This window comes from Podarcis melisellensis (genome assembly GCF_964234715.1).
Source record: "Podarcis melisellensis genome assembly, chromosome: 2".
NCBI classification, from domain to species: domain Eukaryota; kingdom Metazoa; phylum Chordata; class Lepidosauria; order Squamata; family Lacertidae; genus Podarcis; species Podarcis melisellensis.
This window is the reverse complement of record NC_138529.1, coordinates 9,099,016-9,363,144: the sequence shown is the minus strand read 5'-3', so window position 1 is coordinate 9,363,144 and position 264,129 is coordinate 9,099,016. Positions and strand designations below refer to the sequence as shown.

The following is a 264,129-nucleotide window of genomic DNA, read 5'->3' as shown; positions in this document are numbered from 1 at the left end:
AGTCTCAAAGAATAATCAAGTTGGAATTGTACTTGTTATTAACATAAGAAGGGCCTTGCTGGATGAGGCCAGTGGCCCAACCAGTCCAGATGCTATGGGGAAGCTCAAGAGCAAGAGCTGAGTGCAACAGCATTCCTGCTGTTTCCAGCAACTGGCATACAGAAGCATACTGCCCCTGGCAAGAGGTAGACCATAGTCACCGTGGCTAGTCACCATTGATAGTCCTGTTGTTGTTGTTGTTTAGTTGTTTAGTCGTGTCCGACTCTTCGTGACCCCATGGACAAGAGCACGCCAGGCACTCCTGTCTTCCACTGACTCCTGCAGTTTGGTCAAACTCATGTTAGTAGCTTTGAGAACACTGTCCAACCATCTCGTCCTCTCGTCCCCCTTCTCCTTGTGCCCTCAATCTTTCCCAACATCGGGGTCTTTTCCAGGGAGTCTTCTCTTCTCATGAGGTGGCCAAAGTCTTGGAGCCTCAGCTTCAGGATCTGTCCTTCCAGTGAGCACTCAGGGCTGATTTCCCTAAGAATGGAGAGGTTTGATCTTCTTGCAGTCCATGGGACTCTCAAGAGTCTCCTCCAGCACCAGAATTCAAAAGCATCAATTCTTCAGCGATGAGCCTTCTTTATGGTCCAGCTTTCACTTCCATACATCACTACTGGGAAAACCATAGCTTTGACTATACAGGACTTTGTTGGCAAGGTGATGTCTCTGCTTTTTAAGATGCTGTCTAGGTTTGTCATTGCTGTCTAGGTTTGTCATTGCTAGTCCTATTCTCCATAAATTCACCTAATCCTCTTTTAAAGCCATCCAAGTTGGCAGCTGCCTCTTGCAGGAGTGAATTCCATAGTTTACGTTCTGTGAAGAAGTCCTTTCCAATGTTCAGCTTCGTTAGATGTTGCAGCAAAATTTGTTTGTTTTTTTTATAATAATATTTTATTAATTTTAACAGAAAATTAACAATCAACAAAAATCTTAAGGAAAAAAAACAAACATCAAAAATACAGACAAAACAGAAAAAAGAAAAACATAGAAAAAGGAAATTTAGCATAAAAAAAGAAAGACTCTCTTTCAAGTTAATAACCTTCCAAACCTTATTTTCCTTACTTCCACCCGCCTTCCTTTCTTGTATTCCACTTTAGAAGTTATTTCAGCAAGGTCATTAATTCACTTTCATCCTTTATCCCTCCCTTTATACTCTTATTTAACTTAATCACTCTAACCTCATCATTGCATTTTCAGTGCCCTCAGCATTCATAAATTTTACAATATTTTTGTAGATAGACTTTGAACTTCTTCCAATCCTCTTCCGCCTGCTCTTCTCCTTGATCTCGGATTCTGCCGGTCATTTCTGCCAGTTCCATATAGTCTATTACTTGCATCTGCCATTCTTCCAGGGTGGGTAAATCTTGTGTCTTCCAGTGCTTTGCGATGAGTATTCTTGCTGCTGCTGTAGCATACATAAAAAAAGTTCTATCCTTCTTTGGCACCAATTGGCCGACCATGCCCAGGAGAAAGGCCTCTGGTTTCGGATGTTGCAGGAAAAATTTGAGAGCCACTGGCTTCAATGGTCACCAATCCATTGGTGCCGTGTGAAATGGCCATTGCGCTGCCAGTTCACCATGTTTTTCTTTGTCCAGTTGCTTTAAATAGTCTGCAAACTAGCAAAGAGCAGAGTCCTACTCTGTGCCATTTTTCATCCCCCCCCCATCCCATGCTCCTCGCAATGACCTCTCCCGCTTTCCTCATTGCTGATTTTTTTGTTTATGACTTGCAGGGAGCAACTGTGTGTGCCTTTTGGCAGCATGTGTCTTGGTGAGCTGGTTCCTAGCTAGGCCATTGGCTGGTGGGATAGCCTGGAGAGAGAAAGTGCTCAGAAAATATTTGGATAAGCAAGAGGCAAGGGCTGAACTGGACCATTGAGTTGATTGGCTTTGGCAAGTCCTAATTTCCTCCCCTTAATCTTAGCCCCACACATCAGGAGATTTTTGCATCTCATGTGGCTTTTAATATCTAAGGCCTGAGGGTCGCTTTATTACCCTCTTCACCTCTGCCCATTAGGTTTATTTCTCTTTGTGTTTTTGCAAATCTCTTAAAAAGACAGAAGGGTAGGCTTCAGAATGTTTCCATTCAGAGATGCATGAAGCTGCTCTGAGGCCATTCAAGGCTTCTGTGTAACAACATCTTTGGACATTTTTTTATGTACAATGTGCATCCTTTGCCCAATGGGTTCTTAACCAATGTGAACAGGGATTGAGGCGCTTGGCAAAGAAGGAATTATCTGCTATAAACGGCAAGCGCTGTCCGTGGTGCTGAAACAGCAGCTAGGCTCATGAGAAGGAAACCGGTTCCCTTGTTGCAGGGCAAATTGCAAGCCTTTCTTCAGGACTGCTTCTTCTACCAGGGATAGGGATAGGAAGGTTGGGTGGCAATCTTTAAGAACCAAGCTTTGGAACAATGGTGAGATAATGGTACCAGCATTATAGGTCTGCTGATATTGCACAAGTTTCTCTGTGTACCAGCTCTGAATGGCTGTATCCAGATGGCAGCGTCCCACATAGCCAGTTGTGAATTTTAGTTATGAATTATAAAGCCATAATCCAGCACAGAATTGGCTAACCTTGAACCCCATGGTGCTAACTCCTATACAGTAGCAATATTAGACACCTTAGCAGGATGAACAGCAGCTAAAGAGGTATGCTTAACTGTGTATTGGAGTGTGTTGAAAGCAGTGTGCAGACAACAAGAGTCTTAGTTGGATCCCAGGGTTGTGAAACAGTCTCTCATTTTACACCTCTGCAAATCCCACGGTCAGCTGTTCGCAGAGATGTTTGGCCTGTTGGCTTCAGGTGGCTCTGAATCAAGATGGCTGTACCTTAGAACACACCTGTAGCTGCAACTGGGAGCAGAGGCGGCAACAGAGGGAGCAAGTCGAGGTGAGCACTCTCCACCCCTACCCACCCCAAGCAAGTAGCTTGCCCCCCCCCCCATTGCTGGACCTCTGTGCTTACTTGAAGGAATGGTACTCTCCCCATACAAATGATAACGGAATCACAAACTGGAAATTAAGACTGCAGTCGTAAGTGTGCTCACCCGAAAATTAGCAATCAAATCAATAGGGCATGTTAGAGGAAAGGTGGGAGCAGAAACGTGAAATCTGTCATGATCTCTCTTTCAGAAATCTTAATATGTGGGACAAACTTCTCTCTCTCTCCCCCTAATCAGAATGCACTTTCCTTCTGTGCTCTACCCCGCTCCCCCAGTGACACTCTCAACCATTTGAAGGGGATATTTTTTTAAAAAAATAATATTTATTAAAGTTTCAAAAAAGAAAATTACCAAAATAAAGAGGGGAAAAACAGAAAATACAAAATACAGAAAAAGTAAAAACAATTAAAAAGAAATCCATCTTTCCCTGTCTTGTATTTCATTTACTTGTTTCCTTGACCTCCTCACACCTCCCTTTTTTGTATTCTAATTCAATTGATTATTTCAGCAAATCCTTTCCATTCTTGTTTTTATCTTGCTAATTTATCTTAATATATTGTAACTTTACATTCTGACCTGTTAACAATCCATTCTTCCTTAACCCTACATAACATTACTGCAAAAGCCACATTACATCATTCCAACATCCTTTTAGCATTCCTTAATTTTACAGTGTTTCTGTAGATAGTCTTTAAATTTCTTGCAATCTTCTTCTACTGACTCTTCTCCCTGGTCTCGGATTCTGCCAGTCATTTCCGCCAGTTCCATATAGTCCATCACCTTCATCTGCCCATTTGAAGGGAATAAACATACAGTGGTACCTCGGGTCAAGAACTTAATTCATTCCTGAGGTCTGTTCTTAACCTGAAACTGTTCTTAACCTGAAGCACCACTTTAGCTAATGGAGTCTCCTGCTGCTGCTGCCGCGCTGCCGCTGGAGCACGATTTCTGCTCTCATCCTGAAGCAAAGTTCTTAACCCGAGGTACTATTTCTAGGTTTGTGGAGTCTGTAACCTGAAGCATCTGTAATCTGAAGTGTATGTAACCTGAGGTACCACTGTAGTATCATTATACTAATTTGGCATAGCCTAGTGCCATCTTGAATTACTTGTAATGTGCTTTTTAAAAACCCACCCATATCTCATGGGAAATGGTGTAAGAGTGTGAGTGAGTGAGTGTGAGTGAGTGAGTGAGTGAGTGTGTGTGTGTGTGTGTGTGTGTGTGTGTTACAACACAGGACGATGGATAGGAAAGAGTCAAAATCTGACTACTTCATTAGACAGCACATTCCCTCTTCCCCACCCCATCCCATTTCGTTGAAGTAATTGGTTGATAAATAGATTTATACACTGACTGTAAGTGTATTGCAGACTGTTGAGGTGGCTTGCAAGTTAAACCAAGAAAAAAGGATGATAAAAAAAATCTTTTTAAAAAAGAACAGCAAATCACAAGCATAAAAAAATCAGTATAAGCTGTATAATAAACAATAATAATTCAAATCAAACAACAAACCACCAGCCAGTCTTTAATAAATGCATTTTTGCAATGACCAGGTTCTAGTTCTAAAGGTGAGGTCTGTAGTCATTTAATTTTTGTGTCCCGTTGGTTCATTGCACAGCTGTCTGTGTCCACAAATCGCACCAGTCTCCATACATTTGCAAACCAAAAGCCATGAACAGGTATACATAGGGGACAGAACAGTTGCCATTCCTAAGGTGTCAGTAACTCAGATCGATGCAGGCAGGGAACAATTTAGCATGCTGTCACCTAAAATAAAAGAAGGCCTTTTGTTGTGAGCTAAGACCATACACAAGAGAAAGCAAGTTTAGCTGTAATGCTAAACTCTGTTGAATGCTTATGTATACATTGCTTCTAGAGCTGTCCTCTGATATAATTGGCAGGGCTTCCCCCTTCCACTTATTCTGGGACCTGTAGTTCTGCAAGAGCTCAAACAACGTTCCCTGCACCCTTGCAGGACCACAATCTCCTCACTTTCCTTATGCATGCAAAGCGTATGGCCCCTTTTCCGGGTACCACTTTTGTCCTCTGCCTGGCCTTTAGCATCCCAGCCTCGTGTAGCAACAAGAGGCCTACAGGCATTTTCATCCAAAGACTGATGTAATGCTGGGGGGAATGCCAGCAGCGTAGGATGGAGTCACCTAGTAGCTGAGAATCAGGAATCGGCTGATGTGGGAGGCAGCAGGTGGCTGAATGAAGTAAGCCCAGACAGCCTCATTAGAAAACAGACGGGTGGCTCATCTATCTCCCAGCTTCAAGTTCTCACAAAGGCAGGTGCTGAGGCTGAGACATTAACCCTGAAAGGAAATTTATTGTTGCTGGAAAAGACAGAGCAAGGTTATGAGTATATTTGCCCCTGAAGTATGAAGGTAGAGAACACCTTAACAAGGCTGGGCAGGCAGTAATGGTGGGGTGTGAGGACTTTACAGATTCCTTTCAAATGTCAACCCTTGGGACATGCAAAGTAGTCCAAGAGTGCTTCTGAGCATGTGCAGAGTGCATTCACACACCCTTGCCATTCACATATGTGGCTGGATAAGGCAAGGGTTCCAGAGGCTTGCTTTTTGGAAAATGAAACACAGAAGGGTGGATTTTGTGGTTTGAATATTTGGAGCAATGTAATGGTGAAAGCTGACATCACCTTGCCGACAAAGGTCCGTATAGTTAAAGCTGTGGTTTGCCCAGTAGTGATGTATGGAAGTGAGAGCTGGACCATAAAGAAGGCTGGTTGCCATAGAATTGATGCTTTTGAATTCTGGTGCTGGAGGAGACTCTTGAGAGTCCCATGGATGGCAAGAAGATCAAACCGATCCATTCTTAAGGAAATCAGCCCTGAGTGCTCACTGGAAGGACAGATCCTGAAGCTGAGGCTCCAATACTTGGCCACCTCATGAGAAGAGAAGGCTCCCTGGGAAAGACCCTGATGTTGGGAAAGATGGAGGGCAGAAGGAGAAGGGGACGACAGAGGACGGGATGGTTGGACAGTGTTCTCGAAGCTAAGAACATGAGGCAGTGGAAGACAGGAGTGCCTGGCGTGCTCTGGTCCATGGGGTCACGAAGAGTCGGACATGACTAAACGACTAAACAACAACAACAATGGTGAAAGGGTAAGGAGAGCTCCTCTCCTAGTAAAGGGACACATATTTGGGGATGGCTGGCTAGGCTAGAACTCTGGCCTGATTAGTAGGGCCAAAATTATCAACAGTCATGAGAAATATGCAACAGAAGCCTGCCTGTCTCTCCCACTTCAGACTGCAGCTGGGGGAGATCATATGCTTAGCTGCGCCCCCACATTAAAACACCCCCCCACACAACTCTCTCACGGTGGGTAGAAAGTAAACATATAGGGAGGAGATTAAGGAAAAGCCTTTCTCGATGGGCTTTAGGTTTTAGATTTATTTATATGGGGGAGCATTCGAACGTGTCGTTTCTGCCCCCACCCATTCAAAGTGATACAGTACAAGAAGAATTATTTCAGGGGCTAACTTTGCACTGTTGGTCTGGTCCGCAGCCTGGGAGGCAGGGTGAACTCCCAGAAGCACTCAGCAGCATGCAAGGCATGTTTATTCACCCTTTCCCATCCCATGTGATGGTGCCTACCCAAAAAAACAGGGTTGCATGCCTGGCAAGAACAGGTGATGATACATTGAATGAGTCAGCCCATTAAGTCTCAGTGCTGACATGACTCAGCTCCTGGGAATGGCTGTTCTTAAACATATGTGTAGAAGAAGCAGAAATGCTCTTCCCTCCCCCCAACCCATCTAAATTAGGCTGCTGAAATAAAGAGAGCTTGGAGTGGGGGGGAGACAAGGGGTGCGTTTTTGTGTGACAGGAGTATGAGCACAATTCCGGTAGGGAAAACAAATTCCTGGACTCAGAGGCTCCCTGTTCGTAAATTCCAAAAGTCTGTTGTTCCCTACAGAACACTGCTTTGCATTTGATTCCAGTATACCTGATGGAGCGTCTCCACCTCCATCGTTCTGCCCGGACACTGAGGTCCAGCGCTGAGGGCCTTCTGGCGGTTCCCTTGCTATGTAAAGCCAGGTAACAGGGATCCAGGCAGAGGGCCTTCTCAGTAGTGGCACCCGCCCTGTGGAACGCCCTCCCACCAGATGTCAAAGAGAAAAATAGCTACCAAACTTTTAGAAGGCAACTGAAGGAAGCCCTGTTTAGGGAAGCTTTTAATGTTTAATAAAGGTAAAGGGACCCCTGACCATCAGGTCCAGTCGTGACCGACTCTGGGGATGCAGCGCTCATCTCGCTTTATTGGCCGAGGGAGCCGGTATACAGCTTCCTGGTCATGTGGCCAGCATGACTAAGCCGCTTCTGGCAAACCAGAGCAGCACATGGAAATGCCGTTTACCTTCCCGCCAGAGCGGTACCTATTTATCTACTTGCACTTTGACGTGCTTTTGAACTGCTAGGTTGGCAGGAGCAGGGACCGAGCAACGGGAGCTCACCCCGTCGTGGGGATTCGAACCGCCGACCTTCTGATCGGCAAGTCCTAGGCTCTGTGGTTTAACCCACAGCGCCACCCATGTCCCTTTTTAAATGTTTAATAGGTTATTGTATTTTAGTGTTCTGTTGGAAGCCGCCCAGAGTGGCTGGTGAACCCCAGCCAGATAGGCGGGTTATAAATAAATTTTATTATTATTATTATTATTATTATTATTATTATTATTATTATTATTTGGCGGAATCTCAGGATTTGGGGATTGTGAGAAGAATCTGGGGAACTGTAGTTTACTCCCCAGAGAGCTATAATTCACATCATCCTTAAATTACAGTTCTGGGCTGCTGGAGGAATATGTTTTAGAAATATGGTGTGTAAGTGCAGCCCAAGTCTCCACAAACCTGAAGTCTGCTCCCCTCTGCTCTAGATATCTTAGGCAAGTGAGCCCAGCTACATAGTGATGAGAATGGATGAGTGGCAGGGTCACCTTTAGTCTGACCTAAAGGAAAATGCTGTGCAAATCCTAAATATGGTATTTGGAAAGCTCATGTTAACAAGCTCTCCTAGGGTGATTACAGAAACATATGTTGGACCTTTCCTCCTCCTCACGGATCTACCAGCTTAGTGCCACATTTTCTGGATTGGAGCTGTGAAGATATGCTCCACAGCAGCAGGTTGCACAGGTAGCAACAGTGGCTGCCTAGCAGGTAAGTACACCCTGGAGGTTTAAGCCCCTGAGCAGATGAACCTCACCTGCCCATTGGATGAATAGCGAGATCCATCCTTTGCTCCCACCACCAAGGTGGTTCATACTCTGCACTGTCAAAAAGAACCCACCTCTTTTCGTTTTTGCACCAAAGTGTCAGGCTTCGGGAAACGGGATCCCTTCCCTGGTGGCAGTAAATGAGCAGATCAAACGAAAAGGAGCGTTCTTACCAGTTAGTTTCTTTCATAATCACAGCGAGAGGCAAAGGAGCGCATATCTCTCTAGAGATGGCGTTGCTCCCAGTAAAGGTTTACCCCCTCCGTCCCCATTAATCTACGTCACTCCTAAATCGGGTAATCTGAGCTTGTTGCCTCTGCGCTTTCTGTTCTATCACTCTCAGAGCCCATCTAGTCCTAGGCAAAGGGGGGTGGGTCAGGAATGCTGTCCAAGGACACTGAATCTGCCAGCTGTCTCTCACCCAGTATTCCCCAGCTTTCCCCCTCTGGACTATGCCCTTCTGCAAACCACTGTTCTAAATCAATACTGTCCTCCTGCCCTTGGGAAGGATCAGGAGAAGGGGGGCGGCTCCCACCATTCCTCCTCAGTTCAGCCCCTGACACAAAGAAAATGCTATTTATTTATTTTTAAAAACAAAACTGTAAAAAGAGATTACAGCTGGAGGTGTGGTCAGAAAAGAGAATGGGCATAGAGACATGAGTGAATGGTGAGCATCTGGATCAGGCCAAAGGCCCCTCTCAGCTCAGCATCCAGCCAAATGCCTCTTTTGGGAAGCCCGAAAACCAGACTCGAGTGCAGCGGCAGCACCTTCCACACCAAGCAACAGAGACAAGCAACCCCCCCCCCCCCGAATTTGGGGACCCTCCTGGTTCTCCTCCTCTTCAACTTCTGCTCCCAAAGTGCTGCCTTGGCATTGCAGCAGAGTGCAGCAAACTGTTTCAGCACTCATTAATTAAAGAGGTAGTACTTTCCCTCTTGTCACCTGGGTACTTAATTCACTTGTTCCTTCATCGGCCTAGGACCCTCGTACCTACAGGACCGCCTCTCCTGGTATGCCCCACGGAGGACCTTAAGGTCCATAAATAACAACACTTTGGAAGTCCCGAGCCCCAAGGAGGTTAGATTGGCCTCAACCAGGACCAGGGCCTTTTCAGCTCTGGCCCCAGCCTGGTGGGGCGCCCTACTGCAGGAGATCAGGACCCTGCGGGATTTGACATCTTTCTGGAGGTCCTGCCTGACCTTTGAGCAGGACTCAGTCTAACCCCTCTCTCATTTATTTATTTTTAAATGGAACCCCTTATATGGGATTTGTAGATAAATTTTCTCTCGGCTCTTTTTGCTGGCCCATGTAGGACCACCATGGATAGTTGGCCCTGGTGAATATTTGACATTTTCTCCCATCATGGCTTTGATCTATAGGCTACCACTAAAATGAGGCTGCATTTTAAGCTGCCTTTTAAACTGTATTCGAACTTATATTTTAATCAACTGTTTTTGTTTTGTTTTGTTTTTAATGTTTTTACTGTATTTAGCTGCCCTGAGCCTGGCCTTGGCCGGGGAGGGTGGGGTGGGGTATAAATAAAATTATTATTATTATTATTACCATCATCATCATTAGCTTGGGCTCCCATCTTCCTCAGGGGTGGTGTGTATGTGTGTGTTTCTGTAGGGATGGAGAATGGTCTCTGTGTGTAGTTATTGCCCTGCGTCAATATTACAATCTCTCTCTGTCTCTCTCTCTCTCTCTCTCTCAACCAGCTGTGAACATTTTAATTGGAATGCTACAGTCATGGGTTTCCTGTACTGGCATGGTGTTGGCTCAGATTATCTTTGAGGTACATTTTAACGCCATTATTCCACAAAAGGCATGGTATATATATGTTAAGTGTGTGGGTAGGTGCACAAAGATCCTTGCATACATCTGAATATTTTCCTCCAGCTGCTGCAAATCAGGGTAGGTGGAGCTAGATAGGGTGCTATAATAATAATAATAATAATAATAATAATAATAATAATAATAATAAATGTTATTTATATCCCACCCTCCCCAGCCAAAGCCGGGCTCAGGGCAGCTAACAACAATAAAATAGTACAACATTCTAAAATCATGTCAGGGAACTGCCATCGGAGCCAGAGGCAGAGGGAAGGCTCCGGAGGGATGCCGGAGAGGGTCCCAGTAGGGAGAGAGGCAGCCCATCTGCTGGGGAAGGAAATCCGCGTAACACCAGTGGAGAAGGGGGGCAGAAGGGGGAATCGGCTAGGGGGCTCCAGGACTCCTCGCCGGAGACCAGCGGGGAGAGCACGGGTCCTCCGCTGCCCACACCCTCCCTGCGCAGAAGACTTCCGTGCAGGGAGAGTAGGAGGAGACTAGGCGTCAAAGAACTTCTTTGCTGGAAGAAGTTCAAGAAACGCCCACTGACGGATTCTGCCAGCGATTGAGACATGGGTGAGAGGCTGTCCAGACAGAAAGGGTTCACAAAGGTAACGTAGCCAGGAGTGGCGACAACTTACGCACGAGCAACCCCTATAACCATTACAATTTCATTATAAAATTAATTCAAATCAAATTGATGGCAACCATTAGGCTAAAGTTCTGTGAAGATTGCCAAAGGAGGGGGCCAGGCTGTGCCCTGGCCAAAGGCCTGGTGGAACAGCTCTGTCTTGCAGGCCCTGTGGAAAGATGTCAAGTCCCACAGGGCCCTAGTCTCTTGGGACAGATCGGAGCCACAGACGAAAAAGCCCTGGCTCTAGTTGAGGCCAGACTAACCTCTCTGTGCCTATGGTGAACGGTTCCTCTTAAAGGGGTCCTCCACATTTGCCCTCTTGTTACAACTGGCTCTTGCTGAGTGGGAAGCAAGCAAAGACAACTCCTGGGCATCAAGAGTCAAGTATCCTTGTTAGCAATACTAATGGGATTAACGCAGGAACCGGCGTCCGAATGTTGCAGCAAGTCTCAGCTCTGCTCCAGGTGCTCAAATGCCCTGGAGTGGCCTGGAGAGCACAGGTTTCCGACAGAGCCAGTTCACAAGAGTTCACCAAGCGCCACGAGGTCAAGAGCCATTTCACAGGGAGCCTGGTGGGGCCTGCCGTATGCCTCCCTCTCACGGCTGCTGCTGCTTCTGGAGGGGAACTGGCCTCGCTCCACATTACAAGGGTTAAAGTCGATGCCATCCGGATTGCTGTCTCCTTCCCTCCTAATTTCCTGATGCTACAAGATGGGGGTGGGAGGGAAGGAAGGGGTTGGGGAGACGATTAAATTACTATGCTATTATCTCCCCCTCATCAAGCTGCACTAAACCTCCCTGCCTGGAAATTGAAGAGACAGAAACTGACTCAACTTAATGGACTCCCTGGTTCAGAGAGAGAGAGAGAAGAGAAGAGAGTTGGGTCCTCTGGGCAGGGGATAATTTGCCGCCTGCCCAGGCAACACGAGCAAGTTCAGCACCAGGGGCACTGTCTCCAAAGCTTTTTCCCTTTTGCTAAAATCCAATTATCTTCCAGATGACGAGACTGCACAAGAGGCCCCTCCATCCCTAGGCTGAGGCATGAGTGCGGGGGGCTGGGAGGGGTCAAGAAGGCTGCCAGAGCACAGGCCAGGACAGCCACTTCCTACTGTTTATTAATCTCTGGGATGTGACCGTTATGTGGCTTGTCTGACGGACCAAATCTGAGCTGAGTGGCAGCTGAGTCAAGTCCCATCTCCAGTCTGTGGGGGGTGAAATTCAGTTCCATCTGCATTTTCATGACAGCCTGCCCCATTCACGCTTTGTCTTTCTTTTTTAAAAATCATTTTTATTAGATTTTACAAATACAAATTTTTTTTAAAAAAAAAACCAGATATGTATCCATATAGAGTGGTACCTCGGGTTACAGACACTTCAGGTCACAGACTCCGCTAACCCAGAAATAGTACCTCGGGTTAAGAACTTTGCTTCAGGACGAGAACAGAAATCGCGTGGCGGCGGCGCAGCGGCAGCAGGAGGCCCCATTAGCTAAAGTGGTGCTTCACGTTAAGAACAGTTTCAGGTTAAGAACGGACCTCCAGAATGAATTAAGTTCTTAACCAGAGGTACCACTGTACAGAGATTCATCCAAATCTCATGGGGTCCCATTTTAAACATTTAGACCTGCATATTCTGCCATACTCTGACTTTTATATCCTTATTATCCATGGTAATTATTACACTACAAGTGAAATCAAAATCCTGCCAATGTTTCCATCTGCTTACAACGGTCTCCTAAGTAACTTATACATTTTCCCCATTCTTTTATAAAGTTTTTGTCCTCTTGGTTTCTGCGTTTTCCAGTCAGTTTTGTCATCTCGGCATAGTCCATCATCTTGGTTTGCCATTCCTCTCTGGCAGGGACTTTGTCTTCTTTCCATCTCTGGGCTAGTAACATCTGGATGACTGTTGTTCCATACATTAAAAGTCTTTCCTGCTCCCTTGGAATGTCGGTACCTGTAATTCCTAATAAAAAGCTTCTGGTATCTTAACAAAGGTTATTTTAAGCATTTTTTTTCATTTCATTATATATCATCTCCCAGAAAGCTTTTGTTACATTACAAGTCCACCACATATGATAAAAGGTACCTTCTTTTTCTTTACATTTCCAGCAGGTATTTGTACTTGTCCTATACATTTTTGCCGACTTACTAGGAGTCAAATACCACCGGTACATCATTTTCATATAATTTTCTTTCAATGTACAACATGCCGTAAATTTCAAGTCTGTTTTCCATAACTGTCAGGGAACTGCCATCAGGGCCGGAGGGAGAGAGCGGGCTCCAGAGGGATTCCAGAGAGCGTCCCGGGATGGGGAGAGGGAGCCCATCTTCTGGGGAAGGGAATTAGCGTAGCACCAGTGGAGAAGGGGGGCAGATGGGGGAATCGGCGAGGCGGTCCCATGACTCCTTGCCGGGGACCAGCGGGGAGAGTAAGGGTCCTCCGCTGCCCACACCCTCCTTGCGCAGAAGGCTTTCGCGCAGAGAGAGTATGAGGAGACTAGGCGTCAAAGAGCTTCTTTGCTGGAAGAAGTTCAAGAAACACCCACAGACGGATTCTGCCAGCGATTGAGGCAGCCACGGGTGAGAGGCTGTCCGGACAGAAGAGGTTCACTCAGGCAACCCAGCCAGGTGTGGCGCCGGTTTACGCACGAGGAACCCCTAGAACCATTACAATAACCTTTCCCAACCTGCCATTTGGATATTATATCCCGAATCCTTTGCCCAGTGTATCATTCATGCATTTGAAGGACTTGCCACCGGGGCGTCTCAAACAGCAACACAAGCATCTTTCGAAATTTGCACTTCTCCGAATTTTGCAATGAATTTCTGCAACCAGAACATGTTTATGAAGATGCACATGTCAGGGGAAGGTGTGCATAGGTTGGTGAAAATAACATACAAAGCAACATTATATTGGGGGGGGGACCTGTTTGAAAAAATATGTATATCAGGAGGTAAAGGTAAAGGGACCCCTGACCATTAGGTCCAGTCATGGATGACTCTGAGGTTGCGGCGCTCATCTCGCTTTATTGGCCGAGGGAGCCAGCATACAGCTTCTGGTTCATGTGGCCAGCATGACTAAGCTGCTTCTGGTGAACCAGAGCAGCGCACGGAAATGCTGTTTACCTTCCGGCTGGAGCGGTACCTATTTATCTACTTGCATTTTGTCATGCTTTCGAACTGCTAGGCGGGCAGGAGCAGGGACCGACCAACGGGAGCTTACCCCATTGCAGAGATTCGAACTGCCGACCTTCTGATTGGCAAGCCCTAGGCTCTGTGGTTTAACCCACAGCGCCACCCGCGTCCCAGATATCAGGAGGTATCCACAGTTAAATGCTAGCAAAATTTTCAAAGGATTTCCCCACCACCACCACCCAAATAAAACAAATCACAAATTGCTGTGGAAATGTGGGAAACTGAGAGAAGCCAAAACCAACAGAATCATCCATCGCTAATGGAACAATGCCAGAGCTTATTAAGGGCACAATTTGGGTAGATGTCCAGGACCCCACACAGCAAAATGAGCTGGGGGTGGGTGAGCGGGCAAGGCAGCATGGCTGGCTTAGCTTGTTTATAGTAAATTATAGTAAGTCATTCACATTGTTACCATCTAAAGCAGCTATGGCCAAACTTGGCCCTCCAGCTGTTCTGAGACTACAATTCCCACCATCCCTGGCCACTGGTCCTGTTAGCTAAGGATGATGGGAATTGTAGTCCAAAAACAGCTGGAGGGCCAAGTTTGGCCACCACTGATCTAAAGGGTTGTGGGGAGCCTTCGGTAAAGTAGAGTCTAAAGTTACTTTAAATGCACCACTGGAGCTTTCAACTGCATATGAGACTGTCCTTTCTATGATGATGCAAGTGGAAGCATGAAGGCTTGGCCTCTATGCAGGATTATATATTTAATTACTTGCGGCATTTTTATCCCTCTGGGCAATTTACAGAAATTATGAATCAGTAAAAAATTCAAACATTTAGTCAAGCAGCATCAGCATACATATAATAACAGTCCCAATGCTACCAACAAGAAAGAAAGAGTCTTCTTCTGAGCATATTCCAAAGGTGGCGCTGTGGTCTAAACCATTGAGCCTCTTGGGCTTGCTGATCAGAAGGTTGGCGGTTCGAATCCCTGCAACGGGGTGAGCTCCCGTTGCTCGGTCCCTGCTCCTGCCCACCTAGCAGTTCAAAATACATCAAAGTGCAAGTAGATAAATAGGTACTGCTCCGGTGGGAAGGTAAACGGCATTTTCATGCACTCTGGTTTTCATCACGGTATTCTGTTGAACCAGAAGCAGTTTAGTCATGTTGGCCACATGACCCAGAAAGCTGTCTGTGGACAAACGCCAGCTCCCTCGGCCTGAAAGCGAGATGAGCACCACAACCCCATAGTTGCCTTTGACTGGACTTAATCGTCCAGGGGTCCTTTGCCTTTACCTTTTTTACATATTCCAAAGACTCTAAGAAAACACAATCTATCTTTGGTTGTGGAAATTCTTGGAAAGAGACAATGACAAGATCACCTGGGGAAAACATCAGAGCAAATCAGCTATTGGGTAGTTCAATAAGTATTCTGTCCCTATAACTGTTGGATGACTGATTTACCCATCAACACTGCCCAAAGTCTTTGCCAGTTTTCACTATTTCCTCCTTGCCCAAGTCTCCACCATTTAGGCTGTAACTATCAGGCTCAACCAGTTCACATTCCACCTCCCTAGCAAAGGAGGTAAGGGATGAGTCAGTGATGCATCCAGCTCAACTATGGGCTCAGGGTCCTGCTTCAGTTGGTGTGCACAGGTCCTCCTCTTCATTGCACAATGGGGCTTTCAATTAAGGCTGACTCATTAGTTTCCAAATGGCCTGAGTCCATTTAGGGCTTTAAAGAGCACTTTGAATTGTGCTCTGAAACGTACTGAGAGCCAATGTAGGTCTTTCAGGACCGATGTGATGTGGTCTCGGTGGCCACTCCCAGTCACCAGTCTAGCTGCCGTATTCTGGATTTCTTGTAGTTTCTGGGTCACCTTCAAAGGTTGCCCCACGTAGAGCGCATTGGGTGATAACTAGAGCATGCACCACCCTGGGGAGACAGTCTGTGGGCAGGTAGCATCTCAGCCTGCGTACCAGATGGAGCTGATAGACAGCTGCCCTGGACACAGAATTAATCTGCACCTCCATGGACAGCTGTGAGTCCAAAATGACTCCCAGGAGCTGCTAACATCTGCACACTCTGCTGCTGTTAGAGGCACAGCTGCAGGCCCCAATTGGAAAGTTGGCAACTGCACTCACATGCGCTGGGCTCTTGGCCCACATGATACATGCATTGAAGGAGAGTAGATTCCATAGGCCACAGGAAAGATTCACCAGAGAAGCCTTTTGTGCTTGTGTGTCCACTCCTGTCCTTATCCCCACTGCCTCTTAAAGGATTCCCTCGGAAGGAAATCCCATTATTTCAACCACCCAAGTAGGTTTAGTGAGCAAGACAGATGCTACAAATCTGTATATTTATGCTGTCAGATCAAAAGCCTTGAGTGGTTTGCTTTGCAGAATGAAAGGCTCGGAAGATTTGCTGCCTCCCTTACAACATCTACAAAATGGCTCATGAGCAGGTTTAGGCTCCTTGTCTTTTAAAAGTACAGCGTCTCTCACAACCCTGCCATTGGACTGATGGAACAAGCCTCTTCGGACCTTTCTGCTTGGGAGCATGACCTGAGGCCCACCCCCATGAACTACACAGTACTGCCCCATCCCATGCATTCATGGCAACATTGCAAAAGGCCACCACCCTGGGAGTACCATCTGTGTGCGGCACGGTGTCTCTCTGTGTGTGTGCAGCTGTGGGCACATAGGCACCTCTTTGAACATGTGTGCAGCAATGGGGCAGAGACAACAGGGTGTATGATGTCAGAGCCTGCAGGAAGGTCTCTCTTCCCACTTCCTCTGTGAGGAAGGTCTGGAGCAGAAAAGTGTCTTCCTCCTTCTTGAAGGCTCTGGATTCAAAGGCTGCTAAGTTTCCCTACTCATCCCTTGAAGAGTTGCAAGTCTTCATCATGTGAGGAGAGTCCAGTAGGTGTCAGACCCTGGGACTTGAGCTTCATGGTTTCCCAACGTAATCTGCAAGTGCCTTGTGTCAGACTAAGGTGTCGTAGTTTAATGGGTGGCACTGTGGGTTAAACCACAGAGCCTAGGACTTGCTGATCAGAAGGTTGGCGGTTCGAATCCCCGTGATGGGGTGAGCTCCCACTGCTCGGTCCCTGCTTCTGCCCACCTAGCAGTTCGAAAGCATGTCAAAGTGCAAGTAGATAAACAGGTTCCTACCTCCGGCAGGAAGGTAAACGGTGTTTCCGTGCGCTGCTCTGGTTTGCCAGAAGCGGCTTAGTCATGCTGGCCACATGAACCGGAAGCTGTACGCCGGCTCCCTCGGCCAATAAAGCGAGATGAGCGCTGCAACCCCAGAGTCGGTCACGACTGGACCTAATGGTCAGGAGTCCCTTTACCTTTGCCTTTAGCGTGATACCGTCTATGTCCTATTCTGCCAAGAAAGTGTCTCCACCTAGTGGAGCCCACAGGGACTTGGTTTTCCTTGAGAATGATGAAAGGCAGGCCCAGACCTATACCCCGACAGTGGAAAGGAGATAAAAATGCACTTTCTGTTCCAGCATCCCAGAAAGTAACAAGCAACCAAGAGTGAGAAAGCTATATCTTCATAAGCCTCCCCATTGTCTTTTCCTTCACAAATCCTGTCTTAAGGGTATGTCTGTGTATGAACAGGGTGAGCCTGTGACCTGGCTCAGGAACTATTTAACATTACAAAAGACTGGCCAGGCTCTCCAGGGTATCCAATCAAGTAAGCATTAACAGGTAACTTGCCAGACAGGAGGTAAACAACCCACTCAGATTTCTGCTGTAGCCCACCCTTTCTGTGATGTAGGTATGATGTTTCTGGGGGTGGTCTTGGATTCCAAGGCGGGCAATTTAAAATGTCTATGTAAGGGCGGGCACACCTGGGTTCTGGGTCCTCCTCCTTTATCCTGCGTGTGAGGGGAGCACCCTGTTGCAACAGTTCAATAAAGATCAGGCTTACTAGCTGCTTTGCTTTGCAATATTCTCTGGTTGGCCTCTGTTATTTTCTCCGGCGGATGGAGAACCGACAAATGGCTCTTATGTGTCCCCCATAAGGGAATAAGGCCAGATTTTCATTTATTATTTCCTCACACCCTTAGCCTCTTACAGATCCCATCACCATTGTCTGGGGATTATGATAGTTCATTAAGATTGGGCAAGCCTCTTGTTTCCCACCCCTAGTGCCCTGTGCATGTGTTGGGCTATAGTGCTCTTCAGGCCCAGCTAATGGTCAGGAATGATGGGATTTGTAGTCCAAAACCATCTGGGGCGCAGGGCAGGAGTTGTTGGCAACCCTTCTAGTGATTCAAACTGTGCAGGATGGCTGCAATTGAATATTGTGTCCTGAAAGTGGCAGCAGAGACCAGGGTTTCTGTGATCAGTTGCCCTTCTGTCAATTTATAGTGCATACAGATCTGTCGGGAGTCATTCAGCCTTGCTTTTAAAGGGGCTTTCACTTTTCCTAGCACTCTCCAACCACAATATTTTGTCAATGGCAAAATTTTACTTCCCCACACGCTATACATCAGTTCCAGTCGTTTAATGCTTTGTGGACCATGCCTGAATATCCCTAAGCCATGAGCCACACTCCTCCTGGCTTAGCATGCCTTTGCTGTTTCGTGATTTTAGTTCCTTTGTCATTTTTTTAAATTAATAAAAACAGTTTTAAGAGTTGGGCTGTCCTTGGCTGCATGGCTTAAGCACAGCTGTGCAGATTTAGGTGTTTAGGAAAGGAAGACAGTAGCAGACACAGCAAAGTTAACCCTTCACACACTGAGTTCTCTGCCTTTCTTTTTTTTCCATCTGGGGTAGTTGTTTGTAACCACGTGCTGGTCTTGTGTATGTATGTGTGTGTGTGTGTGTGTGTGTGTGTGTGTGTGTGTGTATATATATATATAACATAAAGGTATGGTGATTTTTTTAATTGGTCAGTTTTATTTATTTATTATAATTCACCTGTATGCTGACTTTCTTCCAAAAAGTGCCTAAGTCCGCAGAAATGAGGGAGAATTTCCACAGAAATTTTCAGCAGGATAAAATGTTGTTGTTGCAGTTATTTTGAGCAAAGAACACCCATGACTCATCACCAGCCTGATTCCTCTCTGCCTCTTGGCCTCCCACCTGCCACTCACCTGCTGCAGCTTCTGCCTCCGATTCTGGACTGCTCTCTGCCACAGACTCTCCCAGCTCACTAAGCCCTGCTACCCACCACCACCATTCCCCGTGCTGTGAGCCTTCTTCCTTTGAGGGTTTCCCAGCTGGTTCCTCCCACCATTCCTCTGCATCCAACCACTCCACAACAATTTTATATGCTGCTTAATCATCACAAACCTCTAAGGGGGTTTACCTAAAACTGGTATGCATGCAAAGCAGGGACCCCCCCGCCCGATAATCCTTGCAATGAAACAATGCTGTGAGGTAGACCAGAATGATTATCTCCATGTTTCAATCGGCAGCACGGAGAACGAGAAGCAGTACAGTGGTACCTTGGTTCTCAAATTTAATCCATTCCAGAAGTTTGTTCCAAAACCAAAGCATTCCAAAAACAAGGCCCACTTTCCCATAGAAACTAATGCAAAATGGATTAATCCATTGCAGACTTTTAAAAACAACTTTTAAAAACAACAGCAATTTAATATGAATTTTACTGTCTAACGAGACCATTGATCCATAAAATGAAAGTAATAAACAATGTACTGCAGTCACACAATCAGTCAGTCAGTAGCTGAACTGGGTTCCACACAGTCACAAAAACAAAAAGCCACAATAACGCAAAATAAATAGCAAAAACAGGCAGACCTCAGCGTAACACTCAAAACGGAAGTGTGGCACTCAAAACGGAAGCATGACACTCAGAACGGAGCACGTTCGGCTTCCGAAAAAAGTTTGCAAACTGAAACACTTCCAGGTTTGCAGTGTTTGGGTTCCAAGTTGTTTGAGTACCAAGGAGTTTGAGAACCAAGGCAGCACTGTAGCTTGTTGCTGCCCTGAAGCCACCCTTGTGAATTCTAGGCCAAGATTAGATTTTAACCAGCGATCCCTCAAGATTGTATCCTTGACCGTTATATTATGCCAGTGTTCACAACTGCCTCTTCTAATTTGCAGAGAAATGATCTATATGACGAATGACGTCAAAGGCTAGCGGGCGGGCAATGCCCGTGTCTTATTTGTCAAACGCAGGATGCTGCTTGCACCGCACTCGATATCGAAATGCATATCAAAAGATGATCTGTGAGGCCTAGCTTATTTGGGAGACAGATAACCAAGTTGAAAGGGTCACCCCCTGCCTTGAGCCAGGGTATCCGTCTTTCCGCTGACGGTATCCTATGGCAGGTCCCCGGAAAGCTCAGCCGTGGCGACGTTGGAAAAAACCCTCTGCGTAATGGTTAACCAGCCAGGCTCGCCTAGAGGATGCTACTTGACATTTCCCCAGCTGCCCTTCCGAGCCTGTTAATGCCACACCGTGGACTGTATGAGTGATGTTGAGGGAGGGCGAGGGCGAGAGAGAAATAGCTGACTAGCTGACGTCAATTATCTGGGACTCTGGACTCTAAATGAGCCGGGCCTGCTCCAAAGCAACGTCCCTCTGATACCCATTCAACCACATGTGGACATCACTGCTCCTTTTCCCCCTGGAGAGATGCCACATTTCCAAATGCCACCTGCCCTTTGCTCAGCGTTCCCTGAAAGACAAGTTCTTCCCATAGCCAAACGTAAAAAAAAAAAAAAGACGACACACTGCAGGATGCATTTCTAACAGAGTAGTTCATCATGTCTCCCAGGTTTCCCCCCCCCCCCCATCCTTGCAGCGCTATGCTGTGGCAATCCAACAGGTGCATCTCTTCCCCTCGGCAGCATGGGAGGTGCACCTTGGGCACTTATACCTTTCATGCAGACAGAGACACAGGAGCCCTGGTGGGAACAAGGGAGCTCGGGTGAAATGTTTACTGCAGCTTTGCTCTCGCCATAATAATCCCTAGGATTATTATTGAGAGAAAATATTATGAAAATGATATACAGGTGGTACATGACACCAGTCAAGCTTGCAAAAATATATCATTTGCCTGATAACAAATGTTGGAAATGTAAAGAAAATGAAGGTACATTCTTTCACCTTTGGTGGACGTGCCCAAAGATTAAGGCCTTCTGGGAGATGATCTATAATGAAATGAAAAAGGTATTTAAATATACCTTCCTGAAGAAACCAGAGGCCTTCCTCCTGGGCATAGTCGGCCAATTGGAAGAATACTTATTGCAAAGTATTGGAAGACACAAGATTTACCCACCCTGGAAGAGTGGCAGATGAAGGTGATGGACTATATGGAATTGGCGGAAATGACTGGCAGAATCCGAGACCTGGGAGAAGAGTTGGTGGAAGAAGATTGGAAGAAATTTAAAGACTATTTGCAGAAACACTGTAAAATTAATGAATGTTAAAATGATGTTCGATTGAAAATAAGTGGTATTAGCAACAAAGTTATTAAGAATATGCAAAAATGAATTGATAATCGTTGGAAACATAGAGTTATAATATGTTAAGACATAGAGTTAAGACAATGAATGAGGGTAAGGATTTGCTGATTTGATTATGTAAATGGGATACAAAAAGGGGAGGTGAGAGGAGGTCAAGAAAACAAGCAAATGAGTTCAAAGTTATAAAAAACGGATTTGTTTTTAATTTTTTCTTATTTTATTTTTGTCTTTTGTATGTTGTTTTTTGTTTTTGTTTTTTTATTTTTTCATGTATTTTCGCACTTATGTCTTTGTAAAACTTTAATAAATATTTCATTTTTTAAAAGGGATGATGGAGACAGCTATCTTCTATTAGACAGGGATGCGCGTGGTGCTGTGGGTTAAACCAGAGAGCTTAGAACTTGCTGATCAGAAGGTCGGTGGTTTGAATCCCCGCGACGGGGTGAGCTCCCGTTGCTCGGTCCTGCTCCTGCCAACCTAGCAGTTCAAAAGCACGTCAAAGTGCAAGTAGATAAATAGGGACCGCTCCAGCGGGAAGGTAAACGGCGTTTCTGTGCGCTGCTCTGGTTCACCAGAAGCGGCTTAATAGTGACCTGGAAGCTGTATGCCGGCTCCCTCGGCCAATAAAGCAAGATGAGCACTGTAACCCCAGAGTCAGTCACGACTGGGCCTAATGGTCAGGGTTCCCTTTACCTTTATCTTCTATTGCTTGTCCCCATCAACTGGCAATGGCAAGAATGCTGCCGCCGATCAGGTCCAACCACACTTATTACGGCTAAGAAGGGGAGCTGCAAATATTGCAGCATGGAATTCTACTGTTGGAGATATTTTATTTGGTTCCTCCTCTCTCCTGCTTTTCCATTTCCCCACAAAAATTCAGTTAGCTTTCTAAGGCCACTAAATGTGCACTGGACAAATTGGGCTATTTTGGGATCCACTTAAGGGTTTCCCCTTAATTATTTTTTTTTTAACTTCCGAAAACAGGGGTTTCCTTGACCCTGTTGATACCTCCCCATTTTATCTGTTTGTTGGTTTGTCCCATTCAAAATACTGAAACAAATGGCCAAGCAATGAGATCAACAGCCAAATTAGCAGACTGCAAATATGTTTTTAAATAGGTGTTTCTTCTGTGTTTAGCAAATGTGTCTATATGCACATGGATGGTGCCTTTTCAGCTACATAAGAAGTGGCAGGCTTCCCAATTTAGTTTGATTATACCCCTGTACCCAATCACATTCCTTCAAATCAGAGATGAAACATTATGAGAAGAGGATATGCAATCAGAATATATATAATGTACAGGAGTTCCTTTATATGTAGTATTAATTGACATGGCAGTTGGCATGGCTTGTTTCTGTCAGAGAAACGATAAACCTGATTGTTCTCATAAATGACACACACAAAATTATCACATACAATAATTTAAGACAATTTCCGGGTTTGGGGAGTTTGCTACCTCCTGTGGGCCCTTGTGCAATATAAAGCCATATGGTTGCCCAAAAGAATCGGGGAGAAATCAATTTGGTTCACATTTAAGGTCAAATCAGTCAAAACAATATGAGAATGGAAACGCAGTCATCCTTTGAAATTCACAGCTGTCTGAATTTTCCAACGCAGTTTTCCAACCAATATTTACAAAGCAGAGACATCACCTTGCCAACAAAGGTCTGTATAGTTAAAGCTATGGTTTTCCCAGTAGTGATGTATGGAAGTGAGAGCTGGACCATAAAGGTAAAGGTAAAGGTACCCCTGCCCGTACGGGCCAGTCTTGACAGACTCTGGGGTTGTGCGCCCATCTCACTTAAGAGGCCAGGGGCCAGCGCTGTCCGGAGACACTTCCGGGTCACGTGGCCAGCGTGACATCGCTGCTCTGGCGAGCCAGAGCCGCACACGGAAACGCCGTTTACCTTCCCGCTGGTAAGCGGTCCCTATTTATCTACTTGCACCCGGAGGTGCTTTCGAACTGCTAGGTTGGCAGGCGCTGGGACCGAGCAGCGGGAGCGCACCCCGCCGCAGGGATTCGAACCGCCGACCTTTCAATCGGCAAGTCCTAGGCGCTGAGGCTTTAACCCACAGCGCCACCTGCGTCCCGAAGAATGGATGCTTTTGAATTATGGTGCTGGAGGAGACTCTTGAGAGTCCCATGGACTGTAAGAAGATCAAACCTGTCCATTCTTCAGGAAATCAGCCCTGAGTGCTCACTGGAAGGACAGATCCTGAAGCTGAGGCTCCAATACTTTGGCCACCTCATGAGAAGAGAAGACTCCCTGGAAAAGACCCTGATGTTGGGAAAGATGGAGGGCACAAGGAGAAGGGGACGACAGAGGACGAGATGGTTGGACAGTGTTCTCGAAGACACCAGCATGAGTTTGACCAAACTGCGGGAGGCAGTGGAAGACAGGAGTGCCTGGTGTGCTCTGGTCCAGGGGGTCACGAAGAGCCCGATACGACTAGATGACTAAACAACAACAAACATATGAGGAGAAGGCATGCAGAAAATAGGAAAAATTTCTAGCAAAGATATGGACATTAGTCAAAACCGCATGCCAAAATGGGCTTATTAGGAGGAATTTCCCACTAAAATGCTAGGGGGGGGGGAATTGAAAATTACGGCAGAAAGGTGGCAACCTGAATTTAAGACTGAAAAAAATGAGAAGCTGAGAGAACTGAAATTGTCAGACCTTTCCATCCCTCGCTGCCAGTATGCAGTGATCATAGGAAACAGAAGGAATGACGCTCATTGCTTAGCAACCTTTCCCTCCATGAATTTGCCCTGCCTTTTCTAAAAGCCTTTTATGGATGTCCCAAGGGATGCTGCTTCATGTGGCGCAGTTTATACTTCCACTGTGTTTGCTTCTACGACAGTGGTATTGTATGGATTTACAGTTGTTGGGGTGGTTTGCATGCCCAGGGATAACCAGTGAGGACACTGTTTGATCAGCTTTTACCAGCAGCTTAGGAGGCCCATGAAAAGCTGCCTTATTCCAGATCAAACCATTGCTTCCTCTAGCTCACCACCATCTGCACTGACCGCAGACTTTCAGGCCAGAATCTTTCCCAGCCCTTCCTGGAGACCCCATCAGGGATTAAACTCAAGCCCTTCTGCATGCAAAGCAAGTGCCCTGCTGCCACAGAGACACCTCCCCTTTGTCTGCAGACATTAGGTAAAGGTAAAGGGACCCCTGACCATTAGGTCCAGTCGTGACCCACTCTGGGGTTGCGGCGCTCATCTCCCTTTATTGGCTGAGGGAGCCGGCGTACAGCTTCCAGGTCATGTGGCCAGCATGACTAAGCCGCTTCTGGCGAACCAGAGCAGCGCACAGAAACACCGTTTACCTTCCCGCTATAAAGCGGTACCTACTTATCTACTTGCACTTTGACGTGCTTTTGAACTGCTAGGTGGGCAGGAGTTGGGACCGAGCAATGGGAGCTCACCCCGTTGCGGGGATTCGAACCGCCGACCTTCTGATCGGCAAGTCCTAGGCTCTGTGGTTTAACCCATAGCAGTTGCTATTAAAAGGTGCAGGAGTGGAACAGGCCAAGGTTTTGTTGTTGTTGTTGTTTTCCCGGTTAATCTCACACACAATATAAAATAGGGGCGTTCTGAAAGTTAAAATCACACCCAAACCAACTTGTTACATCCTAGTATTTTCTTGATAAATCAGGCATTTTGGGGTGGTTTCAATGAATCCAGATAGGAACAACTAAGCTACTTTGGTTGCGCTCAAAGCAGGTTAGAGGTAGGTGAAGCAGCTGCCGCAAGCTATTGGTTCTCTTTTTCCATTCCTCCTTATGCCCTTTCACAACCTCTCCGTACCTCCCTTCCTACCTCTCACACTTGAGCCCTCTGGCACAAGAACAAGGCGCATCGCTTCCAATGGCCCTTCCTTCACCTTTCCAGCAGGGACCCCAGGCGGACTCCTTCCCTGCCCTCCTCTCACCGGAACGTTGCCTCGTCAGCAGCAGCAAGAGGCAGCATGTGTCAGAGCAAAAAAAGAGAGGGGCAATAAAGACTCACTGTAGATTTATTAACCACAGTCTTATTGTGGCATCCTGTTACTCTTTGCTTTGGACCGTAGGCAAGACACTGGTATGAGATCCAAGGAGTCGGTTTATTCGAAGAGCCTATGCATAATATCACAGAGCTAGAAAAGCGATAGTAAACGGCAATTCAAGGTGCATGCAGACTGCGTTTTGCAGGAGGGATCCAAGCACATAACCAGAACTTCACGTCTGTGGAACTGAAGTGGATCAAATCGGAAGTGGATTAATCTGTTGCATTCACACCAAGGTGCCTTCCTCCTGAGTTCTACAGTGCCAATGTTGAGTCTGTGTACACATTACAGTGGTACCTCAGGTTACATACGCTTCAGGTTACAGACTCAGCTAACCCAGAAATAGTACCAGTTACAGATAGGTAGCCGTGTTGGTCTGCCATAGTCAAAACAAAACAAAATCCTTCCAGTAGCACCTTAAAGACCAACTAAGTTAGTTCTTGTGTATCTGAAGAAGTGTGCATGCACACGAAAGCTCATACCAAGAACTAACTTAGTTGGTCTTTAAGGTGCTACTGGAAGGAATTTTTTTTGTTTTGACCAGAAATAGTACCTCAGGTTAAGAACTTTGCTTCAGGATAAGAACAGAAATCGGCTCTGGCGGCACGGCAGCAACAGGAGGCCCCATTAGCTAAAGTAGTGCTTCAGGTTAAGAACAGTTCAGGTTAAGAACAGACCTCCAGAACAAATTAAGTACTTAATCTGAGGTACCACTGTATATGCTTTCTTTCCCCTCAAAGAATTATGGGCATTGTAGTTTGCCAAGGGTTGCTGGAACAGAGGCGTAAACTACAGTTCCCAGAATTCTTTGTGGGAAAGAGCATCCTTTGAATGTGCTTTAAAGGAATGGTGTGCACACAGCAAGCTCACATCTTCTCAGGCAACAGCTCTTGTCTCCATTTTAAGAACGATGACCTTTTGAAGAGGCTGGGCATGTGGACTGCTTTGTTCCAGAGGCAAGTCCTCTATTTGATGGGCTTCCAGAGGACAGTCCTCTACTGGAGCACATCCTCTGTTTGGACAGCTGGCCAGTATAAGTCTGGTTTAAAGATAAATGACTCTAAGAAAGGAGAGCAGGAAGGGCATTGAAGATATCAGTCCACAGTTAGCTCCTGGATCGAAGACGGGGCGGTCCCTTGGTCCCAGTTCCCCCCTTGATGGTGAGGTGGACAGTAACTATTTCTATATCTGTATCTACACATATAACATGTTCGCATTTAATGGGAATGTGCCCTCGTTTATCCTCTTTCCCCATCCCCTGTTGCGATGATCTCCAAAGGAGATGGGAGCCGAGGATGCCTGGAGGAGAGGTAGGCCTCAATCCATTGGAGAGCAGGCACCTCAGTTGCTTAAACTGTGCCAAGAGGAAAGAGGAAATGATCACAATCTTCTCTGGCTGTGCTCTAGAAGACAGGAGGAAGAGCCTCAAGGAGAGGGAGAAAAAGGGCCGGATCCATGCAAGTCGCTTCACAGCAACCAGTGGGATCCTTTGGCAGCCAAAATCCAGCACCTCTGCCTAGCCCGGAAAAAAACGTTTCTGCAGTAAGCACGCCAAGCCTGTGCTTGCAGGGTCTCACCACCATCAATTTGCTGAGATAGGGAATTGTTGAACTTGTGATTTGCTGCAGCCTCCCTGGGAAATGGCTGCCGGGCCGTTCCCAAGCCGGTGGAGGCCCAGGTGTTGTGGCTGCAGCAGCAACAGCCTCCATTGAAGTTCATTCCCATTCAGTGTTCCATTGTTATCAGCATCAATCGCTATAAATCAGTACTGCTGCCCTGGGCAGGCTATAAATCTAATGAACAAACAAACAGATAAATAAATGTTGGGGTGTATGGCATAGGTGCTGGTTCCCTGAGTGCCGGAGCACCCACAAAATTCCCCATGATTAGGCCGGGCACCCAAAAATCTCAGCACTAGGGCCATGCGTGCTGCATAGTACATAGTGGTGTATGGCATGTTAGAGGAGGGGTAGAACCTCTAGTGGGAGACATGTTGTGCTCCTTCTGGAGTTCTTTGTCCACCTTTGGTCTCCACCCTGCCCTCACCTCTCAGCTGTGGCTCCTTGAATCTCTCTACTTCCAACTGTGGTCATACCCCAGGAATGACTTGGACTGGCTGGCTAAACCAGGTGAAGGTACCTGATGGGTCTCAGACCCTCAGTAAGTTAGGGACTTTCCTTGCATGTGAAAACGGGCTCTGGTGGATTGAGCGAACGAGACCAGTATTGGGTCCAGTGGTGGAGAAGGTGATTTCTGCACGTGCTGCATTGGGATGTGAAGGGCAAATGGCGCTCATCAACCTGGGAATGTAGCCCATCCCAGAGAAGAAAACTCTGATCCTAAGCCTCCACATTCTTGCATGGTATCTTCAGGAGAAGAAAAGGCTATGGAGTACATCTTACACAAATTCAGAGTGGAATCCCTAAGACAATTTTTATTTATTTATTTATTTATTTATTTATTTATTTATTTATTTAATTCAAAATTATAACAAGACATATTATCCAAAAACATATCATCCTTGTTCCCCCCCATTTTTCCTCCCTCCCCCCTCCCACACAAAACCCACCACCCCACCACCCCCGACTTCCCTCAGTTCCAGTCTTTGGTTTCTCCAATAATGCTGTTTTCTGCATGTTACAAAGTTGTTTAGATCCTCAAGCTGTTTAGCTGATTATTATCAATAAAGGTTTGTGAATGTTTATTCAAAACCTGCCAAGGAGTCCAGTTCGCTTTGGTGCATCTTCAGATACTTTGTAAAGGGTTCCCATTCATCCTTAAAGTCACAGTTATCCTTGTCCCGTAGCTTATATGTCAATTTTGCCAGTTCTGCATAGTCCGTCAATTTTTCTTGCCAAGATTCTTTAGTTGGGGTTTCTTCAGTCTTCCATCCTTGTGTTACCATAACTCTCACAGCCGTTGTCGCATACATGAAGAAGTTGTTCAACTTTTTTGGCAGGTCTTTCCCTACAATCCCCAATAAAAATGCCTCGGGTTTTTAAACAAATGTTAAATGGAACATTTTCTTCAATTCGTTGTAAATCATTTCCCAATTTTTTTTAATTACCTTACAATCCCGCCACATATGATAAAATGTCCCCTCCTTTTCCTTACACTTCCAACATACAGTGGTGCCCCGCAAGACGAATGCCTCGCAAGACGAAAAACCCGCTAGATGAAAGGGTTTTCCGTTTTTTGATGCGCTTCGCAAGATGAATTTCCCTATGGGCTTGCTTCGCCAGACGAAAACGTCTTGCGAGTCTTGCGATTTTTTTCGCTCCCCCCCCCCTTTTTCTAAGCTGCTAAGCCGCTAATAGCCTTTTAGCCACTAAGCCGCTAAGCCTTTAATAGCCGCTAAGCCACTAAACCGCTAATAGCGCTAATCCGCTAAGCTGCTAATAGGGTTGCTTCGCAAGACGAAAAAACCGCTAGACGAAGAGACTCGCGGAACGGATTATTTTCGTCTTGCGAGGCACCACTGTACATTTGAACTAGTTTTGTACATTTTCCCTAACTGCACTGGTGTTGTGTACCATCTGTACATCATCTTCATGGAGTCCCTAAGACAATTAGATGGTGCCCTTGTATACCTCCTTCCAGCAACTCCTGCAGCCCGGCTAGGGCCAAACGTATTGCTCTACTTTCCTTTGGACCACATGAGTGAGACCGAGGGGAGAGGAGGTCTTGCCATTTGGGCAGCCCAGGACCTCCACACGCAGGGCGGAAATACGTGGAACGAAGGAAATGGTTTCGGTCACACGAGGGCATGGGACTTCAATTTTCACCTAAACTGTAAACTCCCAGCTAATCCATGTAGAAACCCGCCGCTCTCCTCCAGGGATATGTGTAACTATCAATCACATCCTATGAGGTGTGGCACTAACGAAGGTGGTGGTTGCCTGGGGCGTTCCAAGCTAGGGCGCCTGTCATGAACATCACCTGCGTGATCAGAGCTGCAAAATTTGATCTATTTAGTTACTGTTATTTACAGAACATCGCTCTCTGGGAGGCTCACAACATAAAGCGGTACAATGCATTTAAAACACAAATATTCCAAAACAGCAGCAGGCCGCGATAAAATAAATAAATCCCAGTGTAAAAATTGCAAATGCAATCTGTGCGTCTGTGCTTGCACTGGTCCACAAAAACTCATCCTTGTGAGGAAGGAAGGGCCTAATCTTTTATTTCGACGGATGTGATAGAGTAAGCAAGGTCACACCTCTGGCCTTGCCTTATTCTTCAGCGCAGTTGCCACCTGAAAGATCTCTCTGCGTTCATTAACATCCCTTTTATATCTGTTGACCAAACTGCGGGAGGCAGTGGAAGACAGGAGTGCCTGGCGTGCTCTGGTCCATGGGGTCACAAAGAGTCGGACAGGACTAAACGACTAAACAACAACAACACCTTCTAAACAGTTGCAACGTTTTCTTAAGGTCTTTTGAGCAGCTCTTTGAGAGGACAATGCAGAAAGGAGTTAGCACAAGGGGTGTGCAGGAAACCACTGCCAGAGGGTGTATCTGAATTGCATACCAGCTCCCCAAATGCTATGCTACCTTTCATAACCTGATACACTCCCTGTTTCCAGAAGTGATGATTCACTACTCGTGAGATTTGCTTTCCGGAGCATGACAATGCGGGAACTCAGCCAGGTCACAAATCACATGGCTTCTCATTTTTATTTGTGCATTTTGTATTCAAAACTTCAAAGGTCTGTTCTATTGTAGTTTAATTTTCCATGTGGCTTAAATTACGATTGTAATTTTTTTAGTAATAGTCTTATTGTTTTATCGGTTTTTTTGTAAATTGCGGTGTATTAACTTTATGAAGTAAATGGAATTATGAAATAAAGGTGCTAAATGTTCTCAGCAAAGATGCTGCTACCTCTCTTTTTTTTAATAACTTTTTTATTCAAAATTAAAACAAAACATATTTTCCAGAAACATATCATCCTTATTCCCCCCCCCATTTTCCCTCCCTCCCGCTTCCTCCCCCCACAGAACCCATCCACCCCCCAACTTCCCTCAGTTCCAGTCTTTGATTTTTCTAAAAATGCTGTTTTCTGCATGTTACACAGTTTGTATAGATCCTCAAACTATTTAGCTGATTATTATCAATAAAAAGTTTGTGAATGTTCATTAAATGCTGTTACCTCTCACCTCCAAGAAAGAGAAGTAATAGTTCTGTACTGCTCTATTCTGCCTTGGTCAGACCACACCTGGAATACTGTGTCCAGTTCTGAGCACCACAATTTAAGAAGGATATTGACAAGCCGGATGATGTGTAGAGGAGGGTGATGATCAAGGGCCTGGAAACCAAGTCTTATGAGGAACGCTTGAGGGAGCTGGGTATGTTTAGCCTGCATAAGAGGAGATTGGCAGGAGATATGATAAAAGGTAAAGGGACCCCTGACCATTAGGTCCAGTCGTGACCGACTCTGGGGTTGTGAAGCTCATCTCGCTTTATTAGCCAAGGGAGCCGCCGTAGAGCTTCTGGGTCATGTGGCCAGCATGACTAAGCCGCTTCTGGCGAACCAGAGCAGTGCATGGAAACGGCATCTACCTTCCCGCCGGAGTGGTACCTATTTATCTACTTGCACTTTGACATGCTTTCGAACTGCTAGGTTGGCAGGAGCAGGGACCGAGCAACGGGAGCTCACCCCGTTGCGGGGATTCGAACCACCAACTTTCTGAACGGCAAGTCCTAGGCTCTGTGGTTTAACCCACAGCGCCACCCGCGTTCCTTTCTAGGAGATATGATAGCCACATTCAAATATCTAAAGGGCTGTCACATGGAAGATGGAGAAAGCTTTTTTTCTCCTGTAGTGGAGGGTAGGACCAGAACTAATGGATTCAAGTTACAAGAAAGGTGTTTCCGATTAAACATCAGGAAGAACTTTCTGACAGTAAGAGCTGTTTGGCAGTAGAGGTTGTGGTTTTTAAGCAGAGGTTGGATGGCCAACTGTCAGGGATGCTTTAGCTGAGATTCCTGCATTGCAGGGGGTTGGACTAGATGACCCTTGGGTCCCTTCCAACTACTAGTCTATTCTTCAATTCTATGATTTTATGAAAGCCAGCAGCATTAAATAAATTCTCCCTCTCTCCCCTCCTCTCATTCTCATCTCTCTCTCTCTCTCTCTCTCTCTCTCTCTCTCACACACACACACACACAAACAAACACACACGGGGGCAAGCACAGGCAAACTCGACCCTCCAGATGTTTTGGGACTACAACTCCCATCATCCCTGACCACTGGCCCTGTTAGCTAGGGATGATGGGAGTTGTAGTCCAAAAACATCTGGAGGGCCGAGCTTGCTTATGGCTGCGCGGGGGTTTCCCAGTGAGATGTCCAACACACAAGGAAGTGAAGTAAATAGGCACCATCTCTTTGTCTTCGTCTCCCTACAAAGGATGAAGGGCAAGTTTGAGTGCAAAGTATCGCTACAGTAACACAAGGTTCTGGTATGGGCATGTTTGGATGCTGAGCTTTCCTCAATAGATGTTTCCAGCAAGTAGGCACTATAAAAGACTGGAAGGAACAGCCAGCAGGAAAGGGGAGAAATGCTGGATTCCTGTACCACACCAGACAAAGGCTGTTAAATCATGTTCCAGCTTGGCCCAGGCAAGGGGCCGTCTGCACCACTTGGCATCTGTGTGCTTTGAATCAGGAGATAGCAGGAGTAGCCTGGACACGGCTTATGGCTTAGGGCCCTCGTATTTACAGAACTGCCTCTCCTGGTATGCCCCGCAGAGCACCTTAAGGTCCATGAATAATCATAGTTTAGAGGTCCTGGGCCCTAAGGAAGTCCTCCACCAAGACCAGGGCCTTCTCAGTGATGGCTCCGACCTGGTGGAACGCTCTGTCCCATGAGACTAGGGCCCTGCAGGATTTAACCTCCTTCTGCAGGGCCTGTAAGACAGAGCTATTCCGCCTGGCTTTCAATTTGAACTTAGCCTGAGCTTTTATTCCCTTTCCTTCCCTCCCCCTCCCCTTTTTATGAAGATTACCCGCTCTGGGATCCCACAGCTAATTCTCCCTTGGTCTCCTCGCTGACCCAAATAGGCCCTGGTGACCATCTAATGTTTATTGGATGGAAATCCCCCCCGTAAATTGATTTTTGAATTCTGAATTTATTGTTATTCACGCTTTATGCTGTTTTTTGTTGCATCAATTAAGTGTTTTAAATTTGTTGTTAGCCGCCCTGAGCCTGGTTTTCTGAACCGGGAAGGGCGGGGTATAAATAAAAAATTATTTATATTTATCCCAAGTCTTGGCCTCTTATTAACACTCTGCTTCAGATGGTGCTATTTCCCCTTTATACAAGCCTTTCTTTTCCTGCCCCTGTCGCACTGCACTGCCTTGCCAGAGAGGGGTGGATCCAGGGGGCGTGGCTCCACTGTCTGATGTGGGGACAGTGACATAGCTGTCAACCGTCCCTTATTTGGCGAGAAACTCCCTTATCCCAGCGCCGTGTCCCGCTGCTGTCCCTTATTGATGATGTCCCGTAAATTTCCTGGGTTTAAAAGGAAGCAGCTCCTCTCCCTCCCTCCCTCCCTGCCGGCCAGGGAGGAGGGAGGCTCCAACTGTGTTGCTTGGCTCCCCGGCCCGCGCCCCTCCAGCCTCCTCTCACCAGCCTCGACCCCCGGGAGCCCCTCCCCGCCGGGACTGGCGGGCGCCTCGGGCCCTTCCACTGCCATCCTCCTCACGGCCGCCAAACTGAGCGTCTCTGCCTGGGGCCTCCCCTCTGCCCGCCGCCGCTCCCACTAGACCGTACAGCGGCTGCACCGCTAAAGGACCCAGATGAGATGGGCAGCCTGGCGCGACCTATGAATTGCTGAGGAGCCTTGAGAGGAGAGCGAGGGCAACCATAGAAAAAGCAGTTCAGAGAGAGGAGGAGAAGGCAGAGGTGCGGGCAGGTGTTCCAAGGGCTAACCATAGCGGGGGAAAGCGGAGGAAGGACCGCAAACGCTTCTCCTATAGATTTGTAGTGGTAGACTAGCATAGATGGTCTGATCTGCGGGTTTACTTTGGGCGCTATTCCCCCCCCTTCCTCCCGCCCCACCTGATGGAACTGGGAGCTGCAGATGGAACACAAGAGAAAAGATACAGAACTGCAGCAGCATCTTCGTAGCTTGGACTTCGTTTTGCGCGAAAAGTGGTTGCTGCTTGTAGTTATTTAATTGCAGTGTTTCATCAGCTGGTGTCTTGAGCAGCAACCTCTGGAAACGAAGGGCTAAAAACCGGCGCTGCTCCCAAAATTATCTGGTCTCTTTTAACTTTGTATTTCAGCTGGTTGCCGAAAATCCCTTATTTTGGCTTCTGGTCCCTTATTTTCGAGGCTGCTGGTCCCTTATTTTCAAATCTGTAAGTTGACAGCTATGGACAGTGATGGAGAGCAGCAATGCTGCAACCATTGGGTCGCTGGGTCTATCTGCCATTCACATTGACCCAGAGTGATGCTACAGTGTGGGGGGATTTAATGGTTTGTCAGAGCCAGCCTCCTGGTGGCTCAGGGCAGGGGTCAGCTGTGGGTCCTGCTTGGGCACTGGGGCTTCAGCAACTGCCCAGGTTTCCTGGATGTGGGTGCCAGCCCTTCCGAGCCCTCTGTGGTGCGTTTCCTTGGGGTTTAAAAATGGGCTCAGTTTGTCGAGGGGCACTAACTTAGACAGACTTGGTATAACTACACTGTGAGTGGCTGCTCCATGGAACTCTGTAGGAAGAAAAAGCTTTTTGGCACACTGGTTAATGATAAGGTGTAGGAGAGAACAAGTCATGAGCTGTTTTGTAATGTTGGAACTCTTTTAGAATTACGTCTGCCACTTCAGTTTAACCATGATGGCTTGGCCATCTTGGGAGTTGCACTGTGTTGGGTGCGAGGAGTCAGTGACCCCCTATAACACTCACAGCAGTTGCCCAGACCATAAGGAGAAGTTGCTAGAAAGCAAATTTCAAGTTTCCAGACTAGATAATGCTCACCCTGCCATTACCAGAGAGCTAGTGTGGTGTCGAGTGTTGGAACTATGACCAGGGAAACCAGAGTTCAAATCCCTACTCAGCCATGAAGCTCACTGGGTGATTGTGGGCCAGTAACTCACTCTCAGCCTACCCAACCATACAGGGTTGTTGTGAAGTTACAATAGAGGAGGGGAACGATGTATGCCACCTTGAGCAGCGTGGAGGAAAGGTGGGATCAAAAGTGCAATCAATCAATCAATCAATCACAATCTCTCTGTTTGGCGTTTCAGCTCAAAGTCACAGATAAACAAGTCAGATTTTTTTTAAAAAACAGTTCATGTTTATTATCCAGAGATAATAAATAACATTTAAACATAGCACCAAAGAAACAGCCTTTAAGGTAGACAGCTTTGGTTACAGGAACTGTTCTGATGCAGCTGTTTTTAAAATACAGAACATTTGTACACATAATTTATAGGTTATAAAAATATAAATATGTAGGGGAAGGGTATTAAATATAAATGATTATATTTAAAATACAAAAGATTAGCATAATAACAATATTAATAATAATAAATAATAAGGCTCTTAAATACATTCCTGTTCTCCATTCCCACAGCTCCAAACAGCGAAGATCTGTATAACTGCCTCAACTTCAGTGATTAAAAAAAACACATATAATTTGAAATGAAGTTTGGCTTGCTTTTGGGGGTCTTTTCACACACCTGGGTGGGGATATAAATACTGTCCCTGCATCTAGAAACCAGCTTTTCCACCCTGAGAAGGAAACTAAATATCACTTTCAAGATACAAGCGAGAGATAACCTGGGTGACTGCATTCTGACAGTGATCCAACACTGATCTAATATGGACGATTTACATATGCCAATGGCACCTAATGGACTATGTTGTGGTGGAGAAGATGCAAAAACTTCACCCGTATTGCTTCGTTTTTGGATGGCCTTCCTTGAGGTTGCTGTCATGGAGCATTGGGCACGCACACATGAACTCACAGTTGCACAGATATCACATTGGCGGTTTGGTATACAGTACAGTCACACCTGCCACTGGGTTACTGGGCTCCTTGCTCTCCATCCAATTTTCCGAAAGTTCTGGGAACTATCAAACGGAGTGAGAAAAGCAGGTACGTTTCAGAGCAAAACTGCTCTTCCCACAGTTCCCCTCTGTTTATTTTAAGTGCACATTGATACTCTATATAATGTGCTGGGAAACTCTGGCTCTGGAGAAATCACCTCTAGCAAGACCTCCAAGACACAGCGGAGGGTGCCACTTAAGAGAGGAAGCACCAGTGGCCCCTTTGCCTGACCTCAGTCAATGTCACTGCTCTACAGCCGTTCTTCAAGCAGACTCCAAAGAATCCAGAAGATTAGCTTTGTCACACCCAGCCTCAAGGTCTAGTGTGCTTTGATGGGAAGACCAGCATCAGTTGTTCTGCTTCGTCCTGATTAGCGGCTCAGAAATTGCAGATTGATTTCCTTCTCTGGAACCAGCAGAGTGCGTGTCATGGGTCTCACGATGTGGCCTTCTTGTTCTGGCTTCACTTCAAAATGCATCAGGATCTGCAAGACAAGAGGAGCGATGGCTTGTTAGCAGGGCAGCTACTGAGCAAGGAGCAGCAAGGCATAAAACAAAGATGTCATCTGGAAAAAGGCCAAAGGAGATGCTCAAGGAGCTTGCCCAGAGGAGAGCAAGAGAGACAAGATCTGAATGCATTCACTTTCCACTGGGATTCAGGAAATCTTGCAAATCTAGGGCCACTAGATTTGGCTTCTGCCAAACTTCTACCTGACTGTGCTGGTCCCTTTAAGAAGGACCAGGATCAGCAAGAGGGATGGTGGCGTAAAAGCTGGCAGAAAGTGAATGCAACCTCTTGTCCCTCCAAGAACAGGGCTTTGGGGATAAACCCACCCACTGTGTCTCAGTTCCATAAGATGAAAACAGCCCCTTAGGGTCATCCACATTTTCTCCATCAGTATTGATCTAGGGTTTTCTCCTTGCAGACACTCACCCTAGACAGGGCGAGATACACTTCCAGCTCTGCAATGCGTCGTCCAATGCAACTGCGCTTGCCGAATCCGAAGGGGATAGAGGCGTACGGGTGGTGAGTGTTGTCCTTTCGCAGCCATCGCTCCGGCTGGAATGAGTTGGGATTGGAGAAGTACTTTGCGTCACGTGACGTAGCATAATGGCAGAGGGTGATCAAGGTCTGAAAGAGCAGGGAAAGGGAACATCATGAGGGAAACAGCCCAAGGACCCTAAGTTCAGAGTGCACATGGCCAAAAGACCCATCCCTAAGAAGAATGCCTTCATAGCTTCATCCTGGTCCTCCTTCAACGGCTTCCTCTCTTTCTTATTTGGAGAGCAAAGCTTCTGCGCTGCAGCCTTAACCTCATTCTGCCTGCATCTCTACTGCCATTCCTCTTTCTCCTGCACTAGTTTTCTCTCCTGCAAGGAACCCTTTGCACGTGCATCAGTTTGCTGAGGATACCTATGTGCCTGAGATGTTGCTGAGAAGCATTTTTTTTTAAAGGATGCATATTCCATTCACTTGGGTTCACCTGCCAGGCTTGCTTTTAAGACTTCTTCAGGACCCTGCACAGATTGAGTCCAACACTTCCAAGCAATGACCACCTGATCCACACACGTGTTTTCTTGGCCAGATATTGTAAGTGTTGGGATTTCCTACTCCAGATTTGCAGCAGTTCTCTGCCTGCAGCATTGCTGACCTACAGGAGCAGTTGCACATCATAGGCCAGAGGAGCATCGTGTAGGATGAAGCAGAAGACAAGGCAATTCCGCCTGCCAGGGCCATCTGCTCACCACCAACCTATGTGGCTGAGGACCACAGTGTACCAGAAGCAGATGCACTGCAGAGCCAGAATGCTCCAGAGGACTCAAGCAAGGAAGCCAAGCTACACTTCCCAGGCTTGCTTCCTTTATGAACAAAGGAACATGCCTTCTACCAAGTCATGGTGCTGGTCCATTCAGCTCAGCATTGTCTACATCCACTGGCAGTGGCTATCCAGGATTTCAGACACAGGTCTTGGCTGGCCGTTCTGGGAGCTGCTGGGGCATCGAACCTGTGACCTTCTGCATACAAAGCAAGTACTGAGCTATGGCCCTTTAGGAGCCATGCATATCCCAGAATGGATGCTGCCTTCTTAAAGCTACTGCTTCTCTTTAGCTCCACCCAGAGAACGATGGCTATCATCCGTCCCCATCCACTTTTTGCATCCAATTTTGTAACACGCTCACCTTTTTGGGGATCAGATAGTCTCCCACTTGGATGTCCCTGTCTGAGATGACGCGTGCATTGCCAGGAATCACAGGGTACAACCTGGAGGGGAAAACAGAGCAGCCAAAGTGAATATAAAGGAATTGATTCCCCACAACATGTTGCAATGTTTACTCAGCTCCCCAACCTTTTCCTCTTTGAGTGCAAATCTGCCAGCTGGCTGACTATGCTGCTGCAGCTGTTGCAGCCCAAAGGAAGCACCCGATTTTCTTACTTGTAATAATAATATTTTATTTATATCCCGCCCTCTCCAGCCAAAGCCGGGCACAGAGCAGCTAACCAGTAAAAATACTTATGTGCACAGAGCTTGAAAAGTGCAGCAGATAAGTTTAAATCTTCCTGGCTTTAAGGATCATTAGGATGAATGCTAGTGGCCAAATCACAGGGAATCTGCCTCCTTTTCCTATACAGCTGCCTAAGGCTCCATCCTTGATCCTCACCTGAATGCCAGCTTCAGTGCAACTTTTAAAAGGATTAGACTGACTTTTCTCAACCTGGTGCTCTGCTGATGTTGTTGGCAATAGAGCTTCCAACAGTTCCAGCCAGCATGGCCAATGTCATAGAATAATAGAGCTGGAAGGGACCCCATGGGTCATTTAGTCCAACCCCCTGTAATGCGGGAATCTCAGGATAAGGTTGGTGGGATAGTGGTCTTCTAGGCAATGGCAGACCTGGTCACATTTTATGCTTCCCCCAGCAACCTCAGCAAGCAACCTCCCCATGTACTCTCCCATCTGTTCCCAAAATGGGGCTCACCGCAGCGCCTCCTTCACCACCGCCTTCAGCAAGGGCATTTGGGCTACATCGGCTGCCGTTGGGATGGCACTGCCCTTCATCACTGCTGCAATTTCTTTGTGGAGGGCTGTTTGCACCTCCGGGTGACGGGACAACTCATACAGGCTCCAGGACAAAGTGCTCGAGATCTGCAGGGATAGAGACCAGGACAGGGTTCATCATTAGGCTATTAGGAGTAAGACCCCAGTCAGAATGGGATTTCTGCAGCAGAGTTGTTCCTCCTTTGCATGGCAGAAGAGTAAATATTAGCAGGGCAACCCTATGCGTGCCTACTCAGAAGTTGGGGGATATAGGGTTCTTGTTCTGCCAATCACATTGCACAGAACAGCCAAGATGTTACACTGCAATTATGACCAATTAAGAGAAAGGGAGTGTTTCTAGCCTTCGTTCCAAGAGAGAGAAAGAGGCGTGTGCAGCGTCCCATGCCCCAGAACCAGGAAATTTACTTTGTATTTGCATAGAGGTGTTATTTTAAAACAAAAACAAAAACCCAGTTACTTCATATTCTAGGGCTAGGCCTTGGCATAGAAAATAAGTTCCAGGCTCAAATTAAGCTCCACTTAATAGCTGTAAAAGGGTGCTGTGGGTTAAACCACAGAGCCTCGGACTTGCCGATCAGAAGGCTGGCAGTTTGAATCCCCGCGATAGGGTGAGCTCCTGTTGCTCAGTCCCTGCTTCTGCCAACCTAGCAGTTCGAAAGCATGTCAAAGTGCAAGTAGATAAATAGGTACCACTCCAGCGGGAAGGTAAACGGCATTACTGTGCACTGCTCTGGTTCGCCAGAAGCGGCTCAGTCATGCTGACCACCTGACCCGGAAGCTGTATGCCAGCTCCCTTGGCCAATAAAGCGAGATGAGCTCCGCAACCCCAGAGTCGGTCACGACTGGACCTAATGGTCAGGGGTCCCTTTACCTTTAATAGCTGTAAAATTGCCCTCCTGCAAGAGGAGATAGAAGTGAAAAAGAGGCACAAAGGCCAAAGAAAATCCTCAAATTGGGGTCAGTACATAGGATTCCATGGCATGGCACTGTTAACCAGAGTGGGTTATCAGAAGCCGCTGTCTGTCTCACAGAAAGCACAGCATGCCAGCCAGCCACTACCAGGGCCTTCTGTTATTTTTCCATCTCAGAGACCTATTTCACTTAGTGCCCAATTGTGTAAGGGGGGGGGAGCCTGCTCCTCTAAGAAGCACTTCCCCCCAGTGTCTTCCAAAAGGCTTACCGTGTCCACGCCAGCTAGCAGAAGCTCAGTCACGTTCCCATAGATGGATTTCATGGACAGCTTCTCCTGTGCCAGGTAGTAAGTCAGGTATTTTCCTTCCACCTTCTCCCCCCGTGAGATTTTCTCCGAAACTTCAGCCATCCGCTTGTCAATGTGTCCTTTGGCTGGAAAGGAATTGGCACGAGATGAGCACTTGCTCTCCAGGGAGAGCCGCCAAGCCATGCATTCAGTCACCCGTCGCAGACATGTCAGCCTGGGCCAATTGCTTCTTGCAGGAAGACAGCTCAAACAGTTATTTCAGGGGCTTACAGGCTGCCCTGTCTTTGAATTCTCATGGCATTGCTATCTAGACAGGAGAGTTGCTGCTTGATCTAGCCGCAAGGAGGCTAAATGGCTGGTTATGCATGGGTCACATCCCCATCACATGTTTAAAGCACTTTAACAGTCGTGGCTTCTCCCCCAGAAGTGAATCTAGTGGTTTGTTTTTGCCAGTGGCATCAGTACTAATGCATTTCTGGGAAAAGGTTGTTATTAAAGCGGGATCCTATCAATATCTAGAAAACCCTATAAAAATATTCCTTTTACGAAGGCCTTCTCTGCCATATAATTATTGGTAAGTGTTGCAGGCGGCTTTCTTGGTCCTGCTATTAAAACCTACGTTGATTAATCTTTTCTTTCTTTCCAGAATTGGAACGGTGGTTGCATCAGTTTTAAACCACCCTTCAGAGCCATATGGAATTAAGCAGCACATACATTTAACCTGTAATCTCCAAGCATGACAAAAACTGTGCAACCTCTTACAGGAGTGGGAAATATCCCCAACACACACACACACACACAGGTGTAGGGAGAATGAAATGCTACGATTTATGCCAAGCTTGCTTAGTGAGCGACAAATATTCTGATTGGTGCTACAGCAACAGGCCACTTAGCTCCTCTTCAAGGTGCTGACAAGCTCTGGTGGGAACACTCACCAAATTCAAACATATAGTCCCAGGATTCACAGAACTTCTGCCATGGCTTGGGGAAGATGCGATGTAAGACCTTGGGCATTGCCATTGTCAGCAGAGTCATGATGAACATGGTGTTGATAGAGCTAATGAAGTTCTCTGTTTCCTGGGGGACTTTGGGCTCCAGGCAACCAATGCGGGACTCAAAGAGGACGGAAGAGATGCCTAGAACAAAAGCAATTAAATCGATTAAGCCACGAGAGGAGATGCTATCTGGCCTGGCTCCTTTTGCTGCTTTGCCCAACTATGTGGATGTGACTTTCAGAGGGACTGTAATAAACATCTGCTGCAATAGGGATGGGGAACATGTGGCCACACTGCACATTGTTGGACTCCAGCTCCTATCATCGCTAACCATTGGTCCTGCTGGTTGGGGCTGATGGGAGTTTGAGTCCAACATCATCTACAGGGGCCACAGATTTCCCCAGCTCTTCAACAACACTTCAACAACTTGAGTCAGACCAAGATATGGATCTTTCACAATACCTGTTTGGCACATCCATGGTGAATGACAGGTGTGTGGGGGTGGGGGAGAACTCTTTTAATATATCCATATAAGAACAGTTAAATATTGTGAATGTGTTGGTGGAGCAGCTCCCTGGTCAACCCCAAGAATTCTCAGAATTTTATTGCAAGATCTGAATTTTGCAATTCATGCAAACTAAGAAAATTCAGTTACACTTTTCATAACTGTTTCCACTAGATAGGAGAAAGATCAATTAACTATGTAAAGCACGATAATCCCAGCTCCTGGCTCTAGTAAATCCTCCTTCACAAAACTTCGCACTTTGGCTTCTGTTTTCAGGTCCATCTTTACAGCCACAAGGGCTAAAAATTTAGAATTTGTTGTCATTTAAGATACAAAAATGAAAGTTGGGATTTTTCTTTAAAAGGATGCTGGAGGATTCTGCACTCAGTGCCAGTTCCTGCAGAACACATTGTTCTGGCTTATGGTACGGAAGGATTTTGGAAGTAGGGACACCAGGAGAGTTTCTGAGGTTTTGTGAAGTGGCAAATGCAGCTTTGCGGAAGCAGAGTTGAATGAGGCGCTGCAGGAGACAGGCAGGGGAGAAAGGGGTTCCTGACATAATCTCACTGAATTATCACCCTGTCCTAAAACAAAAAGACATTCCCAAACAAATCCAGTCCAGAACCTGCTCAAAATGACCACCTTAGCTGTCGCAACCAGAACAAAAGATGAATCCCGGCTTCCGCCAATGCTTAAATGTCAACCGATATAACTCTGGGCTACGCGGTTTACTAGGGTGACACACAAAATGCGGTAAACAAAACACATACCTTCCAATCCAAACTTGTAAAATTCGTCAGCCACATTCTTGACCACGTGCTGATCGTGGAAACTCCGCTGGTGCTCCAGCCGTCGGATCAGATCACCGACCACATCGTTCAGAGTGCCAGTGTAGGACTCCACTTCTTTGGGCTTCAGCATATGCTTCCCAAGGAGGCTGCGAGTTTTCTGCCACTCCTCGCCTTCCCTGCATGGAAGAGAGAGGCCTCCATTAGCTCCCTGGGCAGGAGACCTGTCCAAACCCCATGCAGGGGCAGCCACAAGCACCTCAAAACAAGGGACCCCAAGTCCTCAGCGTTGGGGATCTAAGCATGTTCCCTGCACAAGGGAAGGATAAAAGTCCCGCTGAAATTGATGAGCGGTGCTTCGAAAGAGAAAAACTGCCAGTGGCTTTGTTCTTCCGCTTCTCCTCATTACTCACATCCTGTGTCTAAACTGCAAAAGCAGCAGCCCAGCTGATGAGAAAACGCCCACCAAGGGGAGCCTTGAGTCATAGAATTGCTCTAGCTATTTCTCACTCCCAGCTGGCACTTTTGTGCAAGCCCCGGAAGGATCCTGCAGTTCCTGCCTGACACATTTCCGGGAAATAAAAAAACCGCGAGAGCGAGGAACAGGAAACCGCAGCCAGCAGGGTTGCAAAAAACGGACGGAATGTGGGGAAGGGAGACCCCCTTTTTTCTGTTTACCACACTACAGTAGGAAAGGCAAGCTCAGAATCTGGAGTTAAAAGCTCCCGAAGGAGCAGTACAAAACCCTAGCAAAGCAATAATGGAGAGAGCTTCTGTGAAACTGCTGATAAGAGTCAGGCATGGGATTGTTGCTCAGGGAGCAGCTTGCAAACATTGCAGCTCTGTCCTTGGAAAGTGGCACTTTGTAGAGAGGCTCTTCCCCCCCATCCCAGCTTTATGGTGATGATGAAGCGCGAGGAGCTCTGGCCTATTTGTCCAGCTGTCCAACCCCTCGGCCCAAACTCTTACCACAGTGGCAGGCAAGTGGCAAGCCTGCCACCTGTCTAGAGCGTGGGGAAATGTCACTCTGGTGCATGCGAGAACATAAACAGGCCTGCCCTGACCAATCTTCACCTCAGATAAGGAGCAGTCCACAAGGTAGCACTAGGCAAGACAAATCAAGCTAGAGTTGCAGGTCTTAATCCCTTGGGCTTTAGCATCCTCCTCAAGGACTACAGGGGACACAGGTGCCCTCTCCTGGCAAGTGTCATTGGGCTCTATCTACTTCCTCAGCTCCAGCCAATGTCTCACAGGAGACCTGGCAATCCTGTAGACCTGCACACCAATGTCAGGCCTAAAGGCCTTAATTCTCTGGTTTAGGATTGCCAGAGGTCTCTGCTGTAGGTTGTCCACCCTGTAAAAGCTGTGGCTCTCTAGATGTTGCTAGACCAGATCTCCCATCACGCCTAACTACGTTGGCTGGGGGAGATCAGAGCTGTATTTTCACAGGTTTCCCCTCCCCTGTTGTGTAAGAGTCAGGTGGTTGCTACTTCATTCATCAGGGAAGGGTGCCAAATACCGTATAGGAGAGGGAGAGCAGGAAATGGACGTTATGTGCAACTCCTTTAAGACAAGCAGCTTACACACCGTGTGTAGGTGGTATATTATGTAACTGCCTACTGTAGGGACTTTCATAAATGTTCACGTCACAGGAACTAAAAGCCATGTCGGATCCCACACTGTTTCCCAGGCTCTCAATTCTATCCAGCAGCCCATGGGAAACGGTAGGGTCTCAGGATCGCTCCCAAAATGGCCTCCACGTCACATGGCTCCATGTAACGAAGATCATCTTGAAAGTCATCCAGACAAGACTAGAGAGCGCTGCTGAATGGGCTTCACAAGCCCCACACCAGCGTGCAAATTCCGAATTGTCATGGTATAAAGAAAGAGGATAAAAAGGATTTTCTTTTGACTAGACAATGAAATCTCTCTCCTGCAACATCTGCCCCCCTCAGCCCCACGTGTAGAGAGAGAGAAGAAGAATTAACACTTACGCAGTAAGGAGCCCATACGCATGGCCCCGACACTCTCGATAATCTTTCCAGGAGGAGATGGCGGAGCGAATGGGGTGTTTGCCCTCTTGCCGTAACACCTGCTCAATCAGGCTGGGATCTGCAACGTGGACCGTCAGGATGGGTCCGAAGCTGGCCTTCCACATTGGGCCATACTTGGCTTTGCCTTCGATCTAGGACAGAAGCAGGAGGAAAACTTATTAGATAACACAGAACGCTCTACACAGAAGAGGAGAAGTCTAATTCCCTCCCTACTTACTATGGTCCATGCACACACGTTTTTAATTTCACCTGCTGGATTGCTTCCAATCTTATATAGAAAGAAGATTGCAGGTGGGGTTACCACCTGGCATGGTTCTTCTTCTGAACTGCATCGGTCTTTTAAAACAGCTGCATGAAAGGCACATATTCAAGAGGTGAAGCTTTGCACAATACCATGTTCCCATACCAGGAAGGCTTTGAGCACTGAATTTCAGTCCCTCGTACCAGAGCAGAGAAGCAGTATTGGCGGTGAGAGGGGTATTGTTTTGTTTTTGTTCTAACTATTGATTTGAGCTTGCATCCTGTATTTTTTATCTTGTGAACTGTCCTGAGACCTTCAGGTGAAGGGCGGTACAGAAATGGAATTAATTAATTCATTAAGATAGACTTCTTTGCAGGGTGAGAGTTAAGAGATCTCGTTCAGCCCTTGCACAGTGCATTGGCTCTCTGGCAAAAACGGTTTGCTGTTTAGAGCAGTCGTGGTGATCTGCTGACCTACAAACAGGACTGCGTTTCCGTGATTCCATCACTGAGAAGTGGGTGCCTTTTCTGGGGGTGTGGGTGGGACAGGAAGCTCTGTTGCAAGAAGCCCACATCATAGAAACTGCCACAAGAAATCTCACTCTGACATCCTGGCATAGCTCTGGGGCATCAGGAACCTGACTAAATTGTATAAAGACGCAGCATGCGTTACTCCAGTGCTGGAGCCAGATACAGTAAGCTAAATGAATGATTCATTGCCTTAATTAGGTTTGGGAGGGGCCTGTTTCAAACAGAAGCTTTCAGTCTCACTCACGGTTCCAACCATCACACCTGATACAGCCCAAAGGGGAAGTTATTCATTGCTGAGTTACGTTTCAGCAAAAAACAAAAATAAAAGCAACCTTTCATTTACATAGTACTTTCACATGCAAATTGTGCTTTACAAGCTGTATCACGCTCATCCTCACAACAGAACAGGGAAAAGTTCAACACATTTCAAGTGCCACTGATATGGAAGGAAATTAATGAACAACCCTATACATGCCTATTCTGAAACTGAGTTCATGGGGCTTACTTTGAGTGCTAAAGAAAGCAGCAAGCAGCAGGACAAGAAGAAGCAAGGATTAGCCCCTCATTATGTAACTGCGGGACGCGGGTGGCGCTGTGGGTTAAACCACAGAGCCTAGGGCTTGCCGATCGGAAGGTCGGTGGTTCGAATCCCCGTGATGGGGTGAGCTCCCATTGCTCAGTCCCTGCTCCTGCCAACCTAGCAGTTCGAAAGCACGTCAAAGTGCAAGTAGATAAATAGGTACCGCTCCAGCGGGAAGGTAAACAGCGTTTCCGTGCGCTGCTCTGGTTCGCCAGAAGTGGCTTAGTCATGCTGGCCACTTGACCCGGAAGCTGTATGCCGGCTCCCTCAGCCAATATAGTGAGATGAGCGCCGCAACCCCAGAGTCAGCCACGACTGGACCTAATGGTCCCTTTACCTTTACCTATGTAACTGCAGTCTTAAACACCTGCCTTACTCTCCCTTTCAATGGGATTTTGTGTGCATAAGACTACACTGGCTCACAGATTAGACTTTGGCAAACTTAAATTAGACTGATCCATCTTGGAGCGGGGAAGGGAATAAGCTGGGATTTTGTATTTCTTTTCCTTTTTTGTAATTGTTATATATTGGGAATCTATAAAACTATGTTTAGTAAAAAGGAAAAGAAGGGGAAAGACTACATTGGAGTAAGTCCCAATAACTCAGTGGGACCCACTTCTGAGTAAACATACCTGCCTCGGATTGCCGCCCAAGTTACTTTCTCTATGCCTAAATTCCCACAAAGGTCTGTTGAACTATACATTCCTGTTCATGTTGAATGTACAGTATAAAACTATCGACAAAGTTGGAAGGCAAGCAAGTTTTGGGAGTACAAGGCACGGAAATTGTCACCAGATTAGTGAACTGGCCAATTAAGATTCGTCCTCCGCTTCAAGCAATTCTCGCACTTTCAGAACGTGTGTGAGCAAGTGAAGGCTAATATAATGATCATTTTTAGTTTTTTTAAAAGGTTTTAACATTCTTGTCAAGATGACTAAATCACACAACATTTGTTACGCTCGTTCCACACATGCAGTCAAAGCAAGCATTATGGGTTAAACTGCCTCCATTTATACACATCGCTGCAGAAGTGTGGGCTTTAAACACACAGAGATGGTATTTAAGGGTTTACAATTGGTTTACACTGCAAAGCAAAAAAAGAACGAAACACCTAGAGTTGTGTCAACCTGCCTTCCTGCCAAGCTTTCACAGGGCTGTGTTGACAAGCAAGCCAAGGAATGGAAAGCTTAGTCTACATTATTTAAATAGCTTTTTACAAGCCTAGCTGGAGACGAGTGGTGTTCATCGGAAATGTTAAGTACACCTGAGGGAAGATCCTTGTACCTTGCTTTATTCTCCTTGCAGGGCGTGTGTTTAAATTGCATAAACAACGTAAAACAAAATATGCTCCCATTCAGTAGGGATGGGAAATTAGGGGTTCTCCATATGCTATCGGACTACAACTCCCATCATTCCTAGCCACATACTATGCTGGCTGATGTTGGTGAAAGTTAGAATCCAGAAACATCTGGAGGGCTCCAGGTTTCCCATCCCTGACATCCCTGGGAAACTTTTTAATGTTTGCAGTGCCTTGTTCTTTTCACTTTTGGAAAGAAATTTCCAACGCTCATTGAAGATATAGTTATAGATATAGATACAGATATATAGACAGGCATGCGGGTGGCGCTGTGGGTTAAACCACAGAGCCTAGGACTTGCCGATCAGAAGGTCGGTGGTTCGAATCCCCACGACGGGGTGAGCTCCCGTTGCTCGGTCCCTGCTCCTGCCAACCTAGCAGTTCAAAAACACATCAAAGTGCAAGTAGTTACCTTCCAGCAGGAAGGTAAACGGCATTTCCGTGCACCGCAACCTCAGAGTCGGCCACGACTGGACCTAATGGTCAGGGGTCCCTTTACCTTTACCTTTTATATAGATACAGTCAGGATTTTCAACAGATGTGTTGGAGCATTCTTCATCAGAATCTCCTGGAATTTTTAAAGGAATTGACCTTAACTTTGAGGCTCACTTTCTCCTTAGTCTCCAGGATGAAAAATATCTGGTTACCTCACCACATTCAAGCCTACCAACTTTTTGATGGAGCCAAGGTAACAGAGAAAGAAAAACTGGGGTACCATCAGTTTTTGAACTATTTTAAAGGGAATTCGCCAAAATCTACACTTCCAACATGCAGTATGTGTGTGTTTCAATGAATCAAAGTTTGCACATACAGTAATGTTATTCCATTCCACAGAGGAAGATTTCTGTGAAACTCAAAAGCTTGCAGAATTCTACAGCCCCACCATCTGATTCAAGAGACACTTCGAACTAAAGAAAAAGAAAAACCCTACTTTGCATCTCTTCCTACCCTTTGAAACCAAACCAGTCCACTACTAAATTTAAACAGATGTGACTAGGAAAGTTTTCAAGCCTTAAGGCACTAAGAGGAAGAACTTAGCGACCGTTTTAATGTGCCTTTCCTGCCATAAACATACGACCCTAGATAAATCAATGGTAAAAAAAAGAACGAAAAAGTGGGGGAGAGGATATTCAACACCCTTTACTTTTATGCTGGTAAAAGCTTACCTGGAGTTCGTGCAGCCGTGACAGCCCCTTTTTGCAGAAGAGGTCGCTGAAGAAACTCAGAGCGCTGGGTCCTGGCATCTCGTCCAGGGTCTTGTGGCTTTTGATCACCCTGACCGGAGCTTTGAGGACAGGATCAGCCCAAATCTCAGGGAAGCACCTCGCCAGCAAGGATGCCCTGCCGGCCAGCTTGAGCGTCTGAGGCATCTTTGCTCTCCAAAGCCGAAATACTTCGAGAGTTGGTTGCGGGTGGCGAAGTTCTGTTGGAGGAGCATCTTGGGGCGCCTTCTATTTATGGAGAAAACATGTGGAAGCCGGCAGGACACGCCTCTGCCATGCCTCATACCTTGGTCCCCGCCCCGATTCTTGGTCCAGCACCTCATCCTGCCTCGGGGTGCCAAGGGTGGCCAATCAGGGCGCGTGGGTGGGGATGGCGTCCCGTGCGCTTTTGCAAGAGTCGGGCAGGCGCGCGCGATGAACTGGAGAGGGGGCGCCTGATCTGCGACTCCTGGACCCTGCAAAACACTCATCGCGCCTGGTTTGAAGAGTTCCGGGAAGGCTTCTTCGGGACACGAGAGGAGCCATGCCGAGCTTTTTGCTCATAAAAGCAAGCGCGCAAAAGCGCCACCGTCCCTGTCCCTGCAGATTCATTCTCCGCAAGAGCGTCACGCGGATGACAAACCTCCGCTGCCGCTCTTAACGCGGGCCGACCCCAAGTGGGAATAATATACCCCAAAAATGTTCCTGAAGCCCTGCCATTTGAGAAAGCAAAAGACAGGTTGTAAACCCCTCCGCACGAACGTGCAAAAGATCGGGCTGCCCAATGGTTAGAATTAACGGTTTTTCTCATCTTCGCGCCAGCCGATTTTATTTTTGGTTTTGGTTTTTGCTGAACAGCGCAAAGAAGGAATAAAAACAATAAAACGAAAGAGAAAGGTCAGCAATGGTTCGTAGAGATTTGCGGTGCGGTGTCATGCAGTGAAAGGAAATGCAATCAAAATTAAACTAGAAAAAGCAAGGGGGGTTGCAGGCTGGTACCCCCCAGCAAGTATTCTAAGTACCAGTTCCCAAAGTCTGCCTGCCAAAAAGTAGCTTTTTCATATCCTGCAAGAGTAGAGAAGTCTTTTTTTATCAGGAAGTTAACATTAAGATAAGAGAGGAGTGTAAGAAATCTCTACCGATGCCAAAAAATCACTAGGAATGATAACTAAGTAGAGTCTCCTGAGGATAAGTTAGCCATAAATAATGTTGCAATAAGCATAGCAATGAATTATGATACATGTGTATAACATTTTAATCCTGCATTTCCACTGTATCATAAATTATGAAGATGATGTGTTGAATAGTAGAAATGGGCAACATTTGCCTTTGGTTTTTTTATTTGAATCTCTGAGAGGAAGTGCATTTTTCACTTTTCTCTGTTTCTGGGTGATTTCTGATTTAATATTGGCGTATTGTTGATCTGATGGCAATTGAGTTGGTTTTCATCCTTGGAAACTACCCAGAGAAATTTGGGCAGAAGGCAGCCCAGAAGTTACATGGATGCAGAAAGTAAAACAAAAAGCAGATCCCTGCCTTGCCAAGTTTAGAATCTAAAATTTTGGTGGGGAGGCAACAGAGGAAAGAATCAGTGATGCCTTCAAGGAAGGGCTGGCCAGAAGTCCAGGATCTGACTCAGCCAAATGTGCAAAAGGTCTCCCAAGCGGTGCAGGGATGGTTTAGCACATTTTAAAATAAGGCACATGAACATCCAATGGGCTTTTTTGGGGTGAGGGGAGGAGAACAAGACCATTAAATTCAATTACCTAACAGCACCACTGCAGGGAAAGGTCTCCTGTAGGGCTCATGGAACAACTCACGAGAGCTCCTAGTTCTGGAGAATTCACATGGATTTGTACGACCGAGCACTGAACTGCTTCCCATATGTATGTATGGGTGCGCCAAAAGCACAAGGCGTTTTCTTCAGAATTGACGTCAAGCGCTTGCCCAAATGTTCCAGAGAAATCCAACCAACGTCATCACTGCGCTGTTGGTTCCACTGTTTTTCCTGTTGTCCTCTCATCACCCGCTTTGAGGCCAGTACCCCCCCCCCCCAATTCAGTGCCGTTGCAGCACCAGCAATTGGCTGAGGCTGCTGTGGACAGAGCAAGGCTGCTGCACACATGGCCTGCCGGTGGGCTTTCCCGGAGCATGATCTGGAAGGGTGGCCATACCCAGCTTTGTTGCTCCTCCTTGCCGGTGCGCCTCCCTGTCTCTCTGGGACATTGCGGCGTGTGGGGCCAAAGGTAAGTGAATGCGCAGGTGAGGAGGAGATGAGCATTTTTCCCCCAGGGGCCATGGTGGGGAACTTCCAGCCCATGGGCTCAATTTGGCCCACCTGGTGTCTTCAATTGGCACATGGAGCCATTTTTCAAAATCCGCACCCACCTGCCCCACACACCTAATGCCATTTGTGGGCAGGTAGAGACGTAGTCAGATAAGGATCTGGCCCACTGGGCCAAAACAGTTCCTCACACCTGCAAGGGCCTCTCAGAACCTGCAAGTGGTACTGCCAGAGAGGAAAGGTACTAAACATGATCGATGGTTACAGGTAAATTACTCAACACAAGATTTTTTAAAAAAATCTTCAATGCTTCTGAGGGTGTGTGCACACGTAATTTGTTAATGTACAATGGTACCTTGGGTTAAGTACTTAATTTGTTCCGGAGGTCCATTCTTAACCTGAAGCTGTTCTTAACCTGAAACACCACTTTAGCTAATGGGGCCTCCCGCTGCCGCCGGAGCATGATTTCTGTTCTCATCCTGAAGCAAAGTTCTTAACCTGAGGAAATATTTCTGGGTTATCGGAATCTGTAACCTGAAGCGTATGTAACCCGAGGTACCACTGTATTCATGTACAGTATGTGTTTGTTTGTGTGTGTGTGTGTGTGTGTGATTAAAACATATACCTTAATAATAATGATAATTTATTATTACATTTATTAGTTGCTTTTCTCATAAAATTGACCCAATGCAACTTACAAAAATAGTATAAATGCTAAAACCAATTGCTACAACTGATACAAGCCTAACAGGGCATCTATATCGTATAAGGCATCTCTTGCAGTTGTATGAGCTACTAGGAATTGCAAAAAACCATGCTTCATCGACTCACCTTTCAAAGGAGGCAGAAGGCAACTCACAGAGTGTCTTGCTAAGCTGCTGTATGAACCCCCTCTCCCGCTCTGTTAACCCTCACTGCAAGTGTGTTTAACAGAGTGTGTAGGCTTACTGAACCTTCCGCTCTCCGTTAGACTTCATTACAGTGCTTCCCACTTTGTTAAACGGCTCACCTGGTCCACCTGCCGCTGCATTGTTCCAAGGGCCTGCTATATGCCACACTGCAGCTGGTGGGGTTGCCTATTGGTGGCCGCACCAACTGCAGAGTGACGACAGCCTTACATTTTTATGTGTATAGGAAGATATATGCTAATAAGACCAGGGAGAAGAGTTGGTGGAAGAAGATTGGAAGAAATTTAAAGACTATCTACAGAAACATTGCAAGATTAATGAATGTTAGAATGATGTTGGAATGATTTTAGCAGAAATGTTACAAAGATTTAGGAAAAATAGACTGTTAATTGGTGAAAGGAGAGAAAGTAAAGTTATACTAATTTTAAGATAAATTTACAGGACAAAAATTTGAAAAGAGGGAAAGGATTTGCTGAAATGGAAAATTGTCTCAGAATACAAAAAAGGGAGGTGTGAGGAGGTCAGGGAAATAAGTTAATGAAAGATCAGTAATGGGAAGATTTGTTGTACTTTTTTCTTGATTCTTCTTTTTGCTTAATGGATTTTAATTCTCTGTTTTATGTTCTTTTGGATTTTTCCTTTTTCCTTTTTTTCTTTCTTTTTCTTCTTTGTATTTCATCTTTTCTTGTTTAAAATGTTTTTTTGACTTTTTTGTTGTATTTCCAAAAACTTTAATAAATATTTTATTTAAAAAGGGAAGATATATGCTAATATATCATTATAACACATTCTCTATATATAATGTTATAATAATATACTATAATTAATATACATAAATTCAAAGTGTTGAAGTTAATTAATATGTGAAGGACCCAGGGCTCCAGTGTTTGCTTTCCCCTTCTCTTTTCTGTTTGAATTGCGTCTATAAGATTGTGAGCTTGGAAGCAGGGCTTGTGTTCTCTTTTAATACCTCTGCTGGGCTTAGAAAATGTGAGCACATGACCTCAGATTAGAGGCATGCATTAGTGTTACCTTTTGAATGTTAGGTTTTGATTTTAAAAAAAATCTTTGTGCTAAAATTGATTGCAAAGGAACGAAGATTTACACTTTTATTCTAGCGCTTTATTATATATATATATATATATATATATATATATATATATATATAGGTTTTGGTGTCCTCGGGTGTCTTCCCGTGTAAAAGTTGGGGTGTCTAGGCGACGTTTCGACGAGGTCTCACTCGTCATCTTCAGGCTGGTGCTTTCGGCTTCTTGTTACTGGAACAGAGCAGGATCTCAGTGTACACGGGAAGACACCCGAGGACACCAAAACCTGCATTCCTGTACCCGTGAAAATCTACGAAAGCATATATATATATGCTTTCGTAGATTTTCACGGGTACAGGAATGCAGGTTTTGGTGTCCTCGGGTGTCTTCCCGTGTAAAAGTTGGGGTGTCTAGGCGACGTTTCGACGAGGTCTCACTCGTCATCTTCAGGCTGGTGCTTTCGGCTTCTTGTTACTGGAACAGAGCAGGATCTCAGTGTTTGAGTTCCTATAAATACTGTTGAGGGGGTGTGGTGTATAGCCTCCAATGTTCTGGGCAGAGAGGAAGTTCCCAGGCTAGTGTGCCTTTTCTTCTTTTGTTCCTTAATTACTTGAGGGATATCTTGAGTGATTTCTTGAGTGATATCCTGAGTACCACTTAGGTGGGTCATTAGGTGTGGATTAGTTGCTAAAGTCTTTGTGTCTTGACCTCTTGAACTTTCTGAAGAGTTTTTCTGAGAAGATGGCTGTACTGCACTTAGTTGTGCTCTGGCTTGGCTTCGTGTATAGGGGCGAGCTGTGGTTTTGTGGCCTGTGTCAGCCAGATCTGTGTAGGGATTGCAGGGGGGTGCAGCATCCGGAGGTGCCACCATGGTTTGGCTACTGGATGGTGTCTGTAATTTATCTGTGGAGAGGGTCTGGGTTTGGGTCTGGTGTGGTTGATTGGTGACGACACATCCCGCTTGCCAGACATCTGGAAATTAGCCCTCCCCACAAAAACTGACACCAGATCCAGAGGCACACAGAACGCCATCACCAATCAACCACACCAGACCCAAACCCAGACCCTCTCCACAGATAAATTACAGACACCATCCAGTAGCCAAACCATGGTGGCACAAAAACATATTGGAGGTACCGGGCCACAGGGAGGTTAGGCTGGCCTCAACCAGAGCCAGGGCTTTTTCAGCTGTGGCTCCGATCTGGTGGAACGCTCTGTCATAAGAGACTAGGGACCTGAGGGACTTGACATCTTTCCGCAGGGCCTGCAAGACAGAGCTGTTCCACCAGGACTTTGGCCAAGGCACAGCCTGACCCCCTCCTTTGGTAATCCTCATAGAACTCTAGCCCAATGGTTGCCATTAATTTGATTTTGAATTAATTTTAGAATGAATTGATTTTAGAATGCTGTATTACTTTTACTGTTGTTAGCCGCTCTGAGCCCAGCTTCGGCTAGGGAGGGCGGGATATAAATAAAATATTATTATCATTATTAAGCCTGTTGAGTTTGCATGTGGGAAAATATAGACGGGGTAGATAGACTGTCTGTCTAACCTAACCTGTGTTGACTTTCTTCCCGACAGTAGACTGATGTCTCTTATAGTTAGTGACCTCATTTCCTGCTTCTTTCTCCTTTGTGGTTTGGGACCTCAGTACCAAATGGAATGAGTACCCTTGGGTCATTTGCAGAGACTTTTCTATGTACCCTTGCAATATGAAATATGGAGGATGGCCACAAGAAAGAGGAGGTATCTTTGGTGGCTAATACCCCACTCTACAGATTACTCTCCCTAGGAAAGCTTTTTAGTGCCCACACTGCTGTCTTCCTAACACCAGGATAAGACCTTTTTGCTCTCCCAAGACTTTTGGGCTCTGTTTCTCAGTTCCTTTGTTACAGCTAGCGGTTTTAATGGATTGCCATGAATCTGACAGCTTTTTTCCTTCCATGATGTATATTGCATTTTTTCCCCTGCTGGCTGTGTATTTGGGTTTTAATGCTGGTTATCTTTTATGTGTGTTGTGGTTCTTTTATTGTTTGAATATGGTTTTTACTGCTATGTTTTTGTTTTGTATTTTTAACATCGCCTAGAGACGTGATTTTTACGAGACATTTCACAACACAATAAATCAATAAAACGATCAAATTCATACATTGACCACCATGACATACGAATCATGTGTTGTGGTTTTGTTGTTGCCATCTGTCTGACTTGAGAGGCAATGGAGTGTGCATCTGAGAGCGAAGGCAAACTGCTGTGTTAGCAGCACCAAAGTGAATTGTCCAGCACACAAGCCTGGACAGTGTCTATGGAGGTTCTGGGGTTCTCAGATGACAAGACCCCACTTTCGGCCTTGCTGATGTGGTCCAAAGGAAGGCATTTGTCACCAGCTGGGCTGGAGTTGCTGGAAGCAGGTGAGCCATCCAACTTTGTTAGGGACTCAACTCCAGATTTGTCTAGGGTTTACTCCTAGACAAGATACCTCACAAGGCAGCAGAGGTTTAGAATCAGAGTTTTCCTTCTTCTAGATGGGCTCCCTTCCCAGGTTGACAAACCCCATCTCCCTCTCACTTCCCTCTACATCACATGCAGAGACCACTTTCTTGACCGCTGGTCTCATCCACTCAATCTGCAGGAACCTGTCTTTGCATGCTGGGGAAGTCCCTAACTCACCAAGGGTTTGAGACTCTTCCGTTATAAATACTGAAATACTAAATAAGATGGATAACAATGTGTAACAGAAAAAGAAGTAGAAAGTTGGTTTAAAAGTGTGTGAAAGGAAGTCATAGAAGTGGAAAGAAATTGCAATTGAGTAGATTGGAAGTCTAACACAAGGGTGGGGTGAGGGATGAGGGATGGTGGTGGGAAAAGGAAGTATCTGTGGGATTAAGTGTGGGTATGTATGAATATTTTTAAGGATTGTATGAAATGTATGTTTGTATATTCATAATATGCAAGTATTAATCTTGAATTATTTTAATAAAATAAATATATATATTTTAAAAAACACACGGGTTTGAGACTCTTCAGCTACCTCCACCTTGTTTAGCCGGCCAGTCAATTCTGTTCCCAGGGTGCGGCTGCTGTCACATGCTGACAGCTTCTTGGAGACCAGGTGTAAACTGGGTGCAGGGTGGGGACCGAAGGTCGACAAACTACCCCAGAAGAAGCATGTGCCCCTCATCAGAGGTATTACCTCTCCCCATTGTAGATATTACGGCAAATTTTATTATGCTATTTTTGTGAGATACAAATGGCATGGAGAAGACTTGGTCTAGTTCAGTGGTGTCCAAACTTTTTTCAAAGAGGGCCAGATTTGATGAAGTGAAGGGCCATGTTGACCTTTTTTCAGGATTGAAGTAGTTGAACTTCTTTTAGGATTGAAGTTGTAGAGGTTTTTTATGATTTTACCCAAGAAATAAACTGCCACAGGGGCTGGATTAAACTGACCAGTGGGCCGGATTAGGCCCACGAAACGGACTTTGGACATGCCTGGTCTATTTATTATCCCTGTGATCCTTGTTTTAAAAACTCAGTAAAAAGTTATTCAAAAAACGCAAAAACCCCCCACCAAATTCACTCCTAGATCTTTAGTCTCCAACCCAACATGCCTCTGTGTAACCAGAGATCTTTTGCACAAGGCTCAGTTCTTACCTACTTAATCTGCAAGACCTCCTTCCATCATTATTTTAAGACCGAAACCTGTCTTAACATCAAGCATTTCCCCTGAAACACCCATCTCCTCTCCCCACCTCTTTGATTTTGCCTGTGGAAGAGCTCTGAAGATACACGTTACTTTGGGATTATTCTCAATAAAGGTGTTGTTTCACTCATTATCCTTGTCTGAATTCCACCCTCCTCCATGGACCAACACAACTACAGTACTTGCTCTTTAGCTAGATAATCTAGCGCTGTGTGAGCCTATATGTGTCGATTCAGAAGCAAGCTGCATTTAATTCAGCGGGATTTGCTCCCAGGTAAGTGTGCACAGGATTGCAGGCTGGGACACTTCACTGTGCGTGATGCAGTGCTTTAAACTTCTGATAGAATACTGTCATATCAACACTTTTACAAGGGGAGCAAGGAAGAGAGAAATGGCAAGCTGTCCTAAGGCCGCCGCCCCTTGAACTTTGCAGCTGCGGAGGGCATTTGAGCCTAAACCTCTATTAGAAAGGACTGGGCTGCACTCCTAGGTAGAAAGGTTTGCGCTCAGCCGCCACGGTGCCCTCAAACACAGCACTTTGCTTTCCCCCACAAGAGCAAAATGAAACTACACTTGAAAGGGGACACAGCTAGGGAGGAACCTCAACTTCTCTGTGATCTTCTGAGAGTTTTACCTAGTTTCTATATGCTAGTGCTACAGTTAAGTAATTCTGGACTCTGGACCCAATGGTCTCAAACCACCCGCAACCTCCAACCCCACTTAGATGTTAATGTGTGCTCTGTTCCTTCCCTTGCTTCAAAATCTGGTGCATTGGGGGGGGGGGACTGCTCATTCTGCTAAATGGGTCCCTGTGCATCTCCCCCCAAATTCCAATGTCCTAATGGAGCAGCTTCTTTCTCGGTTGTCCATTCTGTATCTTCCATGTCCCTATTAAGGCCAAACAGCAGGAGGGACTTTTCACATTTCCAATAAACAATCTTCTCTTCTTCCCCCCACCCCCGGTTTTGCGTAAACCATCACTAGGGGCTCATCTGTAACGGGAAATGCAAGTTGTGGGCCAATTGTTCTCTGAGGGGAAAGTGCTCTCGACAACAAGAGATAGTTGGTATTCATTCACCTTTAAATGCAAACATGTGCAACTTGTTGAGAACAGGAGCAGTTAGTAATTGTTTACTTAAAACATCTTTTGTTTTCTTAAGGTGATGAGAAACCTATGACTACATGTTCCCACCAAGGCAGCGGTTTAAATTTGTGGTTTTTACAGATTGCTTTGACCTGTTATATATGTAAAGGGGAATGTAAGTTGAGCGGTTAATGTGCACCACAGCCAGCAAGTGTGCACATTTACCAGTCTTCATGGAGAATGTGCACATAAGCCATTCATGAAGAAAAATTATGCATATTTCCCAGTCAATACAGCTCCCCAACAGGTATTGCGGAATGTGCATATATTGTCTGAATTTTGCACATTCTCCAACCATTATGTATAATCCATGCATCTTATGTTTTATATTTTAACATCATTTTAAATTGATCTTTGCAATGGCCAGTGGCTACGCAATGCACTGAAGGGCTGTTTTGATTAAATAGACCTACCAATGAATTGTTAATATAAGCCAGTTAATAAATAAGGCTTTGGCCAAAGCAGGTATCAGACCAGCATCCCATGGATATAGACAACAATTCATTTACAAACGGGCATTGAAATTATTCTTCCCTGGCTAATATTATATGCATGTACTGATTTCCCCCTTCATTGTCATGTCATGCAATTGTGTGACCCTAAGAATGTGGAAATTAAAGAAACTGTACTTAAGTTAATGGAAATAATTGTTTATATATAACTATGTATTCCCTCACCCCTACAGGAGAGGATTTTTCATTGATCTTTGGGGTTTCCTTGCAGCTCATAATATTATGGCTTCTTTTCACTGTGTATCTGAGCTATATTACTTCAGATCAAGCTTCAGAAATGCTTCACACAAAAATTTCCCTCTGCACAGAAAGTTAATATGTCACGGAGAAAGCTAGGCTACAGCAAACCACTTTCTCTTAACATACTAGCTTTCTGTGTGTGCAACGGGATTATATGTCTGCCTCTCTTCTATACAAATCAGCTTTCTGTTTCCTTTCCAAATAGCATTGCCTTTATATACATTTTTTCCTCCCAAGCGCAGACTGAATATTGAGGGCCTTTCATTCATGTGAGCACCTACCTGTAGTCTGATGTACTTCAACTCAGAAACAGGTTTATCACCACAATAAGAACTTAAGTCAGGACACTCTGGCTTACAATAAATCAATCAATCGCCATGAAAAAAAGCTACAACCCTATTTTTACTTCTTGGGAAGCAAACCCCATTGATCCCAGGGGTGTAGACAATAGGATTACAGTCCATGTCATTGAAAGTAGCAGTTAATTCCTTGCTGTTTGGGGCTTCCTGCTCTGGTCTGAAGTCAAGAGCCTTGACCCCTTTTGCTTTCCCGATGTGCTAGCTGATCTGGATCAGGGTCGCAGCAAAGGCAAAGGGTTAAATATCTTCCCTCTCCCCCACAGAACATTCCAGCATCTGACGGGGCTTCCTCCATGGCTGGAGATAAACTAACCACACAAATGTCAAGTCGCACGCTTATTGCGAGATCTAGCTGAGTCCTTAGTCACATCCTATTGGGCTTTAATATTTGTCCATCTCCTTGTGGACCTCTTGTTTTTCAATGGAAAGGCAGGATATAAAAGTTTTAAGTGAGTAAATCATAGCCACAGACACTAAATGGACCCACGTTCTATGTTAGGGGCAGCGCCAGGGATTCCTTCATCTTGAAGCACTGGCATCCTATAAGGGCCTGTCTACACAGAAATAAGTCCCATTGGGATCAAGTAAGGATAGGATTGTAGTGGGGGTGGGGGCACCCCTTTGCAAACTGAAATTATTCCAGATGTGTACATTTAGCCCTGATGTAGCAGCCACTTCTCCTGGCCTCACATCCCCCTTCTAGTTCGGGATGGAAGGATCAGTCCATTTCCAGACCACAACAAATTCATATGCGTTCCTTTCTTTGCCCCCATTTTCACTATGCATTTAAAGCTGTCACACCACTTTAAACCGTTGTGGCTTCTGCCCCCAAATCCTGGGAAGTGTGGTTCGAGAGTTGTTAGGAGACCCCTGTTCCGCTCCCAGAACTACAATTTCCAGAGTGGTTTAACAGCCAATGCATTGTCCCAGGGAACTCTGGGAATTTTGTGAGAGGAACAGGGGTCTTCTAACAACTTCTTCGGCGGCTTAAAGCGATTATCATGCTGCTTTAAATATATGGCACAGTTGGGACCTGAGTCTGTTCTTTCCCATTACCATATTTACCCGTACTTTCTTTCTAAAAAAACATAACAGAACCCCACAGCATTGTTTTGAAATTTAAATACATATTTTAATTACGCATTGTCATCTCAAAAATCTGCATATCTAAGCAGTACAATTTATTTCATGCATTTTGGTACTTTTTTGGGGGGTAAGGGAAGCTAAGAAAGGGTACTGGCAAAATCTGAAGAAAGGATACATGTGTAGGACGACGACATTCTGAAAAATCTGCTAGCAAAATTCAAATTCCCCAAGAATCCCTCCTTCCCCTAATGAAGCTCATCTGATCCAGTATGTTTGGATGACACAGCAGCCTCTGTGAATGGGGAAGGCTGCCTTGCCTGGCTGTTCCCCTCAGGAGCCCCCCCACTCTGCCAGACAGGAGACATCTGTCGGGAGACAAAAAACGATAGGACCAAACAGACATCACCCAGCTATAAGATCCTTGGGATGCTGGCTTCAGCTTGCTGAGCCAAATAACCCTGCAGGACAGTGTCTGCAAACAGTGGACTATAGCCCAAACATCCAATCAAATCCAGCTGTGGGACTGGGAAGGGGTTTTTCCTTAAAAACCCAAGTCAGGTGACATCATCTTGGTTGCTCTTATCAGCATGATACACACTCCCGAGTCTGGAGCACTGGGTGGGGGGGAGGGAGGCGACTTCAAATCCCAGTCTGGATGTGTCCTGTTCCAAATTTCCTTGTGCGCTAGGAATTACCCAGCTTGCCACACCAGGTACCGTATTTTTCGCTCTATAAGACGCACCAGACCACAAGACGCACCTAGTTTTTGGAGGAGGAAAACAAGAAAAAAAATATTCTGAATCTCAGAAGCCAGAACAGCAAGAGGGATCGCTGCGCAGCGAAAGCAGCAATCCCTCTTGCTGTTCTGGCTTCTGGGATAGCTGCGCAGCCTGCATTCGCTCCATAAGACGCGCACACATTTCCCCTTACTTTTTAGGAGGGAAAAGGTGAGTCTTATAGAGCAAAAAATACAGTACTTGGCAACGAGGAAAGGAGGTTCACTTCCCTCCCCAACCCGCAGCCCTCCAATCATCAAGTAGGCAGACCACCCTTGGGGCAGAAACAACAGGCTGTTCCGGCTCTGCTTACGAGGCGAGTGAAAAAAAAAAAGGATGACTCAGGCTTAGCTCATGCAACTCTGAAGTTTGGGGAGTGCTCTGTGAATGTGCACAGCCTATCCACCTTGCGTTACCCTTCGGCGATGACTCATTATCGCACCGTGGCAAAGGTTCCAGACCTAGCGATCTTTTTATGCACCTTAGGAAACGATGTATTTACCGAGAGAAAGGAACCTCGGGAAAAGATTCATCCCTGTATACTCTCCCAGTTCCAGGGTAGCTTGAGCATCCTGGGTTTTGACGCTCTCAAAAACAAGTTTCTAGCCCTTATGGATGCTGGGTTGAAATGGTTTTGGTTCTTTAACAAACCTGCAAAATCCATGGGTGCTGCTTTGGATATCCAGTGGTGGGAATCCTGCCCCCTCACTTGTAAGAGTTGAATCAACGATGGAAAATATTGCCTGATTTATAGGTCACAATTCTCTTTGGGCAAATTATTACAGTCATACCTTGGGTTGTGAACGCTGCGGGTTGCGTCTTTTCGGGTTACAGACTGTGCCAAACCTGGAAGTACCAGAAAGGGGTTACTTCCGGGTTTTGGCGCTCGCACATGGGCAGAAGCGCTAAAACGTGCTTTGCGCATAAGCACCAAATTGTGTCACGAGCGTGCGCAGACGCGGCACTACAGGTTGCAAACATGCCTCCCGCATGGATCACGTTCGCAACCCGAGGTTCCACTGTAATGCATGGCAGAGGCATATCCAAGTGTGTATTTATGGAGCATCTTCGCAATGACATGCTCCCTATAAGCTAAAAGCAGACGTGGGGAACCACTTGGCCCAGTGGCCAAATGCAGCTCTCTGAACCCCTCTGTCTGGCTCATGGGACCCTCCCAGCCCCTCGGTCCTTGCTCCACAACCTCCTCGAGTGTCTTTGCCTGGCTGGAAAGTGAACTCTGGTCATGATTCTTGCTCACCTGGGTGGAAGATACAGAAGTCGAGTGTGCAGAAGCTATCCTACTGCACATGGTTAACAACTGCAGTCATTCCCCTACAATCCAGGCTACTAGTGAGGGAATGATTCTTGCAAGACCAAAGTACAGTGGTGCCCCGCAAGACGAACGCCTCGCAAGATGAAAAACCCGCTAGACGAAAGGGTTTTCCGTTTTGGAGGCGCTTCATAAAACGAATTCCCCTATGGGGTTGCTTCGCAAGACGAAAAAAATCTTGCATCCCCCCACGGTTTTTTTTCGGTTTTTTCGCCCTTTTCTTAAGCCGCTTATCAGCTGTTCCGCTCATAAGCCGCTTAACAGCTGATCGCTGGAAGCCGCTTGACAGCTGTAGCGCTAATCCGCTAAGCTGTCAATGGGCTTGCTTCGCTAGACGAAAAAACCGCTAGACGAAGAGAATCGCGGAACGGATTCTTTTCGTCTTGCGAGGCACCACTGTACTCAAATAGGTGACTGACAAGTTTCAGAATCTCCCCCATCTTAGGCTCTCTGCACTGGGGGTTAGGTGCATGTTGCCTTAGCCCAGCTGATCTCTTCATAGCACGGGGATGGGGAAATGCAGTCCAGCTACATCTATGACCTGCTTTAAGAAAGGCACAGGTTCTCATTGTGGCAGGGCTCTCTCTCTAACACACACACAACCCTAAGAGCCAGGGGTTACACCTGGCACTGATCTGGGGAAGAAGATGGAAGGCTGCAACTCCAAAGCACAACTGCGGGCCGAGCTCAGCAGCTAGGCTGGACCTGACAACTCATAGCGCCTGATAGTTCTTTCTTCCTGTTTATTATTCATTCACAAAATGAAAGTGACTGATGGTTCAATGGAGTGGGAAGCACCTCCCGGATCACTCATCCTGCTACGTGGGGCTGATGCTTACCCCGTCCTTCTACGGGCAAAACAAGCAGCAAACAAAGCAGGCAATCCCTTACTCAACCGTTCAGCCGAGTTACCCCAGAAGGGGAATCCCCAGCTGTGTTAATAGAAGGCTGACCCCAGCGTGACCAGAGGCGTTGAGTCCGTCCCATTCTTGATGCAACCCCTGCCCCCAACACCTCCCTTTCGACACACGAGTTGGGACGACGTGAATTTTCTCAGGCCCCGGAAATTCCCCGGTCATGATCCTGGCGCTTCCTGTTCCTCTGTGATGTCCCTGATGCGCCGGAAGACAGCCGGGAAGGTCTTGCCTCCGTTCCTCTGGACCTTCTTCCCTTCCTCAGTTGAGGTGTCCAGGAGGCCGACGATAGGATCACTGGCCTGTTGGGAGAGGAGGAGTAGGTATGGTTGCTTATTAAAAAAGGACGGTCGCAACACACAAACACACACAGCACTGGGAGAACTTCTCTTTCACCCTGTGGAAGTTGAAACTATCCATCTAGCACTAAGTTGCACAGAGCGGGGAAATAAAAGTGCACAGCCCTTGCTATGCCAAAGCTGTCTGCGGACAAATGCCGGCTCCATCAGCCTGAAAACGGAGACGAGTGCTCACCCCAGTGTCAAATTTCGACTGGACTTAACCATCCAGGGGTCCCTGACCTTACCAGGGCGGGAAGGAAGACTGGGCTTCTACCTCCACCAGGCATTTTCTGCACATACACCCCCAAAAGGGGAAATTGTCCAACGATAGTAGTGGACCAAATTTACAGCTCTCCTCTCAGTCCTACACTACCGCATGGATGAGTTGTGTGTTTGTGTCCGAGAGAGTTATATGCCTGCATCTGTGACAAGTTTGGGCACATTCGCTGGCCTTTTGGGCCAACCTTTAATGCCTCTCTCAGGTTGAAAATGTTAGGATATTGATATTCCGTTCCACCTTAAGTACACGCCTGACTGTTGTGTGTCACATGTCTGTTTACACTCCAGCACAGCTTGCTGGGAACTTCCGCTTTGCTATTGCTTTTGCCGCTTGCTCTTGGACACGAAGGGAGAAGACATGTTCTTCCTTTGTCCTGATGTATGCTGAATAAACTGCTTGTAGATATGCTCTCACAGCCGTCTCCTGCCACTTCTGTTTGCGCTGGAGACAGCTGGGGGCTTGCAAATTGCCCCTGTTCCCTTGGTTGCATCCCAACAGAAAAATGTTAACCACAACTGAGTGTAAAGGGGAATAACTGAACTTCTTCAAGGACTTCCACAACCTGAGATCAGAGGGGCGAAACGGAAGAGGGCCTTTTAAGCAGGGCTCCCCTCCAGTCGGGGAATGCCCTCCTCCAGAAAGACTCGCCTGCTACTGACTTTTAATGCCTATTTTTATTTCGCTAGTCCTCTTAAAACCATTGAGGCTGTTTTCATCTCTGCATTTCACTTCAGCTTTCAGTTGTGGTTTCTCACCTCGACACTGATGACTTTTGGCGCTCCCTGTATTAAACGATCAAGGCTGGAACGGCACACATCCATACTGTTGTTCTGCTGTATAGAATTTGGGGGCTGCTGCGGAATGGCGTTTCATTGGGATGGTGACGTTAATCTGCTTTAACTGGTACATCAGAGCTCAGACTATGGGGCAACTAAGAACGGGTTGGCTCAGGGTGAAGATGGGGAGGAAGGGGGCAGGATCAGCCCAGCTATTCCCAAATGACAGGGTGGGAAAGCTTTAGAACAGGACATTTCTCTCGTTTTTCCTACAAGTTAATGAACACATGCAGCAGAAAGAGTATGAGTTTTGTGGATTAATAACTTTACTTCTGGGCCTGTTTTATACATCTGCGTCGAAGGGTGCAATCCTGTGTACACTTACCAAGGAGCAGACACCCCACTCAACTCAGTAGGACTGACTTCTAGGCATGCACATGTAAGATTTATGCCATGAAACTTTTATGCATTTATTCGGCTCCAGCCATCCCTTACATGTTTGTTGCATTTTACTCCTTTTTAGGTCTGCATACTTTTAACAAGTGCTGAAACTTAAGATTGCAAGTGCAAGTGCCGATGTGTCACTGGGGCCGTTTCCTCAGAGGCTATATCTGGAACCTGGAAGTTCATCGGGCGGTGACCTAATTCCAAGAGAGCAGCCTGGGAGCATTACGAAACCTTTGCATGCAGGTTGCTTCGAAAGCCTGTCTGGAACTGCAAAAAACCCTTACATCAGAGGTGATGCACTTGCACGGATGTGCCCGCTCCCTTGCACTCACCAGTTCTTTCAAGGACACCTGCTCAAAAAGCGGGTGTTCCCTGAAATGCTTCACCATCCAGCTGTGCACCTCTTCCACATCTGTGATGGTGTAGACGAGCCCCTGGGAGAGATAAGGGAGATGTTACAAGGAGCAGGATGCAGAGGACTCTCTCTATTCCCTTCGCGTAACGGGACTCCCCGCCTCCCCAAATCTGATCTGGAGGGTTGGAGAAAGCCCCAGGACAGATCTGGGGGTGCTTATGGTGTGTGTGTGTGGGAGGGGGAGATGGGCAAGTCCCACTGTGCAAGCAGGAAAGCTGACAGGACAATTGCTTAGCACTACATGGGACAGAGAGGGACGCGAGTGGCACTGTGGGTTAAACCACAGAGCCTAGGACTTGCCGATCAGAAGGTCGGCGGTTCGAATCCCCCGTGAGCTCCCGTTGCTCAGTCCCAGCTCCTGCCAACCTAGCAGTTCCAAAGCACGTCAAAGTGCAAGTAGATAAATAGGTACCACGCCGCCGGGAAGGTAAACGGCGTTTCCAGTGCGCTGCTCTGATTCGCCAGAAGCGGCTTAGTCATGCTGGCCACATGACCCAGAAGCTGTACGCCGGCTCCCTCGGACAATAAAGCGAGATGAGCGCCACAACCCCAGAGTCGGTCACGACTGGACCTAATGGTCAGGGGTCCCCCTTTACCTTTACATGGGACAGAAGCCAGAACAGTTTGCTATTTGGGATTGGGGCAAAATATTCCAATGCAAATGGAGGGGGAAGGTTTTCAGCAGAAAAAGATTTTCCCAAACCACTGGAAGCTTCCTGTTCAAAGTTGGATCTTGGGCTCATTTCCGAAAAGGAGTAATTACTGGGTATTCTGAAGCCCCAACTTCCTTGCAGCCTAGGGCTGAGCAACTGCAGCCGTCATGATTGTTGAGGGCGCTGCTGCACTGCCAACTCTCGTGCTGTGCCAGACTCCTCCTTAGCCTTGGGAAAGCTACCTGGAAAGTTGTGGGGTGACTCACGCTGACTCTGGGTGAGGCCTGGTGCTGATTCATCACGAAGGCTGGCTCCCTTTTGCGTGCAACCCCAAAAGAGGCGACGCAAGAAGCAGCAGCAGCAGCAAGGGTGCTCTCCATGTTTCCCGCCCACCCCTCTGGCAGGTGAAAGGAGAGTCAGCCAGGGTGCCCTGGGGAGAAGCTGCCAGGACAAAGTCAAGGGCTGAAGTGGCGCAATGCTCGCTCGGCTGCCAGGAAGTTTGCCAGCACAAGCCTCCTGCTAGGAGCTGCAAGGACAGTGTTGCCTTCAGCACTAATTAGCACCCGTCCCTAATTCTTGGGAGTGAAATTCCCAAGCGATCCAGTGTCTTGCTTTTCCCTAGGCTCCAGGGCACGATGACGCACCTGGAGTTTTGATAAAAGAGAGTAATTATTTGTATGAAGATGGCGTAGCTTACTCTGGGAAGGCCTACCCTCAGGAAGTACTCAATTAGCACAGAAGGGCGTCTAAGCCGGAGGGCAGACACATTCCTCCTCCATTCACGCATCCTCTTGGAATGCTGAGGTGGAAGGGAATGTCTAGACAGAGACCTCTGTGGCGCAACGCAGCCCAAGGGAGGCACCTCCAAAACCTTCACTGTCCCTCTTCATGGAGCCCATCGCTCACCAATCTCAGCTGCCATGGAACCCCCATGCATCTGTCTGACATCCTGGAGAAATACCTGGGAATTGGGGTGGTTCCAGGGCATGCTCCCAGGTCTCATGGGCTGCTATCCCAATCCTAGGTAGCTGGTTTATTACCTGGTCAGATTGCCTGTCTACTCTGGCTAATAGTGGCTCACCTCTCACACAGAGGTCATCCAGAAAACTGTCATGGAATTCTACTCAATATTGATCCAGAGCAGATTCCAACGTATAGTTAGCAGAGTAAAAACTTAAAACATGTTGCAGGATTCCAAAAAAACAGACCAGAGGCAATTACGGTAATATTCCATTCAGCAGAGCTTTACTCCTACTGAAGTCAAATGAGCATAATGGTCACAAATCCAATACGTTCAGGATTGGCACTGCCTATAAGAAATCCAGTTGCAGCAGACTTAACTTACAATAATTTATAATAAGACTAAACCTTAACACTATCTATGTGCAGAACACCACGTCAGAAAGAAAAGAGAAAGAAGGTGAAAGTGAAACCCAGGCTACTTCTGGCCCTACTTTTATAGCCAGCATGATCTTAACAGTTTAACCAGTTTAAGTCAGCTGTACTCTGCTTCTCTGAAGGTATAACCCAAACATGAACGTTCTGCTTGTTTCTTTCACACAGAGAAGCTTCCAGAACCCTCTTGAATTAATTAGAATAGGAAAGATCTCTACACATCAGATCAATACTTTCTGCACTAAGAAATGCAAACTGACAGATGTTGCTGAACTACAACGGCCATCATTCCCAGCCACTGACAATGCTCACCGAGGCTGATGGGAGTTGTAGTTCAGCGACTTCTGGCAGGCCACAGGATCCCCAAAATGGATGCCTGGCTGTGTATGCTAAGTAATAAGAGCCTCCAGCAAGGAAGTGTCAGAAGTTACTGCTTCTTCCCCTGCACTCCTTAGACCGCAAATGACCACCAGAGATGTTAGTAGACATATAGGAGATATTGGGAAAACACAAACAAACAAACAAGCCAACAAACAAACAAAAACTACTCTAGTTATCTCGAGCTTGGACTACTGCAACGCGCTCTACATGGGGCTACCTTTCAAGGTGACCCGGAAACTGCAATTAATCCAGAATGCGACAGCTAGACTGGTGACTGGGAGTGGCCGGCGGGACCACATAACACCGGTCCTGAGAGATCTGCATTGGCTCCCAGTACGTTTCCGAGCACAATTCAAAGTGTTGGTGCTGACCTTTAAAGCCCTAAACGGCCTTGGTCCTGTATACCTGAAGGAGCGTCTCCATCCCCATCGTTCAGCCCGGACACTGAGATCCAGCGCCGAGGGCCTTCTGGCGGTTCCCTCATTGCAAGAAGTAAGGTTACAGAGAACCAGACAGAGGGCCTTCTCGGTAGTGGCGCCCGCCCTGTGGAACACCCTCCCTTCAGATGTGAAGGAAATAAGCAGCTATCCTATCTTTAAAAGACATCTGAAGGCAGCCCTGTTCAGGGAAGTTTTTAACATGTAATGCTGTACTGTTTTTAACATTTGATTGGGAGCCGCCCAGAGTGGTGGGGGAAACTCAGCCAGGTGGGTGGGGTATAAATAATAAATTATTATTATATTATTATTATTACTGCCATTGCAGTAGATGCAAAATGTTTTACATTCAGTGTTTATTAATGTGAGATAATTGTTTGCCCTATTGATATTAGTGTGCTTTTTGCTTAAATTGTCTGTCTCTTTTGGTTTTTGCCTTGAAATGTTGTTGCGTTTTATTCTGTAGGGTGTTTGTGAGCTGCTCTGAGCATGGTTCTGCCACAGAAAAGTGGTAGACAAACAAACTGGATGCCTTCCTGTTGAAAGGGGCTTGGAAGAGGCTACACCCCCCTTGAGAGCAATGCACTCACCTCCTCGCGGAGAACATAGGCGTATTCTGCCAGCAAAGTGGTGCTGATAATCCGCCATTTGTGCTTCGTCTTCTTGAAGTGAGGATCGGGGAAGAGGAAAAACATTTTGCGCAGCTGGGTTTTATGCAAAAAAGAACAAGAAAGAGATGCCTCACCACCAGAAGGAATGGAAGAGGTTAGCCTGTCAGCAGCCTGCAAATTAAACACAACCCCCTGCATTTGGCCTGGCTAGGGAATATCCAGGGCCAACAAAGACTTTGTCGTCTCCCTCCCGTCCCCAAAGGAATGAGACTGGCACTCAGCAGGAGGTCACACATTCTGCCTGTAGAAAGCTCCAGAATCAAACTCTGGATGCACCGCCAGCTAAACAAAACCTTGGGCAGCACAGCTGGGGAGGACCTCAGTGAAGCCTTGACAAACCATTAGACTAGAGCAGGGATGAGAAGCCTATGGGCCTCCTGATGTTGTTGAACTACAGCTCCCAACATCCCTGACCACTGGCCATGGTGGGAATTATAGACTGTGCACACACCATATTTTTAAAGCACGTGATTTCCCCCAAAGACCCATGGGATTTGTAGTTTGTTAAGGGTTGCTGGAACTGTAGCGCTGAGGGGGTGGACTACAGTTCCCATGATTCTTTGGGGAAGCCACATGCTTTAAATGTACTTTAAATGCATTACGTGTACACAGCCAGAGTCCAGCAACAGCCAGAGGGCTACAGATTCCTCATTTCTGTAATAGATACCGTATTTTTCGCTCTATAAGATGCACTTTTCCCGCCTAAAAAGTAAGGGGAAATGTGTGTGCGTCTTATGGGGCGAATGCAGGCTGCGCAGCTATCCCAGAAGCCAGAACAGCGAGAGGGATCGCTGCGCAGCGATCCCTCATGCTGTTCTGTCTTCTGGGATTCAGAATATTTTTTTCTTGTTTTTCTCCTCCAAAAACAAGGTGCATCATGGTCTGGTGTGTCTTACAGAGCGAAAAATACGGTATCACCAACAGCCTGACAGGACAAAGCAATTTTGTATGGGACATTGTTTTGTTTTTTAACACAAGGATCTACCCTGAAGATCCATGAAACAGCAGCATCAGATGACAAAGGTTTCTCTCTTGGAGGAAACAGCGAGAACCTCAAATGTCCAGGGCAGGAACGTCACAGGTGTCTTTAAAAGTGTGTACACAAATAATTTTTAAAACTCCAAATGGGGAGAGACACTCTTTGGAAACTCACCTGCCCCTTGCGGAAAAAGTTGGGCAGGTGTTTCATGGCATTGCTGCGGATGCAGCCGATGTTCTGGAACTGCCCGGGGTGAGATGCTCTCAGAGACTGGATCCTGTCCCGCACATAATCGGAGACCTTCACTCGGATTTCCAGACCCAGCATTAAAGTCTTGGGAAACAGGGGAGACAGTGCAACTGCAAAAGAGAACAGCCAACCAGTAGCTTAAGAGGACAGAGATTTTTTTTGTTGATTAATCAGTATATAAATCTTGTTCAACAAAATCAGCACAAGGTGGCCATAAAGTCAAAGATGCTTTATCTCCCTGCTTCCCCTGCAACTCCACATTTCAAAGCCAAAGAGATGCTTTCTAACCCCTCTGCTAGACTTAACTTCCTTTTCTCCCACTGTCTTTGCATCATTCCTCTGTCTAGAGGTCCACGGAAATATATGGGACTTCCTTCTTCAGTAAGCTTAGCTAGGACCAGGCCTGCCAAGAGCAGGCCTACTCATAATTTCTTTACTAGAATTCTGACGGTCAACAAATACGATGCACATTTCCAAAGCAAAGGACACGACGTGAAAATCTCTTAAAAGAAAACAGCGTAACTAACCAGAGTATGAGCTTGCTATATCCTCTTGCTTAAGAACACAGGAGTGTCTTGCTAGAGCGCAGCAAGGTCTACAAAGTTTAGAACTTTTTGCAAGAATCTACCAGGAGCGGGGAAGTCCACGGTCCACTTTTTGTAGCACTCTCAACATTCTCAGTGTGTGCCTTTACTGTTATTGCATAAGGCGGGGGTAGCCCAAGTGAAAGCCTCCAGATTCTTTGGACTACAAATCCCATCAGCCCCACTCAACATGGCCAGAGGTCAAGGATGCTGGGAGCTGTAGTCCCACAAAACTGGAGGGAACCAGGTTGGCTACCTCCAGTGCTTAGGGAAGTTTTTGATGTTTGAAGTTTTATTCTGTTTTTAATGCTCTGTTGAAAGCCGCCCAGAGTGGCTGGGGAAACCCAGCCAAATGGGCGGGGTAGAAATAATAAATTATTATTATTATTATTGCAAAACATTATTTAGACGATGCTTTGCAAAACTTACTGTATAAATTTCAGCGTTAAGAGAGGACAAAGAAATGTGAAAAACAAGAATGGCCAGCAATGAATTTAAGCACAGGGAGTGACGCCGATTGAGGAACACAGCGCAACCCTATGCATATTTCCTAGGAAGTAAATCCCACTAATTTCAGTGGAACATAACACACAAGGAAGTGCGTGTAGGATTATGCAAGCTGGGTCTTATGCAGGCTGACTTGGAAAGCAGTCCAGCTGCGTTCAGTCCAGCTTGCTCCAAGGGAAAAGCACACACAGAACTGCAGCCTTAATTTCACAGAGGGCAGACTTCCCCAACCTGCTGCCATCCAGATGTTTTGGACGCCTATCAGTCCCAGTCAGCACAGATGTCCAAAACATCTGGAGGACACTTAAGAACAAAGACTCAATCCTAGACGCTATTTTGGGGCTAAGAGATAAGATTGCAGTGGAAAGCGAGTCCCACTGAACTTATGATTTCCATGCAAATAGGGGGCTGTAACTTCCCTGAATTCAGTGGGATTCACTTTCAATTCAGACTGCAGTTCTTTTTACCTCCATCCAACACATTCCTGTCTGTGGATTCACAAGATGGTCAAGGAGCGACAATTAATCATGTGAAAAACTTGCCGCAAGCTTCTTTCCTGAGTAAAGGGTTTTTGGTGTTTTTTAATGTAGATAACCGGCAGATCATGACTCTTTATAAACTCAAGACTGTCGCATGATAGCCGCCTTCATTATAAGGAAAACACCACAGTAGAAATCAATCCATCGCCTTCCGATCACTGTGAATCAGCAAGAATGAATTCTAAAAATATAGACAATGGTCTTCGTAAGAGCCAGGGCCTATTCATGCTTAATAGATGACACATTTCTCACTGGGAATTCCACGGTGAACATCTGTTTGCCAAATGAAGCAGATGTGTCGCCATCTCAATAAATTATTCTGCTTTTACTGATCATGAGGAAGGATAAAAAGAGTTGCCTGCTCCTGATCACTAGAATCTCCGGGTTCCAAGATTACATCGGTCACAGCCTGCATCTTTTGAAACTTGTCCTCACATCCATGAGGACTGCACACTTGCTTTTTCAAATGAAGGCTGACAATTCTCAGGCGGTGGAATTACAGTACCGCCAGTTACAAATGCAGAAAATACTAACAGCATCCACCCCATTTGCTTTCTTTCCTCCAACGTGAATGGAAACTCTCAAATGTGTTCTACGGAGACCCCTTGAAAATTGCAAATGGACTCGGCAGACCACCTAATGATTTTTCTGCCTGTTGTAGCCAGTGTAATGCACTGTGCTAGATACTGTATGGTTTTCCATTGTGTTTCCATCAGTTCTTTTATTTCTCATATATTGTATTTTATAGTGTAGAATTCAAACTGCAATACAACAAAATACACAGGGTCTTGCTATCCAAAACACGATGTCTTCTCAGGAAATCTTTTGTTAGGCTATTCACATGACAAGTCGATGATTTCTATGGGGAAAATTTCTAATGCATTCCTGACCACAGAATTTTTACCCCAGGAAAACCCCCTGAAACCTTGCAAAAGGAAAAGCGAGGAAGGAAAAAATACTCTCTTATTTGTCCAATCTCTCCCACTTCCTCCCTCCTACCATGGTTTCTGAATAAACAGCTGTCGCAGACCAGGGAGAGAAGGAAAGCATTTGAAAAGGATTGTTTTATAGTCTTTTACAGGCTTGTAACCCGTAGAGAAACCTTAACCATCAGCTAACTCTCATTGGGGATAAATTACCAAGCAAGCCCCCATAACCGCAGCCGATATCAGCAAACTCTACTTGAGACGCAGGCTTAGTTCTCTCTTCTGCATCCTTCAGGTCATCGTGTTGATTGTCCGCAGTTAAAGGAGCAAAAAACTCCGGGTAGATCTCTGACCAGTCCATTTCTTCAGGCTTGGCAGGACTATCAGGAAAGAAACCGGAGGACTTCATGAAGTAAGAGTGAAGAACAGTAATTATACGTCGACCCTAGAAAAACCACCACCCAAGGTAATATGTATTGGTACATATGAGGCAGAAAACCTTGCATTTGGGCAAGACCAACTAAAATGTCACAAAATAGCAGCAAGCCATCTCCAGAACTCTGCACCGGGCAAGGTAATTACACAAAGAGGTGACAGAAAAAGTTGGAAACTGAGATTGCAGACTAAGGCCGCAGACACACCATACATTTAAAGTACAGTGCAAGATCATCACCCTCAAATATATACATAGAGAGAGAATTATAGTTTGTTTAGGGTGCTGGGAATTGTAACTCTGTGAGGTGTAAACTACAGTTCCCAAGATTCTTTGAGGGGGAGCAATGTACTTTAAATGTATGGTGTGTATATAACCTGCATTGTTGTTATATGCTACAGTTATCAGATTATCAACCTAGTATTTTGGTATGAAGCAACAATGGCTGTTTTCCCAAGAGGCAACCATGAGGAACAACTTCTGTGGGACACAATTTATTACAGGTTTCATTAACTGAATTGGACAAGAAGTCAGGGCTGGCATGCATCATATAATGTTGACACAGAGAGATATTCCCATGATTTGCATCTCCGGAAACATTCCAAAGACTTATGTTGTAAACAAGGAAAATGACAATTTATCCATCTGGAAGAAGGGGGGGGGGGAGAGATCCAGACAATAAAATTTAGGGGACCACAGTCAAATTCTAACCACAATTATTTGGAAGCAAGTTCCATTGATGTCACTGGAAATTACTGTCACCGGAAATTGCTTTGTAAATGAATTGTATTAAGGCACGCTTAACTTGTGAGCAAGTCCCACTGAATGCAATGACACTTACCTTACATAACTGAGCTGCAGACTGCAATATATGCTGCCTCAGTCGTATGCACACGTACACAGAGAAGCTCCCTTTCATTCAATTATCAATATGCCCAAACAAGCATGCATGAGATCGCAGCTTTAGGTATTCTTACTTGGAAGCAAGTCCCATTGGTCCGGTTCCCATATAACATAAAGCCATAGCTTATTAAACTAAAGTTACATAAATCATGCTTTAGGTTTACTTGCAAACCTTGCCCAGCAGCTTAACTATGGTTTGTCTACTTCCAAATCAAACCATGATCTGGAGTGACGGATCAATGTTGGCTTACACACCTTAGCTTGTTTTAACTGTGGCTTGGCATTAGGTGTGAACACAGCACTCTTCCTTGTCCATAGCTTGGTTGGCCAACCCACCCCAGATGCTCACCAAATTAAAAAGACACAAGGCAAAACAGGACAAACTTGGGAGAAACAAACCACAGTTTGTAGGACAAGTTGCAGTTTGCTAAACAACAATAGTGAAGTGTTATGTGCAAGGGACGCGGGTCGTGCTGTGGGTTAAACCACAGAGCCTAGGACTTGCCGATCAGAAGGTCGGCGGTTTGAATCCCCGCGAGAGGGTGGGCTCCCGTTGCGTGGTCCCTGCTCCTGCCAACCTAGCAGTTTGAAAGCACGTCAAAGTGCAAGTAGATAAATAGGTACTGCTCTGGCGGGAAGGTAAACAGCATTTCCATGCGCTGCTCTGGTTTGCCAGAAGCGGCTTAGTCATGCTGGCCACATGACCCTCAGCCTGTAAACCGAGATGAGTGCCGCAACCCCAGAGTCGTCCACAACTGGACCTAATGGTCAGAGGTCCCTTTAACTTTACCTTATGTGCCAGGCAGGCCACTGATTTCAAGGAGCCTTGTTTCTAAGCAGAGTTAGAACCAGACCATTACAGCTGAATTCAATAGGGCTTGCTTTTGAGCAAACATGTATGTAGGACTGCAGTGCCATCATCTCAGTTCACTATTAAGAGGGGTGCACCAAGACAGTTTGTCACTGATGATTATAAACTCTAGAGCAGGGATGAGGAACTAGAGCCCCCACCCCCAGATAACAACATCTGGAAGGTCCGACAACATCTGGAAGGTTAGATTCCCTAGAAAATAGAGATCACGAAAACGTGTGCCCAAGAAGCAGGTAAGCCAGACTAGTGGCCCATGTTTTGCATGCAGAAACCCCCCAGGTTCCTTATCCCCTCCCACGAAAGCAACTCCAGTTGCAATACTGGGAAAGCCGCAGAGATTCTTCTGCCATTCGTAAGAGACAACACCGGTCCGAACAGACCAATGCGCGGTCTGACTCCCTATGGGGTCCATATTCCCTGAGTCAAGGGGCGGGAGGTGCGAATTTCGACACGGGAGCCTCACTCAGAAGGGAGCCCCGGGGAATTCAACAGCAAAACACGTCAGAACGGCAAAATCGGGGTGCGCCCGGCAAAGCGGACAGACGTCTCTCTGAGCCCTACGGAAACGGGCGGCGAGGGTGGGAGCCCGGAAGCGGGGCGATCGCGGGGTTCTTGCTGCTTCCCTATCCCGCCCGCACTCACTAGCGCAGCGTGTGATCCGCCAGCGGGTTGGAATGCGCTCTCTGCCGGTAGTAGCGCTTCTGCGGCGGCGGCGCCGCCTTTGCCTCCGCCGGCCGCTCCATCGCGATCACAGCGCCGGAGCCACGTGGAGCAACCAGTGGGCAGGAGTCGCGGGAGACGCGCGTCATCGCGTCGCGCCCTCCGCCTTAAAGGGCCCGCAGCGGCCGGCGCGCTCCCGCCTGTTTCCATGGCGACGTTTGGGCTGCCTTTCTGGCAGTTGCAGCTCTTCCTGGCAGCAACAGACTCCCACGAGAGGTGGTGGGCTCTCCTTCCCTAGAAGTTTTTAAGCAGAAGTTGGATGGCCACCTGTTATGGATGCTTTAGCTGAGATTCCTGCTTTGCAGGCGGGGTTGGGCTAGATGACCCTTGGGGTCCCTTGCATCTCAAATCAGTTTTTAGAATTGTAGGGCTGGAAAGGACACCAAAGGGCATCTAGCCCCCCTGCAATGCAGGAATCACAAGATCACAGAGTAGGTTTTCACCTCGGTTTGCATGAGATTGGGACACCCATTTTGAACCAAGGTGGCGGGTTGAACCTTTCAAAAACTGCACCGATTCTCTTAGAATTCCCAGGCACTCCTGGGTGTGAGGTTGCTAGAACAGTATGCGTGTATGTTTACACACAGAGAGACACAGACACACACCCCACACTCATTTCCGAATCTCGCAATGCAGCCTGGTTTCCTCTCTGCTGCCATTTCTTTTTATTTTATTTTTTAAAATAATTTTTATTATTTTCCAACACAAATATACAATTATGCCAAATGTTCACAAATGTTCACAAATTTGATTCTTTATAGACTTCCTTCGGCTTCTCTTTTTAATTCAATCTTCCTTCGGCTGCCATTTCTTTTTAATTCAATCTTTGACATTAAAGGTAAAGGGACCCCTGACCATTAGGTTCAGTTGTGGCCGACTACAGGCATACAGCTTCCGGGTCATGTGGCCAGCATGACTAGGCCGCTTCTGGCAAACCAGAGCAGCGCACGGAAACACCATTTACCTTCCCGCCGGAGCGGTACCTATTTACCTACTTGCACTTTGACGTGCTTTCGAACTGCTAGGTTGGCAGGAGCAGGGACCGAACAACGGGAGCTCACCCCGTCGTGGGATTCAAACCGTTGACCTTCCGATCGGCAAGTCCTAGGCTCAGTGGTTTAACCCACAGCACCACCCGTGTCCCTATCTTTGACATTACTATTTTATTAAATTTGTATGCCTCGTTTCATCCAAAAATTGCAGGGCATAAAAACAGGAAATACATAAAGTAATAGCAACAGCAACAAAACAATAACACCCACAAACATATTTAAAAGGCCATAGGTTGTTTAATCAAACAACCTGGATGAAGCCTGGATGAAGAGGATTGTTTCCACCTGGCAACTTCTGTTTTTACAGATGGGATTGTGATAGGAATTTTATGGTCTTAGATATATGGTAATGTTCATAAGTGTACCAACCAAGCATATACATAGATCAGCACAGGAAGTCCAACCTGGAACCATTTTGATTCCTAAACTGACCAAATGTTTTCTCTACAAGGTCAAAATGGGAAACCTCTCTTTCCTCACAAATCCTGTCTTAAGGACACATTTAAGATATGAATAGGGTGTGAGGCTGTGACCTGGCTGAGGAACTAAGTATTTATCACTACAAAAGATTGCTCCCCAGGCAATCCAATCAAGTAACCTGCCAGACAAGAGATAAACAACAACAGGAGAAAACCTATATTCAAATTTCTGTTTTAGACCGCCTTTTTTGTGATGTAGGTATGATGTATCTGAGGGGTGGTCTTAGGTTACACCCCTTCTGTGATGTATGTAGGATGTTTCTGGGGGTGGTCTTGATCTACAGGGTGGCAATTTCAAAAGTCTTTATAAGGCCTTGCGCACCATTTTTCTGGATCCTCCTCTCCTGCGGGTGAGGTGAGCACCCTGTTGCAACAGATCAATAAAGATCAAGCTTACTAGCTGCTTTGCTTCTCAATATTCTCTGGTTGGCCTCTGTTATTTTCTCCTACCAATAGGGAATCTATGTAAGGACTCTATATGGGCTCTTGGATACTCCATAAGGGAAAAGGGCAATTTTTGTTTACAACAGGATGTTTATGTGTAATGGCTTGCCTAAGTCCCACACCCCGTCTGCCAACTAATATTAATTTGTGAGGGAAACAGGGTTTTCGAATGGCCATGCAATCTATGCAGCGGTCCCCGGAACTTTCATGTATCAAAAAGTCATCCCTTGACTGGAGGATGTGTCTCATGCAACAACAAAAATAACATTTCAGACTTGCAAGAAATGGTGTCCCTTACCCACATGATGTGGAGCTGCCTGGTTGCAAGCACATTTAGGGGTGAAGTTTTGCTAATCCATTTTGGTCCTGGAAACCTTACTACATTTCAAAGATGTGCACGCTTTGTTGAACTACCTCCCCAATAATAGGGGGAAATACTACCAAGCCATGGTTCATGAACCAATGCATGGTGTTTCAACACTGGAATGAGAAGTTATCTCCTTCCTTGCAGCAATGGGTTAATGATTTGCACTCCGTGTCCCTGTTTGAACTGGCCATGCATTGAATTGACATGAGTGCAAAGAAGGGAAATACAAGAACATGTTATCGGATTTTCTTGAGACTTTTGCGCTGTACTAGTTGACCACTATATTTGTGTTTTCAGTATATATGGTTCAAACACCCTAACCCATCCCCCTCTTCCATATTTCAACTCTCCCCTTTTAATTCTTGTTTAGGTGTCAATTTATTAGCTTTGGCCTAAACACTATAATTGAATATTCTTCAATGAAAAAACCCCCACCCCTTAATATTTGCATTGTGCTTTCAGGTGTTCAAAGCAGTTTACATGTCTTGTCTAAGTATAATCTTCACAACTGCCCTGTATGTCAGTATTATTATCCCCCCATGTTGCAAAACAGAGAGGAGACTGAAGATGAGAGAGGGGATCACTAGGGAGTTCATGGCAGTGATGAGATTCATACTAGGCACCAGTGGCGTAGCGTGGGGGGTGCAGGGGGGGCCGGCCGCACCGGGCGCAACATCTGGGGGTTAGGGTTAGGGGGCGCAAATCCACGGGTTAGGGGGCGCAAATTACTTGCCTTGCCCCGGGTGCTGACAACCCACGCTACGCCACTGCCAGACACTTTGTGATTCATAGCTAGTCTGTTCAAGTTCCCACATGTTTTGCGAGGGGTGCTGTCTATCACTTCACCCCCTACTTCTGTTGGTGAGGTGCTTCTTGTTGAGTTTGGGGTTGGACCAGTTGCTACACACATTGTTGTTGTTTTTTAACCCACTGTTTTGTGGAAGTCTGGCATATCAAAATGCAAAAACAAAAGACATGCACACGTATTGAATCCCATTTAAACTGCCATGCCCTACAATAATGCAAAGGGGAGAATTATCGGTTCTTTGCTGCCTTTATGGCAAAGAAGGCTGATTGGCTCTGAGTTTTCCACCAGCTGCATTTTAGCCAACATCTCATCTGTATCATCACCCCCAGGTCCCCAAGAAACCACAGGCCTGAATGAGCTCGTGTTAGTGGGAAAGGATGATTAGAGTGTCTCTTTCATTCACCCTGGTCATCTCTCAACCAGGGCACTGAGAGAGTACAAACCATGCCCACAGGAAGCTCCTTGAGGGCTCACAGGAATAGCAGCGACACAGGGTGCAACAATAGAATCATAGAATCATAGAGTTGGAAGAGACCACAAGGGCCATCGAGTCCAACCCCCTGCCAAGCAGGAAACACCATCAGAGCACTCCTGACATATGGTTGTCAAGCCTTTGCTTAAAGACCTCCAAAGAAGGAGACTCCATCACACTCCTTGGCAGCAAATTCCACTGTCAAACAGCTCTTACTGTCAGGAAGTTCTTCCTAATGTTTAGGTGGAATCTTCTTTCTTGTAGTTTGGATCCATTGCTTCGTGTCCGCTTCTCTGGAGCAGCAGAAAACAACCTTTCTCCCTCCTCTATGTGACATCCTTTTATATATTTGAACATGGCTATCATATCACCCCTTAACCTCCTCTTCTCCAGGCTAAACATGCCCAGCTCCCTTAGCCGTTCCTCATAGGGCATCGTTTCCAGGCCTTTGACCATTTTGGTTGCCCTCCTCTGGACACGTTCCAGTTTGTCAGTGTCCTTCCTGGTCAGGCAAAACCAAAAGGAACTTCAATGCCACCTTGGTCAACCAAATCATTGCTATTTATATGGCCATGCCGCCATAACGGATGTGAGAAAAAGATGGGAAGAGGGTGGGTCAAGGCGCTTTCCGCAAACCAACTCCTGCTTCTTCTTGTCATTGATGTGGCATTGATAAAGTGGCAGGCAGCTCTTGTTTACTGGAAGCACGGGGGAATTTTGATATGTAACTGATAGTGACTCATGCAGTCACTAGATGTCTGTTTCCAATTAATGAAGCTGTTAGCTGCATCGGCAAATATTTCACAGCCACATGGTATGGCATGTTCTATTCTCATCAGAAAACCCGGGGTCCCGGAAGAGCGCAATGTTACATTTTTAAAAATAATACTTTCAAAAGGGATTCCAACTTGGAAATACATTTTCACACTAATGGAAAAGAGTGATTAGAAGAATTAGAAGCTCACTCCTCAAGGCCCAACCTCTTCCACCTCAGCGTCTTATGCATGAGTGATATTTACGCATTTGGACAAGAGAGGTAAAGAGGTCTTGTGCAAGTCAACCATATAAAAACATTTTAAAAGCCCACTGTTAGCTTCTGGTGTAATCCCTCCTACAAGCTATGTGAGAGACCAGCACTTCCAAACCAGAACTGCTTTCAACATGTGGCAGTCACATGTGGAAATTGGCATCTTCCATTTGCTGGTTGGCAAAGAAGAGAAGAGTTTGGATTTGATATCCCGCTTTATCACCACCCTAAGGAGTCTCAAAGCGGCTAACAATCTCCTTTTCCCTTCCTCCCCCACAACAAACACTCTGTGAGGTGAGTAGTGTGACCAGCCCAAGGTCACCCAGCAGCTGCATGTGGAAGAGCGGGGAAGCGAACCTGGTTCACCAGATTACGAGTCTACCACTCTTAGCCACTACACCACACTGGCTCTCTCAAAGAGAGGAGGAAGGTTTTTGCTTGGCACCTGAACATATGTGACAAAGGCAGGCCTCCCTGGGGGGAGTATTCTACAAACAGGGGAAAACTGATTGTGTCTAATTTACAGCAGCAAAAAAGGTGGACTCCCAAAACTTGGTAAACGTCTAGTGTTCTATCAATGGAACATAATCTCTCTCTCTTTTTAAGGCACATGAAGCTTATTTGCAAAGTTGTAACTATCATTTTTAGCTGAGGAGAACATGCTTGGCAACTGATTGTAGACATATGGAGGTCTTTCCTGGGTTATTGGAAACACATTTACAAAAACTTGCAGAAATGTCCTGGGGTGAGGGTTAATTCCAGAGGCCGCCATGGATGGGGCTGAGGAGCTATGACACTACGGCAGCAGGAAGCAGTGTCAGAGGACTGGAGGGACTTAGAAACATCCCTCTAACCTCCAACCTCCCAACCTCCCTCACTTCCCTGTGCCTCCCTCTGCTACCGGTACCATTTTGAGCAGCCCAGGACTGCAGAAGAGAGAAAAACCTTCTCACCAACCATCACAAAGCAGTACCCAGTTTTCTAGCTTAATAATAATAATAATAATAATAATAATAATAATAATAATAATAATAATTATTTATACCCTGCCCATCTGGCTGGGTTTCCCCAGCCACTCTGGGCAGCTTCCAACTGAATATTAAAAACAGTACAGCATCAGACATTAAAAACCTCCCTAAAGAGGGCTGCCTTCAGTTGTCTTTTAAAAGTAAAATAGTTGTTTATTGCTTTGACATCTGCTGGGAGGGCGTTCCAGAGGGCAGACGCCACTACCGAGAAGGACCTCTGCCTGGTTCTCTGTAATCTTCCTTCTCGCAATGAGGGAACCGCCAGAAGGCCCTCAGCACTGGATCTCAGTGTCCAGGCTGAATGATGGGGGTGGAGACGCTCCTTCAGGTATACAGGACCGAGGCCGTTTAGGGCTTTCAAGGTCAACACCAATACTTTGAATTGTGCTCAGAAACGTACTGGGAGCCAATGCAGATCTCTCAGAACCGGTGTTATGTGGTCCCGGCGGCCACTCCCAGTCACCAGCTTAGGCCAGCAGATTCTTCTAGGAAGAAGATTTGACCCTTTTGGAGCTGACACTTTCGGGGTTGCATGGAGTCAAGACGTCCTACTTGTCTGAAGTAGGAATTTAGTATTGGACCCTTGGCTGAGAGCAGGTGGTTGTTGTAGATCCAAGAGAGAGAGTTGGATTTTCAGCTGTTGGGGACACTGAGAGCTGTGGAAACCAGGAAACGTGAGAGCCCTGCTGGATCATAGCATCTAGTCCAGCCTCTCGCTTTCACAGGGGCCAACCATGGGAAGCCTGGAAGCTGGGCATAAGTTCAACAGTTCCTCTCCTTTTCCTACCCAGTGGAAGCCTACTCATTGCGCTAGGTGATACTTCCTCTGCTCTCAAAGTCAGCCCATTTTAAAGCAGCTCCCCTCTAGGAGAGGCAGAAAGAGGTAGTGTGTATCAGAGATCTGGTTCCATTAATTGGGAGGGGAGTCTTTCCCAATGGGGTCAGTTTCATCTACATTTTCTGTTAGTAGGGCTATCAGTTGAATACCAGGGTTCTAAATTGGAGGGGAACCTTTAACACGAATGGGCTTCTCAGCGTAGAACCTAATTTTAATCTGTTTTAGCTTTTTCCACTTTTGCATGTTTTAAAGTATAGTTGTGATTTTCTTCTTGGTTTTCTTGTTTTAGCTTTCTGCAAACTGCTTTGATTTTTTAAAAAATAAATCAAGCAGTGCATAAATGTTAAGATATGAATATAAATATAAAAGTTACACTTGAGCACATGGTGGGGCGAGGCTAAAGACATGCCCCGGGGCCCCTTTGCAGCTTTCCGTACAAAACTTTGTAACTTCCAGTGTTTTGGGAGTGCTGCCTGTCTCTTTGGAGACCCTGGGGAGGATTCAATTCAGTTGCTGTACATGTAGAACGAGGTCTGCTCACACAACGTCCCCCACCTCCTCGCCCTGTGCCCCATATCTCTGCATTGGAGAGTTGGACAGAAACCCGGAACAGGCACAGGGCAGGAAGGCGGGGAAGTCCCATTGTGCAAGCCAACCTCATTTCCCACTCACATACCCAAATTCTATGTAGAATTCCACACCTGATGTGGGGAGAAGTTGGTTTTGGCCAACTGTTGCTATGTTTAAGCAGTGTCTCTGAAATATACTCGGAGTCAAGTGTGAATTTCATGCTCTTTATTCAGCTCATAGTAGCAATGAATGAAGGTTCCCCCAAAACGTCTAGCTATATATACATTATTTACACAATTGGCCCCACGTGATTGGCTAATTCTGGGCTGCTCCTGTAGGCCAATCAGGTTGCGGATTCACTTCCTCCAGAAACCTGATTGGCTGCTCCTGCAGGCCAATCAGGTTGCTGATTCCTTCATCCAGGTGCCTGATTGGCTGCTCCTGCAGGCCAATCAGGCTACTGATTCACTTCCACCTGGAGTTGGATTGGGTGGCTCCTGCGGACCAATCAGACTGCTGCATTCTGGATCCTATTGGTCTAGGATTCAGCTCAGTACATAACAGTCTCCATCTACGTTCCGTCTGTACATTTGTAAATAAATGCAAACATCACAAAACACCAATAAAAGCAAATAGTGTAAAACACCAATAAGCTTCCATTGACCTCCTTCCAACGGGAGAGTAAGAGCTGTGGTCTTGGAATTTCTCACCGCTCTGAGAAGTGGGGTGAGTGCAATGCCAGCTTTGCCAGTCTTCCTTCCTTGACTTGCTGAATGTGGGGGCAATTGAACCATGCAAAGCAATCCAAGGCTATCTCCTTTTCCCAAAACTCTGTGCAAACGCCTGACAGGTGTATAGCTTCCTCTACCACTCAGATCTGCCGAGACTTCCCTCCTGCCTGCCTGTTTTAATTATCAGGCCTTCTCCGATTCCCAGGCAGCATTTACCATATTTTATGTGTTGCAGATCTTTTCTATGAAAAGGAGAGGTCAACACAGAAATTCCGGGCGTGAAGGTTCATTGGCACAGGATGCTTTCTTTTTGAATGCATTCTTGATAAACATACATCACCCTAATTCCAACATTTTTCGAGGAATACTCTCAAGGGACGTTTCGTTCCTCTCCACGATTCCTGAATCTGTTTGCAACAAAACATCCTGCCCTTAAGTCATTTTGCAGAAATGTTGTGGATTGTTAGAAAGGAAAGAAGTTTTCCAGCCCCGTGAACATAATTTCAATTTTTTTAAATTTCAATTTCAATCTTTATTACGGTCCAGAGACCCAACAAATCATTACAAATCAATACACAATCCATGCAGCCTCCCTCCAGGTTAAACAAGTATTTTGTTTAGAATATAGGGATCATTTGTTCTTGCAACCACCCATAAAAACTTTGCCACTGCTAACATTCTAGCATTTGTCCGGTCTTCCAGTAGGAACCTGACATAGTGAGCCTCTGATTTTCCTGGGAAAGGTACCAGCAAGGGTAGTATCAGTTCAGCCCTTGCCTGCTCATATTTTGCACAATGCAACAAAATAGAACATAATTGTGTAGAGTCAAATCATTGCTACAAGCAAGCAATCAAAATCTCCCAGTTGGCTTATTTGAATCATTTAGGGTGAGTGTTCTACCCTCCAGACTTCATTTTCCAGTCCTTGGGACTCTCTCTAAGGCCTCACCAGCTCACCTCCCCACAACCACCATTTGCCTATCTGGAATATGTCATTCAGCTGTCACAATGCCTCTTGCTTGCCTGCATGGAGACTTTTGCATGGCTGGAATGCAGCCTACTGTTGAAAGGCAAAAGCCACATCCATTGCCTTGCCCATTTTTGCCCCTGGCCTCATCCACCTACTCCTGCTATGTAGCCCCTGGAATAATAATAATAATAATAATAATAATAATAATAATAATAATTTATACTCCGCCCATCTGGCTGAGTTTCCCCAGCCACTCTGGGTGGCTTCCAATCAAGCGTTAAAAACAATACAGCATTAAATATTAAAAACTTCCTTAAACAGGGCTGCCTTCAGATGTCTCTTAAAGATAAGATAGCTGCTTATTTCCTTCACATCTGAAGGGAGGGCATTCCACAGGGCAGGCACCACTACCAAGAAGACCCTCTGTTGGTTCCCTGTAACCTCACTTCTTGCAATGAGGGAACTGCCAGAAGGCCCTCGGCGCTGGACCTCAGTGTCCGGGCTGAACGATGGGGGTGGAGACGCTCCTTCAGGTATACTGGACCGAGGTTGTTTAGGGCTTTAAAGGTCAGCACCAACACTTTGAATTGTGCTCGGAAACGTACTGGGAGCCAATGCAGATCTCTCAGGACCGGTGTTATGTGGTCCCGGCGGCCAGTCCCAGTCACCAGTGTAGCTGCCGCATTCTGGATTAATTGCAGTTTCCGGGTCACCTTCAAAGGTAGCCCCACATAGGGCACATTGCAGTAGTCCAAGTGGGAAATAACTAGAGCATGCACCACTCTGGCCAGACAGTCTGCGGGCAGGTAGGGTCTCAGCCTGCGTACCAGATGGAGCTGGTAGACAGCCGTCCTGGACACAGAATTAACCTGGACCTCCATGGGCTGCTGTGAGTCCAAAATGACTCCCAGGCTGTGCACCTGGTCCTTCAGGGGCACAGTTACCCCATTCAGGACCAGAGAGTCTCCCACCCCTATCCCAAAAAAACAGTACTTCTGTCTTGTCAGGATTCAACCTCAATCTGTTAGCCGCCATCCATCTTCCAACCACCTACAGGCACTCACACAGGACCTTCACCGCCTTCACATAGGAGTGGAACATAGGAGCCAACTCCTAGGGGTCTTCACCCTCCCTAATAAAACATTTGAGGGGGTGGAAGGCAGTGGAGGGGTGCAGCAGGGCAGGGTGGCACCAAGTTTCCCCCCTCAAGCAGCCATGCTGCTCAACAATAACAGGTTATCCAAAAGCAACCTGCCTCAGTTTGCATCAGAATGAACAAAAGTTGAATTCTCAAGCATGCCTACTTCCAAATCGGTCTAATGGGTCAAACTAGTTCCTCTCTTATCTGCCTTTAAGGTCATGTATAATCCACTGCATCTTAAAAAGCAGAGACATCACCTTGCCAACAAAGGTCTGTATAGTTAAAGCTATGGTTTTCCCAGTAGTGATATATGGAAGTGAGAGCTGGACCATAAAGAAAGCTGATCGCTGAATAATTGATGCTTTTGAATTCTGGTGCTGGAGGAGACTCTTGAGAGTCCCATGGACTGCAAGAAGATCAAACCTATCCATTCTGAAGGAAATCAGCCCTGAGTGCTCACTGGAAGGACAGATCCTGAAGCTGAGGCTCCAGTACTTTGGCCACCTCAGGAGAAGAAAAGACTCCCTGGAAAAGACCCTGATGTTGGGAAAGATGGAGGGCACAAGGAGAAGGGGACGACAGAGGATGAGATGGTTGGACAGTGTTCTCGAAGCTACCAGCCTGAGTTTGACCAAACTGCAGGAGGCAGTGGAAGACAGGAGTGCCTGGTGTGCTCTAGTCCAGGGGGTCCCGAAGAGTCGGACACGACTAAACGACTAAACAACAACAACATAATCCACTGCCTGTGCAAAGTGAGCACATGGTCTTGACTAACCATAGAACCCCTTTCCAAAGAGACTGAAATGTGGCTTCTATGTGTTCTCGTCTTCGATAGGTAATGTGTGCCCATTCATTCCCTTACCTTGTGTACGCACATTGTATTATTGTGGTTACAAGCATTAGGGAACTTCAAGCTATTGTTATTTACAACCAAACACTCTGACTTCTGCTTGGTTTTCCTTGTAAGACAGGCGCTTATGTTCTTGGAAGAGTGCTTCCTCTTTGTGCTGTTCATAACCACTGAGCTCTACCAGTAATGGCCAGTTGCGTAACAGCTGTATCGGAACAAGGCACATATTTTTCTTAGGGATTTAAGTGAATCACATCATTTTTGGGGACCCGGGTGGCGCTGTGGTCTAAACCACTGAGCCAGGGCCGGATTTGAGGCCCTAAGCTACTGAAGGTAATGGGGCCCTCTATATGTCCAGCTGTCCTTTGTCAACAACAAATTGTCACTGTTTTTTGTGTTGAATATATGCTATATATATATATATATATATCAAACCTCTCCATTCTTAAGGAAATCAGCCCTGAGTGCTCACTGGAAGGACAGATCGTGAAGCTGAGACTCCAATACTTTGGCCACCTCATGAGAAGAGAAGACTCCCTGGAAAAGACCCTGATATTGGGAAAGATGGAGGGCACAAGGAGAAGGGGATGACAGAGGACAAGATGGTGGGACAGTGTTCTCAAAGTTACCAGCATGAATTTGACCAAACTGTGGGAGGCAGTGGAAGACAGAAGTGCCTGGTGTGCTCTGGTCCATGGGGTCACAAAGAGTCGGACACGACTAAACGACAACAACAACAACATATGCTATATGGTAATTTATGGAGCTAATAGATATCTAAAGCCACTTGCACATAACAAATAGGAGCCTACACAACACAAAACACTGTTGCTGTATGTAGGTTTTATTTTGTTTGTTTTTTATCTTATATTTTGGAAATGTACAACCAGTGTTTTTTCTTTTAAATTTTTTTGGGGGCCCCGAGAGAGTGGGGCCCTAAGTTATACTTTGTTTAGCTTATACATAAATCCGGCACTGCACTGAGCCTCTTGGGCTTGCTGATCAGAAGGTTGGCAGTTCAAATCCCCGCGATGGGGTGAGCTCCCATTGCTCTGTCCCAGCCCCTGCCAACCTAACAGTTTGAAAGCACACCAGTGCAAGTAGATAAATAGGTACCGCTGTGGCAGGAAGGTAAACAGCATTTCCATGCGCTCTGGTTTCTGTCATAGTGTTCTGTTGCGCCAGAAGCAGTTTAGTCATGCTGGCTACATGACCCGGAAAAGCTGTCTGTAGACAAATGCCATCTCCCTCGGCCCGAAAGCGAGATGAGCGGCACAACCCCATAGTCGCCTTTCACTGGACTTTACTGCCCAGGGGTCCTTTACCTTTTTACCTTTTACCTTCACATCATCTTCAGGAAGAAAAGCATAATTAGAAAATGCAGCTTCTTATCAATGAACACAGAAGCCAGCAGAAGGATAGCACAAGAATTACAAGTTGTATTAATTGAGGCAAAGGCTGTTGTTACATCATAGAAGTGAATTGCAGCCTCTTGCACAGTATCAGTTTCCATATAATCAGGTTTCTTCAGAAGCCTAGAAACTGGCTTGAAATTGTGATCTTGTTTTGCAGAATAATAATATAGAAACACATTGTTTTGCTTTGTTCAGGTTCATAGAGGTTCTTGCGTGCTCATGTTATTCATCTTTCCAGGTCATTCCTCAGGAACAATATTGCCAAGGAACTTAAAAGCGTGGGCTGAACATCACAGAAATCCTTCTGTGCATTTCTGCTCAGAAGTGATTACCATTGAATTTAATAGGTGAGGAAAACGCACTGGCCAATTGGCAGACATCTCAGGGAGAGCTTTGGTGACAGTGGTGAGCCTTCACATGTGACCGTCACATGTCCATCTCCACACCCCTCAGCCTCACGGCTCCCTGCCATGACCCTGCCTTTTCTGCCCTGTTGCCCCTCCGACTCTGAGATACCATCCCTATTGATTCCTTCACAAATCCCTCCTTGAAACCCCCCTTTCCCAAGGAAGGTTGGATAGACTCTTTCATGCAGGGATTTACTGACCTTTCGGTCCTGGATCTGGGTCAGGAGGTGATTGGAGTTGTGGGGGCCTTTGGATCTGGAGGAGCTTTGAAACATGTTCTGAAATATTGTATGGACCTTGGTTCTAGCTGTGGAGAGTTGGCTGGCCTGTCAAGAGGGAATGGGGGCATGGTTGGGTCGGGGCCTCCCCAAGACCTGCTCTTCAGCATCTTCAGCATCAAAGAATATGAAGAAGAACTGCAGAAGGGACTTGGAAAAGATTTAAGAGCCTCGGACAGAAGATCTCCAGGTTGATGAACTATATGGAATGGACGGAAATGACTGGCAGAATCCGAGACCAGGGAGAAGAGATGGTGGAAGAAGATTGGATTTATATTTACAGGGGTACCTCGGGTTAAGTACTTAATTCATTCCAGAGGTCCATTCTTAACCTGAAGCTGTTCTTAACCTGAAGCACCACTTTAGTTAATGGGGCCGCCGGCTGCTGCCGCGCCGCTGGAGCCCGATTTCTGTTCTTATCCTGAAGCAAAGTTCTTGACCTGAAACACTATTTCTGGGTTAGTGGAGTGTGTAACCTGAAGCGTCTGCAACCCGAGGTACCACTGTATTTGTAAGCTGCTGAAGTCGCAGCGACATCACAGACCCTCCAAGTGTCCCTATTTTCCAGGCACGTCCCTGATTTAGAGAAACTGTTCCAGTTTCTGATTTGATCCCGGAATGTCCCACTTTTCTTTAGTATGTCCCTATTTTTATTGGAGAAACATTGGGAGGGTATGGAGTTATCTGACCCCTGAGCCGTCTGGAGGCAATCGTGTATAGGAAAGTTTTTTAATGTTTTATTATGTTTCTATACATGTTGGAACAGGGTGGATTTGATTCAAATCAAATCAATTTAAATCATTAGTAAGATTTGATTTAAATCATTTATTACAGAAAGACTCATTCTTGCTGGTATAATCTTAATATTTACAACCAGATGAAGGTTTCATTTTTGTAATAATAAATTTTTGGAGTAGTTTTTACAGTTGTATCAAAAATTACTGATGTGGTTATACTATTAGAATAGTATAATTATGAAATTATTGTGAGGTTTAATAAATTAACAGTTTATATTTGGACAACTTTTCTGCCATACTTTTTTGGAAAGAGAACAATAATCATTTCCTTAATAACAATTTAAACAATTTATTTAACTAAAACAATAACACTATAGCATATGTGTCCATGTTTGTTAACTGATGTGGTTAAACTTTTTTTTTTTTAAAAAAAAACAACTTAGTCTGAGTTTTAGCACACATGAAAAACTGAAAACAAATCCTTATTTCCTGATGAATAGCCTTTGGACTATAATGTAACTTAAACAGAAAACTATCTTTAGAAAGATTTTTCCTCCAAAAGCATTTTATTTTAAAAATCCAATTGAAATAAAAAAAAATCTGATTTAAATAAAAAAATCTGTTTTAAATATAATAATAATAATTTGGATTTTTTTAAAAAAAATCATTGGTTTTTATCCAACCTATGTTGGAAGCCAGCCAGTGTGGCTGGAGAAACCCAGTAAGATGTGTGGGGTATAAATAGCAAAATTATCGTTATGAAATGGGATGTCCCTATTTTCATCAGAAAAACGTTGGAGGGTATGACATCATACAGTTATGGCTTCCCTCAAAGAATCCAGGAAATGGCAGTTTGTCAAGGGTGCTGGGAACTGTACCTTTGTGAGGGTCTCCTACCCTTAACAAACCATAGTTCCCAGAGTTGTTGCAAGGGAGGAAGTCATGGCTATGACAGTGGTATGAGAGTGCATTTAGTGTATAATGTATAGTGTGGATGTTATTGTTATATCAATAATAAACAACACATCTTTAACTAAGCTAAAGGATGTGCAACTGCATTAATCGGTTATTCTTTCCTTTACTGTCTCTGTATTCTAGACACAAGGAGAGCAAGGTTCTTTGTGAAGTGTTATGCACATGGATGGAATTACATTACAGTAATCCTAATCAGCTGGGAGGCGGTTGGCGCTGTGGGTTAAACCACAGAGCCTAGGACTTTCTGATCAGAAGGTCGGCAGTTCGAATCCCCGCGACGGGGTGAGCTCCCGTTGCTTGGTCCCTGCTCCTGCCAACCTGGCATTTTGAAAGCACACCAAAGTGCAAGTGGACAGGATTTTTATTTGAAGTGCATATGCAAAACAAAGATACAGGGCGATCAGGACACAACCTGTACACAGTAGTCAGGGTGCGCCCACTTTATATAGATTTGCAAAATAGAATACCACCTGATCTTTTGTAAGTCACCTGATTTCTTGTAAACCACCTGATTTCTGGGAAATCGAAACTTATAATAAGTTCCTATTACCATCTAAGGTCTTGGTCTTCTCTCCCTCCTTCCTGCAACCTCCCTCATCCTGGTATTACAAGAAACCCTTGTTCCTTATCTCTATCTGCCCAAGCTAGACATTCCGAGAGGCCCATTTGCAATGTAACATTTAAGCATGTCCTTCAATAATAGAACTATTATATTGTAATATGCTCCTTCACAAGTAGATAAATAGGTACCGCTCCGGCGGGAAGGTAAACGGCGTTTCCGCGCGCTGCTCTGGTTCGCTAGAAGCGGCTTAGTCATGCTGGCCACATGACTCAGAAGCTGTATGCCGGCTCCCTCGGCCAATAAAGCGAAATGAGTGCCGCAACCCCAGAGTCGGTTATGGCTGGACCTAATGTTCAGGGGTCCCTTTACCTTTACTCCTAATCAGCAAAGTAATAATAATCCCAGTGGTTATAATAATATAGTAGTCCTGCATGTAGCAATATTTATTTCAGGCTCCAGCCTGTGTTGTGGTTTTCAGACCAAGTGGTTCCACTTGCAGAAGTGTCCCCCCAAGTCCAAAATCTTCAAATCATCTTTAGCATCTTATTTTTATGTACTTTATTTTTGATAGGACCTTATGGGCGACGTGCTGTATTTGCGAAGAAACTGCATTTGTAGCCCTCTGTTCCACTGAATGCTCATTAGCATTGTTTGAATTATTCTGCTGAGAACCTCTGCTTTACTCCACTGTCTAACACATTAGCTTCGGAAAATAACCTTCAGAGGTTTCCCTGCCAAAGATCCGCTTCAGAACACTGGAGTGACCTGTGGCTTTGACGCACATTGACAAAGATGGATGAATGGTTTGGCTACTTCCAACAGGAAACTGAAAGAACAGTAGTTAAAGAGTAATAGTACAATTGACAGCCTCTTGTTCGTGACGAGATGTGGATTAATGAACACAGCAGACCTTGATTTGACAGACATTGAGATATTGGAGCTGCTTTTGCCCTCCTAAAACAAATGAAAATATCGGCAGAATTTCCCTCTGCTGCCACCAGCTCTCATCCACCTGCATGTTATCCTGGCTGTGACAAGGATATAATTTTATGAAGAAATAATCCAAATAATAATTCTGATCATTAAAGCCTCAACTTTCATGAGCTAAAAATTACATGTTGCAAAATTTTGAAATTCTGCATTTTTTTTTTAGAATTCACTATTTTGAAGAAGACATTTGACCTCAAAATATAATATTGAAATGTGACATTAAAAATCAATTGATGTGGTTGATTGATTGGATGAATGAATGCATGAATGAATGGTTGAATGAACGAACAAATGAATGAACGAGGCAATAGTTTAGCCTCTTAACAGTCCTGAGATATCCGTGAAGCTCTGATACAGCGATTGTTTCCACATAAGGGGCCTTTGGAGCAGCTGGGATCTTGTTTTCCTGTAAATGGCTGGAAACAGAATTAAAACAGTGGTTATACATGGCAATATTATATCCCGATGGCCAACATGATTTTATTAATGAGTAAGTTTCCTTCAACAGATGTCCTTTGCAACTTCAGTTAGAAACTTCCTCCTTGCAGCTTTGCTTCCCGTCAATTGCGGTCCCACCACTGCAGATGAAATACTGATGAATTGCCACATTATTGCAGCAAAATTAGTTAATCCCATTTCCTGGCTGTGGAGTACAATTTTTGGTTTCTACTCATGAATTTTGCTTCTTTCCTTTGTTTTAGCATGAAATAACACTAGTCACTAAAAGAAAAGAACAGAATGAATCAGCTGCAATCCTACCCATGTCTACTCAGAAGTCCTTTTGATTTCAATGGGTTTACTAAGTGGTGTAGCTTTCTTTCTGAATAGTTCTTATAGGCTTGCACTGAAGACCTCTCCCTCTCCAGTGTTCTTCTGAATACCAGTTCCTAGAAACCACAGCAAAAAAATGTTGTTGCCCTCAATCTAGCGGGGCTGTTCTTGTGGTTGCAATTCATCTGAAATGCAAAACATGCTGAACAGAAAGCATGGAGGCAAGAGAAGATATTCCTTACAGAGGAGGAATCTTCTAATTAAACAGCACAGTAACCTGGAAAATGACGTGGGACGCAGGTGGCGTTGTGGGTTAAACCACAGAGCCTAGGACTTGCCGATCAGAAGGTTGGCGGTTCAAATCCCTGCGACGTGGGTGAGCTCCCATTGCTCGGTCCCTGCTCCTGCCAACCTAGCAGTTCGAAAGTACGTCAAAGTGCAAGTAGATAAATAGGTGCCGCTCCAGCGGGAAGGTAAATGGCGTTTCCGTGCACTGCTTCGGTTCGCCAGGAGCGGCTTAGTCATGCTGGCCACATGACCCGGAAGCTGTATGCTGGCTCCCTCAGCCAATAAAGCGAGATGAGCTCCACAACCCCAGAGTTGGTCACGGCTGGACCTAATGGTCAGGGGTCCCTTTACCTTTACTTTTAACCTGGAAAATCAGCAGCGGCACAGTGCAAGTCACAAAGAACAGGCTGACACAGTTAAAGGGGTTTGATAAAGCTATGGGAGAATAACACAGAAAAGAGTGGCATGCAATGGCCTGACAGGTACCATAAAAAGTCAATGGCTACTCTAGGCTAACAGAGCAATACTGTGCATGTCTACTCAGAAGTAAGCCTCGATGAGTTTAATGGAACGTAATCCCAGGTAACCAGGTACAGTGGTACCTTGGTTTAAGAATAGCTTAGTTTATGAACAACTTGGATTAAGAACGCTGCGAACCCGGGAAGAACATGTTTCGCTTTCTGTTGAGTGTGTGCCATTTGTAAATTGAGTCCCCGGCTGCTATGGGAAAGCACGCCTTGGTTTAAGAATGTTTTGGTTTAAGAACGGACTTCCGGAATGGATTAAGTTCATAAACCAAGACACCACTGTACTGTGTACAGTTCCACCCTAAGTAGCTAAAGTGACTTGTCCAAAGTTATCTGTTGATCCTCATACTGTGGGTTTGAATCAGATATTCCAAAACTAAGTACAACGCATTTGCCGTCAAACCGCTATTACGGTACACTACTTGGAGAATCTCTAACTTACAGCTCTATCTATTTAAAATTCTGGTACCAAATATAATCCGTAGCAGAAAACATTATCTGCCTGATGTGAATTATTTCATATTCAAGTGTAACATCATAATTATTGTGGGTTGCTAGCCCTACTCAAGAGTAAAGCCATTAAAATTAATAGATGACTAACTTTGCTCCATTAATTTCAATGGGTCTATTCTAACTTACTTGGATACAATTTACTATTTTAAATGTTATTCTCTCTCCTCCCCCCTTCTCTTCTTGTAAAAAATAGGGTCTGGTAAGGATCAAAATAAAGAAAAGGCTTTTTTGAAGCAAGAGGTTATTGTGGGAATATTGTGTGAGTAGCCAAGCACATAATCAAAATGAGAAAACAGAGTCCAAATAAAAACAAATCTATAAAAAAACTAATATAATGAAGCCACTGAGAAATCAAAGAAAAGCCACGATAAGACGTAACAGGGATTTGATGGGGCTTTTAATCTTTAACTCTGTGCTGGCTTCAGTTTACAGCTGTCGCTGGTTCACCCAAACAAGTGTTTCCTTCTCTGTATGGGAGTCATGCCAAGCTAACATTTAACTGTGTTGTGCGTCAAGGGATGGCTTCAGTCCTCAAAGCTCAGCAGGCAGCAGTAAGCAGGTGACTTTGCTCCCTCGGTAAACGTGGGAATAACTAACTTCATTTCTCTGTCCTAAAACCCCTAGTCCTGTGCAGCAGGCGGAAACGGGTCAGGGAACATCCTTCAGACACTTTAGTGAAATGGGTCAAAACCTAGCGAGCGACAGTGTTATTATTTTACTAGTCAAACGTACGTAATGACGATAGAGGGGAGAGGGCCTGCAAGACCCACAGCCAAATAGTTAACGTTGCCAGGGATGTTAGTGATGTGTGTCTGTTTGTGAATCACTGCGGAACAAACAGCCAGAGCTTAAATGCAGGTTGCCTAATAGAGTAAAGGAGGGTGATGCGTGAATTTATTAAAGGGGCGTACATTTTCATGAAAGAAATAATAGCTTTGAGATTAGATTTTCTAGCAGGCACTATGGATGTGTTCACATTACTGCCTTACTTCGGACTCAGCTACACTGGCAAAGAAAAATCGCTTTATACATATTATGGACTGGTCATTTCTTCGTCAGAGGGCAAACGGGCAAATTTAGCAGGGGATCAAATACTTTCCCCCCACTTTGTATGTGTTGTTTATGCATTCTAACACTGTGACAACAGATGGCTGGCTAACCCAATCTCTCATACAAAGTTTGCAATGTGTTTAACTGCAATGCTTCTGTGATGTACTGGTTTTAACACTGATTGGGAGCCGCCCAGAGTGGCTGGGGAAACTCAGCCAGATGGGCGGGGTATAAATAATAAATTATTATTATATTATTATTATATGATGTGTCTGGATCCAGCCTTAGAGCACAGTGAAGCTCTCCCAGCCTGGGTGCAATTCACAGCTCTTTCTCTCATCCACCAGCTGTTCACATCAGCACGACTTCATTAGTGTCAGATTCACCTCTATAGTTCCAGTTACAGATAGGTAGCCGTGTTAGTCTGCCATAGTCAAAACAAAAAAAATTCCTTCCAGTAGCACCTTAAAGACCAACTAAGTCAGTTCTTGGTATGAGCTTTCGTGTGCATGCACACTTCTTCAGATACCTGGTATCTGAAGAAGTGTGCATGCACACGAAAGCTCATACCAAGAACTGACCTAGTTGGTCTTTAAGGTGCTACTGGAAGGAATTTTTTTTGTTTAGATTCACCTCTGTCTGTGTACCAAGGGGCATTGAGGGGGTGTCTTTACCCAATGCAAAGATGCTCACACCATGGCTAGAGATGAATTAGAAACAGCTTAATTAAGATTGCCGGAAGAAATATCAACAACCTCAGATATGCAGATGACACAACATTGATGGCAGAAAGTGAGGAGGAATTAAAGAATCTTTTAATGAGGGTGAAAGAGGAGAGTGCAAAATATGGCCTGAAGCTCAACATCAAAAAGCGAAGATCATGGCCACTGGGCCCATTACCTCCTGGCAAATAGAAGGGGAAGAAATGGAGACAGTGAGAGATTTTACTTTCTTGGGCTCCATGATCACTGCAGATGGTGACAGCAGCCGCAAAATTAAAAGACGCCTGCTTCTTGGGAGAAAAGCAATGACAAACCTAGACAGCATCTTAAAAAGCCGAGACATCACCTTGCCAACAAAGGTCCGTATAGTTAAAGCTATGGTTTTCCCAGTAGTGATGTATGGAAGTGAGAGCTGGACCATAAAGAAGGCTGATCGCCGAAGAATTGATGCTTTTGAGTTATGGCGCTGGAGGAGACTCTTGAGAGTCCCATGGTCTGCAAGAAGATCAAACCTCTCCATTCTTCAGGAAATCAGCCCTGAGTGCTCACTGGAAGGACAGATCCTGAAGCTGAGACTCCAATACTTTGGCCACCTCATGAGAAGAGAAGACTCCCTGGAAAAGACCCTGGTGTTGGGAAAGATTGAGGGCACAAGGAGAAGGGGATGACAGATGAGGAGATGGTTGGATAGTGTTCTCGAAGCTACCAGCATGAGTTTGATCAAACTGCAGGAGGCAGTGGAAGACAGGAGTGCCTGGCGTGCTCTGGTCCAGGGGGTCACGAAGAGTCGGACACAACTAAACAACAACAACAAAGGACTCCAATCCATCTGTAGTTGTTTTGAGAAACAGCACATCAAACAGTAGTATTTTAGAACTACATACACTACATGCAAAGCATTTTGGATAAGGTCCTGTGAACAAGGATTAAAAACCCAGCACTAGAAAGTGAAGCGAGTGCACATTAAACTGGAGTATGAACACAGCCTCTGTTAAAGGAGTGAGGCAGTCTCTGCCTGGCTCCACAGTGCCCCTGCCATTTCGTCTACAGAAGTAAATCCCAACAAGAAAAATTGCTGAATTTTGGACAGCTCTGACATTGTCACCAATAGGAATCATTCAGAGGATGCAGTATGTTTCTGTGCTTACAGGCTTGCAGGGGTATTTGGAATCAGCAAGTCTTTCCCATCCACCCTAAGCTGCCATATTGACAAGCATTATGGCCCTGTGAGCGGACCCACGAAAGCACACTTTGCCCAGGTCCTGTCGAACATGGAGTTGGGCCTGTTCCTTATTGGGCTGTAAATCCCACTGGAAGCAATGGGACTAAATTTACAGCACAATCCTATGCGTGTATCACAGGGTTTTAGACCAGATCAGCTTCAGCCTCCCTTCCAATTCTATGCTTCTATGTCTACACAGCCGTAAGTCTCACTGAATTCACCAGGACTGAAGCCCATGTAAACGTGTATAGAATTGCAGTCAGAGTTGTGGCCAGTTTGTTCCACCAGTACTAACAGGAGGTAGGGGGAAAGTGTTGTTGTTAACATTACAGTGGTACCTCAGGTTAAGTACTTAATTCGTTCCGGAGGTCCGTTCTTAACCTGAAACTGTTCTTAACCTGAAGCAGCACTTTAGCTAATGGGGCCTCCTGCTGTCGCCATGCCACCGGAGCAAGATTTCTGTTCTCATCCTGAAGCAAAGTTCTTAACCCGAGGTAATATTTCTGGGTTAGCGGAGTCTGTAACCTGAAGCGTATGTAACCTGAGGTACCACTATCTTTTAACTCCTTTGCTTGCTTTTACAAATGGTGTGGAGGGTATAATCGTTATAATTACATAACTGCAATCAGTTCTAGACATAGCCACTCAAAGTAAATTGAGGCTTAAGAACTGAGAGCTTTTCCAAATTAACCAATCTGGAGTAAAGGGATGTGGTTCTAATGTATACTACATGATTACTTACTAATCTTTTATGTTTTTGAATTGCTTAGAAACATTACATCACAGTGGTTTTGAATTGCTTAGAAACATTACAGTGATGCGACAACGGCCGCGAGAGTTTTAATAGCACAAGGATGGAAGAGTGAAGAAACCCCAACTAAAGAATCATGGCAAGAATAATGGATGGACTATGCAGAACTGGCAAAACTGACATGCAAGCTATGGGACAAGGATAACTGTGACTTTAAAGATGAATGGGAACCCTTTACAAAGTATTTGAAGACGCAACAAAGCGAACTGGACTCCGTGGCTGGTTTTGAATAAACATTCACAAACTTTTTATTGATAATAATCAGCTAAATAGTTTGAGGATCTATACAACTGTGTAACATGCAGAAAATAGCATTTTTAGAGAAATCAAAGACTGGAACTGAGGGAAGTTGGGGGGTGGGGGGGTTCTGTGGGGGAGGGAGGAAAAATGGGGGGAATAAGGATATGTTTCTGGATAATATGTTTTGTTTTAATTTTGAATATATATTTTTTTTTTAAAAAAGAAACATTACAGTGATTCTTTGGGCTTGGGCTTAGTTTTTGTATTCCATTGATCGTAACTAGCAAGCCTTTTGTTTCTTCCTTTAAGTAGATGGGGTTGGACTTGCAGCAGTCAAAATCACAGTCTTTACATTAAAGTGTGAATTGTAAAGGTGGAAATCCACAATGATTTTAGCTTGGATAAAAATTGGGTTTTAACTTGGGTGGGCGATTTTTTTATTTGGAGGGTGGGATTGTTTTAAACTGTTGTGAAATGTTACATGTTAATTTAGATTTTTGTAATGTTTAGGGGCTTTTGTTGGGGAGTGTATTGTTTATTAGTGTTTTGATTGTTTTTATTACATTTTGATTGTTTTTATTATGTTTTTATTGTTCTCATTATGTATTTTGTGCTCTGATTATTTTTATAATGTATTTTGTCCTTCGTATATTGTAACTTTGTGTTGTGAACCGCCTTAAGACTTACAGTTGTAGGGGAGTATACAAATTTAATAAATAATAATAATGTTTGTTACAGCTTGATTTGTGCATCCTTTCCCAACTATAATAAAACAGGAGGGGTTTTTGTTTGTTTGTTTGCTACTATCTGGGCATTTTCCTAAGGGGAACTCACAGGAACTCAGTTCCTCTCATGTGAGTTCCAGCATGTTTTCAGGTGAGTTCCGGTACCTCTCAGGTGGGTGCCGTTGCCATTCTAAGAAAATGAGGCAAGTATTTTTATTTTAAGTAATATTTATTAAAATTTCAAAAAATCACAAAAATAAGAAAAAGATAATAAAACAAAAAATTACAAAAAACTGAAAAATAAAAACAATTAAAAACAAATCAATTTTTCCACAACTTATCTTTCATTTACTTGTTTCCTTGACCTCCTCACACCTCCCTTTTTTGTATTCTAGTTCAGTTAGTTAATTCAGCAAATCCTTTCCATCTTTGTTTTTATCTTAATCATTTATCTTAATATGTTGTAACTTTACATTCTCACCTGTTGACAACCCATTTTTACGTACTCCTTTATAACATTACTGCTAAGACCACATAACTTCATTCCAACATCCTTCTAACATTCCTTAATTTTACAATGTTTCTGTAGATAGTCTTTAAATTTCTTCCAACCTTCTTCTACTGATTCTTCTCCCTGGTCTCGGATTCTGCCAGTCAATTCCGCCAGTTCCATATAATCTATCACCTTCATCTGCCATTCTTCCTTGGTGGGTAAATCTTGTGTCTTCCAATACTTTGCAATGAGTATTCTTGCTGCTGCTGTAGCGTACATAAAAAAAGTTCTATCCTTCTTTAACACCGATTGGCTGACCATGCCCACGACGCAATTATTCAAGGTGAGTTCCGGCACCTATTTTTCTTGAAAAATGGCACTGGCTACTATGCATTTCTGTTTTTATGTTGTAAACTGCCCTGTGATGAAGGGTGTCAGAAAGTGTCTGGGCGGAAATCGCTTGAATGTCCGGTATGTATGGCAAGCCATGTTGGAAGTGTAAAGGTAAAGGGACCCCTGACCGTTAGGTCCAGTCATGGCCGACTCTGGAGTTGCGGCGCTTATCTTGCTTTATTGGCCGAGGGAGCCGGCATACAGCTTCCGGGTCATGTCGCCAGCATGACTAAGTCGTTTCTGGCGAACCAGAGCAGCACATAGAAACGCCGTTTACCTTCCCACCGGAGTGGTACCTATTTATCTACTTGAATTTTGTCATGCTTTTGAACTGCTAGGTTGGCAGGAGCAGGGACCGAGCAACAGGAGCTCACCAAGTCGTGGGGGATTCGAACCACCGACCTTCTGATTGGCAAGTCCTAGGCTCTGTGGTTTAACCCCTCTGTTTAATGTCCCTCTGTTGGAAGCGTAGATTTTGGCAAATTTCCTTATAAATAGCTCGACATTTCTATTTTCAGATGCTGCAAAAAAAGCTCAACAACTTTGGGCAAAACTAAGAAAACCCCCTGTTATGAAGCCTTAGGGTGGGACCGCCAGCAAACCAACCCACCTGGAGAACAGGTGAGCAAGACGCGGCCTCCCTGATGCTTCCAGCAGCATCCTTCCTGCTTGGAAGTAACTTTGGGTTGCCTGGAGTGAGAGAAAGCGAAATAATAATAATAATGGTGGTGGTGGTGATGCCCAGCGGCCTCTAGAGGCGGCAGATCCGTGCAGCCCAACTGCAAAAGGGCCGCCTCCGTCCCGCCCCCGGGAAAGGTACGAAGATGGCCGCGCTCGAGGCCGGGCTGGAGTCGGTGTTCCCGCAGGAGCTGGGGCTCTTTGCAGATGCTTTCCCGGCCGAGGCCCGGTACCGGTTCTGCGGGCACGAGCTGAGCATCGCCCAGCACCACGGCGCCCAGCTGGGGGTGGCTGCGCCGGTTTGGGAGGCGGTGAGTCCGGGCGCAGCTGGATCCGTCCGGGGCCAGAGATTTGCACGAGGCTGGGAGGAAGGGCTTACTAGCGCAGCCCTGTGCGTGTCTACTTGGAAGTAAGCCTAAGTTGAGCAGGGCTTACTTCCAGGTAAGTGTGCATAGGGTTGCAGGCAGCTGGGCTATTGCTTCAGGTAGATCTTGGCACCTCCGTGCAGGAGTCTTCTTAAAACAGGTAGAAATCTTGCCGTTGCATATTTACGTTTTCTAAACCTCTGAGCTTTTTATGGCATGCATCCAAGCTCAAGCAATGATCTCCGCATGAACTTTTCGGCGCATCTCTTGCACAAGCCTGCCCCAACGTGTCTGTTTCGAAAGGGGTGAAGCAGTCTGCACTGAAAATAGATCTAGGCAAGGCTTCCCAAACTTGGGGCTCCAGCAGTTTTTGGACTACAACTCCCATCATCCTTAGCTACAGGACCAGTCAGGTCAGGGATGATGGGAGTTGTAGTCCAAGATCCAAGTTTGGGAAACCCTGGTCTATACTGTTGACTCTATAGGATCTAATCTGCACATGCAATAGAACTGAGGAATTGTTATTGTTGTCAGTACATAGTTACTATTACAGTGGTACCTCAGGTTACATACGCTTCAGGTTACATACGCTTCAGGTTACAGACTCCACTAACCCAGAAATAGTACCTCGGGTTAAGAGCTTTGCTTCAGGATAAGAACAGAAATCGTGCTCCAGCGGCCCAGCGGCAGCAGGAGGCCCCATTAGCTAAAGTGGTGCTTCAGGTTAAGAACCGTTTCAGGTTAAGAACGGACCTCCGGAACGAATTAAGTACTTAACCCGAGGTACCACTGTACTATTCAAATTGAGCTGCCGACAACAAATGCTCCCAGCCTTCTTCTTCTCCCTGCTCCTACTTTGCCTTCCTCTTAGCAAAGAAACTCTTAAAGCATCAAAAAATGTAAGCCTGCAAGGATTCCCTCCATGAGCACAGTAATTGCAGCTTGATGTTGATGGTGTGAACTATGGTGATCAGGGCTGTGGCACAAAGTAAAAGGTTTAGACCAGCCTTTCTCAACCTCTCTGTGGCTTGGTCTACACCAGTTTCCCAAACTTGGGTCTCCAGATGTTGATGGACTACAGCTCCCATCATCCTTGGCTAACATGACCAGTGGACATGGATGATGGGAACGGTAGCCCAAAAACAGCTGGAGATGTTCAAGTTTGGGAAACCCAGCAGGGAAATAAAGACTGGTGTATGTGTGTATGTATGTACAGTGGTACCTAGGGTTACATACGCTTCAGGTTACAGACTCCGCTAACCCAGAAAGAGTGCCTCAGGTTAAGAACTTTGCTTCAGGATAAGGACAGAAATCTTGCTCTGGCGGCGCAGCGGCAGCAGGAGGCCCCATTAACTAAAGTGATGCTTCAGGTTAAGAACAGTTTCAGGTTAAGAATGGACCTCCGGAATGAATTAAGTACTTAACCCGAGGTACCACTGTACTCTAAAAAGGGCAACTGCTTTTTGGTGTCCTGTGAAGTAGTGCCAGATTTAGGGAGGTGTGGGTGGTTCCCTTGCACAGGGTGCTGAGCTGAGAGGGCACAAAATAACAACAACAACAACAACAACATTTTTTAAAAACCTATATTGATACAGAATAAAAAGAATTTTAAAAGAACTGAATAAATAGCAACTGTATCAAAACGAATTATTGTGAAAATAATAATTTTTGGGGGGGGGGAGGTGCCAAATTTTGCCTTTGCTAAGAGTGCCATATCACCAAAGTCCACCCTTGACATGAGCATGAGATGGACCTGTGTTCAGTGCAGGCTGCTCTACTGTTGAACTTCATCTTTTCCTTCCTCATTACAGCAGCGTTTTAATCCCTGAATGCCAAATGCTTCACAGGAACAATTATAATTCTCCCCTCCTCCCCTGCAGACATTGTCAGCCGCTGTGAAATAATCCCATTATTAGCAGGGACAATAATAATAATAATAATAATAATAATAATAATAATAATAATAATTATTATTATTATTATTATTATTATTATTATTATTATTATTATTATTATTATTTATTTAAACCCCGCCCATCTGCCTGGGCTTCCCCAGCCACTCTGGGCAGCTTCCAACAAAATATTAAAATACAATAGTCCGCCAAACATTAAAAGCTTCCCTAAACAGGGCTGCCTTCAGATGTCTTCTAAAAGTCTGGTAGCTATTCTTCTCTTTGACATCTGGTGGGAGGGCGTTCCACAGGGTGGGTGCCACTACCGAGAAGGCCCTCTGCCTGGTTCCCTGTAACTTGGCTTCTCGCAGTGAGGGAGCTGCCAGAAGGCCCTCGACGCTGGACCTCAATCCAGGTAGAACGATGGGGGTGGAGATGCTCCTTCAGGTATACTGGACCGAGGCCTACTAGTCCTCTTGTCAAAGGTGGAATGGGAAAGTTTGCATCACCTACATAGATGTGCTTGGCATACTGAATGTATCCTTGGGATCTTTAATTCACTCTTCATTTACTCTTCATTCTCTCTCTCTCTTCCCATGTCTAAGGCTCTAACCCTCTGCGAGTATTTTGAGGCACAGAAACTGAATTTCTGGGGCAAGAAGGTTATAGAACTGGGTGCTGGCACGGGCGTCGTGGGCATCCTTGCAGCCCTCCTTGGTAAGTAGGATCACTTATTGATTATTTATTTGTTAAATTTATATACCGCCCTTCATCCAAAGATCTCAGGGTTGATTCACAGCATAAAGGTGCAAGATAAAGTAACAACACAAAATAAAAACAAAAGCAAACCGATAATCCGCCCCTCTCCCACAAAACACATTTAAAAGGACATAGAATGTTATTCAGCCGAAGGCCTGGTTCAAGAGGAGCGTTTTTGCATGGTGTCTTTTTTTTTTAATGAATTTTTATTAATTTACATCAAAAGAAAAAACAAAAAAAAACCATTAGTTTCACATCAAAATTTCACAACATATTCCTTTTCAGGACTTCCTCCAGCTTATCCGTAAATCATCCGTAGTTATAATTTAAGTTACGCATTTCTTAATTTTGTATTGACATTGTTTATATCTTTCTTTCTATTCGCTTTAGACAATATTTCTTAGTCTTTCACAGTGCTTCTTTAAATCCCATTAGCGTTATCTGTCCCTCACTTATATGTTCCAGATATTCCACAAATTTCCCCCAGTCCTCGATGAACTTTTGGTCTCTTAAGTATCTAATCTTTCCTGTCAATTTGTCCAGCTCCGCATAGTCCAACAACTTCATTCTCCATTCTTCCACAGTCGGTATTTCTTGCTGTTTCCAGCGTTTTTGCATGGTGTCTAAAGTTGCACAAGTGATGGTGGCAGGTGAGCCTCCCTGGGATGAGCATCCCACAAATGGGGAGGCACCACAGAAAAGGCCCCTTCTCATGTTGCCACCCTCTGGACCTCTCGTGGAGGAGGCACACGAAGAAGGGCCTCAGGTGATGATCGCAGGGTCTGGTTTGGTTCATATGGAGAGAGGCGGTCCTTGAGGTACTGCGGTCCTGAGCTGTTTAAGGTTTCATAGGTCAAAACCAGCACTTTGAATTGGGCCTGGGAACTACTTGGCAGCCAGGGCAGTTGGGCCAGACATGTTCAGACTGTCTTCCCAAGTGAGCATCCTGGCTGCTAAATTCTGCACCAGCTGAAGATTCCAAACCATCTTCAGCCCTACATATAAAACATTGCACTAATCTAACCTAGAGATTTTACTTTCTTGGGCTCCATGATCACTGCAGATGGTGACAACAGCCACGAAATTAAAAGACGCCTGCTTCTTGGGAGAAAAGCAATGACAAACCTAGACAGCATCTTAAAAAGTAGAGACATCACCTTGCCAACAAAGGTCCTTCTAGTTAAAGCCATGGTTTTCCCAGTAGTGATGTATGGAAGTGAGAGCTGGACCATAAAGAAGGCTGATTGCCGAAGAATTGATGCTTTTGAATTCTGGTGCTGGAGGAGACTCTTGAGAGTCCCATGGACTGCAAGAAGATCAAACCTCTCCATTCTGAAGGAAATCAGCCCTGAGTGCTCACTGGAAGGACAGGTCCTGAAGCTGAGGCTCCAATACTTTGGCCACCTCATTGGAAGAGAAGACTCCCTGGAAAAGACCCTGATGTTGGGAAAGATGGAGGGCACAAGGAGAAGGGGACGACAGAGGACGAGATGCCTGGATAGTGTTCTTGAAGCTACCAACATGTGTTTGACCACGCTGCGGGAGGCAGTGGAAGACAGAAGTGCCTGGCATGCTCTGGTCCATGGGGTCACGAAGAGTCGGACACGACTAAACGACTAAACAACAACAACAACAAACCTTGAGGTTACCAGAGCATAGACAACAGTAGTTAGGCTGGCCAGATAGAGGTACAGCTGGGCCACCAGCCGAATCTGATGGAAGGCACTTTGTGCCACTGAGGCCACTTGAGCCTCAAGTGACATTATGAGTAATGCATATGCTACCAAACTGAATTTGTTGCCAACAGTTTCCTTTCCCTTCTTCCAGGAGGTGATGTGACCATCACAGATCTTCCTGTGGCCATGAAGCAGATAGAGGAGAATGTCCGCCGGAACGTGCCTGAAGAATGCGCGACACGAACCAGAGTTTGTGCTCTGTCGTGGGGTGTGGACCACAAAGAGTTTCCCCAAAATTATGACTTCATCCTGGGTGCAGATATTGTCTATCTCAAGCACACCTACCCCCTGCTGATCAGGACTCTCCAGCATCTATGTGGTGCTCATTCTACCATTTACCTGTCTTCCAAAATGCGTCAGGAGCATAGTACGGCGCTGTTTTTTGAGACGCTGCTGCCTGTGCACTTCGCCTCAAAGCTGGTCTTTAGAGATGAGGTTGAGAATATTAATATCTACAAAGTGACCTGCAAAAGTGACATCAGACCGTGAGCTTCTTGGTTTACCAATGAGTGTAGCAAACACTGCCTTTACCTAATTTTTTTTTAAAAAAAAAACCAGAGTGTTTTTAATCCAGAAGTCTAGGGTAGGGGTGAGGTGACGCATTCATCTGCGGTAGCTATTATCCAGAGTTCTCTATCCATCAGCAAATGGTAATCCAGTGGTACCTCGGTTTTTGAAATGTCTCCATTGACGAACATTTTGGTTTTCGAACGATGTAAAGCTGGAAGTAAACGCTTCAGCTTTCAAACACTTTTCGGAAGCTGAACATGCCATCTGGCTTCCGTATTCAGTTTTCGGTTTTTGAACATCTCAGAACTCGAATGGTCTTCTGGGATGGACTACGTATGAAAACCGAGGTACCACTGTATTTGTAATAACTTCTCTTTGCTGGACTGTTGCAGTAAGAAAATCCCAGTACAGTGGTGCCTCAGGTTACATACGCTTCAGGTTACATACGCTTCAGGTTACAGACTCCGCTAACCCAGAAATAGTACCTCGGGTTAAGAACTTTGCTTCAGGACGAGAACAGAAATTGGGCTCCGGCGGCACAGCGGCAGCAGGAGGCCCCATTAACTAAAGTGGTGCTTCAGGTTAAGAACAGTTTCAGGTTAAGAACGGACCTCTGGAATGAATTAAGTACTTAACCCGAGGTACCACTGTATGCATGTGAAAGGTCATGCTCCCTCAAAAGGCAGTGTTTTCTGAGAGAGATATTGCCATTATTATTATTATTATTATTATTATTATTATTATTATTATTATTGGCATACTGCCCTACATCTGTCAATCTCCGGGCAGTGCCCTGGTTGTGGGCTTCCTGGTGACATCGGGTTGGCTACTGTGAGAACAGAATGATGGCCTAGACAGGCATTTGTTCTGATCCATCAGGCTCTTCCTAAGTGTTCATGTGACATGCATTACCATTCTGTTCCCTAGCTATGTCAGGGCAGTACCATCCCCACTGCTATGATTCTCAAGGCATTCAAAAGGCTTCACTGATCACGGCCACATTGTTTGTTGTGAAAAAGTGAATGCTACTGAACCATTCCTGCTTCATTCTACCCTTCCTGGAGCGCCCAGCCATGCACCTCAGCTTACGGGGACATGTTCCGCCAAACAAATCCCAATTGGTAAGCCGGGAGCAAGAATGGTAAGCCAAGCTTCAGTTTGTTGCTCCAGGAATGGTGGAACAAGAATTGGAGCAACTCAGCAGCATTCTTTAAACATTCCTAGATAAATGCAGAGGGACGTGGGTGGTGCTGTGGGTGAAACCACAGAGCCAAGGGCTTGCCGATCAGAAGGTCGGCGGTTCGAATCCCTGCGACGGGGTGAGCTCCCGTTGCTCGGTCCCTGCTCCTGCCAACCTAGCAGTTCGAAAGCACGTCAAAGTGCAAGTAGATAAATAGGTACTGCTCTGGCGGGAAGGTAAGCGTGTTTCCGTGCGCTGCTCTGGTTCGCCAGAAGCGGCTTAGTCATGCTGGCCACATGACCTGGAAGCTGTACGCCAGCTCCCTTGGCCAGTAAAGCGAGATGAGTGCCGCAACCCCAGAGTCAGTCACGACTAGACCTAATGGTCAGGGGTCCCTTTACCTTTACCTAGGTAAATGCAGAGATAAATCTGGAGCTCTGTGCACAGGAGAGCAGGCGTTCCAGAATGTGATCTGGCTGACAGGAGTCGTTTACTTCTTTGCCCCTTTGGTGTAATATTTTGCAAGTGTGCATCTGTGGCACCAAGCAGAGAAGGCATGCGTTCTCGGATGTGCCCTTACATTTAATGTGTTTGGCACTCTGGTATTCTTTTCTAAGTGAAATTTGTAAAACTACTTTTTTTTAACCTTTAATAATGATCCTGGTTCAAAAAAGAAAATATTATTTTAGTAACTCCAGGGCAAGGGAGACCTGAAGCATTACACAAGTGCTTTACACTAAGATGCCTTTTCTCATTTTAAGAGATGCTTTTTTAAAATAACAATTTTGTGATTGCATAAAAAGATGGATATATCATTTCTACAAGGATAATGTTATCTTTTTAAAGCTGGCTTAACATCGTACATGCATATGCAGTATGTATTTCTATTTTGCACTAAGGTACTATCTCCTTATCAATTTCCTGATTATATAAATTATTAATAGGTAGCATTTTTAGGGACCCTGATTTCAGTTCAATTTGTATAATATCTTAAGGAAGCTATGCATGTAAATGCTCTGGGTAAGATTTTACTCAACATGTGAATTACAGAAGCTATTTAAAGTAATATTCTATGTTTGCATTTCTTAAAAAAAAGTAGGGTTAGCAAACGTCCCCGGTTTCCAGGGACAGTCCCCGGATTCACAAATCTGTCCCCAGAATATCCCTGGATTTTAATTAATGTCCCCGGATTTATGCCTCGGGACTTCCGGCGAGGCAACATATGGGCGTCATGGCAGCGAGCAACACCGGAGGTCCCAGCTACGTCAGAGTTCCAGCCAGCCAATCCGCTGGCTGGAGGGGGGCTATTTAAACCGAAGCGTGAGCCAGAGAGCTTCTTTCTGACTCACTTCCTTGATCAACGCTTGCCCCGAAATCACGCAGAGAGTCCACTGCGCAGAAGTGTCCACTGCGCTCTTCTGCAGGCTCTGCACGCCCGAGTTGGGGGGGCGGGCGAGCGAGGTGCTGAGGCGGTGAAGAAGAGGAGAAGCATAGAAAATAGCTCTGCCGCGTTGCGAGACAGAGACACCACCACCACCAGTTAAATCTCTATAGAGACTGCACTTGTCCTCCAGCAGTCTCCCGGTTATGGGAAGCCGGTGCCTTGTGTGTGTGTGTTTTAATGCGTGTTTTCCCAAGACCAGCAAGTGCCTTTACTCAATCTCTCTCTCTCTCTCTCTCTCCACCACCAACCTTTTTTTTGGGGGGGGGGTGTTTGTGTGTTTGTAGATGGGCTTCTCCGTCTGACTTATGTCGAGGTGCACACCAGACAACTTTGGTCCCCCCCCCAAAAAACGGTCAAGAACTCTGGGCAACCATGAAATTCCAAAAAAAAGTGTCCCCGGATTCCTTGAAAAAAATCTGGTAACCATATTTTAAAGTGTCTCAGACCTGCATTGCAGGAGAATACATCCCAGTATCCCTGAGACCATTAGGATTGATAGATGATTAGCTGAAGGAATGTTTCTGTGCAGTACATGGTTCCCTCCTCTTGTCTATCCGTTATTTAATTGCTTGTATTTCTAAGCACTTACTACAGTATAGTACTTTTTAAGTTATCACATAACTTTGCATATATTACATCATTAGTCCTTACAATGACCCTGTAGAGTAGATTAGTCCTGATCTTTCTGTATGACAACAGAGAGTGAGGGAGCATGCTGAACAACAGGCTTCTCATGCTGTTAATCATGGATATGGGAAGTGCAACATTCCTCAGTTGCCGTGGGCCTGATGCTGTTGCGGTCCAGAAATAGTACAGGGGAAAGGCATATGAAACTGCAATTGTGGAATGAACCATCTCCAGCAACCACAACCTCAAAAGCTTGCTTAATGTCTCTTCCACATATGTAGATACTCAATTTTAAATTCTGTTAATCCATGACAGATTACTTTGTAGAAGTTCCCAGTCTTGGCTAGCTGTCATGAGCAACTATGCCTTATTTTGGAGCCACTCTGTTGTCCAAGACACGTCCACCCCATATATTTAAATCACTCATTCCCCAAAAATCCTGGAAATAGAGTAGCTTGTTAAATGTGCTGAGAGCTGTTAGGAGGCTCTTGTTCCCCTCCCAGTCTCCTGACAGAGCTACAATCTTAACAACTGAACACTTAACAACCTGTAGTTCCCAAGAAGGCCTGACTGTTAAAGTGGTATAAGAGTGATTTAAATGTATGCTGCAAGTGTAATTTAAATCAGGAATAGTCGGGTATGAGCTCGGTTTGAACCCAGACACAGTTTAACAATTTAACACATATTCCCCCATTGTGTTGTTGGCACCCATCTGTCCCAAGAAACAATGGAGTGTGCCTCCAGGGGTGAAGTCAGTGTCCTCCCCGGGTCACAAGCCTGGGCAGTGTGTATGGAGGTCCTGGGCTGCCCAGACAACAAGACCACCTTCTCAGCCTCACTGGTGTGGTCCTAACGAAAGCAGAGCAATACGTTTGGCATCAGCTTGGCTGCAGGAGTTGGCAGGAGGAGATGTACAAGACACCATCCTTCTTAGTGACTCGACTCTAAATTTGTGTGGCATTTACTCTTTAGCCTTTTCTTCCCCTGAAGATAGCCTGCAAGGCAGCAGAAGTTTAGGATCAGAGTTTTCCTTCTCCTAGATGGGCTACCTTCCCAGGTTGATGAGCTCCACCTGCCCCTCACTTCCCTCTACAGCAGGGGTCAGCTGTTAAGTTGTGGGTGAACATATCAGACGACACAGTGATTCTTCAAACAGCTCTTGTTTATTCACAGGCCAGAACAGAACTGAACTGAAGGGTTCAGCCAGCCTGATTATATAGAGCTCCACTACAACGCAACAGTAACCATTTTCTGTAACTATCCAATCACTGAATGTCACTTTCGATCCCTTATTTGCATGTGTGGACCTGAACTATCTACAGTATCCCCCTGCTGGCCCAGAGTGAGAACTTCAGTACATAACATCAGCAAACTTTTTCAGCAGGGGGTGGTCCACTGTCCCTCGGACCTTGTGGGAGGCCAGGCTATATTTTGGAGAGAAAAATATGAGTGATTTTCGCCCGCTTGCAAAGAGGCCTGAAGGTGTTTTGCTTTACCTGTCCCAGTTGTCATCCCAATAGCCGCAATTGGGATTCTCCAGCCAGTCAGGCGCTGTGGTGGGGTAGGAGGCTGTGTTGGCTGGTGAAGACAGATGCAGCAGCCCCAGCGGAAGAGCTGTGGACGAAGGTAGGGGAACTGGGGCATCACTGGAGCTTTTACCCACCACCTGCTGCTGCTTCCTGAGAGGCACTGCGGAGAAGAAGTAGTAGAAGAGTTTGGATTTGATATCCCGCTTTATCACTAGCCGAAGGAGTCTCAAAGCGGCTAACAATCTCCTTTCCCTTCCTCCCCCACAACAAACACTCTGTGAGGTGAGTGGGGCTGAGAGACTTCAGAGAAGTGTGACTGGCCCAAGGTCACCCAGCAGCTGCATGTGGAGGAGCAGGGAATCGAACCCGGTTTACCAGATTACGAGTCCACCGCTCTTAACCACTACACCACACAGAGCTGCCCGCCAACCCACAAGCAGTGGCCGCAGTCACCACAACAACCCACCTGAACGCCATGGGAGGAATGAAGGAGGGATGCAGGCAGGGAGGGATGAAGAAAGCGCGCGAGGAAGCGGCGCAGAAAAGGGGCATGGAGAAGGAAGGAAGAGCAGACTGAGGGAGAGGGGGGAGGAGGGGGAGGAAAACGCAGCGGCACCTGGCATCACATGCCCCCTTCACAGCGCCGTCCTGCTGAGGTGGGCAGGTGGGTGAGTCGACTCAACGGAGCCCGGCATGGGACAAGATTGCTCCGTCCTTGAGGAGAAAAGTGCTGCCATGTGAGGAAGAGGGAGGAAGAGGGAAAGAATGGGCACACTGGCGATCCACGCAGCGATTTCCGGACTTTCCACGGGCCAGATCTAGAAGGCAATTGGTTCTGATCCGGCCCGTGGACCTTAGTTTGCCGACCCCTGCTCTACAGCATGTGCATAAACTGCCTTCTTGACCCTTGGTCGTACTATTGGTCTTGTCTGCTCAATCCACTGGAGCTTGTCTTCGCATGCAGGGGAAGTCTCTAACTCACCAAGGGTTTGAGACCCATTGGCCATCCTCATCTGGTTTAGCCTGAGGCAAAGAAAAAGATTACCTCCCCTATTCTATGTATAAACGCTGACTAGATTGACAGCTGAAGCATGCTTCAAAACTGGTGATGGGACCGCCAGTTCAAACCCCATCAATTAATATGTGAAATTAGGATTTTTACATCTCTGGGATGGCCAGGTGTGAGCTAGGTTTGAACCCAGCCACAGTTTAACAATTTAACACACGCTCCCCGTGGCCCTTCCAAACTGTGGCAATGTAATCTACTTTTAAGTGTTGTTGTTGTTATGTATTATTACATTTCTATTCAGCCCTTCATCCAAGGATCACAGGGTGGATTAAAATATAAAAACACAAATATACCTTAATAATGAACAAAAACAATACATGTTTAAAAGGTCAAAGGCCTGGGAGAAAACAAATGTTTTGCCTCACACCTATATATATGTAATGAAGGGGCTAGGCGAGCTGCTCTGGGGAGAGCCAGAAGTGGGGAGCCACCACAAAAAAAGGCCTGTTCTCGTGTTGACACCCTTTGGACCTCTTGAGGAGGCACACAAAGAAGGGCCTTAGCTTAAGATCATGGGGTCCGGGTTGGTTCATATGGGGAGAGGCAGTCCTTGAGGTATTGCAATCCTGAATCATTTAAAGCTTTATAGGTCAAACCCAACACTTTGAATTGGGCCTGGAAACTAACTGACAACCAGTGCAGCCAAACCAGGATAAGCTTGCAAGGCTAAGTATTGATTAGCCTGCGAGACAATCAGGTTATGTTTAATTGCTGGGGAAAATGCAAGCTAAAATATATGATGGGAGTAAATGGGTGGTCTTCCAAAAGGAGATCTTCTGTATGAAAACACACACAGAGCCTGTTGTGACTATCCGTATGTTGCAGATTGGGGAAGAAACCAGCGGCTGAGAGATGTCTTGGGCCGGCCCTGGGCATTAGGGATACTTGAGGCAGGGTGTCCATCTTTTTGCAGAATGACCCCAGGGTGTTCAGTGGTGCTTAAGGGAGCTGCAGTGGAAATGAAGCCAGCGGGGGATATAAGGACGGCTTCCTGTTGTGACCACACCAAAAACACTCGGGCTGCAGCAAGAATAAGGCTGCGATCCTAGACCCCATTGAATTCAATGGGTCTTACTTCTGAGTAGACCTGGTGAGGGTTGCACTGAAAAGCCGCCTCAGCCCTTCCACCCTCACTTGGAATCGGAGGCGCGGCCTTTGCGCAGTTCTATTTTTTTTTATCACTTCTGCATTATAAATATATCCTTGGATTGCTTTTAGCACAAGGCGAAACGAGAGGTCAGAAGCAAACCCGGAATCTGAAACGCGAGCGCTGCTCTATAGTTTCATTCTCCTTGGCGCCACCTGATCCCACCCCCCCAGCTGCTACAGCCAATGGCGTGCGTTGCGCGAACTGGAACCCGGCAGACCGGATGGGCGGAAGTGACGAGCGGCACCGCGCGTGCGCGGCCTCAGCCAAACGGTCGCGTCGCGCGCGTAGTGACGCGTAATGGCAAGCGCCTTGAAGATGCAGCGGATGGCTGGGCTGGGAAAGGCGCTGCTGGCCTTGCGGAAAAGGGGTTCTCTGGCCGGGCAAGTGAGTGCGAAAGTCTTTCGTTGGGCGTCGCTGCCTCTGCTTCTCCCTGCTTCGATCCGTCTCTGTCGTCCCGGGGAGGGCACGGAGCGTGATGATGGAGCTCAGGCTCGCGGGGTCTGCATTTTAATTTAATTTAATTTATTCATAAAATTTAATACTCCTCTAAATCGTGAAAGCAGTTCACACAAAAAGGAAAAACGATAAAATCAAAGGGGAAGGGAAAAGTCAAAACCACACTTTAAAAACCGCAAAAAAGTTAAAATGCTACAAAAGAGGTTTAAATTCACACCAGCATTTATAAGCACCTGGGTAAGGTAAAGGTAAAGGGACCCCTGACCATTTGGTCCAGTCGTGGCTGACTCTGGGGTTGCAGCGCTCATCTCGCTTTATTGGCCAAGGGAGCCGGTGTACAGCTTCCGGGTCATGTGGCCAGCATGACTAAGCCGCTTCTGGCGAACCAGAGCAGCACACAGAAACGCTGTTTACCTTCCCGCTGGAGCGGTACCTATTAATCTACTTGCACTTTGACGTGCTTTGGAACTGCTAGGTTGGCAGGAGCAGGGACCGAGCAACGGGAGATCACCCCAGGTAGGCAATGTCTAAACAAGAGTGGTTTCTAGCAGGTGCCAAAAAGAGTTCAATGAAAGTTCCTGCTTGATAGCAGTAGTTACAACATATAGAGCACAACCATATTCGAGGTAATATATGTGTAATAGATGAACTCAAACAAGAATGAATTAAGAAAGAAAGAAATATGTCTGCATTGGATTTAATTAATAGGTGGGACGCGGGTGGCGCTGTGGGTAAATCCTCAGTGCCTAGGACTTGCTGATCACATGGTCGGCGGTTCGAATCCCCGTGGCGGGGTGAGCTCCTGCCCACCTAGCAGTTCGGTCCCAGCTCCTGCCCACCTAGCAGTTCCAAAGCACCTCAAAGTGCAAGTAGATAAATAGGTACCGCTTTATAGCGGGAAGGTAAACTGCGTTCCATGTGCTGCGCTGGTGCTGGCTCGCCAGAGCAGCGATGTCACACTGGCCACGTGACCCGGAAGTGTCTGCGGACAGCGCCGGCTCCCGACCTCTAGAGTAAGATGAGCGCACAACCCTAGAGTTTGTCAAGACTGGCCCGTATGGGCAGGGGTACCTTTATACCTTGCTTAAGGATTGTATATGGTGTGCATCCTGGACTTGATTTGTATGTTAGGACGTAACCAGTAAAGAAATTTGTTACAAACATTACCATTCAGCCTGTTGTGCTCTATATGTTGTAACTATTGCATCTGCGTAACAAGGCATTGCATTTGTTTTGCTTGATAGCAGTAGGCAGGGACTTCAAAAGTTTAAAAAGAGTTCCATGAAAGTGCCTGCTTGATAGCAGTTCCAAAGTTTAGGTGCCGACACACTAAACGATCGGTTTCTTTCATGTGTGGGGTGGGAGTTGTGTGGCACCTGTATGGTTTGGGGTTCCTGAAGACCACTAGCTGGAGCACAGTGCAAAATAGTGGTCAAGAAAGGGGCTGGACGTGCATGTAAGACCGACGAGCAAGGCACATGTGAGTGTATCTTAAGACAAAAATTCGTTTTCTGTGTCAGAGATTACAACACACAAACATATGTTACTGATTCCCCCTCCCCAAAGTTCTTAATTTAGCATCTTAATAGGAGGGGGTGTGGTCAAGATGTTGCTGCTATTAAACAATTAAGACTCAAAAGTGCTGAGCTGGCAAGCGCATGTGTAGATCCTTGGGAATGCTTTTTACCCAGAAAATAGCCCTTGAAAGAGGTAGTAGTTGCATCAGAACTTATTCTGATTCTATGCATATATTTGGAGAAAGGTTCTTGTGAGATCAATGGGGCTGACACCTAAGTAAGCATGCGTCGGGTTGCTCTTTAAATTTTCCTCTCCTTCTTGGTTGTTGGATCCTTTTCACTTACCGTATTTTTGTCTTGCTCTCCCCTTGTAGTTTGACTTGCATCTAGTTCGTTTCCTTCATGCCGGCCTTCCAGTTCTAGCAGCAAAGGAAGCTCTGGTGAAGCTCAGAAAGAAAACTGGCTACTCGTTTGTGAACTGCAAGAAAGCCTTGGAGAAATTTGATGATGTCAGTGAGGTAAGAACAAATGTTTTGGTGATGTAAAATGCAAGTTTAATTTTAGTTTTTTGCCTGAGTGTTTCAAGTACTTTCGGGAAAAGAATGGTATTGTTATGTTAAGGTTGCAGTCCAATGCATACTGGCAGTGGGGTAAATCACATTAAGATGTGGTTGCAAGTGAGTTTAGAGGCCAGAATGTTTTATCCTGTGCATCTTCAGTCAGTGTAGGCAAAGGGTAGGGACTATTTTCTTGCTGTCCACCCAGCCCCACAAAATGACAACCAGCAGATGTTTCCATGCCAGATGAATTATTGTGATGAAGAACTTGGGGAAGGAACCCAAAAGTTCAGGGATAAACAAAATGCATTGTGATTCATAAAAACACTGTGCATTTCAAAATGTGTTTCAGTCAGTGGGAATTGCTTCCAAATAAACAGCTAACTCTTATCTTTGGTCAGACAGAGAAACCTTAGTAAACTGATGATTCCTTAACAACACTCTCTGTGAATGGCACCAGAGGAGGCACCAAAACAGTATTAGTTTAGCCTCCTTTTGGAAGTAGATATGGATTCTATGTCTTCTAGAACCTGCAATGGATCTAATCAGCATATTTCTAATTGTTGATCTGAAGTTTATATTTACACACAAGGATGTCAATGGACCAGATATTTTCATATTCTTATATTCGCCTTTCCATCTGCAAGACATTTTAAAAATAAAATATATGAGGCCATATTTATAATAATATTTGAACATCCCCCCTTTGATTCTGCAGTGGTATAATACTGGGAGAATACTTGTGCTTTTATTTGGGGTTTGAATTGATTTGTTGCGTTGTCCTTGGCAATAGTATCTCAGTTTATGGGTTTGCATTTGTCTTTCAAGGCTGAAGCCTGGCTACATGAGCAAGCCCAAAAGGAAGGATGGAGCAAAGCTTCCAAACTTCAAGGACGGAAGACACAAGAAGGGCTTATTGGGCTGCTGCAAGAGGGAAGCTCTGCAGTGATGGTAGAGGTGAGCATTTCCCTTTTGACAAAAACTTTTTTTAAAAAATAAAAAAAATACTTTTTGGTTATTTAAAAAAAGAACATACACTTTAATAACATACAGCAACAAAAAAACACAACTGAATGTAAAGTAATATTAAACATAACACACATATGCAAAGTACAAATTTGGGTTGTTTCATTCATTTTCCCTAGAAAAAAGTTATTATTGATGCTGAGGGGTAGTAACATTTTAAAAAAAATACTTTAAAAAATAAATATCAGGATATTGTCCTTGAGATCTTACGACATTTCTTGTTTAAAACTGAGAAGTTGCTAATAATTCTAAATAGTAGCACAGGAGGCATTTGACCATTGTTATCATCATTAAATTTTTGCCATGTTGCCGAAGATAATCTTTTTTGTTTGCCCTCCAGTGTATCTTAATTTTGGAGTTGATTCTTCGCCCACAGCTATGGACCATAAATCCTCCTCTGATCCCTCTAAATATTTCTATTTTCTTTTGATAACCATTCTAGCAGCTCACAATACATACAGAATCAATTCTTTGTCCAAACGGAACTCCTTGATAATAGAAAGTCAGTTTGCTGTTGGAGCAAAGAATGTATTTGGGCCGCTCAGGTGTAATTCCCACATGACTCTACGAAAAGCATAGCTACACAGGCCTCTTCTTTTAAGAACTGACAGTTTCACATTATTCCTCAGAGCGAACATGGCTCTTTGGGAGACGTGTCTCTGGGGGTTTGTCCTGTGAGTACCTGCTCTTGAGAAAAGGCCTGTTGTTTAGGCTTACCATGATGGATCAGGGCAGATCTGAAAACACAAGTGCTTCCTTCTGTGTCTCCTAAACCAATTTCAGCAAGCAGCCCTAAAAAGTACCCTGGAGAATCAAGGTGGGAAACCCTGCAGTAATTCTCTCCCAACAGCGGGAATGTGTTTATTTCTGTGCCATTTGCACCAGTTCACAGAAATGTTTTAAGCTGCTGTTTTTTCGTCCCTTTTGTGGCTATCTTGGGTGTCTTGGCATTAAATACAGGGGGTTCAAAGGATGCTACTGCCTCTTGCAAAGGATATTCTGCCCAACAGTTCATGCCCAAGGAGACCAAGCTTGCTGCTTTCTTGTCAGTGTGTGTTTGCACTTTCTCTTACACCCAACCCCGAGGAAACTACTGCAGGATCTTTTCAGCAGTAATTTCATACCACACTGTCGCTGCTCAAGTGCAAAGATCCCACAGGGGCAGGGGCACCTCTAGCAGTACAGTGGTGCCTCGCAAGACGAAAAGAATCCGTTCCGCGAGTCTCTTCGTCTTGCGGTTTTTTCGTCTTGCGAAGCAAGCCCATTAGCGGCTTAGCAGATTAGCGCTATTAGCGGGCTTAGCGGATCAGCTGATAAGCGGCTTAGCGGATCAGCTGTTAAGCGGCTTAGCGGATCAGCTGATAAGCGGCTTGGGAAAAGGGGGGGAGGGGGAAAAAACCCGCAGGAACTTGCAAGACATTTTCGTCTTGCGAAGCAAGCCCATAGGAAATTCGTTTTGCGAAGCACCTCCAAAACCGAAAACCCTTTCGTCTAGCGGGTTTTCCGTCTTGCGAGGCATTCGTCTTGCGGGGCACCACTGTAGTTTCAGTGGTAAACCTGCTAGTGTGACTACATGGGTACAAGAGTTCAAATCATTCATAGAGAAGACTTTATTTGATTGAAAGACAGCTTTTTTTGTGGCTGCCTTAAAAACTTAGTTGTACTGGCTTTGATTTTAGAATTGGTTTAGGACAGGGCTTAAGATGTGGAACCTGTGTTGCTGGACTACAACTCCCATCATCCCTGGCCACTGCCTATGCTGGCTGATGGGAGTTATAGCACAAGAGCATCTGGAGGACTGCGAGTTCCCTACCCATGGTTTAGGGATAACATCTGGCTGGCTGAGTTTAGGACATGGATATTGTTTCACTGGTGTGGACAATTGTCCCAGGCCTGCCTTCTCTCACATTCCACCCAATTAATTTTTTGGGAGGGAGTAGGGAATTGTTAATAATGGATGCGCAGACTCTTGGGAAGTTAAGGATATGGTTGCATGTCCTAATGTGCATCCCATTGAAAGTCACGGACACCATTCACATGCCATTGTGCTTTTGATTTTATGTCCCCTATTCCAAAAAAAGAATACTATGTGGAGCACGCTGAGTTTCTGTGCGTGTCCCATGTCCAAGATTGTGGAGTGAAAAAATGTATAATTTTATGATAGCGAAAGGACTGGTGTCTCACATTCCTAATATTTTCGAAAAGCACTAGCGAGCGAGCAAACAATGATTTTCTTATGGACAAGAAAACAATGTGATGGAGGCAAGTGGATTACGAAGCTGCAGGGAATTATAGAGAGGTTAGCTTCATTTGCATTTCTGAGAAAGTATTGACAAAATTAAACTGTAGAAGGACACCTAGTGACTATGAACAAACAATATAGATGTGTTAAGAATAAATTATGCTACGCCAGCATATTATCTTACAGAAATCACACAGCAATCAAGATTGCCTGCTAGATCTTCTTGATTTCCTAGCAGCCTCTGAATGTTAATGTAAAGATTCTTGCTAAAATGTTGCCTTCATGCTGATATGCTGCCTGAAAATGAATGGGTAAAATTATATGCTTAATGGGAATATCCATGTGTTCATCAGTAGTTTGATGCTTTACGACACAAATCTACAGAAGTAGAGAAGGGCACCTGAGTGGTTTGCAGGGATATTTTCACTCTTGGATGACAAAATCAAATGAAGAGTAATCTTAGTATTAAAATGCACACCCTAGTATAATAGGTGGACCCATGGGGGAGGGGTGTTAAATGGAACAGAACCAAAGCTGTAGCCATTTTTATTTTATTTTCAAAAATATCTATACTGCCAACAGTATGGGGGGTGGGGGAAATAGGGCAGCGGATAGTACAAAATTAACAATAAAAATACAGTCATAAAACAAATTGAAAATACATAACAAATAATTAGATCAGGTTAATACATCAGCAGAGCTTGGATCCCCTCTCAGGGAAAGCCTGGATGAAAAAGTTGGGTGCCTTATCTTCCCCGCCTGTGCTTTTGGAAAACAAGATGTCATCTCATCCTCTAATTGCCACTTCTGATTTTATTCCTGCGTCTTGAGCACCATAGAAGTCGGTGACCAAGGCAGTTGAAAGTTAGCTATGCTTCTTTGCCAGGTGAACTGCGAGACTGATTTTGTGGCCCGAAATGTCAAGTTCCAGCATCTGATTCAGCAGGCAGCGATTGGAACGATGCTGCATTATCAGGGGACCAGGGACCAGCTGAGCACCTACGCCAAGGTGAGAGTGGCACAAAAGGCTCCATAGCTTAAAACCCCTGGCACATTTTAATAGCAGTTACCAGAGTTGTGCATTTAAGTGCAAAGTGCACCTTTCTGCTGAATGAACCTTAATAAGCAAATTACACAAAGGGAGGTCACAGAATCGTAGAGCTGAGGGGCGATAGAGAGGCTTGTTCCACTGTTTCTGACCAGACCTGGTAGGTTAATTCCCACAAAAAGCTCCCAGGAAGCTTCTGCAGGAGTAAAAAGGACTTTTAAGGGATGTTCTGTTTCTCTGTGCTGTCCCTTTGCCACAAACTGACCCCAGTGCATCTGGGTTCTGAGGAAGATTGCCTTGGCTTAGATTGAAATAACTGGGGAAAGAGTACTTTGGGGCTTTTCATCTGCACCCCTTCAAGAGGACTGTGAGTTGCTGTTCCTGTGTGCTTGCCTACAGACAGTTGTCATGAGTGCAGACACTTTGTTTAGCTGGAAACATAGTTTAAACAGCAAGTGAGGGAAACTTGTGTCTGCATGCATGTTCGGAAGTCCAGGTTGGCTTGAGGCTCCACACTGGGTGTGTTTTCGAGTGGCAAACCAGCAGCTACTGCTGCATTTGTAGATCAAGTCTCACTCTTCTCCTCCCCGGCCCCCCAAACCCATTTTTAGCAGTTGCCTAAACAGCTTTTCTAATTAACTGTGAAGGTTATAAATCTCGCTGTGCATATCAAGAGAAGTGCTTGATAAGTTTGTAGATTTATAATGCACAATATACTTACTTTGCAGTGTTTCTTAAACTCAAATGAGCTTTCTCAGCTCAGGATAGGACCCGATGGCTCCTTGCTTGTGGACCAGCTGGCTCTGGCTATTGGTGAGTGTTCTAGTGCTACATTTCAATTGTCTGTGATTTGGTTTCTCTCTTTTAAATTGTTTCCATTTACTGTTGTAAACCAGTTTGATAGTTCTTTTTATGTAAGCAATATGGAAAGCTTATTGCTAAATAAGACCAAGAAAGCAGGGAGCACATAAGAAACCTGCCCTATGTGGGTCACACCATTTGGTTCATCTCACCCAGTATTGTCTATTGGGCACCAGCTCTCCAGGGTTTTTGGCAGGGAGCAGTTCCTAGTCCTACCTAGAGATGCCAGGGATTGAAGGATCTGCAAGGCAGATGCTCTACTACTGAGCCAACAGTCTTTTTCTGCCTGAATACCCTTTCTCTAATTTGTGGGTGTGTCCAGGGGACACGGGTGGTGCAGGGACGCAGGTGGCACTGTGGGTTAATCCACAGAGCCTAGGACTTGCCGATCAGAAGGTCACGGTTCGAATCCCCGTGACAGGGTGAGTTCCCGTTGCTCGGTCCCTGCTCCTGCCAACCTAGCAGTTCAAAAGCACGTCAAAGTGCAAGTAGATAAATAGGTACCGCTCCAGCAGGAAGGTAAATGGCGTTTCTGTGTGCTGCTCTGGCTCGCCAGAAGTGGCTTAGTCATGCTGGCCACGTGACCCGGAAGCTGTACGCCGGCTCCCTCGGCTAATAAAGCGAGATGAGCGCCACAACCCCAGAGTCGGCCACGACTGGACCTAATGGTCAGGGGTCCCTTTACCAGGCGATTAAGTTGCCAAGAATGCAATGCTTACTGCAAGGACCACTTCCTTTTCAGAATGCAGCTGTTTATCATAGGCATAGCATAGCTTAGCCCTTAAAACATCACCTGTGCTCCTAATGGTTAATGCTACCTTTTTGCCTTCTCTATTTTTATGCAGGCAAGCTGGGGGAGAACATGGTCATTAAGAGAGCAGTGTGGATATCGGTGCCAGAGAAATTTTTCATCGGCTCTTACGTGCACGGGGCTCTCCCAGAAGGAAACCCCTCACTTTCTAACATGATGTTTGGCAAATACGGAGCTCTGGTGATCTGCTCTCCCTCTGAGCCATGTGAAAAGTCGGACTTTGCTGAACTGGGCTGGAGGCTGGGCCAGCATGTGGTGGGCATGGCCCCCCTCTCTGTAGGCTCTCTGGAGGATGAACCCGGCGATGATTCTGAAACCAAGATGCTTGCCCAGCCCTTCCTGCTGGACCCTGCTATTTCCTTGGGACAGTACATTCAGCCCACGGGTGTATCTGTACTAGACTTTGTGCGGTTTGAATGCGGAGAGGATATAGAACTGTCAGCATCAGAGTAAGCAGTACTTTTGTACTGGTGGCACTGGGACAAGTGAACTGTTCCCGGTTCCTGTTTGGGCCCTGCCGTGGTTAACAGACCTGATCAGTCACAAATTAAACTGCTGTGTTGGGTTGGTCATGGAAGCCGAATACTAATCGTGGAATCTCATTTCAAAGCTCCAGAGCCACTCTGCCCAGCTGCCCAGGTGTGGAAGACAGCTATCAATGTTACAAATAAAACTAGCTGGCAGCAAGGAGGGGAATAGTGTCTGCTGGTATAAGCGCATCTGTTGAATTGTCGTGAACCCCAGGGAGTACATTTTTATTTGAGTTAATGCTATCCATGCTAAGTGTACCAGAACAAGACAGAGGGTGCAGTAAAGTGAAAGGAAAGGTGGATTTTGCTAAACATTAGTGGGTCTAGGCTAGGTCTTTGAGGTAACTGGGCAGCTCTTGAAGCATGCAGAAAGTCTGTGGGGGCTACTAGAAACCCATCAGAGCCCCACTCTCTTCTTGAAATGAGTAGTCCCGGTCCACCTTGTCAAGGGTTTTCACGGTGAGCTTGGGTGGCCTTGTTTTTCCTTATGGGAAGCATGACCTCGGCACCCTCTTCTATTCCAGCAGAAATCTAAAGGCTTGAAGTCTGAACAGACTTCTCACCATTTAGTAAGCCAAGGTCCATGGTAATTTTTGCTGGAGATACCTGCTCCTTTCTTCCGCCCAGCCACCCAAGCATTAATAGGCAAGGGGGCACTAGGAGATGGGCCAGAATGACATCTGATCTGCCCGCAGACAGCTTCCCTTGTCCAGCTTCGTAGAACAGCCTGTGCTACCGTATTTTTCGCTCTATAACACGCACCTGACCATAACACGCACATCGTTTTTAGAGGAGGAAAACAAGGGGAAAAACATTCTGAATGAAACAGTGGATGTATTGTTTTTGTGCTTCATGCTGTGGCCACAGACGTGTGATCTGATGGTGAATTTGGGGTGACCCAATGCAAAAATCCTGAGGATCCCTGTGGATCCATGCTTTGTAACCAAGTTTTTGCACCATTGCAGCCCCAGGCAACAGTGGGTGCGTGATTTTGGGGGGGCAGGCTGTAGCCATGGACATGCTATGTGATCTGATGATGAATTTGGGGTGACCCAATGCAAAGATCCTGAGGATCCATGTGGATCCATGCTTTTTAACCACATTTTAAGTGGGGAGGGAAGGAAAAACACAGAACGGACAAGGAGCAGGAGAGGGGTGTGCAGAGAAGCAGCTGGCTAAGAATGCAGGAGAGGGGTATAACGGGAAGGAGGAAAGGAAGGCAAAAGTTTTCCCTCACCTACCCACCCAAGCCAGCCAGCTCTCTCTCCCTCCCTCCCTCCCTCCCTCCCTCCCTCCCTCCCTCCCTCCCTCCCTCCTGCATGTTTTCAGAAGCACCGGAGCACAGAGACGACACTCTGCTTTCCCCTCTGCTTTCCTGGAGGGGAGGGGCTTTCCCTGCTCTTTGTTCCGTTTGAGCAAACACGGCAAGGAAACAGAGGTGGGTGGGCAGTAAGACCCTGAGGCAGAATGCAGGAAAGCAGCAGCTTCCTCTTTTCAGGTTTCCCTTCTCCGAGACGCGCGATTTGATTTTTGCCTGGTTTTTTTTGCCTCCCCTCACGCCATTTGGCTCCAGGGACCACACATTCGCTCAATAACACACACAGACATTTCCCCTTCCTTTTTAGGAGAAAAAATCTGTGTGTTATAGAGGGGAAAAGACGGTACTTCTGCTGTAGCCGGCAATGCTTGGTTGGCCATGAGTGGCAAGTGTAGCTACTGTGGTACCCAACGAGCAAGTCAATGAACAAAGCTTGTGTGTTCTGTAACACATATTGAAAACAAGCCGACTTCTGCCGTCGGGTTGCAGAAGTTGTCGGACAGCCCACCTGAATTCATCCACACCTGTCTTGAATGCCTTACGGCATCTTGGACAGGCAAGTCATCTTCCTGGACTAGGGCAGTGTCTCCTTCACTTTCCTTGCTACTGGGGTATGCACATTGTTCCTATTGCATTCTGACAGCCCCTGTTAAGCAGTAAGCCCAGACCTCCTGTGATCAGCTGCCCAAATTCTGTGATATTTGCAGATGAGCACCACATACATGACATAAACTCTTCTGCTACTAGTCAGCTTGGGTCGAGATCTACTCTTTGACTGTAGAAGACTGTTCCCCCCAGCACCCACACACCCTGATTCCCTTGGGAATGAGTGGTTCACATGCTTTAAAAGCAAGGGTGCAGAATCATTTTTTGACCCAAGGGCCAGTTGATAGAGTCAAAGCAGGTGGAGCAATGAAAGTAACTGTTACCTTAGTATAGCAGGCTAATTTCTGCAGTCACACACACCCCTTTCTCCATCCAGGCAAACCAAGAGGCATTGCCAGAGTTAGGGCCGGTATGGGATGTGTTTGAGGAGGTGTAGCCAGGAGGGTGTAGCCCTATGGGTCAGATAAGCCTGGAGGGCAACGTCTGGACCCTAAGCCTGCAGTTTCCATTCCTGCTTGAAAGTCTCTTGCTAGTCTTAGGGAGAAAGTGAGATTCTTGCGATGCTGAACTTTGCATGCTATAGCTGTTTCTGTGCTTTCCTTTGTGGAATTGTCGTATATGGCATGTACCAGACAAGTACTATGTTGGAAGCTTCTATGGGAATATCTGTGGAGGGAGCGTGTTACTTAAACTGAGGTAACAGAGTCAGCCTGTCTCTTGTCAGATTGAAAATAAGGTCATACCTCATGTTACATCCACTTAATGTTACATTCTTTCATGTTAAGTCCCACGGCGACCTGGAAGTACCGGAAAGGGTTACTTCTGGGTTTCGCCGCATGCGCAGAAGCGCAAAATGACGTCACACACATGTGCAGAAGCGGCGAATCACAACCTGCGCGTGCGCAGAAGAGGCACTGTGGGTTGCGCTCTTTTCATGTTGCAAACAGGCCTCCGGAACGGATCCCGCTTGCAACCAGAGGTACCATTGTAGTTTCGCAGGATGTGTTTCAGAAACAAGGAATCGCTTGGCTCTAGAGAACTGAGGACTGGCTGTGTTAAACTCCAAACTCCCTTAGGCAGGAAGGAATACAGGAATTGCTCCTAGCGAGGAAAGTGGTGCTCCTCAACTCTCTTGGGCTGGCTCAAGACCAAGCATGAAGTAGCTGCTCAGAAGTCCTGTTTTGTGACAGCAGAGTTAGCCAACATGGTGCCCTCCAGATGTTGGACCAACTCCCATCAGCCCCTGTGGGCTAGGGATGATGGGAATTATCCAGCAACATCTGGAGGTCGCATTTTGCCTGCCCCTCTCTTTCAGTGTGGCTAGGTGGAGAGGGTGCTAGCGGCACATTGCTTGATGCTGGATTGTTATTATATTTCCTCTTAGCTCCTCTTTCTCACCAGCAGTTGCAGTGGGAAGTTAGGCTCTACCAATGACACAGCACATCCCCCAATAGTTGACTAGACCACAGTGGCTCTGGAGTTGGGGAAGGCAAAGCAGCCCATCGATATAGTAGCTGTTAGTGTGCTTAAATCCCGTACCCGGTCTCCAAAATGAGAGCTTTCTGCACATGACCGTAAGCAATCATTGCAGAACTACAAGTCCCAGCATTCCTTGAGGTCACAGGCAGGATGGAATGAGTTATTAAGGAGAGTGAAGCCGGCTTTTAATGTTTGCAATATAGGTATGCACTCTACAAGGCCCAATTCACACAAAATAGCCAGCCATCGCGTGGCTTGGATTTCTAACTGCCACAGCGTGGCTACTTAATTTGCATCAAGCACAGCCAATAGCCAAGAACAGAGACGACTGTTTCCTGTGGATCTTCTGAAATTCGGTTCTGCTTGCTTCGTCTGAGCTGGGTTTTCTCACCACTGTAGACTTGCAATGGTGAAGCCGTTTTTTGTTGTTGTTTTTAAAGTTCCTGGACAGCACCAGCCTTGAGTAAAAGATACGAAACCAACCTTCAAAGCGCAATTTAGGCACAAACGTGATACATAACGCAGCTCCCTTTGCAGGCTCAGCTGCTTCTGGCTAGGGGGTCCTGCCCCCAAATCAATAGGAACTGAGTGCAGGTGTCATCTATTCCACCTCGAGAAACGCTTATTCTTCAGAAAAGCCCCTTCTCTTTCTTCATGTTGAGTTGCTTCCAAGTAGGGAGAGCATCAAACTTTTCCCTGGGCATCCCAAAGACTTGGAGGAAGTCTTGCGCTGACAGGAAATTCTGTTAATGAGGGGGGAAAGACCACAGTGACTAGATGAGTAAATGAAAGAGAGGATTTGAGCAGTGAGTGCACACAACGGGGCCCCACTCTAGGTCACGTTGGCACAAGAGAATCCAAGGAAGTAAGTTAATTCTGATGGATTTCTTTTGGCCGTAGTCTTCACAGATATCAGCTGAGGTGGAAAACCTACTTCTGAATGTGGAACGTCAGACTCCAGGTATTTGGGATGAGGGAACTGAATGCTCCTCTTTAGCAAATGAATGTTTGAGGTAGATTTACTTATAGATCTCCCCACACATAGAATTTTATTATTTATTTATCAACAGTGTGATTTATGTGAATGGTCATTTTATGGAGTACAACAATAGGCCCCCGCCCCAACCAGCTTACAATCTAAAACTAAACACGGGAAATGGAGGGGAGTGGTTTAACAGGCCGAGTTACAATCCGGCATAAGAAAATAGCCCATCAGGGAGAAGGCTAAAGGGAGACTCCTTCCCCCTGACATGCTGGTTTTCTGTGCGAAGGGGGTTTATTTTTTTTTTGTTTCGTTTTATATGAAGACACATTTACTCCTGCAAGTCCCTATCTGCAGTCTGAAGCAGTGCAGTTGAGAAACAAGTTTGCCTCTCCATCTTCTATTTGTGAGAGTGGGTCTAACCTCAGCTCTACTGGAGTCCGGCCGCGTTACAAGCCTTAAGCGATTTTGCCAAGTATAGCCCATGTTATTTGAAGCCTGCCTGTGCACTGGGAATTTACCTTTTATTTTTTATTACCCCCCCCCCCAATTTTTTTTTATTAATTTTCCAAATTTATAACATAAAAATAAACAAACAAACAAAACATAAATCCTAACTATAATAATTCCACTTTTGTTAACATTGTTAAGTGACTTCCTCGAATCCCCCTGGCTGAGTTTCTGTCTATATCGTTGTAACAGTTTTCCAAAACTAATTTCTCATAAAATTTACTTAATCAATTAACAACTTTCTTTCTTTTCGTTTTAACTTTAGATATGTTATTCTATAACTTCACATATTTAAATCCTAAGCCAATCTGGTACTTGCAAGTATTTCTATTTAAATTATCTTAGCATATATAGCTAAACAGTCTTTAAATTTCATCCATTCCTCTGGGAACTTACCCTTTAAAGCTTAAGACAATGAATTCTGCCCCCAATTCAATAATAATAATAATAATAATAATAATAATAATAATAATTTATTATTTGTACCCCGCCCATCTGGCTGGGTTTCCTCAGCCACTCTGGGCGGCTTCCAACAAAGATGAAAGATACACTAAAATGTCACATATTAAAAACTTCCCTGAACAGGGCTGCCTTCAGAAGTCTTCTGAATGTCAGGTAGTTGTCCATCGCCTTGACATCCGGTGGGAGGGCATTCCACAGGGCGGGCGCCACCACCGAGAAGGCCCTCTGCCTGGTTCCCTGCAACTTGGCCTCTCGCAGGGAGGGAACCGCCAGAAGGCCCTCGGAGCTGGACCTCAGTGTCCGGGCGGAACAATGGGGGAGGAGACGCTCCTTCAGATATACTGGGCCGAGGCCGTTTATGGCTTTAAAGGTCAGCACCAACACTTTGAATTGTGCTTGGAAACGTACTGGGAGCCAATGTAGGTCTTTCAAGACCGGTGTTATATGGTCTCGGCGGCCGCTCCCAGTCACCAGTCTAGCTGCCGCATTCTGGATTAGTTGTAGTTTCCGGGTCACTAATCCAATCATTGGTAGCCTTAGCAGGATGCATGTATGAATGAAATTTCCAGTCTGCTATTCCCAGCATTGTTTCCCAACCTGTGTATCACAGACTTTTAGTGCTCTGGGGTTTTTTTCTGTTGGAAGGCTCCAGTAAGGAGGGTAGGCATATTTGTTCACACTGTTGCTGCTTGGCAGCCACTTCCTTTAAAAAAAAACACCAGGGAAGAAAGGAAGGAGCAGCAGCAGAGGGCATCCCTACATGTTCAAGCATGTGCCTTGCTGCTTAAGTACTGCAGAACAGACCTCATGCCATGCTATGGACTGAAGGCGCTTGAAGCTACAATGTCTAGAAAGGTGAAAGCCTAGCAACCCACAGGAAGGCCATCTTGAGTTCCATGGTGGAAGAAAGGTAAAGGTAAAGGGACCCCGGACCGTTAGGTCCAATCGTGGACAACTGGGGTTGCGGCGCTCATCTCGCTTTATTGGCCGAGGCGTACAGCTTCTGGGTCATGTGGCCAGCAGGACTAAGCTGCTTCTGGTGAACCAGAGCAGCACATGGAAACACTGTTTACCTTCCCGCCAGAGTGGTACCTATTTATCTACTTGCACTTTGACATGCTTTTGAACTGCTAGGTTGGCAGGAGCTGGGACCAAGCAACGGGAGCTCTCCCCATCGCGGGGATTCGAACCGCTGACCTGATCAGCAAGCCCTAGGCTCTGTGGTTTAGATCACAGCGCCACCCTATGATGGAAGAAAACTGGGATATAAATGCAAGAAAACAAATAAACAACTCGCCTCCTTCTTAGCAGGATCCACATCTTCTGGTAGCTCATCCTGGCTGGACAGCAGGACTTCTAGAGGGTAGGTAGGGCAGTTGCTGCTGTTGAAGGTCCCAGCCTTTGGAGTGATGGATGCACCATTCAGATCCTGAGCAGAAAAGGGGCAGGTTTTAAAAACGCCATCTGTAGAAGCAGACCCTATACAGTGGTACCTTGGAAGGCAAACGGAATGCATTCCGGAAGTCTATTCAACTTCCAAAACGTTCAGAAACCAAGGTGCGGCTTCCGATTGGCTGCAGGAAGCCCCTGCAGCCAATCAGAAGCAGCATCGGACGTTCAGGTTCCAAAGAACACTCGCAGACTGGAACACTCACTTCCAGGTTTGGGAGCCAAAACGTTCGACTCGCAAGGCGTTCAGGAGCCAAGGTATGACTGTACACGCTTCTTATATACAGAAATTTAATAAATAAATAGAGGCATTTAATTAATAAATAAATTCTATGCTTATGAGGAAGCAAAACTGAAAGCACTTTTAAGACTAGGAACTTATTTGACCCCAGAGAAATCCACCTCCTGTGTTTTTGTGCGATTCACTGCACGGGAGAGGATGAGTAACTCGACTGTTTCTCTCTGGATTTGAGGGGAGAATGAATGGAAGGAGTAGTGAATCTTGCAGACACACAGTGGGCAGGCTCCTCTGTGGGTGGGAATATTGGGCTTGGGAGAACCCTTCAATTATTTAATAAATTTCTCATCCTCTGGTCACGGCACACTACTTTAGAAAGCCACTGCTGTACCAAAAGTACTGGTTTATTATGGGATTGCAAAGGAATAAGGGCCGCAGGGATGGGTTTTCCTTGCCTCAGCCACGATGTTGCTGGAGGTGCAGTAGGAGAAGGCAGAACTTTAGCTCAGTTTTGACTGTGTCCAACAGAGAACTCATACCTTGCATGCAGAAATTCCCAGGTATTAATTTTTGTTTCCTAACCAACAGACAATGTGAAATACTCTCTTCCTGAGACACTAGTTGTAGCCAGTGCTAGTCTTACCCAGAGTAGTTCCATTGAAATTAACCAACATGGCTAACTTGGGCACATTAAGTTCAGTGGGTCTACTCTAAGTAAAACTTAGCTGGCTGCAACCTAGATAGAACTTAGCTGGCTGCAAACTGTTTGCCTAGATAGAAGGTTCATGTGCAGAATAGAAGTCTCTGACTTTTTCACAGCTGGGATGTTGTCTGCTGTGGAAAGGTAAGAGTCATGTCTGTTGCCCCAACCACTTTTTCTTTCTTTTTTTTCCCCCAGACATCTTTTAGTCTTGTCTTGTTTTTGTTTTTTTAAAAAAATAATATTTATTAACAGTTTAGAAACTATAAAAGAAAGAAAAAGAATTCAACAAAACAATACAATACAAAAACAAAAACACTACGTAACACTAACACTAAAACATTGAATTAACAAAACACAACAAACACAATTTAGAACACACCCAATAATTTCAGTATCTTATCTTTCATTAGTATCTTATCTTTCATTCCAACCACTTTTTCTTCATGATTTCATACCCATGAAATAGATAATGCAGGGTTAGATTGGACAAACAACATGATCTGGTAATTTTCTAGCTTCTTATGCACCCAGATTTCTCCCCCTACTTAGCCACTGACCTCATTTCTCACTGGGGAAACCAAAGCGTCAACACTTACAGCCGTGATTCTGACAATGTTGTTGGCATCTCCCAGTTCCTTCTTCAGCTGCTCATATGTCTTTCCTTCCTGCAAGGGATCAAAAAAACCACTTATCTGTAAGAGGGTTATGGCACCATAGCACCTTCCTGTGCTAGAAACAGGCTTTTACTCCCAAGCATTTCTCCCCGAGACCTGTTTTGAATCGAGTTGCAACCAATCTTTGGAAAAACGTGGGGAACTAAGATGACCCACTTGCATAAGACCAAAGTCCTTATCAGGAATTCAGTAGAACTTAAGTCAGAGTGGGCATGGTTAAGACTGCACAGTCAATGCATTGATCTTCCACATCTATAGCCTGGATATTCTCAAAGGAACTCAGGATGTTATGCATGAGGTTTAGCTGACACGCAGTATCCCAGTGGTTCAGATGTATCTGATCATCAACAGTGTACAAATTGAATGCCTGCCAAAATCAAAACAATATAATGATCCCCAAAAGTAGCTTGCAAAGCACTTGGATTTTGAATGTTACAGTAAAATTCCACAATCAAAATTTACCGTATTTTTTGCTCTATAAGACTCACTTTTTCCCTTCTAAAAAGGAAGGGGAAATGTGTGTGTGTCTTATGGAGCGAATACAGGCTGCGCAGCTATCCCAGAAGCCAGAACAGCAAGAGGGATTGTTGCTTTCACTGCGCAGCGATCCCTCTTGCTGTTCTGGCTTCTGAGATTCAGAATAGTTTTTTTCTTGTTTTTCTCCTCCAAAAACTAGGTGCGTCTTGTGGTCTGGTGCGTCTTATAGAGCGAACAATACGGTATATGAGAAATTCCATATTCAAAAGCTTAATTGACAAAACTGGACATACCTGCAGATTTCAAATATTTGTCAGTATTTGTTTCAGCAAAGGATCCAATTTTATTTATTTCAAAAAGGGTGATGTGCCACTATCAGTCAATTTGGTACATGGAGTGAAATTCAACATCACACTGTCAATCGTTCTGTCCCCGCAAGCCTTTTAGCTTTCCAGACACTGTTCAGTGGGTTCTCCTGACAGCCTCAGAGCCCATTTCAGGGGGTGCATTTTTTGGGGGGGGAGGGGGAGAAGCCCTATTGTGCAAGTGGAAGTTATTGCACAGGCCTCTGCTGACCAAACTCATTTGTTGAATTCCACCTGCGGTACAAATCACCCCCAGATCTCTAGAAAACAAAAGCGATTTGATTCAGGCTTCCACTTCAGGCGATTTGATTCATGGTTTCCACTTACACTCCACCGATATGGGTCCCAAGCCAGGAACCAGCCTGTGAAGTTGGGCGGCTCAAAACCTTGCTTGATTATGAGGATGGGGGTGTTGGTTTCCCTCCCGCTGGGGTGGGTCTGCAGGTATTCCTGAGCCATCGTCACTGCCTCCTTCCTCTCTGTCTCGTTGGCTTCTTTGCCAATCCATAGGAAAATCTGGGGAAAGAGAAGAGCGATGATTCAGAAGTTGCTCATTCGAGCAACAGGGAACAGAGTGAGGGGACCTGCGATTCTCCAGATGTTGTTGGGTCACAACTCTTGACAGTTGACCATTGGCCCTGCTGGCTCAATGGGAATTAGAGTCCAATGACAGCCACCCCTGGAGTCAGAACTAGGAAGCTTTTCTGAAACCAGACTGCAGTGATATCGGCAAAAGTTGATGCGATTGTGCACGACAACACAATATCTGTCCTGATCATAGTAGATAAAAGGAGCATGCAAGGACTAAGCTCTGCCCCCATTCAGAGATCTAGATTTAGTCTAAGGCAGGAGTCGGCAAACTTTTTCAGCAGGGGGCCAATCCACTGTCCCTCAGACCTTGTGGGGGGCCATTCAAATAATTTCAGTAGCAGTTTTAAGAATGGTGTAAAACCTATGAATGGACCAAGGGTTATTAAACTTGAACAAAACTAGCTGTGTAATGGCAGTGAACAAATAATATAGAATCTGTAATAAGGAATAGACAGGAAGTCTGGTTGACAGGGGAAAAAAACATTTTGTGATGGAAATTTGTTTTCTTTTCTGTTTGGTGTATTAAAGTGAATGATAACAATAAAATCATTTAAAAAAAGAAAAGAAAAATGAATGAATTCCTATGCCCCACAAATAACCCAGAGATGCATTTTAAATAAAAGCACACATTCTACTCATGTAAAAACACCAGGCAGGCCCCACAAATAACCCAGAGATGCATTTTAAATAAAAGGACACATTCTACTCATGTAAAAACACCAGGCAGACCCCACAAATAACCCAGAGATGCATTTTAAATAAAAGCACACATTCTACTCATGTAAAAACATGCTGATTCCCAGACCGTCCGTGGGCAGGATTGAGAAGGCGATTGGGCCGCATCCAGCCCCCGGGCCTTAGGTTGCCTACCCCTGGTCTAAGGTCACCCATTGCTTGTAGTACACAGCTGCCCTGGGAGAAAACTAGGGAAACATTAGTTTGGTTTTGAGCGTAAGGATATTCCCAGGTGTCACAGAAGTCGGGAGGTGGGCACACCAGTAAGGAAGCTAAACCAGGACAAACAAAGGAAACTCCTGATTCCATCCCGATAGGCAGGTAAGTTAAGTGACTAAACTATATAATGGCATTATCCACAGACTGGGGCAGTCCAAAGGCTCCTTCAAAGCCAGAACTCCTAACAGTGGGGCACTTAGATGCTGAAGGGGAGCGAAGCAAGTGGGTCAGGAGCTGCATTCTATTGTCTATCTCCATATTATCAGTGGCACTAAGGGAAAAGGACCAGTCCCGGCTATTGTGGCTTATAAGCATCAGCAGACATCCTTCATGAAGCTATTTTTGCATTTCTATAGTTCCTTTGCTAGTTCTAGAAACTTAATACGCTCTTTTATGTGTGTGTGGGGGGGCGTATTTTGGAGCTCATTTATTCTGCCTGAGAACCAAGCTTACTGCCTTTGCCTTCTGCTAAGTGGGTGGCGCTGTGGTCTAAACCACTGAGCCTAGGGCTTGCTGATCAGAAGGTCAGCAGTTCGAATCCCCGTGACGGGGTGAGCTCCCGCTGCTCGGTCCCGGCTCCTGCCAACCTAGCAGTTCAAAAGCATGTCAAAGTGCAAGTAGATAAATAGTGTTTCTGTGCACTGCTCTGGTTTGCCAGAAGCGGCTCAGTCATGCTGGCCACATGACCCAGAAAAACTGACTGCAGACAAACGTCGGCTTCCTCAGCCAATAAAGCGAGATGAGCGCCGCAACCCCAGAGTCATTCGCGACTGGACTTAATTGTCAGGGGTCTTTTGCCTTTTCCTTTTTAAGCCTTTCCAAACTACTATATTTTTAAGGTACTGCAAGCCTCCAATGCTCCACGCTCCCTGCTCTGCAGAGTAATCATACCTTCAAAAGGCTGCCTTGTACTCCATAACACTCAAATAGAGTGAAAGAATTGCAGGAAGTAGCCAGAGACTTTAAATCACACAGCCACCATAGAATGAGAGGCTAAGAAATTCAGGACAGTACTTCTCCTGCCCCAGCCTCACCTGGTCCCAGGTATCCAGCATCATCACATCACTTTCACTGAGGTCATCTTGGGTAAAGTCTGTGATCTCGATGGCTACAAAGCATCCGGTCTTGTTGGAGCATTCAAAGAGCCGTGGAGGGTGGTCAGGGACCTCCTCCTGCAGCCTGTAAGACAGAGACTGCTTGAGAAAGTCCTTTGTAGGTCTCACTTCCAATGTGCTTATAAGGATTTGGAGATATGGACCAAGATCTGCTGGCCCCGTTATTAATCCCTTTATTTATTATTTTAGTTTTACTTGCTTCTCTGCTGCCCTTCAACATAGCATATTGCCAAGGTGACTTATGTCTGCCATTAACAATCAATGCACAAACTTTATGATGCACAAGTATTTCAGCATTGTAATAAAAAAACAATAGCAGTAAAAGTAATCACAACCCAATAGTGTTAGTTTGCTTGTTTTAAAAAAAGCCTAATAAAAGCATAATATATATATAAGAATAAGAGTTTGGATTTGATATCCCGCTTTATCACTGCCCGAAGGGGTCTCAAAGCAGCAAACATTCTCCTTTCCCTTCCTCCCCCACAACAAACACTCTGTGAGGTGAGTGGGGCTGAGAGACTTCAAAGAAGTGTGACTGGCCCAAGGTCACCCAGCAGCTGCATGTGGAGGAGCGGGGAAGCGAACCCGGTTCCCCAGATTACGAGTCTACCGGTCTTAACCACTACACCACACTGGCTTTAAAGCCTGGGTTGTTGAAAAGCTCTTGGAAGTAGGCACTAGTTGAGTCTACCTCTCTAGATAATTCTTCATCTGTGATTCCTGCATTGCAGGGAATTTTGCTAGATGACGCTTTGGGGGTCCCTTCTAACCCTACGATTCTGGGACGCTAAAGTTGGGGACAGAGGGTGCTTCCAAGTGGCTGTTTATTATGGGATCAATGCATGCAAGTTTCTCACAGCATCCATATGATATCATTAGTATCAAAATACCAACCCATATCCTCCCTGTGCCCCATTTAATCCAGATTCCCCCTTACTGTGAATATTACTTTGTGATATCCGAACACCTGCTTGCAATATTCAAGCCCCCTGCCTAGAAGCACTGAGATACACAAGCAAGTATTAGAGTTTAGGGACAGGGCGCAAGTACCTTTTCTCACTTGCATAGGGGGCTTTGCCTCCAAGCAGCTCCCAAAACTCGGGGGGCTCCTGCCCTTCTGCTACCATCTCCTGAATCCCGTTGCAAAGGGTGGTGGCCAACTCCTTGGCCATTTCCCGTTCATCGCCACTGGAACCCTGGAATGAAAACCCACAGAGGTAAAGTGGTGGAAGTGGAAGGGCAGCTTGCTGACCCACATCTAGGTGGGCTATGAAACAATCTTGAAAGGTTTTGGTGCAAGGGGACGCCTGCAGTCGTGCCTTGACAAGACACCACGGGAAATACAATGAATAAATGCTTAAGTCAAGAAAGAACTTCGCATATGAAGTTGAATGTATGTAAATGCACCAAAATCTTGAGGGAGAATTTCCTGAAGAAAGAAATTAAATATTGTAGCTTAAGCCAAGAAGGAACGTAACACATGGACTTGAATGTTTAGAAATATATCAAAACCGTGAGAGAGAATTTACTGAAGAAGTCCGAGACTCTTCATGGGTGAAACAGGTGACAAACGCCGGCACCTTGTCTAACTCTCGTGCGTACCATCGCTGACACTTCGTTTGATCAAACTTATCTTCGTTGATATTTACAGGAGCCTGGCTAAAGGAACTTTAAAGACTGAATCTTCCTTTTGGACACAAGTTGAATGAGTTTTCTGTTTGTGGCTTCTGTAGTAGATCTTGTACCTTGTTCTCTCAATGTTTGGATTATTAATAAAAGATTTAGAACGTAGAATGGTTTGGTAGTGTTTTGTATGCCGCTTATGTGCTGCTTACTTCATACTGGTCTACTACATGACAAGACACCAAACATTTCCCCCTCAACTATCTGGGCAGTACAGGCCTTCTGTACTTCTGCACTTGGAGCTAGAAGTCAACAATCTTGGCCGCTCCCATAAAAAGGGCAACACAGGCTGTGTTTGCACCTAACACTAAACCCTGGTTTAGCATGATAAGAACAAGCTGTGGGAAGCCATCAGGGTCACGCGCTTCCCCCTCTTCTGACGTGACCGGTTTTGACAAACCATAGTTAAGATTAACCCTGGTTTGCCTGGGTTGTGACATCACACAAAGCAGCATTTAATCTAAAGTGGAAGCAAAAGCTTCCAAGTGAGATGTTTCTATTGTAGCCCAAGAGCTGCTATGGGTTGTCCTCATAAATGCAAATGCAGCCACTGCAAAGAAATGTTCTAGGAATAGAAGACATTTCCTTATACAGAGTCAGCCCCCTGGTCCATCTAGCTCTGTATTGGCTACCCAAAACTGGATGACAGTGGCTCTCCAGGGTTGTTGTTGTTGTTGTTGTTGTTGTTGTTGTTGTTGTTGTTGTTATTATTATTATTATTATTATTATTATTATTATTATTATTATTATCCTGCCCTCCCCAGCTGAAGCTGGGCTCAGGGCGGCCAACAACAATAAAATAATACAACATTCTAAAACCATTTCATTATAAAATTAATTCAAATCAAATTAATAGCAACCATTGGGCTAGAGTTCTGTGAAGATTGCCAAAGGAGGGAGTCAGGCTGTGCCCTGCCCAAAGGCCTGGTGGAACAGCTCTGTCTTGCAGGCCCTGCGGAAAGATGTCAAGTCCCGCAGGGTCCTAGTCTCTTGTGACAGTGTTCCACCAGATTGGAGCCGTGGCCGAGAAAGCCCTGGCTCTGGTTGAGGCCAGCCTAACCTCTCTGTGGCCTGGGACCTTCAGGATGTTTTTGTTTGAAGACCGTAAGTTCCTCTGTGGGACATACCAGGAGAGGCGGTCCCGTAGGTACGAGGGTCCTAGGCCGTATAGGGCTTTAAAGGTTAAAACCAGCGCCTTAAACCTGATCCTGTACTCCACCGGGAGCCAGTGTAGCTGGTTTTAGGCAGGAGTCTTTTGTAAACCTAACTGGAGTTGCAGCAGATTGAATCTGGGACCATGTGCATGCAAAATGTGTGCTCTATCACCTCTGAGATATAGTTAGGGCGTTCTTCCTCTGGAATTTGCTGCCCTAGGCAACTGTTGCATTCTGCTCCGTGATAATCCTAGTTCTGTGTTCCTGGCCATGTGCACTTTCTCAAAGTGCCCTCTACAGTCACGGGACTTGTGACTTCCTTTCTCTATTTAATTTTAAGCTGCTACTCACTGTGTGCAAAAATCTGTATAGCATACCATAGCTGAAACGCTTTTGAAATTTCTTCCTATGTTAGTACATTTCAGAGCACAATTCAAAGAGTTGGTGCTGACTTTTAAAGCCCTAAATGGCCTCGACTCAGTATACCTGAAGGAGCGTCTCCACCCCATCGTTCAGCTCGGACACTGAGGTCCAGTTCCGAGGGCCTTCTGGCGGTTTCCTCACTGCAAGAAGCGAAGTTACAGGGAACCAGGCAGAGGGCCTTCTCGGTGGTGGCATCCACCTTGTGGAACGCACTCCCATCAGATGTCAAGGAAATAAACAACTATCTAACTTTTAGAAGACATCTGAAGGCAACCCTGTTTACAGAATTTTTGTAATGATTTATGTTTTATTGTGTTTTTAATATTCTGTTGGGAGCCACCCAGATTGGCTGGGGAAACCCAGATGGGTGGGGTAATAATAATAATAATTATAATAATAAGTGACACATTTCAAAGTTATCTTTCACAACCATGAAAGACAGAGACTTGGGACTACTCTGCTGTTTTTAATGAAATTTGAAGATTCCCCCGCCACGGCAAGGAGTCCAAATTCTATACCAGACATTTGGTCTCACCCATTTTTCTTTGCTTAATTCTGACACCCACCTGTCCATGTAAAAACCTTTCTGGCGGGATGTCCCTGTTTGAAATGCAATGGATGGTGGGGTTCCGGATTCCCACCTGCCCTCCTGCTTGACTTTGCCCTCATCCCTGCTCCGAGCCACCTTTCCTCGCCTCACCTTGCCATACCACAAGTAATGGTCCGTCTGGGTCTTCAGCAAGAAGACATCGTTGGAATTGAGAGAGGCAGCCACAGACGGCACTTCTACCGCCTTCGTGTTGGAGCTGTCCGTTCCACGGATCTGGAAGAGCCGCACTGGTGGTTCCGCTTCGCTCCTGCCTTTCCTTGATGTCCCGCCCTAAAGAGCAAGTGATGGAAGGGCAGAACAACAAACCGAAATCACTGCTAACCTAATGATGCAACTGGAGCGATGCTGTGTACAGTGGCACGGTTAACCTAAGTAACCTTAATGGCCTTACAGCAGCGGTGATCGATTAGATCAGGGGTCAGCAAACTTTTTCAGCAGGGGGCCGGTTCACCATCCCTCAGACCTTGTGGGGGGGGCGGACTATACTTTTTTTTGGGGGGGGGGGAGAACTAATTCCTATGTCCCACAAATAACCCAGAGATGCATTTAGATTGAGAAGGTGATTGGGCGAAGCAACAAAGTGAAGTGGACTCCTTGGCAGGCTTTGAATAAACACTCACAAACTTTTTATTGACAATAACCAGTCAGATAAATTAAGGATTTATACAATTTTGTAACATGCAGAGAATAGTATCTGTAGAGAATCCGCTATGCCACTAATGGGCTTGCTTCACAAGACGAAAAAACCGCAAGACGAAGAGACTCGCGGAACGGATTCTTTTCGTCTTGTGAGGCACCACTGTATTTATTCCTTCGCTTGCTGCTGCATGTGGGGAGCCTCTTCTTCATTCTCCTGACTGGACCACTGGTCTCCTACCCCAGAGTCCTACCCTGATGGCCACACTGGCTATGCAGATGAAAATTTACAAAATGCACATCTACTGGGAAAGAAGCTGGAGGGGCAAAGATTATCACTTCTCAACTGTGCAACAGACAAGTATTTTCAATGAGAAGCTTCTAGCTGGGACTTGAGTTAAATACTTAAGGCAAAGGCAAAACCACCCCTGAGATTAATGCTTTTTTTTCTGGGGGCAGGCATACTCCTAAACATATTGTGAATCTATGTTTGACTTCATAGAGGGGCAGTATTTCAATATGAGTAGGAAAATGAGAGTACCCCTAAACATTATTTTTTTTAGAAAAAAAAAGGACTGCCTGTGACCGACATCTATTGAAACACCCATCCTACTAAACAGGTGCACAAACATTCCTGGAGGCAGACTCACTAGACTATTGGGAGTTCAGATACCTTTTCCACGCACTTCTGAATATTGATAAATTCATCATTAGCAGGGAAACCTCAGAACAAGTATTTAATCTTCTGCTACATCTGACACCTGCCTGGATCAAAGGATTTCATTTGTATAAATGGGATTCTTCATCACTGATTCTGCAGATACCAGCTGGTGACATATTTGGTCCTAATTCCCAGTTTGTGGAGGAAATGAAATGCCTCTCTAACCCATGATTCAGTTACTATCTGTAAAACCTGTAAAACCAATAAGAACAATATTCAGCAATGCTGGCTTGAAAATGCCTGATTGGATTTTTTTTAAAAAAGGCTTAAGGAGGCACCTAAAAGAACAAATTGTTGGCACCATCCAACTTTGAGGCAAAGAATATCTCAAGGCATGAATGCTACCCCACTAAAAGCCTAGTTCCAGGTACTTATTAAATGAATGTCTGGACCATATGATCCCCACGAGAGGGTAGTTAACCCAATTGGTGTCAACTGCAAAAAAATTGGTTAGCTGATCCTTATCCAGGTGTGATGTGATGTGATGTGATGTGATGTGATGTGATATATATATATATATATATATATATATATATATATATAATCACCCAGAGCAGAGTAAAAAATATACTGGTCAGCCAGAGTGGCTGTAACACAAGAATTTGGAATATTAAAACTGTGAGATCGTGGGAATCCCTATTTCCAAAGCCATTGAAATCCAGTCTCCATTTGTTTTTTTCAACTTTCAGAAGATATTGCTTGTACAATGAGGACTATAATCTCTCTTTTTTTCCTTTTTAAAGGAAAGGCGGGAGAAAGGGAAAAACACGAAAAGCCAAAGCTGGTGCCTGATTCTGCATGGTTGACGTGATTCCTCGAGTATCTAGGACTCCCTGCCACCCTCTTCCCTTTTCTTACAGCAGGGATGACAGAGACAAGTTTCCGTATTCATTCAAAGAAGGGAAGCTCCAACAAGGAATGAACTGTGGTGTCACTCCATGCCCTTCCCATCTTGGCTGCTGTAAGCGACAAGAATAAGACCCAAGGACAGACTGTTCCACTGAGACGTCAGGGAACCTGCGTTCTGGTCCCCTCCTTTGCTCCTGACTTTTGCCCCTCAGAATATACCAGAAGGGCGAAGAGTTTGTGTTCAGGGAGAATCTGGCTGTGACTCACAGTGGCCTTGAGCAGGTAAAGCAGAGATGGGGAACCTGTGGCCCTACAGGTCCCATCACCCCCAACCATTGGGCTCAGGATTATGGGATCTGAAGTCCCAACAATATCTGGAGGGTCCCAGGTTCCTTGCTTCTAAGCTACAGCAATACGCTTAGCTGTAACAGGCCTGGCGCCTGGGGAATTCAGTTTGTGATTTTCCATGGTGCTCCTTAATCCTCCTCCATACCTCAAAGAAGACAAGCTTGCCTTTGAAGATGGCCAAGAAGTGGCGCGGTTCTTTGCCCATGTTCAGCCGCACCTGCACAGGTTCCCCGTTGTACTGCTGATCCAGCTCCACTGCATGGTAGGCTGAAGCCGCAAGCTCGTCCACCGTGGCATGGCGTCCCTGTTGAGTACAGCAATGGAATTCACTGAAATTGAAAGTGCTTGTATGCATTGCTATGGGTTTAAATTTGATTGGTTGGTAACTGAATTCTATAGCGTTCTTTAGCAGTTCTCAGAGACATCACCTTGCCAACAAAGGTCCGTATAGTTAAAGCTATGGTTTTCCCAGTCGTGATGTATGGAAGTGAGAGCTGGACCATAGAGAAGGCTGATCACCGAAGAATGGATGCTTTTGAATTATGGTGCTGGAGGAGACTCTTGAGAGTCCCATGGACTGCAAGAGGATCAAACCTATCCATTCTTAAGGAAATCAGCCCTGAGTGCTCACTGGAAGGACAGATTGTGAAGCTGAGGCTCCAATACTTTGGCCACCTCATGAGAAGATAAGACTCCCTGGAAAAGACCCTGATGTTGGGAAAGATGGAGGGCACAAGAAGAAGGGGACGGCAGAGGACGAGATGGTTGGACAGTGTTCTCTAAGCTACCAGCATGAGTTTGACCAGTGGAAGACAGGAGTGCCTGGCATGCTCTGGTCCAGGGAGTCACGAAGAGTCGGACACAACTAAATGACTAAACAACAACAACAGCGGTTCTCATGTGATTAGTTAAGGTTGGTCACATGGGAGGGATCTAGTGAAGGAGAGACTTCATTTTATGGGAAGCTAGATGACTGTGTTTTAGAATCCACTGTGAACACTGCTCAGTTGAATAGAGTGTTAGAGTTCTTCTTCTCGGCTTAAGAGAACAGGTAAAATGGAGAAGGTAAATCTCTCATGGGAGCTGCAAGGCATGGCCTAACTGAGAGACAGAAGGCTGAGTGCTGAGCTCTGGAAAGACAGGAAAATACAGCTGTTTGGAAGTTAGAAGAAGAGACTGTAATAATAATAAGAATTTTTAAATTTATATCCTGCCCATCTTGCTGGGTTTCGCAAGCCACTGTGGGTGGCTTAAAATACAACAAAGCATCAAACATTAAAAAACAAAATATCCTATACGAGCAACAAACAAGCCAATAAATCAATAGAAAACAACAACAGCAATAATAATCAGTTTACAGTTATACCCAAATTAAAATAACTGCCAACCCCGACTAAACATTTAACCAACATCAACCCGACCAAAACAAAAAAGGAACCAAAATTAGAACCGTTTAAAAAATTTTAAAACCTTTTAGCCAGTTGCCCCAACCCAAGAGTTGTTCCAGCAATGTCCGTCCGGCCTCCCAGGATCCTCTTTTAGGAAGGACACAAAGTGGCTTCAAATCAGTGCGAAGTTAAATGCAAATATGCATCCATGAATACAAGGGAATAATACAAAAATGAAATTAAAACAACGGCTACAATGTAAAAAAATAAATAAATGTAGGCCCATGCTTGGATGAGCATGCGACTGTAAATATTATGTTTTAATTCATCTACAATTAACAGTTTCTGCAAGTAAAGTTTTTGAATGTTAGAGTCTGGACACTGGTTTAATTTCCAAAGAAGGGTGTCAGTCATATATATGATTTGACCTTCTTAGCTGCGCTTTCACTACCCATATATTCAACAGCCCTGAAGCACAGAAAGATCTAGCATGCGGTGAGTATAGCTGCACATTACCGCCACGCTGAGTGAGGGTCTCCAACGTAGGCTCTCATTAGCCAGATTGGATTTAAGAGACAAATCCTCATGGAGCCATGAAAGTTATTGGATGACTCTGAGCTGGTCAATCTCTCTCAATCTCATCCACCCAAAAGGGTTGTGTCACACAAGTAAAACCTATGCATGTCAAGCTCTATGGCAGGAGGGACTGTGTGCGCCACATGCAGTTTGTGCGCCAGCCAATTTCCCTAACCATAGTTTACAGCCACCATTCCCTGTACACCATGGACAATTGAAAGGAACATTTGGTAGCAGCACCTAAGACTTCTGAAGCCAACTCCTCTGGGAAGTCAACAGAAACAGGGCCTTCCGCATCTGAAGCTCTTCACTTACCTGCCAAATGTACAAGATGTAATGGGGTTTCCTGTTGACCTCATAGGTGTACAGGACTAAGTAGCAGTCTCCGCCGTAGAAGAATCCATGCCATCGATGGTCCACTGGCACCAGCTCTAGGTTCTCAACCCTCCAGACCTAGAGATAACAAAACAGAGGGTGGAACTAGATGTTATCTCAGCAAATGTGCAGTCATAACCTAGGTTAATCAACCTATTTCTGGCCCATGTTTGGGCATTTATCTGCTTTTTAAAAAAGAAAACTGCACGAAAATTCGTATTTCAGTACGCATTTTATCAAAGACGATGGATTCAAATACACATAATTAAAATGATTAGTGACGGTGGCATGCAAAAATGCATAAAATTAGGGAGGAAATGCTTGCGAAAATATGGACAACAGTTAAAACGGCATACAAACATTCCTTTATTAGGAGAAATTTGCACTAAAATGCAGATGAATTTTCATGAGGATTTTAAAAAAAATGCAAATTGCTGCATTAAATGTGAGGAACTGAATTTAAGACTGGAAAAAAGGGAAGCCCAGAGAACCACAACTGACAGATCCTTTCATTGCTATCTTAACACTTGTTCTGCTGAGATTAATTGAAATGTAGGGCAAGGGGACTCACGCAGGGTTAGACTGGCAGGTGAGCAGGTAGAAGCAACACATCCCTCTGGTGCTGGCACACCACTGATTCCCCCCCTAAAAACATCCTCAGGGCTGCTTTTCCGGCCAGGCTTGCTCCGAGTTTCACAAGCTGACATGGCAGCAGGCAGTGGCAGTGGGGGAATTAAAAATAGCTGACAGTGGCACTTGCAAAGCAGAATGAGTGAGCAGGGTTAAGGATAAGCACCTCTTCTTCTGTCCACCAATTCTCCCCCAAAACACTGGACAAGTTAAGCGCAGGATTGGGATCCCTGTGTTTCCTTCGTTACATCTAGTTCTGCACGCAAAGATACTTTTGAGCAAGCATACTGTAGATTTCACACTTCCAGCATCCCATCTCTTGTGAATGAACACAAAATAAATTCCAAGGAACATCAACTCCTAAGAGCTAAACAATCACATTCTGTACCCAGATTATATGGTGCCAATTAAGACAACAATGCAGTTTTTCCTACTCTGAACAACTCTGGCTGCAGAATTGCTTTTTCCTGCCATGAAATGGCAGTTGTTGTTTTTTTTTAAAAAAAAAACCTTTTGTAGAAACTCGGAGGAAGGGTGCAAAAGCAAATTCCGGCCCTCCAGATGTTTGGGACTACAATTCCCATCATCCCTAGCTAATAGGGCCAGTGGTCAGGGATGATGGGAACTGTAGTCCCAAACATCTGGAGGGCCGGAGTTTGCCTATGCCTGAGCTAAGCCAATGGCAGGCAAGGTGACTGCGACTTGCCCAACCTCACTTCCAGTATCAGAGCACACAATCATTCACTACTGGAGCATATCAATCACCTCTGTGCTAGTGTGATATTTTGGAAATAGAAAAGAAGAGAAAAATATTGTATGCAAATGTGGGACACCTGTACAGTGGTACCTTGGGTTACAAACACCTTGGGTTACAAACTCCGCTAACCCAGAAGCAGTACCTTGGGTTACAAACTTTGCCCCAGGATGAGAACGGAAATCGCACGGCGGCGGCACAGAGGCAGCGGGAGGCCCCATTAGTGAAAGCACGCCTCAGGTTAAGAACAGTTTCGGGTTAAGAATGGACCCCCAGAACGAATTACCGTATTTTTCGCCCTATAGGGTGCACAGGCCCATAGGGCGCACCTAGTTTTCAGGGGGGGGAAATCGAGGAAAAAATATGATTCCCCCCTCCCCCCGCAGCTCTGGGAGCAGCGGACAGGCTGCACGCAATCTGTGCTCTACTCCAAGACCTTCTTCCTACTTTTGCAGGAGGTGGCGGAATTCCCCCACCTCCCACAAAAGCCCACAGGAGCCGCGCGCGACTCCTGTGGGCTTTTTGACCAGGAGGGAGAAGGGACTGAAACGGCCAGTCAGTCCCTTCTCCCTCCTTGGGGAAAAGCCCCCAAGAGCGGCACGCTCTTTAAAGGCTGCGCGGCTCCTGCGGGCTTTTCTATGAGGTGGGGGAATTCCCCCACCTCGTAGAAAAGCCAGCAGAAGCCGCACAGCCCCTTTAAAGTGCCCGCGGCTTTTGCCTGCTTTTGCGGGGGTGGGGGAATTCCCCCATCTCCCGCAAAAGCCCACAGGAGGGAGAAGGGACGGACTCGGCCAGTCCGTCCCTTCTCCCTCCTTGGGGAAAAGCAGGCAAAAGCCGCGCGCTCTTTAAAGGCTGCGCGGCTCCTGCGGGCTTTTCGACCCAGCTTGTGGGGCTGGAGATGGGGGGGAAACGCTGCTTTCCCCCACCGCCAGCCTCAAAGAGCAGACTCTTCTGGCTTCAGCGAAAGCAACGCTGAAGCCAAGGAGACTGCATTCGCCCCATAGGACGCACACACATTTCCCCTTCATTTTTGGAGGGGGAAAAGTGCGTCCTATAGGGCGAAAAATATGGTACGTTTGTAACCCGAGGTACCACTGTACTCACCAGAGAGCCAACAAGAAATCCAGCTTCCATTCTGGGATTGGGGCTAATAACTCTTACCTCCACTTTTCCTTCCCCGCTATCTACCATTCTCTCCTGGGCTGCCAACTCTGGTCGGGCGTGCAAGAGGGTGGCATCAAATTTCTCTTGGGCGACCTTAGCTGGAAAGGAAACATCTGTCAAAGGGAGGAAGCAGCTGGCATCCATCAGAGCGAGGTTTTGCCAAGTGGGGTGCATGATCCCTCGGGCCAGGAGACAAGTACAGGGGTCACAACAAGGCTAGGAGAAATTGCAACCTTTTGGCCAAAATTGCTGAAAACCTAAAGATGCTAATCATAATAATAATGATGATATTAATTTGTTATTTATACTCTGCCCATCCGGCTGGGTTTCCCCAGCCACTCTGGGCGGTTCCCAACAGAACATTAAAAACACGATAATCAAACATTAAAAACTTCCCTAAGCAGGGCTGCTTTCAAATGTCTTCTAAAAGTCAGATAGTTGCTTATTGCCTTGACGTCTGATGGGAGGGTGTTCCACAGGGTGGACGCCACTACTGAGAAGGCCCTCTGCCTGGTTCCCTGTAACCTCACTTCTCACAGTGAGGGAACTGCCAGAAGGCCCTCAGAGCTGAACCTCAATGTCCAGGCAGAATGATGGGGGTGGAGACGCTCCTTCAGGTATACTGGGCCAAGGCCATTTAGGGCAGGCTTCCTCAAACTTGGCCCTCCAGATGTTTTTGGCCTACAACTCCCACGATCCCTAGATAGCAGGACTAGTGGTCAGGGATGATGGGAACTGTGTCTCAAAACATCTGGAGGGCCGAGTTTGAGGGAGCCTGGTTTAGGGCTTTAAAGGTCAGCACCAACTCTTTGAATTGTGCTCGAAAACGTACTGGGAGCCAATGTAGGTCTTTCAGGCCCAGTCACCAGTCTAGCTGCCGCATTCTGGATTAATTGTATTTTCTGGGTCACCTTCAAAGCTAGCCCCACGTAGAGCACGTTGCAGTAGTCCAAGCGGAAGATAACTAGAGCATGCACCACTCTGGCAAGACAGTCTGTGGGCAGGAAGGGTCTCAGCCTGCGTACCAGATGGAGCTGGTAGACAGCTCCCCTGGACACAGAATTGACCTGTGCCTCCAGACAATGGCAACTGGGAATGACAGAATGCAAACCAGAATTGGCCTGAACCAGGGGTGGAGAGGGAGGTGTCTATGCAGCTCCTTGCCAATTGCCCAAAGGATCCGAGGCATGTCTCTGCACATCCTTACCAATTTTGCCAACGTTGTACGTTCTTCCTAGCCCCACAGTCTGGTCCTGGACTGTCCATTTCTGGAACAGCTGCTTGAACATGGCTGACTCTGCCCCATCATGAACCGTCTCCAGGTTAGTGCTCTGAGGGTAGCCTTTCATCTGAACGAATTCCTGTAACAAGCAAGGAAGGAAGGAAGGAAGGATAGGCTTTGGGTCCTGCCTCTAGCGCAGGTTTCCTCAGCCTTCAGCATGTTGCTACTGAAAGAAAGCCAGTGTGGTGTTGGACTAGGAACTGGGAGGTAAAGGTAAAGGGACCCCTGACCATTAGGTCCAGTCGTGACCAACTCTGGGGTTGCGGCGCTCATCTCACTTTATTGGCCAAGGGAGCCGGCGTACAGCTTCTGGGTCATGTGGCCAGCATGACTAAGTCGCTTCTGGCAAACCAGAGCAGTGCACGGAAACGCCGTTTCCCTTCCCGCTGGAGTGGTACCTATTTATCTAGTTGCACATTGACATGCTTTCAAACTGCAAGGTGGGCAGGAGCTGGGACCGAGCAACGGGGCCTCACCCCGTCGCAGGGATTTGAACTGCCAACCTTCTGATTGGCAAGTCCCAGGCTCTGTGGTTTAACCCACAGCACCACCCGCATCCCCAGGAACTGGGAGACCAGGCTCCAAATTCCCAGTCACCATCTCTCAGCCTAATTCTTCTCCTCACAGGGTTGTCGTGAGGATAAAATTGGGAGCGAGAGAAGCACCCATGCCACACTGAATTCCTTGGACATAAATGTAAAGGTGGGGACATAAAAGTGAAAAATAGATTTACAGCAGGGACAGTGAAACTCAGGACTGCCGGCTAAATGTGGTTCTACAGCTTATTTTTAAAAAACTGAGCATGGGGGAAGAATAATAATCCCAGTAAACCTTCCGTTTCTACCAACAGGCCTGAAATAAGCCACAGCAACTGCAGTCGGGTTGTGTGTTTTATGGTTGTTTGACAACCATGTTAAGCAATTACTGGCAGCGGCAAGAGGAGGGGGCGGCTGGAAGGGAAGTTAGCGCACCCTAACAAAAGCTGCTTAAAGGCCTCTTGCACATATCCTCCGAAAGGCTAAATAAGGATAGTGACAAATACTAGAAAACAGAGGCAGTCCCTGGTAAATTGGAACATGCAAAACTGGTTCACCTTCCAACCTTGCATTTTAAAAAGAATTATATACACATCTTTCTGTCTCTGCATTTCCCATCTGCAGACAACTGGGGCATTTGAAATTATAACAAAATTGCAGCTTAGCTGAATTCTCATGCCATACCAAGGCCTTAGACATAGCTGTTTGCTTCTCCATCTTAGAGGCTCCTTTGCCCTTCCAGACGTAGATTTTCATCCCGCCGTGATCCAGAATGTAGCAGTCCTAAGGCACAAATGAGAAGTTTATGATTAGCACAGGAAGAATTTCTCACAGCTCCTCGATTGGTTTCGTGTGTTTCTGTGTAAAATGGTCGAAAACTATAAATCCTTGGTTCCCCACCCACCTCTTACGTAAACAGGCAAGAGGAATGTCTCAACCTGAGGCTGATGACAGGGGAAGAGACTCGAGACAAGATTAAAAAAATAATAATGTTGTGAGAGGCAATCTTATGCTCATGACAATGGCCAGCAGCTGCCACTCTAGACCAGCTGTCTCAGGTTGCTGGCTAGTCAGTTCACATGTGGATTCTGAATGCAAGCCACGTCTTATGGCCAGCAGGTGGGGAAAGTAGAAGAAACACATGTGGCAGATTTACATGTGGTTAGATAGTAGAGCAGGCATGTCCAAAGCCCATTTCGGGGGCCTAATCTGGCTCGCTGGTCGGTTTATTTCCTGGGGTAAAATCCTAAAAACCCTAAACAACGTCAATCTTAAAAAAAGCTCAACAAGGTTGGGGTAAAACCATAAAAAATTCAACAACTTCAATCCTAAAAAAAAGGTCAACAAAAGGTCACGGCCCTTCACTTCATCAAATCTGGCCCTCTTTGAAAAAGGTTTGGACACCACCAATACTGGGGCTGTGCACACACTATGAAAGCACACTCAAAAGACATTCTTTCTGTTAATTCTGGGCACTGCAGTTTACAAATGGCAATTTCCAGCAATCATTAATGAACTACAGCGCCCAGAATTCTTCGAGGGAAAGAATTGTGGCGTGTGTGAGCCATTTATGGGTTTCAGCAAATGTTTCCAAGAACATGTACTCAGAATTGAGTACAGGCAGCTCCCATTTTGCACACATTCAAGGCATGTGCAACCACTGACACTCACACTGTTTTCGGTCCTGGAAGGGGGAAGAACAGGGACAGAACAGTGCGGGGGTGGGGTGAGGGCAAGATGAGGCAGGCGTATGTGCAACCCACCAATGACCTGGAACGTAACACATGTGTGAATGGGAAGTTGCCCATACAGTGGTACCTCTGGATATGAACGGGATCCATTCCAGAGCCCCGTTCGCATCCTGAAGTAAACGTAAGACGCAATTGCACATCTGCGCGTGTGTGGGTTGCGTTTCGCCACTTCTGCGCATGCGTGTGACGTCATTTTGAGTGTCTGTGCATGCGCAAGCAGCGAAACCTGGAAGTAACATGCTCCATTACTTCCGGGTCGCAACCTGGAAATATTCATCCTGAAGCTACTTCAACCCAAGGTATGACTGTACAAGGTTGCAACCACAAGTGATTTATTCCATAGAATTACAGTAATCTCGGTGTAAATGGTTTGTGGATTGCAGCTGCCAGGGGTGCATAGAGGCAGAGAGTTCTCTTCCATCCTGAGTTCATTGCGACCAGCACTGTTTGAGTTGGGCTACAGCTTAGCTTCTGCTATAACCTACATTGTTTAACCAAATTAATTTCAGTGGAAGGGAAATACAGAAAACAACACAATTGTTTATGTAATGTTTGCAGGCTAAAAAACCTGCAGTGAAACCACTCGTTTTTGCTTGCATGGTTTCTGTTCCTGACCTCCAAGGAACACATGAATCAAAGCAATTTCCATTTCTTTTTCTGACTGATTTCTCAAACACCCCCAACAGCTACAGGCTTGGTTTTTAACATGGGCGTTAGAAGAAGAAGAGTTTGGCTTTGATATCCCGCTTTATCACTACCTGAAGGAGTCTCAAAGCGGCTAACAATCTCCTTTCCCTTCCCTCCCCCACAACAAACACTCTGTGAGGTGAGTGGGGCTGAGAGACTTCAGAGAAGTGTGACTAGCCCAAGATCACCCAGCAGCTGCACGTGGAGGAGCGGGGAAGCGAACCCGGTTCACCAGATTACGAGTCTACTGCTCTTAACCACTACACCACACCGAGGCCCCTGAAGAATGCACATCCCCATTTTGGACTTACGTCATGGCTCAGCATATCCTGCATGAGGGGCCGTTTGGCTTCTTCTGTGACTTGCATTTTCCCTCCGGAGTCCGAGACACTAGAAGAGAGGCAAGTGGGAGGGAGGAAGAGAGATTTGTCTGCTCTTTCGCTTCTGCGTTCAACAGATTGGCCAACTCCCCCAAACATTTCCTCTAAAGTCCCCCTAAAATTTTACTCGTCTCCCTTCAAGTCCCTGTCCCTGCTCAAGTGAATTCATGTTTTCATGTTCATCATTCAATAGCTGCAATGCCAACTGATGGCACATATGTGAAGGACAGCCGTCACATCAAATATCACACCTCCACATCGCAATGCTTTTTCACACATTCTGCTGCAAATCATGGAATGGTCAAGTCATTGAGTGATGAACATGTTTGCGTGAATCCACACAAAGACTTGCCAGCACCCAAGGGAACCATCACTTATTTGCTTTGGTCAACCAGATCACATCGAGACTATTACTATTCATAAAGACCGATCTTAGTACCATGTAGAGACTTTGCCTCTTCTTGCTGCTTCCTTGGGGGGGGGCTGCCCACCTCTTTCCTTCCCCCCTTCCACTCTGCATGACCCAGCAGCTTCCCAAATGTCCCCTTCTCCTAGCTCTGCTAGCAGGCGGGATTTTGAAAGCAAAAGGGGCAACCTTATTTTCCTTCTTTCAGTCTATTCTATGAGCACTAAATACCGCATTTTTCGCTCTATAAGACGCACCAGACCACAAGACGCACCTAGTTTTTGGAGGAGCAAAACAAGAAAAAAAATATTCTGAATCTCAGAAGCCAGAACAGCAAGAGGGATCGCTGTGCAGTGAAAGCAGCAATCCCTCTTGCTGTTCTGGCTTCTGGGATAGCTGCGCAGCCTGCATTCGCTCCATAAGATGCACACACATTTCCCCTTACTTTTTAGGAGGGAAAAAGTGAGTCTTATAGAGCAAAAAATACAGTACCTCTTTCACTCCCCTGCTGCATCAGTGACAACTACCACTGAGCTTCGCATGCAAAAGGAAAGTCTTATAGACCTACCGATAGAGTGAGACGTTTGTCTTCCGCTGCTGGTCCACCACCTCATCAGGAATGGCAGGCTGGATTTCCTGCAACCTCTCCCCAAGCTCGTTCTCCATCACCTTCATCAAGTCTGGACTGGCTTCTTCCACCTCACCCTCCACCACCCCAATCTCAGCTCGACCCCCACGCTCTCGGTCACGGATATCTTTGGCCAGAAGCATCGCCTAAGGAACACATGAGGAGCACAGGAAACAGCCCATGACCAAATGGGACCACATAGTCCATCTAACAGTCTTGCCCACACTGGTGATGTCAGAGATTGAACTCAGGGTGCCTTCTGAAATGCACGGCCTATGCTCTGAGCTGTGGCCCTTCCACACTACTCATATGTAAACATGTATGTTTAGTTTCAGAAGATTTAAACTCTCTGTGGCTGTTTACACCAGAGTTTCCCAAATTCCAGCTGTTGTTGGACTACAGCTCCCATCATCCTTAGCTACAGGACCAGTCAGGTCAGGGATGATGGGAGTTGTAGTCCAAGACCCAAGTTTGGGAAACCCTGGTCTACACTGTTGACTCTATAGGATTTAATCTGCACATGCAGTAGAATTGAGGAGTTGTTATTGCTGTCAGCACATAATTACTATTACTCCTGGTGGAGTATAGGGTCGGGTTCAAGGTGCTGGTCTTGACCTTTAAAGCCCTTTGCGACTTAGGGCCCTCGTATTTACGGGACCGCCTCTCCTGGTATGCCCCGCAGAGGACCTTAAGGTCCATGAATAACCATAGTTTAGAGGTCCCAGGCCCTAAGGATGTCAGACTATCCTCCACCAGGGCCTTTTCAGTGATGGCTCCGACCTGGTGGAATGCTCTGTCCTGTGAGACTAGGGCCCTTCAGGATTTATCCTCCTTCCATTGGGCCTGTAAGACAGAGCTATTCCGCCTGAATTCAGCCTGATCTCTTATTTCCCTTTTCTTCCCTTCCCCTCCCCTTTTATGAAGATTACCTGTTCTGAGACCCCACAGCTAATTCTCCCCTGACCTCTTCACTGGCCCAAGTAGGACAAATTCAGCCAGCAAGCCCTGGTGATTATCTAATGCTTATTAGATAGTTTTCCCCTAAATTGATTTCTGAACTTTGAATTTTATTGTTATTCATGTTTTTATACTGTATTTTATGCTGTTTTTACAATTAAGTCTTTTAGATTTGTTGCTAGCCGCCCTGAGCCTGGTTTTTGAACCAGGAAGGGCGGGGTATAAATAATAATTTATTATTTATTATTACTAATCAAACTGAGCAGCCAACAACAAACAAATGCTGCCAGCCTTCTTCTTCTCCCTGCTCCTACTTTGCCTTCCTCTTAGCAAAGAAACTCTTAAAGCATCAAAAAATGTAAGCCTGCAAGGTTTCCCTCCATGAGTACAGTAATTGCATCTTGATCTTGTTGGTGTGGACTATGGTAAAAGGTTTAGACCAGCCTTTCTCTTTTTTTTTTTTTTTTTAAATAATTTTTATTGTGTTTTTTCAGACGTATACAAAAAAGGAAGAAAAAAGAAGCACAGAAAAAACAAGAAATAGACCAAAAGAAGATAAAAAATTCATATCCCTTCAACAACCTATTTCAACTTTCTATCGAGCTTCCCCACATCTCCCGCTCAATGCATTCTTAACAATAAATTTATCAGCAAATTATAACCTTGTTTCATGTATTTCTTTTGTACTTTCAATTGCAGTTTAAGTTTAAATCCCTTACTGCTCGTTTACTCTATAAACAAAACATATTATCATTTTTAACATTTAAACTTGGATTCTTTCAATAATGTTATCCAATTTCATAAATGTTGCACACTCATTACTGGGGCTAGCATTTCAAATTATGCGTCATTTTATAGTTCATATAGCTTATAAAATTTTTGCAGGTAATTCTTAAATTTTTTCCAGTCCTCCTCCATTGCTTCTTCTCCCAGATCTCGGATTCTGGCAGTCATTTCGGCCAGCTCCATATAGTCAATCAGTTGCGTTTGCCACTCTTCCAGTGTGGGCAAATCTTGAGTCTTCCAATATTTGGCGATCAGAATTCTTGCTGCCGTGGTGGCATACATAAAAAACGTTCTATCCTTCTTTAACACCCCCTGGCCGACAATACCCAAGAGGAAGGCCTCCGGTTTTTTAGAGAAGGTGTACTTAAACACCTTTTTTAACTCGTTATAGATCATTTCCCAGAAGGCCTTCACTCTTGGGCAAGTCCACCAAAGGTGAAAAAATGTTCCTTCAGCTTCCTTACACTTCCAACATTTGTTATCAGACAAATGGTATATCTTAGCAAGCTTGACTGGGGTCATGTACCACCTGTATATCATTTTCATGATGTTTTCTTTCAAGGCATTACATGCCGTAAATTTCATACCGGTGGTCCATAACCTTTCCCAGTCTTCAAACATGATATTATAACCAATGTCTTGAGCCCACTTTATCATGGCTGATTTAACTGTCTCATCCTGTGTATTCCATTTAAGCAGCAAGTTATACATTCTCGATAATACCTTGGTCTTTGGTTCTAACAGCTCTGTCTCAAGTTTCGATTTTTCCACCTGGAATCCTGTTTTTTTATCTAGCTTAACAACTTCGTTAATTTGGGCATAGTGAAACCAATCTTGCACCTTATCTTTTAAATTTTCAAAGCTCCGCAACCTCCAATTGTCATCAATTTTTTCTATTAATTCCCAATATTTCGGCCAACCGACCTCCATATTGGGTTTTTTCCGCGCCTTGGCCTCCACTGGTGATAACCACCTCGGAGTCTTACTTTCCAATAAGTCTTTATATTTCATCCAGACCATAAAGATTGCTTTCCTGACAATATGGTTTTTGAACATTCCATGTGTTTTTACCTTGCCGTACCACAAATACGCATGCCATCCTAACGAATTGTTAAAACCTTCCAGGTCTAGGACATCTGTATTCTCTAATAAAATCCAATCTTTCAACCAGCAGAGGGCTGCCGCCTCATAGTATAACCTTAAGTCCGGCAGGGCAAACCCCCCTCTTTCTTTTGCATCAGTTAGTATTTTAAACTTTATTCGGGGCTTTTTGCCCTGCCAGACAAACTTTGATATATCCCTCTGCCACTTTCCAAAACATTCCACTCTGTCCACGACCTGCAAGGTTTGAAATAGAAACAACATTTTTGGCAAAACATTCATCTTAACAGCAGCAATTCGGCCCAGCAAGGAAAGCTTCAGTCTCGACCAAATTTCCAAATCCTTTTTAACCTCTGACCAACATTTCTCATAATTGTCCTTAAATAAGTTCAAGTTTTTAGGCGTCAAGTTTACCCCCAGGTATTTCACTTTCTTGACCACAGTTAACTCTGTTTCCTTCTGAAACCCCTCTATTTCTAAAGGCGTCAAGTTTTTCCCCAAAACTTTAGTTTTCTGTTTGTTCAACTTAAATCCTGCCACCCGACCAAATTCTTGTATCAATTCCAGAACTCTTTTTGTACTAGATTCTGGCTCCTGTAATGTTATTACTAAGTCATCTGCAAATGCTTTCAATTTATATTGTTTCACTCCGACCGTAATCCCCTGTATTTGCCGGTCCCTCCTAATCATGTTCAACAAAACCTCCAGGACTGATATAAATAATAGTGGGGATAGGGGGCACCCCTGGCGTGTTCCTTTTTCAATATGGAACTCCTCTGTCACCACATTGTTCACTATCAACTTAGCTTTTTGTTCTGAATAAATTGCTTCTAAGCCATTTTCAAACCCCCGTCCCACTCCCATCCCTTCCAAGTTCTTCTTCATAAATTTCCAAGAGATATTGTCAAAGGCCTTCTCAGCATCAATAAAAATTAACACTGCTTTAGTGTTAATATTTGTTTGTAAAAGTTCCAGGATATCAATAATATTCCTAGTATTGTCAAACAAATGCCTACCAGGAAGAAAGCCTGCTTGGTCCTTATGAATTACTTCATTTAAAACCTTTTTCAATCTACTTGCCAAAATGTCTGCAAATATTTTGTAATCCACATTTAGGAGTGAGATGGGACGGTAGTTTCTAAGTTGATTCTTTTCAGTTTCCACTTTGGGTATCAATGTGATGAAAGCTTCTTTCCACGTTTCCGGTGCCCTTCCTCCCCCCATAATCTGATTGCAAACCTCCATTAATGGAAGAGTTAGGTAGTCTTTTAATATCTTATAATACTTGGAGGTGAGCCCATCTGGGCCTGGAGATTTGCCCAACTGCATATTCTGAATGGCACCCTCAATTTCCTGTTGTGTTATTTTACAGTTCAAGATTGATCTCTTCTCCTGGGATAGTTCTGGTAGACCATTGAGTTTCAAAAATCGTTCCATCTCAGACACTTCCTCAGGCCCTTGTGTATACAACTTTTTGAAGTATTTCTGGAAACACTTTCTAATTTCACCTGGTTTCTGGATATTTTTCCCTTCCACCTCTAGATTGGTAACATAATTAAATTTCTGTCTTTTTTTCAACTGCCATGCCAGCAGTTTTCCACATTTGTTTGCTGACTCAAAGGATCTTTGTCTCATTTGTTTAATTTTCCATTCCACTTCTTGGTTTATCAATTTCAAATATTGTGCCTGATAGAATTTGATCTCTCGCAAGATCTCTTTGGATTTTGGTTTAGATCTCAATCTTTTCTCTCCATCTCTTATCTTCTCTAGTATTTTATCCTTTTTCCCATTCCAGAGTTTTTTCTTAATTGTGTTTTGTTGTATCAGAAACCCCCTCATTACAGCTTTGCTAGCGTCCCAGACTGTTCTTTTTTCCACTGAGGTGTTCAAGTTGATTTCAAAATAGTCCCTTAATGTTTTTTGGGCCTTCTTTACAAACTCTTGATCTCTAAAGAGGGTGTCATTCATTTTCCATCTGAAGGATCCGGCTGGCGTAAGTCTCAATTCCATTTTCAGGGCGTTATGGTCGGAGCAAGTCTTTGGGCAGATTTCCACTCTTATAGTCTTCGGTGCCAGCCCTCTAGTTGTCCAGATTTGGTCGATTCTCGTCCATGACAAGTGGGCCTCAGAAAAGAAAGTTCCCTCTCTACCTAGGGGGTTCCTTGTCCGCCAAATGTCGATCAAATCCATATTGTCTGTCAGTTCAAAAAAAGTTTTCGGTAGTCTGCCATCCTTAGTTAAGTTTTGGCTCTGTGACTTATCCATCAAAGTGGAGACTACCCCATTCATATCTCCCATCATAATGATGTTCGAATAGTCCAGATAGTCCAGTAATGTCTCGTGCAGCTTCTTATAAAATTCTGCTTTCCCCTCATTTGGTGCATAAATTCCTAATATCAAAACTTTTTCTCCTTGGGATTGTATTTCAATTGCCAAGATTCTCCCTTGCTCATCTTTAAACAGAAATTTCGGTGCTAGGTTCTCCTTTACGTAGATCACCAGGCCTCTCTTTTTTACTTTGTCTGACGAAACAAATTCTTGGCCTAGTCTTTTGTTAATTAGTACTTTCCTGTGGAGCCTAGTCACGTGCGTTTCTTGCAAGCAAATTACATCCAAATTTTCCTTTTTCAAAATATGAAAAATCCTTTTTCGTTTTTCCGGGGAATTTGCGCCGTTAATATTCCAACTGTACAGCTGCAGAGACATCCTGTATCAATCTGTTGTTGCTCTCTATGGGGTGTCCTCCTTTTTATCTGGGTCCGAGGGAGATGGTATTGGTTCCAATCCAGGCTGTGGCGGAGGCCAAGGAACTGCTGTTCCCTTCTGAAGATCCTCTCCGTAGTCGTGCAGGAACTTCTGGTTGTCCTCTTTTGTCTTGATTCTAACCTTCTTTCCTTTGTATTTAAAAGATAGGCCTTGTGGGAACTCCCACCTATAGGGTATTCCGTTGCCTCTCAAAAGTCTTGCTAGGTCAGTATAAATGGCCCTGAGATCCAGTAATTGTTTTGGTATATCCTTATAAATTTCCGCTCTTCTATCCTGGATCTCAAGTGATTTATTAAAATGAAGGTCAAGTATTTTGTCTCTCTCCTGTTTGGTCCTTAGGATAATCAAGCAGTCTCTTGGTCTGTCCTTCCTGGTGACACTTCCCAATCTAAATGCCGTTGTTATTTTAAAGTCTTCGTCCTCCTTTATTCCCCAGAATTTGGAAAATTCTACTGTCAAGAAACCAGTCAAATCTTCCTTTTCAAGCTCTGGGATAGAGCGTAATCTTAAATTATTTTCCCGATTTCTCAGTTCCACCATAGACAGGTAGGCCTGCTGGTCACTGATGTGCTTATGTAGTGGCCTTACCTCTCCTTTCAATTCATCCACTTTTTGAATTGCTTGATCCGCTTTTTCGTTCGCAGCTTCGGCCAGTTTCCGATTCTCAGCAGTAGCGTCTTTTAAATTCCCAATTGCTTGTGAATGCTGTGCCACTTGTTCAGATAGCTTTGTAATGGAGGATGTGGCTAAATCAATTTTTGCTGTTTGGTCATCAACCTTCTTGTTTAAAATTGCAAATTGTTGTAGCATTTCCTTCAGAAGTACATCAGATCCACCTGCAGCCATATCCTCTATTGCTAGTTGTTCAGCTTCCTTTAGTTCAGCTGTTGTTGAAGGTTCAGTTCCCTTCAATTCAGCTACTGTTGGAAGTTCAGTTCCCTTCAGTACAGCAGGAACTGATGATCTACGTGACTGGGAAGTCAAAGTTGTTTGCACAAGCTGGCCTTTTGCTGCTTTCGCTTTTGCAGATCTTGTTTTCGGTTGGCCACTCATTCCCCACCTGTCTATGAGTCAAGGTCAAGCTGTCCAATGTTCCATGGAAAGGACAGACCTCAATGTAGATAACCACCGCGGAGAGACAAAGCAAAGTTAGTTCCCAAGAAGTTGTAAATCCCAGTCTCCACCAGAGGGAGTACAGTTGGAGGGAGTACAATTGGAGTTCAGGAGAGAAGGAAAAAAGTTATGGTCGCCATTAAAGATCCTGCAGCTAAATAGTTTAGCAATAGTCCGATAGTCCTTAAAACATTTCTTTCCACCTGCAGAGCCCTTCCAAAGTTGCCAGAAATATCACCTCCCAAGGCGCAGGATACAGTTACTTAGTTATATAGTCCAGAGTTGCCTCTATGTATCTATCTCGATTTTATAAATTGTATCCGCAAAAGACATTCTTTTCCCCTGCCATCCCGAGGCTGGGTTTTAAACTTTAAAGTCCCCAAAGGAGAAGGTTCCACACTGTAGAGTAAATTAATTAAGAAGAAAACTTGCCTTTCATTTCAATCCTCAGTTCTGTCAGACGCATAATACTTCCACTTTTAAAATCCTTTTCTACTGCTTCCAGCCTGTCAGTTCCTTTGCCTTTGATCTGTAAGCTTTGCCGGGAGACGGACTTCCTCTTTTTCGTCTCCCGCTTTCAGCCGAATTTCAAAATTTGTAAATCCAAAATAGAGTAACACTTACTCACGAGTAGATAATTTAGAATCCAATGGTCGAGGAAGAAAGGTCGGCGCTCATCGGCAGCAGCCGCGCGGCTTCGCTCCCGCAGAAAGAGCGATGAACTCTCAGCACCGCTTCCCCTCTGCGCTTCCGGAACCCCTTACGGGGTCCCTTCTTCGTTTCGGGGGTCGCTCCAGGTGCCCGCTGAGTCCCACGGCCACGAGCTCACTCTGCTCGTGGTTTTAGACCAGCCTTTCTCAACCTCTCTGTGGCTCGGTCTCCACATGTTGCTGGACAGCTCCCATCATCCCTGGCTAACAGGACCAGTGGGCGGGGATGATGAGAATGGAGTTGAGCAACATCTGGAGAACCAAGGTGTGGCGTTTGCCTCCTAGGATGGGTCATAAGGAAAGGGTTAAAATAGGTGTGATGTGATTGGCCAGTGAGAATGCAAGGGGGGAATAAAAGTTAGAGTGGGAGGTTTTGAAAGTTAGTTGAGTTGAGTTGAGGTTTGGGAGTAGAGAGTTGAGGTTTGGGAGTTGAAGAAGGAAGAGGGAGGTTTAGGTGTGGGTTGGTAGAGTTGTATTGTGAGAGAGTGAGAGGAATTGTTAGGTTGAGTCAGATAGATAGTTGGAATAATCAGTTTGGAGTTGTTAGGAACTAAGAAACTGACAAGAAAAAAATTAACTGAAACCATGAAACCATAAGCTTGTTCCTGCATTTAAAAATAAACTTGATTATTTGTTAATGTTAACAACTGTCTGGACTCCATGTGTCCCCATGAGATACGGGGTGGTGGCAGCCAAGAAAGCAATCCCAGTGGTGGCACAGGGTCAATAGACCGTCAAACGTCCGTCCGGGGGCCCTTTGTGATCGCCACACAAGGTTAAGAAAGACTGTTAAAAAAAAACAGACCTCCAAACCTGGTGTGCCCACTTTAACATGTAGTTTGTCCCTCAGTCAGAACCTCAAGGAAGTATAAACTCAAGACAGCGCCTCCTGCTAGAGCTCACACCTTCATGCGCTCCTGCTTGTTGCTCTGCGGCCCGTTCCACTGCACAATGACTTTGCCGAGGTCCAGTAGGAAAACGTCGCCGCCGTTGAAGCTGTCCCAGCTCATCTCCACCTGCGAGTGTTGAAGGCAGGAGACAGGGGCAGGGAAGAGAGGGAAGCGGTGAGTTAGAGCAAGGCAACCAGAAGCTGAGGGCACTTTCAGATGGGGGGGGCAGGGACAACTCACCTCTGTAGCTATCACATTCCTCTTGCCCTTGACGTGCAACAGACGCTTGACGTTGTAGACATTGGTCTCCACGTGGTTCAGCCCAGACGCCACACCCCCTTTCTTGTAGCTGTTTGGGGGAGAGAACTGTGTGAGAACTGTGCAGGCTGGGTAATGATCATTTGTGACTTCCAGCTACGGAAGAACTAGCAAATGATGAGTAGAGAAATATCCAACCAATGCTGTGGTAATCATTTCACTGTGGCTTCAGATTTTAATCAATCAGTTAGATGTATTGATTTTAAAAGTGTGTGTGTGTGTGTGTGAGAGAGAGAGAGAGAGAGAGAGAGAGAGAGAGAGAGAGAGAGAGAGATTGAGAAAGAGAGATACAGTGGTACCTCGGTTTTCAAGCGTCTTGGAAGCCGAACGTTTTGGTTTGCGAACGCTTAAAACCTGGAAGTAAATGCTTCCGTTTTCAAACACACCATGCAAGTCGAACAGCTTCTGCTGAATCTGTTCAGATTCTGCTGAATCTGAATCTGTGTATCTGAAGAAGTGTGCATGCACACGAAAGCTCATACCAAGAACTAACTTAGTTGGTCTTTAAGGTGCTACTGGAAGAAAAAAAAATTGTTTTAGCTTCTGCTGAGTTTTTTTTTTTCAATTTTCTCCATTGAATTTGCAGAGCGCCCTTTGCGCCTCTGTTTTCAAACGTTTTGGAAGCTGAACAGTCTTCTGGAACGGATTATGTTCGAAAGCCGAGGTACCACTGTAACACCAATCAGGGATGCCATCTCGCCCTCAGAATTGTGGGTGTCCATCACCGTAATGAGGGCTCCTCCAAAAACACAACTCCGTGGGGAGGAGCTCAGATGTGGAGGCAGAGAGCCTCTTTCTCTGCATCTGAGCCCCCCCCCCAAAAAAAAAATCTGGAAAAAGGAGCCTCACCTGCTGGCTGCAGAGGGCAGAACTGGACTGCTTCTCTCTCGGATGCAGTGCCACAGAGGCTGACTGGCTGCCTCTCTCTGGCTTTCCTTATTGACTTTGTGGGTGCCTGGCCCCCAGTTATATTATTGTGGGCACCCAAGCACCCATGGCCCCCTGGAGTTGGCTCCTATGACCCCTATTAATAATAAGGTAAAGGTAAAGGGACCCCTGACCACTAGGTCCAGTCGTGACCAACTCTGGGGTTGCTGCGCGTTCCCTCCTGTGTCTTCCAAGATGGCACCCGGCAACCACGGTTCTTATAAGTATATTAAAAATAGCCAAGCTTTTAAGCATGTTGTATGATTAATTGGCCAACCTAGCAGTTCAAAAGCACAAAGTGCAAGTAGATAAATAGGTGGGGCGACTCTGGCCGGAAGGTAAACGGCGTTTCCGTGCGCTGCTCTGGTTCGCCAGAAGCGGCTTAGTCATGCTGGCCACATGACCTGGAAGCTGTATGCCGGCTCCCTTGGCCAGTAAAGCGAGATGAGCGCCACAACCCCAGAGTCATCCGCGACTGGACTTAATGTTCAGGGGTCCCTTTACCCTTTGCCTTTAAACAATTTAAGACGTCTTTATAAGATCCCTGCTGCTGCGGTAACCCGCCTAAAGGTAAGGTCCATGGAAAATGGTTGAGGCAGCAAGTTAAATGACGGGGATTTTAAGGATGCTTCAGGTTTGACTCATAAAAAAGAATTTACTTTAAAAAGCAAGAGGGGTTGGGGAAATTTTCGTGGCAACATGAAGCAAATATATGGCACTTTTCGGTAGGTAGGAACTTCAGCCCCGCAGAGACTTGGCGCTTTATCCCCATCTAGTGGAGTTAATAGTTAATGCAGAGTTCTTCGTGATCAGCCCTTCCCAGACTACAGTGGTACCTCGGGTTACATATGCTTCAGGTTACAGATTCTGCTAACCCAGAAATAGTACCTCAGGTCAAGAACTTTGCTTCAGGATGTGAACAGAAATCGTGCTTCCGGCAGTGCAGCGGCAGCAGGAGGCCCCATTAGCTAAAGTGGTGCTTCAGGTTAAGAACAGTTTCAGACGCAAGAAAGCGAACTGGACTCCTTGGCAGGTTTTGAATAAACATTCACAAACTTTTTATTGATAATAATCAGCTAAATAGTTTGAGGATCTATACAACTTTGTAAGATGCAGAAAACAGCATTCTTAGAGAAACCAAAGACTGGAACTGAGGAAAGTTGGGGGGTGGGTTTGTGGGGGGGGAGGAAAAATTGGGGGGAAAACAAGGATGATATGTTTTTGGATAATATGTCTTGTTATGATTTTGAATTAAAAAAACCAAAAAACTAAAAAAACTAAAAAACCCACAAAGAACAGTTTCAGGTTAAGAACGGACCTCCGGAACAAATTGAGTACTTAACCCAAGGTACCACTGTATTTCTTTCTTTATTACATTTATATACCAACTTTATTACACTTATATGCCACCTTTTCATCCAAGGAGCTCAAGGTGGTGTAACATGGTTCTTGCCTCCCTGCTGTGTCATCACAACAAACCTGAGAGACAGTGACTGGCCCGAGGTCACCCAGTGAGCTTCTTCTTGGCAGAGTGGGGACTCAACATTTTAAGCAGGGGGGCACTTACTTCTGAAGTAGATTTGAGGAGGGGGCACATGGGGGGAGGAGAGGAAGGAGAAGCTCAGTTGGGCAAATGGAAATCCTTCCGCTCACTGGCATACGAAGGGGGGGGCAGGGGAAACGGTGCCATCGCGGCTGCCCCCCCAAATGCACACCACGCCCCTGCGAGCGATGCACCATGCCCCCGCCCCCTGCCCCCACAGGTGATGCGCCACGCCCTTGGAACGCACATCAGCCACGCCCACGCCTGTTCTCCACTCCAGGGGCTACAGCATGTAGCTCTGCAGAACATGAGATGCCAGAGTTTGCCCCACACCGGCACCTCGGGCTCATGCACTTATGTGCATATGCTCACTAAGAAATATTCCACTAAGGGGGCTGATCCCAGGAGAAATACAGTTCTTGCAAACCATATTAGCAGAACATTAACAAGGCAACTCCCCCCAAATCCCAATACAAGGCCAATACAGTGGTACCTCGGGTTAAGTACTTAATTCGTTCCGGAGGTCCGTTCTTAACCTGAAACTGTTTTTAACCTGAATTACCACTTTAGCTAATGGGGCCTCCTGCTGCCTCTGTGCCACCGGAGCACGATTTCTGTTTTCATCCTGAAGCAAAGTTCTTAACCTGAAGCACTATTTCTGGGTTAGCGGAGTCTGTAACCTGAAGCGTATGTAACCTGAAGCGTATGTAGCCCGAGGTACCACTGTATAGAGACGGTGGTTGATGTGGGATAGGTACAAGGAAACTGCAGTGGTTAGGTAATCTTAGAGTCTGAACTTAATAGTTTTATGCGTATGACTTCACATAAACTGAAGTAACAAGCCATTCCTACTGTTTTTGCAAATAAGTTGAACACAACCCATGGGCTCTTTGATTTTCTGTTGATGCTTCTTAATAATGGTATGTAAACAGCTTTGTGAGGTCTGCCTGAAAAGGTGTATATAAAGCAAGCACTATATAAAAGATGTATGGAAGCGAGAACTGGACTATAAAGAAGGCTGATAGCCGAAGAATGGATGCTTTTGACTTATGGTGCTGGAGGAGACTCTTGAGAGTCCCATGGACTGCAAGAGGGTCAAACCTCTCCATTCTGAAGGAAATCAGCCCTGAGTGCTCACTGGAAGGACAGATCCTGAAGCTGAGGCTCCAATACTTTGGCCACCTCATGAGAAGAGAAGACTCCCTGGAAAAGACCCTGATGTTGGGAAAGATGGAGGGCACAAGGAGAAGGGGACAACAGAGGATGAGATGGTTGGACAGTGTTCTCAAAGCTATTAACATGAGTTTGACCAAACTGCGGGAAGCAGTGGAAGACAGGAGTGCCTGGCGTGCTCTGGTCCAGGGGGTCACGAAGAGTTGGAAATCAAATCATGACAGAGGTGGTTGTCAGAATTGCCTCCACATCTGCCACGCTACTGCAAGTTGTCAAAAGCCTGAGAGTCTGTTATTACACAACCATCTCTTCCATGTAGAAATATCTTTGGAAGCACAACATCCACATGTTTATTCTGCTTCGAATAAAATGTAACCAGATTCTGGGAACAAGTAGCATCAGAGAATGGATCTCACTCCTTGCTTAAGAATACTCGTGGGTCATGTGGCTGAGCACCACCAGGAGACAGAATAGTAAAATGGTTTGCAGGTGCATTTGCCTAAACAAACAACATGTTGTTTGCTAAATGATAGGAAACAGACATCTTCTTTATCCACCCTCTGGCATAACTTTATTCAGAAATGCAAATTTCATTGTATGATTTGTAGATACTATTACCTGGAAATATAACACCCCTTTGTTTTTAAAGCCTTTCTCCAGTTTTAAAAGAGGAGAACATCATTTCCCTGTAGATATGTCTGTTAAGAACTCCAGAGGATTTGAGGGATGGGGAAGACAAATGCTTCTCAAAATATTTGTTGAAACACAGTGATCCTTGAAATTGGCAGGTCTCTGAATAAAATGATGCAGTTCTCCAACGAAAAGCATGTACGAAAATGCATTAAAGTATACGGGGCAAAGTATACGAAAATGCGGGACGCGGGTGGTGCTGTGGTCTAAACCACAGAGCAAAGGGCTTGCCAATCAGAAGGTGGACGGTTCGAATCCCCGCGACGGGGTGAGCTCCCGTTGCTCAGTCCCTGCTCCTGCCAACCTAGCAGTTCGAAAGCACGTCAAAGTGCAAGTAGATAAATAGGTACCACTCCGGCGGGAAGGTAAACGGCGTTTCCGTGCGCTGCTCTGGTTCGCCAGAAGCGGCTTTAGTCATGCTGGCCACATGACCCGGAAGCTGTACGCCGGCTCCCTCCGCCAATAAAGCGAGATGAGCGCTGCAACCCCAGAGTCATTTGCAACTGGACCTAACGGTCAGGGGTCCCTTTACCTTTAACCATGCATAGGGTTGCACTATTACCCTTCTGACAGATGACATCTGCTTAACCTCTGTGACTCAGAGGCCCATGCCTCTTTCTGTGGTACTCTAGATTTGACAAAATTATTTACAGGAACAGGTGGTTCTTTGGAGTATAAGAAGATCAACTATGGGACAGTGACAGATTATTTAGGGCGATATACTATCATAGTTAAAGCTGCTGCTGTAATTTAGAGAGTGACTACATTCCACAACGCGGGTAGCGCTCTGGGTTAAACCACAGAGCCTAGGACTTGCCTATGAGAAGGTCGGCGGTTTGAATCCCCGTGACGGGTTGAGCTCCCGTTGCTCGGTCCCTGCTCCTGCCCACCTAGCAGTTTGAAAGCAGTCAAAATGCAAGTAGATAAATAGGTACCGCTCCGGCGGGAAGGTAAAGGGCGTTTCCGTGCGCTGCTCTGGTTCTCCAGAAGCGGCTTAGTCATGCTGGCGACATGACCCGGAAGCTGCACGCAGGCTCCCTCGGCCAATAAAGCGAGATGAGCGCCGCAACCCCAGAGTCGTTTGCGACTGGACCTAACAGTCAGAGGGGTCCCTTTACCTTTACCTTTGCGAAAATGCACATCTTAATCAAAATGACATACAGAGGAGCATTATTCAGGGGGGGAAGCTGATTTGACCGAATATGTATATTAGGCAAATCAGCATACAAAAGAGAAATGTGCAGTCAAATGCTTTCATTTCATGAGCACTCCCCCCCCCCCCCGCAAATTAATGTGGATATGTGATGAAACTGAGGTTGGGAAACTGAGGGACACTGAAACTGGCAGGCTAGACCCTCCCTGCAGGGATGACCCAACCTTGATGGCAGAAAGTGAGGAGGAATTAAAGAACCTTTTAATGAGGGTGAAAGAGGAGAGCGCAAAATATGGTCTGAAGCTCAACATCCAAAAAACGAAGATCATGGCCACTGGTCCCATCACCTCCTGGCAAATAGAAGGGGAAGAAATGGAGGCAGTGAGAGATTTTACTTTCTTGGGCTCCATGATCACTGCAGATGGTGACAGCAGCCACGAAATTAAAAGACACCTGCTTCTTGGGAGAAAGGCGATGACAAACCTAGACAGCATCTTAAAAAGCAGAGACATCACCTTGCCAACAAAGGTCCGTATAGTTAAAGCTATGGTTTTCCCAGTAGTGATGTATGGAAGTGAGAGCTGGACCATAAAGAAGGCTGATTGCCGAAGAATTGATGCTTTTGAATTATGGTGCTGGAGAGTCCCATGGACTGCAAGAAGATCAAACCTATCCATTCATAAGGAAATCAGCCCTGAGTGCTCACTGGAAGGACAGATCCTGAAGCTGAGGCTCCAATACTTTGGCCACCTCAGGAGAAGAGAAGACTCATTGGAAAAGACCCTGATGTTGGGAAAGAGAACAAGGAGAAGGGGACAACAGAGGATGAGATGGTTGGATAGTGTTCTCAAAGCTACCAGCATGAGTTTGACCAAACTGCGGGAGGCAGTGGAAGACAGGAGTGCCTGGCGTGCTCTGGTCCAGGGGGACACGAAGAGTTGGACACGACTAAACGACTAAACAACAACAACAGACCCTCCCTGCAGGGAGGCTCAGGCAGCAAAACATCTTGGGCAGGCCTTGCCTGGATTGACAAGAAAAGGGCTGCCTGCTGAGATGTTGCCATTCCCATGACAACCCCTTACTCACATGAGACCTTGCTTGAAGTAGCCCCTGAAGAGCTCAGACTCATGGCCCTGCACCTCACGGTGCTGCACAGGAACCCCACCGAGGTAGTCGTCCAGTTGGGTGGTATAGATGGCAGCACAGCCCTGCTCGTCCAGCGAGGAACGTTTCCCAATCCAGTAGTGGATGTCATAGGACAGAGCGCTGCCCGATTTACGGGTCTGCAGGAGGGACAGACGTCATTGGGATAAATACCATATTTTTCACTCTATAAGACGCACCAGACCACAAGACGCACCTAGTTTTTGGAGGAGGAAAACAAGAAGAAAAAAAATATTCTGAATCTCAGAAGCCAGAACAGCAAGAGGGATCGCTGCGCAGTGAAAGCAGCAATCCCTCTTGCTATTCTGGCTTCTGGGATAGCTGCGCAGCCTGCATCCGCTCCATAAGACGCGCACACATTTTCCCTTACTTTTTAGGAGGGGAAAAGTGAGTCTTATAGAGCAAAAAATACGGTAAGTACAGTCATAGGGTCCAGGACCCCTGACTTGCAAATAATAATAATAATAATAATAATAATAATAATAATAATAATAATAATAAAAAATTTATTTATACCCCACCCTCCCCAGCCAGAGCTGGGCTCAGGACGGCTAACACCAATAAAATCACAGTAAAAATATAATAGGGGGAAAAGATGGGGGGAAACCAATTTAAAATACAGGTTAAAATGCAATTTAAAATGCAGCCTCATTTTAAAGACCATAAGGGGAGGGAAACATAAGGGTCAGACCGAGTCCAAACCAAAGGCCAGGCGGAACAGCTCTGTCTTGCAGGCCCTGAGGAAAGATGTCAAGTCCCGCAGGGCCCTAGTCTCTTGTGACAGAACGTTCCACCACAATGGGGCCAGTGCTGAAAAGGCCCTGGCTCTGGTTGAAACCAATCGAACCTCCTTGAGCCTTGGGACCTCCAAAGGGTTGTTATTTGTGGACCTTAAGGTCCTCTGCGGGGCATACTAATAATAACCAAAGTCCCTGAATGAAAAAGAGCACTGAGTTTGCTCCCGGCTTAGAATCCCAACAGCAGGGTTTCCTAAATTTGGGTCGCCAGCTGTTTTTTGGACTACAACTCCCATCACCCCTAGCTAGTGGTTAGGGGTGATGAGAACTGTAGTCCAACGACAGCTGAAGATCCAGGTTTGGAAAACTTTGCCCTGGAGCCATTCCACCCTAAGGCCCACCACTGCTCTTCAACCTTCACAGCGCATCACTGTCTGCAGCCACTAGCTATGGGATTGTTTTTGTCCATAACAGAAGCTTGGAGTGACCCAGCTCATCTCCTAGGACAGCCTTCTTCAACCTTGGGTCCTCAGACGCTACAGCTTCCATCTTCCCTGACCATTGGCTAAGCTGCCTAGGGATGATGGGAGTTGTAGTCCAACAGCATCTGGGGACCCAAGCTTGAAGAACTGTGTCTTAGCAGATAAAAAGAAGAGGTCCTATTGCTGTGCAGGATGAAGTATGCTGTGTCTAAATGTATTTATCACTCTCTCCAGCAGATGTCATTGCAAACATTAGGCATTCCACTTATCCTCCCCCCCCCCCCCATTTAATGATCCTGGTTTCCCCCCCAATGTGAGGGGGCAACAGGAAAAGTCTTGCATGTTTACCCCACACCTAGGGGAAGGACTCAGTGAGAGGGTGCGTGCTTTGATGGTAGAATGTTCCAAGTAACACCTTGGCACCATGTATTAGCAGGTGACCTTTGCCTGATGCCCTGCTGATCAAAGCAGAACAGGGACGGCACCTCCAGATGTTGTTTGACTCCAACTCCCATCAGTCCCTGACAGTATGGCCAATGGTTAGGAATGATGGGAGCTGTGACCCCCAGATTCCCCACCCCTGTTGTTCATGTGTTTCTATCTGCCAATACATGTGGGGTTTGGGTTTTCAGCTTACAAATGCAAATGTTGCCTTTGAGTGCTTGGGATGATGCGCCGGAAGAGAAAATATTCAGGGACTGGGTTAGTCCACTTGTTAAAATAATAATAATTTATTATTTATACTCCGCCCATCTGGCTGGGTTTCCCCAGCTACTCTGGGCAGCTTTCAACAGAACACTAAAATATAATAACCTATTAAACATTAAAAGCTTCCCTAAAGAGGGCTGCCTTCAGATGTCTTCTAAAAGTTAGGTAGTTATTTTTCTCTTTGACATCGGGTGGGAGGGCGTTCCACAGGGCAGGTGCCACTACCAAGAAGGCCCTCTGCTTGGTTCCCTGTAACTTGGCTTCTTGTAGTGAGGGAACTGCCAGAAGGCCCTCAGCGCTGGACCTCAGGGTCCGGGTAGAACGATGGGGGTGGAGATGCTCCGTCAGGTATACTGGGCCAAGGCCGTTTAAAGGTCAGCATCAGCACTTTGAATTGTGCTCAGAAATGTACTGGGAGCCAGTGTAGGTCTTTCAAGACCGAAGTTATATGGTTTCAGTGGCCGTTCCCAGTCACCAGTCTAGCTGCCGCATTCTGGATTAGTTGTAGTTTCCGGGTCACCTTCAAAGGTAGCCCCATGTAGAGCGCATTGCAGTAGTCCAAGCGAGAGATAACTATGGCATGCACCACTCTGGCGAGACAGTCTGCGGGCAGGTAGGGTTTCCACCTGCGTACCAGATGGAGTTGATAAACAGCCAGTGGCGTAGCGTGGGTTGTCAGCACCCGGGGCAAGGCAAGTAATTTGCACCCCCTAACCCGTGGATTTGCGCCCCCTTAACCTGTGGATTTGCGCCCCCTAACCCCCAGATGTTGCGCCCGGTGCGGCCGGCCCCCCCATGCACCCCCCACGCTACGCCACTGTAAACAGCTGCCCTGGACACAGCTGCCCTGTTACGGCCTGAAGCAACTGAAATCAGCCAGCACAGGCAGGACTTTCCTGTTAGCCTGCATGCCCAATTTATTTTAGACCTAAGATAAGGGTCAGCAGCTGGCAGACCCTAAACAAATCCCGGCCTCTGAAGGATGGCGTTTGGGCTTCCCAGCTGACTCCATTGGAGGCGGATGGGGAATATGGCTGGGTGGCATCCCCAGAAACAGGATTGGGCAGGATGATGCTGGGGGGGGGGGAACCTGGAGCCTTTTGCCCATCTCAGAGTGGCTTTGCAGCTAAACTAGAGCTGACTGGGGTGATGGAAACCAGTAAGCAAGGATCTCCACTTACCGAGAGGAGGACATAGCAATCACCTTCGTAGAAGCTCCCATGAGCTTTCGGAGGCACCAATACCAGGTCCATTTTCTGGGAAGGAGAAACACAGTACATTAAGCAACCCCCTGACCCAATTTGGTGGCTTCAGTGACACGGCCTCCACCCATCGATGCCCCCAACCCTCTCTCAGGCATCCCGTGGTGATGCAGACGATTTCCTTATAAAATACTTTCAATTTACATTTTCAATTCAAAACAAATGTTTAAAACTTTTCAAAAAAACCATTTCAGACTTATATGAATAAGGTAAAGGTAAAGGGACCCCTGACTATTAGGTCCAGTCGTGACCAACTCTGGGGTTGCGGTGCTCATCTCGCTTTATTGGCCGAGGGAGCCGGCATACAGCTTCCGGGTCATGTGGCAGCAGGACTAAGCCGCTTCTGGCGAACCAGAGCAGGGCACAGAAACTCCGTTTACCTTCCTGCCAGAGTGGTACCTATTTATCTACTTGCACTTTGATGTGCTTTTGAACTGCTAGGTTGGCAGGAGCTGGGACTGAGCAACGGGAGCTCACCCCGTCGCGGGGATTCGAACCGCCACCCTTTTGATCGGCAAGTCCTAGGCTCTGTGGTTTAACCCACAGCGCCACCCGCGTCCCTTGTATGGATAAGTGCTTAAGGCTAAAAAATTGATTAACAGCAGCACCCGGCTCACAAAAAAAATGGACCTTCCCTATCTCCATTCATTGCTGCTATGTTATACTACAGGGGTCAGCAATCTCTTTCAGCCATGGGCTGGTCCACCGCCCCTCAGACTATGTGGTGGGCCCGACTATATTTCTATTGGGGGGGGGATGAACGAATTCCTATGCCCCACAAGTAACCCAGAGATGTGTTTTAAATAAAAGGACACATTCTACTCATGCAAAAACACACTGATTCCCGGACCGTCCGCGGGCCTGATTGAGAAGGCAATTAGGCCGCATCCGGCCCACGGACCTTAGGTTGCCTACCCCAGTTAATACTCAATGGTTGTTGGGGGAAAGAGATGCTCCCTTAAGTATCTCAGGCTTAAGCGATGTGAATTACAGGCAGAACTTGTGGAGTTCCCATAGTTTCAGTGTAATGCAGTGGCGTAGCGTGGGGGGTGCAGGGGGGGCCCGGCCACACCGGGCGCAACATCTGGGGGTTAGGGTTAGGGGGCGCAAATCCACGGGTTAGGGGGCGCAAATTACTTTCCTTGCCCCGGGTTCTGACAACCCACGCTACGCCACTGGCGTAATGTGCTCTAGACAAAATCCATGCTGGACTAGCTGCAGTTTCTGAACTATCTTCAAGGGCAGCCATATATAATGCATGTTACAGCAGCCAATCAGTTGCCAGCACACGCAGGATGGAAATTAAGCAAACTGAAGCTTTCAGGAGCAGGTAAGTACAATTATAGGAATGATCTCCACCTTTGGAATTTCAGAAAGATGGCCACATTGCCTAGCTAGGTAAGAGATGGCAGGTTCGGTAACCTTTTGCTTAGACCTGAGAAAATTTCATTGTCCCACCTCAATTCTCCAGATGATCAGTCCAGGTGTGTTGGTAACAGTCTTGAAGGCACTGGTGAGAGCCATGGTGGCTTTCAGTTTTTGGAATACTCAGCAAAACCTGACAAATAAGAACAAACAGGTTAGCCTGTTACCAAGGGCAGAATATGGGGTGCAACTTTGCCACGAAGCTCAGTGAGTGATCTTGAGCCAGACTGAGGTTTTTTCCACAGAGTTGCTGTAAGGATAAAACGATGAGGGGGTGGAACACACCATGTACCTGAAAGAATGAAACCTTCCCTATGGGCCCTCTCAGTTACTAAAATTGACAGGGAGGGATGCCTCTTGGTTGTCCCACCATCCTCAGAAGCCCATGGGATTTCCCAGGACAGAGCCTTCTCTGTGGCAGCCCCCTAAGCTGTGGGACTCCCTCTGCACCAAAGTGTGTCAGGCACCTTCTTGTATTATGCAGCTTCTGGCAAATGCTGAAGATTAACTTTTTTATCCTAGCTTTTGACCCTTGAACTGTATGTTTTTAGGAACCTTCTTATTTCTGCAGTTTTAAGTTGTTTCTAATATTGTAACCCACCCTGGGACCTTAAGGTGTAAAGGTAAAGGGACCCCTGACCATTAGGTCCAGTCGTGACCGACTCTGGGATTGCAGCGCTCATCTTGCTTTACTGGCCGAGGGAGCCAGCGTACAGCTTCCGGGTCATGTGGCCAGCATGGGTAAGCCGCTTCTGGCGAACCAGAGCAGCTCACGGAAACGCCGTTTACCTTCCCGCCGGAGCGGTACCTATTTATCTACTTGCACTTTGATGTGCTTTCCAACTGCTAGGGTGGCAGGAGCAGGGACCGAGCAATGGGAGATCACCCTGTCGCAGGGATTCAAACTGCCAACCTTCTGATCGGCAAGTCCTAGGCTCTGTGGTTTAACCCACAGCGCCACCTGCGTGAAGGGCAGATAAATAACAACAACAATCATGTACTTTGACTTGCGCTCCTTGAAGAAAAGTCAGATGGGGTCTCTTCCAACCCAAACTGGAGACACTGAGAATTGAACCTTGGACCTTCTGCATGCAAATTGGATGCTCTGCCACTGAACTATGGCCTTTCTGACATTTTCCTTCTCTCTTGGGCATGGAGGGAGCTTCCCAGTTGGCAGAGCTTATCGAAACAGAGACAGGCGTGGTTGCTAGAGCACTGCCATTTCTTTGCCACAAAGCCACTTCCGAGCTGGAGAGGAGGTGGGGTTGTGGACCCACGCCCTCCCCACACACAGGGGGGCTGGCTTACAGCCTCTGCGAGAATGAGGGAATCCTCGGGCGCGTCAGCTCCCTGCCTAGCCAATTGGCTGGACAGGGAGGCGTGGCCCGGGCTATTTATGCCCGGCGCGCCTGAGGACTGCCCTCTCTTCGCCTCTCCAGCTGATCAAGTTCGGTTGGTCGCCTTCGAGAGGCCTGGTAGGAATTTTTCTGCTTGGTGAATTGGCACCGGCCATTTGGTTTTTTCGCCTACCTCGTAGCAAACGTCACAACTTTCCCAGTACAGTGGTGCCCTGCAAGACGAACGCCTCGAAAGACGGAAAACCCGCTAGACGAAAGGGTTTTCTGTTTTGGAGGCGCTTCGCAAAACAAATTTCCCTATGGGGTTGCTTCGCAAGACGAAAAAATCTTGTGAGTCCCCGCGGGTTTTTTTCGCTTCCCCCCCTTTTCCTAAGCCACTAAGCCGCTTAACAGCTGATCGCTAGAAGCCGCTAGACCGCTGTAGCGCTAATTCGCTAAGCTGTCAATGGGCTTGCTTCGCAAGACGAAAAAACCGCTAGACGAAGAGAATCGCGGAACGGATTCTTTTCGTCTTGCGAGGCACCACTGTATTGGCGGTTAGGCGTTGGCAGGGGTATTGTTATGCAAATGAAGGGGGGAAGGAAGCGCTATCACCTTCCCCCAAGCAAAGGGTAGTCCAGTAAAGGATTCCAAGGGGCATTGCCCTGTCCGAAGCCTATGGAGGTGTGGGCCTAAGGCACGCCCCCGAGCGGTGACACCCGGTGGGTCCTAGTTGACGTACTTCAGCAGGACTTCCCCCGCTGATGGTTAACCCTGACTGGTCTTCATGCAATTGGGCTGAAGCCAGTTAGTCGATAGGAACCAGTGCCTAAGCCAATAGCTCTCAATTCCTGTAATCAATAAAGTTGTGGCCTTTTACGCCCATTAACCTTAAATAAAGTGTCCTGTGTCTTTATTTCACAAGGGGGGAGGGGGACTTGCCACACAAGAATGGTGTCCACACCATGCACCGTGCCACACCACATTTTTAAGCGACATAATTTACGCCCCATTTGCCCCTTGCCCTGCCTTGCTCCACAGCCAGGATCAGCTTTTAATGCCTAGCATTTGCCAGCACGGACTTCCAGATGTTGCTGGACTGCAACCCCCGTCATTCTTGACCACCGGCCAATGCTGGCTGGGGCTGATGGGAGCTGGAATCCTGCACCTGGAGCCCAGCAGGTCCCCAATCTCTGTGCTAGAAGACGGGAAGGAAGAGCAAGAGCAGTGCTGAGCGTGTCCCTACTTCCTTTCCTTCGACTCTGAGTAATCACAGCCAAGCCAGTTAAATGAGAGACAGAGAGTAGAGCCAGTGGCGTAGCGTGGGGGGTGCAGGGGGGGCCGGCCGCAACATCTGGGGGTTAGTGTTAGGGGGCGCAAATCCACAGGTTAGGGGGCGCAAATTACTTGCCTTGCCCCGGTTGCTGACAACCCATGCTACGCCACTGAGTAGAGCTTCTCTGGCAAGGATCTCCTAGGCTGGATTGCACACAATTTTGCCCCAGTAGTTAACAGCCTGTTCTCTATGGGCACAAGTGAGCCTCTCTTCTCATCCTTACAGCTGGGGCTCAATTCACACTTATAGAGGACAGCAGAGTTGCATGCAGATACTTACAAATCAACTGTGAGGCAGTAGATGCTCGGTGCTGGTTCCTCCTGAATGTGGCAGGGAGAGGCACACTCAAAAAGACCAGTGAAGCATTCTGGGAGATGCAAGGGTGGGCAGGATCAGAGCGGCTAAACCCGCAGCGGCAGACTACACCCTCCTCCCCCTTTTCCATAACCCCCAATTGCTCAGTCATTGAAAGCAGATGGTGGGATTTAACAAGGGGAGTAGACCAGTCCTATAGACTCTCGTTTGGAGGCATCCCAGAGGCTGGGATTGATTAGCCAGAAACATGCAGGGCTGAGCCAGCTCAAGTTCCAGAGAAACAGGGCAGCCGTTTGGACTTTGCTCTGGAAAGAACTGTCTGGGCCTTTCCTCCTTTTGGCACAGAGGTCTGTGGTTCAAGCCTCCCCACCCCCACCACTTCTGAAAGCTGAGGAATCTGCCTTTGCTTTGCGTAAAAACTATAGGGGACCAACACAGATATAGTGGGTGGCTCCACTATAAACCTTTCACTCCATGGGCGATGTCTGGAGAGATTCCTGTAGCCAAACACACATGGAAATTTTTGCATCAGAGTGGGAAATCCTCCATGTGGATTCTGCAGGGAAGTAGGAAATTGCTTTCTGTTTGTGGATCATTCCTACAGAATATTTGTGGGATTTGCATAACAACTAAAAAAAAACCTTCAGGTGCAGTCATCCCAGTAAACTCAACACAGAAATAAAATTTCACGTCACATCAGAACTAACTCATGTTTTAATGTCTCAGTCCAGCAAAGGAACAGCTGCTACATTTGCACTGGGATTTTCCTTCTGGGTTCCATCAAACTTGATGGATGCAATGGCTGGTGTGGGTGAAAATCTCTACTAGCTGTGATTAGAAATCTCTACTAGCTGTGATTAGAAATCTCTACTAGCTGTGATTAGAAATCTCTACTAGCTGTGAAGGACTACAGTCTAGGCGTCGTCTCCAACGCAGTTAACTCTGTAGCCTTATTTCCAGGCCAGGTTTGTCTAATACAGAACCACTCTGTAGCCTTGAACTATGCCAGCTATTCCTGGCACTGTCAAGAGTAACCATCATAGCCAAGTTGTGACTCCAGGGATGATAGGATTCCATGTTTTTCATGATTTGCCAGTTCAGCCCGGTTATAGATTGCATTCATATAGCATATACCGTATTGACCTGAATAGAAGCCTCACTTGTTTTTTTTCAAAATTCTGACCCTGAAAAGTTAAAGTGTGGCTTAAACTCACAACCTTACAAAAATTGTCTTTTGCGGTATCGCTGCTGAAAAAGACATACGGTAAAATGGAACATGTGTGAGTGCCGGCGGAATTTTAAGGGAGCGGCTTATATTCGGGTGCGGCTTATATTCGGGCCAATACGATAATTCATATAACAGAGTTACATAATGACTCTACCCAGATATAGTTCATGCCAGGGGTGGCAACTTGAATAAAATATTGGGGGGGGGGCAGGTAAGCCATGGGTCACAAGGCACGGCATGCACACGCTATTTGCACGGCAATGCCCATCAACTTTGTGGGGGCCTGGCCCCCTCAAATATTCTATGGGGGGAGGGTCAAAGACCCTTCAGCCTAGGCTTCACTCCTGAAACTGTGTAAGATACATATTCCTTCCTGCATTGATATGCAGATTGTAAAGCATGCTCTTATATCTCACAATGCAAAAGGGATCGTTGAGGATACCAGTGGCGTAGCGTGGGGGGTGCAGGGTGGGCCGGCCGCACTGGGCGCAACATCTGGGGTTAGGGTTAGGGGGTGCAAATCCACGGATTAGGGGCGCAAATCCATGGGTTAGGGGGCGCAAATTACTTGCCTTGCCCCGGGTGCTGACAACCCACGCTACGCCACTGGAGGATACTTTGCATCCCGATGCCTCTAATTTGTTTAAAATTGTTTCCCCCTCAAAAGCAATCTTTAATCAATAGCACTGGTATTAATAATAAAAATAATAGGCAGCTAATCCAAGCGATTTTGGACTCAACCTTCTTTTTCAAAGTAAGTTTGTTGTCACTCTTCTGCAGAAAAGTTTTAGAATGGTTTAAGAAGTCTTGGGTGTGGCATCTGGTTATCAGGGAACACGGATATCCATGGGAATGAGACAGAGGAGGAGGGCATTTGTTGCCTCTCCCCCAGTGAACCATACTCTCCAGACATCTTTCTTTCTTTTTTTATTTCTACCACATGATATACATTGCAAAATGTACAGCCACAATTAACCTCATTTCTTTTTTGTTTGGTGGAATCTAGACACACATTTTAAAAAGTTGCGAAATGCTTTTATAAGAAGCCTTTTGAAAAATATATTGCATTTGCCATAAGCTCACCATCACCATCTAGTGTCAGATTTGCATAATGCACTTGAAATGTACCTAAAGCGTTATATTTGCAGCTGTATAGCCGAGTCCTTTGGGAGAAACTACCGTATTGGCCCGAATATAGGCCTCACCCACAAATAAGCCGCACCTTTAAAACTCGGCGGCTTGGGGGAGGTTTGGGAGCTGCGGACGGGACGGGCGCCATTGCCCACGCTCCTGGGCTGCTTCACTGGCGGCATAAGGTTGCAAATATAAGCAGCACTTTAACTTTTCACAATTTGAATTGGGGTGGGTGGGGAGTGTGGCTTATATTCAGGCCAATACGGTAGGCAACTCCCCACTCCAGAAAAATTCCCTGCAGAGAACCAGGTCGAAATGCCCAGTGCTGTAGCTCCTAAACCTTCAGTGTGCTCACAGTAGCCCTTCCTTCCTTCCTTCCTTCCTTCCTTCCTTCCTTCCTTCCTTCCTTCCTTCCTTCCTTCCTTCCTTCCTTCCTTCCTTCCTTCCTTCCTTCCTTCCTTCCTTCCTATAGCTGTTTGTTTAAATATTCTGCAGTCTGTAAAATGTCCATATTGTAATCAGAATAAACATAGAGCAAATGCAGAATTTGAGTTTCCTTGTCGTTGGAATATATATGTGTGTGTGTGTGTTTTGTTTTGGGCCAGAACACAATCAGCCAGCCCTCATCCGAGAACATTCACTTACTGTAATTCCAAAATGCAGCAATAGTCTTGGCAGCTGTAATAGAACCACTAATTGACTTAACTTACAATCTGCTGCCTGTGATGTCACCTAATGGATGCCCAGAGTCACTGACTCATACCAGGTAGCCAGACATGAACACGAAACAGGGGAGACAAGCTTTGCCCAAGGAAAACGACTTCATTGCCTGGCCCTGGAATACGCGAAATGTGACTTCTGAGTATGTACAGAGTGCCTTTCGATTACCACCAAGGAACCGCAACCAGCTCACACCTGTCTTGTCTGGCAGACATGACCTGTATAAATAATTTAAAAAACCCCCTCTGTTCAGCTGGAAAGTTGTCTCATCTACCTGACAGGGCTGTTGTGAGAAGATGAGTTCAGTCTCTGTCACCTTATGCTCCCTGGATAAAGGCCAAGATACAAATAAAATTCTCTTCAGCTCAGCCGTTTTCTTACAGGTCCAAATAAATTTCAGAAATCTGGGGTTTAAATCCCATGCGCAACTGGGAGTAACTTAGGGGTGCTTGCTTCTGAACGGATATTCTGTAAGCTAAGCAGTTGTGTTTCAGAGTCCCTCTCGTGTCTTTGACTTGCCGTTAGCAGAATCTGATTTTTCTCCTGAGGCCCTTCCAGAAAACCTAGATCAATCAGGTCCTCTTGACAACCACCCCTTATTTCAAGCCGTGCCTGGGATGGTCCTCCCTCCCTCCTCTTGGTTTGACCACCCATAAATCAAGCAGCACTCACCTGGGTCTGCTGCTGACTCCTCTGAGCTGCAAGGCCCAGGGCTGAGGAGCACAAGCTGTTCAGGGTTGCTCCAGCTCCGAGTAGCACAGTCAGTCCAGAGGAACGATCCAGGCTCCTTCGCTAAGATTTGACTGCATTTGCATCTTGCCTTTATATCAGCCGCCTGGGCCAATCAGTGCTGGCCTAGCCCAGCAGCATGGATTAGTTTAGGGAAAATATCTTTTATTTGTTTCTGACAAAAGGAGACTCCCAAGTCTGTTTTCTCCGCATGCACTCCACCCATTTCTCATTGATTTTTCTAAAGTGCAGCACTGCATCAATAATACAAAGAAATGGGGGCAGGATATGGGGATCTAACCACATTAGAGTGGCTTGCTCGGAACCGAGGAGGAGAGGAATGCTGGGGGGAGAGGCAATGGCTTTGCCCTTCAGAGAGAAGGGTTGTCCGCCAGGGATAATCTCGATACTTCTGAGGTCTCCAGAAAATCTTTAAATGGTGCATTGGATATCAAGTGGGGTGGTGGCTTTGGGGCATCAAAGGAGCTTCTCCAAGGCAAGGCTGGCCTCAGAGAGCGGGGCAGTCAGTCAAGAAGACAAAAGGACCACTGGCAGGGAGAATTCCACATGTCCCACCTTGCTCTCAGGTTAAGGGTGGCTGTCTTGCCTGGGCCTACTCCGGCCCCCAAAATATAAAACCCGGAGCAGTCAAGCCTTGTGATCCCCAACCAATTCCTGCAGTTGGCTTTGCACATGGAGTTCATCGGTTGGTACCGTGTTTTTCGCTCCATAAGACAACTTTTTTCCTCCTAAAAAGTAAGGGGAGATGTCTGTACATCTTTTGGAGTAAATGTGTGGTCGATCGCTGGCTCCCTTTCTGGCCCCGCCCCCTTGCCCAGGCCTCCATTGTTGAATGTTCTGCAGACGGAGGCGGTTTTCCCCAGTGACATGTGACTGGCTGATTAGATTACCTGTCTAGAAGCCGTAGAAACGGCTCCCTTTCCTTTCCTAAAGAAGCTAAAGAGTTGAGCCCCATGAAAACAGGATTTTTTTCCCTTTGCAAAGTAAGCTCAACAACTTTGAGCTGATCCCCCAAAAACGAGGCTTTCCCCCTTTCCTCTTCTAAAAACTAGGTGTGTCTTATGGTCAGGTGCGTCTTTTGGAGTGAAAAATACGGTAAGCGAAAAATAAAGGGATGAAGTCGGGGGAGAGCAAACCTTCACAGTTCATAGATAAAACTACCAGATCCCATTCCCATCACTTATCTCTCCTCTGAATTCTAAAAATTAAAATGCTTTCTGCTTCTCTCCAACCCCCCCTTCACCCCCCCAGGGTAGTCTTATCCATGTTTTTGGATTATAGCACTCAGTAACTTTTAACAAATGACTCAAATCCCTTCAGTGAAATGTAATTGTCCATTGCTCCCCACCCCCAATGCTGACTACCCTCTAGCTCTGATATGCTCCTGCAGCACTTGATTTCTCATATTGCAAAGGGCAGCAAATGTGCAAATTTGATTTCCAAGGACAAGAAATGCATTGAGATGCTCCTAAACTCCCTTTGTGGCTCCTAAGCTCTCACCTGTCATTCCAGTTCTCATGTGTGAACCAGAGCTAGATTCTTTTCTGCAGCCGGGGGAAGAAAGTTTTACCTCCCGAAATTTTGCTGCCCAGCTTCAAAAGGATATTGCATTTAGGCCTCCAGAACCCACTCTGCTCAAAGACTTAGGAAAAAGAGAAGACACACACCTGCTCTCTTTTATTATTTCTTTAATTTGCAGTTAATACAAAGATTCCAAAAATAGAAAGAGATCGAAATGGCAGCAGTGCCGGCTTCAAGTTTTGGGATATCTTTTTTTTTTCAATTAAAACAAAATTTAAAAAAAGAAAAACCACCCAGCAAGTGAGGACACATGACTAAGGCAACTGATGTTTTCATACTTCTATGAGGTGAGGACAGAAGGGGGAAGCCCTGGGCTCTGTTACTCAAAAGCCACCAGCTATGTATGTTTGAAAAGAAGGGATGCAGGGGGTACAGCAAAAGACTCTGTGTGTGTGTGTGTGTGTGTGTGTGTGTGTGTGTGTGTGTGTGTGTAGGAGGAGTATGCAGGGCACCTCTAAAAGGCACACCCCTGATTAAGCATTAGGGCTGCCTCTTTGATGGGTTTGATCAAGGCACAATCCCAACATTGGCAATTGGACTCAGGTTATCATCATGGCTATTGAACAGGCCAAGGAAGCCTGATGCAGAGTGAGAACGGGCTTCAGCAGACTCCGCCCTCGAGTTAATTCACACAGCCAAGCTTGTTCCAGATGGGAGCCATCACTCGGCAGTCTCTGTAGTTCCACATTACTTTCAACAAGCAAGCGTTCGCAGCTTGTTGAAAATGGGAGTGCTCGGTTTAATTTATCATGTGTCGGCCTCCTTAGCCAAAACCAGCTCCGCACAGATGCCACCACGCTGTGACTGACAAAACTTCCACCCGTTTGCCCAAATCTTAAGTCCCGTGACTGGGACGGAGGAGAAATTCCGGAGCACATTTCATCAGCCGAGGTGGAGGAGTGTAGAAAACAGGAGTGCAACGTTTCCCCATCGAGTGAAGGGGTTTCGGAGCTGAGCTGAGCAAAAGGAAAGGCCATGACAAGAGCGGGCAGGTTGTGTGAGGAGGAGAGGGAGGGAAATGGAGATGAGTTCTCCTCGGGCAAAGACACAACTGTGAGGATAGCCTCAAACAGGAAGGAAAAACAAAGGGTTTTTGTTCTTTCTAGCACACATTAACTTCGCAGTGTTTAAAGCTCTCTCACTGTTGTGTGTCTTGGAGAAAACAGAATTACGAGGAGAAGAAGCTAGGGACTTGTGCGTCACCTCCATTACCCTCTCCACAGCTGCTGAAGCAAAGAGAGTAACTCCTCATGGTGGAAGCAAGGCCAGCAAGAGGAGGAAAAGAAGCCGCAAGCTCGTCTCAAGCACCATATGAGGCCTAGCACACACACACACACAGGTCAAGGAGTAGCCAATTCAGCACACTTAAAAAACGGCGACGGAAACTTCAAGAAGCACTTTGGCCAGGCTAAGAGCTGCCTGCTCACTCAGCCAACAACAAGGATTGTAAAGCTTTGGTCCTGATGAGCAGGGAGGAAGCCTTCCAGATGTTGTTGGGCCTCACCAGCCACTACGGACAACTGCCAGGGGCGATGAGAGTCCTAAGTCCAGCAACATCTGAATGGGCCACAGGTTCCTCACCCCTGGTTTGTTTTTTTAGCTTCCTGCCCCAGGTGGTGAGGTGACCCACGCTACCTGCCCCCCCCCCCCGCGTCCAAACCAAGGAGGCAGCACCAGAAAGAAGCAAAAAGAACCCTGAATGGCCCCATCCTGTCCCCACCCCCCACAACGGCAAAGCATGGAGTCACTTGCAATGTATTGCTTATGGGAGTGGGAGGGAGAGAAGCAAGCTGGCTGAGCGGAAGGTATTTGGTTGCCACCAATGGCACTTCGAAAGCACTTGTTCACAGCACGTTAAGAGACATGACTAGGAAAGGCAGCGTACCATATTGCTGGGGGGCGACGCAGAAAGGGAGGGTGCGGCGGCCGCTCCCAAGTAATATCAACATCTACGTTTGGTTTCTCGAGAGCTGGCGCCGCCATGAAAATGCTGAGGGGAAGAAGAATGTGGCAAAAAGGCCCAGCTGCTTCTCTGGGGCCCGTTTCCTAAGGAAGCCTGGCAGAAAAGAGAGGCGCTATCTGTTCATGCGCAGAGGTCGTTCCTCCTCGCTCTCCCAACGAACACGGCAAGGCAATGGAGCAGGCCGTCCCCTGCCCACCCCCAGCTTCTAACACGCTAGTCCATGATTCCCTGAGGCCACCCGAGGGGCCGGGCTTTTCAAGTTACGACGATGGAGCCCAGAACGAGTCCTGAGTGGGGAAGGCAGGGCGCCTCTGCGGCACCCGCCCCCAGAAAGCCACCCGCGGGCAAAACATCAGCACCCTCCTGTCCTTCAAAGCTAGCAATTCGCACTGAAGGAGGGTGGAAGAACTGACAGTGCTGAGGCAGGTTTATAGTAACCCTGTGACCTGGTCTGTGTCCCCCCCACACCCCACCCAAGAAGCAAAAATAGGCCAGAGCGAAGCAATATGGCAATCTCTGCAGCATCGGTCCTCAGCCAATGTGGAGTTTGTGGGAATGGGACGGCTGACTTAGCCTTAGTCCTTTTCTACGCTCGTGCCACTGTTTTGTTTTTTTTTAACGTTCGAGGGTTTCTGAAAGGGTTCCTTCCCCTCTGGGGCTGAACCCAAAGCACAAGACACAGTATAAAAAGAAGTTAAAGGCTTCCCAAAAGCCAGCAGGATAATTAGGGACAAAGACCCCTGAAACTGCTGGTTCACTACTGCTCTGAAGGGGAAATGCTGGAAGGGAATAGGGAAAAAAGGAAAAAGGCCTCATTAAAAAATAAGACTTTTCCCCCTCTCTCTAACCAGGTATCCAAGGTAAGGAAAGCCTCTCCTCCGAGGAATCCAGTGGCCTGAGCAGCTGAAGGAGAGGATCCCTCCGAAAGACACCTGGCCAGGGCAGAAGTATTGGGCAGCCAGCTCAGTGCCCTGCCCTGCCTTGCCTGGGAGATAAGGCGGCAAAACTGCTAGGACCCATGGCTGTGCCCCACGTCCTGGGTGAGCAGCACCCTCAGGAGCATCTAAAAGGGAGCGAGGAGGCAGGTAGCTTTTTTAATAACAAAAGGAAAAGGGCCAGCCAAATCATTTGGCATTGCTTTAGAGGAGGAGAGGAGAGGCTAGGCAGGAGGAACCGGCAGCTTACACCGCACAAACCACACCCAGAACTAACCACCCTGCAGCGAATGGAGGAAGCCGAGCCCTGGAGAAATAGTGCGTCTTCACAATGCTCCCTGTATCCTCGCAGTGCATAGATACGAGCGCTGTTGGGGACGGGGTCTTGGGCGACCCTGCTTTTGGAGGAAAGGCCAGAGGCTCTGGGATCCCGCCAGACCCTGGATGGAAACCGCTCTGGCGCTGCCCACTGGGCGGCCCTTCAGGTTATTGCCTCCAAAGTGCTTGCATCTGCCTTGCGGTGGGGTTGCGGAGAACCATCCCCACGGCTCCCCCTTCCCCTCCAGGCCAGGACTGAAGGCACTGAGTGAAAATGTTCCTCTGTGGGCATCGGAAGGCCTTAGGGTGCCCTCAGCTGGCCAAGGCTGGTGTAGACATCCTCCGCTTCGCTCAGCTCCTCAAAGATCGGGATCAGGTTCAGGAGCTCGGTGTCGGCCATGTCATCAAACCAGGACTGGACTGGCACCTACGGGGAAAGCGAAAAGGGCAAGGAGAAGTCAGTCGGGAGCACTGCGGTGGATGTAGACAGGAAGCAGAGACCTAATGTTTATGGGGAAATTGTAAGGAACCAGGAAGACTCAGGAAGACCTGGGAGCCGAATTCAAACGCTGAAGTAATCACATGGCTATTAATATGAAACATGGCGACATCCCCTCAGAAGAAACAGATTTGCCCATATATATAAAAAGGTAAAGGGACCCCTGACCATTAGGTCCAGTCATGACCGACTCTGGGATTGCGGCGCTCATCTCGCTCTATGGGCCGAGGGAGCCGGCGTTTGTCTGCAGACAGCTTCCGGGTCATGTGGCCAGCATGACTAAGGCGCTTCTGGCGAACCAGAGCAGCGCACGGAAACGCCGTTTACCTTCCCGCCCTGGCAGTACCTATTTATCTACTTGCACTTTGACGTGCTTTCGAACTGCTAGGTTGGCAGGAGCAGGGACCGAGCAACGGGAGCTCACGGCGTCATGGGGATTCGAACCGCCGACCTTCTGATCAGCAAGTCCTAGGCTCAGTGGTTTAACCCACTTCAAAATACAGTGACAATACAAGACTTAGTTTTTAAACAGGGTGCATGAAAGGTAATCGTTGTAGACAAAACTAGTCACACTAATACTAACTGCTCACTCACTCCTACAATTATGGCCACAGCTATGAATTGTCACCTGGAAAACCTTGTAGATGTGCTCTGTTGGATAGGTTTGGAAGAATATTTCACGCGCTGGAGAACTTTTGGGGTTGAGCTGGCTGGAGTAGTGAGAAAAGGGAGGAAAAAAGAAGATTTGAAGGGGGAAATGATGTGGTACAGTCAGCCTTCCTTAGAAATTACCACTTCAGGGGTGTGTGTGTGTGTGTGTGTGTGTGTGTGTGAGAGAGAGAGAGAGAGAGAGAGAGAGAGAGAGAGAGAGAGAGAGAGAACATGTTTTGAATGGCCCTACCTAGCACACAAGTGTTGCAGTCAGCATCATCTTAAAAGGCAGGGGTGAGAAACAAAGGGGAATGCTTTATTTAAGAGACCAAAGATTTTTAAACCAATCAACCTACCTACCTATCTAGAACTCAAGTCTTACACACGATTTAAAGAGCCTTTGCTGCTTTCCTGGTAAGGTAAGTCAAAAGTCAACGCCAGCTACTATTGAATAACCAGCTACTATTGAATAAGCCAGCTACTATTGAATAACCCACCCACCCCTCCTGAAGGCATACTCACCGCATTCTCTGGATGGAAGATGTAGGAGGCAGGAGAATTGTCCAAGATCAAGGTTTTGCGCAGATCACGCCCCAAGCGGCTGAGGTCCTTAACGTAACAGCCCTGGTGGAACACGCATGACTCTCGGAAGAGGCGGGCTCGGAAGACTCCACACTTGTCTAGCAGGTCAGTTACGGGGTCAGCATACTGAACAGAGGGATAAGAGGAGCGTGTGAAGATGAGGGCTCAGCATAAGAAAGCAAGAAACCCAACATGGGGGAATCAGGAGAACATGCAGGGCTTTGCCCACTTCTGGGCAGATAGTGCAAACATGGAATTTGGAATCTGGCATGGAATGCATTCATTCATTCATTCATTTAAAGTTTCAAGTCCCTATGGATTTGGAGATCTCAGTGATGCCCAATGCAATTTCGGAGGCCAGCAAGGGTCTAAGCAGAACTTCCAGAGATCAGTTAATGGTGGAGATTTGAATACTCTGCATGGTCCTTCACTCTTCCTCACAGTTAGGAGAAGCAAAAACAAGCAACTATATGCAAACTTGACATTTTGCACAATTTATTCAAGTACCAATAGGCCATGTGTTTCTTGCTGCAGCATTTGGGTTTTGAAAAATGAACACAGCTCTGAAGTTTCGGCAATACTCCAAGTTTAGCCCAAGTCAAAGCTGCTCCCAAACCAGTCTTCTAGCAAGACAGAAAGAGCGAATCGTCTATATTCACCTCCAGTTTATCTTCTGAGCTGAAAGTGACACAGCACACCATTGCCACCCTTTCTGCCTTAGCTTCTGCTAACTTTGAGAGTATCAACCAATTCTCCAAGTCCATGTCTAGGCTAAACCAACCTCCTCCTTCTCACCTTCGCCAAGCTGGCAGTGAAGAGCACACACTCAAACAGCTCCCCCATCCGCCTCAGGAACTCATCGACAAATGGCCTCTTCAGCACATACACCTAGAAGTGAGCAGCAGAGGTGAGGAATGACACAGAGGGACTACTGGTTTTATTTATCTACAACCCACCTTACAGCTGGAGTGAACAAGCTACTGTGAAAGACCTGGATTCAGTGTTGCGTTGGCCGAAGCACATCGCTGCTGGGAACATTTTTAGGGGAGAAGAGATGGGAGGAGAGAGGGTTCCCCCTGCTCATTGCTTTTCTCCTATAACCTCCCCCTTACACCAGCCTGCTTCCTCACTCCCACTTTGTGGAAAGGCAGAATATCAATATAACAAACAGGATCCAGCCTCGTGAGCCAACTTTTGACAGGTAGACAGGACGGCACTATTAGGATCACCAGCAGCGAATCCAAACAGCCACTTCATAGTCTGATGTATATTGGCTAAAAAAGAGACTTCTCATTTCAGCGAGTGTGGCACAAACCCACAACTTCCCGGTGGCTTGCCTTTTTAGTCCATTCAGTGTTAACCCTTTATCACTGAACAGGACATAAGCTTCACTCCTTTTTGTGTGACATGGCTATCATAAAAAAAACTGAGGCAAGTAAAAGAATACCTCCCCTTTAGCGGTGTAATGTGAACAATGGGTTAAATTACTGTGTGCTTGGACTCATTTCTTGAGGAGCACATCCCCTATGTCTGGATGTTCTGAGATAAGGGTACCAGGTGCACCGGGTTACCATAGCAAAATCAGCTAGGTTGAGTGCATGAGTCATTTGCCCTCCCATTGCTTCAGGAAATATGAAATGTGCGTAGATATGGGTATAACAGTCTCTAGGGCATTGTTTTCATTATGCTGTCTTGTCTTGTCCATGCCCTGTCCTGTTTGCTGTCTGACTCTGAATCCGTGAGAGTCAGGGGAAGAGGCTGTGAATTTCACATAGCAGTGTTAGCTAGCATGGTGATATAGTATTATTGGAATTCTCTGTACATATGCATCTTTACTTCAGAGACCAGAAGAGTTGTCTATAGTAGACCCTGCTGTTTAGCTTTGTCTTGTGTCTGTAGATAATGAACACTTTGCTACTTTGAAATGTATGGGAGTGGAGCTTTTTCCTTAACTGGGGACTCTGGAAGAAGCTGTCTTGCTGGTTGAGGTGTGGCGAACTACCAGCTGACTTCTTCAAGTCACCAGCATCCTTATTGATGGATAGGCAAACAACTGCCCTTTAGCAGGCTTAAAGGTAAAGGTAAAGGGACCCCTGACCGTTAGGTCCAGTCGCGGATGACTCTGGGGTTGCAGCACTCATCTCGCTTTATTGGCCGAGGAAGCTGGCGTACAGCTTCTGGGTCAAGTGGCCAGCATGACTAAGCTGCTTCTGGTGAACCATAGCAACACACGGAAACGCTGTTTACCTTCCTGCCAGACTGGTACCTATTTATCTACTTGCACTTCATGCTTTTGAACTGCTAGGTTGGCAGGAGCAGGGACCGAGCAACGGGAGCTCATCCTGTTGTGGGGATTCAAACCACCGACCTTCTGATCGGCAAGCCCTAGGCTCAGTGGTTTAGACCACAGCACCACCCACATCCCCCTTAGTGTGTTTAGACTAACCCTAATGTATTTTAAATAAATACAAGCTGCCACAGGCATTGTGGTGAGCGGAATACAGCAAAGAAGCATAAATGCTGCAAAGCACATCAAGATTCCTCAAGGGTTCCCCACCAGTTTTCAGCTGGTCGCATTTCTCTTTCCCGGAGCCATGCAGTCGATCCAAGCCATTCCTTCTTAAACATCCGCTGGAAGCAGCTACCTCCTGAAACAAGTAATCAAGAATAGGCCGTGTTGCCTGGTAACAGCCTATCCTGGATTACTTGAACCAGGCCGAAGCCTTCATAGAACGGTCTTCCTCCTCTTCTTTACAGCACCAAAATGGGAGGCGGTCTCCTTGGCTCATAAAATGAGATTGCCCCCTCCCTCTGCTGCCCCACTTCCAGAAGAGATGCCAATGAGAACCCAAAACGGTTGGCAAGGTGGGTGGGTGGGTAGGAGACCTTCCTCCCAGAGACAGCATCCTTACCTGGTGGGTTGTCCCCTCTATCTCAACAGGCACTATGAAGTCAGCATTGTTGATTGGCTGGGAAATGTTATAAAAGGTGCATGTTAGTTTTGGGACGGTAACATGACACAATTCTGCCCCACTCTATCCATAAGTTGCGCCAATCTCTGCACCCAAGGACATACTGAGCCATACGCTTTTAAAATGAGAGTCATGTCCACTCAAACCAGTGGCAGGGAATCGCCGGTTCAATAATAATAACAGTAATAATAATACTCCGCCCATCTGGCGGCTCTGGGCAGCTTCCAACAAAATATTAAAATACAGTGGTCTGTTAAACACTAAAAGCTTCCCTAAATAGAGCTGCCTTCAGATGTCTGGCTGAATGAAGCCCCTCCAAGTCTTTATATCTGGTCCTTTGAGACTTTGCCCAGGCCACATCCATCAATGCCAGGATGCGTGTGTGGAAAACTCAGTGATCTGCATGGCTGGGATCTATTCTAGCATACAAAGGCAGGAGTCACATCTGTTGCCCCGCCCACTGTTGCTTCTTCAATGTGGCCCCTGGAAGGCTGCCACAGCGGAATGTGGCCCTGTCTGAAACAACAAGGCACCTAATAACAGAATCAAATGATTTGTCAGGGAATCAATCGCTGAGTCCTTCTAACTCCTGTTGCCTGTTTGGTCCCCTGATAGCTTCTTCAGAATTTGCTGATCAGAACCAGAGACGCAAATATTATAAATTTCTTCCAGTGGCAGAGTTTACGTGTAGGGGTGAAGTGGGAAGGGTTCAGGCCACCTTCCCAGGGCAGAAATAGAAACAGCCGTTCCCAGGAATAACAGCATTGTGTGTCTGGTAGGCAGTAGTAACTGGCTGTAGACACAGAACTAATTTATTTAAATAATGGGAGAACCAAGGAGATTCTTCAAAGAATGCACCACCATGCAAGTGGACCTCATTGACTTAACCTTGCTCCCTTTCCCCCTTGCAGCCTCCTGCAGAGACATCAAAACCCACTCCAGAAGATTCCACAACCATCTGGAACAGAATCTGAAGGTGCATGGCTGGGCTGTGTGGGGGGAGAAGGGGAAGGGGAAGTCCCATTGAATGAGCAGGAGTTCATTCTGTTGATGTACAGGATGCACTGCATACAACCCTCTGGGTTTAGAAAACTTCTAACCAGGAAAACAATGAAGCTGAGGTCCTTTTGTTTAACTCCCAAAGCCCCAGTCCTATCCTTCACATCGATATTCCATAAGGCCCACATCCCTTCAAATGCCTTTGCAGCTGTTCTTAGAGGACTTACACCAAACTAGTCCTCTCCTGCACTGTCAGCAATGGAGAACCTGTGGCCCTCCAGGTGTTGCCGAACTACAACTCCCATCGGCCCCAACCAGATGGCCAGTGATGATTAGACTTGTAGTCCAGCAACGTCTGGTGGGCCAAGGATGCCTTCTGCCTCGACCCCTCCCCCCCCCACTTCTCAGAAAAGGAGGAGTATCCTTAGAACGTCACCTTGAAGGAGCTGTGCACTAAGGTCTCATCCAGATCAATCACCACACAGATTCGGCCCTGGTCTTGCAGAGTCACCTCAGGGAGAAGGCAGGTCCCAGGAATCTAGAAGAAGAGAGGGAACTTAGCCACCATTGGCATGGTGAATCATGTTGCTGGAGGTATATTTAACAAGAAGAAGAGTTTGGATTTGATATCCCGCTGTATCACTACCCGAAGGAGACTCAAAGCGGCTAACATTCTCCTTTCCCTTCCTCCCCCACAACAAACACTCTGTGAGGTGAGTGGGGCTGAGAGACTTCAGAGAAGTGTGACTTGGCCCAAGATCACCCAGCAGCTGCATGTGGAGGAGTGGGGAAGCGAACCCGGTTCACCAGATTACGAATTTACCGCTCTTAACCACTACACCACACTGGCTTCAAAGCACTGGGGAAGCCCAATATGAAGTCCTTCAAACCTGACTTAGGAAACTTCTCCCATCTTGTGTTTAGAGAATAGCACAGGCAATGCCAACAAGTAGTAGAAACCCTATGCAAAAACTTTCAAATGGCCTAAGGCTCTGGTCCTCATGAATCTTTCCACGTTTTTGCTAGAACTCTCAATTTCTATTTTTTAAAGGGAGGTTTTAAGACTACAGAGCAACTGGCAACCTCTGGTATGAACGTTTAGAGTTTGAAATGGCACAGATCAGAATAAAGGGAAGTGTTATTTGGGTTAGTGTATGTACGTGTGCTTTGCATCGCTTTGTAGGTTGACCAGCAACAACAGAGAATAAGGCTTCTGTGACTCTTCAATCATTGCACAGAAGAAAGGGATTTGAGAATTATTTGCTCTTCCATACAACCATTAAAGGTGCAAGAGGCCTGTCCACGAGAGCATTTGATCAGCTATGACCCCAAATGAAGAAACGGGTTATCGTCAAAAGTCACTTGAGCTAATGGCCATCGCTAGACCTCATGGCACGACATTCTTGAAGCTTTCCTGATAATGTGTGTGAGCTTCGGGTGGGAGGAGAATACGGGGCTGGCATTTTTATTTCACTGACATGATGTCAACGCTGCAAAAAACTTGCATGCATAACAAAGCATCAATCCTACAATGAACACCTTCCTGGAAGCAGCCCCAGTTGACATATTTAACAATCTCTGTACTGTACTGTGGTCCTAATATTTCTTTCCAGAAGACCCACCAGCCTACATATGTAAAGGTGGGATGAGTTGGCGTTGTCCCAACTTTGCACCCCCCTTACTTTGCAAATTTTAACAACAACCAAAATCTCAATCCTGGCCACAGTGATCCATGCGACGGTCACCTCCAGGCTTGACTACTGTAATTCGCTCTACGCGGGGCTGCCCTTGAAGCTGTCCCAGAAACTCCAGCGGGTGCAGAATGCTGCAGCGAGGCTCCTCACGGGGGTCTCTGCCATGGGAGCATATTCACCCAGTGCTTTTCCAGCTGCATTGGCTCCCGGTGGAGTACAGGGTCAGATTTAAGGTGCTGGTTTTGACCTTTAAAGCCCTTCATGGCCTAGGACCCTCGTACCTACGGGACCACCTCTCCTGGTATGCCCCACGGAGAGCCTCAAGGTCCATAAATAGCAACACCCTAGTGGTCCCGGGTCCTAAAGAAGTTAGATTAGCCTCAACCAGAGCCAGGGCCTTTTCCACACTGGCTCCGGCCTGGTGGAACGCTCTGTCTCATGAGACCAGGGCCCAGCAGGATCTGATTTCTTTCCACAGGGCCTGTAAAACAGAGTTGTTCCGCCTGGCCTTTGGCTTGGAGCCAATTTGATTCCCTCCCTGTCTTTCTTTTTTCTTTTCCTTTCTCCTCCTGCAATGAGGCTACATTTTAATATTTTAATGTTTCAATATTTTAATTTTGTTTTTAAGTTGTATTCATTCAACTTATTTTAATTATTGCTTGTTAGCTGCCCTGAGCCCGGCCTTGGCTGGGGAGGGCGGGGTATAAATAAAAATTATTATTATTATTATTATTATTAATACTGTGGTACCTTGGTTCTCAAATGCCTTGGTACTCAAACAACTTGGAACTCAAACACTGCAAACCCAGAAGTAAGTGTTCCGGTTTGTGAATTTTTTTCCGGAAGCAAAACATGCTCTGTTTTGAGCGTTACACTTCCAATTTGAGTGCCACTCTTCCGTTTTGAGTGTTACGCTGAGGTCTGTCAGTTTTTGCTTTCTATTTTGCATTTTTGTGGCTTTTTTGTTTTGTTTTTGTGTCTGTGTGGAACCCAGTTCAGCTACTGATTGATTGGTAGTGTGACTGTGTGATTGTTTATTGCTTTCATTTTATGGATCAAAGGTCTCGTTAGATAGTAAAATTCATGTTAAATTGCTGTTTTAAGGACTGTTTTGAAAAGTCTGGAACGGATTAATCCATTTTGCATTACTCTCTATGGGAAAGTGTGCCTTGGTTTTGGAACGCTTTGGTTTTGGAATGGACTTCCGGAACGGATTAAGTTTAAGAACCAAGGTACCACTGTACTAACTCCTCTTTTGTTCTGAGGTAAAAAGTCCTTGTTTTGCAGCTTAATCACTTCAATTTTGCGCCAGGAGACATTTTTATAGAAATTGGTCCTACGCCACGTGGGGACCCTGTTGGTCCCCACATCTTGCTGGACTCAGGCTCCCATTAGCCAACATGGCAAATGGTCAAGAATAATGAGAGGTGCACCCGACAACATCTGGAGAGCCACATGTTCCCTATTTCTGCAGTACATCAGCACTGCAGAGGCTACCTCCTGCTTCGGACAGACCTTTCTTGATAGGGAAGTATGATTTTTCAAAAACGAACCCCACTGCAAAAGGAGTTGAGCACCTCCGAAATGCATGCACCCAATGAAAGCCAACCATGTTCCAAATTCAAAAATTGAATAAATAAAAAATAGCCAACAGGTGGCTAGGGATCCCATTCCCTTCCGAAAGCCTACCATGCCGGTAGGGCAGGCATAGGCAAACTCCGGCCCTCCAGATGTTTGGGACTACAATTCCCATCATCCTTGACCACTGGGCCTGTTAGCTAGGGATGATGGGAATTGTAGTCCCAAACATCTGGAGGGCCGGAGTTTGCCTATGCCTGCGATAGGGCAAGCAATATTCTCCACAATGGTGCATTTTTATTTTCGTTTGCCCTTGGTAGTTATTGGTATCGTGGGGGAAACTGTCTAGACTGCGTGGCAAGATTGTCGTGCCTGTCGTTTCCATGTGGAGGCACCCACCAGAGGGAACTACTTATAGCAATCTCCACATGGCTGGCGATGGAGAGGCACCTGCCCCAAGAGAGACGTTACAGTGAGGAGGCAGCAGTAGTTTGCATTCAGAAGCACTCTGTCTGTTTGTGAAAATTGCGCTGCAATACGGCCATTAGCCCCTTCACACAGGAAGAGAACTGTCGAGAAGAGTTGCAGGCCAGCTTTCTCCCAGATGTGCTTGTCTGGTACGTGTAGAAGTCCCCCGTCCCCACCCATTGCGAAACATTCAACCATGTGACCGCTTATCCTGCTGCCCCCATAAGAAGTCTGGCTCTTTGCACGAATGAGGTCTGCGACCGATACCTCTCTCGACAGCAGCGGGGCAGGAAAAGAAATTTGCTTAGTAAGTGAAGGTCTCTTTTCTCCCACACTCACAAACACAAATACCCACATGCACACACGTATGTAGGCAGGACTGTGTGTACATTGCGCGCCCATCGTTATGCCATGCAGACGTGGAATTTGGTATCTAGAGCATCATTTGGCATATTTCGTACGTCGCCTGGAGGCATGTATGTGGAAGGCAATTTTAAAAACCACTCTATTTCTCTCTTTCTTTCCTTCTTTCACTCAAGAACATTTCTGGCCCTTGTTACTGCAGAGATTATCTAGCCTGGAACAATCAAAATTAAGTTAAAGTAAAGGTAAAGGGACCCCTGACCATTAGGTCCAGTCGTGACCGACTCTGGGGTTGCGGCGCTCATCTCGCTTTATTGGCCAAGGGAGCCGGCGTACAGCTTCCGGGTCATGTGGCCAGCATGACTAAACCGCTTCTGGCGAACCAGAGCAGCGCACGGAAACGCCGTTTACCTTCCCGCCGGAGCGGTACCTATTTATCTACTTGCACTTTGACATGCTTCAAACTGCTGGGTGGGCAGGAGCAGGGACCGAGCAACAGGAGCTCACCCTGTCGCGGGGATTCGAACCACCGACCTTCTGATCGGCAAGTCCTAGGCTCTGTGGTTTAACCCACAGTGCCACCCACTGTGTTAAGTTAGTTGCAATTAAGTCTCACTCAAATGCTGCAATGTTGAAAACGGTGATATTTGTATAAGTTGTGACAAACTTATACAGTCAAAAGGACTTAGGGGTGACTGACTTTGCCTGGACTGGGGCAAATATGGGCAAAGGCTACTAGAGCAGGGGTGGGGAGCCTATGGCCCTCCAGATATTGCTAAACTACTGCTCCCATCATCCCTGACCACTGGGATGGGAACTGGAGTCCAACAAGGTCTGAAGGATCACAGGTTTGCACTCTGTCCTCAGCTGAAGCTGCTCCATTATGGTGAATGGGGCACTGCTGTGGGAAAATGATTGCTTGTACATGAGAGCATGAGCAAAGTTCTTATTGTTATAGGGTGATTTCATAGCTAGAAGCATCCTTGGAACATGAACAGCGCGTGGACAGCTCGTGATGTCCTATATGATTGGCTAACGTGGCATGGCCTGATGCTCGCATCGTCTAGTGCGAAGGTTCTTATCTGCTTGCTAGAACAAATTGCTTGGCTTGTACTTTGTATCTTTCTGATTTCACACAATAAAAGCTGTGCTGCATTAGCCCTAGAAGCAGCCATATTTTGGAACCTACTATGGTGTGAGACTGATTTTTCTTTGGATGCCGAGCTGCAACTCGACAATTGGTGCCCCGTGTGACTGCCTTCGGACTTCACGTTGTTTTTCATTGTTCAGCACTCACCAACACGTCGTTCATCCACGTTGTGGATCCCTGGTGAGTGCTCCCGTGTGATTTCTTTCGGACTTCATGCTGTTTTACAACGTTCAGCCTCACCTCGCCCGGCAGGGCTGCAGACGCGTCGTTCATCCACGTAGTGGATCCCCGGTGAGAGCTCCCGTGTGAATGTGATTCTGGATCAGCACTTATCTCCGCCCGGACAGGGCAAAAGGCGCCTCCCTCATCCTCCTAAGGATCCCTCGGTAAGTGCTCCCTGCTCTTTTTTGCAACTCTTGCAATCATGGGAAAATCTCTCTCTGCACCACAGAAAAAATTTTTTAAAGACCTTAAATTCCTTTTGGCCAGTAACAACCTTGCTGTTCGGAAAGCTGACCTTAAGTCCCTTATAAAAGCCCTGGACACCCACTGCCCGTGGTTTCCCCAGGATGGAAATTGGGGGTTAGACGATTGGAAAAAAATTGGACACTTCTTTCAAAATCATCCGCAGATTGATGTAAAGGTTTTACATGCCTGGGGTAACGTCTACAAAGCTATGTCGTGCTTAACTCCTTCAAACATTCTTCTGGCTGCTGCACCAGCTTCCTCAGACGCCCCCCCGGTTCCCGCTTTGCCTGCCTCAAACCTTCCTCCTAAACCTCCGGACATTCTCTCTTCGCCTCATCCTGTCACTCCCCTGCATTCTTCAAATTCTGCAGCACCCCCCGCTCTTCCACCTCCTCTGCCCAAGGCATCTGGCACCGTTTCCACCCCACTTCAAGAATCTCTTCGCGCCGCTGCTCCGTTGCTAGCTTTTGATTCTACAACTCCTAATCTTTTTCCTGTGATTGCTCCTGCCGCGCCAGGGGGAGGCCCAGCCCGGCACGAACAGTTTGATTTGAGATTCATAAAAGAACTGAATTCCTCTGTCCAGAACAATGGCTTGCAATCTCCTTACACCCTGGGTTTGTTAGGCACTATTTTTCAACAAAATTTGATACCAGAGGATGTTAAGCTGTTGGCCCGCACTGTAATGCAGCCTCATCAAATGATTTTGTTTATACAAGCTTGGCACTGGGCCTGCCAACGTCGTGTTGATGGGATTCGGAATAATCTTAATAATGTTGCATTGGCTAATCATCAGGCTGCTTTGGCTGCTGCCGCTGCTGGTGCCGCCCCACCCCCAGCCCCCGTCATGTTAACCCAAGCTGATGTCCTCGATGGGTTAACGGGAGGAGGCAACTTTCTTACTGTTGCCCAACAGCTAACTCTCGATCCTCAATATTGGGAGGCCACTACGGCTGCTGCTCAGGAGGCCTTGGCTTCTGTCCCTGATGACAAAACTGAGCGCGATGGCCGATGGGGGAGCGTTAGACAAGGTCCTACAGAGCCTTATGGACAATTTGTCGATCGCTTGTATAACACCCTTAAACGGCAAGTTCAGGACGTAGCAGCCCAAGAAGTGATTGTCCGCCAGCTTGCGTTTGATAATGCGAATGAGGACTGTAAGCAAGCACTACGCCCTTTGATGGCAACTCCCAATGTAGCCATTGCAGATATGCTTAAAGCCTGCCAATCGGTGGGGACTGAGATACATAAAGCTCGCTTGCTAGCCGCAGCTCTATCCTCCACTGTGTCCAAAAATCCTGCAAAGGATAAAACCTGCTATGGATGTGGCAAAGTGGGCCATTTTCGTGCACAGTGCAGATCTAATACAGAGCAATGTCGTCCTAGCAAAAAATGCCCCATTTGCAAAAAAGGTTTCCACTGGGCCAATCAGTGTCGCTCCGCCACGCCTCAGCAGAACCAGCAAAATCAGCCGACGGGAAACCGGCAGTCGGGCCCACCCCGGGCCCAGGCTCAACAATAGGGGATCCAGTGCATTCTCCAGCCATCCCACCTCCGGCTTTACCTCGCCTCCTTTTAATTCAGGACTTATACCTGCCAGTCCCCTTTGTACCACACCAAGCCAGGGTGTCGATAGGGGCTGGTTTTTCTTCTTCAGCACAATGCCTTGTTTTTCCACTGTCAGAGGTTTTGCAGCAAGGGATCCACCTTGTTCCAGATGTTTTACATGGATTACATCAAAATGACCCCTATGTGACTGTATTTTCTGATCGCGAGGCGCGTTTGCAATCAGGTTCTCCTATAGCAAAACTTATATGCGTCCCGAAGCCAACCCAGGACCATGACCCCCTCATTGCTGCTACCTTCCCAGTCACAGAGAAGCGTCCAAAGATCCACATGACCCTTGGGGGTCGCACGATTGAAGGGGTCTTGGACACGGGGGCAGACTGTTCTGTGATCGCTATCAAGGATTGGCCCTCTGCCTGGCCACTTGAGCCAGCTTCTTCTGTCATTGGCGTTGGTGGCGCTGCAGCTGCCCAGCGCAGCAGGAACCCTATTTTGATTCAAGGCTCACAAGGCTTTGAAATGACTATCTTACCACTGGTTCTAGACATTCCCGTCTCCCTTTGGGGGCGAGACCTGCTTGCTGCAGCGGAAACTACTATTTCTACAAATTTATGCTAAGGGCTGCCCCTGCCATGCCCCGGACTGCGCTTTCTCTCTGCTGGACCACAGACACCCCCGTATGGGTGGATCAGTGGCCTTTGCCTAGACAGAAGCTTGCAGTGGCAGCCCAGTTAATTGCGGAACAACTTGAACTGGGGCATATTGAACCTTCTACCAGCCCATGGAATACGCCTATTTTTGTCATCAGAAAAAAGACATCTGGAAAATACCGTCTGTTGCACGATCTACGAAGGGTTAACAACCAATTGCACCCTATGGGGACCTTGCAACCTGGCATTCTAAATCCCAACATGTTGCCACAAGACCATCAGCTTGCAGTCATCGATCTCAAGGACTGTTTTTTCTCTATCCCTTTGGCACCACAAGACAGACAGCGTTTTGCATTCACTTTGCCAGTCCTGAACAACTCCAAGCCAACCCAGCGCTTTCAATGGTCGGTTCTCCCACAAGGTATGAAAAATTCTCCGACCTTATGCCAGTATTATGTGGATAAGGCGCTTCAACCATTCCGTGAGCGCCACCTAGCGGTCATCTGTTGTCATTACATGGATGATATTTTAATTTCATCATCACACATCCCTGACACTCTTCTCGAGGACCTAATCCATACTCTGATGCAAGCAGGATTGACAGTGGCTAAAGAAAAAATTAACCTCGGGTTGCCCTCGCTTGGGAGTGGCTCTGCCTGTCATTGGCTGCGGCTCCACCTAAAGTTAAGTCTCCCTGTCATCCACCTTACCAGTCCCAATTGACATCAGCCAGCACTACTTGTTTTAAGACTCAGCAGCTTTCCCTGTGAAAACCCGCTCTTTAAAGCTCAATCAGACCAAACAACCATCTGCGGAACTGACATTTGCTCCAGTTGAGTGTTAAAGAGCACTAAAGGAGGGACCCCTGAACATTAGGTCCAGTCGTGGCCGACTCTGGGGTTGCGGCGCTCATCTCGCTTTATTGGCCGAGGGAGCCAGCGTCCAGCTTCCGGGTTATGTGGCCAGCATGACTAAGCCGCTTCTGGCGAACCAGAGCAGCGCATGGAAACACTGTTTACCTTCCGGGCGGAGAGGTACCTATTTATCTACTTGCACTTTGATGTGCTTTCGAACTGCTAGGTTGGCAGGAGCAGGGACTGAGCAACGGGAGCTCACCCAGTCGCAGGGATTCGAACCGCCGACCTTCTGATCTTCAAGTCCTAGGCTCTGTGGTTTAACCCACAGCGCCACCCACGTCCCTAAAGAGCACTAAGGAGCTGGCAAAAAACCCTAGCTCGGACTTGGGAGCTTCTAAAGGACAGAGCTTTGCCTGGGAAGAGCAGGGCAAATGGTTGGTGTGGAGTATGAAATGCAGAACTTGCAGAGATCAGGATGTGGGGCTTTGATTATATCTTCTTGTCCACTTCCCATGGCTAGCGGGAAAAGGTATGTAATGCAACCAAATGATGAGCAGATTAGATTGAATTTATTCTGATGTCAGAATCGAAACGCAAGTTCCTCTCAGTGGAGAATGCTTTTTTGCACTCTTGCGCACAAGGTAAACACAGTCCTGGCTAAAGAGGAGATGCAGATCTCCCTTGGCTTTGGAACAAAGACATACCTGGTAAAACTGGTATTGAAGACACTGCAACAGATCAGACTAAAAGGGGAGGGGAAAGAGGAAAGCAGAGATGTAGGTATCATGAAAAAGGCATGGCTGTGTAATACTACTATCAGGGATCTCAGAAAGCCTCTGAATTTACCCACTAAGTTTTTAAGCAGCAGGATCCTAAAGGCTGTGGTGGTAATGGACGAATAGGTTCAGATTGACACAGGTGACCCTACAAGCCTCAAAAGCTTGGACGTGATGGAGGCTGGGGGAGTCTCAAGTCTTCAAAGAAAAGGTTTCCTGACTGAGAACAGTGTGGGAGCCCTGCTAACTGACCCAGAAGGAAGCCTCAGCTCCTTAACTCTAAAGTGTGTGGGGAACAGGCTGCAGAAATTCAGTGCTGAGAGGAAGAGCAATATACCGTATTTTTCGCTCTATTGGACGCACCGGACCATAGGAGGGGGAGAATAGGAAAGAAAAAAAAAATCTTGTTCTCCCCCCTCTAAAACAAGGTGCGTTCTGTGCGTTCAAGGTGCATTCACCCGAAGCCTCCAGAGCCCAGCGGGAGTTCCTCAGGCTGCAAGCTGCTTTCCACAAGCCTTGGGAGCCTGGCAGAACTCCTGCTGAGCTCCCAAAGCTTGCGGATATCTGCCCGAAGCCTGGGGCACGCTGTGCAGCGCTCCCCAGGCTGCAGGCTGCTATCCGCAAGCCTTTGGAGTGCGGCGGGCACTCCCACAGCGCTCCGAAGGCTTGCGGGTAGCTTCCTGAAGCCTGCATTCGCTCCATAGGACGCACACAAATTTCCCCTTCATTTTTGGAGGGGAAAAAGTGTGTCCTATAGAGCAAAAAATATGGTATGTGATCAGCAGTAGTTTCCTTTACTATATATAGTAAAGGTAAAGGTACCCCTGCCCGTACGGGCCAGTCTTGCCAGACTCTGGGGTTGTGCGCCCATCTCACTTAAGAGGCCAGGGGCCAGCGCTGTCCGGAGACACTTCCGGGTCACGTGGCCAGCGTGACATCGCTGCTCTGGCGAGCCAGAGCCGCACACGGAAACGCCGTTTACCTTCCCACTGGTAAGCGGTCCCTATTTATCTACTTGCACCCGGAGGTGCTTTCGAACTGCTAGGTTGGCAGGCGCTGGGACCGAGCAGCGGGAGCGCACCCCGCCGCAGGGATTCGAACCGCCGACCTTTCGATCGGCAAGTCCTAGGCGCTGAGGCTTTAACCCACAGCGCCACCTGCGTCCCTTACTATATATAGCTTCATATATATTTCTTTTTTAAAAGAGTAGGGGGATATCTATAGATGGGGTGGCGGCAACAATGCTGTCAAATGCATATGTTTTGAGGAGGGATGGGGCTATGAGACCAGGAGCATCTACAGTGGTACCTTGCCGCGATACTCAAACACCTTGGTTCCCAAACATCAAAAACCCAGAAGTAAATGTTCCAGTTTTCAAATGTTTTTCGGAAGCTGAACATCTGATGTAGATGTCAGTTATTGTTTCCAGGGCACCTGCACCAATCAGAAGCTGCACCTTGGTTTTCGAACATTTTGGAAGTCAAACGGACTTCTGGAACGGATTAAGTTTGGCACTTTTGTTTTTGCTATTTATTTCGCGTTTTTGAGGCTTTTTTGGTTAATTTGTTTTTGTGACTGCGTGAAACCCAGTTCAGCTACTGATTGATTGATTGTGTGACTGCAGAAATGGATAAAAGCCCCCCATACAATGACTATCATCAGTGCAAGTAAGAAAAAAAATAATTTTAATTTTTATCATCTACAATACAGTCTTATTTATTTTATAGTACAGTATATTGATTATTGCTTTCAATTTATGGCTCAATGGTCTCTTTAGATAGTAAAATTTGTCTTAAATTGCTGTTTTAGGGGTTGTTTTTAAAAGTCTGGAATGGATTAATCCGCTTTGCATTACTTTCTATGGGAAAGCGCGCCTTGGTTTTGGAACGCTTTGGTTTTGGAACAGACTTCCGAAACGGATTAAGTTTGAGAACCAAGGTACCACTATACAAGAGTTTTCCTTCCCTGGATAGAAAATAGGCTGAAGCCCACTTATATGTCTTCCCACAGAGACTAGCTCATTAGCAAGCAGTGAAATACTGATATTCACAATAGTCATGGATCATGCTCTGTGTGTGGGGTTTATGCTATTTCCTACACGGCAGCGCTGTAATGTGTGAAACGGCCGTAGAAGCACTTGGTTCCGATCCAAAGTAACTGCTCCCTCCTGAAAGCCATTTTTGATTGGGAGAGAGCCAGTCAGATGTAAACAGAGGCTAACATCTTGTGAACTCAGGTCAGCCAGGAGTTTAAAAAGTTAAAAATGCTGATGAGAGGAAGTGTCAAGCGAGAGAGATCATTTAAACAGAGACAGGGACAATTTCAGGGTTTGGGTAGCTGGAGGACTAAGACAGAGTTGATATCCTAATGGGGCACAGCCTAAACCTGGACAGAAAAAAGCTAGAGAACAGAAGCTCAGATACTACTAGCACTTCCTGTTATACTCTCTGGGTGTAATTCAGCGATCGCTGCGTCAGCCTCCACTCACCTTGGCAATGGTGCTGGTTTCCTCCTTGTGTGGGCCATGATCCCCACCAAAGCCCGACTGCCCGACATTCTGTGCGCGAAGGCAACAGAAGAAAGCCTTGAAGATGTTCCGGCCGCGAGGCTTCTTCGGGGAGGATTTGGACACCAAGACTGAGAAGGGAATGACAAAAAGAACTTTGTTAGATCTCACGGCACTCGTCCAGGACCAAAACACAGGAGCAGGCAAATCTTCATCCAGGGTAAGGGTTTGTGAATTAGGTCTCAGGCAGGTTGAAGCATGCCTCCTTTGGGAGACACTGGGGGTGGCCAGTGAAGGAGGCAAGCTTCTTCGCTGGAACATTTTTTGACTGGCCCCAAAAAGTGACACGCCAGTTCTCCAAACCAGTGTAGGACAGAAAGGTGTGTGCTGCTTTGAGTAAGGTAAAGGTAAAGGGACACCAGTGCAAGTAGATAAATAGGTACCACTGCGGTGGGAAGGTAATTGGTGTTTCCGTGCGCTGCTCTGGTTCGCCAGAAGCAGCTTAGTCCTGCTGGCCACATGACCCGGAAGCTGTACGCTGGCTCCCTCGGCCAATAAAGTGGGATGAGCACCGCAACCCCAGAGTTGTCTGCGACTGGACCTACTGGTCAGGGGTCTCTTTACCTTACTGGAAGTAACCGTCTGGCCCTGCAATCTGCAGACCCCACAACTAGTGGTCATTTTAAGCCAAGATCCCAAAGATTTCTTCCAGGACATACAAATTATGTGCTCTCCTGCCAAGCTATGGGACCCTTCTTTCCCCTCCCCTCTCGTCTGTTTTGCTTCCCTGGGAGACCTTGGGCCCAGAACATCTTATCATATTCTATGGGTCCATGGGGGCCTTGCAATCATTTGTTCTGCTTGCAACGAACAAAGTGGCCCCAGATGAACTGCTTTTGTCTTTCCTTGTGCGCCTACAAAGGACTACTGTTCCATCAGTGCAGCCCAGCTGGCGTCCAGTGTCAGAACTGTACCTCCTCTATGCTAAAAACATTAAATTCCACCACCAATCTAAGACTCAAATTCTGCAATTTGTTATGGTTTTAACACATGGATGGAGTTAGTGTGCTTGCTCTTATTCTGCATACTTTATTGAGCAAATTTTCATCTAATTTATTCTGGTTTTGCTAGCCATGGACAGGGATGCCCATTGACACCTGCTTTGCCGTGAGGTTGCAAGTTATACCTGAGGAGGCCTGCTCAGCATGGCACCTGTCACAGGTAATATAAAGTACCCCAGGGACAAAAGATTGCAGGACTGAGGAGGATGTTGGCTGTCCAAGAGAAGTTGCTGAAATGGGAGGTGAAGGAGGAGAAAGAGGAAGAGGAAGCAGCACAGATGGATCCAAACCCAAGAGTTGTGCAAAGCATCAAGGAAACTGGTTCTAAACAGCCCCATCATTCAGCCCAGACACTGAGGTCCAGCTCCAAGGGCCTTCTGGCAGTTCCCTCACTGCGAGAAGTGAGGTTACAAGGAACCAGGCAGGGCCTTCTCGGTAGTGGCACCTGCCCTGTGGAACGCCCTCCCACCAGATGTCAAGCAAATAAACTATCTGACTTTTAGAAGACATCTGAAGGCAGCCCATTTTAGGGAAGTTTATAATGTTTGATGTTTTATTGTGTTTTTAATATTCTGTTGGCAGCCGCCTAGAGTAGCTGGGGAAACCTAGCCAGATGGGTGGGGTACAAATAAATTATTATTATATTATTAGCACCTCTCTGCCTACGCCGATTAGTGAGGCTGTCATGTAAGACCAATAATAAAGGTTTCACCAACTCTCAACAAATGTAGATATAAAAATAGTAATGTCTCATTCATAGCCACATCTCCTTAAGTTCCACACTGCTGAGGGCCTTGCTTCAGTTGCCCCCAACTATCACAACTCAGCTGGGTGATTGCTGGAAACAAGGAATTGCACCCCCAAATTTGGAATCCCCACCAAATCTACATGCACCTGTGCCAAATAAAAACATTACTCTTTGCCCAACAGACTGGAAAGCAGGAAGGAGAAGACAGTAAAATGCCACTCCTCTCTCCCTCCTGGGTTGTGACCAGCTACACTCTAGAATTGCAAGTTCACCAGCCCTCGGTTCCTTTTGGATTACAGTGGTACCTCTGGTTGTGAACGGGATCTGTTCCGGAGGCCCGTTCGCAACCTGAAAAGAATGCAACCCACGTCTACGCACGAGCAGGTCACGATTTGCCGCTTCTGCGCATGCGCGTGACTTTATTTTGCGCGCCTGCGCATGCGCGAGCGGCAAAACCCAGAAGTAACCCTTTCCAGTACTTCCGGGTCACCGTGGGACGCAACCTGAAAACGCGCAACCTGAAGCAAACGTAACATGAAGTATGACTGTACGGTAAGGTAAAGGTAAAGGGACCCCTGACCATTAGGTCCAGTCGTGACTGACTCTGGGGTTGCGGTGCTCATCTCGCTTTATTGGCTGAGGGAGCCGGTGTACAGCTTTTGGGTCATGTGGCCAGCATGACTAAGCCACTTCTGGCAAACCAGAGCAGCGCACGGAAATGCCGTTTACCTTCCTGCCAGAGTGGTACCTATTTATCTACTTGCACTTTGACGTGCTTTTGAACTGCTAGGTTGGCAGGAGCAGGGACTAAGCAACAGGAGCTCACTCCGTCGCAGGGATTCGAACTGCCGACCTTCTGATCGGCAAGTCCTAGGCTCTGCGGTTTAACCCACAGCGCCACCCGCATCCCATGACTGTACGGTACATAAGAACATATAGAGACCTGCTGGATCAGGCCAACGGCCCACCTAGTCCAGTTCTCATAGCATCCTGTTCTCATAGTGGGCAGCCAGATGCCTATGGGAAACTAATAGCAGGACCTGTGTGCAATTGCGCTCACCTCACCTGTGGTTTCCAGCAACTGGTGTTCAGAAGCATTGCTTCCTCTGACTGTGGAGGTGGAGCATGGCCATCGCAGCTCATAGCCATGATTGCTCTGATCAACTCCCACCCAGAAACCAATGTCCCTCTGTGGAATGATGTGTGGATCCAGAACTGGCCTCCACAGTGACATACGGACTCATTGTTAAAACCGTGTTTATGGAAGGCAATCTTACTCGGCTATGAGTGATTGCCAAAGAAGAAGAAGAAGATTTGGTAGAGAGGTGGGATTTAAAAAATAATAATAATTAAAATAAGGTGTTGAAAAAGCACTTCATCAGCAAGTTACAAGTTGTTGTTCAACTTCTATCTCCCTAGTGGTTTATCCTCCTAGTGGTGCAGCACTAAAACTGCTGGCACATTTGCAAAGCTAAGCAGGGTCCAGCCTGGTTTCAAATTGGATGGGAGACTGTTGAGATTTGTGCACTGCAGGGGGTTGGGCGTGATGAACCTTGAGGTCCCTTCCAATTCTATGATTCTATAATACTAAGATTTCTTAGAAAAGAACACCAAGGCTATCCTGACATTGACAAGATCAAACCATCGCTAAACATCGGTAAAATGTATAGACAGTTTGTGTATTTTTAAGGCACCTGCTCACCCAAAGCAAGATAAAGGCACCTTTTTCTCCAGCCTACTGGGGGCAGTTTGCTGGAAGAAGGGTGCTACCTGCCTAATAACTGCTGTGCTTTAGCACCAAGACTACAGAAAGGATGGCTAGATCTGCAGATTAGGTGACATAAAGTGGCCAAAAGGATTCACTCTGGTGCTATAACGACAAGTGACGAGTCTGGCCAGAGATGCCCTTGGGTGTCACCTTCTCTGTTTGCTTCAGGCCATGTCCCCTGACCCTAAACAGATACTGTATTTTTCGCTCTATAAGACGCACCAGACCACAAGACGCACCTAGTTTTTGGAGGAGGAAAACAAGAAAAAAAATCTGAATCTCAGAAGCCAGAACAGCAAGAGGGATCGCTGCACAGTGAAAGCAGCAATCCCTCTTGCTGTTCTGGCTTCTGGGATAGCTGCACAGCCTGCATTCGCTCCATAAGACGCACACACATTTCCCTTTACTTTTTAGGAGGGAAAAAGTGAGTCCTATAGAGCAAAAAATACGGTTGTAGGAACCCAGGCTGGGAACAATTTGGAATCACTGCTATCAGTGAAGACCTTGATGGCTTTCCAACAGGTAGCTAGCTCTTCTCAATGTCTAGTTTAGTTTCTAAGCCTCAGCTTGGAGTTCTGCAACCATATAGAGATTTGTGGGGGGTTTTTTTGAATGAGTCAACCGTGTGATGCAGCAGCAAAGAAAGCTAGTGCTATTCTAGAAGTATAATAAGAATAATTTATTATTTGTACCCCGCCCATCTGGCTGGGTTTCCCCAGCCACTCTGGGCGGCTTCCAACAAAGATTAAAAATAGTCTCCAGATCGAGGGAAGTACTAGTACACTCTATTCTGCCTTGGTCAGACCACACCTGGAATACAGTGCCCAATTCTGGGCACCACAATTTAAGGATGTTGACAAGCTGGAAAGTGTGCAGAAGAGGGCGAGCAAGATGATCAAGGAAACCAAGCCTTAGAAGGAAAGGTTGAGAGAGCTGGGTATGTTTATCAGGGAAAAGAGAAGATATGATAGCCATCTTCAAATACCTAAAGGGCTGTCGCACCTTGGAAGGTGGTAGAGGTTTTTAAGCCGAGGTTGGATGGTCATCTATCATGGATGCTTTAGCTGAGAATCCTACATTGCAGGGGCGTTGGACTAGATGACTCTCTGGGTCCCTTCCAACTCTACAATTCTATGCTTTCCAGAAAACCATACAGTTGTACCTTGGTTTGCGAACGCCTTGGTACTTGTACATTTTGGTTCCCGAACGCTGCAAACCCGGAAGTGAAGGTTCCGGTTTGCGAATGTTTTTTGGAAGCTGAACGTCCGACGCGGCTTCCGATTGAGTGCAGGACTCTCCTGAAGCCAAGCCTTGGTTTTTGAACGTTTTCAGAAGTCGAACAGACTTCCGGAACGGATTACGTCCAAGAACGGCTGTATTTCCCAAATTCTGCATCCAAACACACGAACTAGCCCATGGATAGTACCATGATGTACCCTCCCTCCAGATCCATCATCCATAAACATCCTTAATCTTCCCCACCCCCTGTATTATTAAAATGCATTCCACAAGTCGGTTGTGTGGGGGCTGCACCTCCTGTAAGTTAGCACGAAACCATCAGCATGTAAAAATGAAGAACGAGGGACTCTTGTGTCTGTGATGCTAAGGAACCACCAGCAGGTGGCACTGCATGCCCACAAACGATACCCACCATTCTACCGTGTTACTACTACTAGGTTCCCCCTCCACCAGGAGAGGTCAGGAGGAACGATGAGCTTGATTATATATACATATAGCATATAACACACTAACGAGCACACCTCTTGGATTGGGGAGGTGGGGAATTGCCAAGAAACGGGGTGCGCATATTTGACTTGCATTTGGGCCACATCCACTGCAGACAGAACACCCAGATACGATAAACAACAAAGAGGAGGCAGGAAGCTATAAGGTCTACATGAGGAAGAAAGCTGGAGAATTTCAAAGGAGCCAGCAAGCAGCCCACCCAGGGAACAGAGTTTCCTCAGCCTTCACAGCAGGCCTTGGCACATGATACCTTTCTCCCCCCCAAAAAAGAAAGCATTCACTCCGAAGGAATTTCGCCATCTGTCCACAACGTTAGACTACGGCACTTGATTTAAAAAGAGGGGAAAGGGGCATTCCTCAAGAGCTTGTTGGGAAGGGATCCTAGATTCAAAGACTGGTAATGGTGGGCAATCTTCCACCATTTTAAATAAAATCAAGGTAGTGAGACAAAAACAGTTTGCAGAAGATGAGTTTGGACTTGATATCCCGCTTTATCACTACCCGAAGGCGTCTCAAAGCGGCTAACATTCTCCTTTCCCTTCCTCCCCCACAACAAACACTCTGTGATGTGAGTGGGGCTGAGAGACTTCAGAGAAGTGTGACTGGCCCAAGGTCACCCAGCAGCTGCATGTGGAGGAGCGGGAAATCGAACCCGGTTCACCAGATTACGAGTCCACTGCTCTTAACCACTAGAGTGCATTCTAGGGCACATTGTCAGTTCACCCCGGGCTGATGGTGAAATACAAACAGTCCTGGGCTCATAGAACCATCCCACCGAACATACAACACAAGGCAACAAACCAACCTCAGCTAAACCCATATACCACAGACTGACAACTCTGCAACAACCACCACAGCCAAATGAAGCATATGGAAATCACTTCGAGTTGACGGACTGGTGACCCCCCCTCCTTTTCTCCTCCCCCCCAAGCCATTAATATTGTCAGCACCACCACTATCCCCCCACTCCACCCCTCCATAGAGACCCCCCAATCCCACCCCCACCCCAATATTCAGAAGACAACAATTCACCCTCTCCACTCCCCCCTCCTCAATCATCCCAAGGACCCACAATCTCAGCCCCCCACCCCAAGGACCCTACCAGCGGCACATAAAGAACCACCACACAAACAGAAATAGACACACACACACCCGCCAACCTCTCGGGCTCTTCCTTCATCGCACAAAGGCAACGAACGAAATCAGTAGGTACAAGAAAAGGAAAACAAAGAAAGAAACCCATACAAACTAAAACAATACCCCCAACCTCAACAAAACAATCAACAAACAGGCAAAAATCTGACACACAACCAGCACAACGGTTGCGCCAGAGCATGCCAATACCCATATCCCTACCCTAACACGCCAACAAACCAATAATGTTATTAACAACACTGACAACATTGCTTATAAACCTTATACCTAAACACAGGCATCACAAAGGCACTTAACACCATTTCAATGACCATTCCCTATCGCAAACGACAGAGAGGACAGCCTATTCTTAAACAAGGCCCTCCATGCCAGCTGAGACCCAGTACCAACTGGTTGGAAGCAGACTGTCCACATTTTCCCAAACAAACTCCTATATAACTACATATAGGTTACTTTCTGTAATCTACCCCCCCACTCTTTAACCCAAATCTAATTCCAATCCCCCTCTTCCCCCACCCATCACACTTTATGCCAGTGCAACAAAATAGGTTTGATAGACAATATAAGGTGAGAGACACAGGGCAGCCCAGACGGGAAGAAGAAGAAGAAGAGTTTGGATTTGATATCCTGCTTTATCACTACCCGAAGGCGTCTCAAAGCGGCTAACATTCTCCTTTCCCTTCCTCCCCCACAACAAACACTCTGTGAGGTGAGTGAGGCTGAGAGACTTCAGAGAAGTGTGACTGGCCCAAGGTCACCCAGCAGCTGCATGTGGAGGAGCGGGGAAGCGAACCCAGTTCACCAGATTACGAATCCACTGCTCTTAACCACTACCCCACACTGATTCTCAGCAGGGAATCATCCTATAGAGTAGACAAGCAGAATGGCAATTGCACTAAACGTGAGGGGCTGGGGAAACCCTATCAAAAGAAAATGCATCGCCTCGTATGTGAACACCATGAAACCACACATTGCCTTCCTACAAGAAATACACAATCCACCCAAAAGAAGCAAACTCCTGAGCGATCTCCGCTTCAGTCAACAATGGGTTGCACCTGGCCCAGGAAAGGCCTGCGGAGTAGCCATATTATTCAGTAGAGACCTGAACTTCAAAGCCACGACAGTCCTAAAAGACAAAAGAGGCAGATTCATCTTCGCTAAAGGGACACCAGATGGCAAAACTAAACTGACTATTGGCTCCATATTTGCCCCAAACTCGAAACAACTAGAGTTCATCCAGAAAACGCTAAACAAATTCCTCTCCTTCTCCAATAGGGAAGCAATCCTGGGAGGTGACCTCACTTAAATATGAGAGTTATCTCCCTGAAAGACATCCACCCTACAGCCCGATGGGCAACCTTCTTCCAAAGGAAACCCCAAACAATTAGGGATTCTTACAAAATGCTAAAAAAAGAGAGATCTCTATGACATATGGGGCGAAGAAAACCCAGGAGACACCAGCCACACATTCCTGTCTGGGCGCTACGACACAGTGTCCAGATTAGATAGCATTCTGCTCACACGAGGTCTGATTCCCTTGGTTGACTCAATGAACTTAGGTAGCATTAAGATCACAGACCAGGCCTCAGTAGAAGCTACACTTAAAATAGGAGAAGAAACACAAACCACCCCATCATGGTCCTTCAGTCTCATGCTAACCACAAATAAACTAATTAGAGAAAGTCTCACGAAAATTCTCCAAAACTACTTCAAAGCATCCTCAAAAATTAGCAAAATAGAAGAGGACATCAAGGCCCTCTCATCACAATACAAACAAACAGGAGCTAAAAGACACCTTATAGAACAAAAAGGAGGTAACTAGATTCCCTAGAAATCAACCAAACAATGGTCAACATTCTATACTCAAAGCAATGCTTCTATGAGTATGGAGGGGAAAACTCCAGACTATTAGCAAACAGGTGTAGGAAAACATCACTCAAAACAAGAATACACTGCATCACCAAAAAAAGACGGCAACGTAACATTCTCCCCCAAAGAAAACCACAGAATTTGCGGAATTTTACTCCAACCTATACACTTTCCACAACCCACCCAAGAAGGAAATCGGAAATTTCCTAGCAGGACAGACCATGCCAACCTTAACTGATGAGGAACAGGAATTCAAGGGCAGTCCTATCACCCTGGAGGAAATAGATACGGTCCTCAAAAACCTGAAACCATACAAAGCCCCAGGGCTTTACAGCAGAATTCTACAAGAAATTCCAAGAACCCCTAACGCCTTACATGACTTGCCTATTTAACGACATCATAAAAGGGGGGGTCATTCCTAAAACCTGGACTGCCTCCAAAATACTCTCTATCCCAAAACCACTCAAAGACAGCCTCAAAGTAGAATCCTACTACCCAATCTCATTAATAAACCAAGACTACAAGATATTCACATCAATTTTGGCCTAAAAAAATTCCCACACAAATTAATAGCCCCAGACCAGATGGGCTTCATCCCTGGTCGCAATATAACAGACCCCATAAGGAAACTACTGAATCTTATCGAACACAGGAAGGCAACTAAAACGCCCACTGACAATTGTGTCCCTAGACATGATTGCCTAGAGTGGAAACACCTATTAGCAGTACAAACTAACATGAAATTTGGTCCAAACTTCTTACAAACCCTCAAACAAATCTACTCCCAAGCCTCAGGAAAATGCAGGACTCTAATACCATAGTGTCAGAGCTGCCTCTGGGTCCCAGCTCGCAGAGGACCAACGCCAGCCGGTGGTAATGTACAAAAGTCTTTATTGAAGTTCAGTTTCCATTTACAAGCCGCAGCGTGCAGCTCTACGTCTAGAACCTAGACCGGCGAAGCTCCGTCTGAGTCTCCGCCCCCTGTACACCAGTTTAAGACTCTAGCCTTACTCCACCTCTTCCGTTGTTCTTTCCTCCTCTGGGTCCTTCTGCCCCCGGGGTCTCCTCCTTTCTGGACTCTTCTGACACTGACCCCCCTGACTCTTGTCCCTCCTTCCGGCGGGCTTTAGGACCTGGCTCCCTATCCGGGCTACCTGCTGTGCCGCTCGCCTGTACATTTGAACTTGGCGCGCGCGCCCAGCCTCCAACTTTCCTAGTGAGCATTTCCGCGCTCTCCGATGGAGGCGTGGTCAATCCTGACTCATCTCCTCCCGCTGGTGGTGAGCAGCCTGATCCCGATACCTGGGACTCCTCCCCCCCACTGCGCTCTGGTGGGGAAGCTGGTCCTGATTTCCAACTGCTGCTCTCTGAGTCCCCTCTGGCCCCTTCTTCCTGGGGTGTCCCCCTAGGCACCCCCCTTGCCCTGGCCATGGGCGCCCCCTTCTGTGAATCTTCCGATTCGCTGGAGAGACTCAGGGAATTCCTCGGACCACTGTCATCGCTTACGCTCCCCTCGGATTCCTCCCCCTCACTCTCCATTTCCTCCCTCTCCTGCGCCCCTGCTCCTGAGCCCCTGACACATAGCAATCCAAAGAGGCAACAAACAAGGATGCCCACTGTCTCCCTTCTTATTCACCTTGGCTCTGGAACCTCTAGCAACACAAATCCGAGCAGCCACAGACATCAAGGGAGTGGAACTAAAAGGCAGAACCTACAAATTAGGGCTCTTTGCAGATGACCTAATGGTCACAACATCAGACCCCATAAACACAGCCACCACCCTAACCAAATAACTCAACACATTTGCGATGGTATTGGGCCTACAAGTAAAGACAACAACAAGAATCTGCTGACAGCATAAGAATCAATATGGCTAAAAGGTAAAGGTAAAGGGACCCCTGACCATTAGGTCCAGTCTTGATCGACTCTGGGGTTGCGGCGCTCATCTTGCTTTTTTGGCCAAGGGAGCCAGCGTACAGCTTCCCGGTCATGTGGCCAGCATGACTAAGCTGCTTCTTGCGAACCAAAGCAGCGCATGGAAATGCCATTTACCTTCCCGCCAGAGCGGTACCTATTTATCTACTTGCACTTTGACATGCTTTCAAACTGCTAGGTTGGCAGGAGCAGGGACCGAGCAACGGGATCTCACCCCGTTGCGGGGAGTCGAACCGCCGACCTTCTGATCGGCAAGTCCTAGGCTCTGTGGTTTAACCCACAGCGCCACCCACGTCTAAATATATGTATTGCGGGGGAACCTCCTGCACCGCACTAAAGCCAGCTCTGCATACACATCCCCAAAAAGATGATTTCATAACGCTACTTACAAACAAGAAGACTGTTTCTTTGCATTGCATTTCCCTCTGAACTCTCTTCTCTATGTTCCCCATCCCATCTCACTCCACATTATGAATATCTATCTGCCAATTCAGGGTTACACACCATGATCTGGTGAAAACTCGAACCAGGGGTAGCCAAGATGGCAGCCTCCAGATGGTTTTGGACTCTTAGCTCCTATGAACCCAGGGATAAAGGGAGTTGTGGTCCATTAACACCTGGATGGCTGCAGATTAGCAACCCTTAGCTTGTGCCATACATAATAAAACTGTGTGTCTTTAAGGTGCTGCGAGATCAGAAATGGATTGGGTGTGTGAACTAGAGAGAGAGCTTTCTGTATTGTCACATCTGTGCTTCGTTCTGCCTGCGATGAAAGCCCCAAGCAAAATGCTTTGGTTTGCCTCCTGCAAATAATGCTCAATGGCCATGAAAGTGAAAGGACATAAAGGAGCTTATAGAGCAGCTCACACGCACTGTGTTACATCAACAGGGTCCAGCGCCTATTGACACTCGTAAATCTGAAAGGCAAGGGAGACAGGACAGGTTCCCTGTTCTGCCACGGACTCCTCTGTGTGTCAGAACTGGCTGAGTTGCATGAACAGGAGTTTCACAGAAAAATGGCCAAAAGAATATGAACTCCTTATCCTCTAGGACAGCAGTAGGCAACCTAAGGCCTGGAGGCCGGATGCGGCTCAGTCGCCTTCTCAATTCAGCCCATGGACGGTCCGCAGATGGTCTGGGAATCAGCATGTTTTTACATGAGTAGAATGTGTCCTTTTATTTAAAATGCATCTCTGGGTTATTTGTGGGGCCTGCCTGGTGTTTGTACATGAGTAGAATGTGTGCTTTTATTTAAAATGCATCTCTGGGTTATTTGTGGGACATAGGAATTCGTTCATTTTTATTTCAAAATATAGTCCGGCCCACCACATGGTCTGAGGGACGGTGGACCGGCCCCCTGCTGAAAAAGGCTACTGACCCCCAGGCTAGGAGGAGGCCCTGAAGGTGTGTGCATGGGTGCTGGCAGAGGAAGATCATCTCACTCCCTGTTTCTGCTCTGCTTTCTCCTTCCTTTCTTAAAACAGGGAATTCCATGCAGGTGAGTGGGTGGGCTAACAATACATCAAGGAAGCGTCTCTGTCTCAGGAGCTGTGAGCAAGGCAGGGCGTGCATGGCAGGGCGATGCCGTGTTTCTGTTTACAGGAATGGGCAAGGGTGGTGCAGGATGGCAGGTGCAAAAGCAGCAGCACCAGATTGGCTCCGCCGACGCACTCACACAGCCCCAACCTCTTTGCCCTCCACTTTCCGCAGCACCCCAACAGAAGGGTGGTGGCGCAACACTGCCCCACCAGTCCACTTGGTTTCCATGCTAACTATGGAGTAAGGAAAACCCCGTCCTCTGTGACCAGTTTGGAAACTGGCACGCCAGTGGAGGAGGAACGGAGAGCTGTGCTCCATCCCAGCTAACCCTACTTGACAGAAGGCACGGTTGTTGTTTTTTCTAGTTCTGCACTTCCACCCTGGTTGTAGAGCAGGGGCAAATTCTGCAGACTAAACTTCTATGCACTCATTTACTATTAATGGGTCACCCCCACATTATAGGAATTTATTAGATGCCTTTGTCATAAGCCTAACAGCCTTTCTGGTGCTAAATATTGGGGTCAGAAAACAAGAGAGTTTATTTAACAAAGTTTGCATACTGCTTAATTGTAAATAAAACCCCTAAGCAGTTTACGAAAAATAACCATAGTTTACCTGCAAACCATGGTTTATAAACTATGCCAAAACATTACTCTTCTTAGCAATCAACTGTTTTCAGAAAAGGCCCACCCAACACAAACAGAAACTAATAATTATTTTTCACATTTGTATCATGTTGTTTTTTTAAAGAAGTGCTTCACACACATTCTCAAAAGAATAATTCCAACCACCTTGTAATGTACGCCAGTACAAATATCCCCAGATTGCAGTTCCAAAGCTAAAGGGGGGAAAAATCAGCTTGCCAAACAGCTACCTACCAAATTAATGGAAGGAATTCGATTTAAACCGTGGGTCCTGCTCAACCGTTGCCAGAGCCCTGTCACATTCCAGAATGATGGAGAAATGCAATAGGTGGAGCCAAGCAAGCAAAAGTATAGAAGCTTCCCAAAGCGTTTTGAAATAGATTCTTCTGCAGGAAACAGTACAGCAGCTTCAAAAGGGACACAAATTTGCATTCTCTTCCAGCACTCCATTTGAGCGAAACTTGGAAGCCGAGTCCTTCCTGAAATGGAGTGGGGGAAAGGAATGCAAAAAAAAAACTGGCTTCACCGGTTGCATTTCTCTGTGCTGTTGCTATGCCCCCCACCCTCCTCATTTGCTTGCAGTTTGACAGGAACGAATCCATCTGAAAGGGGCCTAAAATTCTGCATTAGAAATCATGAATTCAGCAGTGGGGATAGTTTGCTGGGGTTTTTTGAAACAAAAATTGAATTACCGTATTTTTTGCTCTATAAGACTCACTTTTTCCCTCCTAAAAAGTAAGGGGAAATGTGTGTGCGTCTTATGGAGCGAATGTAGGCTATGCAGCTATCCCAGAAGCCAGAACAGCAAGAGGGATCGCTGCACAGTGAAAGCAGCGATCCCTCTTGCTGTTCTGGCTTCTGAGATTCAGAATATTTTTTTTCTTGTTTTCCTCCTCCAAAAACTAGGTGCGTCTTGTGGTCTGGTGCATCTTACAGAGCAAAAAATACAGTCTGTCCCTACTCTTCCCCGGTCCCACCCAACCCAGCTCCCTGGGTAGATCTGCAGAAATTGGGATTTTCCCTAATTATCTGCTGCTCAGGAATTGAGACTTACAAACCATTAACAAGCAGCATTAAGGAACAAGGGGTTGCAATGCAGAAAGAAGCCCCCTCCCCCACCATGCCAGGCCCTAATGGCTGCATCCTGGCTGCACAATGCAGCTCCTGCATTTGCTTGAGCCAATCCCAGGACAGCAATCTGCCGCTGCCGGATGAGCTTTGGAGTGTGTGCCCACACACGGGCAGGTTTTGTCAGAAGAAATCATCCGTGTAAACTTGACGGAAGACAATTCTTTAAGCTGGGTCTATCCAGGAACGCAAGCTGCTACTCACAGGGGACCTGCCTTTCGAGCGAGTTCTGGAGATGGCCTGTTCCAGTGAAATACTTCCGTGTGCACTCATCTGCATGAAGCATCCTACCAAGTGCTCTCGCATGGAGGGAAGATGCCGCCCTGGAAATGGTCCCAAGCCTGAGCAGCATGGCAGCGAAGAGATGGGGCTGTGAATCAGCAAGCCCATGTACTTTAAAAGTGTCACCTCTGCCACGAACAAAACAAAATAAAAAAATTCCTTCCAGTAGCACCTTAAAGGTAAAGGTACCCCTGACCGTTAGGTCCAGTAGCGGACGACTCTGGGGTTGCACGCTCATCTTGCTCTATAGGCCGAGGGAGCCTGTGTTTGTCTGCAGACAGTTTTTCTGGGTCATGTGGCCAGCATGACTAAGCCGCTTCTGGCGAACCAGAGCAGCGCACGGAAACGCCGTTTACCTTCCTGCCGGAGCGGTACCTATTTATCTACTTGCACTTTGAAGTGCTTTCGAACTGCTAGGTTGGCAGGAGCTGGGACTGAGCAATGGAAGCTCACCCCGTCGCGGGGATTCGAACCGCTGACCTTCTGATCGGCAAGTTCTAGGCTCTGTGGTTTAACCCACAGTGCCACCCACGTCCCGCTACATTGATAAACCCAGCCTTAAATTGGTGTCCTTAGGCAAACCATGTAACCAGCCTCTTTTCTAGTCTGACGTAGGTGAAATGCTTTGGGGGCTCTGAAGGGCTAGCTCAGCTGTGGGGAAGCTGGAACCCTCCAAATGTTGCTGAAATAGAACTCCCATCAGCCCCAGGAAGTATGATGGGTGTTGCATTCAGCAGCAAGTGAATAGCCACCGATTCACACACCATGGTGCACAGCATGGTGCGCACTCAATGTTTTAGACGATAGTTCCCATCATTCTTGACCATCGGGCAGGCAGGCTGGGGCTGATGGGAATCATAGTTCAAAAGAACAGGGAAGCGGCAGGTTGGCAAAACCTGTGCTATGTGTATAATAACAACAACACATCATTTCCCCAGTTTCTTCTCTACCATAACGAGCACTAGAAACTTAAAAAATTAAAGCCGAGATTTGAGAAAGCAACAACGACTTGGAAAGTCAATGACTGAGCTGGCTCAATATTGTGAGCTCTGACTGGCAACAGATATTCAAGATCTCAGAATAAAGTTACGCTGGTCCTCAAATTCCCTAACTGGAGATGCCAAAATGGTGCATTATGATATTGTTGCAAGGCTCCTTACCGCTGAGTTTGGAAAATCCTCCCAACCATAATCTTACTCTTATGCTCTTAAAACCAGGATATTGCAGGCAGCGATCCTCAGGGTCTCTCCCATCTCTTTGATTCCCTGCCTTTGCCCCAGCTTTACAGTGTCATTGTGCAACATCGAGGCACGTAGGTACACACACAAACACAAAAGTGGCAGCGGCAACTGAACCTTATGCCGGCCATTTAAGGACAAGGGCTGTCCCTCCAGCTCTGGGTTTTGTTAATGACAAACTTTTAGTTTGCTCCGCTGAGAATCCAAAGATCCTTGCGTTGGGGAGAAGGGGCCTGGGGGCAGCAGAAAGAGGAGAGATGAGACGTGAGATTGGGGGGGTGGGAGGTGTCTGTAGAAACAAAAGCCTAGAGTGTGGTGAGGAAGAGGAAAAGACAGTAGGTAGAACCATGACCCACCTATTGGTCAGTTATCACTGGCCTAGCACATACCTGCTAGTTGCTTGAGATGTTTGCAAAGAATTGAAATGAACTTTGCTCTGATTCCTGATCATTTAGTTCAGAGATGGGGGGGAATGGGGGGCTGCAGATCCACACACACACACACCCCACACACAGTTGTTGTTGTTTAGTCGTTTAGTTGTGTCCGACTCTTTGTGACCCCATGGACCAGAGAACGCCAGGCACCCCTGTCTTCCACTGCCTCCCGCAGCTTCGTCAAACTCATGCTGGTAGCTTTGAGAACACTGTCCAACCATCTTGTCCTCTGTCGTCCCCTTCTCCTTGTGCCCTCCATCTTTCCCAACATCAGGGTCTTCTCCAGGGAGTCTTCTCTTCTCATGAGGGGCCAAAGTACTGGAGCCTCAGCTTCACAAGCCTCAGATTCACACACAGAATCAACACCAAATGGCAAAGCTGATTTTGTGGCACCCAAGATCTGCAGTGCCATCTTAAGCGCATCCTGATCCTGAATCTATGGAGATGGCAGTGTTGGGTTCTCAGCATGGCTTGGGAGACACATGGCCCCCTAGGACAGGGAAGGAAAGATGTAATCTAGCTGCTCAGTTATTCCTTTTTCCGCATTTTGTGTCCCTGTGTTTTTGCTGCTGTCATCTTGTCCATCTGTAATTATATGTCTTGTAACCAATGGGTAACCAGTGGGGGTGACTTTTTAAAAAAAATGTTTTTAAAAAATGTTTTACTTTTTTAAAAAATATTTTTAAAATGTTTAGTGATACTCCATTAGCATTTTGTAATGCTATGTGTGAATTTGGATTCCTCTTATTGCTTTTAGGTATTATTTGAACTGCTACAGAGAAGAAATGCGATTTTCCTTGAGGCTGCATTTTAATGTTGTATTTTAATCTTTTTTTAAGTTGTATTTTAAGCAATTGTTTTTATACCTGGTGTTAGCCGCCCTGAGCCCGGTCTTGGCTGGGGAGGGTGGGGTATAAATTATTATTATTATTATTATTATTATTATTATTATTATTATTATTATATGCTTTGTCATTTCTGTGGGTTGTTAACCGCCTTGGGTACAGTAACTGGGGAGGTGGGAGGGTCACAGCTGAGTGCCAGGTAAGCTACTTGCATGCAGGTGGTTCCAGGTATATTCCAGGTAGGATTGGGGGGACGACCCTACCTGAAGCAGTGGAGAGCTGCTGCCACTCAATTACTAAGCTGGCAAGACCAATGGACCGACTCGATATAAAAGCAGTTTCCTGACATCCCAATTTAGTAAGGTGGCACACAAATTGAAAACAGAACAAATTGAAAAGGAGGCAAGGCTGTATCGGGCTTTGCTGAAACCAACTTCCCCCTTCTTCCCACCCCCATAAACATCATTTCACTTAATTTTTCTTGCCTTCAGTAATCTTTCTCCCTGGAGTTTAAAAGAAAAGGTCTCAGCGGTCCATTTCGCAACAGCAGCTGGAAGTACCGAAGGAATGCCTTCACTTCCTTCTCCTCCTCCTTCTCCTCCTCCACCTCCCTGCTCCTTGCCTTCGCATCTCCCCGCCAGCTGCCAGGAACAGCTGAGAGACATCTGCTGGAGATATCATAGCTAGCGGGCAAGCAGGAATCTCCAAGCCAAGCCGAAGCTGAAGGCTAGAGAGCCCAGACAGGCTGGCCCCATTCATAGGCCCAACCACTCTGCTTGAGGCAGGCTCTTGCAGCCTGGAGGGGGGCAGCGACCAAGATCCTTGGCTCATTAGAGCAGAATGGGAAGTAACACTCAGCACGCCAGCAGGAGGATTAATAGCAACAGGCTATTTGTCACCAGCAATTCAGGCAAAGCTATCCAGCTGCTCTCTCCACTCCCAGCCAGGTAACTGGGGTCATGCTGCAAAGGTTACCGGAATTCCAAAACCTGTACAGATCAAGGACATTTGCACAGGTGCCATTTCTTTGCAGAATTTCCACCTGGCTATGCCTGTTACAGATTCTCTGGAGACAGAGACAGAGTGGTTAGAGCATCAGACTAGGGAGAAGTAGTAATGGCCACCAACTTGTTGTTGTTTAGTCGTTTAGTCGTGTCCGACTCTTCGTGACCCCATGGACCAGAGCACGCCAGGCCCTCCTGTCTTCCACTGCCTCCTGCAGTTTTGTCAAACTCATGCTGGTAGCTTCGAGAACACTGTCCAACCATCTCGTCCTCTGTCGTCCCCTTCTTCTTGTGCCCTCCATCTTTCCCAACATCAGGGTCTTTTCCAGGGAGTCTTTTCCTGAGGTAGCCAAAGTCTTGGAGCCTCAGCTTCAGGATCTGTCCTTCCATTGAGCACTCAGGGCTGATTTCCTTCAGAATGGATTGGTTTGATCTTCTTGCAGTCCATGGGACTCTCAAGAGTCTCCTCCAGCCCCATAATTCAAAAGCATCAATTCTTCGGTGATCAGCCTTCTTTATGGACCAGCTCTCACTTCCATACATCACTACTGGGAAAACCACAGCTTTAACTATACGGACCTTTGTTGGCAAGGTGATTTCTCTGCTTTTTAAGATGCTGTCTAGGTTTGTCATTGCTTTTCTCCCAAGAAGCAGGCGTCTTTTAATTTCATGACTGTTGTCACCATCTGCAGAGATCATGGAGCCCAAGAAGGGAAAATCTCTCACTGCCTCCATGGAGGAAGTCAAATTAATAAATCAAGTTAGATTTCACAAGGGCTAAGGGCGGTTCATCCATAAAAGCTAGAAACTTGATGTTTTATAAAAAGCTAGATTCCTTGCCCAGCGCTGGGCATCCTTTCTATGCTTTCTTTAACATTTGCACAGAACTCGTAGGAGACACACAGCCTCTGCTTCTAGTGCTTTCGGTGGAATCAAAGACTTTGTAGTCTTTCTGGTTGGCCGTTTCATTATAAGTCTTTGAGGCAGAGGGGCTCCTGCCTAGACTCCTTCCTAGGCAATTGCCTGAAGCCAGCAGAGCATTGGGTCTCAAGGGGAGAACAACAAACCTCTTCTAGAAGGAGCAGACAGTTGCCGGGGAGACACAGTCTCCTTGACGGCTCCCAGGTTTCCATCTCCACTGACTCAGGAAGAGCACAGCGCCATATCCCTATCCTGTCAGGAAAGGATGTCATGTGTTTCTCCTTTGTAGTTAATGCTAGTACGGTGGTACCTTGGGTTACAGACGCTTCAGGTTACAGACTCCGCTAACCCAGAAACAGTACCTCGGGTTAAGAACTTTGCTTCAGGATGAGAACAGAAATCGTGCTCTGGCAGCATGGCGGCAACAGGAGGCCCCATTAGCTAAAGTGGTGCTTCAGATTAAGAATAGTTTCAGGTTAAGAACGGACCTCCAGAACGAATTAAGTTCTTAACCAGAGGTACCACTGTAGTGACATTAGAACAGAGATGGGCATCCTGGGCTGCCTGGCTGCCTTCATGATACAGTTAGACTCCAACTCGCATCAGCCTCGACCTCCAAGCTCATTGAATGGTCCTGGACTATGGGAGTTCTGATTCAGACAACACCTAGACTAAATACATCAGGATGGTTGTGGTTTGCCAGCTTTTGCTTCCCCAAGATCCCCAAACTGCACTACAGGTTACTTGTATATCAACAGTTCCATTCTCCCGAGTAGCAGTATTGGAAACTCAGGTATTTAAGGTGATCTCCAAATGGTACCTTAAATCTAGGCCATGATCATCACAATGAAATATCTAGGCACTTTTTTTGCAACAACATTTATTGTTGTTATTATTATTATTATTATTATTCACTTCATTTCTATTCCACTTTATATTTTAAAGGGAAAAAAATCTCAACACATTAAAACCTCAAATAAAACAACCCAGAATAAAACAAATTCAAGCTTCAAGGAAAATATATCAGATCCTTATCTAAGTGACATTTTGCTTTCCCCATATTTATTTAGCTACTTGATTTATATAGTTGCACCATAGCAGAAGCACTCTTAAGAAGACAGTGTGGTGTAGTGGTTAGAGTTGGACTAGGACCTGGGAAATCAGGGTTCGAATCCCCACTCTGTCCTGAAGCTCACTGGGTGACCTTGGGCCAGTCACAGCCTCCTAACCTACCCCACAGGGTCATTGTAGGGATTAACTGAGGAGAGGGGTGAACCATGTCATCCTTGGAGGAAAAGATGGAGGAATAAGCTCTTCTGCTGACCTGCTAATGAAAGCTGGAAGGGCCAGCCAGATGGAGAAACCTGTCGCCAACTTGGCATCCCAGAGATCTCCACGTGGTCTCAATTGGACCCGCACCAGTCGCAAAATAGGCAACACTGCCACAAATCGCACAACCACTTGCACCGTGTGGGTATCCTGACCACATGCAGCTCCCTACATGAGCATACAAGCACGTGCAACATTCTGTTGTTGCAAGGAGTCAGTGACCCCAGTTAGGACAGGGCTGAAAGCATGGACTTGCTTCACGATCCACACAGATTATGCCCTACGCACACATGACACAGCAACAAAGGCTACTGTGAGCCTTCCGTCTACCTACATGTCCTTTGCTGAGTTTTATTTCTAAGACATGAATAGGAGCACCAGAGTTTAGGGTGTTATAAGTGCCTGGTATATTCCTGCAGCTGCATTCTACACCTCAATCACTAGCGCAACCGTTTGTTGCAATGGCACTGCATTGCACGGCATGACCTCCATGCTCAACACACACACACAGCTGGGGAACGTATCTGCATGGGCGTTTACTGCATCAGAGGCACTGACTCGAACCCAAGACTGAGGGGGTGCAAGGGTGTGCAGTGCATGTGTGTGAGATTGCATTGGCCACCAAACAAATGGCTGGCTTCCTCATAATCCTAAATCAATGTTTGTTTAACACACCACAGGTTCTCCCACAGGTGATCAAAGAAACCACAATTTGTTTCTCTAATGTTTGGCTCGCTCCCCAGCTGTTCTTACCTCATGCCTTTGTGGTTTGATGAGCATTTGGAGTGGTCAAACAAACCATGGCTAAGAAAGGGTTCTGGGTTCAGACATGACACCAAGCTGCAACGGAAACAAACCAAAGTTTGTGCGCCAACAACAAACCATAACTTCATACATAACACTGGTCCTGAGAGATCTGCATTGGCTCCCAGTACGTTTCTGACCACAATTCAAAGTGTTGGTGCTGACCTTTAAAGCCCTAAACGGCCTCAGTCCAGTATACCTGAAGGAGCGTCTCCATCCCCATCGTTCAGCCCGGACACTGAGATCCAGCACTGAGGGCCTTCTGGCGGTTCCCTCATTGCAAGAAGTGAGGTTACAGGGAACCAGGCAGAGGGCCTTCTCGTTAGTGGTACCCGTCCTGCGGAACGCCTTCCCTTCAGATGTGAAGGAAATAAGTAGCTATCTTCTCTTTAAAAGACATCTGAAGGCAGCCCGGTTTGGGGAAGTTTTTAATATTTAATGCTGTATTGTTTTTAACACTCGATTGGTAGCCGCCCAGAGTGGCTGGGGAAACTCAGCCAGATGGGCAGGGTATAAATAATAGATTATTATTATTATTATTATTATTATTATTATTATTATTATTAATCATCATCATCATACCATGGCTTATAATGGTAAGCAAGCCATAGTTAAGTTTGTGGGGCAGGGTTCACATAGTACTAAACCATAGTTTAAGAAGCAGGCCTTTGAGTCAGGCAGCTTTTCTGCTGCTCCCAGATAACTAAGAGAACAGGGAAGCACAGGTGGTCAGGTAAGCTGGGTATTTACAAAGGAAATTTAACAACCACAGACCCTCCCAGTGTCCCCGTTTTCCAGGGACAGTCCTGAATTTACAGAAGCAGTCCTGGTTTCTGATTTGGTCCCAGAATGTCCTGCTTTTCCTCAGGGTGTCCCTATTTTCATTGGAGAAATGTTGGAGGGTACGCACTCAACCTCTCTTCCCGGAGAACTCTGGGATTTGTAGTTCTGTGACGGGAACAGAGGTCTCTTAAGAACTTTCAACAGCCTTAAACTACAGTTCCCAGGATTCTTTTGGTTTGCATGAAGTGACATGATGATGCGTCAAACGCTTAGTGCAGATGCCTGCATAGTGCATAAATTTAACAGCAAGAGAACCATTCTTTGGGGCAAACCTACGTTATACAACACACACACGGAGGAGGGAGGCGCGTTTTACAAGGTGGTCCAATTCTACTTTCGCAGGCGGAGGTTTGTTCACAAAAGCCAGTTCACAGCAGAGGCTGCTCAAAGCGTATCAAGAACCTGCTCCTGCGATTCTGAATTTGCATTGCTGGGAAGCCAAGCAGGACAAAGGGACTCCGTACGGCAGCTGGGGGGTAGGGGGGGAGAGTGGGGTGCTCAGCTCAATTAGTGAATGCCCAGCAAGCAACTTGCTCAAGAAAAGACGGCAGTTGCTACATGGAGACAGGGTGGTCATAAATTGTCTTGAAGTTTTGCTTCAGGGCAAGCAATCTGTTCAACACCGGTAGCCGCCTTGCAAACTCAGTAAAAGGGTTGAAGGGCCAAACTTAAGTGTTTTCACTTGTACGTAATTAACATATTTTAATGAACTTGGAAGATGACCAAGCCTTTGATGGCAGGCATATTGTCCTTTAAAAAAATAGGCTCCATTCGCTTTCAAATTATTACTGTACTGGCCAACGTGGGGCTCAGGAAATCCCAACTTGAATAGGGGAGGGGAGGAATTTTGAGGATGCAGGATCTGTTTTTGAGACGGAAGCTTCTAGATGAAGAGGCTTCCCCTCCAGATTTCCGCCACCACAGACACCCTGTAGCAGAGCAACACGACATAATTCTGGTGGTGGTTGGTGCTCTTTGGGGTTGGTAGGGCAGAAAGGAAATGGACCAACGATAGGGGAGTCAGAGCCAATCACAGCCAGAGCCAATGGTCATCTCCTCCAAGTATCCTGATTTTCCAGGAACAGTCCTGGAATCACAGAAGCCATCCCAGTTTCTGATTTGATCCCGGAATGTCCCGCTTTCCCTTTTTCCTCTCTTCCACGTCTCGGAGAACAATTAAAAGTGGTGTGCGTGCAGGTGAGGAACAGAGTCCTGTTTATCCTGAAACTAAAATCCCAGCACCAAATGAAGGAAATGGTGAAGCTGGCATATGAAGCCCTTCCTATAATTTTGAAGGAAAGTGTCACCAATCCACTTTAAATTCTTCCATTGCAATGCTTCAGCAAGCATTTCTTAGGAAATATGGGGCGTGTTTATTCCTTTATAGTAAACGGAGCCTTACACTGTCTGCTCAGAAGTAAGCCCCACTGTATTCTATGGAGCTTACTCCTAGGTAAAGACTGGGCAGCCTTATATTGCCATCTGAAGCATTTTTACTCTACTGAGTTCAGTAGGATTTACTTTCTGGTATATGTTTCCTCAGGGATGCAGGTGGCGCTGTGGGTTAAACCACAGAGCCTAGGAGTTGCCGATCAGAAGGTCAGTGGTTCGAATCCCCACGACGGGGTGAGCTCCTGTTGCTCAGTCCCAGCTCCTGCCAACCTAGCAGTTAGAAAGCACATAAAAGTGCAGGTAGATAAATAGGTACCACTCCGGCGGGAAGGTAAACGGCGTTTCTGTGCGCTGCTCTGGTTCACCAGAAGCGGCTTAGTCATGCTGGCCACATGACCCGGAAGCTGTACGCAGGCTCCCTCGGCCACTAAAGCAAGATGAGCGCCGCAACCCCAGAGTCGGCCACGACTGGACCTAATGGTCAGGGGTCCCTTTACCTTTTATATGTTTCCTCTGACCACTCATTGTCGTTCTACCACCAATAATTCCCTGGCTCTGATCTTCCTTCTATTGGTGGTTCCTTTCGGGGTTTCCCAGCCTCCCACCACTCCTCTGCAGCCAGCCAGTCCACAACAATGGTGGTCCTGGCTGTCATCTTCCTCCCCTCGGTTTTGTCCTTTGAAAACTCGGCAGGGAGCAAGACGTAGACAGAACCAGAACTTACTGACTCTTCCTGTCATTGACTCTGCCAACTGTTGGACTCTTTGCTTTCTGCCCTACCAGTCCCACTGGGCACTAGCTGCCACTAGCCAGGAGGGCTACCATCTGGAGAAGACACCGGAGAGAGAGTGAAAGCAGGCTGTCAGCAGTTTGTGCTCAGAGCTCCTCGGCCAACCCTGCAACGACTCTCTGCAAAACCTGCTTGGTCTGTTTGACTGTGCAGGCTGGCATGATCCTGCCATGCCACCCTTGACCTGGTGTGCTCCCTGGCATCAAGTCACATGCACACACGTGTGGAACCAAGCCCTGAACCAGATTCCCCCCATGCTGGTTTCCCCTCAGATTGTACAGATAGGAAATCAGTCATTGCCTAGTCCTAGAGCAGGGATGGCCAACAGGTAGATAGTGATCCACTGGTAGATTGCGATGGCTCTGTGGTAGATCGCTGCCCCCCCAAAAAACTTTGGTAGATCACTGCCAGTTTTTTTATAATGGGAGTAGATGTCAATTTCTTGAAAGTTGGACATGCCTGTCTTAAGAGGAATGTAGAAAGCTCCCCTTATACTGAGTGTGTGTATAAATACCAATGAAAAACATGACATAGAATTGTAGAATTGCAGAGTTGGAAGGGGCCACAAGTGCCAGGTGTATGAATAGCCTGTCTATGACCTGTGATTTCCCATTCATACATGCAAATCACAGTTTCCATCCAGTAATGAGAGCATGCATGTCTGAACCAGCCCTGAAAACTGATTTATGGGTGCACTCTCTCGCTCTGGGATCACACACCAGAAGCCACATTCCAAGTCAAATTTAGCATGCAGAAAGCAGCACGTCCTCAGATAGCAGATCATTTAAAATATTTTTATACCACCTTTAAAAGGTTTTTAAAGTCTTGAGGCAACTTAAAATATAAAAACACGAAACACTGCCACACTACAAAATAAGACGGCAATACGATCACATGCCAAATAAAAATCAGGAACTGTTAAAGCCATGAATGATATTTGAACACAGAGCCCGGATCCGTTTAGAGCAGACCTGCCAGAGAGAGAGGGATTCACACAGCAAACTAGCTTGATCCCTTTTCCATCATCACTGTTGTGGTTTTCTGAGTGGCATGTCAATAGCGGGTCATCCCAAGGCCAGCCTCAATTTTAAATGTCAACCATTCGTATCTCCCAGCTGCTCGCCCTGCTGCCAGCAGTGCCAGTGTTATGATGCAGACTCAGCCCCAGCCTAGAGGAAACGGGTATCATTTTAATCTTGAAACCGGTTGTCAATCTTGCATAACGACAATGTGCGGGCATCAGTTCTCATGTGTTCTTTGCCCAGGACATGTGGGTCAGGTGAGCGTGAGCAGACCAGGCAAGCCAGAAGTGTTTTCGCAGCCCTCGCCCGTAGTATAAACAAGTGCAGGCCTGTCTGCCGAGGGGTGAGGCTGCAGCTCAGAGGAAAAGCACGTGCTTGGTACGTACAATGTGCCAAATGCAATCCTGACCTCTTTTTTAAAAAAAGATATTGGGTAGCAAAGTTGGGGAAAACCTGTGCCTAGTCAGAGTAGCAAACTATGGCAAGTTCTTAAAGAAATGGGAGTGCCTGATCACCTCATCGGTCTCCTGAGAAATCTCTACATGGGACAAGAAGCTACAGTTAGAACTGGATATGGAACAACTGATTGGTTCAAAATTGGGAAAGGAGTACTACAAGGCTGTATATTGTCTCCCTGCTTATTTAACTTATATGCAGAATTCATCATGCGAAAGGCTGGGCTGGATGAATCCCTAGCCGGAATTAAGATTGCCGGAAGAAATATCAACAACCTCAGATATGCAGATGACACAACCTTGATGGCAGAAAGTGAGGAGGAATTAAAGAACCTTTTATTGAGGGTGAAAGAGGAGAGCGCAAAATATGGTCTGAAGCTCAACATAGAAGGGGAAGAAATTGAGGCAAATAGAAGGGGAAGAAATTGAGGCAGTGAGAGATTTTACTTTCTTGGGCTCCATGATCACTGCAGATGGTGACAGCAGCCACGAAATTAAAAGACGCCTGCTCCTTGAGAGAAAAGCAATGACAAACCTAGACAGCATCTTAAAAAGTAGACACATCACCTTGCCAACAAAGGTCCGTATAGTTAAAGCCATGGTTTTCCCGGTAGTGATGTATGGAAGTGAGAGCTGGACTAAACGACTAAACAACAACAGTCAGAGTAGACCATCCTAGTAGGTCCGTATTATTATGTACACTGTATTTATATTTTTTTATACACACACAGACACACTGGTGGGCACTGCACTCTGAATGAATGAGAAATTTGTGAAATTTCTTAGGATACTTAACACAGCCAGGGTAATGTAGAGGGCTGAGTGCGGGATTGGAACCAGGGTTGCATCTCCACTCAGCCATGAAGGTCACTGGGTGACCATGGGCCTTTCACTCTTGGTCGTCTCTAGGTTGTTGCTGTTGTTAGCATAAAATAGGAAGGCCAGTGTAATCCATTAATCTATGGTCCACTATGACGTGCGAACTGGAAAGGAGAGAAGGCCTTCGGCTACATGAAAATGGTACAATGTGCCAGTTTGCTTTTGTACAATACTGTTCTGAAACACCCTTAAAAAACAACAAACAACAAACACACACAACCCTACTGCTTCTACAACTTTATATGAGATTTTTTTATTGTCCTGTTACAGATAGGTAGCCGTGTTGGTCTGCCATAGTCAAAACAAAAAAATTCCTTCCAGTAGCACCTTAAAGACCAACTAAGTTAGTTCTTGGTATGAGCTTTCGTGTGCATGCACACTTCTGAAGAAGTGTGCATGCACACGAAAGCTCATACCAAGAACTAACTTAGTTGGTCTTTAAGGTGCTACTGGAAGGAATTTTTTTGTTTTTATTGTCCTGGATACTCTGACAAATATTTTTGTATATACAGAACTGCCAGCTGCACTGAACACAGGGGATAGAACTTCTGGTCTTGAACACCACCAATCCATTGTCTTCCTAGAACCCCATGGACACAAGTATTTTCCCACACTGGAGATATACTGCACCCATGTATACTTACTAAGCTGGGAGGGAGGGGAGAGGAATCACAGGGTTGCCGTACGTCCAGACATTTCCTGTACGTATCTGGAATACTGCAGTCAGCAGCCGTGTCTAGGCAGAAAGAGGCCAAATGTCCAGGAAAATCCATACGTATGGCAGCCCATGTCGGCAGTGCCATTTTTGCCGATTTCCCATAAAAATAGCTAAAAAACGTCTCTTTGTGATTTTGCCAACAACTTTGGGCAAAACTTTACCCCCAAAAAAGGCTCAACGTTTCTGCCTGAATTTTCACTGTTTGAAATATGGCAGCCCTAAGAATCAGCACAAAGACTATATTGCTTTGACTCATGGTGGAAAATCATGTGTGTAATATAGATGCTTAATTCTGAAAGTCACTCAATGATCAAAGAGTTCTGTGGGGTAGCCCCCTTTACAGCCCAGAAGGCTACAAACTTGTTGCTGTTCTTGTTGGCAAGATGCATTTTTTGGAGGCTGAGTTCTTCGCCAAGTGCCTCATTTTCCCCTTGACGCCCCACTTGCCTCATAAGCACCTTCCCAGTTAGAACCTCACAAGCATTAATTCCCGCAACATGTGTGAGTGCAGAGAAAAAGAAATTTAATTTTCTCGGGGGGGGGGGGGGAGTCTTGCAAGAAACTAAGGCGGAAGCTATTTGACAATGCTTACGTGGACAAGTACTGTATTTTGTTCACAACTGCTGCCATGTTTCAACTGGGCCACAGTGTCCCAATTCAGAAGCAGTGCACCATGGGTAGATATTCCAGAATCCATAATGTCACTGAAAACTAAAGGCAAATTCCACTGTGGGCTCTCTGGATGGCTCAAAAGACACCCTGAGCACGGAGTGTAGATTTTCAGACCACCGGGTTATTGCTGAAGGTGGTAAGAAATTAAATGTTGTCCTCATTTGAAAAAAAGGCTACATCTTCTCCCAGCCTTTTGGATCTTTAAAGCAAAATATTTATGAGGGGAAACCAGGAACCTAAACATCTAGAGCAGGGGGGCAGCAAACCTTTTCATCAGGGGGCTGCTCCACTGTCCCTCAGACCTTGTGGGGGGCCCCGACCATATTTTGAAAAATATAAATATCCCGCAAGCTGGTCCCGCAGCTGCCTCCAGACCTGGAGGAGGAACACACTCTGCACGCACTCAGGAGCTGTCTCAGTGTGCACCACGTGCTGTGGCCCATTGTCCAAGGCCAGGTCAGCCGGCAGGCCACGCATGTGGAGCACCGGGCAGGTGCGTGCAGCTCGCCCTCCAGCTGCTCCAGCATGGCCAAGTGCGCCACCAGCAGCAGCGCCGAGCCGGCCACCAGGTGCACCAAGCTCCAGTTGAAGCCCTGCAACGTGCCCATCACGATGCCCATGGCACGGCCCACATGGCACGGAACTTCCTGCAGCCAATCTGAAGCTGGGCCAGCATCTTGGAAGTCAGTTCCCACGCGGCCAGGCGTCCGCAGAGCGCGGGAACTGACTGTGCGAGTGGCAGGGTCCGCGGGCCGGATTTACAAGTCTGGGGGGTCGCATCCAGCCCCTAGGCCTTAGTTTGGCGACCCCGATCTAGAGGCACATTGTAGGAGTTAAGTTGGGGGTGAACATATCAGATGACACAGCGGTTCTTCAAGCAGCTCTTGTTTATTCACAGGCCAGAACAGAACTGAACTGAAGGGTTCAGCCAGCCTGCTTATATAGAGCTCCACTACAACGCTACAGTAACCATTTTCTGTAACTATCCAATCACTGAACGTCACTTTCGATCCCTTATTTGCAAATGTGGACCTGAACTATCTACAGTATCCTCCTGCTGGCCCAGGGTGAGAACTTCAGTACATAACAGTAGGCAAACGTTTACACAGGGATCGTGGGCTGAGCTACAAGGAACTGGGAGCTCAGTTGGTTAAGAGTCATGGTGCAGATAACATGTTTGATCCCCGTCTGGGACAGCTGCATATCCTTGCATTGCTGGGGGTCGGCCTAGATGATTTTCAGGGTCCCTTCCAACTCTGATCATTCTAAGCTCGACTAATCTGGAAAGAAAAAAATCTGTATCCTTTTGAGCATTCACTGTTTTAAAGGCCTGCCCTTCTCATTCCAGGATCAGCAAGTTCAGAGATCTTCATTATCATGCTTCTGTGACACAGTGAATGACAGCACTCTTACAGGAATGTTCCCCCTCTGAGTATCTGAAACACGACAGGAGAAGCAGCAGATTGAGGAATGAAAAGTCGGCATCTGCTTTCAGTGCAACATTCGGGCGTGCATTGGGTACACTGCACCGAAAACAAAGTCAGGATCTCGCTGGACAGATCAGGCCTGAACAAGTTGTGACCTCCCAGAGTTAAGCACAGCCCACATGCAGAGTCTATTAACCCAATGGGGGCTGTTAAACCTCCCAGGTTTTTTGCTGCCCGCCAGAGCAAGGCAGCCTGGCCAAGCACTACTCTAAGATTCCTTCTAAGCCCGTACGGTGGCTGCTGAAGTTTCTCCAGACTTTTCCCAACTGTTTTCAACCCTATCTTTACCATCTTAGGGACCACCAGCTTGTTTGGTTTGCTTTCAGGACATATTCACAGGATTCTGAATTCGAGACCAAATAGCAGCTTCCACATTGTGAAATTTCAGAATACGCTGCATTCTGCCTCCAAGTTTGCAATGAAACCGTTTCTCCTTGTTTAGACACTGGGGTCTGCTGCTGGGAGGAGTACCATATTTTTCGCCCTATAGGACGCACTTTTTCCTCTCCAAAAATGAAGGGGAAATGTGTGTGCGTCCTATGGGGCAAATGCAGGCTTCAGGAAGCTCTCCGCAAGCCGTGGGAGCCCGGCACGAAGTCACGCAGCTCTCCCACGGCTTGCAGAGAGCTGCCTGCAGCCTTCAAGCTTCGCGCAGCTCTCCGCCTGCATCCTGAAGCCTGGGGCACGCTGAGCTCAGCGATATCCGCAAGCCTGGGGAGACCGGTGCGACTTCCCGCTGGGTTCCCTAGGCTTGCGGATAGCAGCCTGTTCTGGGGGGGGGGGGGGAATAATTTTTTTTCTTTATTTCCCCCCAAAAAAACTAGGTGCGCCCTTTGGGGCAAAAAATACGGTATGTTGTTGCTCTATGCAAAAGTGTTCACACCTGGGCCAGAGATGAATCAGGAACAAGCAAATCATGTGAAGCTGGTTTAAGAACAATGCATCGAACAGTAGTATCTTATAACAAGGTACATCATGCAAACATACATTAAAAACCCACTCCTGGGAATGCAGTGAATGAAAGCACAGTGCAGGACAGTGTGAGCACAGCCTTCCTGTTTTCCATAATCATAAAAATTATCTCCCAAAGGAAACGCAACGATGGGCAAAAACCCAGTATGAACTAAGGAATGATCTCCAAAGACCTTACTCAGCATGTGCTTTGTATTATACAGAATTGTAGCTAATCGTGCCATAATTTTCTTTATAAAATTTGCAAATTGCAGCAACGTTTGCTGTATTGGTAAAATATGCTAAAATGCAACCCGCCGTATATCAAAATGAATGCAACCTTTTGAAAGGAGCAAAAATAATAAAAATCCTGTTGGATGATGTCATCAGATGTTTCAGCCCTCTTTAGAAATGCAATACACCAGAGAAAGGAGAAATATGTGAAATAAATAAATAACAGCTGCAAATCCTTCCATACATTTCCTTTCGGGCCATTCAAACTGTGTCCAAACTGATTGTTTCCTTTGCAACCTATTTTTAACAAGAGTAAAGGAAAATACAATGTAACACCAGACAGGAAATGGATTCCAGAGCGCCCTTAGCAAGGAATGATTATTCCTCAAGTGAGGTTAGCAGAGCGGCCTGGTGGATATAAAAAAAGAGTGAGTTTCTCAGAAACAGCTCCTTTGTATAGGCATGGAGACCAGTGACCTAGCTCAGGGTCTCCCAAACATCTGATAGCAGAGACATTTTCTCTGCTGTCCCAGATATACCAGAATTCCACTCCCTTGGAAAAAGTCGCCCATCATGGATCAGTGTTTGGAGTTCACAGAATCCCCCCATTGCATGTTCCCGTTTAGTCCTCTCATGGTACCCTACAGCAGGGGCAGTGTTAGTGCTAAGTTGTGGGCGAACATATCAGATGACACAGCGATTCTTCAAACAGCTCTTGTTTATTCAAAGGCCAAACAGAACTGAACTGAAGAGCTCAGTCAGCCTTATATAGAACTCCAGAACAACGTAACTGTAGCAACTTTCTAAAACTATCCAATCACTGAACGTCACTTTCAATCCTTCATTTGCATAAGTATCTACAGTATCCCCCTGCTGGCCCAGGGTGAGAACTTCAGTACTTAACAGTTAGAAACTCAGATACAGAAGCTAATTGCCAAATGACACTTTAAACATGAGTTACAGCCGCCACAACGGAATGTCTAGGCCCTTTTCTTTCTTATTAGGATCATTAATTTCATTTCTATACCGCCTTGTATTTTAAAGGGAAAAAATCTCAAATTACGTAATTTACAACTTATGCACTCCTTGGAGAAAAGGGGATATAAACACGATAAATCAGTTCTTCTGCTTACCTGCTTAAGAAAGCTTTCCAGCAAGATGCAGGTGTCGTTTGCCAACCTGGTATCCAGAGATCTCCACATGGTCTCAACTGGACCCACCAGTAGCAAAACGGCACCTGGCAAATTTCTAACACTGAGGAGGGATTCTCAAACTGTGGTCTCCGCCTGTTTCATCCTGATGGTTTGCAGCCTGTCTCCATTAAACATTCATCTTGATTTTGAATTGTAGTTTTACGGCGTCTTATTTATTATATTGTGTTTTACTGCGTCACAGTTTTTAATTCCGCAGAATTTGAACGGTAACACAATAAAATACGATAAAAAAATTAAAGAAGCAACAATTAAGTACAATTAAGAATCATGCAACATCTAGCATGGCAACTGCTACGACAGATGGAAAAATATCTCAGTGGTGTACAAAGACCCTCAGCAATTTTCAGCTGGGTCTGCGAGGTGGGGATGGGGGGGTGAATCTGGGAGCCACTGTAGGAGCATATCTCTTGGGATACTTCACAAGGCAGGTTTGTGAAGACACATCATTGATGTACCGCTCAGAGGACAAGCCGAGACCTTTTTAACTCTCTAAGGGTTTTCAATGGGCAATTTGTGTATCTCTGAGTTTTTACCCGACTCCTAATTGTTGCTTAACAATTGTAGAGGCTGCTTGTGAAGATTTTAGCCATACATTCTTACTGCACTTAACACAATCGTTTGCTGCTGTAAGCTTCTTTGGATATTCCCAATAGAAAAGCATTATAGTTTTAAATAAATACCTAGCTTATAATTCTCAGTAGGCCTTAAAGCCAGGTTTCAGAAACGTTTCCTAAGGCTCTTTTCATTTACCGTAGATCTTTTAATAAGCGAAGTCAGAGATTAGACCCGATGTTCTCTACCTGCAAAGCTCACCCTCTCCGAGAGCTTTGGCCAGTTTCACCCTATGGCTGCATGCACAGCTACATCCAAAATCCAGCATCTAGTAAACCCAAATCTATTCTTTATTTATTTTAAAACCTACATCTTTCCCTTCCTCCCAAAGACGCCCAGGGCAGCAAACAACAAGCAATAAAAACACATTAAGCTCAGTTAGTAGAGCATGAGACTCTTAATCTCAGAATTGTGGGTTTGAGCCCCAGTAAAAGATTCCTGCATTGCAAGGGGCAGGACTAGGTGACTCTCATGGTCCCTTCCCACTCTACAATTCTATGAAATTTTAATATAGATGCAGTCTGGGAAAGATTTGTTCAAATTATCAGTAGCCTGCTACATAAGCAGTCTCTAAGCAACTTCTAAAACATCAAGCAGAGCGTAAAATCAGAAAAGGGGGGGGGGGTGGGAATCCCAGTACATGACAATAAAACCATACAAAAATCCACAGAACAGGCACACGAAAACAGCAGCAGAAAAAAACAACAGCCAGTAGTTAAAATGGCTCAATAAAGCTGACTATGAACCCACAATAAATAAAGCCTTGGCCTAGTGAACTCTTTTTATTATGAAAAATAAAACGGCAAAGCAAAAACAAGGGACTGAAATGCCAAGCTTTTAACATAGGTATATTGTTTTATTTTTTTAAGGCTTTCCTTTGCAACCTATGTATTGCTTTAATGATACATGTATACTGCTTGCTCACTTGAGACTGCGGCCAATCGAATCTGCCCTTCCCTATACTCCCATTTTGCTCTTCAAAATGGGCTCCACATCTCTTGCTTTATAGGGGACAGATCTGGGTGCAGACAAACAGGTCAACCGCCATCTTGCTTGGTCTCAGGCTACCAAACTTTGGGCCTGCGCTTGCGCCCAGTCTTTTTCCTGCTCAAATAATGCACTCTACGTGGGGCTACCTTTGAAGGTGACCCAGAAACTACAACTAATCCAGAAAGCGGTAGCTAGACTGGTGACTGGGAGCGGCCGCCGAGACCACATAACACCGGTCTTGAAAGACCTACATTGGCTCCCAGTATGTTTCCGAGCACAATTCAAAGTGTTGATGCTGACCTTTAAAGCCCTAAACAGCCTCGGTCCAGTATACCTGAAGGAGCGTCTCCACCCCCATCGTTCTGCCCGGACACTAAGGTCCAGCGCCAAGGGCCTTCTGGCGGTTCCCTCACTGCGAGAAGCCAAGTTACAGGGAACCAGGCAGAGGGCCTTCTTGGTAGTGGCGCCCGCCCTGTGGAACGCCCTCCCACCAGATGTCAAAGGAAAAAACTACCAGACTTTTAGGAGACATCTGAAGGCAGCCCTGTTTAAGGAAGCTTTTGATATCTGAAGGACTATTGTTGAAAGCCGCCCAGAGTGGCTGGGGGAACCCAGCCAGATGGGCGGGGAATAAATAATACATTATTATTATAAAACAAAAATCTCTCCCTCCCCATCCTTCCATGCCAAGCTGCATTTTGACCTGCAGGATTGACAGGAGAGGAACTGATATTAGGAATTCTATAGAGTTCGTTTGCACCATCAATGGTGAAGGGAGGGAGAAAGAAAGCAACATGCTGAGGGTGATTTTGAGCTGAGAAACCGACTCTTACAACATCATTCTGGAGGGGAAAAGGTTGAGCAATCTCTCCCCCCACATATCTACTGCAGGTTGCATCTGGATATTTTCTTATTCTCATATATATGTGTATATGTGTGTGTGGTGGGGAGGGAGAGAATAAGAAAAGCGACAGTAATAGTTTTAGCCCAAGCCTCCAGTCTCTTCACCTAAAAGACATGAGAGAAAACAGGCAGGCACTTTTCGTCTCAGTTGCCCAGCAAGTTAAACCAGTTCTGGGTGTCTCTGGCAACTCGTGCAAAGGTCTTAAGATGAATAAATATTCTATTACATTCCTATCCCATCCTTCCTCTACAAAGCAGAGAAGAAAAGGGCTGTTTTCGCCACCATTTTATCCTCACAACAACCTAGATGTTGGGGAGACAGACGGAAACTGGACTCATCGCCCCTGCTGTAAGCCTCTGGGTCTGGGCTGGGCAGAGATTGACAAGCACTTGGCTTGTAAATTTTACTGAAAGTTATTTAAGGAACTGCACACCACTTTCAACACATTAGGCAGACACTGTGTTTAAGCTTTCGTTCTTACGCACAGGATTCCTTCTCCTCCCTCGGTGCAGCCATTCGTCCCACTGCTGTCACAAAATTTCTAGCTCCAGGACACAACGGGGGACATTTTCCTCACCGGCTGCCTCTTGCCACATCAGCCCATGCAATCCAGACTGAAATATACTCAGAGTCGCAAAGTGATTTCATGCTCTTTATTCAGCTCATAGTGGTGAGGAGGAATGAATGAAAGGCCCCTCACAGTATCTGCTTTATATACATTATTTACACAATGGGCTGCACATGATTGGCTAATTCTGGAATTCTACTGTAAGCCAATCAGGTTGTGGATTCACTTCTATCTGGAGCATGATTGGGTGGTTCCTGCCAACCAATCATACTGCTGCATTGTTCTAGGACCAATCAGACTGCTGGATTCTGAATCCTATTGTTCTAGGACCAATCAGACTGCTGCAGTTTGGATCCTATTCAACTCAGTACATAACACAGACCAACGTGTCACAACAGGCTACAGACACAGTCCTGTACAGTTCTCTACGCCTATGCACCTGGTGAACTCAATCGGTCCTAAATTGGACTCACTCTCTTCTTAGGATAACAGCCTATACCTGTAAAAGCAGGGGTGAGGAGCCTGCAACCCAGTGGTAGAGACTCAGATAAGGTAAAGGTAAAGGGACCCCTGACCATTAGGCCCAGTTGTGGCCGACTCTGGGGTTGCGGCGCTCATCTCGCTTTATTGGCCGAGGGAGCCAGCTTATAGCTTCCGGGTCATGTGGCCAGCATGACTAAGCCGCTTCTGGTGAACCAGAGCAGTGCATGGAAACGCCGTTTACCTTCCCGCCGGAGTGGTACCTATTTATCTACTTGCACTTTGATGTGCTTTCAAACTGCTAGGTTGGCAGGAGCAGGGACCGAGCAATGGGCGCTCACCCCGTCGTGGGGATTCGAACCGCCAACCTTCTGATCAGCAAGTCCTAGGCTCTGTGGTTTAACCCACAGCAACCAAATGGCACAGGTAAGATCACAAGTTCCCCCTTCCAATAAAATGCAACCTGGAGAACATAACACATGTCATGAGACAATAGTCCAGATTGAGGGGACATCTCTAAGATGGTAAAAAAAAACCATAGAGCCAAAACAGGGGAGAATGGTAGGGTGCCATGTGCCCCACGTCACACTTGAAAATCACTATGAGGGCATCAGAACCATAATGCAAAAAAGGGAGACTACGTCCGCATTGGGGTATGTCCTATCTGGGTGGCCTTGGTTGCTACCCAAAAGGCTGACTGTAGCTGCAAGAAGGAGGTGCCAATCAAAATGAACTGCAGTTGGGAGACTGGGCAAGAATGTTAGAATTTCTACATGGATCCATCCACAAGTCATCAGGCAGATGTATTAAATATCACACAGTCAAGTGGCTCGAGTCACTCTGGCAAAAACAGCTCCAGGAGAGGACAGAATGAATTAAGAACAGTGTGGTCTAGGGAGCAGGTCCCTTAAATCTAATCCTGTAACTCCAGCTGGAAAAGCAGCTACAGCACAAAACTACTTTTGGAGCATCGTGGAGCCCCTGGATGAAAGTTGTGCATCCCCCAGGGTTGTGACCAGAAGGCACAGTAGGCCACACACTTGCTGAAGTTAAGCTGGTCTGGGTCTGGTCAGTGGTGAACTCTGCGATGCTGTAGCCATCATGTCCTCTTCCAAGGGTGGCTAGAGGGTGCGCTAAAGTTACTGCTGAACTGAAACTCCCATGATCCTTGAACATTGGCCAAGCTGGCTGGGGCTAACGGGAATAGAAGCCCAATAACATCTGTGAAGCATTAGACTGACTAGCCACAGAACAGGCCAATCACTTATGCAAGTCATTATTTGATGACGACGATGATGATGCTGCCACCATCAAAAGAGGAGCATGTATATCTGAGCCCAGCCCTACGTTCTGCACCATTCTGTATACATTAACATTACAGGAGGTGGTCTTCCCATTCACTGGGTTCATCTGTCCATCTTCTGAATCTTAGCCTGCCTCGGGTTACGTAATATCGTGCAAAATAATATAGCAGTACGTTACCCAATATGGAACAAGCTTGGTCACCAGAAGTTGGAGATCCAAATTCTGCGACATCTTGTTCCATTGGTGTGCAAACCCCTGCAGGATCATTAATCATGTGTGGAACGGAATACAAGAAGAAGAAGAAGAGTTTGGATTTGATATCCCGCCTTTCACTCCCCTTCAGGAGTCTCAAAGCGGCTAACATTCTCCTTTCCCTTCCTCCCCCACAACAAACACTCTGTGAGGTGAGTGGGGCTGAGAGACTTCAGGGAAGTGTGACTGGCCCAAGGTCACCCGGCAGCTGCATGTGGAGGAGCAGGGAAGCGAACCCAGTTCACCAGATTACGAGTCCACCGCTCTTAACCACTACACCACACTGGCTCCCACTAAGGAAGTGTTTCTGTCACAGGAATTCCACATTACACACACACACAAATCAGCAGCCCCATTAAGAGTACTGTGTACAGCAGGACTGGAGAACCTGTGGCCCTCCAGATGTTGATGGACTACAACTCCTATTCCCCCTGACCACTGGGCTATGTTGGCTGGGGCTGATGGGAGTTGTTGCCAGACAGTGTCCCACTGTCTCCAGAAGAATTTTTTTGCTCTATAAGACTCACTTTTTCCCTCCTGAAAAGTAAGGGGAAATGTGTGTGTGTCTTATGAAGCAAATGCAGGCTGCACAGCTATCCCAGAAGCCAGAACAGCAAGAGGGATTGCTGCTTTCACTGCGCAGCGATCCCTCTTGCTGTTCTGGCTTCTGAGATGCAGAATATTTTTTTTCTTGTTTTCCTCCTCCAAAAACCAGGTGCGTCTTGTGGTCTGGTGCGTCTTATAGAGCGAAAAATACGGTAACTGAACTGGAACCAGAGCACTTCAATTGTCCATCCATAAGAGGGAACCAGCAACCTTACAGGGGGATTCTAATGTATTCTGGCTGGCTGGGTTTGGATGATCAAAGCTCAGCTTAACAATGAGATACGCATGAGGCTTTTGCCCCCCTGAGCAGCCTATGGTGGAAGATGTAATTAAACCAGGATGCATCCAATTATCCTTAGTTTCCTGTTTCATCCAAACTGGGAAACCATGGTTACCAGATTCAGAATGTGCCAGGATCCCGAAACACGAAGCAATGGTTAATTAGGGACTCCTGTGTTCATGCAAACTGCAAAAGAAGATGCGAAGGAGCCATGTGCACAGACCAACCGTTTGTTCTTAAGCCAAGATATATTTGTCTGAATCAGGGCGCTGTGAAGATTTCCAGCATCACAGCAAAGGCAGCAGAGATGCAAAAAGCCCAGAAATGCATTCAGAATTACCACCAACACCTCGCTTCTCTCCAGCTTTCATTACCTGTGCATAATGTCTTTTATTTTTAAACAGCCAGTCATGGTCATTCTTAAGCTACTAAGGCAGCTCCAGGGCTTGTTTGTTTTCCCCTACAGGTTTCAAGGAAGCAGAATCTTCATGATAATCGACATTATTTCTCCCCTGTCCCAATGTCACACAGCTTCAAAGGCAGCATCACCCTGTTGTGGCGGCAGCAGGTGGCTGGGCTTTGTTTTCCTGGCTGAAAGCTAGTGAGGTTTGTCGGGTGGCTCTTGCTAACCCCTCTCAAGGTGCAACTGGTTCTAGTTGGGCCATATGCGGCAGCTGTCTCCTGCAAACTCTGGCAAGCAGTCAATCCTTTTCCTCCAGTCACCCTCAGCTTAACACCAATTGCTAGTTTCCTAGGAAGAGAACTTGGAGGTCTGCCAAAGTCAGAGCCTAGGCGTATTTCAGGAGAGATGCAAGACATCTCCCCCCAAAAAAAGAAATGTTAAACGTGCTTTTAGTTGCAAGGGAGGGATAACAGGGGCATTTCTGTAGTGCTTTTAAAACTCTCTTAGCCCTGAACGTAAGGATTTTTTTAAAAAAATGAAATGTATACCATTAAACATCAACACTGTAGGGAAATAGGGACTTCCTGCTTTGCAGAAAAGTGCAAAATCAGATGATTGTGCATGAGGAACATAAATGGAACATGTGCTTTTTACACATGTCCTGTTTGTGTATTTTCCACTTGTGGCCACTGTGAGAACTGCTGAACTAGATGGCCTGCGCTCCAATGTTCTCATGCAGCTTATGGTTAGTGCAGTCGTACCTTGGTTTTCGAAACGCCTAGTTCTTAAACGTTTTGGATCCCGAACGTCGCAAACCCGGAAGTGAGTGTTCCAGTTTTCGAACAATTTTCAGAAGCCGAACATCCGGCACGGCTTTCAATTGGCTGCAAGAGCTTTCTGCAGCCAATCAGAAGCCACGCTTTGGTTTTGGAATGTTTTGTACAGTATGACTGTAGTTTAAGATATTAGGTCTAGGGTGGGATTCATCATAGTATTGTGGGGGTATGCATGCGAGGAACAAGGTTTGCTCCTGCAATGGGACTTCTACCATCACCCACCCCTCCCTCTGTGCACCCCCTAAATCAGTTGGGGGAGGGTTTCCTCTAACCCTCCAGAGTAGATTTTAAGAAGGCATGGAAGGGGGGGGCATGGAAAGCACACCTTGTTCCAGACACACAACAACGTGGTTGGATCCCACCCCTAAGTTCAGCGACTGAGCGAGACCAGCCAGAGTTGCATCCTCTGCCTTGACTCCTGCAGCCTAACACAGTAAAGCACATTTGGCCCTGTGTGCTACTTGCTTCATAGGCATGCAGTCAGGTTTTATTTCTTCCTTGGCACGACAGCTTCTGAGCAATGAGAACTTAAGGCTTTTCGTAAGAGTAGCCTTAAAATCGCTCCACTGTTTGTGACGCATCCTTAATTTCTGTGCACGCTGGGAACTTGCTAACGACACGTCACTGTGATGTGTAGAAGCATGCCCATCAAAGACACAGACATTCTTCAAATTCTTAGGCACCAGCAGCGTATTTTTAGGCAGCCAAGCAATATATTGTGCACCTGGGATTTCGCAAGCTTTAGACTACAGTCCCCATTTGTCCACTAAAGTTGTGTTAAGTTACAAGAATATAAATCCAGTTGCACTTCAAGAGGGGGGCAGACACAGAGAGAGAGAGAGGCGTGGAGCAATGGAAGCATCTACAGAGCATAAACTTACAGTAGTAACTTCCAGGGGGTTCGCCGCATCACATCTTTTGCAGAAACAAAACAAACAAACCTATCAACACCTTATGGGTTAACAATATAAACCTGGAACAGGGGTCACTTCATTCAACGCATGAAGCATTATTCTCCCTTGACGAGTGTGTGTACACTGCAGACATATTTACTTGTTTATAAAAGGTATTTATACACTGACAGTTCATATAACACAACCAAGTGGTGTGTAGCAATTATGCTTTTGATCAGGCAATCATTTTGTGTTGCATACATATTTGGGGTTTTCCAAGACACGCTTGAAAATGGAAAGCGAGGAGGGTGTCTCCCAAATCTCTGCTAGAAGATTGTTCCATTGCTTATAGAAGATATACGGTAGATACACACAGATATAGTGGGTGGAGGGTGACAAGGCAGTCAGTGATAATCCCACGTGAAGCTCAAATGTGCACAAGATATTGTGTGGACTTCTTGGGATTGGGAATTCAGTGCTAGAGAGTATGTCCTAGACCTAGGGCAGGCATGGCCAAACTTGGCCCTCCAGATGTTTTGGGACTACAACTCCCATCATCCCTAGCTAACAGGACCAGTGGTCAGGGATGGTGGGAATTGTAGTCCCAAAAACATCAGGAGGGCCTCGTTTGGCCATACCTGTGGACCTAGGGTCTAGCAGTGTTCTTAAACTTGGGTCCCCAGCTGTTGTCGAACTCCCATCATCCCTGACCACTGGTACACCTAGCTATGGATGATGGGAGTTGTAGTCCAACAAGAACTGGAGATCCAAGTTTGAGAAAGTTGAGGGGCAAGCTCCCTCCTGTGCAAGCTGTGACACTTCATATGAGGGCTGTGGCCCTGTGGCAGGGGGTGGGAGGAGGCAGGGTCTTTGCACGGCAGGTTGACCACTTCAGGGACATCTATTGCCCTTCCATTGAAATGAATCAAGTCTCAAGTCCAGGAATGGGGAAGCTTTTTTAGGTCAGAGACCACATTCCCTTCTGTTCAGCCTTCTCAGGTCTGAGTTCCAGTGGTGGGAAGGGCCAGAGGGGAAAGTGGGTGGAGCAATGGGTGCAAATTTTATGCTTCATATTGTAGGCTAGTTTCTATGCATATACCTACACCCCTCTCTCTATCCCCCGACTCTTGGGATATAAAAGGGAGAGGAAACATGATGAAAGTATTTATCTAGTGTTGCCATACAGACATACTCAGAATACTGCAGCTGGAAGCAGTGTCTGGGCAGAAATCAGCTAAATCCAGATGTATGGCAACTGACAATGTCAATGTCGTTTTTGCCTATTTACATTAAAAACAGCTTTTAAGTGTCATATTTTTTTTAGCCATTTCCCCGAAGAAGCTCAACATCTTTGGGCAAAACAAAAAAACAAAAAAAAGCCCAACATCTTAAGCTCACAATTTTTCTGTCCAGATTTTCACTTTTTGAAATATGGCAACGCTCATTCATCCAATTGCAAACCCCAACCCCTCCTCCCAAAGACACGGAGAAGATTGACAAGAGATTCGCATCCCAGTTTTACTGAATGAATGCTCCTTGTGGTACAGCGCTATAGTGTGTGTGTTTTAGGGGCATGTGCAGAATTCAGCGGGACTCGCTGAACATTAGGCGCTCCAAACACCCTGCGGGGATGGGCTTTGCGCAGGGTTACAATGCGTGCGCACCCAGCTTCTCACTGCCTTACGATTCCTGGCGAAGGGCTTTTGAAAGTCAAAATTCACTTGAAACATGAACAGGGTGGAGGTGAAATAACTGGAGCTACAACCAAAGAAGCTGTAAGGTGCAGCAATCTCCAAGTCGACATTTCTCCCCTCCCCAAAAAGGTACCCACCCTTGTCAGGCGACACTGCAAGCTACCAAGTGCAGAGAACTACGAACTTTGGAAATAATTAGGGATGAACCTGTGTTGCTGCTACCAACCGATGATAACATCTATTCTCTCTACTCTCCTTTCCACAGGGTACAAAGCAAAACTCTTCTAGACAGATTGGGGGTGGGGAGGGAAAGTGGAAATGGATATGTACAACCCAGACAAACCCTTCGCCACCCCCAACGTCTAGGCTTTGATATCAAATGCTTTGGCACCCGGCCAGCACAGAGTCCTGCAAGTATGCGTGGAATCCTAGGCATCACATTTTTATGTCGTTGGATATTCCTAAGGAAATCTGATTGTATTGGAACTGATGTTTTAAATCTAGAAACATGGATAAAGTAGTTTGTTCAAAAGTCTTTTAAAAAATAAAAATCAAGTACAGTGGTGCCCCGCAAGACGAATACCTCGCAAGATGAAAAACCCACTAGACGAAAGGGTTTTCCGTTTTGGAGGTGCTTCGCAAAACGAATTTCCCTATGGGCTTGCTTCACAAGAAGAAAGCCCATAGGGAAATCTCCGGGGACCTCTTTTAAATGCTGGCGGTGGGGAGCAAAGCCTTTCCCCCCCCCTCCGGCCTTCAGAAGAGGTCCAGGAAGGCCGGCGGGGGCCGAAAGGCTTTGCTCCCACCGCCAGCATTTTAAAAGCAGTCCGGGATAGCAGGGAAGCGCTTCCCGCTATCCCGGATGGCTTTTGAAGGCAGGCGGGGGGGAGCAAAGACTTTTGCCCCCCGCCCGCCTTCAGAAGAGGTCCTGGACACTTCAGGTTACATAAGCTTCGGGTTACAGTCTCCTCCAACCCAAAAATAGTACCTCAGGTTAAGAATTTTGCTTCAGGATGAGAACAGAAATTGCATGGTGGCGGCAGCAGGAGGCCCCATTAGCTAAAGTGGTGCTTCAGGTTAAGAACAGTTTCAGGTTAAGTACGGACCTGAGGAACGAATTAAGTACTTAACCTGAGGTACCACTGTAAAGCTGCGTTTCCCAAACTTGGGTCTACGGTTTCCCTCATCCCTGACCACTGGTCCTGCTAGCTAGGGATGATGGGAGTCATAGTCCAAAAACAGCTGGAAACCTAAGTTTGGACAAGTCTATCAAAGCTACAACTGATGAGAGTTAAGCTCCCCAAACCCTTCACAAACTACAGTTCCCAGGATTCTTTGGGGCAGGATGGAGTGGGGTGATGTGGATGTTTAAAGTGGCATGGTACCGCCATAGTGTGGGTGGGGCCTTACATGGAACAGAACTTACATCCCTGGATTCCCTGCCAAGGAAGGGGAGCGGGGCTGGAAGAAGAAGAAGAAGAATTTGGATTTGATATCCCGCTTTATCACTACCCGAAGGAGTCTCAAAGCGGCTAACATTCTCCTTTCCCTTCCTCCCCCACAACAAACACTCGGTGAGGTGAGTGGGGCTGAGAGACTTCAGAGAAGTGTGACTGGCCCAAGGTCACCCAGCAGCTGCATGTGGAGGAGCGGAGACGCGAACCCGGTTCACCAGATTACGAGTCTATCGCTCTTAACCACTACACCACACTGGCTCTCGCTGGAAGGAAGGAAAAGCTCAGGAAGGCTTGCAGCACCACTCATAGCCATGCCGGGATGGAGGGTGGGCAGGAGGACTTCCTAATGCTCTGGTGCCGATGTCAGAGGGGCGTTCCTCAGAACAGAGACCGGGGTCAGGGATAGCACTGGGGAAATTTTTGCCTCTGAGAACAAGAAAAGCTTTAGGCAGATGGTGGGTGGAGAACCTGCCATTTCCTGGAAGGAAGGAACCACACACAAGAATACCAGTGCTGCTCACTATGTCTTGGTGCAAGTCTTACAACAAAAGCACTCTGTGTGTGTATCACATACACATACATGTGAAACATCATCAATAATTTACTTCAAATGGGGGGCGCAGCTGATCCACAAGACTGGACCCCATACCACTTAATTTCTGTTTTTGTATTATTTTACTCTTTTTGTGTTGATTTGTACAACATTTACATTAGACACACAAAATCAATAAATATATGGAAAAACAAAACACAGCTTTTCTGGTTAGCAAGTTGCCCGATGTGTTTTGAGTTATATTTTTCAACCAGCAAGACACCTATCTCTCTCCCTCTCTCTCTCTCTCTGAGGGCAGCAGCCAAGATTTTGGGAAGGTCTTCCTTGACTCTTGCCCTACCCAGGGCTTGGGTTTTCCTAGATACTGTATTGTCAAGACTTACATTGCTGTCCAATTTCCTTTCCATTATGGGTGGCGGTTTCCTCTAAGCCCAGAGGAATCAACGATGCTCTCCCATATGAACCATCCCCATCCCCATTTTCGGTTTTCCACCTTTGCTCAAGCCTTCATTTAAGCCCTGCCGACCTGTATTACCAGTCCTGGGACATATGCTTTAATAACAGAGGCGTCTCTGAGTAGATTTCCATCACTGCCAGCTGACTGCAGCCTGCCCGCACCCGCCTAGGGTAAGAGGTAAGTGCTTGCGGGTCAAAATGTCTTTGTTTGCATACGCACATGCTTGATGTCTGCTCTTTTGAGAGACCAACCCACAGAGCTAGTGGCAAAAAACATGGTGCAGGCACCTAGGGATGTGAGATTTACACACAGAGACACACACAGATACTTTCGCTGTATGGTCCCAATCCCTGACTCTGCAAGAAGAGACTCAGATTGGTCTTAGTATAGGTGGGGGAACCAGCGGGCTCCAAATCCCATCAGTTTCCACCAGCATGGTCCATGGTGAGAGATGATGAGAGCTGGACTCCAGAAGCACATCAAGACGGCTCCCTGGAGATGGAATAAGCACCCCTAAGGAGATGTATAAGGGACGCGGGTGGCGCTGTGGGTTAAACCACAGAGCCTAGGACTTGCTGATCAGAAGGTCGGCGGTTCGAATCCCCGCGACGGGGTGAGCTCCCGTTGCTCGGTCCCAGCTCCTGCCAACCTAGCAGTTCGAAAGCACGTCAAAGTGCAAGTAGATAAATAGATACCGCTCTGGCGGGAAGGTAAACGGCGTTTCCGTGCACTGCTCTGGTTTGCCAGAAGCGGCTTAGTCATGCTGGCCACATGACCCAGAAGCAGTATGCCGTCTCTCTCGGCCAATAAAGCGAGATGAGCGCTGCAACCCCAGAGTCGGTCACGACTGGACCTAATGGTCAGGTGTCCCTTTAAGGAGGTGTATATGAGTGTGAAGAATGCTTGTCCACTGTATTGCCTGAGTATTTATGCATTTCTTTAAACTGGGAGGCGGGGAGGAAGAAAGCACGAAGGGGAGGGTCATGCAAGCATTCATATTCAACCCTACCCTTTAAGCCAGGGGTCAGCAACCTTTTTCTGCCATGGGCCGGTCCACCATCCCTCAGACCATGTGGTGGGCTGGACTCTATTTTGGGGGGGGGGGATGAACGAATTCCTATGCCCCACAAATAACCCAGAGATGCATTTTAAATAAAAGAAGACATTCTTCTCATGTAAAAACACGCTGATTCCTGGACTGTACGCGGGCTGGATTGAGAAGGCTATTGGGCCGCATCCGGCCCCTGGGCCTTAGGTTGCCTACCCCTGCTTTAACCCACCTTTATGCTTGAATACTGTATTGTGAGATATCTGCAACCATATTCAAAATAACAGCCTCAATCTCCCCCACAACAATGGAAGTTACAGAGGAGGGCTTTGTTTTATTCCTTAAAAAAAATAATAATAATGCAGCTAGACTTCTGCATTTGGTTACATGGATTTCAAGGAAAGCCTTGCACAAAGGCTTACAGCCTAGAGTTTGAGAACCACAAGACTAAATTGATTTTATCCTAAACAGTCCAAGAGAAATGACAGGCTATCCAGGGGGAAAATCTCTACGCAGATCCTAGCAGTAGCAATAACAAATCTCAATGGCCCAAATAGCAGCTCCTGATCGTGGGAACATTTCCCACCCCCAGTTTGAGACTCCAGGAGTCTCTCACCCAGGTGTCAATGAACCAGTGACCTCCCTGAACTCTTAAGGATACAGGAGGAGGAAGGCCTTTTTGTGTTATCTGTGCTACGTCTACATTTCACACCCATTTGCTTCTCATACACAAAATCATTTCTTTATTTTCATTTCCCCTTTCCAGTCAGTTTCTTCCTGGAATCCAAGGTGGCTTACAACACAATAAGTTCCTAATAATAATAATAATAATAATAATGCAATTGGGAGAGGGAATCAGTTAATCAAATTTCTTCACATAATAGGGAAATTGAACCTGTTTGATCCCTAACCCAGTCATTCAGAGCTAAGTTCAGCCAAGGAACCATTCTGGGCTGACCTTTCCTAGACCTCCAAGGGAAGGGACTTCCTCAGTCAAAGAGCAGCGACTGAAAACAATGATCTACGAATTCCTTCCACCATCTTATCTTGCTGCACATCCGTTACTCAATAGCTGAGAACTGTCAACATTACATTTTCTTTATCATTCCTCACCACCCAAAAGCCTTGGATAAATATCCCCAGTTCCTTCAGGATAGCTACCAGCACAACCTCTCCTTCGGAAAATCTCTCTTCTTCTGAGTTACTCCCTGCTCCGCTTGACACGAAACTCAAGCTTTCTTCTGGGCCTTTTTGTAAATGTGAAATCCATAAGAAGGCGGTACTGTATTGCAAAGAGCAGCTCTTCCTTACTCTACACGCCTGGCGAGGACCCAAAACCAAACAGGGGCACATTCCCACGATAAAGAGATTATAGCGAACCACTCAAAATCCTTGCCTGTTGCTGATGGAGCCAGTAAAAGTGACTTGCACTCTCAGTGCCACCCACAGAGACTGCACACATACACAGAGGCACCTCCTTATTATCTATAGCCTCCATTTAAATGCATTGGCTATAAAAAGACCAGAAACCAGGACCAGTAAATACCCCTCATTTTGCTTATTAGTTTTACAAGAGTAACCTCTGACACCTGGAGAAAGCTGGAGTCATCTTGTCGCTAACTAGCGCACCTAAACACTCTGACCCCACGGGGCCTTCTCTTGTTTTGCCTCTCGTTTATCCGCAAGAGAATTCCATATCCAAGTTCGTCCTCTCCTCTCCTGGGCGACTGCCATCACAGCCTCCATTTTCCTTAGCAGGGACAAGTCAAAAAAGCCTGGGAAATGGGACAGAGCTGAGATGTGCAAGACGAAAAACTGAACCCCTTTCAAGAATCAACAGGAAGAAAAGAAACATGAAAAGGGAAGACAAATAGACTTAGAATTTTTTCCTCAACATTTTTCTTTACTCAAGTAACCAACAGTTAGCACTGTATTATTCGTTAATTTAATATGTGTTTTTTTAAGTGCTTTTCAGACAAACTCCACTAAGCAGTTTATAGAAAATGAAAAATAATAAGCATGAATTAAGAATAGATAACACAAACAGCAAATACAAGCTTCAGGGAAAGCTTTTCGAAACTCCAGCTGCGTCCACCCCTCTTATACACAGCTTAATCCTATGTATGTTTACTCAAGACCTACTGAGTTCAGTGGGACTTGCTCCCAAGTATGCAGACATAGGATTATTGCAGCCTAAATCCTCAAAACCAGGCACTTTCGCTTCTCTAAACAGGTGGTCACTCAAGCTGAATGCAGAGCTCTCAAGTGGTCCAAAATAGGACATAAAGCTTACCAAACATACCAGCACCCTACTTTCCCCAAATCAACACACTCCATAGAACTAAACTAAGGGCCTGGGATGGCTTAGTCCATGGGTTCAAGCCCCATGTGGGGCAAATAATTCCTGCATTGCAGGGGGTTGGACAAGATGAGCGATGTGGTCCCTTCCCACTCGACAACTCTATGATTCTATAAAGGGATGTAATCACAATACATTAAAAAAGAGGCGCACAGCAACCTCTGTAGCCTTCCAGATGGCTGAAATTTAGATCTAGAAAAAATCTCTGTCAAGACCACGGACACTTCACAGGGTTCACAAACAGACACACACACAGGACCAGCACAAGAAAAAACAACACACCAAGCAGTAAATGACAAAAAAATCAGGTGCCAAGGACTTCTTGCCCAATGAGGTCCCAGAACTTCTGGGGCAAAAACTGGCATCCCACAACCTCTTTTAGAAAATCCTGTGTGTGTCTCCCCACCTTACCAAGAGTCAAGAGAGATGAAGAGAAAAATATGCCGCTTACACTGTCCAGAAGTATAAATAACCACACCAAAAAAACACACACCCCAAACAGTATTAGTTTATTGTTATTACTTCTATTATTTTGCAAGCAGATCTGTCCAGGAGCATTGAGGGCAACAAACAAACCTGCAGCCTAAGCCTACAGAGGAGGAAAGGGACGTCAGCCTTGCTGTAAGACTGTGATCCCATGCACACTGACTTGGGAGTAAGTCCCATGAGATGTTCTTGCAAGTAAAAAGCATGCATTAGGGTCGGGCTGCCCAGCATCAAACAGGGCGATCAGTCAGATGCACCCAACAGAGGACAGCGTCCATCGCCCCCCCTTTATACCCCACCCTGTGATGCTTAGCCCTTTGCAATAGGAATTCTAGAGGCCCCTTCTGTCAAGAACATAAGGGGAGGGGAAGCTGCCCGCCAATAGCGGAGAAGCAAAGGCTGGACAGCAAACATCAGCTGAATAAACACAGGCAGAAATAAAGGGGGGAGAGAAGAGAGAGAGAGAGAGAGAGGTTTGTGGCAAAGGAAAAATGCCAGCGCTTCCAATCAGGTCTTGGGAGCCACCTCCAAGGAGGAAACTGGTTTTAAAACACACACACACCCCAAACAAGCCATCTTTTAAAAATATGAAACACAGTGCATTTCACCACTGATTAAAAGGTGGAGTCAGTACTCTGGGGAAGAAACTGCAAGAAGCAGACCGGTTTCCTTGACACACTAAACCCAAACCTGCCAGTCTCAGATGCCCTTAATAGTACTCCCACCACTCGACTCCCTGCGCATCCTACGCATCGGGAGATGTGGGAAAGACGCGTGGAATATCCAGACACAGAACCACGTCCATTTTCGAGGACTCTGGTCCATAGGATTTAAAACAACAACATGTGTGGGGGGGTGTTTTTTTGGAGGTTTGCCTGGTCGTCAGGAATTATGCCTATAGATGGGCATTTAAAATTTCCGACTTGAAGGGTGGGGGGGAGAGAAAATCAAAACACGCTTCACATTCGGATCGGTTCGGAAGCAAAATGAGGGATTCGCGTGTCTTACGCACGCGCGCAAAAGAGCGCGGGGGGGGGGGAGGTCGTATGAAAAACAAACGCTGGGATGGCTCTTGCCACATAACTGGGATGTTTTTTTGGGGGGGGAGGGGAAATCCCCCAAATCCTAGCCTCTCAAGAACAGGCATTGGGGTAGCACGGGGGGGTAGGAAGGCGGCGATTCGGAGCAACAAAAACAAGCCCCCCTCCCTCGCCTTTTCGCACCCACCCAGCTGTGGGAAACCAGCGCCGGAAGAAAGCACCATACTTTCCCCCAAGGTCCCCCCCTTTAAAAAAGCAAAAACCTAGCGAGGAAGGGCGGGGTGAGGAGAGATCTAATTTTGGGGGGCGACGACGAAAGGGCTATAGATTTAGAAGAGCTATTAGATGGGGAAATGACAGCCAGTAGATCAACATGGATCGTCCGTATAAAAATGGGGACAGCGTTGTGTAAGAGGCTTCCCCAGGAATTGGGGTGAGAAGGGGTGTTTGGGGGGGGGGAATATGTGAGTGTTTTCAAGGCGCGTGCACGCCTTTCCTCCCCCGCCAGGGTTCAAGGGATCTCCCTGCCCCGCACCGATCGAGAGCAGAGCGCGCGCAAACACGCCAACACACCCTCGCCAACCCCGCCGAAAGCGAAAAGCGAAAAGCCACCAAACTTTCCCAAGTCCCGCCGTCCCCTTACCTTGTTTCGAAAGCACCAAGGCTTCGTCCCTCTGCACTTGGGTGATGATGGACCGGCTTTCCATCTAACAATCCCACAGACCCTGGGGATCCTTTGGTTGGAGGGGGGAGGAAGGAGGAGGAGGAGGGGGGTGGAAAGGAGGGAAATGTCCAGGGAGGAGGAGGAGGATCGGGGTGGGGTGGGGGGAGCGCAAGGGAGCACGATGTCGCCCACTCCCTCCTCACTTGCCCAACCCCGGAGGAAGCCGCGCGCGAAGGCAGCGACGCAGATGCTCCTCAGATCGGGTCCAACATGGAGAATCCAGGGCTGGAGCAATGGAGGGAGGGAGGGAGGGAGGGAGGGAGGGAGGGAGGGAGGGAGGAGAGGAAAGAAGGGGGGGCCACACACACACACACACACGAGAGGAAATGGGACAGAGGCGGTTTCCAGTCCCCCCGCCTCCTCCAGATAAACAACCAGCCGCAGCAGCTCCCTTTTTGCAGCTCGCCTCCCGCCTGACAGCTCCCCGGAACTGGGCACCGCGCAGGGCGAAGGCGCAGCTGCGGGGGAGCCCCGCTCCAGGTTGCAACGTTCCAAAAGCTTTTGTTATTTTGTCGCCCGTCCGGGGGCTTCTCCACGCAGAGAGAGCAGCCTTGAAACCGCTCCGGCCTCGCGATTGGTCCGGCGCGAGGCGAAGCGGGGGGGGGGAGAGTGGGGTGGGCGGCGCCAGAAACTCTACTATGCGGTGTTTACCTAACAAACATTCCAGCTGCCGGAGGGAAAGGGAAGGGCGGCCCAGGCCACGCCTCCTCGGGGGTGGGAGGCCAGAGAGAGAGAGAGTGGGGGGGGGGCTTCCGAGAGGCCGCGCTTGCTCTTTCCAGGCCGGCTGCAATGCCCTCCCCAAAATTAAAAGCTAAGCGCCAGAGCAAGGAGCGTTTGCAGCGCTCCGGGGAAATCTGTGCATGCATTTATCGGCCGTGCAAAGCAATAAAAAATGAGCAAGTTCTTGCCTGTCAATCAAGAGCAGCAAATTGATCAAACGTGGGGTTGTTGTTTTTTTTAAGCTAGCGAGCAAGCAGCGCCCTTGGTGAGCGCCTCCGAGTAGTCAGCGGAAGCTACATGGGCGGAACCCTTTGCAAAGTTTTCAAAAACTATAAAAAACTATAAACTATAAAAAACTGTAAAGCTATAAAAAAACCTAAAACTATAAAAACTAAAACTATAAAACTAAAACTATACATAAAACTAAAAACTATAGCGATCTTCCCTAAAGTGCATAGCTGTCAACGTTTCCCCCCTTTTTTAAGGGACATTCCTATTCGGAATAAGGGAATTTCCCTTTTTAAAAAAGGGAAACGTTGACAGCTATGATGAAGTGAGGGGGGGAAAGTGGCTCAGGTGAGTAAACACGAGCCTGTTACAGAAATGGGGAGTCTTTCTGTACTACCGCCAACCTCCCCTCCGGCCTCCAAAGCCCTGATCACTAGGACCAGTTAAGACCGCGCAAAACAAACAGGACTTTCCTAGAAAAGAATTGGGTGTGGAAAAGGAAGTTCATTTTTTTCCAGGCAAGGCTGGTGACTTCATATAGATCCGGCCCTCGTTATAGCTCTTGTTTCCAACGGAGTCCAGTTGTTACATGCCTTTAATCCTAATTCTAAATATTTGCCTTCTTTCTATATGGCCCAAACATGACATTATCGCCTATGCATGTAAAATTCTCTGTCTTTGCTTTTACCTTCTGTGAAATGGTTCCCCCAGACCCAAATGGAAAATCTTTCACTGAAAAACGGGGGCTGGCGGGGGCAGGGAGAGAGGTGGGGAGGTAAGAGATTTTGTTTGAGGAACCAGTTTACATTATTGCAAACGCCGCCACCACAATGACCAACAAACACGGGTTTCAGCAGTTGGGTCACAACTAAAATGCAAACTCATAGACTGGATATTGAAATTTGGGTTCCCTGACAAATTCCAGAATTCATATTTGTACCAATAAATTAAGTTGTGGCTGCAATACTTTACACCAGGGGTCAGCAAACTTTTTCAGCAGGGGGCCGGTCCACTGTCCCTCAGACCTTGTGGGGGGCCAAACTATATTTTGAATAAAAGAATGGATTCCTATGCCCCACAAATAACTCAGAGATGTGTTTTAAATAAAAGGACACATTCTACTCATGTAAAAACACACTGATTCCCAAACTGTCCACGGGCCGGATTTAGAAGGCGATTGGGCCGGATCCAGCCCCCGGGCCTTCGTTTGCCTACCCATGCTCTACACCCTTAAAGGTAAAGGTAAAGGGACCTCTGACCATTAGGTCCAGTCGTAGCCAGCTCTGGGGTTGAGGCGCTCATCTCATTTTATTGGCTTCCAGGTACAGCTTCCGGGTCATGTGGCCAGCATGAGTAAGCCGCTTCTGGAGAACCAGAGCAGCGCACGGAAACGGCATTGACTTTCCCGCTGGAGTGGTACCTATTTATCTACTTGCACTTTGACAGGCTTTCGAACTGCTAGGTTGGCAGGAGCAGGGACCGAGCAATGGGAGCTCACTCCGTTGTGGGGATTCGAACCGCTGACCTTCTGATGGGCAAGCCCTAGGCTCTGTGGTTTAACCCACAGCGCCACCTGCGTCCCTTACCTTGGAGTAAAATATTGCTGTAGATCCTGACTCAGTTTGCTGTCTCATCGTTCCAGTTAATTTCAAATCAGCAACTATATCGCCTGCAATGCAGAATGTTCTTTCCATCACACCTTCCACCCATTCCATCGCTGAGTCGCCTCCCCCATAAGCCGTAGAGGAAAACAGAAGCGCTGCTTGCTTCAGCAGATGGGAGATAAGAGGAGGCAACATGTCTGGGGAGGAACGGGAGCCGAGGAACTGCTGCAACCTCTCCTGCAACTTATTATTATCATCCTTTATTGAACTTACTAGTTGCTTTCTTTTACCAATGTAACTCAAAGTGACAACGATAAATAAATACAGTGGTACCTCAGGTTACATATGCTTCAGGTTACATATGTTTCAGGTTACAGACTCCGCTAACCCAGAAACAGTGCTTCAGGTTAAGAACTTTGCTTCAGGGTGAGAACAGAAATCATGTGGCGGCAGCGGAAGGCCCCATTAGCTAAAGTGGTGCTTCAGGTTAAGAACAGTTTCAGGTTAAGAACTCTGGAACGAATTAAATACTTAACCCAAGGTACCACTGTAGTTGCTTTCTTTACCAATGTCACTCAAAATGACAACAACCAATAAATAACACATACATTATAGTTACAGATAGGTAGCCGTGTTGGTCTGCCATAGTCAAAACAAAGAAATTCCTTCCAGTAGCACCTTAAAGACCAACTAAGTTAGTTCTTGGTATGAGCTTTCGTGTGCATGCACACTTCTTCAGTGCACACGAAAGCTCATACACACGAAAAGTGCATGCACACGAAAGCTCATACCAAGAACTAACTTAGTTGGTCTTTAAGGTGCTACTGGAAGGAATTTCTTTGTTTTGACATACATTATAAACACACATTATTTAACACACAGGTGGCGCTGTGGGTTAAAGCCTCAGCGCCTAGGACTTGCCGATCGAAAGGTCGGCGGTTCGAATCCCTGCGGCGGGGTGCGCTCCCGCTGCTCGGTCCCAGTGCCTGCCAACCTAGCAGTTCGAAAGCACCTCCGGGTGCAAGTAGATAAATAGGGACCGCTTACCAGTGGGAAGGTAAACGGCGTTTCCGTGTGCGGCTCTGGCTCGCCAGAGCAGCGATGTCACGCTGGCCACGTGACCCGGAAGTGTCTCCGGACAGCGCTGGCCCCTGGCCTCTTAAGTGAGATGGGCGCACAACCCCAGAGTCTGTCAAGACTGGCCCGTACGGGCAGGGGTACCTTTACCTTTACCTTTATAAACAGTGTGAAACACAACATGGCAAATTTTGAAATACATTCATATTTTTAAAAGGCTGGATTAAAAGGACACTGAAGGAGTCCGCAGATAATTAAAAGCCGAAGGCCTGGTGGGAAATAAATAATGTTGGGGACAGTTAAATCTCCCCAAGGAGAGAATTCTGCAAGCAGTGTTACCAACCTCCAGACCTTCTGTGAAGGGGACACACAAGGTTTGGGTTGGTTCATATGGGAAGAAGTGGTCCCTGAGGTCGTCTTCTTTGTAGCTGACTAAGATTGCCTTCCATTAAAACAGTCTTCACAGTGAATCTGTAAATGACTCTGGAGGCTTGAGCCACATAAAACCAGCCCTTGGAATTGGGCCTGGAAGCTCATCGGTAGCCAGTGCAACTGGGCCAGAATTTGTGTTCTGTGCTCAGACCATCTTGCCCTGGTGAGCAACCTGGCTGGCAAATTCTACACTGGCTACAGTTTCCAAACCATCTTTGAAGGCAGCCCCACATATAATGCATTTCAGTAATCTAATGCACCTAGAAACCCAAATGTTTCTGTCAAGCAATGGTGACAAGTGTATTGTTAGAAGCATAAAACCATGAGAGAGAAGAAGAAAAATACTGAAACTAGGGGACCCTGATTATAATGCTGTGTTTTGTGTTTTTTTAATCCGGATTGTGGCAGCATTGCTTAAAAAAGCACCTCATACCCGTTCTGATGCCAAACTCAGTCTATTGATACTTTTTATTTCATTTCAGGGTGATGTTATGAAAGAGAGTAGGATTATCGTACCTACCTGTCATTTTTGCAACTTTCTCTAGCGAGTGCATCTGCTGCTGCTATTGTCTGAGACTGGCTACTGGGCTGAAGGAAACAATGGGTCTTCCAGTTTGGCAGCAGCCTCCATTTCCCTGTGCCCTTTGACCCCTTTGTCAAGAACAGTTACAGAGCTAGAGCGGAGGGACTGGCCTGCCTGACCCCGGGGGACACAGATGGGCTTGTCGCTGCCATCTGGAGAAGAATGAGGCACAGTATGGAGCCAAACGGATCACTTCTGTATCTCCTCCTCCTCCTCTCCCCTGCCTCCTTGACCCCTAAAGTACTCCCACTCCTCTTTCTGCATAGACCCCTTCTGTCTCACTTTATCCAGTTGCAAAAAGAGAGAGGCTTACCCTTGTACTTTGTCCAAAGAGCAACTGACAGCCCTTTTTGCCTCTCCCTCCCCAGGGGTCCATAGAGGGCTTTTAGCTGGTTAGTGTGTTTATGTATTTTCTTGGTTTACACGGCGCACCTTAGGAAACCTTAGCCCTTAAGCATACTTTGCAACCAATGTTCTGTTTCCACAAACAGTGCGTGTATGTTCATACAGAGCGGTGGTTCCAAAATGCATCTGTCGGTACAGAAAGCAGGGGTTACGTTCTAGGTTAAATCAGCTGGAGAAAAACAATGAACTTGCGAGTGTGCTTCTGGTTTAGTTGGACTTGGCATCCTCCTCCCTTCTTAATGTAAACTCCCCCACCCCCCCACCCCCAGCCACTAAACTTTAACTTGAACTGTGAAGCTTACATCAATAGTTCTTTCTTAAAAACCCTCCATGCTTCTTTTATGGACTCAGGAAAGTTTTACGGGATTTCTGTTGGGCAACGAGAAGTAAACTCTTGCACGATAAGCAAAAGTCTGGTTTAGATACAGAAGGACACATCATTCCTGGCGAAAGCCATTCAAATGCTCTTTTGCATGGAATACGGAAAGGCATTTTTGCCCACAAAGAAATCTCCCCCCTCATAATCCACTCTTTAATCATCCAAGATCACAGAGAACATGACCTAGTGGTATACTTCCGCTGAACTTGTACTGGCATGTAAATCTATGTATATGTTTCACAATGGCATTCAATTGGATTGCTATTATTATTATTATTATTATTATTATTATTATTATTATTATTATTATTATGCCATCATGCCCTTCCCCCTCATGAGTGCCCAGAGCAGCCAAAAATAAAAATCCGCCATTGAAAATAAAATAAAACCACAACATGAAGTATTCTATATGCTACCATTTAACAGCCATTGTTACATTATACTCACAATGCCAGTCTTGTCACACTCCCAAGACTTGTTGCTGAAGCAATGGGGGGGGGCAGGTTTTTTTTGCCCCACGTGAAGCCTCCAGAGGGGCGTCATTGAGGCTCCCAGCCTGTGTACGCAAATGTACATGAGGTGTGTGCCTAGGGTGGCCGCATTTCTGGAAGTAAAATTCAGGACACACAAGTTTTTTTAGGAAATGAGTGACAATTCCCAGAGTTCCCTTTGAAGAAGGATTGGTTGTTAAATCACTCTAGGAGGGAGGGAACAGGGGTCTCCTAAAAACTCTTGCACACCCTTAACAAACTACAGTTCCCAGGATTCTTTGGCCCAAGAAACACAATCAGAAAAGGATTAGGATAATAATAATAATAATAATAATAATAATAATAATAATAATAATAATAGTTTATTTATACCCCGCCCATCTGGCTGGGCTTCCCCAGCCACTCTGGGCGGCTTCCAACTGAATATTAAAATACAATAACCTATTAAACATTAAAAGCTTCCCTAAACAGGGCTGCCTTCAGATGTCTTCTAAAAGTCTGGGAGTTGTTTTTCTCTTTGACATCTGGTGGGAGGGCGTTCCACAGGGCAGGTGCCACTACCGAGAAGGCCCTCTGCCTGGTTCCCTGTAACTTCCCTTCTCGCAGCGAGGGAACCGCCAGAAGGCCCTCGGCGCTGGACCTCAGTGTCCAGGCAGAACGATGGGAGTGGAGACGCTCCTTCAGAGGATGACGCAGGTGGACGCAGACTTGATTCTCAGGAGCTAGGATTGGGGAGGTCAGCAGGTCCGCATGAAGCAAATTTAGCGGTGTCCCTGAGTACCCATGTTTAAATAAATGTGAATGGCTGCTGCTCCTTCTTACTGGGAAGAGGTCATGTCCTGTGGTGAGAGATTCCACCCCCCGCTCAAGGAGCTCTGGCATTGGGTAAGCTTGGCCACCAATGGCACAACCATAACTGGGGAGCATACATGCATGCAATGTGTCTTTGCGCACAGACAAACCTCTCCCTGTCCGTTCAAATGCAGTCCTGCCCTCTCCATATAATGCTGGCCTTGGTGCTGGCAATGAATAAATATGCACCCCCTCAAGAGCTGAAATGAATCGCAGAAGACATCTGATTCTAGTTACTTGTTTCCTAGAGAAAAACACTATTTCTTTGCAGATATTTATATCTATATTTGGGTACTTTCAGTTCTCCAACCTATTTGTGTTCCAGCAGCATACATTGATAATTTACCAGTTATAAAACTCTCTCTCTCTCTCTCTCTCTCTCTCTCTCTCTCTCTCTCTCCCTCCCTCCCTCCCTCCCTCCCTCCCTCTCACATGATCGTACAGCAATTCTAGCTATTTAACCAGATTAAACTAAGAAAAATGGCTCAAACCCTTTCACTTTAGAGAGATGCATTATTTAGATTATTTTAAAGTCCCCTTCCTGAGCACTGAGTCCAGGCTCAAGGTGGTGAAGCTCCATTTGAAAGCCAAGGTGCTACAGTGGTTAGATTGTTGGACTAGGATCAGGGAGACCCGAGTTCAAATCCCCCACCCCCCACTCAGCTATGAATGTAAGCAACTCTGTTTGCACCCATTAAAACTCTGACAGCTGAGCTCTGCATTAAATGAAGCTTCTGGGACATATTTAAGGGCGGTGTCACATATAATGTGAAATTAATCCATCTGGTAGGTTACCAAAGCATGGGTTTTAAAAATATATAAGTGGACAGCCTGCCACAAGTTTGAGGGGAGAAGCAAGTTACATCTCTGCGTACATTGCTTCAGTCTTGCTCTTGAACTTCGGAAATAATACCTGCAAATTTTGCAAAGATGTATTGGCAAATCACTTAGATCTACCAGGAAATCTCTATCACTTTTTTTGCCCCCTCTTTATCTAGTGGTAAAGGTAAAGGGACCCCTGACCATTAGGTCCAGTTCTGGCCGACTCTGGGGTTGCAGCGCTCATCTCGCTTTATTGGCCACGGGAGCCGGCATACAGCTTCCGGGTCATGTGGCCAGCATGACTAAGCCGCTTCTGGCGAACCAGAGCAGTGCATGGAAACACCTTTGACTTTCCCGCCACAGTGGTACCTATTTATCTACTTGCACTTTGACGTGCTTTGGAACTGCTAGGTTGGCAGGAGCTGGGACCGAGCAACGGGAGCTCACCCCGTCGCAGGGATTCGAACCGCTGACCTTCTGATCGGCAAGTCCTAGGCTCTGTGGTTTAACCCACAGCGCCACCCGCTATCTAGTGAGCTCTTGGCAAAAGCCTCATCTTCCCTTCTGGCTAAACATAGTTTCTTCAACCTTTCCTCTTAGGACTTGTTTTCCATTCTCCTGGCCATTCCATTGCCCTCCTCTGAACCTCTTCCCATTCGTCTATAACCCTCTTATGCCAGGCTTCCTCAAACTCGTCCCTCCAGATGTTTTGAGACTACAATTCCCATCATCCCCGACCCCTGGTCCTGCTAGCTAGGGATCATGGGAGTTGTAGCCAACAACATCTGGAGGGCTGAGTTTGAGGAAGCCTGCTCTTAAGCAGACACAAAACAAGCAGTCAAACTATGCATCATCGCAGAGAGATTCTGTGCTGTAGTGGCTCAAAGACAGAGGTCCAAAGGAGCCAAGATGGCCGTGTTTAATCTTCATATGTCAGAGGCAGTCAGCCTCTGAATGCCACTGGCTGGGAATCCCATGCGAGTGAGTGCTGTTGTCCTCATCTTCTACTTTTGTGGGCTTCCTGTGACGGCCTCTGGATGGCCACCGTGAGACCAACATGCTGGACTAAAGAGTCATTTTTGCCTCATCCAGCGTAACTCTTCTTATGCTCCGCACTGTTTTCAATAGTACCTCAGGTACCTCAGGTTAAGTACTTAATTCGTTCCGGAGGTCCGTTCTTAACCTGAAACTGTTCTTAACCTGAAGCACCACTTTAGCTAATGGGGCCTCCTGCTGCTGCTGCGCCACCGGAGCACGATTTCTGTTCTCATCCTGAAGCAAAGTTCTTAACCCGAGGTACTATTTCTGGGTTAGTGGAGTCTGTAACCTGAAGCGTATGTAACCCGAGGTACCACTGTATTGGCCTTCAAGTTGTGGTACACCAGAAAACATCTGGTACAAACCTTGACTCTGCCCTGGACTCACAAGGCAAGATTCAGAGCCTGACCCTCACTCTAGTCTGCAAAATGGGTATCATATGGGCCACTGGTGTGGCTAGTGGGGAAAGCTGGATCCCAGGTGGAGGGCAGCCAAGTCCTATTTAGGGCTCCCAAACAGGTAAGGTAAAGGTAAGGGACCCCTGGATGGTTAAGTCCAGTCAAAGGCGACTATGGGGTTGTGGCGCTCATCTTGCTTTAAGGCAGAGGGAGCCAGCATTTGTCCACAGACAGCTTTCTGTGTTATGTGGCCAGCATGACTAAACCACTTCTGGTGCAACAGAACACCATGACAGAAGCCAGATCGCACTGAAGCGCCGTTTACCTTCCTGCCAGAGCGGTACCTATTTATCTACTTGCACTGGTGTGCTTTCGAACTGCTAGGTTGGCAGGAGCTGGGACCGAGCAACAGGAGCTCACCCCGTCACAGGGATTTGAACGCCAACCTTCTGATCGGCAAGCCCAAGAGGCTCAGTGGCCTAGACCACAGCGCCACCACGCATCCCTAGAGATTCCAAATAGCCAGCCTTTGCTTTGCAAATGATAGCCTCTGCAAGTGCAATTGGGCATAATGGGGCACTTGGCAAAGCCCAATCCCTGCTGTGGACCACTTCCAACTCTCTTTGCCCTCCTGGTGCACCCTCCCTGCTATTACCTGCTCTCTTCAAACCTACAAGCAGTGATGCTACCAGGGAGAAGACGTAGCATCCTCAACTTCCCAATTACGCAGACCTGGGTCACAGCCACACCAGACCTTCAAATTGTGCTTATATCACTCATGGCTCCCCCTCCCTCCAGGAATCCTGGGAACTGTAGTTTAAGGCTGCTGGGAATTGTTGTTTAATCGCTTAGTCGTGTCTGACTCCTCGTGTCCCCCTGGACCAGAGCACGCCAGGCACGCCTGTCTTCCACTGCCTCCCGCAGTTTGGTCAAACCCATGCTGGTCGCTTCGAGAACACTGTCCAACCATCTCGTCCTCTGTCGTCCCCTTCTCCTTGTGCCCTCCATCTTTCCCAACATCAGGGTCTTTTCCAGGGAGTCTTCTCTTCTCATGAGGTGGCCAAAGTATTGGAGCCTCAGCTTCAGGATCTGTCCTTCCAGTGAGTACTCAGGGCTGATTTCCTTCAGAATGGAGAGGTTTGATCTTCTTGCAGTCCATGGGACTCTCAAGAGTCTCCTCCAGCACCAGAATTCAAAAGCATCCATTCTTCGGCGATCAGCCTTCTTTATGGTCCAGCTCTCACTTCCATACCTCACCACTGGGAAAACCACAGCTTTTGCTATACGGACCTTTGTCGGCAAAGTGATGTCTCTGCTGGGAATTGTTAGGAAACCCTTAACAAACTACAGTTCCCATCGGGGAAAGCCATGCTTATTAAAGTGGTACGTCACCATCATTTCACGCAGCCTTTGTTCCCTTTTCCTTATGTTCCTTATGTTCTCCCCAAATTCAGGTCTCAGGAGGTTCAGTTTAGAAAGCGCAAGCAAAGGGTAATTGCTGAACAACACACAGAATGCACTCGCTATACTGGGGCTCTGTTTTGAGGGGGGAGAGAGATTTTCCTTTCCTTTCGCCCTTCCTGAAAGCAGCAGGGTGGAGACTCTAATGCTCCTGCTCCCCTGGGGGCAGGGGGTCGAAATGTCTCCCATCCATCAGCAGCAATTCCTCGGGCCAATAAACAGCCATGACTAATGGGCTGTGAACTTTGGAACCGTGAGGCCCAAACTACATGTTACAGGGAGATATGTGGATGCCACCAGTCCACGTCTCCCTGGTAACACATAGCAGAAAAACACACACATGACATGGCCTCATCACATTAGCATTTATCCTACTTCGCCATCACCCTGCTCGTCGGGATCCACCAGGATCCGTCAAGATCCACTGTGTGGCCAGAATTCTGGACGCCGTATGAGCATTCATTTTACAGAATGCCTTTCCTTACATCAAGCAGTGAGTTGTTGTTGTTGTTGTTGTTGTTGTTTTAGGATGACAGATTCTGGGAGGCGTTCTTTGCTCTGCGTGCTGGGAATCCTTAGGATGCTCTTCCCTTCACAGAACTACAATTCCCAGAGTTCTCTAGGAAAAGGGATTGATTGTGAAACCACTGTGGGAACTGCAGCGCTGGGAGGGGAATAGGAGTCTCCTAATAAACTTCAGCATCCTGAACAAACTACACCTCCCAGAATTTGTTGGGGGAAGCCAATGCTGTTTTAAAGGGGTATCATACTACAGTGGTACCTTGGGTTACATACGCTTCAGGTTACATATGCTTCAGGTTACAGACTCTGCTAACCTAGAAATAGTACCTCGGGTTAAGAACTTTGCTTCAGGATAAGAACAGAAATCGTGCGGCGGCAGGGCAGCAGCGGGAGGCCCCATTAGCTAAAGTGGTGCTTCAGGTTAAGAACAGTTTCAGGTTAAGAACGGACCTCTGGAACGAATTAAGTACTTAATCCGAGGTACCACTGTACTTTAAATGTTTGGTGTGCATGTGGCCTACGTGTTGCAGATATATCAGGGATGATGGGAGCTGAAGCCAAAGGTGGCAGGGACAGCGGCGGGGGGGGGGGCTGAGCAGTTTCCCCAGTGGCTTCAATGCCGTGCATAGATCTTTGAACCCTGGTTCACCCAGAGGAGAGGCAGAATAAGCAGAACTGTATAAATTTGGCAGGGCAAAGTTTCAAACAAAGATGTGCTCTCTCTCAAGCCCACATTCCCAGCATGTTCACACTTCTGTCTCAGTGACATCTATGCTCAGGTTACCAGATTTTTTTTTTCAATGAATCCAGGGACACTTTTCAGCTTCAATGGATTTTGTATGGGAAACGGGGACATCTGGTAACCTTGATCTATGCTAGCTTGGTCACGTCCACAGAATGGAAGATGTGCTCTATGGGGAGCTGGCTTCAGGCACCAGGCATCTTTGCATTACAAAGATGTCTTCAAACGTGACATGAAGGCTGGCAGCATCAACCCCGCCATGTGGGAATCCCTTGCAGACGACCACAGTGCCTGGAGGCAGATAGTCACCCATAATCAATACACCCATAACAGTGACCAGAGGAGGAACGGCCGCTGAGAGGAGGAGCACAGAGAGGATAAATGCCTTGGTGCCTCTGCAGCAGCACAACCGGACACCTTCATCTGAAGTGTTTGGATTTGGATTTGATATCTTGCTTTATCACTACCCAAAGGAGTCTCAAAGCGGCTAACATTCTCCTTTCCCTTCCTCCCCCACAACAAACACTCTGTGAGGTGAGTGAGGCTGAGAGACTTCAGAGAAGTGTGACTAGCCCAAGGTCACCCAGCAGCTGCATGTGGAGGAGTGGGGAAGCGAACCCGGTTCACCAGATTACGAGTCCACCGCTCTTAACCACTACACCACGCTGGGTCTCTGCCCCAGCTGCAACAAAACATATCGGTCTCTACAGACACAGCTCTCCAATGGTTTGACTTGACCCTGTCCACACTCCCCCATTGTCTCCTGAGATAGAAGGAGGCCAACACCACCACAAATTTGCTTGAAATTCAGTCGCAAACTGTGTTGCAGAATTTGGGGTGTATATCAAGTACAGTGGTACTTGGTTCTCGAACCTAATCCGTTCCGGGAGTACTTTTGACTCCCGAAACGGTTCAAAAACCAAGGCGCGGCTTCCGATTGGCTGCAATCAGAAGCTTCCGAAAAACGTCCGCAAACCAGAACACTTGCGGTGTTCGGGAGCCAATTTGTTTGGGAGCCAAGCCGTTTGGGAACCAAGGTACCACTGTATATAGCTATGGCATTACATCCTACTGACATACCATCTTGCCAAAACACATAGGCTACAAAACCGCACTATCTGAGGAGGAGAGTCCGCCCCACCAGCCAATCCATTTTATCCTTCAGTATCTTAAGATTCTTGCCATCATTGCTCTGCTGGCTCCTTCATGGCACAAGAGGCGAGTGAGTTGAGTGTTGACTAAAACCTACAAAGTAAATAAATGCCTTCAGGTAAACAGTGCACTCCTTAACAATTTGGAGATTGTCTCCCAGGGTTCATGCAGGAAGGCTCTGCTTCCCAAGCCTTGGGGAACACAGGCAAAGGAACTGAAAGGATTGGTGTGTTGTTGCTAGCGAAATGGGGGCAGAATGCTAGAAAGAGATGACTGACAAGGAGTGAAGTCTTCCGCCTCAGGAGCCACGGTCCCCTGAGGCATCCAGAGGAGTAAGGAGAAGAAGATCAAGATGTGAAGAAGACTCCAGATTTAGAACTTGCCTTATCAAGAGACCTGTCACTTTTGACAGCTGAAAAGCCTTTCACTACAACAAACATCCACTCCCTTGCAAAGAGAATTGGAGAAAGCTGAAAAACACATTTTGTTTCCTCAGTTTGGGGGATAGGAAAAGTAAGAAAAGTAAAATATTTTAGCCTGGGAATGAAAAGGTAGAGGGGGGGGCAGTCAGCTGAATATTGATTAGCCAAAATAAAGATTAAAATGTCCCATTCCTTATAAAATCAGACCCTTGATCTAGTCCGACACACAATTATGAGTGATTTGAGGGGTGGATAATCAGAAGTTTCACACACAGAGAGAGAAACCACAACTACTGTTAAACGTCTAAACAGTTTTAAGATATTGATTTGTGAAGCTTGAGTTTTTCCAAATAAACAGCTTTAGAAATGAGCCTCGTTTTTCACGCACATATCGTAAAATGCCACATATCTACATGTTGTTCCAGAAACGTACTAATAAATTGTATGATCATATCTTTTCAGCAAATGAATCTTAACTAGGTTCTAAGAACAAATATGTTTATCACTCGGCTGACAACCAAGTAATTATCTGAGGTAAAGAATAAGCTGTGTAGTGTTTAGGCAGCCTTAGTCTAAAACTTAGTCTAAAATCCCCCTAAAATCCCCACCGATCATGTCTGCAAGCAAAAGAGGTCGTGTACACCCACCAAGTGCCCTGAGAAAATTGGGACATCCTTTTTTTGTGCGAGATCATTGTGGCCATTTTGGTTTCAGCCCGGACACTGAGGTCCCGCACTGAGGGCCTTCTGGCGGTTCCCTCCCTGCGAGAAGTTAGGTTACAGGTGTGAGAAGTTTCTTACGTGGACTTACAATGAGACAAGGAGACACCGAGATAAGGTCTATTACTTCCCTTTTATTATAACGCGCTTGCAAAGGCGGGCTCCTCGTCCCAGGGTGGTACGAAGAGCCCCGAACAATGGACGGGCAAGAGTATTTATCCCTATTGCTGCCGCCCTTCATTTGAAGCTTGGCTTACAATCTATCTAATCATCAAAGACATGGTACTAATACATCATCCATTCTACACTCTCTAAACCTAACCTTATTTAGAGACTCTTTCTACTTCCTTATCTTGTTGACCTGGCTCCCCTGCAGCCGAACCCAACGCTGGAATTTACAACAGCCCAACGCTGGAATTTACAACTGAGTTCGAGGCACACCTTGTTTTTCCTTCTCACAATCCCCCCTCTTTTTGTATCTTGTCTCGAACTCACATAATAATTCTTGGGCTGCTATTTCTGCTTCCTCATCTGATGTGGGTACTGAGGCATATTGCATCTTCATGAAATAAGTGGATACCTTCCGTTCCGCTAGGAGGGACAAAGAATTATTGATGGTTCTAACAAAGATTGGCAGAACGCATGGAAGTAGTACGCATCCTGCCGCAATTAACCCAATTAGGGCCACTATGGCCTGCAGACCAGGTAATTTAGGGAACCATGAACCAAACATATCCTTAAGGTTGCCAATACACATGAGCCGACCCAATTTAAAGGTAACCTATTGTAAGCATAGCTCTCACAAGCCCAGTAAAACCCATCGGGGGTTGTCCATTCTAGCATTCTGTTCTCCGGGTCTAGGAGAAAGCTCATATTGGTAATATTTCCGAGGGGAGAGGGCCAAGTTTTATTATTATTCCCTTGACTCCACCACTGTTTGTCCTCCCATTGTCCTATACAAGGGAGTGTCCCCACATGCGTTCCATTCGTTCGGCTGGTGTTTCTGGTGAAGCATTCTGTCCCAACTAGGTGATTAGAGATTTGCCATACCTCGTTACCCAAATGCTTATAAGTGTAATTGTTTTGTGTTTTATATACCTCCGTATAGTTTACTTCATGAGCCACCCATGGCCACTGATCCCCCATATTTGTTCCTCCACATACAAAACAATTTTTCACCGTTAATTCCTTGGCTATAGTCTCAGCTAAACTTAGGAACATATTATGGGCTTTAGGGGGTAGGGGAAGGGTATTTAAATGCTGTACTTCTTCCTCAAAATCTTCGAATACTGATATGGGTTGTCTTGTTACCTTAGTTGTGTGTATTTGTATGATGAGATATCCATAAGGATCTTTTCCAGTCCTATCAATGCCTATACCTATGTGCACAAATTTAGGCGAAGTAGAAGGTCTCTCGCTCGCCCATAGACATACTGGGTTGCATTTTCCTGTGGAGCAGTCGGTGGAGGCCGCTCCCCTAGTGAGATTTATTCCCTCAGGGCCTCTATAGGTGGGCTGCTTATTAACTCCCTCTGTGTACCAATAATTATATACCCCGGCCCCAGCCCCCACGTTACTTCCTTTTATTCTCTGGAAAAGGTACTTTCTTTCCTGTAAATATGATTGTTCCCATCCACGATTTCCACACCAGACCCCTGCCCCTCCATTTGGGCCCTGTCCTTTATCTATTGCGATACAAGCATCAAAACAGACCATAATCCTGCCCTCTCCCCTTGTTGTATTATGTGCTATATAACCCTGTCGGTTTTGGGCCAAGGAACACATACTTCTCCCCTCACCAGCTTGATTAGCGGTTCCGCCCTTATATCCGTAAACATATATACTGGAAGTTATGGGTCCCACCGCCAGGGGTTCATAGCATTCCGTCTTGTTTCCTTTTACCCTACATCTATAATATTGAGTTTGGTTGTGAACACAAGGATCTAACTGTTGAACACATTCTGGGGCTATATTATAATACATTAGGGTCTGTGTGATTTTATTGCCTGTTCGGGTTGTCTGGATGCATTCGGTGCACTGGGGTTCCGATTGGGTTGCCCATGAAGTGGCCCATCCTATTAATACTATTCCTAATACTTGCCAGTTACCTTTCATGTGTGGGGTTCAAATAGATTAAAGCTTGCCTCACCGTTGGGGTTTCTGCTAATTGGCACGTTACCTCCCCTCCTAATTTCACTTCACAATATTGGAGTATAACGT

General features: G+C 46.4%; 6 protein-coding genes and 1 long non-coding RNA gene across 9 annotated transcripts; 3 read left to right on the top strand and 4 right to left on the bottom strand.

Moving 5' to 3' along the window:
* Nucleotides 1-34,604: 34,604 nt before the first annotated feature.
* CYP27B1 (cytochrome P450 family 27 subfamily B member 1) lies at nucleotides 34,605-48,141 on the bottom strand. Its single transcript, XM_081898747.1, has 9 exons — nucleotides 47,875-48,141; nucleotides 43,941-44,131; nucleotides 41,929-42,125; nucleotides 40,594-40,794; nucleotides 39,620-39,783; nucleotides 38,360-38,526; nucleotides 37,564-37,645; nucleotides 36,317-36,514; nucleotides 34,605-35,867 (listed from the first exon to the last, which is right to left on the bottom strand). Exons 1-9 carry the CDS (start codon nucleotides 48,076-48,078, stop codon nucleotides 35,754-35,756), a joined length of 1,518 nt encoding a protein of 505 aa, XP_081754873.1. The 5' UTR covers nucleotides 48,079-48,141; the 3' UTR covers nucleotides 34,605-35,753.
* A 13,998-nt stretch (nucleotides 48,142-62,139) lies between these two features.
* METTL1 (methyltransferase 1, tRNA methylguanosine) lies at nucleotides 62,140-74,806 on the bottom strand (the record flags this gene model as incomplete). The annotated part of the gene is made up of 6 exons (XM_081898964.1): nucleotides 62,140-62,512; nucleotides 64,387-64,488; nucleotides 67,926-68,039; nucleotides 69,160-69,344; nucleotides 72,004-72,170; nucleotides 74,640-74,806. The coding sequence occupies 6 exons, from the start codon at nucleotides 74,804-74,806 to the stop codon at nucleotides 62,372-62,374; spliced, it is 876 nt and encodes a 291-aa protein (XP_081755090.1). The 3' UTR covers nucleotides 62,140-62,371.
* A 15,451-nt stretch (nucleotides 74,807-90,257) lies between these two features.
* On the top strand, nucleotides 90,258-104,581 carry EEF1AKMT3 (EEF1A lysine methyltransferase 3). The gene is made up of 4 exons (XM_081899009.1): nucleotides 90,258-91,266; nucleotides 99,271-99,602; nucleotides 102,154-102,265; nucleotides 104,135-104,581. The coding sequence occupies exons 2-4, from the start codon at nucleotides 99,438-99,440 to the stop codon at nucleotides 104,530-104,532; spliced, it is 675 nt and encodes a 224-aa protein (XP_081755135.1). The 5' UTR covers nucleotides 90,258-91,266; nucleotides 99,271-99,437; the 3' UTR covers nucleotides 104,533-104,581.
* Nucleotides 104,582-111,814: 7,233 nt separating this feature from the next.
* TSFM (Ts translation elongation factor, mitochondrial) lies at nucleotides 111,815-120,760 on the top strand. The gene is made up of 6 exons (XM_081898905.1): nucleotides 111,815-111,936; nucleotides 113,900-114,043; nucleotides 114,911-115,039; nucleotides 118,237-118,359; nucleotides 119,127-119,211; nucleotides 120,105-120,760. Exons 1-6 carry the CDS (start codon nucleotides 111,850-111,852, stop codon nucleotides 120,521-120,523), a joined length of 987 nt encoding a protein of 328 aa, XP_081755031.1. The 5' UTR covers nucleotides 111,815-111,849; the 3' UTR covers nucleotides 120,524-120,760.
* A 3,411-nt stretch (nucleotides 120,761-124,171) lies between these two features.
* AVIL (advillin) lies at nucleotides 124,172-176,362 on the bottom strand. Of its 2 annotated transcripts, none has more exons than XM_081898557.1 (20): nucleotides 176,155-176,362; nucleotides 169,446-169,545; nucleotides 167,907-167,981; nucleotides 164,721-164,917; nucleotides 158,068-158,176; nucleotides 157,843-157,953; nucleotides 149,445-149,650; nucleotides 148,402-148,480; nucleotides 146,337-146,435; nucleotides 145,042-145,195; nucleotides 143,832-143,932; nucleotides 141,227-141,364; nucleotides 139,093-139,251; nucleotides 136,484-136,663; nucleotides 133,574-133,719; nucleotides 132,443-132,587; nucleotides 130,191-130,379; nucleotides 128,944-129,012; nucleotides 127,255-127,386; nucleotides 124,172-124,746 (listed from the first exon to the last, which is right to left on the bottom strand). In XM_081898557.1, exons 2-20 carry the CDS (start codon nucleotides 169,509-169,511, stop codon nucleotides 124,633-124,635), a joined length of 2,469 nt encoding a protein of 822 aa, XP_081754683.1. In that variant the 5' UTR covers nucleotides 169,512-169,545; nucleotides 176,155-176,362; the 3' UTR covers nucleotides 124,172-124,632. The 2 variants fall into 2 exon arrangements, with proteins under 2 accessions (XP_081754683.1, XP_081754682.1); XM_081898556.1 differs by lacking the exon at nucleotides 176,155-176,362 and adding an exon at nucleotides 172,365-172,487.
* A 1,541-nt stretch (nucleotides 176,363-177,903) lies between these two features.
* On the bottom strand, nucleotides 177,904-248,114 carry CTDSP2 (CTD small phosphatase 2). 2 transcript variants are annotated; one of them, XM_081898974.1, is made up of 8 exons: nucleotides 247,782-248,114; nucleotides 198,791-198,939; nucleotides 196,231-196,269; nucleotides 187,169-187,270; nucleotides 185,674-185,730; nucleotides 183,557-183,649; nucleotides 182,702-182,887; nucleotides 177,904-181,456 (listed from the first exon to the last, which is right to left on the bottom strand). In XM_081898974.1, exons 1-8 carry the CDS (start codon nucleotides 247,843-247,845, stop codon nucleotides 181,331-181,333), a joined length of 816 nt encoding a protein of 271 aa, XP_081755100.1. In that variant the 5' UTR covers nucleotides 247,846-248,114; the 3' UTR covers nucleotides 177,904-181,330. The 2 variants fall into 2 exon arrangements, with proteins under 2 accessions (XP_081755100.1, XP_081755101.1); XM_081898975.1 differs by lacking the exon at nucleotides 196,231-196,269 and having other exon boundaries at nucleotides 247,782-248,112.
* Nucleotides 183,656-188,993, top strand: LOC309363026. Its single transcript, XR_014165168.1, has 3 exons — nucleotides 183,656-185,626; nucleotides 186,645-186,709; nucleotides 187,916-188,993. It is a non-coding gene; the product is annotated as an uncharacterized lncRNA (long non-coding RNA).
* Nucleotides 248,115-264,129: the final 16,015 nt, after the last annotated feature.

Coding starts and splice junctions, on each gene's coding strand:
- CYP27B1 (XM_081898747.1), bottom strand. CDS start 48,078: ATGCCTCAGACGCTCAAGCTGGCCGGCAGGGCATCCTTGCTGGCGAGG. Junction 37,646..38,359: donor GTGGTGAAGGAGGCGCTGCG/GTGAGCCCCATT, acceptor TTTCCCCTCCAG/GTTGTACCCTGTGATTCCTG. Junction 36,515..37,563: donor ACTATCTGATCCCCAAAAAG/GTGAGCGTGTTA, acceptor CTGCTCTTTCAG/ACCTTGATCACCCTCTGCCA.
- EEF1AKMT3 (XM_081899009.1), top strand. CDS start 99,438: ATGGCCGCGCTCGAGGCCGGGCTGGAGTCGGTGTTCCCGCAGGAGCTG. Junction 99,603..102,153: donor CTGCGCCGGTTTGGGAGGCG/GTGAGTCCGGGC, acceptor CCCATGTCTAAG/GCTCTAACCCTCTGCGAGTA. Junction 102,266..104,134: donor CATCCTTGCAGCCCTCCTTG/GTAAGTAGGATC, acceptor CCCTTCTTCCAG/GAGGTGATGTGACCATCACA.
- TSFM (XM_081898905.1), top strand. CDS start 111,850: ATGGCAAGCGCCTTGAAGATGCAGCGGATGGCTGGGCTGGGAAAGGCG. Junction 111,937..113,899: donor GGGGTTCTCTGGCCGGGCAA/GTGAGTGCGAAA, acceptor CTCCCCTTGTAG/TTTGACTTGCATCTAGTTCG. Junction 119,212..120,104: donor CCAGCTGGCTCTGGCTATTG/GTGAGTGTTCTA, acceptor ATTTTTATGCAG/GCAAGCTGGGGGAGAACATG.
- AVIL (XM_081898557.1), bottom strand. CDS start 169,511: ATGGCTCTCACCAGTGCCTTCAAGACTGTTACCAACACACCTGGACTG. Junction 145,196..146,336: donor CAGCTATGTCTAAGGCCTTG/GTATGGCATGAG, acceptor TGCTTGTTACAG/GAATTCGTTCAGATGAAAGG. Junction 136,664..139,092: donor GCAAGCTTGTCTTCTTTGAG/GTATGGAGGAGG, acceptor CTTGCTCTTTAG/GGCGGGACATCAAGGAAAGG.
- CTDSP2 (XM_081898974.1), bottom strand. CDS start 247,845: ATGGAAAGCCGGTCCATCATCACCCAAGTGCAGAGGGACGAAGCCTTG. Junction 187,271..196,230: donor TTCAATACCAGTTTTACCAG/GTATGTCTTTGT, acceptor CTCTTCTTCTAG/ATTCCTGGGACCTGCCTTCT. Junction 181,457..182,701: donor TCTTCCATCCAGAGAATGCG/GTGAGTATGCCT, acceptor CTTTCCCCGTAG/GTGCCAGTCCAGTCCTGGTT.